Genomic DNA, 220,191 nt, shown 5'->3' on the forward strand with positions numbered 1-220,191 from the left:
ACAGTTTGAGCAAGTACCTTCAGTTCTCCAAACTCTTGTTGCCCACGTTTGTAAAATAAGAATGTGATAGAATCTTCTTTTTTAACTTATACACGAAAAGCCAAAGAGATAATTGATGGTAAAATATTTCTTTTAACTTTTTATTTTGAGATCATCTCAGATTCATAGAAAAGTTGTAAGAAGGATAAAAGAATTCTTGTACACCCTTCCCCCAGATTCCCCAAATGTTAAAAATTTACCTAATTTTTTGGGTTATCATTATCTCTTCCTTCTCACTCCCTCTACATACTTCAATATTTAGCTATTTCAGAGTAAACTGCAGGCATTTGCCCTTACCCCTAATTACTTCACAGCGTGTTTTCTAAAAATTCAAGGACATTCTCAGACATATTCATAGCACAATTATCAAAGTCAGTATAATTGCTACAATCTACAGACTTTACTCGAGTTTTTTCCATTATCCTTCTAAGGTTCTAATAATGTCATATCTTGTCCAGGGTCAATCCAGGATCACTTATTCCATTAAATTTTTGCATCCCTATCTTTTTAATATGGAATAGTTCCTTGGTTTTTGTCTTTTGTGACCTGACATTAAAAAAAAAATAGGCTAGTTATTTTGTAGAATATCCTTCAATTTGGATTTGTCTGATGCTTCCTCATGATTAGATTGAAATTTTGCATTTTTGGCAAGAATATCACAGAAGTGATATATCTTCCTCAGTACATTATATCAGGAGATAAATTATATTAATTTGAACCATTATATGTTGAACTTGAATCACTTGGTTGAGGTGTCAAGTTTCTCCACTGTCAACTTACTATTTTTCCCCTTTGTATCTTGTAGGGACATACATTGTGATGACCTATCCTGTTTCTCATAAACTTTCATCCAGTAGTTTTAGCATCCATTGATTAATCCCTGCCTAAATCAATTATTATTTTGATGGTTACCAAATGATTTTCTAATTATATTATCTTTCTACATAGGTTAGAAGAGCTTTCCCTTCTCCATTGGATTCCTCATTTTTCAATAGGCTATAGTCCATTACTGTCAGTCATTTTGATGCTTAAATTGCCCCCAATTTGGCCAGTGGGACCTCCTTCCAACTGGCTCCTGGGCACTTGTGTCCTCATCATGCTTTGAGCACTTCTTTGCTTTCTGGCACTGCAAGCCTTCCCGGGCTCCCCTATACTTCCCCAACCCATCCCTGAGGTCTTCAAGGAGCCAAGTGTTTCATAAACTGAAAGTGTTGTGTTTCATAAACTGAAAGTGTTATGCAGGAGCCAGTTCCTAGTAGTCTAGTGTTTTAAGTTTGTAAAGTCCAACATCTCATGTTTCTTTAAAAGCTTTTGCCCTTAGAAAGAGCTGAGCTTGAATGTGGAGTCTGCTTACTGGCTTTATCACCTTAGGTAATACGAAATGGGAACAATAGTGCCTACCTCCAGAGTTGTTGTGAGGATGTAAACTCCAGGAGGGCAAGAATCATTGTCTGCTTTTGACTGCAGTATCTTCAGCACCTAGTGAGGGCCAGAGAGCTTTGAAAGCTGCACAGTAATCTTTTTTTTTAAATTGAAATTTAGTCAATTACAATGTGTCAATCTCTGTTGTAGTAGTCTTGATGGAAGGAATGATCTGAGATGACAGGTGTAAAGCCTTAGCATTCTGCCAGGCAATTGCCCTGCCTGCAGTCAGGGGTGGCCGCTGTTACCATTTACAGGGTGTGGTCTGTTTTGTAGACCATTTGTATAATCTCAGATTTGGAGCTAATTATCAGAAGTGCAATGGGGATGGGTTAGCTAGAGGCCTCTGCCCCTTTCAGAGGAAGAAAGTGTTCTGATTGAACAGATAAAAAACAAAACAAAACAAAACTGATTTAAGTGTGTTGGGAAGGAGGCTAAAGACAGGCAGTAAAGTCAAGAGGAAGCTGCAGCTGGAAATCAGCCGGTGGCTCTGGAAAGAGTGTGGCAGGGCTGCATCCTGGGGTGGAGGACATGGCAGGCGCAGATAAGAGAGAGGAGGCACTGAGAAAGGCAGACTTCCAGAGATGGGAAGAAGCTTTGTGCTAGAATTCGGCAGACAAGTGGACAAGGCTGCATTTCAGAGGCCCTGCCTGAGAGTCTCTATCTAATGCAATACACAGAGCCCACACTGTGGGGCTGCCTCATCTCAAGGGGAGACGAGGACACAACCATCAGAGAACCTCTAGTCAGATGGGGGAGGCACAGGCCCTGCTCTTGGGGATCTCATACCCTGACCCTCTCACCACTAACCTTGCCCCTTCCTCCTGATTCTGTTCTGTAATCCCTCTCCAAATCTGGTTGGATTTTTAGACCCTTGGCTTGTCTCCCATCTGTCCAAGAAACCTAAGATCTTGCAGCAGGCTGTATTTCCGAAAAGCCCCTCCTTAACTCAGCCTCTGGGGGTTTCCTGGAAACAGGGTGGTGGTGAGAGTCTGCTTCAAAGTGGCCACCAGTCTATCCTGGGGGGTAATTCTGGAAGGTCACACCTTCCCCCTGCCTACCACAGTCTCCTCCCAGAGCCTCCCCCTCTCCCAGCATCACAGTTGCTATGACAGCTAACAGAGGGAAACCACAAGACCAGAATTTGAGAGGTCTGCTTAGGAGAAGCCAGGAGTAGAGGGTGGTGGGGAACAAGGTCCCTGCTTGGCACACCCAGGTGGGCACAAGGTAGGGGGTGCAGAACCAGCCGGCTTTGTTGCCACAAAAGTGGCCACATTGCCCTAGAAATCTTCTGCCCAGGAGTCTGTCTTTAAGGGGCTCTGAGCATCAGGTTCCCAGAGACAGTAGGAGACTCTCTTCCTTGCACCCATTTTAAGGTGTGAAAACTAAGGAAGTAACTTGAAGAAGCTCCCACAGTAAGTTAGTGACAGAATCAGGCTAGAACCTGGATCTCCCAGCTCTGTCCTGTGTTCTCTTTCCACAATGCCGATTTTCCCTTGGCCAGGAAGCCATGGAATCCAGAATTTTCCAAAATGTTTCCTGAGACTTCAGTGAGTGTTCCTGAGGTGGAAAGCCCCATGAAAAGACTGGCAGGACCCCCAGGCAGGGCCACTACTTTCCTACCAGCACCATCTGATTCCCTGGCCCAGCAGCATTATCTCGCCTTTTGCTTCTGTAAAATGGCTTGCTTCTAGGAAAGCGAAACTTACCCCTAAGATTCTGTTGGTTCCCTAAGCTCACTCCTTGATTGGTCTGTTTGCAATACCTCATTTGCATAAAGTCCACTTCTGATTGATCCATTTGTGTCACTCCTGATTGGTCCATTTGTTACATCTTATTTGCATATGATGTTGCAAAATGTTGCAAAGTCTAGACTAGTAGCCTATAAATGCCTGTGTAAACCTACAGACAGGGCCAGAGCTTGGAGTGTTAACTCCTTTGGGCCCGCTGGCATAATAAACCTGAGTTCTCCAACCCTCCAAGTGCTGCTTGGTCTCTCCTCAGGATCCAGGTTGCTGTCACAACTGAGCTGTAACACTGAGCTATAACACACTTTGCTGCAACATTCTGAAAACACAATTAAGGCTAATGATATTTATTTTTTTTAATGCATTGGGAAAATACTTGCATAATAAAAACTAGACACATTTCAGTGACTGGTCTTGTGGTGATATACTTATTGCCCTTCAATAAATGGGATGCCATACCCAAGTGCAGTGCATGCCCCAACCATAATGGCTGAAATCCATCACCATGTTCTCTCTGAGGCCACACTTCCCATGGGTTGCTCCCAGGCAGTAACTGAGTCAGCAAGGACAGAAAGGCAGGAATATCCTGGGAGACAGGGGATTCCTGTAATGGGTAATTTTGGATTGAGGACTCCCATTGGCTCTGCTGCAGCTTTCTTAGAATAGCACCGCAGTCTAAGACATTTCCTGCCCAACCTTCCTTCCTTCCTTTGTCCTCCATGGGGGTTTCACCTGCACCATGGGTGAAATGCCCATGGAGCTCTTGACATTTGCTTTTTGGAGGGCCTGAACTAACACATCAAGAATTCTTACAAGATTCACGATCTAGTCTCCAATGTGTAAAAGCCTTATTTCATTTCAACAAATATTTCTCCACTTTCATATGAATGTATTTACCAACCACATATTGAGTTGCAGTCAAGAGATTTGATCTTTTACTATATCTTGCAATGTATCTCATAATTTCAGCATGTGACTGTGATACTCAATGCTTATTGTCTATTCAGAACAGGAAACAATTTTTGATCATTTCTTGTAGCAGTTAGTTTGTGACACCTCTGCTGTTTTTGTAAGAGGCCGGCTGTCTCCTTTAATCTGGAGGTCATGACCTCCTGGTAGTGTTCTCTAATATATTCTTCCATAGGAAATGAGTTTGGAAAGAGCGGGCCTGGAACTGTCTTGAGTGTGCCTTCTCAGTTCCTGATACTGCTCAAGGCAATGGGCTTTAAAAACTCCTTCTGGGTGAGGGCAGAGCAGAGTCTGGTATTGCCATAATCCACAGGGAACAAGTCTTCCAGAATCTTCCAGAATCTGTGCCTGCCTATCGTGTCCAGAAAGGAGGACCCTTAGTTTTGTAAGCTACCTCATGTTGACACTTTTGGTCTCCTTTGATGTGTTAAGAGTGACCAAATCTAGAGGTGATATTATCATTGGATTCCTTCGGGGTTTTGATCAAGATGAAAATATTTTGAAGGTAACTCAAAAGACAGTTATATGAATGTTGTCTTTAATTTCTCTGATGTGCTTTCCAAAGTATATGAGTATGTTACAAGTTGCTCGTTTAGTTCTTAAAATGACTCTGATTCTAAGAGCACAGGTTCTGGGGTAAGGTCTGGGTTCAGATTCTAGCTTGTTTTGTGAACTTAGGCAAATCATTCAAATTCTCTGAGCCTTATTTCCTTTTCTGTGTAATAAAGATGCTATCTCTTCTGGCAGGATGAAGCGAGGTCATGTACATTTTAGTGGTGGGCTGGGCAGGGGCTGCACAGACAAGGTCTCATAGGCTAAAGTGGGGGTTCTGAGAAGCCTCTGAAGCATTTTGAGTCATTAGTGAAATGGTGAGATCGCCTCCCCTGGTCTAGGCAGAAGAAAAACTCTCTGCTCTGTGCTTCCGCAACACTTTCTCTGTTTGTCTCTTAAAAGTCTTCTTCATCATCTCTTATTGGAGTCTTTCTACCAAGACTGGGAGATTTTGGATGACCAGAAGCAGGTGTGGAGTCTACTGGGATTCAGACATTAAAGGCTGGCATGGATCCCTGAAGTCCACATGTGCTGGGACTGAGGAACCCCAGGAGGATGAAACGGCTGTGATGCTGAGAGCCACAGTGTCTGGTTGGTCAGTAAGCTCACTTGTCTGAGTCGAAAGAGATGCTACAATGCAGGGCACTGACATATGGGAGAGCAAGAGGTGCCATTTTGGCTCCCCGACCCTCTGCCGGCAAAATGAGACCCAGAGTATGAGTGGGACACTCTTTCTGTCACTGAGAGCAAAACATGTGGTAGGTGTGACTTGCTATCTTACTGCCGGGGGAGCCCCAGGAGGTAGCATCCTTGGCACACCATGGAGGCAGTTGGTGGCCTCCCTCAGGTGGCATGCTTGGGAACCCATAATGCCATCCCCAGAACCTCCCAAGAAAATCCTCCTAATAGCTCATTCATCCAGCCCTTACTCAGGATGCGGTGCTGGGTTAAGCACCTTCCATGTGCAGTCTGCTACAGTCTTCATTACAACCCCAAGACCTGGACCTGTCATAATTCTATTTTGTACCCAGGTAAGGAAACAAACTGAAGTATGTTACAGAACTTGCTCAAGGTGCAAGCTAGAGTGGCAGAGATGGGATTTGAACTTAGTCTGGTTGACTTAACCCTAGACTCTGGTGCTAGAAGGAAGCTGTCTGGCTTTGGTCCTGCCTCCTGGGTGGGGCTCTGAGGTCCTCCTGGCCCCCAGGATGAACACAGCACCTTAGTATCACAGCATCACACCTGTGGTCCTACATCCCTTGCTCTTTGTAGATGAGCAAAGATGGTAAAAATCTCAACAGACTTAGCTTATGATTCAACTGTGTGGCTTCAAACAAGTTAATAACCTTTCTGAGCTCAGGCTTTTTTTTTTAATCTGCTAAATAGGGAGAAGAGTATCTACCTCATAGGGTTGTGGTGAGGAATGAATGAGGGAATAGATGTCTAGCACTGAACTCACTAAAAGAAATCTATCATAACAATAGAAAATTTCCAGTTCTCCTCCTCCTCCTCATTATCATCACTATTATGCTGTCTCAATTCTGTAGGACCAGAGTCTTCCTCTACAGCCTGCTGAAGAAGATTTTGGGTCCCCTTTCTGGGTCTGAAGATGGAGACACCCAGCTCAGCTGAGTACCGCAGCTTGCACTGCCCATCCTTGGAGGGCAGACCTGCCCCCAGGGAGGCAGGTTAGAGCCAGATCTCAGAGCCAGGAGACTTGACTGAATTCTTCTCTCAGCAAGGCCAGCAATTTGCCGTGGGATCATGGGCCAGTCACTCTTTCTCTCTAGAGATCAGTTTCCCCATTGGTGAGTAGGGAGAATTGTATCTGCCCTGCTCACCTCACTAGGCTATTGTGAGATTAACACAGAGGCATGAAAGCCTTTGTAAGGGGTCGAGCCTTGCAAGGGGTTAGTGTCCCTTGAAAAAAGAACAGGGAATGCAGGAACCCAGAGGAGCCGAGCCGTCTCCCGCTGCCAAGCCTTTGACCAGAACTCTTCCTTTTCTTTGCCTGTTTCATTCATTCATTCAACATAGATTGATCAAGCACCTACTATATACCAGGTAGTCTTTTAGGTGCTAGGGACACAGCAGTGAACAAAACAAAAATCTCTGCCCTCATAGTCCTTCTATTCTAACGTCCAGAGGGACACAGACATTAAATGAAGTCAGAAGAGACCCCACCTCCTCCAGGAAACTTTCCCTGACAACTCTGTCCCCACCTCCCAGGTTAGACGCCTCTCTCTGGACTCCCAAAGCCCAGTGTTGACACTGGACTATAATGCCTAACATGTCTGTTCATCACAGACTGTGGGCCTCTCGGGGACAGGGACCTTGTCTCGTGTTTTATATCCCTGTTACCAAGCACAGGGCTTGGCACCCAGTTGAGGCTCAAGATGCATTTGTTCAACAAACAAATGAAGGAAACAAACGAAGTGAGTGATTTAGTCCATAGGCTTCTAGTTGTTGACTCATTTGACAGGTTTTGTCAAGCAGCGTCTGTGTGCAGGTGTGGATGGGTGTGGTTGTGGATAAAGAGATAATAAGGTGCTGTCTCTGCCCTGGGGGGTGGTAGAATCTGAAAAGAAATGGCAGGAGAAGAGCCAGGAGGAGGGTATGAGCATCTATTGAATGGGGGTCCCAGTCTATGCTGACCTCTCTTTACCTCTCCAGCAAGTTAGGTATTAGTAACCCTCTTTTACAGGTGAAGAAAGAGGTTCATAGAGACTCAATAACATGCCAAGATCACATAGGTACACTGGGGCTGATGTAGGTTTGAGGTCAGTCCAGACCTCCTACTCTTCCCACTGTACCAGGCAGGACACCAGGCAGGATTTGCTGTGTCCGTGAGGAGTGGTCTGTCTGAAGCAAGGGCTGCAGACCCTCAGAGGTAGGAGAGGTTGCTGAACTGAGCTCTGGTCTTAGAGAAGGAAGTTGCCCAGTAAACCTTAAAAGTGGGTGGTTGGTGGGATGGAGATTGGTGGGATGGGCCTCTCTGAAGTTGTGAAAGCTCTGGGGCCCTGGGGAGAGTATCCTTGGAAAGCTCTGGGGCCTGCTGATAGGCCGGAGAGGGTGGAGTAACTTCCTGCCTGGGCTCCCTGCTAGAGTATGTGTTCCTTCAAAGCTCCAGGTCCACCGCCCCGCTGCAACTCCCTCAGCACCTGGTGCACTGCTTGTTCTTGGTCATTGTCATCTGAATCATTAGCTCTTTCTCTGCCGACTCCTTGGGTGAGCAATCAGGGTTGTCATCTCAGCAGATCCTAGCAAAGGACCTGCTGCATTCCAAATGCTCTTTGTGGTACCCAAATCGCCCCAGTTTTCTAGGCTTGTTTTCCTGCCCACTGAGCATTCCAGAGGGTTGCCTGTCAAGACAATTTCTCATTGAAATGAGGTTGCCAATTCCTGTTCTCAAGCTGAGTGGGGAGTCGATTGCGTGCTAAATGTAACAGGTCTGTGTACAGTGTGCTGATGAAAGGACTCACACTCTGAAGTCAGACAAAAGTGACTTCAGATCCATTCTCTGCCTTCGTGGCTTGTTGATCTTAAGTCCTTTATCTTCCCTAAGCCTCAATCTTTCATCTGTAAAAGAGAGCTGCTGGTACCTAGATCACCCAAGTTCCAACTGGTGGTCTGTCCCCTGCCCCACTGTCTCATAGCTGACACAACTAGACCTATACCACTTGGCTCTGAGTTTTAAGGATGCCGAGATAGGAAAGATCAGGGCAGACTTCTAGGAGAAAGGAGGATACAGACTGAATCAGTTTGTTACCTCACAGGGGTACAAGCTGTGATAACTCTTGATAAAATAACCAGATAGCTTCAGTTCACAAAACTATTGCCAAGTAGTGTGCTAGGTACTTAAAATACTTCATATTTAATCCTCACAGGGGTATTCTTACTTCCATTCTAAAGATGAGGAAAGGGAAGCTCAGAGTGATTACATGTCTTCATGCAAGAAGACTTAGGTGAAGTGAGCATATACCTAATGACTCGGCTGCAAATGACATAAATTGCTATTGCCACGTGGAAAGGGATGTCATACAGGCATGAAATGCTTCCAAAATAACTGGGAGGGACAGGGAGCTGGTTCTAGACTAGGCCTCCAGGAATAACTCCAAAACAACTCTACAGAACTGACCAGCCTGGGGAGCTGCTCTCTTTGCTTCACTCAGAGAGATGGAGAATTTGTAAGTGCTAGCTCCACAGCCACATCGTGTGTGTGTGTGTGTAGGGAGGGGGCTAAACCTTGACTCTGGGCCCTCTGTTGATACTGTCGGAAAAAAAAAAGGTTGACCTAGAGCCTTTGACCTCTTTAATTTCATCTTCCAAATTTCACCCAGATATATCTGGATTAGCAGAACTATATTCACACTCAACATCCTAGCTGCAAGGGAATCTGGAGAACATAGTTTTTTCACTTTCCTCCTGTGCAGTATAGGAAGGCATGCTAGGAGTGGGGCAAGGGATGTTGAGTACCAAGCCATCATTTCCACCACCATTTCTGCCTATGCAGAACCTGTGCATCGAATTACTCTTGCTTAGGGCCTGCTCCTGCTCACATACCATTAGGTTGATGGTGTGAGGAGGCTGACATATTGGTTTTAATGGAGACTTCTCTAAATCTCTCATTTCAGGGAGCTCCCATTCCAGCAGGAGGCATTGATGGGAAACTCCAGGAAGGCGTTCCAGTGTCAGGAAGGCAAGAATATCCTATCTCTCTCTCTTTTAAACAGCTTTAAGATATAATACACATACTGTACAAATTCATACATTTAAAGTAGACAATCAGTGGTTTTTTAGTATATTCAGAGTTGTGCAACCACAACAATCAATTTTAGAACATCTTTATTGCACTAAAAGCTGCCTCCCAGATCTAGGCAACCACTAATCTACTTTCTGTCTTCATAGATTTTCCTGTTCTGGACATTTCATATAAATGGAATCATACAATGTATCACATTTGTGATTGGCTTCTTTCATTAACATAATTTTTTAATGTTCACATTGTAGCATGTAGCAGTTCTTCATCCCTTCTTACAGATAAAGAATACCCCATTGTATGAATATTGCCACATTTTGTTTATCCATTCATCGATTGATGGACATTTGGGTTGTTTCCACTTTTTAGGTATTTCAACTAATGCTGTTATGAACATTCATATACAAGTTTTTGTATGAACATATGTTTTCAATTCTCTCCAGTATTTATATCTAAAAATAGAATTGCTGAGTCATATGAGAACTGTTTAAATTTTTGAAGAACCACCAGACTATTTCCCACAGTGGTCCACCATTTTGCATTCCCTCCAGCAATGTATAAGGATTCCAGTTTCTCCATATTGTCATCAACACCTGTCTTTTATTATATTTTTAAAATATAATAACCATCCTAGTGAGTGTGAAAAAGTAGTTCATTGTGGTTTTGATTTGCATTTCTCTAACGGCTTACAATGTTGAGCATTTTTTAAAATATGCTTATTAGCCATTTGTATATCTTCTTTGGAGAAATGTCTATTCATATCCTTGCCTATTTTTTGATTGGGTTATTCGCCCTTTACTATTGCGTTGTAAGAGTTGTTTATATATTCTAGATACAAATTCCTTATCAGATAAATGATATGAAAATATGTTCTCCCATTCTGTGGCTGTCTTTTCACTTTCTTCTTTTAAAAAATAATTTATTGAGGTGAAATTCACGTAACATAAAATTAACCATTTTAAAGTGAACAATTCACTGCCATTAGGACATTCAGACCATGTACAACCACCACCTATATCTAGTTCCAAAACATTTCCATAATTCCAAAGTAAAATCTCTTACCCACTAAGCAATTTCTCTCCATTCCCTCTTCCCCTAAGCCCCTGGCAATGACCAATCTGCCATCTCTATGGATTTATCTATTCTAGACATTCATTTAAATGAAATTATATAATATGTGACCTTTTATGTCTGATTTCTTTCACTTAGCGTAATGTTTTGGAGGTTCATTCACATTGTATAATATTCCCTTGCATATATATACTGTAATTTATTTACCTATTCACTGTTGATGGACATTTGGACTATTTCTACCTTTTCACTATTGTGAACAGCACTACTATGAACACGCATGACATGTACTTGTTTGAATACCTGTTTTCAATTCTTTTGATACATGTCTAAGAGTGGGATTTCTGGGTGATATGATAATTCTTTAACTTTTTGAGGAACCACCAGACTGTTTTCCATAGCAGCTGAACCGTGTTGTATCCCTACGAACATGTTTGAGAGTTCCAATTTCTCTACATCTTTGCCAACACTTCTTTTCCTTTTTTTAAAAAAAATTATAGCCATTTAATTTTTTTAGCCTTTTTATTTCTTGATGGAATCCTTTGGCTCACAAATGCTTTTAATTTTATAAAGTCTAATTTACCCTTTCCCCCTCTTCATTGCCTGCGTTTTTGGTGTTGTATCTAAGAAAGCTTTGACTAACCACTGTCACAGAGGTTTGTTCCTATATTTTCTTCTAAGAGTTTTATGGTTTTAGCTCTTATATTTAGGTGTATGATCCATTTTGAGTTAGTTTTGTATATGGTGTGAGAATTTTGTTTGCATGCGGATATCCAATTTTCCCAGCACCATTTGTTGATTTTGTATCCTATAAACTCGCTGAACTCATTTACTAGTTCCAATAGGTTTTTGTGGATTCCTTAGGATCTTCTATATATAAGAGCATGTCATCTGTGTATAGAAATGGTTTTACTTCTTCTTTTCTAAACTAAATGCCGTTTACTTCTTTTTCTTGCCTAATTGCCCTGGCTAGAGCCTCCAGGACAATGTTGAATAGAAATGAATGTCCTTGTCTTGTTCCTGTTCTAAGAGGGAAAGCAACAAGGCTTTCCCCATTAAGTGCAATGTTGGCCACAAGCTCTTTGTAGATGTCCTTTGTCAGGATGAGGAAGTTCCCTATTCCTAGTTGGGTGAATGTTTTTACCATGAAACAGTGTTGGATTTTGTCAAGCGCATTTTCTGCCTCTATTGAGATGATCATGTGGTTTTTGTCCTTTATTCTATTGATGTAGTGTATTACATTAATTGATTTTTGGATGTTAAACCACTTCTTATATAACTCTTACTTGGTCATGGTGTATAATCCTTCTTTTGTGCTGCTGGATTCTTTTTGTTTGTTTGTTTGTTTTTGTGTTTTTTGGGGGGAGTAATTAGGTTCATTTATTTACTTATTTATTTTAATGGAGGCACTGGGGATTGAACCCAGGACCCATGCATGCTAAGCACGTGCTCTACCACTGAGCTGTACCCTCTCCCCTATGTGGTGCTGGATTCTGTTTGCTCATGTTTTGTTGTGGATTTTTGCATATATACTCATAAGAGATATCAGTCTGTAATTTTCTTGTAATGTCTTTGGTTTTGGTATCATGGTAATACTAGCCTCATAGAATGAGTTGGGAAGTGTTCCCTCTTTTTCTATTTTTTAGGGAAGTTTCTCAAGAATGTCGTAGAAGTCATGTGGGTCATATCCTTTGGAGACAGCTGGAAACACGAAAAGAGTTAGTGCTTTGGGACTTTGGGCAGAGGCAGCTGAATCTGGTACACATATCTATCCTGATTGGTGAGCACTGTTTTAAAACATTTGAATCAACTTTTTAAAAAATCTAGGGATTTTCCATAAGAATCCTGACCTTCAGATTCTCTAGAAAAGTCAGAGCCTCTGGTAGCACTGGCCTCTAATTATGCTGAGTTATGGTGAATGGCCCAGGCTCTCTGGTTTGCTTCAGTCTCTACCGTCCCATATTAATCCTGACCCCAAGGCTGAATGTTAGGTATCATTTATATCATACTTATTCCTGGACCACTTTTTGTTAACTGCATGGCCATTGTAGGTATTTGAGTCGATGCTACCTGGTTTACCCTTGCTGAATCTTTGTTTGCTCATCTATGAAATGGGGGCATTAACAATTCTTACCTTGGAAGATTTTGAGGAAGATTAAGTGAGATGATTGCAAAGAGGTTTAGCATACAGGAGGCACACAATATATTTACCCCTTGCTTTTTCTTGGCTACATAATATTCTGTTCACGGATATACATTCTATGTAACATTCCTCTAATGGTGGGCATATAGGTGGACTTCAGTTTTTCCCTGTTTTCGCACAAGGCTGACAGGGCATCCATGAATATGGTAGGCAGTGTTGTACGGTGGTTAAGAGTATATTAGCTGTTATACTTCAATTAAAAAGAAAAGAGTATATTATCTGTACTGCATTTGAATCCCAGTTGTGTGATCTCTTTTATCTCCTATCCTCTTGGAGTGGTTGAGATGAGAGGATGGGTGGGGTGATCTCAGATGTCATTTGAAGGCATATCTGTAGTTTTGTCCACAGATGAACTGGAAGGTCACAGGTGGGTGCAGAAGAAGTTGCAAGAGTCTTGAGGCCCTTTCTGCAAATATGAGAGCTGGTGTGCCCTATCTCAGAATCTCCCCACCCTAGGGTGTGAAGCCAAAGGCCAACTTGTTGCATCTGACTGACAGCTGGGCTGTCCGGGGAGATGAGATAAGTGGGTGTCAGGCAGAAGGAGGGAGGTGTCAACCACAGAACAGAGTAAGGCAAGAGCACTGTGAACTGGGCTGAGCTCCCCATCCTCAACGCTGTCCCAGAGTCACAGAGCTGCTTAACTCTCTGAACGAATGATGGTCCCAGGTCCCCTCTTGACCTGGACTCCTGACCTGGTGCTCCTCCAAATTATACATGCGACAGAGTTCCAGGACCCAGGCACAGAGCCAGCCAGGAACTCAGCTGGCTGTCCTCAAGGTTGGAGGTGGCAGTGGTTATGGATTGGAGAAGTTTTTGAGGTTTTCAAAGAGGAAGTGGGGCTTCTGCCTGTGGTTCCACTGTGTTTCTCTTTTGACTACATGAACCAGCCTGATGGTCCTGGCTCTACTTTACTTCCCAAACCCCTTAATGAATAATAAACCCTGATATTTGCACACAACTTTTTATTGCAGCAACATCCTGCAAAACTTCTGATAACTGGATTATAAATTCCAAGGTCTGGGTCATGTTCCTAGGGGCTAAATTCCCAGAAACTAGTCCAATGCCTGATACATAGTTGGCAATCAATAAATATGTGAATGAATATGTAAGTGAATGAACGAATGACAGGTTTTTACAGTGCCAGCAGGGTGTCAGGTGCTAATTCCACAGTTTATTTCCCTAGACCTTAACTTGGGCTTCTGTCTATCTTTATTTTTCTGGGGGTCCTTTGGTCCCTAAAGGGAATCAAGACTCTACTGTACCACGCTAGCGGCCTTTTTTGTACCTCTTCGTAGGTGCCCTTCCAACAATTCTTCCCTGAGCTCTCCTTCCCCTCTGGGAAATCGCATCCCCAACTTGGGTCATGTGATCTTAGGCTAGTCACTTTCCTTCTCTGAGTTTTAGTTTTCTTGTCTGTAAAACAGGAATAATAGCATACATATTGCAGGGTTTTTGTGCTGATTGAGTTACACAAAGCATGTAGAAGTACTTTGCTGGGTTCCTGGCACACAGTGAGGACTCCAATGCCAGGAGCTATTACTGCGGTGTGTAGACTGGTGTGGGGGCAAGACTGCATTGGATGAGAGCAGTGGTCTCCAACCAGGGGTTAATGAAGAAAGCGATAAAACTGAATGTAGTTCATCTCTCCAAGTGTGCTGCCTAAATTCTGTCTTCCAAAGTAAACCAGGAATATCCATCAGCAGCTTTTAGAAAGCTGACTTGCAGATACATACCTAACTAGGCAAAGACTGATGTACAATACTAACAGTAATCCACATTTGTCAGGTGCTTGCATTGGGCCAGGCACTGTTCTAAGGGCTTTACATGAATTATCTTGAGGAATCATTGAAAGAACCCTGTGAGGCAAGTGCTGCTATTATCCCCATTTGACAGATGAAGAAATAGGCACAGAGGTTAAATGATTTGCCATAATCACAGAGCTGGGATTAAATTCAGCAGAGCTAACATTCTTTTTTTTTTAACATATATATATTTTTTCTGATTCTTTTCCAATATAGGTTATTACAAGATACTGAGTATAGTTCCCTGTGCTATATAATAAATTCTTGTTGTTTATCTATTTTATTCATAGTGGTGTGTATCTTTTAATCATATACTCCTAATTTGTTTCTCCCCGCTCCTCTTTTTCCTTTGGTAACCGTAAGTTTGTTTTCTATGTCTGTGAGTCTGTTTCTATTTTGTAAATAAGTTCATTTATACTATTTTTAGATTCCACATGTATTTATTTTTGTCTGAGAGCTAATGTTCTTTTTCTTCTTCTTCTTCTTCTTCTTTTTTTTCTTTGTCTTTTGGGTTTTTTGGAGGAGAGGTAATTGGGTTTGCTTGTTTGTTTACATTCTAACAGAGGTATTGGGGATTGAGCCCAGGAGCTCATGCATGCTAAGCAGGCATTCTACCACTGAGCTATACCCTCCTCTTGAGAGCTAATATTCTTAACCACGCTGCATATTTTCTCTGTATGAAGGTCATTTGCAGTCTTGTGTGGAACAGGGGGAAAACTGGAGTCCATCAACAGAGAAATGCTACATATCAGGACATAAACACGGTCTTTTGCAGTGGGACACTCTACAGTCAGGAAAAAACAGGAGGCAGAAGTGTATATTCTGGCATGAAATGATGGCCACGGTAGGTTGTTGGATAGAAAAAGCTGCAGAACAGTATTATCATATAATCCAGTTGTGTATAAAATTTAAAAGTCCATTTACTTGTTTATAGGTTCATGGATAAATGTCTGGAAGGATAAATACCAAATAATTCACATTGACCACCTGGGAAACTGGGAAGGAGGAGAGCCTCCATTTTTTTGGTCTTTATCTTCTCTGTTGTTTGAATCATTACCACTAGTCTGTTTTGTAATAAACAGAAAGAAGAAGTAAGAAGTGAGCCAGGAGCCTGAGGACCCCTGTCCACCCCTCCAGCTCTTGTCCCTTTGGCCTTTTCTGCGGCCTCCCTAGTGTCTCCCATTTACCCCTGAAGGCCCCTCAATCCTACTTTTCCCCCATGAGCACTACCCAAGCCCCCTCTGGTCTCCGAGGACTTGCCTTGGCTTGGGTCTCTCATCTGCGTCCAGGCATTGGTGCAGGTTCCCCAGTTAGGAGGCCATGGGTCCTACCCCGTGTTGCCCCTGGGGGAATGTGGGACTTGGTGACATCACAGTTAGGCCGGTGGCATCGCAATGGACCTGGAGGCTGACAAGACAGAGGACCTGGCAGGGCCCAGGAGATGGGAGCAAGGAAGGAGTTGGCAGGTGGAGGCTGTTTCAAGTGGGAACTTGAGGGATTGTGTCCTTAGCCTGCCTCCCAGGACACTGCTAGCCTAGTCGTTCAGGGATTGGAGACCTGGAAATCTCCAAGGCCTTTTTCCTTTTTGTTCCTAACCAAGAGGTTGTACAGACTTTTCTGAGAGTTGGAAGCAGAGTGTGATGCCAGGAGGGGGTGAAGTTGGCAGATGGAAGCCAAAGGTGTGTGTAAATCCTCCTGGGGGGTGTGGGTGGGGTCTTCCGTGGGTGTCCAGCGAGACTCTTGCTCCTCTTGATTCCAGTGAGGCTGGAAGGGAGGCAAGCTGTGGCTTGGGAGTCTGGGAGCGCTCTAGCTTTGGGGGGCAGAGTGTTGGTGGATCAAGACAGCAAGGAGTGCATGGGAGAAGTTCCTCATTAATCTGAAGGATGCTGAGAGGGCAACTGAGACCAGGCGGAAGGGACACTAGGGAGGGTTGTCAAGGTATTGGGAACAGCACGTCAGAAAAGAGTATGATGAACAGAAACAAAGCAGTAGGGGTAGCATTGGAGGTGGGTTCACATTGCCAAGAGACCATGGAATCTGAGGGCTGGCACTAGAGAGCTCTTGACTATTTGCTGTGTGACTCTGGGTGAGTTGCTTACTCTCTCTGAGCTTCTGTTCCTTTATCAAAGGAATAATAAAACCAACCACACAGGCTTGTTGTGAAGATTAAATGAGATAATGCCTTACGAAGCTCCTAGCACACTGCTAGGCACATAGTGAACTGTTTGTAAAGGTAGCGATTGACTCTAATCCTTGGAATATTCCAGCCTGAGCCTAGTGTTTCATCGTCTGTTCTGGGTGTGTATAATGTCAGGATTCTTGGTTGTAAGCTGTAGAAACCACTTCAGAAGGATTTAAGGAGAGAAGGAATTCACTTAAAAGATGTTGAGGACGCTCAGAGAAGGTCTGGGAAGGCTGCAGAGCCAGGCTTGGAGAACCGGCTGGATCAAGGGAAGCTGGGAGCGCCAGGACCACACAGAGAGGACTCTGTGACCCCCTCTGAACCCCTCTCTTTCCTCTGCTGTCCTGGAAGCTGATGCAGTACCATGTACAGAGTGGGTACCACTGACCTGCCACCTCAGGGCCACCAGCTTCTGATCACAGACTGGATGGGCACATCTGAGCAGCCTGGTCCGTGTCATGTGCCTGCATCACTTGTTGGGGCAGGGAGGTCGGAATGAAGCATGTGGTCATTTTGGCTATAAAAGTGTAATATGCCTTCTGCCTCCCTCCAGACTCAGGTGGGAGAAGGTTCCAGATGCTGGACATCTAAAAAACCTGACAAATGTCTACATGGGAAACAAGAATAAGCAGAGAGTGGTCCCTGCCCTTGAGATACTCATGATACATAGGGGTCAGTTATATGGGTAAATAATGATAGGAAGTGATGGAGGTCAGAGTGGAAGTGAATACCGGCCAGGGGCTAAGCTGGCAGAGTGACATGCCCCTTGCCCACAGTGGAGAGTTCAAGATGTCCCTGTATGTTCCAGACCACCTGGGGACGGGGCATGCCAGGGTGGAGTTTGAGGCCTGGGGGACTGTCACACTGGCTCAAATACTGCAGACACACCAACTGAACAGAATTTGTGGGAAGCCCGAGGGTGACCCACCCTCTGCTCACAGGAATGATCAAAGTGCTCAGCCCGAAAAGCTGTTTCTAGCCTAAGGGGCCTCCCTTTTGATACCGAGTCATGCCTTACAAGCATTTTGCAATGTCTTTGAATTATCTCTTGCCCAGTGGGGGCCTTGGCATTTTATCAAATTAGAAAAAGTATTCCCCAGGATAGAGAGATCAGAGATGGGACAAGGAGGAAGATGTACTTGCTGCCTCCTGGGCCTCTGCTCTGTGAGATCAGATCCCTGCTCTCTTCCTTGTCTCACCCTGTATCTTCCTAAGTTGCCTGCTCTTGTCTCTGCTTGTTCCAGTTCGTGCCATCACTGTCACTGTCTTCCCTGTCATCATCACTGCCATCTCTGTCCCAGCTGGATCCCCATCCCCAGAAGGACCCCATCTCCAGTCTTTGAGCTTTGCTCTGTCCCTTTCTTGCTCAGCCATCTGGGTCCTCTGAGAGCCAGAGCTAACACCCCCATCCCATCCCACCCCCACATACTGAAGTTTGAGTAGCCCCAGTACACTGTGGTCCAAAACTCCTGCAGAGTTGTCTTGGGGAGGTAAAGGCTGGTGGGTGGCTCACCCTTGTCAGGTCTGCAGGGCCCTCTGCCTGCCTGCCTGCCCCCCTCTTCCTATTTGTGGCAACTTCTAATGTAGTGTCTTCCTGTCATCTCACACGCACGGGGGCCTCAGCCACAGGCAGAAGCTGGCTGCCCGCCTGCCCACCTGCTTCCTCCTCCAGCCAGCGGGGACTTCTGCAGAACCAGGTGAAGAGCCTCACACAGGCGTCCCCTCCTTCTGGGGTGTTCTAAGACCTGGGGCAGGGCTGGGAGGAATCTGGAAAGAGGGAGAAGAGACAGGGTTTTGGAGGGCTGAGACACTCATGTGAGGGTGCCAGGCCCCAAGGGCACTTGGGCTTCAAGAGGGGAAGAGGAAGGGCCTGGGGACATTTGCCGAGACCAGTGTTCCCCGTGCTGTGTGGCCTTTGGTGAAAGCAGCAGAGAAGTGAGGTACTGACTGAACAGACAGCTGAGACAGGGCCACCTGTAGGCCAGTCAGAACCAGGGGACTCAGCCCACTCTCTCCTGGGAAGTCTGGGTAGCGGGACACTGGGGCTTCCTCAGTTACCCAGAAAGGCTGTGTGAATGAGCTGAGATGCAGGGACAACCCTTGGTGAGCTTGTGGTTGGTAGAGTCATGGAGTCATGAATCTCTCCCAGCATGGAAGGGAGTAGCTTCTCAATTCCCTGTGGCCTTGAGGAGGTCTGAAATGTTTCCTCAGATCTCTGAGCTCACTTGGAAGTAACCTCCATAAGGACCTTCCTCTCTCCTCTCTCTTCCAGGGATGGGGATCAGGCCAGCTCTGCTCTTCACCTCTGATTGGCTAATCCCCCCATTCAGTCCTCTTCTTGAACCTACCAGGAGAGCATCATTGGCTTCTAAATGTCAGCACTGAGAGAGTCCTTTTATATCAGCCAGCCAGTCTAATCATCCCATTTTGCAGATAGGGAAACTGAGGTCAGAGGGGTAGTGACTGGCTCAAGGTCACATGGTGGTTTCATGGGACAGCCAGTCCTCAAAGCCAAACTCCTATTTGGAGGACCTTTGCTGCTCACCTGGGATTGATCTGTCTTCCCAGCAGATAGCGGGGGCATGAAGGGAGAACGTGCCCCAGAGTTGGGTTGTTGCCAGAAGACCAAGCTCCTTGGCAGCACAAGGGGCTCCCTGTCCCCCAGCCTGGAATTCCAGCTCTGCCAAGGTGACCAGGTAAGGTGAGGTCCTAGCCCTATCCTTGAAGCCAGGCTACTTATGGAAAGAGGGAGAGGACGTTAGGAGGAAGTGGGGAAATCTGAAGGGACCTAGATTCCTCTGGTCCTGAGTATTCCCACCCTGCCACATCATGGGGATGTGCCCTTGAGAGGCCACAGACCCTCTCCTATACCCCAGGGACCAGACTCTCCCTTGCATGAGAAGGGTCAAGGCCACGCTGGAAGCTTGGCTATACGTCTGGGACCTAGGCCTTGGGGTGCGGTGGGGCTCAGGACCATCCTGTGGGGTTTAGAGTCTTTGATGAGGAGTTTTTCCAAGTTCACCCTTAGCTCCATTCAAAACACAGTAGATGATCTGAGACGCAGTGGGGTGAGGGTGATCAGGAAGGATGGGTGGGAGGGAGAACAGGGCTAGGGACAGAGGAGGGCAATCCTGGGGGTGGGGATATAACTCCCTAGGGAGGAAATTTGGATGAGGGAGGGGAAGCCATTTGAGTGACAGACATGGTGGGTGGGTATATGTGGAAGGGTCTTGCTTCTCCTCTCTCTTTGGAAACCAAACCAGGAGTGGGACCTTCTCAGGGACCCAGAAGTCCCAGCCCCCAGCCACCAAGCCCCTTCCCCCTGCCCTCCAGGTCTTCCCAGCCTGCAGGCCACTTCCAGACACAGTGGATGCCCATGGCTCGTCCTGTGTGAGCTGGCTGTGCCCCTTGACACTGGCACCGGCCACATCTGCCCTGCTGGCCTGCCCCCAGGGCCTGGACCTATACCTGTGCGCCCTGCAGTCGGCACCCCTAGGCACAGCCTCACAGGGTCTCAGAGAGGATGCCTTGAGCACAAGTAAGCCCAGGGTACAGGGCTGCACCTTGGTGGAGGCTGGAGGTGGGGGGCACTGTTAGGTTTGAGGACAGGAGACCGAGGAGACCCAGTGTCACTAGTGAGGACAGAGCCTCAAACACACTCTACTTCCACATTTTGGCCTGGAGCTCTGGCTTGAAGTTCAGGGGGCTTTCATGTGGTGACACCTGAGCAGAGGAGATGGGCAGTGGCTTTCTCAGGCCTGGGTATGGGGTCTGGTGTAGGTGTAGTCAAAGCCCCGGGGGTTGAGGATGGCGCTTTGTCTGCATAGAACATTTCAGCTAGAGGGATCTTTATTACAAGATAAGAGCACTGACTTGGAGTCAGGGAGTCGGGGGCGCAGTTCTGGTTCTGCCCTTGCTAACTCTCTGACCTTGGGCACATCCCTGTGGCCGGTTTCTTCTTCCACAGAAGTATGATCTCACTATACCCATGTTCCATGGGTTCCATAATCCATGTTGATTGCTTACAATACACCATTTCCTTATGCAACTTGACCCAGAGGGCAGACTGCACGGGTTTATTTCCCCAGCACAGAGTAAAACAGCTCAGTAATGTTGGTTTAGTGAATAAATGAGGATCCAAGCAGACAATCTACTTTTTAATATTTATATATAATATTTATATATATTTAATATATTATACATATAATATTATATGTATTTTACTTTACATCCCTCCTAGTTTAACTCCTACCTCACTGACTGTTGCATCTCAGTCTCCCTTGCTAGCTCTCTTCTACTTACCTCCTAAATATCTCATGCTCAGGAACTAGGTTCTGAGCCTTCTTCTCTTCCCTCCCTTCCCCTCCTCACCCTTCCTCACCCCTCCTCTCTTCTCCTCTCCCCTTCCTCTTCTTTCCCTGCTCCTGTCTGCTTCTTTTTATCTAGAGTAGCAGTTTGATATAACTTTCTGCCATAATGGAAATGTTCTATGCCTGTGCTATCTGGATACCATACCTCTTCAGCCTTTTAAATGTGCAACTGAGGAATTGAATTTTTAATTGTACTTACTTTAATTAATTTAAATGTAGTCACATGTGTCCAGTGGCTCCCATTTTGGACACAGCAGATCTAGTATCATCCTTTATGGGATCTCCCGTGGGCCCATGATACCCAAATTTATGTTTCTAGCTCAAATCGCTCCTTTAAACTCCAAACCAATTCATCCAGCTGCCCTCTTGACTTCTCCACCTGGATGTCTAATAGGCTTCTTAAATTGTTTTCTCTCCCTGAAATTGTTTCTCACTGCACAAATACTAGCCACTTTTACTGCCAAGAGCAATTGCAGACCAGAAAGTCCAGAGGGGAGATGCCTTTGCAAGCTAGAGTTCTCTCCCAGCTCCGAGCCAGGCAGGTTAGATGAGGAGCAGAACTTCACTAGGGGTCCCTGATCATCTTCTGTTTTCTGCTCAGGGCACCAGCCACCAAGGCCGCATGCTGGCTCCTCCAGTGACGAGAAACTCAAAGCCAAGTACCCTCCAAGCAGGGACAAAATGGGAAGCCAGCTGGAAAGAGTTGGCCAGGGGCCCCCCTGCCCATCCCTCTCTCCTCACAACAGCTCTCCCCCAAACCCCTGGCAGAATAAAAAGAGCCCCAGCCCCCTGGCTTTCCACTCCTGCCCCCCGCCTGTTCCTATCTCCAAAGAATTCCCACCCCACCTCCACCCATTCTATCCTGCATACCCACTTCTCCTGCCTCCACCTTACCTGGTCACCTATGAGGGTCTACCCTCTGTCCAGTGTCCCCCACTCTTCATGCTGCCCCAAGACACCTCTTTCACCACCATGGCTGTGCCCAGCTTGCTGATGAGTGTCAGTGAGCCTGGGCACCCCAGCGCCCAAGGGGAGACCCCGCATCTCTACCCAGGGGCCTCTCAAGCCTCTGGCCAAACCCAAACTTCCCAGGCCCAGAATCCAGGCCCTACAGCTGCCAGGACCTACTCCACAGGGTTGGAGCATCCTGGCAGGGTGGTTCCAGCAAAGCGGGCCCCACCAGGCTCCCAGGCAGGCTCTGCAGGGCTGCCTTACCCGCTGAAGAAAGAGAATGGCAAAATCCTGTATGAGTGCAACGTGTGTGGCAAGAGCTTCGGGCAGCTCTCCAACCTTAAGGTACGTGCCTCCGGGTTCTGCTGCTTCTGCTCAGCTCCCTTCAATGACTCCCCTCCTGGCCTAGTTCTAGAATCAGGGAACTTAAAGCCAGAAAGAACTCCAGGGCAACCGCTAGGGCCTTGGCTGATTCATTTGGACCCTCAGTTTCACATCTCTAGAAAGGAGTCCTCACCACACTAAAAGACTGCCTAGGAGATCATCTCATTTAAGTTAAAAATGGGGAAACTGAAGGAAGGGTTTGCCCAAGATTACTTTGATCTAATGGTGTAGCCAGGCCTTGATCTCAGTCTCTCAACATCTAGTGCAAAGTCGTTTCTTGAACAACCATCCTCTCTGATTCCCAGTTAAGCCTACTCTTGTTTATTTATTTGAAGGTGAGGCTGGGGAATGGATAAATTTTAGTGAGTGTAGACTACAGACCTGACAACCAGACTTTTTCTAGTGGGATCCCACACATCCGTGCTGGTGCTGGAGCTATCATTATAGGCACTGTCCAGCAGGAGGCAACCATGGACACATCTCTGCGTATCAGCAAAAACTGGGAACTAGGTGCAATCCTGCTAAATTGAGGAAACGCTATGGTTATTGGAGAACAGCCCTTTTGGATCCTCTAGGGCATGAGTTCTTAAACTTTAATGAGCCTTAAGTCACCTGGAGAGCTAGTAATGCAGATTCCTAGGCCCCAGCCCCAGAGATTTTAATTCAGTTGGTCTGGGATCGGGCCTGCGAATCTGCATTTCTAACATGCTCCCAAGTGATGCTGATGCTGCTGGTCTGTGGACCACACCCTGAGAAGCACTGAACAAGATGTATGTGTGTACATATGGGGTATCCCTTTTCTGGTCTGCTGACCACTGCCATCTCCCCTGCTGCAGGGCAGCAGAGACAGTGGGGTGAAGGTGTCCTGGGGAAAGGTAGATTGGGAGATGATACAGAGGCAAGGGGATTGAGAGGCTTTGATGGCAAAAAGAGGTCCTTGTGGGGAAGTGGTTAGAGATTGAAGAGGATCCCTGGCCCTGCTGGGGGGCTTTGGGCAGTTGGCAGCATTTCTCCTGCACCTGGCTCAGGTCCATCTGCGTGTGCACAGTGGGGAGCGCCCGTTCCAGTGTGCCCTGTGCCAGAAGAGCTTCACCCAGCTCGCCCACCTGCAGAAGCACCACCTGGTGCATACTGGGGAGCGGCCCCACGAATGCCTGGTGAGACCCTCTTCCCCCTCCCCTGTACTCCTGCAGACTGGTGAGGAGCTCCAGGACCCTGGGGGGTGGCACCTGTGGCCTCCATTCCCCAATCATCCTGAAAAAGTGAGACAAGACGGGAGGCAAGGGTGGGGACAGGGAAGGAAGTGGTCGGGAAGGGCTGTGATGTGATATTGGAGGTCACTCCCTGGGCCTGGAGCAAGGAATAGAGATGTATGTCTGTGAGGGGAGAATAATGAAGTTGGGGGTCCTGGGAAGTGAATATCCATTGCCCACTTCACATCATAGTTGGAGGTTAACACTATAGTGTGTGCAAAGCATATAAACACTGCTTATAATGTCAGTTTGATGCTAGCTCTCTCCTCTTTGAGCCTCACCATCTTTTAGGAGGTCAGAAGGGTAGGGACTCTTACCCTGTTTTACAGAGGCAGAAATGAAAACAGCATAGGGGTTATGAGTCTGGGCTACTGGGTTCAAATCCTAGCTCTGCCTCCAACTTGCTGTGTGAGCTTTGGCTAGTGGCTTCCCTCCTCTGAGCCCCTGCTTTCTTACTGTAATATCTGAGTAGTACTTAGTCCTGCTTCTCCAGGTTCCTGGGAAAGACTGCATGAGACCAGTTCCTGGCATGTGGCAGCTCTCAGTAAATGTTAATTACGCCCACTGAAGCTGCAGCCCCACACAAGAGTTCTATGTGATTATCTCATTCAGTCCACCATACCAATGAGGTTAGGTATTAATAGTCTCATGTTACCAATAAGGAGAGCAAGACTCACAGAGGAGAAGTCACCTATATAAGGTCATGCAAGGAGTAAAAGAACCACGATACTAACCCAGTCTGTCTGGCTCCAATGTGCCAGACACTGGGCCCCAGGGAAGAATTATGGGGGAAAGCTTCCAGGCTTGCACTACTGGGAGGTAGCAGGAGGGCATTTCTAAGATGGGGAAAGGGAGCAGAGGTCCTGAGTCAACCAGGTGGGCAGAGGTGACGCCAGTGTCCATTCCCATCAGATGTGCCACAAGCGCTTCAGCAGCTCCAGCAACCTCAAGACGCACCTGCGCCTGCACTCAGGAGCCCGGCCCTTCCAGTGCAGTGTCTGCCCAAGTCGCTTCACCCAGTACGTTCACCTGAAGCTGCACCATCGGCTGCACGCTCCACGGCCCTGTGGCCTTGCTCACACCCACCTTCCCCTGGCGTCTCTGGCCTGCCTTGCCCGATGGCACCAGGGGTCATTAGATCTTGTGGCGGCACCATCAGAGAGGCAGATGGGCTGGGATGTGGACAAGGTCAACTTGTCCTCTGCATCCCGGCGAAAGGAAGGACAGCCAATTTGAGCAATGATGCCGGGACTGCCATGGGGAGGCAGCAGAGGCAGAGCAATTAAAGGATTTTCTCTATGATGAGTTGAGGCCTCCTGAGCTTCAACAATGGAGGGAAGGTCACTATGTATTTGTGAAACTTCACACCCCCCAACCTGGGAGCAGGTCAAGGGGACACAGCCAGGAAGACACTGCGCTGCCTACCACATAGGGTGGGTGCCTGCAGCCATCTACCTCTGGCTGGGTTTGAGTTCCACTCTCTGTTTGGGACCTATCTGGGACTAGTCCCTCCATCTCAGCTTGCCGATGGACAGTCCAGCCTTCTAGGACTCTGCAGGGTGCAGACTGTGCTGCCAAGCACAGGACACATTGCCCTCTTTTCCGAACAGATGTTCCAGCACCTGCCCAGATGTCTATCTGCTGCTTCTCATCACCTTCTTGTCCCACAGTTCCTAGAGGCCACTGTGCCCCCTCAGCTGGTACTCCTTGCCATGATCAGGTGGGGCATGCTCCTCCCTCTGTACATGCCAGGATCTGAGCTCCCCCTGTGGGAGGGACACGATCACAAGGATGTCAGTGTCCACTCATGACCCAGAAGCATCATGGCCCCCTGTGTGTCAGGACCAGTCATCACAGAGGGCAAAGGGCTAAGGGGGTATCAAGCTCAAGGAAGGGGTTGAGGTCCTACAGGGGCTGCAGGCAGGTAACAATTGGCAGAGAGAGCCTGGGGAACTGGGACCATCCTGATGGTCTTTCTCCCTGCAGTCCGAGAGGATCCACTCAAATGTGCAAGGTGCGCCCCTCCCCCACCTCTAGAGTTAGGCAGCAGCAGGTGGGAAAGGGTAGGAGGCAGGAGGCCCAGGTTATAATCACCATAGCTGGTCAACTTCCAGCAAGGGCGCCGTTCGCAATCCTGTGGGTTTCAGATTGGCTTCCCCAACAGGGTACTGGGCGAGATTCCCGCTGAGTTGTAGGGTCTCGGGACCGGGACAGGGCCCGAGAGCTCATAAAGGTCCACCATGGCAGGGCAAAGACACGGTCGGTTTCGGCCCTCACGGTCCTGGTTTCCAGCTCACCCCGTCCCCTTTTTGGCCCCGCCCAGCATGCCAACCGTTCAGGCTAGGCCCCACCCACCTACAAGACCACACTCAGTCCTTCCCCTGGCCCCGCCCTTACGTTCTAGCTCCTCCTCCTGAGGGGGCGGGAAAGACATTTTGCTCAGTCCAGCCTCTTGGCCCGTTTTAGCCCCAGGCCCCTGTTTCCCCGCCTACCTGTGGCAGGTTCAGCTTGGGGGCTGCCAGCCTCCCTCAGGCCACTGTCGCCTCCGGAGGCCTAAAGAAGTAGCATGGACAGGACCGAGAACTGGGCCACGGGGACTGGGGGAGGTGAGGGCATCGGGGGGCGAGAGCTCAGGAAAGTGGCTCGATTGAGGATGACCCCTGCAGAGCGAACCCTCTGCCCTGGGGCATGGGTAGCATCTGGATCGGTACCCCCAGCCCTCCGCTCCCTGCGGGCGGGGCACTATTTGCTCAGGGAGGCGGGCCGGAGGAGGAGCTTCTCTGCAAATGAGCGGGATCCAGGTGGACCCGGGGCCCTGGAGCGGTCAGGTGACCCGACACCCCGAGCCCGGGACCTTGCCCTTGCCATGGCCGAGGGGCGCGGGGGCCTGGGGGCCCGTTTGGCCCGCCACCTGGCCAGGCTAGGGGCCCGGAGGGAGCGCAAGGGGAAGCGGACCCCGGAGGAGGCCAGATCCCAGGATAGGTGAGGAGTTTGGAGAAGGAGGGCCGCGTGGGGTGCCCCTGGGCAGAAGGGTGTGCGTGTGTGTCTTGAATGTAGTGGATGTTCAAATGAGCGTGTATGAATGGGAGCATAAAAATATACCTATCGGTGTACCATGATTTTGGATATGTGGACTTTATAAAGTCCCTGTGCTTTTTTAAAACATTAAAACAAATTTTGCAATTTCCTAAGACTGGCAGGCAGCCTGCAGACAATGATTTCCTCTCTGGAGACTGTTGAAAGGCAAATATAGCTCATCCCGCCCCTGTGGACTTTGATTCTCACATCACAGGCTAGTTTAACTCTGGTCTTCATGTCCCTTTGTCACAAGTGTGACAGATTCCTAAGTTGGCTTAGACTGCCCTGCATTTACCCTTAGATGCCAGGAAGAGGTTTCCCCTGTTACCCCAGATTGTAATACCAATAAACTTTTATTTGCCACTTGCCTGGTGCCTTACCTGGATTATCTCAGTTTATCCTCACAGCAGCTGTATGAATCAGGTATTTTGTGTGATTCAGATACGTAAATGGAGGTTCAGAGAGGTGACGTCACTTCCCCAGTCACACAGCTGGGAAGTGGTGGAGCTGGGACACAGGTTTATGCACTCTGACTCCAGGGCTCACATCCTAAAGCACTGGGCTGCTCTGTTGCCTGGAGAGATTTCAGGACTGCAAGCCAGGGGCCCAGAGCTCTGTCCTAACCCTAGGTGCCCCGACCACATGACCTTGAACAAGTTAATTCATCTCTCCTAGCCGGTTCACTGGTAGCTGACGTCTGAGAAGGAGGAAAAAATCTTTGTGAATGGCCAAGCTGAATGGCTGCAATGGGGTAGCAAATAGGACCCCAGTGGCTCACAGGCCCTATATCTGTAAAGAATGTGGGGTGTGCTCTCAGGCACAAATGTTTGTATGTCTATGCAGTTACTGGGCAATTTGTTCTGATCTTATCATGACATAGCTGTCTTCAGCCTGCCCTGGGAGGGTTGGGGGCGTGGTGGGGCCAGGGTGAGGGGAGGGGTTTGTACTGTTGTCTCACACCAAACAGAGAAGGGAGGGGAAGGCCTAACTACCCTATGCCTGGGTGCCAGTGGTGCCCACAGCCTGCCAGTGCCCTGCCTGGAAGACACACCCCCTCCCTTTACCCTGCCTGGCAGGAACCTGCCCTATAGGCCAGAAGGCAGTGCTCCTCCCTTTGCCTACTTGAGAGGAGGCAGGGTGGGGGTGCAGGTGAGTCAGTAGTGCAGGTGAGTCAGTAACGAGGAGGGCAGGGAAGAGACTGCGCATGCTCCTGGGCTAACATGATGATACATTCCATGTGGTGTGTACACTTGGACTTGGTTCTCACTGGCCGTGAGAATGGAACTCTGGCACTGAGGCACAGGACTTCTATCTCTGCTGATTGTCTGGGATGGGGGCAGAGTGCACAGAGCGGGCAGCCAAGGCACTTCTCCATCCTGTCCCCATTAGTGTGGTGATGACCAACCAGTCTTTGTAGTGGAGCCATCCTAGTGTCTTAACTCCAACGCTTACTAGCTGTGTGACTCCAGGCAATTCACTTACTTTATATCTTTCTGGGCCTTGGTTACCTTATCTGAAAAATGGGGACACTAATACCCACCTTTTAGGATTATCGTGAGGCTTAAAGGAGATTATGTAGGCATAACATGTAGTGCTAAGCCTGGCATAGGGAGAAGAGCCTCAGCAAATGGTGAGCTTTTGAATTATTAGGGCACTGTCCTTTTTCTGTATTCTGGCCCTGATACGGGCCTCGTCTCCATTTTGGTCCCAAGTCCATCCCTGTCTCTCTGTGTCTGGGGGTGCAGTGGGAGAGAGCAGAGAGAAGGCTGCTACACAGACTTCCTCCTCCCCACAAGGTTTTAGGAGCTCATCCTGCCCGTGAGCCCTGAAAAAAGAGAGGGGGCATCACCAGGTCCAGTCTAGGGGTGGGAGAGGAGAAAGCTACTTCATTCCCTTCCCTGTGCTTCCTTCCTAGGCCCTGGGGTGGCCAGAGCTGCCCTGACCTGGCCCAGGGCCAGGGCAGCACCAGCAATGTCAGCCTCAAGGTAGGAGAGAATCCAAGTGTGGGGGAGGGGAGCAGAAGCTCTGGGAAGGGCTGGGCTGGCCTTGAGAACCCTGACTTACAAGTCAGGCAACTGGAGTGCTCTTCTCCTTTCTCTGCCAGGGATTCACTGTGTGACCCTGTGCAGATCACTCCCCACCTCTGAAACTCAGTTTCCCCATCTGCAAAATGGAGACAACAGTGCCTCTTAGGGGCTGTTGTGAGAAATAAGGTAACTGATGTAGAACACTCAACATGGGGCCTAGATGCTTAGGAAACAGCTGCTTAATGCTGGGGCCCCTCAGGGAAACATGTAGGGCAGTGCCTCTTCTCGGGACCCCCTTTGCCACACTCCCACCTTTAGCTTGACCTTCTCTTTGGCCCCTTTTCCCCACTTCCTAGCATGGCCCCCAAGGGTGACGCTAGACCAGTGGCTTTAACCTTCTAGCTACAGTTTCTCCATCTGCAGTGGGGACCTGAGCCATGGATTGTACAGAGACAGGATGCCCCCCCACCCCCGGAGGAGCAGAGGGCTTCCTCTGGAGGTGGCTCAAGCAGCCATGTGTCTCTCTATGGTCCTGAATACCATCAATAATTACTAGTGTTTAATTGAGTACTCATTATGTGCCGGGTACTCTGCATGGATTATCTCATAGCATCTTCACAGCACTCCCAGGAAGCAGGTACTGTTATTATCACACCTACTTTACAAATGGGGTGCAAGAGGTATTGCAGCTAGGAAGTAACAGAGCTGAGAGTCAAGCCCAGGCTGACTTGCTCTCAGCCCCCACACTAATCACCCAACCCTCCTGTTTCTTGAGATGTTCAGCCCTTGGGGAATGAGAGGCTGCATCTATTTCATAGATGAATAAATTGGCGCATTTGGGATCAAGGGCCCCTGCTAGGAGGAATCTGACCCCAGACTTGGCTCCTCTGTTGCCAAGAACAAAAACCTTGGTTTTGAGGGGCAGTGTCCATATGCGTCTGGGGGCCTGAGCCCTCTCCCCTCACCGCCACATCTAGACTGTGCCCCTGGGGAAGACAGTAGACAAAGGTCAGTGTCCCAGGAACATGTCTGTGTCCAGGTACCTCCTCCCAGGTGTGTTTGGGAATCTCAGTCTGGGAGGGCACTGGGGAGGTGGCTGCAGGCTCTCTGGAAGCCTGGGGTGGGCAGAGGCCATGGGCACTTGTGGCAGGCATACCTACACAGCCCCTAATCCCCAGGGCAGCTGGTGCCAAAGGGCCAGAGGCCAGTGGACTCCTGGGAAATAAGCAGTTGGCCTGAGAGTCAGGAGCCCTCACTGTGTGACTTTAGTCACATCAGTGTCCTCTCTGGGCCTCACTTTCCTCATATGTAGAATGTGAAGGGGTGAGTTAAATGCTGAAGGGCCTTTCCAGAGATCTGCCTCCTTGCCCAGCTCTTGTGGCCCTGGAAGCCTCTCCTTATGGCAACTCTGCTTGTTGTCAGAGCTCGGCTCAGCTCCTCCTGTGCCAAGGTGGACACCCAGGAGTGTTGAGGGTACCCAGAGGGCAGGGGGAGATGCTGTCACCAGGTCCCTGCTTCTGCTTTCCCTCAGGCTCAAGTCCAGAGCCTCTCAGAATGGGACATTCGGGCAGGGAGCTGTGGTTCCTGGCTTTGGAAGCGACGACACAGCTCAGGGGGGCCTGCTGAACCTCTGGGACGCCTACAGAGGCCAGCTGTGGGCAGCGCCTCTGACCTGGCCAGGTATGCCTCCATGGGGCCAGAGAGCCTCGCCCTGGCGGTGACTTCAGCAGAGCCTGCTGCAGCCAAGTGCCCCTCATGCTTGGTGCCAGCTCCTGGACATTTGGAACAGAGATCTCCAGCCTGCGCCTGCCTGCAACCCCTGTACACAGCCCCGAAGTTTCCTCTGAGGCCTGAGCCACTCAGCAACCTGGGAGACATGCTGCCCCGCCCAGCATCCTCCCCCAGGGCAGAGGGGGCAAAGGGCGAGACTGCCAGTCCAGGGCCAGCCCTGTCAGAGCCAGCCCAGTCCTTACATGAGCGTCCCTGTGCCAGAAGGACCCGCTACCACATCACTGTCACCCTGCGGGGGCGGGGGCAAGCACCTGGGGAGGAGAGTGAGGATCCCAAACCGGCCCAACCAGCTCCCCACCCCTGCGGCCCTGAGGAATCCAAGGGCTGGCAGGAGCCTCAGCAGGGGCTCCGCCCCATCACAAGGTGCCTGACTGACCCGCCCCAGGAGCCCCGGCTCAGAGCCCCACATCTACATCAGAGGAGCGCGGCCCAGCGGCAGGAGCTCCAGGCTGGCTGGCCGCCTGGGTCCCCTCACAAACGGTGAGTAGACTTCAGCCTCCATGTAGGGTAACATGGGGAGGGGAAACTGGCCTGGCTGCCCTCTCTGGGGTCTCTATCTTGTCTCTGAGCTTCTGCAACTAACAGCCCATTCATTCAGCTCCCTGAGCTTGAGCTGACTGCCATCCCCTCCCCTTCCCAACTCTGCCCTCCTTCCCCTCCCCTCATCCACAGGCTACCTCCTGGGACCCACTGCTGCTCTCCTCCTCTGTCCACCTGAGGAGGGGATATCCTGTCATGGAAGGAATGAGAGAGGGGTCACCTTATCCTTAGCAACACCTACCACTGCCTGGGCCTCTTCAGGAGACCACATTACCAGCCTGAGAAAAGGCACTCAGTCAAAGTGCTAGATGTCCTGGGGCAAGTTGCTTAACCTCTCTGGGCCTTGAGTTGTCAAGTAGATTTGGTAGCATGAGATGAGGAAGGAAGAGGTGCTTACAGGAAAACACTTTGAACTCCAGAGAGTTGGGCTGTGGAAACAGCAGGGATGCTTATTAATAACGCCTCAGTTGCAGTAATAATCACCCCACCTGGCTTTGTGTTGGCGGCCACGGTGCTAAGGTTCTCAAGCCTCAGTTTTTGTTTGTGTTGAGATGACTCTCCCAAATCTGGCTGGTGGGCTCAGAGGTGGAAGAATGGGTCCCCTAAAACTCACTGAAGAGGAGGTGAACATGGGACCTCTCTAGAACCACCAGGAGGGGTATTGGGCCTCCAACAGGGCTCTGAGGATTTCCTTCTGATGATGGTGGTGACTGTCATTTATGGTTTGTTTTCTAAGCATAATTCTACTTAACCCTCACTATCCCACCCCAATTACAATAGGGAAACTAAGGCTCAGACAGGTTTCAGCACTTGCTCAAAGTCAACTAGAAACTGAAGGGGCCAGAATTTGAAGCTGAGTGCTTGTGTTCTAATTCCTTCTCTACGATGCCTCTCATGGATGCCCGTGGGCCCCGTGCAGACAGTGGAGGGATGAGTGTGGCTGCTGTGCAGACTCGAGGGCTTTCTGCGACCTGTGAGTGGAGGCGGATTTGGCAGCACTGTGCTAGCAGAGGCAGCAGCAGGGATGCCCAGGCCTCTGGGCAGGAGTCAGAGTAATGATCTTGCAAGGAAGAGAGAGACGTGGGACCCAGGCTGGCTCAGACACGCTTCAGGGTGTGTGTGTGCTCCAGCTTGGGGAGGACTGCAGAGAGACGGAGGGTGGGTGGAGGAGGCAGGCCCTGGAGAGGGTCAAGGAAGGAGCAGTAGGTTTAGCTGGGGGACTCGGGCTCCATCTGCCACTCCCAGGCTATTTTGGGCACAGGTGGATAATGACAGACGCAAGGAGGCTAGTGCTCACTTAGAGAGGGAAGAAGCAAAACTTCAGGGATGACATCCTTCTAGGTCTCCTTTCTGGGGGTGGGTTCTCTGGGCCAGGATTGGCAAATACGAGGCAGGACATAGTTGGGGCTGCAAGTGGGAATATATGAGCTGTGTATGCATCTAAGTGTGTACACCTGTCCAAGTGAAGGTAAATTTCAAGGGGAGGTAGGCTAGGGGCTGTGAATTGACCATGTGTATATCATGAATGTGTGCATGTGTCATTGTGTCTGTGTGTTTCTGTGTGTGTGACATGTGTGTCTACTGTGTCTATCTCTGATTCTGTGTTTGTGTGTCTGATTGTGTAGGTCTGGTAAGTGTCTGTATATGTTTTTGTGCCTTTGTGACTCTGTGTGCCTGTGCCATGTGTCTGTGTGTGCCTGTGTGTGACGCAGCATGTGCTGTGGGCCTGTGGACTGGTTTGGCCTAGTTTGGGGGTGACTCACAAGTAAGCAGAGAGAATCCAGGACTTGTTGGGTTAGACAAGGCTCTTTCCCACACTCTCCCCCATCCCCTCCTCAGCCTCTCCCTTTCCCACACACCTGGTCTGGAGGTCACAGGTTATCCTGCCGACAAATCCACCTCTGGTCCAGGGCCCTGGAGAAGAGAGGGCTCTGGGAATAGGCATTTCTGCTGGCCTAGGAGAACCATCCTGGGTCATTGGGGTGTGTCTTCAGAGGAAGAACAAAACAGAGGAGCTATAGGCAGGCAGATTCCTGCATAGTTTGAAGAACATTCTAGCAGTCATGACTCTCCAGGGATGGGTCAGCTGTCAAATTGTGACCTCCCTGTCCCTAGAGGTATGCTAGCAGCAGAGAATGACCACATGTTTGTGAAATGACTACCAGGGGTGTTGTCCAGGGGCTGGGTTGAGAGAGGCATTGAATTCTGATTGTTGAGAGGTGACTGATAATATCTGATCTGATCACCGAAGGCTTCCTTTGAAGCTGCTCTCCGGTTCCTTTGTCATAATCTATGGGGTCTTCCAAATATGGTTCCTGTTTTTATGCCTAATTCTTTGACCCCTGGACTGCTTGGATACCAACTTCAAGAGAAAATTGGCTTTAAATGAACCTTACCAGGGCCTAGGGCATCACTTAACACAGTTAGCACTGAATGAATGAATGAATGAATGAGCAAACAAGTGAATGAATGAATAAATGACTTAGAACCCAGGCTTTGCCCCTTACTGTCAGTACCATCAGGGACAGGGAATTTTAGTGAATGGTAGTTGTTAATGTTTGTCAGAAATGAAGTTGATACGTGGGGGAATCAGCCAGGGTGAAGCTCCATGAGGGAGTAGTCCTAGCAAGGAGGACAGGGGCTCTGTTGGAAGAAAGGGGGCTCCTTAGTGAGGACAGGAGAGAGGGTTGGGCCTCAGTAAAGGGCTACAATCCAGGGCCTCAAATGTCTTATTGTGTCACTGTCAGGAATTTTGGCCTGAGGAAAGGACTGGGCATCCATCTCAGCCCCTCACCTCCCCTATACACAAGGCTTTTCTGGGGCCACTCAGATCCTGTCCCAGGCCAGGCCACATGCTCTCATAGCCACCAGTGGTCCCGGAATCAGGTCAGGCTTCCCTGGGCCTCAGCCCCATTCATCTCTGCCCTTATAAAACCTGAGTCACTACTGGGGCCACAAGACAGGGTCAAAGTTCTGGGTTCCACCAGCTTCTCAGGAGGACAGGAAATAGAAGGGGAGGGAAGTTGGGGGCATGGGTCCATTTCTGGCCTTAACTTCCCTTATAATGATCTGAGGGCTGCATCAAGGAGAGGTGGAACAGATCTGAAGACAGGTTGACCCCTCCGGCCCTTGAGAACTGAAAATAGGATTGCCCTGCTCAGTATAGCCTGGAAGTCGGAGTTGGGGCTGCATGGCCCCTCCAGGACTGCTGTGGCCTCCTTTAGAAGTAAATCTTCAAACCACAGAGTCTCAGTTTACCAGATGCATTAGGGAATTTGATTTGGTGGTTAAGCCCTTAGGGTTGAGTTCTACTCTTGCCTCTGCTACTGTGTGACTCTGAGCAAATTTCACAACCTCTCTGAGCCTTTTTCCCCCTCATCTGCAAAATGGGAATGTTTGTTTATAATTTACTAATAATTTATTCTCTTTTTTTAACTTGAAGTATAGTTGATTTACAATATTGTGTTAGTTTTAGGTATACAGCAAAGTGATTTAGTTACATATATATATTTTTTTCAGATTATTTTCCATTATAGATTATTACAAGATTTTGAATATAGTTCCCTTGCTGTATAGTTAATCCTTGTTTATCTATTTTTTTCTCTCTATATTTTTATTGAAGTGTAGTCAGTTTACAATGTTGTATCCATTTCTGGTGTACAGCACAATGCTTCAGTCATACGTGAACATACATATATTTGTTTTCATATTCTTTTTCGCCATAGGTTACTACAAGATATTGAATATGGTTCCCTGCGCTATGCGTTATGAACTTGTTATTTATCTATTTTATATATATTAGTATCTGTAAATCCTGAACTCCCAATTTGTCCCTTCCCATCCCCTTCCCCTCTGATAACCATAAGTTCATTTTCTATGTCTGTGAGTCTGTTTCTGTTTTGTAAATAATTTCATTTGTCTTTTGTTTGTTTTAGATTTCACATATAAGTGATATCACATGGTATTTTTCTTTCTTTTTCTGGCTTACTTCACTTAGAATGATGATCTCCAGGTCCATCCATGTTGCTGCAAATGGCATTATTTTATTCTTTTTTATGGCTGAGTTCTATTTTATATATAGTAGTTTGTATCATTAATTCCATACCCCCAGTTTATCCATCCTCTCCCCTTTCCCCTTTGATAACCATAAGTTTGTTTTCTATGTCTGTGAGTCTGTTTCTATTTTGTAAATGAGTTCATTTGTATTATTTTTTAGATTCCACATGTAAGTGATATCATAATATTTGTCTTTCTCTGTCTGACTTACTTCACTAAGTATAATATTCCCTAGGTCCATCCATATTGCTGCAGATGTCAATATTTCCATTCTTTTTTATGGCTGAGTAATATTCCTCTCTGTCTCTCTCTCTCTCTGTCTCTCTCTCTCTCTCTCTCTCTCTCTCTCTGTCCATGTATATATCTTCTTAAGCCAATTTTCTGTTGATGGACACTTGGGTTGTTCCCATGTCTTGGCTATTGCAAATAGTGCTGCTGTGAACATTAGGGTGCATGTATCTTTTTGAATTAGAGTTTTCATCTTTTCCTGGTATAAACCCAGGAGTGGGATTGCTGGATCATATGGTAGCTCTATTTTTAGTTTTTTAAGGAAATTCCATACTGTTTTCCATAGTGAATAATTTATGAGGCATCAAATGCATGGGATTCTCTTGAAGATTCAATAGGACAATGAACAAAAAGCAGTTAGCAAGATGTCTGGCACAGAGTTAGCCCTCAGTAAATGGCTGGTGTTGTTGATGTTACTATTATTAAAACAGAGATTCATGGGAGAGTTTCTAGGGAACTTAAAGTTCCTCTTAGGCAGTTGTTATTAGTATCCCCTATTTGGTAAAGGAGGTAATGGAGACCTAGAGAGATCAAGGAAGGGTCAGAAAAGAAGTAAGTCCCAGGCCCCACCCCTCAAGGAGTAGAGGTGAGATGTACTTTGCCCAAGAGGATCACAGGAATAGCTGGGTGTGCTCGGAGCCTTGGCCTCAGGGGCAGAGGGGAAGATGCCTGAACATGGATTCAGATGTGAATTCAAACCCTGACTTCGCAACTTAGCAGCTGCATCATCCTGGACCAGTCATCCGTCTTCTTTGACCCTCAGCTTCTTCATCTGTACAATGGGGGAAATAATCCTAGAGGAGAAAACTGAGGGAAAATACATTCAAGTCCAAAGTGCTGCACCCTGTGGTGCTTCATTCAGACCCACAGGTGTGCACTGAGGCTCCAACACAAGTTATCACCACATGCTCATGCTAGGACCCACATGTGCACACCTCATGTTTGGTCACAATTCTCCGAGGTGACAGTGGGAAGCTTATGAGCCATAAAGTGAGTTTTCATTCTTTCCCTCTTACTGGGTCCTGACAATAACCCTGTGAAGCACATACTCTTGTTATTCCAGTTCTGGGGGCCCTGAAGCTTGACGGGGAGAAGTGGCTGCCCAAGGTCATCCTGCTAGTGAGTGACAGGGCTGGGGGAACCCAGCTTTTCTTGAGCCCAAAGCTATCTTTCCTTCCTGTCCCTTATAATGGTCAGAAGCAGGGTCAGAGCAATGCTTGCCTAGTTCTCAGCTTTCCAGTTCTCTAATTTTGGGCTCCTGGAGGACTAACCCCAGGGTTCCTTAGGCAGAGTCACAGCCCATCCACAGAATAGTGGGCCAGACACATATGCCTTCCTGCTGTCTCCCTCCTTTCTCCTTCCAGGCTTAGGCTTCAACTTCACCCCTTAAAGGACCCTGGCATAGGAGATCACCTGAAAATGGGGAGAGGGGTGGGAGGGCTGAGAGGATCATGCCCATTTTACAGATGAGGAAACAAAGACCCAAAAGGTCAAATGACTTGCAGGAGGTTACCCAGCCTGACTTTGTCAGGGGTAGTTGGTCTATACTGCAGAGAGCCACCCTCACCACCTCCTGACCCTGTCTCTCTTCTTCCTGGCACCACCTACAGTGAGCTGGACCACAGTGGGCCAAGGACACCTCAGGACAGGTTGCCGGGGCCCAACATGGAGGAGGCAAGTGGGCCCCTGGCTCGGGACAAGGCCCGAGTGGTGAGTGCCACACTGACATGGCGGCAGCGGCCCCCTGCCCAGGAAGAGATCAAACACCGTTTTCACAAGGTGTCCCTGGTATCAGGGGCCCAGTTGGAAGCCCCCCAGGAGAAGATGTTTGAGTATAGCCACCGTCGAGAGGAAGTCAATGGCTTTGCTGTACAGGAAGAAGAGACTATGAGTCACCAGGGCCCCGGGGATGGGGCTGGCTCCAGGAGCTTCCAGAGCCATGGACCCATCTTTTCCAAGAAGTATACACTACCCATCAAGGAGAAAAGGCCAGTGGGAAGGCCCAAGGGGGCTGTGGACCAGGGTGATGGCAGCCCTCAGGACCCCAGGACTGAGCCGCCAAGCCCGGGAGCTGTAGCCAGGACTGAGTTTTTGGTGCCAGTACATGGGCCCCGTGAGCCAAGCCCCTACCCAGGTGTGAGTCTCAACAGTGGGAGCCCCCGGAGCCTCGAGGAACGGCGAGTGATGCGCACTGTGCGGACCACCATGGTGGTAGGAGGGCACGTGGACCGACGGGTGACCAGCTCTGTGACCAATGCTGTGGGGCCAACATTCTCAGGCGAGGCCCTGCCAAGGGGCCGCAATGCTGTCCGCACGATACGGGCAATGGTGGTGAGCCCCCGCGCTGAGGGCTCACCCAGCCGCAGTCAGGCCCTGGAGCTGCTAACCAGCCTTGTGCCTGCTGAGCGTAGCCCACTTGCCAGCCGGCTTCCCAGACCCACAGCTGTTGTGCCAAGGAGCCCAGATCTGGGCAGCACAGAGGGTGCAGCCCTGGGGCAGCTGCCTGAGACAGGGGCAGCAGAGCCAAAGGACAGATCTTCCCAGGCCCCTGCAGGCATCCCAGAGGGTGCTCACCCACCTCAGAACCAGGATGTCCTTGCAGCCCGCCCAGACCAAGACCAGGACAGAGCCCAGAATGCCAGGGTCCATGAGGTCCCGAGGGTGCAGAGTGCCTCTAGCCCCACCCAGCTCCCTCTCCAGACCTCTCAGGACCACGCACCAGTACCCTCTTCTCCTGGACTCCAGACCCCAAATCCCTCCCTGGGCCTAGTTCACCTGCCAGAGAAGCCTGAGGTACCTGTTCATGCTAGGGCCCAGCTTAGTCTTGAGCCCAGGGAACCCCAGGCCCTGCCCTCTGTAAAAAGGGAGGGGCTTCCAGATCCCCCTGCTGCCACCATCCTGCCCATGGTGAAGACTGAGGTGGTTACAGTCCCTGGACAATCTCTTGCTCCATCCTCTGTAAGAAGGAAGGCTGTCACCAGCCAAGGAGGTCTTTCTGCTCCATCCTCCCCAAGGAATAAGGTTGTTCAGGACTCTGAAAATGTCCCTATCTTCTCCCTTTCCCCCAAGAAAGAGGTAGTACAGGGTCCGAGTGCTCTTGCTGCCTCATCCTCCAAACCAACCAAGGTTGTCCAGGGCCCAGAAGGCAGCCCTAGCACCCAAAAAGAGGTTGTCCAGGGTTCTGAAGGCAGCCCTGCCCCTCCCCTCACCAAGGAAGAGGTTGTCCAGGGCCCCGGTGCTTCTGCTGCCCCATCTTCTGCCCAGAAAGTGGTTGCCCAGGGCCCTGCTGTTCTCCCTGTTGCCTTCTCAGTGGGCAAGGTGTCTCCCAGCCCAGGAGGCCCCCGGGCCCCAGCACCGATGAGAGCAGAGGCCAGCCCAGAGTCCCAGCTTGTCCCTGACTCCACCAAGGGCAAGACGCTCCTGGAGCCATCAAGGGAGGAGGAGGAAGTGGCCCTGACTGCAGACCTGGAGATTTTCCTGGATACCCTACGGAGCATGGAGCCCCCTGAGATCCTCCGCACTCATCGGCTGCCTCGAGCCCCCCGCTCCTCCTACCTGGCCATGTATGCCACACTGCCGGCCATCGAGGAGGACCAGCCTGGGCCATGGGTGCTGGGACCCAGCCCCCAGGAGATGCCCACACTGGAAGAAAAAGAGGATGAGAAGGGAGAAGAGGAGGAAGAACTGGAGAACCCCTACCTGAGTGATGATGAAAAGCTCCAGCGCAGGCAGGAGAAAGCCGGGCCCAGCACTTCCCACTCTGCCCGGCCCCCCCAGGTCTCTTGCTCTCCTCTGGAGATGATGAAGAGGCACGTGGCAGGTGCCAAGGGCCCCCTCCCAGAACTGGGGCCAGAGTGGCAAGCAGGCAGCAGGCCCACTTCCCGTCTTGGAGGCAGCCTTCTCTTTGGGGGTCTGCTGCCTGCCCCCAAGGATACCCCCACCTTGGAACCATTGGGTGCAAAACTATCTACTCTGCCACCTCATGGGGCACCAGGGCTCAGGAAGGTGGCAAGACAGCTGCCTCTGCTCTACAGCGAAAGGCCACCTCCAGAGAAGTCCGTGCGTGCCCAGCCCCCGGAGGGGTGGGTGAGTGAGGCCTTGGGTGGGCAAGGGAGGGGGCCTGGTCTCACCTGCACCAGGGTTTGGATGGTATAAGGATCTTGGCACTGGGAAGCAGTCTCCAGGGGCCAGAGGCTTGGGTCTGAGGTCTAGTTCAGTGTGATCATGTTTATCTGGGCCACAGTCTTCTTATCCAAAGAGCAGGAGATTCGGATTCCAAAGGGCTTGGTGGTCTGGTATCTTGGAAGCTGGGGAAGGGGAGTGATAGACACCCAGCTCCTGGGATAGGGTAATGAAGCCCCTGGGGGTTGGGAACAAGTGTAGCATCCCCTGTGGGCCACCTCTTTGAGGGTGGAGGCCAATAGGGAGGATGTGGGATCCCTGGAATGGCCAGTTGTGGGAGGCAGTAAAGAGGCAACCCCATAAGACTTATCACTGTCCTTCATTCCAGAGCCCAGCATTGAAGACCCAGGGCAAGCTGAACACCAGGCCTGGAAAGGTAGGGGGTAGAGGGCAAGTGGGTGGGGCAGCAGGAGGCGGGGGCCTGGGGCTAGGGCCTGAGGACCCCTTCCATGCCTTCTCCAGATGATCCTCTTCTCAGAGCCTGGCTGCCAAGGCAGCAGCAGGGATGTTTGGGAAGACACTGCTGATGCTTCTGGTTGGGCCTGCGTGGCCTCCATACGGGTGGTCCGAGGCTGGTGAGTGTGGAGTTCCCTGCGGGGTTCTTGCGTGTGAACCTGGGGAATGTGAGGGCAGTGAGAAGTGTCCAGGCCAACCTGGCAGAAACCTCCTCAGCTACCCAGAGACCCTGCCTTGGGGTACATCCTCTCCCCACCCAGTGACCCTGGGTCTCTGTGCCCACAGCTGGGTGCTGTATGAAGAGCCGGAGTTCCAGGGCCGGAAGCTGGTCCTCCCTGAAGGAGATGTGGAACTTGGAGCCCCAGGGCCAGCATGGAGTACCCAAGGCATTGGCTCCCTGAGAATGGTAGTCAGAGTGAGTAGTTGTGGGTAGGGACCAGATGTGCCCCGTCTACCCTAAGCCCTGGGCCCTGAGGAGGGAGATGGCCTCAGGTACCTAGAGTTGGAATTTCTGGGAAAGATCATATGGGGTCGGAGCCTGAAGGGGGTTTACTGTGGACTCACCTATAGATTCCTGACCTTGAAGCCAACTGGAGAAGAAAGGGGTTCTGGGGGTGCTCAGATTGGCTTGGGGAGGCAGGGGCCAGACAAAGGCCAAGCCTCAGTTTGAGAAAGCAGCCTGGGGAAGTTTGAGCTAGTGCTGGAGAAGGATTCGGTTAGAGCAACAGAAATGTGTGGGGAGTGGCTGTGGGAGCTCACCCCCGACCCAGGGCCCAGGCTTTCAGGCCCACAGCCAGACCCCAGGTGCCACGGATGTGTGTTGATTCATTTGCTCACAGATGCTCATTAATGTCTGCTGTGTGCCAGGCACTGTGCCAGGCAAAGAGCAGGTGGGGGAGACCTGCTCTTTGCCCCACAGGATTCACGGTCAATACAGTATGAGGGCTGGATCTGAAGCAGGAAAGCCATATAACCAGATTAGAGATTTATAAACGTCCCGCTGGTTGCCAGGAGGAGAAAAGAGGAGGTGGGGATCCTGGAGGCAGGAAGACCAGAAAGGGCTGTGATTTCCAGCCGAGGGGCACCCCTGAACTCTGAGGGAGGGGTACATGGTTTGAAAAGACATTGTCCATACTATAATTTCATATCTGTAAAGTGGGGGAAAATAACATTGTTTTCATAACACAAATTTACAAACTACTAGGATTAAGCTTGAAAAAGCCACTTTGGCCACTAGAGAGACCCAGAAGAGCAAGCATAAGTCTAAAAGCAGGGCCTAGCAGACGTTTTTGGTTTTTTGTTTTGTTTTGTTTTTTTCTGTTTTTAATGGAAGGACAAATTACTTCGAGTTCAGAGCTGTTGCAATCCTCCTGGTAAGAGAGGACGAGTCTTAACTAGGGCAGTGGCCCAGCCACGCAAAGGAGAGGACAAGAGTTTTCAAAGCCTCCCCAGAAACACACAAATGTTTGTGGACAATTTACTGTGAGCTTCTCACAATAAATTCATCTTCATGTGGGAGGTAATGAGGTACAAGAGAAAAACAAGGACTTTGAAGTCAGATGGACCTGGGTTCATTTGATTCATTCAGCCTAGTGTGTTCCAGGCATGTGGGAGGTGCTGGGTTGCAACAGTGAACAAAAACTACACTGCTCTGTTCTTGGCCCTGCTACTTACAGGCTGTGTGCCCTCAGGCAGGCTGCTTAACTTCGCTGAGCCTCACTTTCCTAGCCTGTGAATGGCGTAATAACTCCCATTGGGAGGACCAAATGAAAAGGGGTAGGACATGCCTTAGCACATGCCTTGCACTTAGTAGATGCTTCATAATCATTTGATGAAGGAGTTTGTAAATGAAAATGATCCTGGGGATCACCCAGAATGCAGAGAGGAACTGCTGGTTCCTGGGATGAGTTGCAGGTGGAAGCCAGTCTGGACAGGGGCAGGAACTATAAACAAAGGAAGGGTCAAAGTTAGACCTCAGGAAGTGGTTGTCCATCATGCCCGTCCAGCCAGCAGCCTGAAAATCAGGCTCCCAGAGCCAAGGCAAAGAGCAAGGCACTTGGCAGGCTCCTGCTGGGAACTTTGGTCTCAGGTCCCCAAGGGCCAGCACCAGACCAGCAAGGTTTTAGTCTCAGGCTTGTCTGGCCAACCTTGCAGAGAACACCCCAGTCAGCTTTCTGGCTTCTGAGGAGATGGCCACAGAGCTTTCCCAGAAGCCCCCGGGAGCCCCAGCTAGGCAGACTTAGGGAGGCAGATGTGGTCGGGGGTAGCTGCTGCGCGGTGTTGTTTTACACTTCATTTTTCCACCCTTCTTCTGCAGGACTACATTACCCCAGAAATCAGTCTGTACTCTGAGGAGGGCCTCAAGGGGCAGCGAGTGAAGCTTACTGAGGCCTTGGAAGACCCCCAGCACCTGGAGAGGCCCCTGCAGGTGGCATCTGCCACTGTCTCTGCAGGACTGTGAGTCTGGGCTGTTCTGGAAACCCTTCACTAAACATTTACTGTGCTGGGTGCTACGGACACACACAGGTGACAGGGCATAGTTCCTGCCCTCAAAATGTGCTAAGTCTACTGGTGGGGCCAGGCAAGCAAGCAGACAGTAGCAATCCAGAGTTCCAGGATGGAGGAGTATGGGGCTTCAGGAGCAAAGAACAGCACCAAAGCAGCCTGAGATCAGAGAAGCCTTCCTGGAGGAGGAGACCCCTCAGCTGGGGTGAGTTAGCCCCAGAAGAATCTAAGCTCCATGAGGGCTGGGACTTTGTACATTTTGTTCACTACTGTATCCCAGATGCCTGAAGCAGGGCCTTGTTAGTTGAATGAATGAGGAAGAGTATACTAGCAGAGGGAACAGCACCTGTAAAGGCCCAGAGACAAGAGATCTAAGCTTTGAAAGTTCAGTATGACCAGAGAAAGCAGCAAGTGGGGAGATGCGAGGCCCAGGAGGAAGGCAGGGGGACAGAGCAAAAAGGCCTCTTTGTGCAGCTGGGCTAATTGTGAGGCTAATGGGGAACTACCCAGGTATGGGTGCTAGAACTCTCCAGCTGCTGTGTGAAATTAGAGTGTGCCAGGTCAAAGGAAGGGAGATGAGTGGCTGCTGCAGGAGATTATGGGGGCCTGAAATGTCCCCCAGGGTCCCCTTGAGGCGGACCTCTCCTTCAAAACCTCCTCCCTTCTAAACCTTCCACCCCATCCATCATCTGTGTTCCTGGGAGTCTGGGGTGCAGCTGCCTCTCTGCCTCTCCCCAGGTGGCTTCTATACCCCAAACCCTTCTTTGAAAACACTCCCTGCATCCTGGAGCCTGGAGAGTACCCCACCTCAGAGGCATGGGGTGCATCAGACCCCAGTGTGGGCTCCCTGAAGCCCATGAGATTGGTAAGCAGCAGGTGGTCCCAAGTAGCCTTATCCTGTAGTCTGGGGAAAGAGGCAGGGCCTGGGAGCTCCTACTGGGAATGGGATTGGAGAAGAGGGAGGATTAGTCCAAGGGGATGGGGGAGAGGGAGGACATGGGTTGGCCATTTTTAGGAGTCTCTGGAACAAGTAACCCCTAGGTCACCAGCCCCATCTGCCTTCCCCCACCTCTGGGCTGGTGTCTCAGCTCCATATCCTCTGCAGGGCTGCCCGAGTGTGGAGAAGCCAGGGGAGCCCAAGGTAAGAGTCTGGGCTTTAGGGTCAAAGAGGGCCTTTGGGTGGCTGGGTAGGGAGTGTGTGCGTGTGTGGTTACCATGGTCTGGACTAGAAGTTGGGAGAGGAAGGTGCTGCAGACCAGAGGCTTGGTCACGGTCAGGGAGACCGTGAAAACGGATGGGCTCACTAGGAACTGACTTTTGATATGTAAGGATCAGGTCAGAGGTTGGGGAAGAGACAGGACTTGGGTAAGGGCATGGGGCTCAGTGAGGAAGTGGGAGGGCTTAGCTCTGGGCTGATGCTAGGTAGAGTTATTCTGGGTTGTCTGGATATGTCTGGGTCCAGATCCCACCAACCTTAAACCACCCCCTCCCCCACCTCGCCCCCCAGGCTGTGGTGTATGAGGCCCCAGACTTTCAAGGCCAGAGTTGGGAAGTGAGCCGAGACATCTATAACCTTCAGCAGCCAGAGGACAGCCAGAGCCCCCACTTGGCCTCAGTGGGGTCCCTGCGAGTTCTTGGGGGCTGGTGAGACTCAGGACCCTTCCCTCTACCCCATTCTCCCCACTGGCCTCTATCCTCGGGGGTGGGAAGTGACCTGGGCTGCCTTGGGGGTGGGGGCAGCTTACACATCTATGGGCTTCCTGCGACTGAGTCGTCTGCCTCCCCCTTCCCCCAGCTGGGTGGGCTACGAGAAGGAAGGTTTCCGGGGCCACCAGTATCTGCTGGAGGAGGGGGAATACGCTGATTGGTCACACTGGGGAGGCTATAACGAGGCGCTGACCTCCCTGCGGGTCATCCGGACGGTAAGCAAGAGAATTGGTATATCTCCTCTCTGGCCACAGCCATACTTCCCCCGGTACAATTTGTTGAGGGAAGAATTTGTGCCCCCTCTCCCTGTTCTCCAGAGCACCTGAAGTGTTCCCTGAGGTCTAGCCTCTCTCCTTCCTGCTCCCCTTCCCCAGGCCACATTGATCACCTCACCCGAAACAAAGTCCCCTGGTGGGATGCGTCCTTGGGGCCTGGGCACTCCCAGGGGTTTCCGTCGGTGGGCAGGAGAAACCTGATTGTCCCTGGGGCCCAGGACTTCGGGGACCCGGCCTTGGTGCTGTTTGAGGCCATGGACTTCGAGGGGCACGGCGTGGAGGTGAGCGAGGCATTGCGGGACGTGGAGCTGGCCGGACATGCACCCCGCACGCAGGCCATCCATGTGCTCAGCGGCGTGTGAGTGACGGAGGCTCCCGGAGTGGGACAGGCCAGGGGCGGTCCCAGCAGAGGTGCCGGCTCCGCCGAGCTGACCCGCTCCCCGCTCTTCCTGCAGGTGGGTGGCCTATCAGGAGGTGGGCTTCTCGGGGGAGCAGTACGTGCTGGAGAAGGGGGTGTACCGTAACTGTGACGACTGGGGCGCGGGCAACAGCGCCCTCGCCTCTCTGCAGCCGGTCCTGCAGGTGCGTGCCCGCTGCGGGGGCGGAGCCTCTTGGGGCGGGGGCGGGGCTTGGGATGCGCCCTCCGCGGAAGGACCTGGAAGGACCAGGCTCGGAGCTCTGGGGGCGGGTTCTCTGGCAAGGGACACCGCTAATGCAGACCCGGTCAGTTCGGGAGCTGGGAAAGAGTCGGAAATTTTGAAATCAGAGGAACAGGCTAGGGGCTGGTACCCTCCTTAAGCCTCGAAACTTTGGTCCTTCCCTTCAGGTCGGAGAGCACAATCTGCACTTTGTCTCAAAGGTAAAGAAGCTGTTGGGGTCCTTTGTTTCTTCTTCCCTCATTTCAACTCTCTCTCCCTCTTCCCCATTCTATCTCACTCCGTCTCCCTCCTTCACTCTCATCTCTTCCCGTCTCTGCCGCCAGATTCAGCTTTTTTCTGGCCCCGACTTTCTGGGCGACCATATCTCCTTCGAGGATGACCAGACATCTCTGCCCTCCTCTTTCCAGCCCCAGTCTTGCCGTGTCCTCGGCGGCAGGTAAGGACCTGAGGGAGGGGAGATGAGGTGCACCTGCCCTGAAGCGCTTAACTCAGCTTGGAAGTCGGGTCTATAGGAAGAAGGTCTTTCTTTCAAATGATTTCTTTCATTTAATTTCCTTGAGATTAGCTATTCTGTCTCAAATCGTTCAATCTTAAAGCAAAATAAAATTTTAATGGAAAACGTAAAACTTCTAGACAGTATAGTATAAAGAACCTCAATCTTGTTCCATCTATTCCTTTTCCCCTTTTTATTTTTAAAGTGGGCTATTTTAAGTCCCCGACCCAAAATAAAATTTCACAGGTAAATACTTAAATGTGCGTCTCTAATAAGAAAGGACCCCACCCCCCACATAGCCACAAGTTATTACCACATCAAATCAAATTATCAGTAATTTACTATTACCTAATACCCAGTCCTTGTTCACATTCCTCCCATTGTCTCAAAAAATGCCTTTATGAAATTGGTTTGTTTTTCTCAGGATCCAGACAAGGTCCACACATTGCATTGGATCTATTTGATCTCTAAGGTATAACAGTCCCCTCCCCTTCATTTTGTTTTAAGCCATTTATTCGTTTGAAGAAGCTCAATAATTTGCCCTGTAAGTTTCCCATTTTCTGTATTTGACTGATTGCTTCCTGGCGTTGTTTCTAACTTGTTCCTCTGTGTCCCATATTTCCTGTAAATTGGTATTTAGCTCTAGAGGCTTGATGAGATTCAGGGTGTTTTGTTTTGTTGGCAGGAAGACTGCATAGGCGGTGCATGTACTTCTCACTGCATCACATCAGGAGCTACATGTCTGGTTGTTCCATTTTAATGATAATAAGATCTATACATTATAAGATTCCTCATTTACCTTTCACCTAATGATTTTTAGCATCCATTGATGATAATTGCCTAGATATATTATTTCTTTAGAGGTTACAAAATTATGATTTACTAATTTTTGTTATTCCTTCTACATGTATTAGCTGGAAAACTTCTATAAAGAACTTTCCCTTTTCAACTATTTGTTTACCTAAAATGCTTCATACAAAAAAGGAAGTTTGACCTTTTCCCAAGAATCAGTGTTTGCCCCTTTCTCGTCAATTTTCAGAATAATTTCTGAATTAATGCCCTAGCAACCTCCAAAGCTGACCAATGAAGATTTTTTAAAGTATTGTTATAACTCATGGGTTTTTAAGTATTTGAAATGCTCCATTCCATGGGAGTCAGTGCTCTTTTGTGTACTCAAATTGTTTTATCTTTGGCAAATGGGAGCCCCTCCAAGTTGCCTCCTGGGTACTTTTGATATGACCCCAATAGCTTTTTAAAAACTTCCTTGTTTTTCTGGTACAATAAGATGCTTCAGGATCATTTAGTACATCTTTTTTGCCTCAAATCTGGAATCAGCCATTTCCAAAAGAACCCTGGTTGCTTTTGATGGGTAATGCTATTTAGAGGCTGAAATCCGCATGCTAGGTGTTTCAAAATTATAATGCTATTATTACTACTAACAGTAAAAACTACTGAATGCTGTTTGAGCTTTCTGTTGTTCTTTTTGTCCTCAGAACATTCACCTACATCCCATTAGGTATGTACAGTTCAAAATATTGGGTTTTTAAGACATTTGAAATAATACTTTTTTTCTGTGTGGTTATGCCACCAACCTGATACATAGTAGGTTCATTTGTTTATTTCAGTTTTTAGGAATACTTCTCATTTATATTTATTTCTGTTTTTTAATTGCATAAAATGTTTACAGGGTTTCTTTCTTTGTCAACTTGGGCTACCATAACAAAATACCATACATTGGGTGGCTTAAACAACAGGAATTTATCTTCCCACAGATCTGTAGGTTGGGAAGTCCAAGATCAAGGTGTCGGTTGATTCAGTTCCCTGATGAGGGCTCTCTTCCTGGTTGGCAGATGGCTGCCTTCTTGGTGTGTCCTCACATGGCTGAGAGAGAGCTCCTATCTCTTCTTACAAAGACACTAATCCCATCATGGGGACTCTACCCTTATGACCTCATCTAAACCTAATTACCTTGGAAAGGCCATCACATTGGAGGTTAGGGCTTCAACATATGAATTTCGGGGAAACACAACATTCAGTCCATAACAGTTCCAAAGTCAAGACTTAAAAAAATAAGTTTTCATCTCTGTTCCTGCTACCTTTCCTCCTCCCTCCCTTATAGGTAATTTTTTTTTTAGTGTTTAGTTTATTCATCCATTGTTTCTTTTTGAAGATATAAGCACATATACACTCATAAATTTACATATAACTATAGAAACCAAATATATTTTGTTTTCTTCCTCCATTTTCTTACACAAAAAGAAGCATACAACAACCTGGTAAATATACTTAAAGAGCACTGAATTGTATACTTTAAAGGAGTCAATTTTATGGTATGCAAATTATATCTCAATTTTTTTAAAAGGAAGCATACTGTAAACATTGTATGCACCTTGGTTTTTTTGTTTGTTTGTTTGTTTTTACTTAACAGTTTGGAGACCTCTTTATAGCCCTTTAAGAGCTCTTCCTCATTCTTTTTGACTGCTGTGCTATATTCCAGACTGTTAGTCTCTTCAACCAATCCCCTATTGCTGGACATTTGGCTGCTCTCAGTCTGATACTGTAAACAGTGCTGTAATAAATGGCCTTGTATATGTGTCATTTCATGTTTTTTAAAGGTGTCCTTGGGATAGATACTGAGAAATAGGATTGCTGAGTAATTGTGCATGGAGTTTTGCTTGATGTTGCCAGATTTCCCCCTGTAGGGCAGTATGATTTTATTCAGTCCTTTCTTAAGTCTGACCTTAGTCTCTGCTGCTGCAGTGCCTGTTCATCCTTGGCCTCCCCTGGACAGGGGGAACCCCCCATCAAGTCTGCATCCACTCTGCTATATCTCAGGGGCACCCGGGCAGGCTGAGGACAGCGTGGGCTCAAACACCTACTCATATCCTCCACTCTTCCCTTCCCCAGCTGGATCCTGTTTGATGAGAAGAACTTTGAGGGTGAACAGCACATTCTCTCCGAGGGCGAGTTCCCCACTCTCACAGCCATGGGCTGCCTGGCCTCCACAGTTCTGGGCTCTCTCCGGAGGGTGCCCCTGGTGAGTAACCCCGTCCAGTTCCAGGCACCCTCTGAGGCAGTGGTCTTTTTCAGAACCATCCCAGGTCCCCTTGACCCCAGGGCTTCAAAGCCAGTTGAACCTACTGGAGATCTATTGAGCCCTGGCTGATATAGGTCCTGGGGACCCTGAAATAAATCAGAGACAGCTTTGCCTTCAAGGAACCCATGGTCACATGGACAGAAAGATGACAGTGTAGAGTGGTGTGTCCTGACACCCAGGTGGGACGGGGCCAGGAAGGGCTAGCACTCAGGGGTGGGCTGGGGGCAGGGGCGAACCCCTGAAGTGGTGGTTCTGGGCAGGGAGGAATGAAACAGAAAGATGGCCCTGCTGCGTGGTCGGTGGAGGGGGAACAGGTGGACGGGGGAAGGCAGTGGGGCTGCTGCTACAGTCATCTGTAACAAATGATGATGTCCTAGACCAGGAAGACTGGGAGAGAAGTGACATGGGCTGAATTAAGGAGCTGGAGTCTGTGGGACTTGGTGACTGACGGGGTGGCCAGTGGGGGCAGCCAGTGGGGGGGCAGCACATTTACTGTACTTTGCTCCAGGCAGTGTTTAAAAGGCTTCCCATGGACTCAGGCATTTCATCCTCACCACAACCCTATGAGCTATGTTACTTATTATGGTCTCCCTTTTTCCAAAGTGAAAACCGAGGCACAGAGAGGTCATGCGACTTGCTCCAGGTCACACAGCTGGCAATAGACACAGCCAGGTTCTCCCAAGGCAGCCCAGCTCCAGAGTCCAAGCTCTTTACAACTACACGCTGGGCTCTGAAGACAGACCTGGTTCTGAAGCCCAGCTTTAGGGGCCTGAGCAAGTGGGTTACCGTCTCCTGCCTCAGTTTCCCTCTACGTGGGGATAACAACAGCATCTACTGTAGAGGGTTGTTGAGAAGTTCCAATGAGATCAGGTAGAGCACTTAGCACAGAACCTAACATGTAGTAAGCCCTGAGTAAACGAGAACAGCTCTAATGATCAGTATAATTCTTAGCACTTTCTTAGAAGTGCCATTTACTGCGGGGAAGAGGTTTGAGGGGCAGTGGGCTCTGTCTGGCACATGCTGCATCTGAGAATCCTGGAGAGCACCCAGTGGGCAGTGTCCGGGAGTCAGGGGCCCTGTGGGGTGGAGCTCAGGAGGGAAAAGGGCCTGAAATACTGGGAGTCAGGGGTCTGGAACTGGGGGGCTGAGTCTGGGGCTCTCATGGCCTTCCCCCTTGTCCGTGCCCCTGGGCCCACAGCACTTTTCAGAGCCGTCCATTCTCCTGTACGGACTGGAGTGCTTCGAGGGGAAGGAGATTGAGCTCAGCAGGGAGGTGCGGAGCCTGCAAGCCGAGGGCTTCAACAACCACGTGCTGTCTGTGCGGATCAAGGGGGGCGTGTAAGTGTGTCCTGCGGGCGCGGGGGCTGCCAGTGAGTGAGGGGGTTTTCCAGGTCTTCCCTCCCACTTCTACTCTACTCCCCTCCAAGCCAGGTGGGAGGGGGGAGAAGTGCAGGCTGAGAAACGTCACTGGCACTCAGGGCTTGGACCCCAGCCTGGGGGCCTTTCCAGGACCCTACTCTGCCCTGCAAACCTCAGGTCTACTTCCCAGCCCCTCCCTCCACCCCTCCCAGAACAGAAAGATAAACCCTAGGCAGAGGAGTCCCAGCATGAGAGAAGAGGAGGTGGAGAACATTCTGATGGTTGTGCCTCCTCCTCTACCTGTTTGTCTGTCTGTCTGTCTGTCTTCCTTTCTGTGTCTCTGGCTCTTGCTGGGCCCAGCTGGGTGCTGTGTGAGCACAGTGATTTCCGGGGCCGCCAGTGGCTGGTGGGCAGCTGTGAGATCACCAACTGGCTGACGTACAGTGGGACCCAGAGGGTGGGCTCCCTCTACCCCATCAAGCAGGTGGGTAGCGTGTTAAGTGCATCTGGGCTGGCCTGTCTGGCTGTGTGTCTGGCTGTGTGTTTCCCATGTTTCCCAAACTGAGCATTTGTGTACTTTTGTGACAATTTTTTGTCACACCGTCATTCCTCTTGAACTATTATCTCCTTAAAATTTTCCTCTAAATCTACTCACTTTTTTTTTTTACTTTATCCTTAGCCTAAGGAATAATATCCATAAAATCATGGGGTTTGATGTGTATGTATGATTTTTCCTTAATAGACATTGTGATAAATACATTACCATTCAAATTTTTTAATTTTAATTTTATTTATTTTTTAATGGAAGTACTGAGGATTGAACCCAGGACCTCATGCATGCTGAGCATGCACTCTACCACTGAGTTATTCCCTCCACTCATTACCGTTCAATTTTAACAATAAGTTTATCCACTGAAAATTATCTCATGTACCACCAACCAGTAGTAAGCACATCTCACTTTGGGAAATACTGTGTCTATATCTGTGTTTCCGTGTATCTATGAGCACAGGTCTGGACGTGTGTCTCATTTGTGTGCATGTGCATTTATGTGGAGGCGTGGCCGTGTGTGTGTGTGTGTGTCCCTTCGGAGGGCATTTTTGTGTCTGTGTATCCATGTGTCCTCTGGAGGTGACCTCTGGGGGTATGTGTGTCACCCCCTGTACTTCTGTGAGAGTGTGTTTGTGACTGCATGTGCCTGTACTTGTGACACTGTTGAGAGTGTGTGTCTTTGTGTGAGGATATTTGTGTGGTCCCTATTTCAGTCTCCTACAACATCATTGCTAGAAAAAATCTTGGGGATTATCTCCAACCCTCGCATTTTACAGATGGGGAAATAAAGGCTCAGAGAAGTGGACAAGGATTTGCTCTGCAATCTTGGGCAAGTACTTTACCTCCATGGCCCTTGGTTTCCTCATCTTTAAAATGGGGATAATATGTATGACAGAGTTGTTTTGAGGAATGAAGATCATAATGTATGTAAAGCCCTTAGACCAGTGCTTGGGGGTTAAGCACTCAACAAACATCAGCTGTGATTATTATGATTGCTATTATTACTGTCACCACCATCCAAGACCCCCAGGTGGTTTGTGGCAGAGCCAGGTCTGTTACCTGACAGCCCAATGTCTGCCCTTCCGTAGTGCCTTAGCAGCGTGGGTGGTGCATACGTTTCTCTCTATAAGTGTGTGTGTGCACATCTGTATTCTTGCACATCTGTATTCCTGCATGCATCCAAACTTTTAGCAAACATAAGTGCCTGGCATTGAGTCAGCTAGGGGAACAGAGAGTTTGAGTTTGCACGGCTGCGTGTATCCATGTGTCTGTGTCTGTTGTGAACTCCTGTACAACCATGTGGACCTTGGGTGTATCTGCCAGTGTGTGGGCGTCTCTATAGATGTGGAACGGTGTGGGTGTGCACTACGTATGTGCCCTTGTATATGTGTGAGAAAGAAGGGGTGACTTAGAAGCCGGGTCGAGGAAAGTTTGGGGCAGGAGGGAGGGCTTGGGAGCTTGGGATACTGGAGGGCCCTGAGTTGAGAGTGTTGGGGACCCGAGTGGGAACATCCCTATCCAGAGACCCCTGACTCTCAGCTCCCCCTGTCACCAGCGCCGGGCTTATTTCCGCCTCTGGAATGAGGCGCTGGGGGGATTCTTGGCAGTGCCAGACCACGTGGAAGACATGAAGGCAGGCCGTGTGGTGGTCTCTGAGCTCCGGGCCGGAGGCAGCTGCATCTGGTACCACGAGGACGGGCTGCTGAAGAACCAGGTACTGGCTTAGCGGCTGGGACAGGGACACCAGGGCCCCAGACACTCACAAGGCCACTTTTCAGAGTCCCAGTCCAGTCAGGAACAGGACTCTGCCTTGGACCAGAGAGACAGATACAGATACGCCAGGACCCTGGGAAGATGCAGAATGCAGGCTGTGTACCCCCTGGGCAATTCGGGCTCTTCTCTGGTCTCTGTCTCCTCTCTGCAAAGCAAGAGTGTTGAACCAAATGCTTCTAAGGGACGCCCAGCTCTGATATCCTGTGACAGACGTGAATCCTCTCAATCATGATAGATTCACTCCACAAACACTTCCTGAGCACCTGCTCTGTGTCAGGACCTGTTCTAGGTGCTGGGAATATAGCAGTGAAAAAACAACTCTTGCCCTCCTAAAGCTTGCAACCTAGTGGGGAGAGAAAGAAACAGCTTAAATGAGTAAAATATGTTAGTACCTTAGATGATGAAAAGTGTAATAGAGGAAAAAATAAAGAAAGGAAAATAGGGAGTATCAGTAGCTCTTACAAGGGGAGCGCTTCCTGAGGTGGCATTTGAAGGAGGCACCTGTGCAAATGTCTTCACGTGAATGCCTCATGTAATCCCTAGAGGGCACTATGGGGCAGGTTCTATTATACTTCCCATTTTCTAGGTAAGGAAATCAGAGCACAGAGAAGTAACTGGCTGAAAGCCACACAGCCAGTAAGTGTGTAGAGGCTTGTCTGCTGCTAAAGCCTGTACTTCAAGAATCAGTCACAGAGGGCTTCCTGGAGGAGCTAATATTTTTCCAGCTCTTTTATGGTTTCTCACATTGAACCCTCACAACAACCAGTACTTGAAGATTCCTATCCCTGAGAAAACCAAAGCCCAGAAGAATTAAGAGATTTGCTCAGAGTCATAGTCCATAAGAGCCAGGAGTCAAAGCTGGGTGTGTCAAGGGTGTCTTGGGTTTGGTTGAGTCCCGGTGGGGAGGGACTGTGCCTGACAACTTCCTGGGGCCTCAGGTGGCCCCCACCATGAGCCTGCAGGTGATTGGGCCCCCCAGCACAGGCTCCAAGGTGGTGTTATGGGCTGAGAGTCGCCTGCCCCGCCAGACATGGAGCATTGATGACTCAGGCCACATCTGCAGCCAAATGTTCGAAGGCCGGATCCTAGATGTGAAAGGTAAGTTGGGCATATGTATGGGAGAAGGCACTTTGATGGGCCGAGGGCAGTGGAGTCTCCAGCTCTCTCTAACCATCTCCCCATCTCTTACCCCCTCCCCCAGGTGGCCGAGGCTACGATCGGGACCACGCAGTGCTGTGGGAGCTGGCCAAGGACAGGGCGTCCCAAATCTGGGCTGTCCATGTGCTTTGAACGTCCCCTACCCCCTCAGCCCTGGAGGCTTTCCCTGGGATGAAATGTTTTTACAGTTTTTTGTTGTAATATAAACTGTTTTCTAATATGTTCCCAGGTATCCTCATCTCTGAGCACCTTGATATTTGGGGGTGGTATGAGGGTTTGTGCACTTGCCTTCTTCCCTCCTATGCTCAGGTGGTCTTTCCTCCCAGCTCGTTCTGGGGCCCTGATGTAATGCCTCCCTCCACCACCAGAGGGAGCCCTGGGACCAGACTAACTGCTGAGTGTGGTCTTGCACACTGTCCTCCAAAATGATGTGTTCTAAGCGCCTGGTCTGAGCCAGGTCTGGAAGTGATCTGCAGGGCACAAACATGAACCAAGCCCCTTGGTCCCCACCCTCAGGCAACTCACAGTCCAGTGGAGGTTTCTGACAGGTGGGGTGGTACCCTCAGTGAGGGGGTGGTACCCTCATTGAGAGGGTAAGAACAGAAGTGGAGGGGTGCACAGGGGAGGAACCTAAACCATTTAGGGGTGCAAGGCAGGCTGCTCAGGAGGGGACCCTCAGCTGAGATGTGGAGGATGAGAAGGAGTCAGCCAGGCTAGAGGGTGGCAGAGGGATGCAGACAAGTCCAGGGGTGGAAACTTGGACATTCAGGGTGATGGGGGCACAGTGAGCCAGGTTGGGGAAGTGAGTGGGAGCCAAACCCCAAAGAGTCTTCCCACCAGGGCTCCTCTCAATTTCCCCCAACTCTGGTCTCAAGGCCTGAAGATTTGGCTTCAAAGAAGACAGGACAGGGGCTCTTGGTCCCTAACCCAGCTCAGAGAGGGCAGGACATAGTCCCTCAGTCTAGTAGACACTTGACCCCTTGGTCAAGGTCCTCCAGTAAGAGACAGAGATGGTCAAGGCCCTTGGGGCTTCTCCAGGGTTCCCTTCCCACTCTGCAGCTCCCAATTACACCACCCCAAATCCAGGATGGGCAGGAGTGGTAGAGCAGCTGTTTGTCCTTCCTGCCTTCCCAGCCCATGGGTAGATGGGGAAGAAATGGACAGCTGCCTCTTCATCTTTCTCTGCCCCCAGTGGTTGGAGACATGAGGCCAGAAGGATGGCTGGGAACCCCTAGAGACTGGAGGGGAGTGTTCTCTCTGAATCTGTTGTTCTGAAGACACTGAGGTAGTGGAGTGGGAAGCTCTCTGAGCCTCTGCAACTGGAGATGTCCAGGGTCTGGGTTGGGGTTGGAGGCGGGGGTCCTCTGGGACCCCAAACACCTTGGGACTGGTGAAGCAAATGTAACTAAAGGGGAGGTGAAGATGGCAAGTTCTGGGCTGTGTCCCTGCAAGGTGATCCAAGGGGGAGGAGCCTCATCATTTGGACTTTGGGGCAGGGAAGGTGGGGTGTTAGCTTCCTGGTACCATCTCTCCTGCCAATGGGGACATGGGCGGCTCCTTGGTGCTGCTGCAGACCTGGCTCTTGGGGCCCAGTGATGTCCAGTGACCACACACAGGACCCTGCTCCAAGTATATGACAACTTTATTGACCCCTGGCTGGGTGGTACCTGCCCCTCCACATCAGTACCTCCCTGTGTCGGCCATTGCCCCCAAGGCACCGCCTGTCAGTTCCCACAACCCGGTCATCTCTGGCATCAACCCCTCCCAAGGATTTGTGGGGGGCACTTCTCTTGCTAGTGATGGTGGCAGCTGTCTCAGGGGGCACAGGGCTGTGGCTAAGGCGTGCCCCCCTCAGCTGAGATGGAAGAGCTGGATGAGGGTGTTGGTCAGGAAGAGAAGGATGCTGCCACCACCCAGGCTGCCAAGAGCTGGGGCCCCACTCATGGGTTTCTTGTTGGTGGTCTGGTTTCCTGAGATTCCGGTTTGTATCTGCAAGAGGAGAAGTGGGGCAAGTTCAGGGGGCTTTTGAATCTTGTATTTGTTGTTGAGAGGTGCAGTTCCCCCATGCAGATACTACAGTCCTCAGTTCTCTGTCCCCATAACCACTTCTGCCACAAGGTCCTGTGGGGACGGTTGGCTGCTTCCTGCCTTGACACAGGCAGGGTTCGAGCTGGTCCCTGGTCCATCTCCCATGGAATCTTCCTTTCATGTCTGCCAGTTCACCAGCTCCTCCAGCATGTAGGAGACAAGGGAGCCTATGGCCCCAGCCCTTGACTTCACTAGCCTGGCCAGAGGCTTAGCCTCTCTGAGCCTCAGTTTTCTCATCTTGTGAATGGGGAGAAGAGCCCATCAGAGTTGTGGGGGGTCACATGAGACAGGGCCGGTGAGAAGGCACCTGACAGCATGTGGGTGGGCAGGGAGGGTGCAACTTCTTTCCTGACGAAATGGCCAGATGGTGAGCAAACTGTTCTCAATGCCTGATCAAACTGCAACTAAGCTGCCCATGGTGGAGATTAAGGTGTTTCTGATGGTGATCAAGCTGTCCTTGATACTTGATCAAGCTGTTCTTGATTGAGAACTTGATGGCTCCCATCTCCTATAGGAGATAAGATGCTGCCACAGCTGCCTCCTGGAATAGCAGTTGATTTTGGGACTCCAGCTGTTTCTGGAGTGGGAGATTTCTGTCTTCCTGGCATTGCTGAACAAACAGGTTTCTCTCCCAGAGGTTCCCTGCCACCTCCAAAACCAGATTAGGCTCCACTTGAACATTTCCTGGCCCCCTCCCAACAGGACCATCTCCCCAAGTTCCCTGTGGGTTGATGCCACCCTCAGTCAGGGCTGTCTTCCCAAGTCTCTTAACTTCCTATTATTCCACAGCACCCCTTGGGTGCCTCAATGTGCCTGGCTGTCTGTAAGTGCCTCCCCAGGCTCGGGTTTAAGAGGCAGCCCTGCTCCAGGGCAGCCCTCAAACAGTCTGACCCCAACCAGAAGGGCTGGGAAGGCTGGGAGCCAGGCCCCCTGAGCCTTTGATTTCCCTGCTAGAGCCTCTGCCCCCATGGGAGAAGGCTGGGTGCCCAGGGGCCTCATGCCCTCCCTTTCAAGCCAGGCAGGTCTTGGTGGGGGTCCCAGGTGGTGGTGCAGAGGCTCTGAGGGGCTGCTCTTACCTGAATCATAACCAGGAGGCTGATGAGGAGGAGGAGGAAGAGGAAGCCCTTCATCTTGGGAGGTTCTCGGTGGCTCTCTTGATAGCAGCTTTTGGAGGTGATCACAGGGCTGTCTGCAGGCCTCTTTCGACTTGGCTGCTTTTGAACGAGGAGGTAGGGAGGCGGGGTGGAAGGGGGAGGAAGGAAGGCCTATGCGGCAGGGTGGGGAGCTACTGCTTTTCTGCAGACCTTGGGTTTGAGGATACCAGGCCCTGGATTCTACGGTCCCAGCAGATGATGGGTTCTGGATAAGGACTGGGGCAAATCCCAGGGAATGGGAGGAGGGCAAACCAAGGGGGCACCTGTGTAGGGGGCAGTAAATAGGGCCCTGGGTTTGGAGCCAGCATCGTAGGAAGTGAATCTCAGTGTAATCACCGATCAACTCTGAGACCCTGGGTGAGAAACTACCTCTCTGAGCCTTTAACAAAAGAGCTGCTGGAGAATTAAATACAGTATAATTAAAAGGAGATTGCAGTGGGGGATAGGGGCTGAAGGAGAAAAGGCTGGGTTAGATTTAGGTTTCAAGATAAGGTTGTAGATGGCTCCACAGGTTCAGAGTGAAGGCTTGGGGAACATGAAGATTTGAGGAGGGGGTAGGTTTCTGGGAAGACGAAGGAGCACTGCATTAGGAACCCAGAAACCTAGGTTCTAGATAAGCTCATCTCTCCAGGCCTCAGGTTTCTCACTTCAAGTGAGAAGACAGAAGTGCATTACTTCTAAAGTTTATTAAGACCTAGCATTTTGTGATTTTGATAAAGAAAATAGCAGATGGGTTGTGTGTATCAATCTTGGATGGATGGGAGAGGGCTAGTGGAGAGACCAGCAGGTGACTAAACTGCCAGGGAAGAATTTGGGGAGGGGGGATGGCTATGAAGATCCAGCTAAAGGTCGGGGATGAGGTGAATCACAAAGCTGTTTGGACGATGCCCCATTCTTCAGACATCCTCTTGCTTTGTTCTCTCAGAGGAGCTCTGCAGTAGGTTTTACAATTATCCCCATTTTGCTGATGAAGAAACTGAGGCTTGGATATTAAGTAACTTGTCCAAGGTAGTAAATGGCGGAGCCAATGTCATGTAAATTTGAATCCAGGTCTGTCTGAAACTACAGCCATGTATATAACCTCTGGGACTGCCCTAGAAGTCACCGATTAAGTCTTGGTTCCCTGTCTCCTCCCTCCTGGAGTACTCAGGTGTTGGCTCTGTGGCTTGTCTCCAGCTTCACTCACTCTCCCTTCTTTAGTCTCATTTGCATGCCAGATAGTAAAAGAAATTCCCCTCTCACTTCCCTTCTATGGTTTTGGGTCTCAGAAAAACCTGAGTGGGCCCATAGGGCCTCCAGCTCTGGCTAAAAAGAAACAAAATAAAAAGAACTGAGAGTCAAGGCTGGTGAGAGAAAGCCAGGAAGTGGAGAGGGAGGGACAGGAATCTTGAGGCCCTGGGGGTGGGTAGGGAAGGAAGTGGGTACAGCCCTCAACTACCTGTCCCTGTCCACCCCCATCAGCTCTCTCACCAGAGGCTTCTCCTCACCCTCCACTCAAATCTTGGCTGCCTTTGGTGCACCAGTAGGGATGGGTGATTCTGGATTCAGATGCTGGAAGGGGGCTGGCCCAGGAAACAGGAGGCCCATGTTGAAGTCCAAGATTGCTCTGCTGAAAATTGGCTCCATCACACTGGGTAGTTTTACAAAAAAGCAGCGGGGCAGGCTAATTCCAGCTGGCCCATGCTCTAGATTTGTGTGCAGATACTTAGAGGCCAGTCTCACATTTGCAAAAATTTTCTTGCAAACACCAGAAAATTCATTTCTACATCCTGAGCCTCTGCTATGGTTTGAGTTTGAACTGCTAGCGGTAGGGGGTCTGGCGGGTGCTGGAAGGGTTTTAGGGTCATCAGGGTTTGGGGCATGGAGCGGTGCCTGGAGAATGTCAGTACCTGAGAGAAGTGGGGCTTCACACCTCCTCTCCTGCCCTCTGAGCAGTTTCATTCTGTCTTGACAACATCTGAATAGACAGAACCTGGTCACAAAGCTTACAGAGCTTAGAAACCCCTATTTTACAGATGGGAGAATGGAGGGCCAAGAAGGGCAGGTTAATGGCACAGCTGGAGATAGAACCTAGTCATCTCTTCAGTGTCCTCTACAGCTTCTCTATACCTGACTTCTGAACCTTAACTAGCAAGATGGGAAATCTCAGCCCACATCCCCTACAACTCTTCCCAAGAATCCAGGTCAGACTCTTAAGTGTGACATTCAAGGCCCCTGTTTTCTTCCCTAGCCTCTGTTTTGGGTTCCATAATACTTCACCCCAATATCCATATACACCACACCCTAGCCCGCAGCCACACCTACTTCGAATCTCCCCAGCTGCCCCACACTCTTTTACACCCCATGTGTTTTCTCTGTAAGGAAAGCTCTTCTTTAGTTATTTTATCTGGCAAACTCTTCCTTGTTCTTCAAGACTTAGCTCAGAAGCAACCTGCTCCTGGGAAACTTTCCATTTTCCCCCAGAAACTCCTTCAAAGAGAGGGAGTTCTTGGTGTTCCAAGGGCTCCTTCTGTTGGTCACTGTTCTAAAGGTTGTGTCCACTAAGAATATGGTCTGATCCCTTGACCCAAGACCAGGTCCCTCTAGGTCTTGCCACCTCTCTAACCCAGGACAAAACAGAACATGGCACATATAGGTGTCAGACAGCTGAGTGAATATAAGGCGACCACGCCCACCTCCAAGCCCTGCCTGCCTGTATTCATTCAGTCAGGAAATGCTTATTATGGGGCAATAGCAGACTAAGTACTGAGAGGTTACCAAGGAAGAAAAGAATTAAGGGGAAGAGAGAGATGAGCCCTTCCTTTGGGGCTGCTTTTCCCCTAAAAGTATTTGCCACTTTCAGAAAAGACAGCTTAGAAACTGAGCACAGCTTTCTACAAATGTATGGAACTGGGGAGAAAAACTGTAACTTAAGACCTGCTAAGAAGGGGAACCTTGATAAACTGCCCCCCTCCATAGGCTTTGGGTGGGGACCATGAAAGTTTATACGTGGGGAGTAAGAGTGAACAGGAAACAATAGCCCAACTCTCACAGAAATGGAAGACAACCTGATCAAAACAAACAAACAAACAAAAAACCCAAAAAAAAACAACAACAAGAGAAGCAACAGGTGATAGAAACAGTTACACAGAAGAGCTGGATAATGGAATTATCAATCAAACTTTTAAATAACAATGTGTAGTCTGGAAATTATAGAAAAGAACCAAATGGAAATTCTAGAACTTAAAAATACAATACTAGAAATTGAGAACTCAGTGGATAGGTTTAACATCAGATTAGACACAAATGAAGGGCTAATTAGTGAAGTGGGAGATAGATAACAAGAAAACATGATAGCATAATAGATTAAGTGTCCGCTGTGTGTCAGTTACTGCACACACTGGGGAGACAGAAGTGACAAAATGAGCATAGTTCCTCCTCTTAAGGAGCTGACATTTGAATGGGGGAAAACATACAAAATAATGATAATTTAAGATTTCAATAAATGCTATGAGGAAGTCAAAAGGGTCGCGTAAGAAAAGAGAAATGGGAGGAGGACATATTGTAGGTTAGTGTTGAGGGAAGACCCCTTGAAGGAAAGGTTTGCGTTGAGACCTGCAGAACAAGAGGGGCCTGGGTGTGTAAAACCCCCAGTCCACTCCCCATCCTGGTTTCACAGTGTTCTTTAATGACTGTTCCCAGGGCCAAGCACAGCCCCACAGTGGGCAAGTGCTCAGTATGTGCTTGAGCTCAGTGACGGGATGCAGCACCTCAGGGGTGGGAGGAGAGATAGGGGGTTGCAGCACGTACTACAGGATGATCTGCCCTGCAGCTTTCATCTGCACTGAGAGAGGGTTGTGATCCAAGAGCACCACAGAGCACCCCAAGGGAAGTTTTCATCATTTGCCCATCTGTCAATCCACTCATTTCAGACAGTTTATTGATACCTACTGTGTGTCAGGTAAGTTGAATGAGTGAGGATCCCTTCCCTTGAGGAGTTCATAGTCCCAGAGGGAACCACATACTGAAAAAGTCACAAAAACTGAAAAAGGAATACTATACTGGCAGCAGGGCTGTTAGAATGTAGAGGGTAATTCCACTTGGGAGTGGGGATATTCATGGAAGAGAGGATATTTGAACTAGTTCTTGAGGGATTGAGGGGGATTTTCCCAGGGGAAAAGGCTAAAGGAGGATGTTCCCATTGGAAGGAGAGGCCTGAACATAAGAGAGAGCATGAGAGTTTCTGGGACACTGAGAAGGGTGAAGGGCAAGACACAGAATATGAAGATCCTCAGTGTCTACAGGACATGGAGACGGCTTGACCCAAAGCACCTGTGACGTGGGTGGAGAGGAGGGAGGTGGGAGAGATAGCAGGTTTTTACTCTGAAGGAATGCCTGGACTTGGTGACCTCTTTCTCCATTATTTACCTCTCCCTCCTGAGCTGCTAAGACCTGATAAAGTCTTTTGTCTCAAAGAGTCATGACTGATAAAGGTCCTTCAGGAAATGACCTATAAGCAAAGCGGACTCTGTCCATTCTCAAGAATGCAGAGCTCCAGAACCCTCTTACTCCAGGGCTGGGGTCTACGTCCTCATCCCACAAGTGGGAAAACAGGCACAGAAAGAGCCTCCCTTCTGTTGTTCAGGACCTCCCTCCTCCCACTTCAGGGCCTTCCCAGCATTGTCAGGCAGTGAACATCCACCCCAGGATGGAATCAAGAAGAAGCCAAGTGGCTCCCACCCCCCAGAAGTCTGGAGGGAATCCTGGGCGAGCTTGGAAGCTGGACAGACTCTTCTTCAATGTCCTTCCAACACTCATATCCTACGTGAGCCTGGAGATCTTGGAAAGATTTCCAGAACCATCTAAGATGGGAGATAGAAAAATATGTAAGAAAAATAACTATTAGGTTAGCTTAGGCTCTTGTGTCACTTTCATAACTTTTTTTTAGGAAAATACCTTTTAAAAACAGTAATACAACAATGTTATGAGAAATTCAATTTGCACAATAACTCTACCAGGTGGGTTCTATTTGTATCTCTATTTTCCAGATACGGAAACCGAGCCTCAGTGGAATAGTTGGAACAGAAACAGCCAGCTAGGAAGTGTCAGAGCCCAGCCCCATAGACTTGTCAAGTCATGCTGGCTCCTAATACATTCTCAATAAATGATGGCTATTATTATTTTCCAGATTTCTATGATGACAATGTATACTTTTGTAATAAGGCTCTGACTTCTCCCAATAAGTGTTACTAAAAAAATAATGAACTGCCTGCTGGGTTAGAGGGCTCCCACCTCCCTCACAGGAACTAGCTATTTGCTGAGCCTGCCTCCTTGCAGAATCTCAGGCCAGGCTTCCAGCTGTGGGTAGGAGGGACGTATGTTGTAAGTCCTAATGCTTGGGTAAATGCTGATTCATGTCCCAGTCTTGCTGAGGTGGGAGGCAGTGGGCAGAACACAGCAGGGCCCATGAGGCCAGAGCCTCCGCCTCCCACGCTGTTGGGCCTTGCTTTACCTTCAAGAACAGAAGGAACGTGTGCAAGCTGACAGTATAAGGTTGCTAATCCCCTGACTATGTCTCCAACCCCCCAAAACCACTTGGCCCCAGCGTGACCTCAGACTTTCTCATCTTATATATCTCAAGCCTCAGAGAACTTTCTGGGAGCAGCTCAGTGGCAAGAGAGCTCCCCTACCTGCAACTTCCAGTCACACTTTCCACCTGAACCCTTCCCTTGGCCGTGGGCCTATAACACCTGCGCCTTTGCTTTATCTTTGCCTGCCTGTTTTACTCAAGTGGGAGCTTCTAGAAAGAGCACAGATTCTGGAGGCAAACAGTTCTGGTTTGAATTCACTTCTACTACTTTCTGCCCAATAGCCTTGAGCAAGTCACTTTACTTCTCTGAGCTTCAGTTTTCTCTTCTGTAAAGCTTATAACGTTGGCATCTGGCACTTGGAAGATACTCATTAATTGGTAGCTTCCTTCAGTCTCCAATTGGTGTGTAAAGAATACTTTAAGGAGTCTGCTCTCCCCTAAATGCAGTAGATTAAAGGCAAAAGGAAAATAGTAAAAAATGCAGTCTGAGACCCGCAGAGAAAGGGCTTTGGTGGTTCAGCCAAGGCATAAGGAATTGGTTGCCAGAAGTCAGAGTCCCAGCCCACCACAGCCGGAAGGTTGTGAGACAATGCAAATGGTAGTTAAAAGCAGGAAACGTTTTGAAAACTTACTCTGTATGGGTATTGTGATAGGTACTCTGTATGCATTATTGCATTTAATTCTCATAGCAACCTAGCGGCATGGGTATTATCCCCATTTTACAGGAGGAGAAATTAAGGTGAATAACTTGCCCAAAGACACACAAGTCAGGAGCCAGAACTCTTGAGGCCAAAGTGCATGCTCTTAACTACCTCTAGTTGCTCTAATCCAACACCTAACTTTTTCAGGTGAGGCTCAGAAGGGGAAACGTCTTATCCAAAGGCAGGGCGAGTCTCATTTGAAGACTTATTAAACAGAGGAAATAGAATTTGAGCGTCCCTTCAGAGCGCTGTTATCAACGTGGGCCAGCTGCTTGCTGCTCTTTGAATCAATAAGCAAAAGAGGCAATGTTGATAGAAAGGAAAATTGCTTTTAATCAGAATGTGACAATTCAGCGAGATGATGGGCTTGTGTCCCCAAGGACCATCTTTGAAGATTCTGCTCATCCATGGAAGTTTTAAAGGGAATAAGGGAAGTAATCATTGAGACAGGGGTCAGAGACGGCACCACCCCTCCAGACAAAGTGTGGTTGGAGTGGCCATCCCCTGTTGTATGAATGACTGTCAATTCTCTGTGAATTTTCTTTAGATGATATCTTGTTCACAGAATTTGTGAGATTACCGAAGGGGAAGCTGAGGAAGTGAGCTGGTCATCTGTTGATTACTTATTCTCCATTTCTACTTCTCTGATCTAGGTAAGAACTAACAGGTTAGGCAAGGTATTGTGTGATCAAAAGAAAGGCATGGTGGGGGGTGCCTATTTTAAGGTTAGTCAGAAGACCAAGGGGCCTTCTGCAGAGAGCTCTTTCTTGCCAAAAGCTGCCTACATGGTAGTAGTTACAGTATCTGTAAAATAACAGCCTAATCATCAACTGCTTGAGCATGCTCTTTTGTGACTCAGGGAGGCCTGAGTGTCTTCAGCTTTAACCATAAACAAGAGGCAGGGGTTGGGTGCCCCACCACCCTCAGGGTCCTGCTGGGTGCCAGCGCCAGCTGGTCAAGAATTTAGCAGAGAAATTCAAATTTAAGAAACACTGGAAAAGATTCTGAACAACAACAAAAAAAGTATGTGTAACTGAATCGCTTTGCTGTACAGCTGAAACTAACAATATAAATCTGCTACACTTTCTAATAAAAAACAAAAAAAAATTTATTAAAGTACCTACATCATTTCAATTCATGCTCAAAAGAACTCATTCAAAGTACTGAATTGATAAGATGGGAAGAAGCTCAGAGGGATAAATGCAATTTCTCCCAAAATCAATTTAGTAAAACAGGGGCATTGTCGCGATTATACATTCAGGTCCAGAGACTTCCAGCAGCTTCATGAATCTAACTACCCCCACGCTCTCCGCTTTCTCTGCCTCCCAGTGGTACGACAGGTTCTCCGCTTTCCCCACACCTGGAGTCCGCTCAGAGCGGTGGATTCTGGGATTTTTGGTATCCCGCGAAGTGTTTAGACTCCCTGGGCCAATAGAATTTGAGCACAGGCGGCTGTACCCGCCTCCACTGCTTGCTGGTTGCTCAGGGGCCCTCTCGAATTAGCCAATGAGAAGCGCATGGGCCCTGGTCGCCTGGGAAACCGCGTGACAACAAGATGGCGGCGCTGCAGGCAGCTCGGCGGCCCTGCGCGGTGAGTCTCAGCCCCAGACGTTTCTGCTCTTAGAAGCCCTCACGCAGGCTAGGGCTTTAGCCGCGAAAGCCCCGAGGGCTCGTCAGCCCCGTAGCCCGGCTCTCCTACAGGCCCCCCCGCGTCCTGGGAGCGGATTCAGGCCCCTGCCTACCATGGCTGTGTGTGGAGGCGGGAGCAGTGACGCGGCTCTCAGGGCCGGGCTGGATGGTGGTGGGATTCGCGCCTTGAGCGCTTCCAGCAGATTTAGAGAGTGAAGGCGTGCAGCCAGCTGGTTCGTGTCGGTGCTGGAGAGCAGTGGGGCCTGTGGGGGGATGAATTTGGGTCCCAAAGATGTAGCGGAGTACGACAGAGCTTTCCCCTCAAAGCCTGAGTCTGAAGGGGCAGACAGGCCAACCTTTTGGCGCCTGCCTGAGGCGGGAGGCACAGCCCATCTCGGAAGCCCCCAAAGTGAAGGGAGTGGACGTGGCTTTGTCCTCAGGGTCTCCAGTCTGAGGGAAGGGGAGACAACCCCGCTCTCAGGAGTCACTGGGCTGATGGGAAAACACAGTCGTTCTTAGGGGTCTTCTATAATCCATGGGAAAACTGGTCTGGAGATAGTGTATTGGATTGGCCTGGAGTGAGAAGCAGGGAAGTAAATCAGTTTTGGGCCGTTGTGACAGCCACAAAGAAGGGCAGTGAGAGCCCTGCTAGGATGGCCAACAGTGGCCATGGAAAGCAGGAGCTATGTGTGTGAGACGTGCAGAGTTTAACTGATGGAAGTAAGAGGGAAAGGAGGGAAAACTGTGTTTGGATGATGGGCTCCCATCAAGAAGGGGGAAGTGGGCGGAGCTTTTTTTGAGGGAAGATTTTAGGTTTGCTTTGGAGACCAGGTCCTTTTTTTTCGTATGATAGCTTTATTGAGATGTAAGTCACATACTACATATTTCACACCTTTACAATGTAAATTTTAGTTGTTTTTAGTATATTCATAGAGTTTCTGCAGGCATCACCACAATCAATTTTAGAACATTTTCGTCAGTTCAAAAGGTAACCCTGTATCCTTTAGCTGTCCACAACCCCCACCCCCCATCTCCTCCTAACCCCTCCAACCCTAGGCAACCACTAATCTACTTTGTCTCTATAGATTTACCCATTCTGGACATTTCATATAAATGGAATCATAACAATTGGTGGTCTTTTGTGACTGATTTCTTCCCCTTAGCATAATGTTCTCAAGGTCCATTCACATTGTAGCATGTATTTCATTTCTTTTTTTGTTGCCAAGATTCTGTTGTAAGGATATACTACATGTGTTTATTCATTCATTGGTTGATGAATATTTGGGTTGTTTCCACTTTTTGGCTGTTATGAATAATGCTGCTATGAACAGATATACAAATTTTTGTGTGGATTTAAGTTTTCACTTCTCTTGGGTATATACCTAGGAGTGGAATTGCTGGGCCGTAGCTGTTTAATCTTTAGAGGAACTGCCAGACTGTTCCACAGCAGCTGCACCATTTTACATTCCAACAAAGTTTCCAGTGTCCCCTCATCCTCACCAATGCTTGTTAATGTCTGTCTTTTTGACCAGTTTCTTTTTGAGAGGTGATTATGGTTATAAGAATTTGGAGAAGGGAGGGATAATCAGGTCTGGTGGGAGTTCACACAGGGCAGTTTCAGCCACAAAAGGCACAGTGCCTGGGGCTTTTTAGTGTGATAAAAATGTTTCAAAATTGATTGTGCTGATGGTTTCATAAGTCTGAATACACTAAGGACCAGTGAACAGTATACTTTAAAAGAGTTAAGTATGTGAATTATATTTTGATAAAGCTGTTTTTTTAAAAAATCACTTGCTATTTGATTCCATTTATATAATATTCTTGAAGTAAGAAAATCATAGAGATGGAAGACAGTAGTGGTTGCCAGGGGTTAGGGATGGTGGTGGGGAGCAAGATGGATGTGACTATAAAGGAGTAGCATGAGGGAGATCTTTGTGGTGATGGAATAGTTTTGTACTTATCTTGATTGCAGTTGTGGTCACACAGAATCTATACAGGGGATGAAATTTCATAGAATAAATGACAAACAAATTATACAGTGTCAATTTCCTGATTTTGATATTGCTATGTAAAATGTGACTATTGGGGGAAACTGGGTGAAGGGTACATAAGACCCCTCTACTGTTGTCCTAATTTCCCATGAATCTATAATAATTTTAAAGTAAAAAGTTAAAATATAACTAAAGAACAAATAAAATCAAACTGAAAAGAGAAAAGGAGTTAGCCAGCCAAGGGAAAGGTGTGAGTCAGAGTGGAGAGAGCATTCCAGTGAGGGGGGTTCAGGCCTGGGGAGATATGTGTGCAAAGGCCTGGTGCATTTCAAGGCTGACAGTTCAGAGTGGCTTAAGTGTAGGGCAGTGTTGGGGGCTGTGGGTGATGGAGGGTGAGGTCCAGAGACACAGGCAGGGACCAGATCATCCATGTTAAGGAATTTTGAATTTTTTTCCGTGAATGAGAAGGAGCCATTGGGAGTTTTTAGCAGGGAAGTGACATGCCAGCTTTGTGTTTAAGAAGATCCCTCTGGCAGCTGTGGAGACTAGTGAAGGGACCCCACAAGGCCTGTCACATTTGGCCACACAAACCTTGAGGATGCTTGGACAATTGGGCAGAAGCTGAGCAAACTGGGAGCAGATCTGGGAGGCTGGATGATGGAGGTGAGGAAACTAGCTTGGTCCTTGGAGGGCACCGCTGAGAAGGGGGCGGGGCATGAGTCCCAAACTCCAGAGTGAAGACCGAGGAGGCTGCCCTTAACTGAGTAGATTCAGGGGCAGGTTGGAGGCCAGTGCCACACATTTCCAAAGTGGAGCAAAAGACTTGATTTGGGTCCTGATGGAGGTCATTTGATTCTAGAATTTCTAGATATTAGCCACATAATATTAGCTAACATCTAGATATTAGCTACTCAATTCACTGAATAGAGTAGGGGACTTTAATTCCATCCCTGGTGTTCATTCATCTTTCCAGAAAGAAGAGGGATGGAAGGGAAACCAACATTTCTGAGTGCCCTCTACGTGCCAGTAACAACAACCACGATTCGTATTTTTAAGTACTTCTTTGAGTGCAGCACAGTAGATGCTTTATGTGTGTTAACCCCAACTGGCTGGTTCTATAACCATCTCCACTTTAAACTAAAGGAACTGGGGCACAGGTTACGCTGGTGGATGGCACAGCGTATCCAGAGCCTGTGTTCTTGATCTCCCTGCCATGCAGACTGTGTCTTAGTGGAATCCTGCCTTTGGTTTGCCCCTCTCTGGCTCTGAGATGTTGGAGGTAGCACTTGAGTTCTGGAAGGAGGGGAGGGAACACCTGAGCTTTGTGTTGACCAGCTCCTTGATAGATGGACAAAAGGTCCAGGCCTCCTGAGTGGTCTTGTGCCCGGGCTCTAAGTTTGGGGAAGTCCAGTCTTCTGGCCCATCTCTGCACCCCATCGCCCTTTCCCAAGCACTGCTAGGCCAGAGGCCTCCAGGATCAGAGCAGAGAGCTGGATATCCAGCGGTGCAGGTGTACATCAGACACAGGGATCCCGAGGCCAGGCTGCCTCTAGAAGCTTCTACATGGGCAGTGGGAAGAAGTGAGCAGTGCTGCTCCCTGGATGGTGCTCCCTCCTGGGAAAAGTAACGAGGGAAGAGGAAGTTTCAGGCCATTCCCTGGTCCTGAGGGACTGTCCTCAAGGGCTGACTTCCTTCTTTCTTCCCAGGGAGTTCCTGACAGCTAGAATCTGTAAGCAGAACCATGAGCTCACCTTTGGCCTCCCTTGGCAAGCCCCGGAGAGTGCCTCTGCAGTCGGAGCCTGGGACTCCTGGGTAAGGAGCTGGCCTCGCGGGGTCTTTGTGTCCAGGCCCCTCCCTCATCCTGGCCCCTCCCATGGACTAGGAGATGGGCTCCTAGCATCTTGGGGAAAACAGTAAAAAGTTATGTATCTTTCCCTGAAATCCTTATCTTTCTCGTACTTCTTCTGGGAGGCTCTCCTTGCATCTAAGCTCACACTGGGCTGTGCCCTCCAGTGAGGTGTGGGCTGTGGGGGCTCAGCATCCATCCGTTTATTCGTTTCCTGGATTAGTTCTGCAAACGCTGATGACGCACCTGTTCTGTGCCTGGCCATGTGCTGGGCTCTCAGGAAAGGAACCCTCTTCATCTACCACTGTCATCTTTTCAAAGCGTTTTTTATGTTGCTCTTCTCAGCCCCACTCTGAGTCGTTCACTTCATGGCCGAGGGGACCCAGAGGTTAGGTGACAGGCCTGGGGCCCTGCAGCCGTGTCAGGGCAGAGCTGGGGCCACGCTGCTGTGCCTGGAGACTCTTGTCATCTTCTGCCCAACACTGCCCTTCAGCTCGTTCCCTGTCCTCCTCCACTGGGATGAGTCGGACGCCCTGAGGCCTGCACCTTGGCTCACCCCCGGTTGGGATGGAATTTGGGGCAGATGTCCTCAGGAAGTAGAGGCCTCGCCCCATCTTCTTCAGGCTTGGCTGAGGACGTGGTGCCAGAGCCTCCCCCGGATGGCAACCCAGGGGGTCCTAACTTGTCTGTCTTCCTTCTCCTTCCTGCCCCATTCCCAGGAGGCGAGGGATAAAAATCTACGGAAGTGGTAAGTGTGGGCTCTGCCCCATGTCCCCCTCACCTCCCACCTGCCGAGGGTCCTTGCACTTGGGCGGATGGAGAGAAAGGGCATGATGAACCCCCCTGTCAGCCAAAGTAGCTGGCCAACTCCAGTGTTACCTGCAGCTCCCAGATTAGAAGACCTCACATCCTTAGCGGAGATGTCATCACTATATTTGAACCCCTCCATGCACTATGGGGTTGGCCATGAGGGGGCCAGACCCCAGCCCGCCTTCCCCTGACAGCCATCTCCAGCCCACTACAGCCTTTGCTCCCTGAAGCCCTGTCCTCACTTTGCTGCCCTGCCTCCTGCAGGCTCAGACCTTTGCATCCCAACCCCACTCTTGCCTCCACTGTGGTTCTGGCATTGGCCACTCAGCTCCCCCCAGGAGCTGGACTAGGAGAACTCCAAGAAGCGGCCTGTTCTGGCTGGATTCTTGCTCCCCAGCATCTCAAGTTTTCTATCCTCACATGCTTGGGGGACAGAGTACAGGCTGCTTCATCTTGGCCAAGGCCCAAGGCCCATTTCCTCTGGGCCTCAGCCCCAGAGCAGTGACCTGGGCATCCCTGTCTGCAGAAGATGAGGTGGACATGCTGAATGACGCACATGGCTCGGAAGAAAGGACCTCTGTCCCTTCCTGCTATGGTGGCATAGGTGCCCCTGTGAGTAGGCAAGGTGAGAGCAGAGGCCCAAAGGGATCTGGGTCCCTGGAGAGGGCCCCAGGGAAAGGGGGTCCCTGGGAGGCATGGCACCTGCTCTCGCCTACTAAATCTGAGGCAGCACTCATACTCCTGGCTGACTGGCCATGTGGCTGCACCCCAGACCTGTCCAGAGCCTGGTTTGACACTTGGGCCCCACCCTTTGCTCAGGAGGTCTGGCCAAGCCCCAGGCCAGGCTGTGGCTGGCACCCTTAACCCGACTGGAGTCACCATCAAGTATGATGCCAGTGGGTCCAGGATTCAGGGTCTGAGAGGAATGAAGGGCCTGAGGGTGCAGTTCAGCCTCCAGCCATCCACTTCCTGCTTCCGCAGGGCCCTGGGCCAGGCCCAGAGTCCCCTAGGCAGCCCCCCTGGCCTGGCCCACACTGCCCCCAAAGGGCTATGGCAACGCTGCAATTATGGAGGTGCCCAAAGTGGGATGGGGCTCACTGGGGTGGCTTCCCAGAGGAGGCAGGACTGAGCAGGCCTGGGCGAAGGGGAGACGTGGGCGGGCAGGGTGAGTTGTGTGGAGCGCTGGGAGACTGGAGGAGCTGGGGATGGGGTTAGAATTTTCCACTAGCTGTGCTGTCTTGGGTAAGCAGCTTCCTGTCTCTGTCTCCATCTCTTCCTGTGTGAAGTGGGGATGGGAACACCTAGGTCAGCATGTTGAGGTGAGAATTCGATGAGGCAATCCTCCACCAAACCCCCCCCCCCCCACAGGTAGGGAGGGGGTTGAGGTGGAAAAGGAGACAGGAGGAGCCTGGCCCCAAAGCCATTCAGTCGCAAAGCCAGCATCTCCATCACCCCAGCTGGGGACACTTCAGCAGCAACCGGCTCTTCCCGGTAGAGAGCTGTCATCCACGAGCCTCTCCGCTTCTCCCTGCTGTCACTCCTCAGCCCACAACCAGCCAGCCATCTGTTCCCACCAAGGCCACAAATAAGGACTTGTCTGTCCTGTCACTTCCCTGCATGGAAACATTCCACAGTGTTCCCTGTTCCCTCTTCTCAGAACATCCCCGGGCTCTTGGCCTCCATGACTCTGCCTCCCAGATGTCCTCCTGCCTCCCAGGCCTGGCCCCCTCGGCTCCCTGCTAGCTCAGCTTTTCCGTGTGACATTCCCCCGGCCTGTTTTCCCCTCTCTCTGCACTCAGCCTCAGGGAGATCCTCACGTGCTGTCACCTGTGACATGACCCATGTGTTGTACCACGTGCTCATACACCTGGGACACGTTACTGAATCTCTGTGCCTCAATTTCCTGAGTAGTTCCTTTCCTCAGAAAAGCCGATTTATTATGAAAAGTTTTAGGACAGTCCCCATGGTCTAGTTGGAAATGTTGTTATCAGTCTTATTTTGGCTCTTGGGGATCGATCCCCCTCCCCGGGACCTCCCCGCTCCCCATACCTCAGCCTCAGCTCCAGGCCTGGGCTCTAAGGCTTTGTCTGGTTGGCAGTCCCTGTGTTCCACGACTCGGAGCTGATGGCCACCATGACCAGGAAGGTGCAGAATCTGGAGCGGCAGATGAAGACCCAGACCGACGAGATGCTGTCCAAGGTAGGACCCCAGTGGGGAGAGGGCCAGGGGCTTGTCTGAGGGGGGGAAGGGCCTGGGCTGGGAAGGCCAATGAGGCTACTATTGCAATCGGCCAGGGTGGATGGGTTCTAGAACCGTCTCTCCCACCACACTGCCCAGCCTGAGGGCCAATCCTTGCCTGGGACCGATCTGGAACCCTGTGACCTGAGCAGAGAGGCTCAGGATCTTCACAGCTGAGCAAGGCCCATAGACCTTGGACTGGGCGGCAGTGGTGGCTGCTGAGTGCTGGGCACTTGGGGGTGCCCCTCACCCTTCCCTCACCTCAGTGGAATCACAGGGATCACCTGAAGTACAGGAGCGGTGGCTGCACCAAAGTGGGGCAGGGGCTGCAGTCTCCCCAGTGCCCCCACAGGCAAAAATCCTGGCTTGTCCTGTCTGGAAGGGGCTCCGTTGGGCTCTGGGAACCATCAGGCCTGCTCCTCTCCCACCTTGTTGCTGCAGGATCGGAAGATACGGGCCCTGGAGGAATTGGTGGAGACCCTTCAGGAGCACCAGGGTAAGAGGCCCTCCTATTTCACCTCCCTGGGGCCAGCGACCCCTAGGCATCAGGGTTCCAAGAGCATCAACCTGAGTCCTGTGGTGGGGTCTGGACTGCGGAGCCCAGAGGAGCAGTGACACACCCAGGACCATGCCCTTCTGTGTGGGGCGGAGTCCCCTGAGTGCAGCTCTAGCCCAGCACTGGGCACAGGGCCTGCCACTGAAAGCGTGAGAGAAATGCAGCCCCAGGAACCTTGCTTTGGGGGTGGGGTGAGGGGGTGGCCTCCTGAGAGTCAGTCAGGGCGTCCCCTCCCAAGGGCAGGGGGAGGGGCCAAGAGACCGTTCTCGGGGGACCCCTCAAGTTCTCAAGGATCAGCTTCCCCAGATGACCCTCAGGCCAGAGCTCTGGTCGAGGCCAGAGGTGGCCTGGCAGCCTCCGTCCTGGGGCAGTGGAACCCCTCCCCATCTTTCCCTGAAGGCCAGGGGACCCTGCAGCGGCAGGAGGAGCTGGAGACGAGGTGCGCACAGCTGCAGCGGCAGGTCACGGAGATGGAGGTGAGGGAGGTGGCGGCCCAGGGCTGCCTGCCCCCAGGGGCTGGGTCAGAGCCCACCTCTCTGGGGCCTCCTCACTGCACATCCCATGCGGGTGCCCTGCACTGTTTCCTTACTCAGGACTACTGGGACTTTAAAGAGCCAGGGAGGTGTCCGTTCTAGGCACACCCGCTTCTGGGCTTGGGCTAGCCTCTGCCTTCTTCCTCAGTCTGGTCCTGAACCACTCTCCCTTCCAGCCACGGGGACCTGCCTCTCGTTCTTTGACCACATTGAGCTCTTTCCCACCTCAGGACCTTGGTCCATGCTGTTCCCTCTGCCTGAAATATTTTTTTCCACCTTCCCCTGGTCAGTTTTCACTCATCCTCAGTCTCAAGTTGAGGTGGGGGCTCTTCCTCAACCTCTGACAGGGCAATTTCTCAGTCCTGAGCTTTCTTAGTGCCGCATCTCTCTTCTCCAGGGGACTGTGGACTCCATGAGGATGGGAGGGACCACTTTTCTCCTGTTCATTGCTGCACGCCCAGGACCTAGCCTGGTGCCTGGACATATGTGTTTACTACATTGGTCACTGCCATCCCCTGCCTTTGAATGTGGCACCTCACTCACCCAGTGCCACCTTTTTTGCCCCCATTCACTCAGCAAGGCTTGAACTGGAGGGACCCTAGGCTTAAGGGAGGGTCCTGGGCACGCACGCTTCCTCAGTGCCCCCCACTCTCTCACTGGCCCCTCCAGAAGTTCTTTCTGGGGTCTAACCTCTCCCTCTTCCAACCTAATTTAAGACCACAGAAGCAAACCCCCAAGCCGCAGCTGCAGCTGAGGGCCCCTCCCACCCAGATGTGTTCATACCTTGGGCTGTGGGTAAACAGCTGCTCCCTGAGTGGCCTGCTGGGACTGCTGGCAGCCCGTGGGGCTTCTCTGAGCAGCTGCCATAGTCGGTGAGGGCTGCCCCCCCAGAGCCTCAGGGCAAGGGCATCGCAGCTCCCACGTGCACAGCATTCACATATTTATTGCTTCATTAATTTAACAGACTCATACAGAGTGTCTCTTGGCACTGGGAGTTAGATGGGGTCACTGTCCTTATGGGGCTGACAGTCTGGAGGGGACAGACACATAAACAAGTACATAGGAAGATACACAAGTATGGATGGAGTACAATGAAATAGTTGAATGGGTGACACAGTAGAGCCTGGCTGGGATTTGGGCCACTCTACGGGGTGACATTGGGCAAGAGATCTAGAAGACAAGGCGGGGCCCAGGGAAAGAGGATCCAGGCTGAAGAGATGAAAGCCCCCCCATCACACAGGCTTGGCTTGTGGTGGGGTTGTGGGGTGCAAAAGGGAGAGGAAGAGGCCGCGGGGGTGGGGTTGGGGCGTTGGCAGTTGGGGTGGGGTTGGGGGGAAGAATGCTCAGGAATGGGAAAGCACAGGAGGGTTTCAGATAGAGGAGCGGGCGGGGAAGGCAGGTAGAAGCACAGCTTGAGTTCCAGGAGGGAGATGACTGGGCTTGAATGAGAGGAGAGGCAGTGCAGTAGACGGAGTCTGCTTTGGAGGTGGTGCCACAGGCTTTGTGGGTTGTGGCGGGGTAGGGGAGGAACGGGTCATGGATGAGGCCCAGGTGGAGGGGGTGCCACTGACTGAGACCAGAAGGCTGGGAGGGAAGAGGTTTGGGAGGTTGGGGCAGGGAGTCATGACTGTTTGGGCCAAGTTCATTCTGAGAGGCCTGTTAGACATCTAAGGGTAGAAATTTGAAGCTGAAAAGGAAGAGCATATGTTGCCAGAGGTGAAGACAGAAGTGTGCCCACTGGGTTGGGCACTGGGCTGGTTGCTTGTGCTGTAGGTTCAGTGAGTTGCGGAGATGGAGGCCAGGCTGGAGTGGGTTGAGGAGAGGAAGGGAGATGAGGGAGCAGCAGTGGGAATTTTCCCCATGGCAAAGGCCACGTGTGGGTGGACATGTCCTCTCAGACCTGCAGAGCGGTGTGTCACTGCCAGCCACACCCTCATGGCTCCCCACCTCCATAATGGCTGCCTTTAGGGAGTTCCTCCTTATGCCCTGTGCAAAGTACATGATGTGGATTATCTTAGTGGTCCTCCTCATGAGTTCATGGGGCAGGTGCTGTCAACTCCATTTTAGAAGGAGGAGCCTGAGGCTCTAGGTGGTGAAGAGGCTTCCCCAGGTCACAGCCAGGAAGTGGTCAAGACCCCTGGCCAGTCTCCTCTATCCAGTCGGCTCTGGGAGCTGAGGTCCGAGGCTGGGGGCTGGGCTGATGGTGCCTTTTCTCCAGGGAGAGGCTGAGCTGACAGGGCCCCCCGTCTCCCTCTTCTCTCCCCCAGCGGTTTCTCGGTGACTACGGCCTGCAGTGGGTGGGCGAGCCCATGGATCAGGAGGACTCGGAGGACAAGACAGACTCAGAGGATGGCGAGAGGGACTGGATGACAGCCAAGAAGTTCTGGAAGCCAGGTAGAGTTGGGAGTCTACCCCGGTCCCTCCTGTGAAGGGAATTCTCCATCAGCTTCTGATGGCCCGCAGCTGTCCAGAGGCCGTCTCATTCGTGCACCTACTTCCCAGCACGAGGTGTCCCAAGACCTCCTACACAGTGTCCCTGACACAGGGGCAGGAAGGAAGGGCTTCAGCCTCCATCACGGACCACCTAATCTAGACTCTTTGTGCTCGTCTTTCTAAGGCTCCAGAGATAGAAGACGCAATAAGACCTCATTTGTCTCAGGCACCATAGTTTACAAAATGTCACCCATCCAAAAGCTGTGGCCTTTAAAAGCAGCCCCTCTGCTTTGGAAGCTGCCCCTCAGTCCAAGGGCTCGGCCCGCTCTTTGGACTTCCTCTCCAGGTTCATTTAGAGCAAACCGTTGAAATCTACCTGCTTCTATGGGACTCCACCACTTTTTATTTTTAACTCAACTGCTATTATCCCGAAGGATGCAGTCTGGAGATTTGGGGACTTAGAACTGGCCATTTCTGAAAGCTGGGTCCATTCTCTTCAAAGAATAGAGGTCGTTGCCCAGAAAGTACTTTTCCAGGCTCTGGAGTTGTTCACACCTGGGTCCTCACCTCACTCCACCACCTATTCCAGGTGTGGCTTGGGCACTCGACTTCCATTCTCTGAGCCTCCAGTTCCTCGTCAGTAGATGGGGGTGCACTCTTCCCCACGGGGTTACAAGGAGTCAGTGGTTTGGACACAGCACCCAGCCTGGTCTTGCATGTTGTCAGCCTCACAGCTGGGAACTCTTATTGTTTTCCGCTGTCAGAAGGCAGTGGCTGTCTCATGGGAGCGTGAGCATGGCTCCTGAGGAGACTGTTTGAAAGATGACAGCATGCTCTTGGTTTCGTAAGTTTCCTGCTTGGCAAAAACCCAGACTGAAAACATGAGAGTCCCACTTCTTACACTTTGGCCAGACCCCTTAAATCTTGGGGCACAACCCCTCACTCTTGTTCCAAAAACATCACTTCCCATTTGTACCACACTTGCTGCTTTCAAAGCGTTTTCATAAATAGCCTTGACATAGGCCAGGGATTATTCCATTTTCCAGGCAGGGAAACTGAGGCACTTAAGAGTCTAAAGACTTTTGAGTGAAGGAGGTAAGACTTAAGGCTGAGAGCCCCCTGAGAGGCAGTTACAGTCATCCGGGCAAAAGATGAGATGATGCCCAGCATAAGGATGATGTGGGTGGGGCTGGTGAGAGGGGGCAGAGCAGAATTTAGGAGGGGAATCCGTGGCCTTGGTGGTTGATTGTATATTAGGGAGGGTGTGGGAGGAATCAGGGATGACCTTGGGGCACATGGCTGTGGGGGACGATACTAAGCCCATTTGGGACATGGCAAAGCTGGGGAGCAGCCTGGCACCTGGGTCATGCTGGGAGCTGAGCCCTGGGCTGAATGCTGTGGGAAGTTCTCCAGGGAACCACTGCCCGGGTGAGAGGTGAGACTCTGGCAGGTGACTGCTAGAAGCTGTAAGAAAGTTGGTTGCTGGGATCTAGGGCCAGAGGCCTGCCAACACTGCACCCCCCCAGCCCTACCCCAGCCCCTGTGTGGTGAGGGCTCAGGCCTTGCTGGCTTGTTGGAGGGAGCCTTCCTCCTGGTCACTGGGGGCCTCCCTGCTCCTTTGGGGAAGGGGTCAGACCAGACAGATGGTTTCCAGACCTGACTCTGTGGATTCTCCCCTCAAAGAAGAGAGCAGCCCCCACTCTGCTTTGTGTTGTTTGTTTATGCTCAGAGTGCTATGGCTCTGAAGCCACTTGTGAAAGCCGCCAGGCCACAAGCTCCCTCTGTGTGTCCTCTTCTTTTGCTCTTTGATTATCCAACATGGAGGGGCCTCGATTTAGCTCTTCTACCAGATGAACAACATGCTTTTCATTTCTAGTAGCTTTTCCTTCTGGGACCCCCTCCTTTTCTGGCTCCTTCCCATCCTCTCCCCACAGCCTTGTCCCCAAGTGCCACCTGCTCCTGCCCCATGGGCCCTCGGGTCCACGAAGCCAGCCTCAGGCTGGCCCTGATGCTCTGGCTTGTTTCTTTGACTCTCCTTCAGTTTAGTACCACTCCCCATAGGCCCTGGGGCAGCAGGTCCATGGATAGGTGAGCTGGGGCATCTGTTTTGGACAAACTGGGGCTGATTCAAGTGCTCTAGAGCCTGGGACTCTTGCCTTAGGGAAGAGGGGCCTAGCAGAGAGGAAGCTTTGCAAGGGCTTGGCTTCAGGCCTCCCACCCCTTCCCACCCTTCCCACCGGTATATTAAGCATTGGTTAGGATGCCCTGCCAGGTGCTTCAGGGTATGCGGAGACATGAAAGACAGTTCTGCTCTGGTCACACCACCTTTGGGTCAGGTATTTAGCCTCAGGGCTGAGAGCTCCAGCCAACTCTGACTCTTTGCACCCTTTGAGCTCCACCTACCCCTTACCAAGTTCCTGCCCTCTTCCTCATCTTCCCCTTCCCCCCAAGCCCCAGGCTCCTGCATCTGTGTGGGAACCTCTTCCCACCCCTGCTGCTCTTGCTCTGGAAGCCACGCTGACTCTTCTGTGGCTGCAGCCAGCTTCACTTGTCCCTGGGCTGCTCTTGAGCCCCTGGAATTGGCCTGGCCTAGACCCCAGGCAAGCTGGGCTCCTCCCACTCTCACTCCCACCAGCTCAGACCTGTGCTGTGTACCCCAGGTGCCTTGCCTCCTTTTCTCCCCTCCTTTGAAGCTCAGCTCAGCAAATGTGGGTGGAGTGCCTGCTCAGTGTCAGGCACTATGCCGCCCTGCAGCTGCCCTGGGTATGTGGTTAGGGGCTCAGTGTTAGAGTGAAAGCCTTAAAGGCTCTGGCTGAGGAGGGGGGCCTGAGTCAGGTCGGACCCTGTGTGGGAAAACTGCTTCACCTGAGTCCACATCCTCATCTGTGAAGTGAGGAGATGGTGTGATTGACCCCCAGGCCACCGGGAGGACTGAATGCCATCATGCACGTAGAGTGTTCTCACGGGCTCCTACGTGGTAGGTGAACAGTCACATGTCCATCTGTTGCTTGGCCCCCGCTATACTCCAAAGTGCCCAGCACAGGGTTCGGCCCAAAGGCCAGGGCGTGTGCACATGCAAGTGATGGCGGGCTGTGCCTGGGCGCCCTGGCCTGGCGGGTCCCAGTCTGCTGGGTTGATCCTATGCACAGGATGAGGGGGATGGGCAACACGATGCTCAAGAGCAGGAGCCAGAGAGGTCAAATCCTGCCTGTGTCACAGGCTGCTTGTGGCCCCGGGGGTGACCAGACTCTCAAGGCCCAATTTCTCTCAGCCGGCTCCTCTAAAGAGCGGAGCAAACGTAGGTGAAGTCCTCAGAGCAGGGCCCAGCTTGCAGGTGTGTGGAAATAGTGCATCTGTTTCCTGTTCAACAGCCTTTGCCTGCGGTGCTGAGAGGGGCGTGCTGGGATGCCTCAGGCACCATCTTGGGATTTCACAGTGGCAAGTGGTCCTCCTGTGATGGTGAGGAGCCTGGGGTGGGCCCACCACTCACCTGTGGGTAGTGGCAGGGTCTGGCCCTCCTCTGGGCCCTGCAGCCCCACCGTGGCACTTATCACATGTGATTGTCACCGTTTGTCACTGTCTCTTTCCCTCAAGTGTGAGCCTCAGGAGGGCAGGGCTCGGTAGAGGCATGGCCACGACTCTCAGGGAAAGTCACCCTAGGAGAGTGCATTGGGTGCTCCAGACAGACTTGGTGGATGGCAGGACAGAGGGATGGATCCAGGGCTTGAGCACCCACTCTGGGCCAGGCCTGGGGCCAGATGCTCCAGCCTGCATTCAAGGAGTCCCCAGTGCAGTTGGAAAGACAAATAAGCAAACAGAGAATGACACCAGCCTGTGATGACTGCAAGTGAGTGAGCCCAAGGGCTCCAGGAACCCAAGAGGGATGGGGTCTCAGGCTCAGGTGGAGGGGTTCCTGGCAAGGTCTTTCCAGGGAGATGGTGAGGGAGTGCCTTGAGTCCCGTGACGACAGGAGGGTGGGGTGTTAGTGACAGCAACAGCCACTGTGTACCAGGCACTTCCTCTGAGCCTCACAGCAACCGTGTGAAGTGGGGACTGTTATTGTCCTCATTTTATAGAAGAGGAAGCTGAGGCCCAGAGCCATTGGCCCACGTGCCCAAGGTCACACCTTGGAAGTGGCAGCCCTGGCAGTGTGGCTCCAGAGTGAGTGGGGAGCACGTTGAGGGCAGGCTGGGGTGCCGGGGCTTTGAGGTCTTAGGAGTTGGGCCAAAGAGCTCAGCCTTGATCTCCATGCCTCGCTACTCCCCTTTTTAATAAAATCATGGGCTCTCACAATTTGGATGAGGCCTCAGAGATGATCTCCCTGCACTGCCCCCCTCCTTGGAAAGGAACGCCAGTGAGCAGTGTCTGAGGAGCTAACCCTGAGAGGCAGCCTGCGTGGTCACTGAGGACAGAGGCTGTGTCACTGGGCCCTTCAAGCTGTGTGACCTGGGGCATGTTACCTTACAAAATGGTAACATGTAAAATGGGAGTAGGAACACCTGTCTCTAGGTGCTGGCAGGTAGTAGACACTGAGTCATCATTACAGTCAGTTCACACCTGGACCTTGTGGGTAGGATGAAGACTCCAGATCCCTGGAAGGGAAAGCTGTGGCTCAGAGAGGAAATGCCTCACTTTGACCTCTGACCTGCCTCCTCCCATGTGACCTGCTGCACGGGTCCAGGCTTCTCTGGGCATTCCCAGCTGCGAGGTGGCAATGCCAGGCTCTTCCTGCCTTATTCTCTTAGCCTTGATTTGACCAGAGCTGTGGTTCCTTCTCCTTGGCCCCTTGTCTTGCCTCTGCTCTGCTGCATCTGATACCTGCCCGGCCCACCTTGCTTTCATTTCTTCACCCCTAGCCCTGGCTGAGAGCCTTTGAGCTGCTTTCTTTGAGAGCCCTTTCATTGCTTCTTGACATCCTTCCCTAGGCTTCTACCTGCCCTTTCCCTGTCAACCCATCAGCTCCCTGAGAAAGCTCAGGCCCCAGGAGGCAACTGGATTAGCAGTCAGCATGTCTGAGTGGTCCTCTTGGCTCTGCTCCATGTGGCCTGCTTGAGCCAGGTCATCTGACCTTGAGGCCTAGATTAACCATCTGTAAGAATATAGGGATGGGAGCAGGCATTGAATGAGATGAGCTTTTCTGTTAGTTTTAGGTTTACCAAGGTGTTCTGAAAGTAGTAAGTTGTTAAAGGAAGATAGTGTCTTGATACTGTTCTGACTCATACCAGGGAGGCCCAGGATGTTCTGTGAGTTTTTCTTGGGAGTCTCAGGGACTCCAAGAGAACCCAGAAAGAAGTGGGGGGCATGTGCAGCCCCTGCAGCGGTAGGAAATGCAGGGGAGAGGAGAAGGCCAGATGGGGCCTACCGTTTCAGCAGCCTCAAAGGCAACAGGAAACAGGGCCACCCACATCTGTACTTCCCCGGTACAGCCACTGTACCACTATGGGGAAAGGAATTGGGTCCCCAGAGTCCTGACCCACATCCTGCCACAGCCTGGCTGTCCTGATGAAAAACATCTTCCAAGAAGGCCCAGAAGGTCACGGGTGTTTTGTAGGGTTACACCCTAGCAGATGATTTACTAGGGGGCCAGATCTCACCAAGGACTGTCCCCCACCAGCATCCCACCTGCCCTCTACCCTTTCTGCTCTGGCATCTGCCCTGACTATCTCTACCACCCCATCTGCACCCCTATGAACAGTTAGTATATACAACACATTTCTCAGAAGTGGAGGCCAAAGCAGTTAGCTTGTCAAAGGAGTCTGTGACCCAGAAATAGATGCACAACCCAAGGTCTCTATCTCATATCTGTTCTGTCCAGCAGCTGTCCTGACATCCTCTCTAATAGTCATCTGTCCCTACCCCAACCTCCCTCTCCTGATGGTGCAGATGGGTGGGAAAAACAGACTCCAGGCATTCTCCTCTTCTAACTTGCCAAGTGGCCTGGGCAAGTTATTTTTCATCTCTGGGCCTGTTTGCTCATGTGTAAAATGGAGATAAATAACCCCTGCCTCATGGCCTCTGGGTTAGCCTGACATCCATTTGTGCACAGTAGAGTTGGTAACAATAACTAACATGGACGGAATGCTTGTTCCAAACCTTTCCATGGTCATCTTGGAATGGTCACCCTCACAGCCATCCTGGTACTATTATCATCTGCTTCTAAAAGAGAATGTTCAAAAGCATTAAATGACTTGACCAAAGTCACGAGGGTAGAAGTGGAGGAGCTGGAATTTGAACCCAGACAGATGGGAACTCTGTGCTGTGCTTTTCAGCTGCTAACATGGTACCTGGCACGTCTGACCTGGGATCTGATTCTGTTCCTGCCACTGACTGCATGTGTCCCTAGGCTAGCCATTATCTTTAACCTTTAGTTTCCTAATCTGAAAAGTAGGGGTGATTAGAACCCTTACAGCATAGTGTTGGTATGAAGAGAGAGTGGGATAATAGATACTAAACCCCTAGCACAAAGTAAATGCTCAATAAAAGACAGTGATTATTATTATCTAGTGTTGTCCTTCCTCCCCAGATGGTCACTTAAGGAGATGCTAAGAACCCCAGCCAGCATGGGAAGGGGCTGTAGAAACCAGGGCTCTAGAGCACACAGCATCCATGAAGAGAGACTCATGGGTGTCTATCCTCTTTGCCAGGGGACTCACTGGTACCCCCCGAGGTGGACTTTGACAGGCTGCTGGCCAGCCTGAAGGATCTACTGGTGGTAGACAGTGAAACCCAGGTGACGCCAGTGCCCGGCAGAGTGCTGCACCATGGCCTTGAGCCAATCCCACTGAAGCTCTACCGGAATGGCATCATGATGTTCGATGGGCCCTTCCGGCCTTTCTGTGACCCCTCCACACAGGTAGGAGTGGCGGGGAGGGGAGACAGCCCTGTGTACCCTCAGGCTGCTCTGGTCGCTTCCCTCTGCTCACCAGTAGCCACAGACGATGGGGTGCAGCTCACCCTGGCACCCAGGCTCATGTACAACTTGCAGAGCTCTCCCCTCCTGCCCCCAAGTCCTGGGGCTCTATTTCCAGAATGTAGTCCACAGAGTAAGCCCAGGGCCTGCCATCTAGACGGAAAGCAAGGTGGAGGGCACCAGACAGGTCCAGCCAGGTCTCACCCTACCTCTTCCCGTGCAGCGCTGCCTCCGAGACATACTGGATGGCTTCTTTCCTGCAGAGCTCCAGCAGCTGTACCCTGATGGGGTCCCCTTTAAGGTGATGGGCTGATCCTCAAACCACCCACTCCCTGTGTGGCGATTTTGGAGCAGGTGGGGGTGCTTCCTCAGGCATCATCTAGTCTGAGACTAGAGGCCAGTGCCTCACCTCATGGAGCCCCTGTCTGATGACCTCCAGAAGGAGGATGAGCCTGAAACAGCCAAGAAGGGAGTGGGGAGGCTGTGGTGGCCACAGTTGCTACATCAGCAGCTGAGGTGTGTCGCCGAGCAGCAGGCAGCGCCCCCTGCTGGTATCCTGAAGGCACAGCCTTCAGCTGCATGGGACAACTGCCCCTCCTCCTGAGCATTCTGGACACCTAGACAGCCCCACAGGAATGGTGAAGGGTCCATGCAAAAGTGGCCTGACTTCCTCCAGAGGTTCCTGGAGCTGCTTGGTTGGGGTGAAAGGCAGTGCCATGGGGGGCAAATGTTGGGACCAAAGGATGTGAAATGGAGCCGGCCCCCTGCTGGGGGGGCGGTGGGTGGGGAGATGAGTGCTGTGATGGGAGCACATGAGGCAGTGCCCCAGAGGCTGGTGCGTTGGTTCCACAATGAGGGCATGTGAGGGAGTGTGTGCCACCAGGGCTTGGAAAATAGCGTGAGTCATGACCGGGGGCGTTTGAGGCAATTCACACCAAGATGGGCTTTGTCCTCTCCTAACTACCTCATCCCTTCCCTCCTGGTCGGCTCCTTAGAGGGGCTCTATGAGAAGGATGTCAGTACTGTGGCTCCAGCCAGCATGATGAGAGGAGCTTGCAGGAAGAGCAGGGCCCAGGTTGGTGAGAACAGAATGTACTGCAGCTCTCTCACTCTCTGCCAGGGCCTCAGCTTCCTCAACTGTAAAATGGGGATTGCATCAAACCATCCCATGGGCCTATTCCTGGGGCCTCAGTTTGGGCAAGCAGGGGTGGGATGGAGCCCAGGGCTGAAGAGCTGTGCCTGCTGCTGTTTCCCTTCCTTCTTGCCAGGTGAGTGACCTGCGCAACCAGGTCTACCCAGAGAATGGGCTGGACCTGTTCCCAGGTGAGGGCCGTGTGGTAGGCTGGCAGAGGATTCAAAAGCCCTCGGACAAGATGGAGCATCCAGGTGAGCTCAGCCCTGAGGCTGAGCCAGGTGGTGGGGCACTGTTCAGAACAAGCTCCAGGTGGCCGCCTCCACCATCACTCAGTCCCTGCCCCAGGCCAAGGATCCCAATGCCCTGCAGGCTCCAGGATGACTGCTGAGAAGTTTCTGAATAGGCTCCCCAAGTGTGTGATCCGACAGGGCGAGGTGATTGACGTCCGAGGCCCCATCTGGGACGCCTTGCAGGTGAGGCTGGCCATGGCTCCCCCAGCCTTCTTGGGGGGCTTTACCATCAACCCTAGCCCAGCTTACCAGAGCAGTGGCTTATCTGGAGGCTCAGGCTTGGGCCCCCTGAGGATAGCCTGGATGGAGAGGTGAGTCCCTCAGGGCTGTTCCACTGTCTCTTGGAAATGATGGAGCTGGTGAGGGAGGACCCAGGGAGCAGCTGGCCAATGTTGGGGCATGGCTATAAAAGGGGGAAAGTCAGAGGAGTCTAGGTGTGGGGTGAGCCCAAGTCCAGGCCACCCTCTTGAGGTCCAGACCAAAATACCCATTTCAATCTTGGATACCCCTTCCTGGCCTTCATAGAACCCATCGCCTCCTCCTCACTCCCCATCCTGCTACTCCTACTCCATCTCCACCTGTGAAAGGTACCAAACCCAGGGTTCCCAGGACTCTGCCTTCACCACACATGGCCCAGTCCTGTCAGATCTGTCCAATCCCCAGAACTTCTGAATCCATCTCTTCTCTCCATTCCCACCGCTCACTGTCCTAGTCTGGGCTCCAGAGTGTCCACTCCCAGACAACTGCAGTGGCCTGTCACTGGCCTCCCACCTCCACCCCTGCCCTGCCAACCATCCTCCCCCAGCAGGCTCTGTGCTCTTTTAAAAATGTAAATTGGATCTTGGCTCTTCCCTCTTGAAAACTTCCAACGGTTCTTAGGTAAGGCCGGACATTCCTTGCTGGTCCCCTTCCTACCTCCAACCTTTTCTTCTGGTCCAACCTGATTCCCAACTTCAGCCACATGAACTGCTGACACTTTCCCAAATATATTACGTCTTCTCAGAAGCCTTCCCCCTGACCCATGCTGTCTGGAATATCCTTGTTCCCCCACTCCATTTCCAGGGACTCCTCATCCTTCAGTCACAGCTCAGGTGTCACTGCCCCAGGGGAGCCCTCCCTGACCCATGCTGGGTTAGGCATCCAAACTGGTCACTGTCTGTGTGGGTTACTGTCTCCCCCACTAGCATGAAGGAAGGGAATGATGGGGCCACCTCCCAAAGGTTCCCTTCCATTTTCCTTCCTTGGGCCCGTTTACACAGAACATCCCCCCACCTCCGCTTTGGCTCTTTGGTCTCATCCATCCCAGGTGAGGGAGAAATACCCTCTAAGTGTTGGGGGGGAGGGTGTGACTCCGGCAGGGCCCTAGGCTGTGTCCACTCCATTGGTGCCTTCCAGAACTGCTGCCCATTGCCTGCCCGGATCCAGGAGATTGTGGTGGAGACACCTGCCTTGGCTGCTGAGCGTGAGAGGTGAGGGCAGAGTGGAGAGGAGGACCTTGGGGTTGGGCCACCAATGGGGGATAGACAGATTTTGAGCCCGCAGGAGCCAGGAGTCGCCGGAGACGCCAGCGCCCCGGCTCTCCATGCTGCGCATCAAGTCTGAGAATGGTGAGCAGGCCTTCCTGCTGCTGATGCGGCCCGAAGACACTGTTGGCGACTTACGTGCACTGCTTGCACAGGCCAGGTGGGCGCGGGGCAGGGCTGGAGGCTGCAGGGAGGCTTTGGCCCCACGACCCGGCCTGATTCGTTCAGTCCTGTCCGGTCCCCAGGGCCGTGGATGCCGCCACCTTTGAAATCTTCAGCACGTTTCCGCCCACAGTCTACCACGATGACGCTCTCACGCTGCAGGCCGCGGGCCTGGTGCCCAACGTCGCGCTGCTGCTTCGGGCGCGCCAGGCCCCGCTGCCCGCCCCTGGCCCCGAATAAAGCGCCCGCCCCTACACCGGCTGCTTCTGGAGGCTCTCTTCGCGGTGCAGCCCAGCAGCCCTAGCTCGCCGAGGAGGGGGCGGCACCGACCCGCCCTCTCTGTAATTCGAGCCCCAGCTGGCGGGCCTGGCTGCTGGGTCTTTGTCTTCTAGGTTCCTCTTTCTGCCCAGAAAGGCTAAGCGGATAGAGGGGCGGGAGGGCTGGCCCCAGCCCAGCCTCAGCTGGGGTAGCAGCATCTCACGTGCAAATGTACAGCCAGTAGATCCCTGCGCACAAACATGCACAGAACAAGCATGTGGGGACACTTCCTCAACACTATGCAACAAAGCCACTACCCCCACCCTGGCAGAACTGCAGGCAGTAGGCATTTCCATGACACACCCACATCTAGCTGATCGGTTGGGACATGGGCAGGTGGCAGCAAGGCACAGCCAAGTTAACTGGCATGCAAACATACAGTCCACTCCAAGGCACACGCTTCATCACATGCATGTGAGCTGGAGGGTGACTCACCCACATGGTCTCAAGAAACTCGGTCCACACAGATGTGTGTGCTGGACATATACCCAAACACATGCACTATCACACACACAGGTGACACACATGGGATAGCTCTATCGACCTGCCCATAGGAGCATAGCCTCGGCACAGTCACATCTTCCAGCCTTGCTCAGAGCAGGGACCCAGGATGCCTAGGCCACACCAGAAAGACACAGTGCCAATGGAATGGGACATTTAATTGTTTCTGTGGTGCTCCTGGACAGGGACTGCGGGGCCTTTGGCAGAGCCCTGGCTAATGGAACCACCAAAGGTGCCCATCAGCCAGTGCAAGGCAGGGTGGCAGCCTCAGGGCCTGGCTGAGGACAGCTGGCACTTGGGCTGTTGCTTAAGACAATTTCTAAGACTAGTGGGTAAGGAATGTTGCCTTTGAATGGAGGAGAGGGGGCTACAGTTAGGGGAGGAGAAAGGTCTTGGGTTGTGGGGAGGGGCTCCAAAGTCAGAAGGTTAGGAATAATAGGGAGTTGGTCACAAGGTCCTTCATGGCTGGGTTGATGGCTTGGGGGGGATGTGGTGACGGGAAGTCCAATAGGCTGACTTGGCTCAGGCCAGTTTCAGGAACTCCTGCAGTGTGTTTTGTTCCACAGCCTCCACGAAGAGCTCATAGTCCTGGGGGAGGGGATGAGAGGTGGTCACCTGAGTGCTGGTGCTTTGTCTCAGGTCTGACTCTAGCTGGCATCCTCCTACAACACTCCTCCACCCCCAGCCCCCGGGCCATACCCCACAGTACTGGTCCCCGTTGACAATCTGGGGTGGGGTAGCCTTGGGGTTGCCCGCCAGGGCTCGCATCTCATCCCGCAGGGCGTTGTCCTGGGAGATGTCCACTAGCTGGTACTGGATGCGCTTCCCATCCAGGATGCGGGTCACCTCGCTCTGCTGGGACTTGATCTGGGTGCAGAGGGCAGGCAGGGGTTAGTGAGCAAACTGGAGAGTTTATGAGGGGAACTCTGGACAGAGAGAAAGGGCTTGTGGCCAGGAGCTTCTGTCCCTCTGTCCCCCTCCACACCCTAGGGGAAGCTTCTGGCCACTAGGAGTTGGTAGGATGAGTCAGGCTTGTGGTGGAGCAGAATGAGAGGGATCACCAACCATGGGTAGGGGAGTCAGAATGAAGCGAAGTGAGATAAATGCAGGGTGGGGAGAGCCAGGAGGTCAGTGAGGTGAAGGCAGGGCAGGCCTGGGTGAAGGCTGGTAAGGGGCCACCTCCGCCCCAGGTACACACTCAGTAGAGAAGGGGAAGGGCAAGATAAGGACATGGTCAAGGATCAGCCTGGTAGTGGGGGTGCAGAGGGCCCAGGATGTCCAAAGGGTGTTCAGGATGGGACCGTGGATCCTGCTCCCCACCCAACCCTGGAGGCCATGCCCCGCACCCAGGGCGGGGGCGGGTCCCGGACACCGGGTCCTGAGGACCCGGACCACCACCAGTGCCCAGCGCGGGCCCAGGGCGTGCACTCACTTCGCGGGAGCCGGTGACCGATGTGCTGTAGACGCGCAGGCCGCTCATGCTGCGGGTAGAACGACGGGCCGACAGGCGGACGGGCGGCGGTGGCAGCAGCTGCAGGGCCTGGAGACGAGGCCGCCGAGCTCGGGAGCGGTTTCCTTCCTGCTCAGCACGCGAGTCACCGCTCTCGGGACCAATGGGCGGTGTGGACAGGCGCGCGGCTGGGGCGGGGCCTACGCGACCCCGCCCCACGCACCGCCGGCCCCCTCTGTTCTCCTCCCCTTCCTTTTGGAGGACCCCAGCCCCACGCAAGACCGCCCGTAAGGCTCACAGTGTGAAGTTAGAGTGCGACCTGATGGCAAGAAAGGCCAGGGAGGGCGGGGGTGAGTGTTTGCCAGAGGCCTCCTCCTCCGCCTCGCCTGGGTTTACTGCACTCAACTACCAATCCCCGGTGCCACGACAACGCTGCTCAGCTCTGGGCTTTTAAAGCTTCGGCTGTTTTCAAACCTAAAGTTCGCCAGCTAGCAAACCTTGCCCCAAGGGGCTCTCCAACACACACATTTCCCCAAGGGCCATCCACACATAGCTAACCCCGCAGGGTAGGAGGCACACCACAGCAGAGACAGCCCCTGCTTAGATTTCCCCCCAAGTTTCCTCTTGGCTCAGATAGGCAGGTTTAGACAGGAATGGTGGTGGCAGGAGACATGGCTACATGCTCAGGGAGCCAGAGGTTGGTATCAAGACTGCTGAGAGTCTGGGCCCTTGTTAAAGATCACAGCTGGGCCTGGGGTGGTCCCAGCCCCACCCCAACTCCATGCTGCAGATGGCACTCCAAAACTTACTGCTGGCAAAATGCAAGGGGTTCAGAAGGAGCAGACTCCAGCAACCGGCCCAACTTCAGACTCAGTTATCTGCCTGGGGTTGGACATGGAGCCCTTCAGAAGCCCTCCCAGGTCCAGGGCTCCGAGCATAGCTCAGGAAGACAACCCTAGCTCCTTGAGGCAAGCACAATGCCCTGCCTTGCTCTGGGGAAACCACTTCCTTACAGCAACCCACAGACAGCAGATTTCCTTCTCAGGGGCTCACTGAAAGTCTCTGCAATGACAAACTTACTCTATGACTCAGGGCAGTTTTGCCCATTAGAAAAGTGGTGTAGGAAAAGATCTTATTTGTCCGCACAGAACAAAAGAGGAGCAGAAGTGGTAGAGAAACAGACATGAGGCTGGACTTGCCGAAGTTCCCTCCTTGCTGCTGTTTGGGGAACTTGGCTAAACACCCAGGTTTTGGCTCCAACCATCCAAACTGAGGGGTGGAGTAAAGATGATGGTGATGGAAGGCAATGGAAAACTGAAGAGTCTGTTAAATTTTTATTTTGTAATCAAAATAGGCAATACAAACCAGTTGACATAACAAGGATTCATATAAATAACTGCTTATAAACTTTATGAGGAAAAATACCCGTGAGCATAGTGGCTGGGCTCCCAATACAGGGTGGAGACCAACCAGGCAGCTCTGTTCTCAGGAGTCAGGAGCCCAGAGGCTGAGAGGACTGGCTGGGTGGGGCTGTTCTGAATGGAAGGGATAAGTCACTCCATAAATAAAACACAGACTTGTAAAAACACTTAAGAGTCTCATTCAGGCCCAGGAGTAAGGTCCAGGATGCTGCCCTGCCAGTCCAAAGCTTAGCAAGAATCTCCCAGTGGCTGACTCTGGGCTCCTGAACTGCTCAGTGCTCCCCACTACCCACACACGGCCCTGGCTTGGCCTGGCTCCAGATGTAGAGGAGATTGGGGGCTGGCCCAACAACCAGATACAAACAATTGTGAGAAGCTCCCTCAACAAGGAGGCAAGAGAAACCAGAAAGCAGAGGGTCCAAAGGCCCCAGAGAAACAAACAACAAAAAACATTGAAAGCTGTATCTTAAAGTTGACCTATACTGGGTACTCTGACCTCTCAAGGAGCCTAGAGCAGGAAAGGGAAAGGACACACAACCCCAAATGCAAGAGAGGCACAAATCAGAAGGCTGATCACTGGCCCCAGCCCTGGGGGAAGGGGGTGAGCAGCTTGACAGTTGCCCTGTGGTATCCTGGGGGAAAATCCTGCCCAAACCCAGAACCATAGAGAAGAAGAGTCTGCACTCAAAGCCCAAGAAGGGAGCTGCCCAGCTGGCCTGAGAACAAAGGAGAAGGGGCCTGTGCTAACCACATGACCAGGACACAGGGCGACTAGAGTAGGGTCTCCTGTAAAGGGCATGGCAGCACATATGAAGAGGTCCTGGTTATAATCCCTTGGCCCCCAAGTGAGTACTTTGCTAATGAACAGATCACCCTGAGGCATCTGTGAGGACAAGAGCCCTGAGGAAGAAGCAGAGGAACTGGGCCTAAGAAAAGCCAGAGCCAACTCAGTTCCCAGGAAGGCTGATACATGGGGCCTGAGAATTCTCAAATGGCCATTGTTACTGGTATTCAGCCATTCCCAGCCCCTCTAAAGAACTCTGGGCATCACCAATACCAAGGTATGGAGAGGGAATGAATGTGGATCCACCCCAAAGGATGGAGAAGGGAGGTGAGCAGCCTGTTTGCCTGTGACGTCAGCCTGTGGCTAGGAATAGTCTGTGAGGACTTACCAGTTCACCTGCAAAAGTTAATTAGTAACTCACCCTCAAAGGGTGAATCAGGATGACAGGAGAAATGCAATCCAACAAAGCAAAGCCAGTGCAGGGCAGGACAAACAAAATTCTCTAATCAGCCCTTGGCCCTAGATGCAGGCTTGTACCTCCCCTCCACCCCTTCTCTCTGGGAATAGCAGCAGATAGGAGGCAAGAGATTGTCAGGGCAGGACCTGCTAGACCAGGCTTTCAACAGACCAGATTCTCCCTAGGGGAATACAGCCTGTCCCACCCCCAGCATTCCTCACTGTGTGACACAGTTTTCTCCCATGTCCTGGGCGTATCTGTCTGACATGATGGTCCTTAAGTCCTCAATGTCACGGCGTAGCTGTTGAACCTCTTCTAGTTTCCTCCTGATCACATCTGGCTTCTGCAAATCTAGGTGGGTCCCTGGGTGCTGTGCAGCTAGGGGAGGAGAGCATTTAGAGAGAATATTATTAATAAGTCAGTCAGGAGATGCTTTTATGTGGAGGGGGCAGTATGAACAGGCAGTACTCTGAGGTCCAGGGTCTTAGAACACGGCACTCTTTAAAAAACAGCTAGGGATAATGGGGTGAAAGCTTGCTTCCTAGTAGCCACTTTTTCTTTGTCTTGCATCCAGGTACCCCAAAAGGATGTCTGTTTCCAAAACAGATTTACCCAATGGCTACTCCGCAAAACACATAAACTCCCAGAGGGTGGTGACCAGGCCCATGGAGCCTGGTTCACACATTGCCATAAGGATAGGAAAGGTGGATAGGAGTGAGAGCAGAATGAAAGCTACTCTTTCCTGTATCCCAGACTGGCCTAAGGACTCACAGTGAATGCCCAGGAGCAGGGAGAGATTGGGGTCACGGCCCTGGGCCCTCTGGGTCACAATGCTACAGACAGCCTGCAGATCTTGAAGACAACTGGCCAATTCCTGGTGCAGCTCAAATGCCAGCTGGGCTGTGTCTGATGAAGATGGGGACCCTGGTTGGGCCTGCCGCAGGTGTTCTTGAAGTGTGAGATTCTTTTCAATCAGGTCCTGGTTCTGTACTGAAAGCTGAGCAGATAGACAGGTGAACACATTAACCCAGGCCCAGGGAAAAGGGAAATACCTGTCCATGAATGTGGATATATGTATGTATGTGTGTGGATGAGAAACTATGAGTCAAAGGCCATGTCCCCACCTCCTCCCCACCTCTACCCAACAGGCTATGCACTTCCCCCTTCCTCCCCAGTATCAGCCCTAGTTTCTCCTGCAGATAGGTTGGGCCCACAGGGCTGCAGCATTGGAGAGGAAACTGCTCCCTAGCAGACTGAGTCATCAGCCTCCAGGTTTCTGTTCAGGAACCAGAAGGTACTCCTAACCCTCGGAACTCTCTGAAGCCAATCCCTCAGCCAACTCTGTTAGCCAGGCTATTAGAGAAGGCTTAACGTGAAATCTGAGGAGACACTGGTTTCAATCTCTCCCTGCCACCCTGACAAAAGTGGCCACCAGCCAGCCTGATCAGAGTGTGTCAGAGGAATAAAGGGGGCAAGAAAGATAATATGACATGGAGGGAGGGTATAGTTCAGTGGTAGAGTACATGCTTAGAATGCACAAGGTCCTGGGTTCAATACCCAGTACCTCCATTAAAAAAAAACTAAAATAAATGAATAAACCCAATTACCTCCCATCTCAAAACAAAACAAAACAAAACAAAGACAACACGACAGCTAGCGGCCACTGTGTGGGTGGGCTGGAGAAGCTGGGGACCTGGAGGACACAGTGCTGGAATGTGTTCTGCCTTTTCAGATCTTCACCTCAGTAGAGTCAGGCTTCACTACATAAACCAGCTATTAATGTGTATCTGTGTCTTTTTCCCTCCCTTTCCCAGAACAACTTAATGCACTCTCCTTCCCTTCCTACCTCTACTCTGTTTTAAAGACACTGAATAGAGTTCCTCCTCCAGTCCCAGCCCTTCACCCACACTGGGCCACGTGACAATCTTAGCTCTGGGAGACCCCTTCCTGGGCACTTGTCCAGTGAACTTGGCTGCCCCCTGCTGACAGCTGTTTACTCCATGAGGATCACCAAACCTTCAGTCTTCTTGAACCCTTCATCCCCAACCAACCCCACAAACCTGTGGCTGCAGGAAGACAAAATAAGAGAATGGTTTTCTATATCCAAAAAGCCCTCCTGGGTAATTACGGCCACTCAAAGACAGGATTACAACCTTTAATATAAAGGATGATGCAATGTATCTTCTTACTCCTCTGTCAAAGAAAGCTTAGCAGGGACCTCTCAAACATGGGAACTCTTGTGGGAGGAGGGCTGGGAGGATACATAGAGAAATCAGGTTTGTAAAGGCAGTACCAAGAGGCCTCACTGATGCTGCTCACCTCTTTCACAGCTGTACGCAGCTGCTGCAGGGCTGTCTCCCTCCGTTGGGCCTCTTCTTTCAGGGCCTGGCTTGTTCCTTCTTCCTGAGCTACTTCTTGCTCTAAGCTCTGAATTCCAGATTAAGGAGAGTGAAAGAACACATCAGGGGTAACAAGTCTGTTTCAGACCATACTGTCTCTGGTCTGGACTCTATAGTAAAGCTTCACCCCGCCCATGCACTATTGCTAAGAGATTATTTTAGAACAGCCCTGATCTGTGACTTCCCTCCAAAACCTTCCTCTAGCCACTGACCATGTACCAATAAAGGCCAGGTCCTCAGCAGGGCATTCCAGGACAGTCTGACCCTTACCTACTTTTCGATCCATATCTCTTTTTATCCCTCCACATAGCCTCCACTCCAGCCACACCAAGTGACTGACTGGCTTTCATCCCCAAAGATTCCAGCTCCAGTGCTGTTGTTCACTTCTCTTCCCCTTTGCCCAGACTGCTCCTCTGATCTGTCACCCAGGAAACCTCCTAGGCCCACCTGAGCCTTCCTCAATCTGCAAATCGGATCCAATTAATCCCAACCTTGCCCTACCTCCATGATGGCTCATGAGTACATTCATTGGCTGTGCATATGGTTCCTCCCCTCCACTAGACCATAACTTTACTGAGGGCAAGGAACATCCAATTGAGTTCAATTATTTATTGAGCACTTACTATTGACAGGCACTGGGATACTGAAAAGAATACCAAACAGTCTCTATCTTTGAGGAGCTCATAGCCAAATGCCCTTGACAATACTGTATATGAAATGCTTCTGACAGAGATGAGAAGGGGTAGGAGAGCACTCTCACAGCACCTATCTAGTTATAATGTGTATCTGTGTATATGTGTGTTTGTGTGTAGGGGTAGTCAGGGTCAGGGGAGGGAGGTATTTATATCTGTTATCTTCTGCATCTCATTCTATTCATTCTAATTCCTCCCCACCTCCACCCCTGCATTTGGAAACTGATTTGAACAACTAAAGTATAAATAATATTTCTGAATTTTTCTATTTTGTATTAATATAAAACTTTACAGCCAAGGAGAACATCTCGCCACCACGAAATACCCATCACCACTTTGAATCCACCTAATTCCACCAAGTTCACCTGACATTTTAATTTGTTTGAGACGTCTCATCATGAGTAAGCGTACCATTTAAAATGCTGAGGGGGGGGTGTTTAGCTCAGTGGTAGGGTGCGTACTTAGTATGCATGAGATCCTGGGTTCAATCCCCAGTACCTCTAATGATGATGATGATGATGACGACAATAATAACAATAACAATAATAATAATAATTAAAAAAAAAAACTTAATCCCTCCAAAAAAAAATATTGTGGAACCTCAGGGTTCCAGGAAGGATACTTTGAGATCCATTAAAAACTCTACTAAAATCCTGGGATTTTGAATGGATATAAACACTCACTAGGCTTGACTATCTCCTTACAAGACTTGAAATACATGAGCTAAACAAACCCACATAGTGGCAAAGGTAGGACTGCAGCTTTCAGTTGTTCCTCGGAGTGAGTGCATCTCACCCATTTTGGTATGAAAACCTCTTTTAGGGTCTAAAGAGAACCTGAGTGAACCTGGTGTACTTAGGATTTCTTGGAGAACCCAATTAAGGACACTCCCACTCTGGCCCAAAATAGAAACCAGTTGTCTGATTTTTCCTTATTCTTCAACCCCCTACATTCTGTCAGTCACTGATTCCTCTCAATTTTACCTCCTAAAATTCATTGAAATCTGTCCCTTCACATCTCCTCCTTGCTATGCTGCCTTATGCATCATCCTTCATCATCTTTTGCTAGGATTTCTGCAACAGTCCACTGGCCTCTAGCCTTGCCTCTCTCCAAGTGCCAATCATCTTCCACACTCAAGCCTGAGTTGTAAACCTGACCACATCACACCCTGACTAAATGTCGATTCCTATCACCTACCTAAAAAATACAAGCTAACTTAGTAGGATAGACAGACCCCTCCCATAGCCCAGTTCTCATTCATCTTACTTACTTCAACAATACCAAACTGCTTGCAGCTTCACACGCAAACCCTGCTGTTTCATGCCTTCATGTACCTACCATGCTGTTCCTTCTATCAGGAATTCCAATACCATCCTATCCCACTCCTCTTCTTTGCCTGGCTAACTCCTCCTCGTCCTTCAAGGTTCATGATCTCCAGAAACGCTTCCTTGGCCTCCCCACTTCCACTGACCCTTCTATGCTCCCCCAGGGTAATATGGACATTGCTCTCTCAGTACTGTGCTGAAACCTCTTCCCAAAAAGACTGTAGGCTAAAAGCACTGATTGGGTCTCATTCTTGTACACCTAACACCAAGCAAACTGCATGGCATAGAATAAAGTGTTAGTTGAATTTCAGAGATTCCACCATTAAATCCTGCCCACCATGTCCCAAGGACTCCAGCTCACCTGTACTTGTGAATGCAACTGGTCAATCTTCTGCTGTTGCTTCTCCACAATCTGAAAGGCAAAGTTATGGAAGGCTGTAAGCACATGCTGACAGTGAGGTCAGAGGGCAAGAGGCTACACTAGGATCTGTGGTCTGGCTATTAGGCTACAGCCGGTCAATAGTGAGAACAGGGTGAAGACAAGTTAGCTTTACCTACAGACATATAACCCAGACTCTATCCTGATTAACTAGTTTCACATTCGTGTGCTCCAGCCACAAACAGGTTTAAACAAAGAGAAATCTATGACGACCATGGGGAAGTGGGGTGGAGAGACACTCCCACCCTGATGACTGTAGGACAGTGGAATCAATTTCATATAAAGCCAGTGTACATTCTGGTTCTCTGATAAAGGACATGGCTAAAAATTAATGAAGCCTGCCCTATCCAAGGCTATGAAAGTTATCATTACTTATAGTTTTGGTCACACTGACTATCCAAGAAGAGAGCTAAACAGGCCCAGTTTCCTGTCCTTTGAGACCTCAGGTTTCCTCCGAACCATTTCTGAGTCTTTTTTGCTGACTTTCAATCTCACTGGCAGGCCCAGGGTTCCTTCTTCTCTGCTGAGAAGGGCCATCTCTCTGGTTAGAACTCTGCCCAATGCAAGAGATCCTGTATAGGGCCTGAGCCATGAATGAAGTGCACCAACCTTTAGTGCACAACTTTGGAGCATCAAGTCTGGATGTTCATGTCCTCCCTAACTTTGCTTGCCTATCATAAGGATGAACATCTAAAATGGAAATTTATTATGCAGAGGCAACTTCTTGGAAAATAGAGAAAAGCTCTGGGTAGCAGATCCTAGGTGGCTCATGGTTCCTTACCAATACACAATCTTTTCTTTCGTCTAAGCCTACCCCCTGTTACAGCCTGGACATCCTCAGTCACCTTCCGAAGGGAATCACATTCCTTCTGCCAGGATTCCATTTCCACTTTGGGATCTTCTCTCTGTTGAGCTGGGCCTTCTCCACTGGCCTCCTCCACACACTGCTTATCTTGCAGGCTGAAAGATAGTGATCTCTTAAGAACTCTAAAGTAAGAGAGATGTGGCTTTGACTCCTGATTCTGCTATTTATTTTATGTTTTGAGGCAAGAGACTCAGGCCCTTCCAAGCCATAGTGGGGGATAATGTCTCAGGTCTGTCTGTTGTAATGGAGGGAGTGCCACACAGAAGCTGCTTGCTCAGTCTAGGTTAGTTCCCTTCCCTAACAGCCAGCATTCATATGATGTGTCACCAATTCTCTACCCGCCCAAGGCTTTTATTCTTTGTTTTGATATTTAAAAATAAACATTCATCACATGTATTTAAATTATAAAAAGTCATACATCTACATTGCAGAAATTTTGAAAAATGCCAAAAAAATATTTTTCTTTGCAGTCTGGTGCAGAGCCAACTTTGTCCCCTATCCTTGCTTCCGCTTCCAACAAGTCTGATCCCATGAATCCCCACAATCACTTTCATCATGGCCCATCTGCTGAGATAAACAACAGGGTCACTATGGTTGAATATGGGATGAGAAATCCAATCCATCCCATTAGAAACTGGATTTGGTCCAAGAGGCTGTTGAAACATAGCCACCACATTTTCAGGAACTGCTATTAATATGGAGGAGGATCTCAAGACACCCTGAGAGTAATTATGGCATCTTGTTTTGTTCTCAGAACCTGCTGTGGCAATTGAGAGCAATCCCTAAGGCTAAAGAGAAACAGATGCTCCTGGTAGTCTTTATCTTATAAGGTTCAAAATGTGGATAACCTCAGTACTCAGCACTAGGATCTACTTTTGCAAATATACAGATACTCATTTTCCAGTTTATAAAGTACTCCTGTCCATTCAACACATATATATTCAAGGATTATTATCCAGTATTACTATGCCAGGCACTGGGTTGGATCCTTCCAAAGGATACAGGGACAAACCCCACTGCACCTCCCACATTCTATGTCAAAGACATATCCTTGCCCATAAGCAGCTTTCCTATTACTTATAATTCAAAGAAAATGAAGCTCAGAGAAGTAAAGGGATTTGTCTAAAGTCACACAGGTAGTGAGTGGGGAGCCAGAATCAGAACCTAGCTCTCCACTTCTTTCCTCACCCCCACAGGAGTATTCACCTATGTCTAGTAGAGAATTCTGCTTCCCTCTGTCTGAGGCTTTCCAGTTGAACCTCCTTCTCTCTGCAGGCTGCCTGGGTCTCCTCCAGCAAACTCTCCAGCTCAGTCACTCTCTCCTGCAGCTCTGTGCTCTTCAACTCAGAATCCTTAAGCTGAAAGACAGGATTCCATGCTTAGGTCAACAAGCCAAGGAAGATTCTGTCTGAGTATCTTAAAAAATTTGTGACGTGAGTCTGGACATGACTCCTTTGGGACTTTCCTTTCAGGAAGCCACAGGGTAACTGCATGTAGCAGAGGCTGAACAGTCCCCCTGCTTGGCCACTCCCTGCTTGCCCCACATTGCTGCTACCTGCTGGCTCTGCTTCTGATGGTCTTCCAGGGTGGGCAGGTCAGCCAGGTAGCGCTCCAAGGTCTCAATACGTTGCTGCTTCTCCCGGTTCTGCTCTGATTCCTTTTGACATTTCTTTTTCAAATTATTAATATGCTTATCACGACCCTTGACCTAGGAAAAGAAACGTCAAGAATCTTGTCTCCACTGACTCATCTACGACCTTGAACATCAACTTTTTTCCAAGTGACCACTGTCTTTGCCCTTAGAGCTGTATATGTTTTCTACTACAATGAAGGCAGGAATCTGATCAAATTTTGCCATTTGAGATTAGGGCATAAACTACAGAGTTAACATATAAGAACTTTCCAATCAAGGGCAAGGGAGAAAAGCTCCTTGGGAGGTTTTTAAAAATTGGTAGCTCTACTGTATAATAAAGAACTTGTCTCGTCTTTGTCCCAGGTCTCTGAGAGGTAACTTCTAAACTCTTAGCGCCTTCTGAAACAGCCTCTACTCTATGTAGTATGTATCTCTCTAAATAAATCTACCCTTACTCAAAAAAACCAAAAACCAAAACAAACAAAAAACCTCATAGAATTTCCCAAGTAATAGAAAAGGAGGGTCTTTGTTATCCACAGTGGGCCCAAGCCCACCATAAATGCATTCATGCTAATGAGATGACTCAGAATGGGGGCTGGTCACTATAAAGACCAATAGAGTTGAGCCCAACTTCCTGTGAGGAAGGGGAAAGGACTGGAGATTGAGGTCAATCATGCCTACATAATAAAATCCAATTAAAAAACTCTGGACACTGAAGCTCAGTGGAGCTTCCTGGTTGGAAGTGATGTGGATGTGATAGGAGGGTGACAGGCCCTGATTCCATGGGGGAAAAGGTATAGAAGCCCTGCTTTCAGGACTTTCCCAGATCCTGTCCTATTTATCTTTTCACTTGGCTTTTCCTGGTTTGTATCTTTATAATAAAACTGTAATCCTAAATATAGCACTTTGCTGGGTTCTGAGTTATTCAGGTGAATTATTGAACCTGGTTGGTCATAAGTATAGGAGGCCTGGGGAACCCAAAATATGCAGCTGGCATCTGAAGTTAAGCATTTTTTAGGGGGACCATGCTCTTAAACCTGTGGAGTCTGATGCTAACTCTAGGTGGTTAACTAGTTCTGCATCAGAACTGAATTGCAACAGTATATATAACTTCCTTGTAGACATACAACCAGTCTGGTCTGTTCTGGTGAGATAGGTAATGCATTCTTCCATAAACACCACATATAATGTAAAGCTAAGCAATCATCTAGAAGGGCTAATGAGACTGTAGACTCCTTGAGAGGAGGGGCTGGGTCCATCTTGCTTATTATCATATACCCAATACATAGCTCAATGCTTGGCACTGAGCAGAGAATCAATCAAGATTTGATGAATGGAAATTTTCATATTATAGCTTTTTATTTGACTTATGAAAAAGGAAGCTGAAGGAAGTAAGAGAAAGCAGAGAAAAGATAAGGCAGATCTATTTACTTGTGCCAAAGACACACAGACCTGATTTAATCCAAAGGTAACAAAGAACTAAGAGAGATCCTTGAAAATCAGTCAAAAGCTTTACCCCAGGTACAATCTGTACTCTTCAAGTTCCATGTGATTCTCCAGTGATTCTCACACTTTAACAAGCATCACAGTCACCTGGGAATCTTACTGAAAATGCTGGTAACCAACTTTGAACTAAAAAAGTGGTGGACTGGCCAGAGATGTTTATCTTCTCTCCTTTCGAAAACATCTCTAAAACCTATGATAGGAGGGAAATGAAGCACTAATACATAAAAGTCAACAGAGGAAGAGACAAAAGTATACAGGAGATTTCAACATATTTTCAGAAGGTAAAAGTGGGTGGGTGGGGGGGCATAAATGACTTGGAGCAGAGGAATTATAATCTGTAGTGGGTGTTACAGACAATTTGGAAAACAATGTGCCCTTCACAACCTGCAAGAACCTCTGTACTCGAAGCACCAGGTACCTGAGGCAGGTAGGTATTAGCTATAGACTTAAAAAATAGGGGGTTCACTGGAAGTCTATATTCAGGTTAGCTGGATACCATTCTCACCCTAGGTTTCCCTAACAGGAGACTGGAGATTTAGTATCTGGTTAAATCAAATGAGAGAGTCCAGTCAGGAATATCAGTCATGGCAGGGAGAGAGAGTGAAGCACTGGGTTGAAAATAAGTAAAAACCTATGTATAGAACTGTGGGGCTCTAAACCTAATCTCCTTCTCAGTGCTGAGAACCCAAAGACCAAAAGCATTCCTGTCCCAAGCCTCCCCCACCAGGCAGCTGAAGATTCTTTTCTAGAGGGAGTGAGATAAGGACATTCAGATACTGAAATTTGAGGGTTCCCAAGTGAAAAGGGCCATGTAAGTCTGATCATCCTACAGCACCAGGCAATTACCATGAACCCAGAGTTTCCATGCAGCTTTAAAACACTACATTCTTAAATATGAGTACTCATTCGTTGAAGGATCACCAAGCCTCTAACATGAAAGACACCAAAACAAAATAAAAAGGACCTGAAGGAAATAAGAACAACACTATAAGCAGATACAGATATCCCAAAATGTATAATCAATATTTTAAGAGAAAAGATATTGGATCCATGAAACAAATCCAGCAAAAAATACAACATAAAGATACTATTCAGAAATACAGAGGTATATATCAGGAGAAAGAAAAGAATTGAGGACAGACACCTTTGTGGAGTGAGGCTGGGTACAGAACCACTAATTTTTACTATAAACATGTTGGTATTTGATAACATCTTGGTTATTTAACTTAGATACATGTATTATTTTGATTAAAAGTTTCTTTTTTAACAAGCCTCTAAGTCTGTGCTGTACCAGTGGCACCAACATCACCTGGGAGCTTATTAGAAATGCAGGATCTTGGGCCCCCTCCCTTCCCAGAACTACTGAATCTGTTTTACCAAAATCTCCAAATGATTCTTAAGCACATTACAGTTTAAGAAGCACTGCTTTAAAAAAAAAAAAAGAAAAAAAAGAAAGAAACACTGCTTTAGCTGACTTTGATGCAAGTGGTCCAGAACTAAACATTACTAAACCGGTCTCCCAAGAATTAGAACCTGTAAACAGAACCAAAAGATTTAGCTCCTTCTGTGATAACCCATTTCACTCTAAGGCAATTCAAAGAACACTGGTAAAAATGTAAAACCCCCCAAATGGCAGAATGAGGAGAAACCAGACTGAAGGATGTACCACCGGTGTTTAAACATCTTGCAGCAGTATCATCTGGTGACTGCCCAGGCTGGTTTTCCACCCAGGCCAGCTGGTGGCCCATTACAGCCTGGGACAGTGACGGATTGATTATACAGCTTCCCCTGTCTGTGGCAGTTTTGTGAAGATGAAGCAGAAAGAAGGGGTACCATTTCTAATAGACCAGTTCTGCATGAGAAGTCAATGTAGGGTGACTCACCCAATTGGCTCCTCCAGGTTCCAAAAGTAGGGGCCAGAAACAGATTAGGGTTTGGTAGGAGAAGGCTGACTGCCAAATCTGTTGTGAGCTAGAAATCTACCAGCTCCTTAACTCACCCTTTCTTCCTGTTTCTTCCCCTCCTCTGAATGCTTCTGCAATGCCACTTTGAGTGACTCTCTGATGAGCTGGACTTCAACTTCTGAAGCAGAGAGTTTCTTTTCAAGCTCAACCTTTTCTTTGCTCAAGGCTTCTGTCTTCTGTGCAAACTGTGCACGTAAGAAAGTGTTCTCTCGTTGCAATTCCTGCAGGAAGATCCTCAATACATGACTATTCTTTACCCTTACAGTCCCATGTACTTTATTTATCCCTACTACACTTTGTGGTCAAATATAATCCTTCCCTAAGAATTTCTTCAAGTAGTGCTTCTCAAAGTGTGGTCCTAGGACTAACAGCTTCAGCATCACCTAAGAATTTGTCAGAAATGCAAATTATTAAGCCCAATACCCAGGCCCAATGAATCAGAAACTCTGGAGACGGGTCTCAATAATCTGTTTTAACAAGCCTTCCAGGTGATTCTGATGCACACTCACATTTCAGAACCACTGGCTCAAAGCAATAATTAAGTTATAGTATAACGCAGGAACACAGAACAATACATCAGAAGACCTGGGCTCAAGGCCTGGTTCTCCTGCACTCATTCTCTATATAACTTTAAGCAAATTCTTCCTCCTCCTTGGGCTTCAATTTTTTCATCAGTAAATTAGAGGACTGAACAAGATTTTTATCTAACAGCTTTTCTCACTCTATCATTCTGATTCTACAAGATGGAACATTGTCTTAACAGGCCTACTAGGTGGCAAAGCCAACATAGTACTATAATCCACCTAATAACCATCACTCTAAAGCCCAAATAAGAATAAGCTTGCTCAATAAAGCAGGTTTCTTTTAGAGCCAGTAAGAATATGGTTTCTTTCAGTTGCTCCTAGATGTGGAAGAATAAAAGTGAGAATGGCTCAATCTCCTGTTACCTCTGCTTCTCCCTCCATTTGGCCAGGGCTGGTAGATTAAGACTTCTCAGAACATCACTCAGCTCTAGGATTGTACTATGTACCCTGCTCTGCCTTTTCTCCTAAGTATGTCCTGACACCAAGGCACCTAGACATCCACCTGATTCTACCCTCAAGCCTTTTCTGACCCCACAAGGCAGAATTATAATTAGGATGTTTACTCTTTGACGGCAGGGACCCTTTACATTACTTGGTCCATTTTCTAACTCCTGGATACCCAACAGTACCCAACAGGGAAGATACTGACTTATGACAAACAGAATGCCATCCTGGCTGCCAAGGCTTACCTGCAGCCTCAGCAAGCAGACATCCCCAAAGGGGGCAGGGTGGCCCAAAAGAGCACTGTGGACTTGTAGTTCGCTCTCTCGCACTTTCTGCTCCAGCTGAGAGATATGTTTCCTCTGCCTGCACAAGCCAGAACAGAATGAGGTCCAGGGTCCTGACACAAACCTACTTGCAATATGAGCCCCCACTTTCCTTAGAAAGGTACAATCCATACATAGTAAGCAAAGACCTTGGATTCTGGGCAGTGCTGTTTTGCTGAAGGAGGAAGAACAAATGAGAAAACTGACTGAAAGGAAATAAAGAAAGACTAGTTTTAAGAACCAGCTGCCTCCTTTAGGCACTCCCCACAGCCCCTGCAGAGATATGCAACTGGCCTAGCACAACAGTCAGATTCAGGACTAGGCTGCTTATCAACCTAGCTCTATCATGAGGCAAAGCTGGGGGCCTAAACAGAGGGGCTGTGCTGCTCTTGGGGAGACCTCATTAGTGGGAACTGGAAGAGAGGCTGGCACTATGACACGCCTTGCCCACTTACTTGTCAATAAGGAGTTCCTTTTCCTTCAGAAGATGTTCGTTACTGTTCAAGATGCTGATCCACTGTGCTGGCTCTAACGTGGGCAATGAAGGAGCAAAAGCAGCAGGATGGTGGCAGATGGCTCCATTCTGAAGCTGAAAGATGTGCAGGACCAGAGGGGCTTGATCTTGACCTACAGGCACCTGAAAACACCTGAGCAGTACCTAGCTGGGTCTGCAGTCAAGGCTTACTTTGGCTCAGCCTGGGAAAGCTTAGTGTTTATGAAATAATTTTAGCTCTGATGCATGACTGGAAAGAACCTGCCTGGAGTCTTCTGCCAACTGGACACTCCCTGCTCAGAAAGGCTCTAGTTTCTAAGAAAAGGTCAGTTATCTTTCATTATCTGTCAAGAGAAGCAAACCAAGGAGCTAAATGTCCTCACTAACCAGGAAAGGAGAATGTGTCCTGCTTACTTCCTTCCCACTCGTAAGCAGCACAAGGACTTTTTTTAAAAACACAAAAGTGGTAAAGTGGAAAGAACACGTGATCCAAAGATGGTTTTTGAACCCTAGAGCTCTCCCACTTAACCAGCTCTGTGACCCTGGACATTACTTATTCTAAGAACCTGGTAAATTCTATATTTACCTCATCAGAGTGTTATACAAGGATTAAATAAGACTCTGTATGTTAAAATACCTAGTCTAGTGACTTGTACGTAAGTATATACATATACAATCAGTGTTGGTGTCCTAATTTTCCTTTGTAACCCTCTACTTTGGAGAATTTACCTCGTGTTTAATTAGACCACCAACAGATTTGATGGCATTCATAAGACTTCATTTTCTATCTATAAACATCCTCCCTGACAAATGTTTTCTTTAGAGTCAAAACTTATAGGACAAAACTCATACAGTTCTAAGTTCAGAACAGAAGCTGCAAAGTCCAAGGAAAGGGCCTCTACCTGCATTTGCTCCATCTGTAAACGGATCAACTCCAGCTGCTGTCGACAAGTGCTGAGCTCACAAGATCGCTCTCGGGGATGCCAAGGGTCAGGATTCGGCTGCCACACCTGAGAGGGCAGAAGCTTGGAGAGCCCAGGAGCAGGCTGGAGTCCCAAAGGGAGAACCCCACTGCTGCTGGAGTGCGGTCCATTCTGCTCACACACTGCCCCACTGCCTGGTGCCTTCTTGGTCTCAGGCAACACTTTGTATAGCTCCTTATTTGTGTCAGTTCTTGGGTTGTGGAAGTAGACTTGGTAGTGGGGATCTGAATAAAGTGTCTCCATCATTGCTGACTGATTGAGGGTGGATTCCATATTGGGAATATCAAACTTCCTCACCTCTTCTCTTTCATGGCCCACTGCTGGAAACCAGGACTGCTCAACTCCATTTTCTCCGGCAGCACCACAAAGATACATGAAATCTCTAGACAGGCCTGGAGAACGTTTCATTGCACCGAGGTCTCCATTTCTTGTCATCCCCACACTTTCAGCCAACCCTGACAAAGGAAGTTTGGAAGAAGAGGGTCCAGCAGAAGAATTTGGCTTGGCAGGAGAGGTCCCCAAAGTAGAAGGCATCACATGGGCTGTTGGAATGGTTACGTGGCTTTTGATGGGCTGGAAAGAAGGGCTGCTACTTGAGCTGCAAAAATCTGTGGAGAGAATAGTTTTCCATAAGTCAAAACTGAAGCAGCAAGTTTTCTTGAGTTTGGCTGTATGCCGGACATTCTCTGCCTGTCCTGAGACCAGGCAGAGAGGGCACTGTCGTCACAAGTATCAGACAGAAAAACACGGCAGCCTAACTGGGAGACGTGTGTTCTAAGATCTCAAATGCCATTTACAAGGCAAACCAACAAAAGACAATACTGGCTTCACTTTTAACCTACACTGTCCTTTGTATTTGAATAAAAAATCTTGCCAGTCAACAAAGCTAAAAACTGAACTTTAAAAAAAAATCACTTACTTAAGGGAAATGGATTAGGTCCTACTCTTCTAAGAGCTGGGCAACTCTAAGCTATAATCCAGTCTAATAAAAATGTCCTTTCCAAGGGCTGCCAGAATCCTCTGTGACCACCAAAAGCTCCCCAATGACTCTTAACTATCCGAAGAATAAGGCGAACTGGATGGTGCTGCTCTGTATCCAGGGCAGGGAGCACAGCTCTGAATCAGGATTCTGTTCTCTCTCCCACACACCAGATTTGACTGCCGGGATATGTGAAGTTATTCTTAGTAACTCTCAGGTTTCACTCTAGCACAGTGAGCAGTCTCAAGTGGGTAAACACTGAAATCCTCTATTTTTACATTTTGCCTTTTACTTTTGCCTTTCGGTTGTATACAACTGTGGTTTTTTCACTTTTCCTTTAGACTAGATTTATGTTTCCTTTAGCTCCTGCCTAGTCTTGGGAGACAACTCTCTGATTAGCCCACAGAAGGTTCACATTTCTACATATTTATAACTTTCAAAGTGCTACTCTATAAAGAGGACTACAAGGTCACAGTATACCGTGGGGCAGTGGGCTGCAAGCAAACAACAAGACAGGAATATGAGGAAACATACCTGTTACCTTCAGCAGGCAGAAAACTGACTAAAGGGAACAAGGAATATAAATGTCTTCCTTTTTCAACTATGTCCAGTATTTTTTCCAAACCAAACACATCTACCATGGAGAAGGGCAGACCTCAATTTGTTTCATTTTTTATTTTTCACCAACTAACACAGAACACTCGGCTAATGGGGACAGACACTAAACTTTCCCAGAACTATATGAGTATAATCAGTTATCTTCTCACATGGGTCTGTAAGCAGCTCTTTAAAAACATGGGCAAGCCAAATTATCCCTTATAATATATGCAAAGTGTTTAATTTCCTCTACTCGGATGATCTTGGAGATATATAAAAGGCCATACTAAAAACAAACAACAAACAAAACCACTAGTGATTTTTGATAACATGCATCAGCTTCTCAACACCAAGAAAGGACATTTCAGAGTCAAAGAACATCATTTTTGATGTCCCAAAATGTAAATACAGAACTAGCCAACAGAGTTGTTAAGATAGACTGATGGTAATGAAGACTTCTAAGACTATAAACTCCCTACTTGAAATCTTCCATAATGACACCGTAATATTGGCTTTCACCAAGGGTCCACATTCCCAAAATATAATTATGGAACAGAGGATAGTAAGACTGTGGTATAGAAGGGCTACTGTGATGAATTTAGCAGCACTTTCCATTCTCCAACCATAGCAGCACTTTCTCAGGACTCAATAAATTCAGTTTTGATTCCATAATCCCCAAAGCAGTATTGCCAAAATCAAAGCCAGGAAGAAAGGTACCAACTGCCCAAGAGAACATGGTTTTTCTAATTTTCTACTGAGTGTGATTGGATGATAGAATAAAGTGAAGTCTTTGTCAACATTTGTCACTTTTCTATTGTGTTTATCTATTTATATTAAGAAAACTGCATCATTCTGACAAACTGCTATAAAATGTCAAGTTACATTACACTTTAAGTCTGGTTTGTGTTTTAGAACATTTTGAAACAAAAGAGCAACACACATTTTCAAAAGGGCCATTATCTTCTACTTTTCAAAGGCTTTCCGAATTTATTGTACAGGATATGTGATTTTTATCTAGAGAAGTTTACAATTCCCAAAATCATTAGGTTTTTGGCACTTCAAGGATATATTTCTAAATCTCTCCTCTCCTCAACCACACGCCCTCCTCTCCAACCTCCACCCTCACTCCCAAAAGCAACTTATTCTTTCTAGCTACCCTCCTTTCTTTGTAAGGGATAGATTAAGCTATTGTGAATTGTGGTCACTTCTGCCTACATATTTTACTGGCTTATGGAAGTATGATAGTCTGAATTAAGCCAGTGACTGTTTCAGTCTTCAGCAAAAAGCCGAAAGCCTTCTGAACTCTCCAGTACCCATCTCTATCTTGTCCCTTGAGAATACTAGTGAAGGATGGAATCAAAAGCCTGTTCAATTTAAAGATGCAACTATGGACTATATTTTATACCAGTCGTATGTGTTCTTGTCTGCTGGGCTCCAAAGAAACCAAGTTAGATTCATAAATAAGACTAAGACCATGGTATATAACAAACATAGCAGAAAAGACACCTTAGATTCTTTTTAAAAAAACTTACAGACCAATGGCTTTGGCCACTATGTCAAGGCTACAATTTAAAAAGAATGCTATGGAAATATATATATTTCTCCATAGGAATAAAAAGTACACAGAGTCACACACAATCTGTGTAACAATTTGACTGAATGAAATACAGCCAGTCAATTCAACAGGGGGAAAAATCCAGACCATTGTTTGATTTTAAAAAGGCCTATTATTTAGTCAAAATGAAAAAAGTCCCATGACTGCACATGTAGACACAAACTTAACAAGTCACAACTACACTGACAGTAACACTTTTGATTACACAAGTGATGGAAAGAACACTACAGTTCGGAGACCTGACTCTGGTTAGTTGTATGACATGAGGCAAGTTACTTAACCCCTTGGGGAATTTTTGTAACTCACCTGCAAAAAGGAACTAGATTAAGTGATTTTTAAAGTCTTAGCTACCTTGAAATCTAAGATTCAATTCTACTCAATATTTACTGAACATTGTGCCCATAAACACACAGCTATTAAAGTATTAAAATTCAATGCCAGGTGTCTGAGTCAGTACTAGTAGTACTAGTAGTTGCTTTGTTTTGTTCCTTTTCATTCTTCTATTTTTTCCAAACATTTCTATTCTTTTTTTAAACAGCTTTCCTGAGATATAATTCCTATACCATACAATTTTTACCCACTCAAAATGTACAATTTAATGGTTTTTAGTATATTCACAGAGTTGTGTAACCATCAATACAATCAATTTTAGAACATTTTCATCATCTCCAAAAGAAACCATTTAACCCTTTAGTAGTCATGCTCTATATCCTCTTACTTCCCTAGTCTTAGGCAAACACCAAATCTACTTTCTGTCTCTATACAGATCGGCCTATTTTGGACATTTCATACAAGTGAAGTCATATAATATATATGTGTGGTCTTTTGTGCCTGGCTTTTTTTACTTAGCATAAAATTTTTTTAAGGTTTTATATTTTATTTTTTTAGTTTTTTTTAAACATTTTTTATTGAGTTATAGTCATTTTACAATGTTGTGTCAAATTCCAGCATAGAGCACAATTTTTCAGTTATACATAAACATACATATATTCACTGCCACATTTTTTTTCAATGTGAGCTACCATAAGATCTTGTATATATTTCCCTGTGCTTTACAGTATAATCTTGTTTATCTATTCTACATTTTGAAATCCCAGTCTGTCCCTTCCCACCCCCTGCCCCCTTGGTAACCACAAGTTTGTATTCTATGTCTATGAGTCTGTTTCTGTTTTGTATTTATGTTCTTTTTTTTTTTCTTTTTTTAGATTCCACATATGAGCGATCTCATATGATATTTTTCTTTCTCTTTCTGGCTTACTTCACTTAGAATAACATTCTCCAGGAACATCCATGTTGCTGCAAGTGGTGTTATGTTGTTGGTTTTTATGGCTGAATAGTATTCCATTGTATAAATATACCACATCTTCTTTATCCAGTCATCTGTCGATGGACATTTAGGCTGTTTCCATGTCTTGGCTATTGTAAATAGTGCTGCTATGAACATTGGGGTGCAGGTGTCTTTTTGAAGTGGGTTCCTTCTGGATAGATGCCCAGGAGCAGGATTACTGGGTCATGTGATAAGTCTATTCCTAGTATTTTGAGGAACCTCCGTACTGTTTTCCACAGTGGCTGCACTAACCTGCATTCCCACCAGCAGTGTAGGAGGGTTCCCTTTTCTCCACAGCCTCTCCAGCATCTGTCGTTTGTGGACTTTTGAATGATGGTCATTCTGACTGCTGTGAGGTGATACCTCATTGTAGTTTTGATTTGCATTTCTCTGATAATTAGCGATATAGAACATTTTTTCATGTGCCTATTGATCATTTGTATTTCTTCCTTGGAGAATTGCTTGTTTAGGTCTTCTGCCCATTTTTGGATTGGGTTGTTTATTTTTTTCTTATTAAGTCATACGAGCTGCTTATATATTCCAGAGATCAAGCCTTTGTTGGTTTCATTTGCAAAAATTTTCTCCCATTCTGTAGGTTGTCATTTTGTTTTATTTATGGTTTCCTTTGCAGAAGCTTGTAAGTTTAATTATGTCCCATTTGTTTATTCTTGCTTTTATTTCTATTGCTTGAGTAGACTGTTCTAGGAGAACATTTTTGAGATGCATGTCAGATAATGTTTTGCCTATATTTTCTTCTGGGAGGTTTATTGTATCTTGTCTTATGTTTAAGTCTTTGATCCATTTTGAGTTTATTTTTGTGTATGGTATAAGGGAGTGTTCTAGCTTCACTGATTTACATGCTGCTGTCCAGTTTTCCCAACACCATTTGCTGAAAAGACTGTCTTTATTCCACTGTATATTCTTGCCTCCTTTGTCGAAGATTAGTTGACCAAAAGTTTGTGGGTTCATTTCTGGGCTCTTTATTCTGTTCCATTGGTCCATATGTCTGTTTTTATACCAATACCATGCTGTTTTGATTACTGTAGCTCTATAGTATTGTCTGAAGTCTGGGAGAGTTATTACTCCAGCCTCTTTCTTTTTCTTCAGTAATGCTTTGGCAATTCTAGCTCTTTTGTGATTCCATATAAATTTTATTTGTTCTAGTTCTGTGAAATATGTACTGGGTAATTTGATAGGGATTGCATTAAATCAGTAGATTGCCTTGGGCAGTGTGACCATTTTAACAATATTCATTCTTCCAATCCAGGAGCATGGGTTATCTTTCCTTTTTTTAAAGTCTTCTTTAATTTCCTTAATCTGTTTTATAATTTTCCATGTATAAGTCTTTCACCTCCTTGGTTAGATTTATTCCTAGGTATTTTATTACTTTGGGTGCTATTTTAAAGGGGATTGTTTCTTTACTTTCTTTTTCTGTTGATTCATCGTTAGTGTAAAGAAATGCAACTGATTTTTGAACATTAATCTTGTAACCTGTTACCTTGCTGAATTCTTCAATTATTTCTAGTAGTTTTTGTGTGGACCTTTTAGGGTTTTCTAAATATAGTATCAAGTCATCTGCATATAGTGACACTTTTACCTCTTCTTTTCCAATTTGGATCCCTTTTATTTCTCTCTTGCCTGATTGCTGTGGCTAGGACTTCCAAGACTATGTTGAATAGGAGTGGTGATAGTGGGCAGCCTTGTCCTGTCCCAGATTTTAGTGGGAAGCTTTTGAGTTTTTCACCGTTGAGTACCATGCTGGCTGTAGATTTGTCATATATAGCTGTTATTATGTTGAGATATGTTCCCTCTATACCCACTTTGGTGACAGTTTTTAATCATAAATGGGTGTTGAATTTCATCAAATGCTTTGCATCTATTGAGATGACCATGTGGTTTTTGTCCTTTCTCTTGTTGATGTGATGTATTACACTGATTGATTTGTGTATGTTGAACCACCCTTGTGTCCCTGGGATGAACCCCACTTGATCATGATGTATAATCTTTTTATGTGCTGTTGGATTCTATTTGCTAATATATTGGTAAGGATTTTTGCATCTATATTCATAAGTGATATTGGTCTGTAATTCTCTTTTTTGGTGGAGTCTTTGCCTGGTTTTGGTATCAGGGTGATGGTGGCTTCACAGAATGAGTTTAGGAGTATTCTCTCCTTTTCAATCTTCTGGAAGAGTTTGAGAAGGACTGGTATGAGTTCTTCTTTGTATATCTGGTAGAATTTCCCAGTGAAGCTATCCAGTCCTGGACTTTTACTTGTAGGGAAGCATAAATGTTTTTAAAGTTCATCCATTTTGTGGGTGTATTAGTACTTCATTTCTTTTTATTGTTGAATAATAGTCTATCATATGGATATACCACATTTTACTCCTCTATTTGTCAACTAATAGACACTGGGTTGTTTCCATTTTTTGGCTATTATGAATAATGCTGCTATAAACATTCATGTACAAGTTTTTGTCTGGATGTATGTTTTCATCATTTTTCTTACATATATATACCTAGAAGTAGATTTGTTGAGTCATAAGGCAACTCCATGTTTAACCTTTTAAGGAACTGCCAAACTGCTTTCCAAAGCTGCAACATTTTACATTCCCACCAGCAATGTATAAAGGTTCCAGTTTCTCTACATTCTCACCAACACTTATTATTTTTGATTATAGCCATCTGAGTGGGTACGGCATCTGATAAAATACCAAGGTAACTAGTTTTGTAACTTTAATCAACTCATTTAATCACTTTGAAATTCAGCTTTCTCATCTACATAATGTAAATAATATATTTCATAGAGTTCTCAAAGGTATTAATAAAAAATGTAGAAAAAATTTAGCACAGTATCCATCATAAAGTATTTGATAAAGAGTAATTATTATCGGTAAGTTTTCTGTTCCTTAGGAATCCACCATCTAAATGAAAAAACAAAAAACAAAAAGCTCTTGTAAAGTACTGCCTGACAGTTATTACTTAATTCAAGTGCAAAAACAAGTGGCAGAAAAAAAACCAAAGATATAAGATTGCAAAAAGGAAGACCAGTAATGGGAGGAATGGATGGGAAAAGTCTTGTCAGACACTTCACTAAATCATGAAAAATAAGAACAGCGTAGCTGGCAGGGGCAAGAAGAGATGGAAACCACACAAAGGAAGGAGCTCAGGTTAAAAAAAAAAAAGTTCTGTGCTTTCATAGCATAGTTAAGACCTGGTGACAGTAAGAAATATATCTGAATGGGTGGATGGGATAGGGCCAGATCACAGAACTGAGGCCTCTGACCTTCATCTTCCAAGTAATAGAAACAATCGAGGATTTGCAGGAAAAGGAAACTATGAAATCAGGCTTTAAGAAAGATTAATCTGGCAGGAGAGGGAAAGACTTGAGGCCAAGAAACCTGTTAGAAAGTTGTTTCAGATAAGACAAACAGGAAAAGTTGAGAGGAAGGGAACAGCTGTGAGAAGCACAAGGTAGGAAGAATTGAGCAAACTCCTTGACTGAATGGACTTACTTATATGAATATTCTACGGTTTTTTTGTTTTGCTTTTTTGGGGGAGGTAATTTGATTGATTGATTGATTGATTGATTGATTGATTATTTTATTTAATAGAGGGACTGGGGATAGAACCCAGGTCCTCGTGCATGCTAAGCATGCACTCTACCACTAAACTATACCTTCCCTCCTTATATGAATATTCTGGAAATGACAGTATACTTGGAACACAATTTGAAAATGACAACACATATTGGTAATCATATTATTAGTCCAAACTTACCCTCCGCAATGTCTGAGCACGATGTGCCAATGGCTGTGTCCCCACTGTCAGCTACACTTGAACAGCGGCTGAAGCGGCTCCGAAAGGCCTCCGAGATAACCGGGGTCTGCCATTCAGTCCCCAGGGAACTGCCCTTCTGAATCACACTGGAACCTGAAACGTGGAGTTTCCTACGTTTAGTGTGAACCAGCTCATGTAACTCGACAAGACTGTTTATAAAAATTCACTCAAACCTATAAGAGAATAGTGGTACCCCACCCCTTTCTTTCTTCCTGTGCCTATTTCAGCTACTCTGAATTGGTTAATTTTTTTAAAAAATGTTACTTCATTATTTAAAAATTTAACATAGGTTCTGGGGAGTGAACCCAGGACCTTGTGCATACAAGGCATGCGCTCTACCATTGAGCTATAGCCATTCTCTGAATTAGTTAATTTTAAATGGAAATAGCACAAGAGGTGAGAACATTCAAAGACAGAAATAAGACCTACCAAGAATCCAGGGGTACTAGGACAGTAATAGTTGATAGCAACTTCATTCTTTGAAATCTAGAAGCCACAGCACTTTACATGATCTCATTTACATACTTACTAAAAAGTATTATTACCCTTATTTTACAGAGAAAAGATGTGAGATTTGAACCCAGGTTGTTCTGATTCCAATACCCATATTCTTTGCTCTTACAGGGTTTCTCAACAGGCGCTTGTGGCATTCTGGGCATGATGATTCTTCAATGTATAGTCTATATGCTACTGGATGGCTTAGTATCCCTAATCCCCAACCACTAATGCCAATAAAACCCACTACATCACACCATCACTGTGAAAGCTGAAAATACCCCGTATGTTTCCAAATGCTCCACAGGGTAATAGGTATTCCAGTCCCCTCTTGAAAACCATTATCTGACTGAATCATGGTACTCTCATGGGCAGGGTGAATCCAGATCAAGGTGAGTCTTGTAAGTCAATCTGAAGAATTTTAGGGGGCAATGCAAAGAAACTACTAAAATTTCTGAGCAGGTAAAATGAAACAAGACTGAGATAAGATTTATTTGACTTTATTAGTTTGCTGTTTTAGGGCTAGCAGACAGGAAGTGTTCAATAAATACTTGATTTACTAACATACTAGCAAAGACTTAAATTCAAATTATTTTTTTAAAATCATTATAGTTTTTCTAAACTTTACCTGATGATCCATGTAAACAAACAAACAGGTAATGGTAGTTACATATCCATTTAAAGTACCAGAGTTTGAGTTGAAATCAGAAACTATGGTTCTGTAGACTCTATGATCTAGTGGGAAACAAGTGATATCTGAACACTTCAACTTATTCCCTCCCTTCTTCCAAATTTAGTGCTTCTCCCATCTTTTGAACCTACTTTCTTCTATTTCTGCTCCTTTTTTTGGCTACCCTTACTTCTTCTTCCTACTGAAGACAACCTCACTTTCCCTTAAAACTCCTTTTATTCTTTGGGTGTCAATGGACTGCCTTATTTCAAAGAATCTTTACACATGCAGTAATCTGTAACAATCTTTAAAAGGAAACTAGCCAAAAATGAGACCTTCTGATCAGCATAGGACTAGCCAGTATTGCTATACTAAATTAGTAGAATTCTATCCAGAAGCAAAGAAATTTGATCTCTTGGTGAGTCTATATGGCATTATCTCTTTAGTCAGTGTACAATCTGTCAGGTCTTTTGAAATAGTGAAAATCGATTGAGGGCCTCTACTACCATGTTCCTGGCCTCCACTGGAAACCACTCCCTGTTTCTACTACTAATCTTCCATTCTTCACCACTACCACTTTTCTATCTACCCACTCCAAACATCAATTCTAAAAGAGATACATAGTAAAATAAAAATATGTTTTGGTATAGTTATAGAGACTTGTGATTATTTCAAAATTCAAGTTTGAAAGCTGAAATTTTTTTGTGTTATGTCACATGTCCTATTAGCAGCATCCTCATCATATATTAAGACCATTATTAATCTAATGAGAGACTATTGAAAACAAAGCCATCAGAAAAGCAGAGAGTTTGTTAGGAACTGCTACATTCCAAAAACTTGCATTACACACATAATTATCATAAGAAATTGGACAATTCAGCCCTAGACAGTGCGTGGCACATAGCAGATGTTCAATAAATATTTGCTGAACGAATCTTGAATTTATTCAACAAACGCTTGTCAAAGTGCTTACTATATGCAAGGTAATGTGCCAAGGAGAACATAACAAATATCTATTAAATGTCTGCTATGAGGCACGGTGGGATTTTGAAGTTAAATGAAACAGACCTTTAGTTCAATAAAATGTAGCCTTTCTTCATAAATACCCCAGAATTCAAGTTATTTTTCTAAAATGCTACTTCCTATCTGAATATACCATATGTACTTATATTGTCTATTGAGTGTATGTATGCATGTATATGTTTTTCTCTCTATATATAATATATACACATACTTTTAATATATCAACTTAGGATATCTACTGAGCTTTCAAAATCCTGTAAATCCATTCTAGAAATAAATTATTGAGTCTCTAGTGACAATACAAGTCAGACTGCTGGCATCCAAGAAGAATTCCAATCTTTGTGGGCTAGCAGATGACTGACCCACCCACAGGACTTACAAAGACAACACAGAACACAGTAATTTATGCTGTGTTTTTCTGATTTCAAATAGAACTATGTCCCAAAGTCATTTTGTTCCAATCCTTTATGTGTCCTCCCCTCCCAACAAATCACGTGGTCTTTGTTGGAAGCCATGTAAGACCAGAGATAAATAGTTGTTTTCTTGGAAAGACCTATTTTTCCATTCAATGTAGTCCCATGTCATTTTTGTTCTTTTAGTACCAGCATTTCAGTGAATGCCTGTTTGCTCAGTATTTCTCTTACATGACATTTCTGTTATAAAATAAACGAGCAAAGGTCAGAATTTAACCTGGAAAACTTTGACTACTCACCTGGTGAGGTGGCATGAGAGATCCTTTCACTTGGGTATTTCTCCTGCATGGCCATTAACAGTTATTTGAGCCAGCTGTAGAATGAAGGAACCAGTTAGATCTCTCCACTATTTTTTAATTCCCTGTAACTTGTTCCCATTCAATTGAAACTCTCAAAAACACAGAGTATTCAAGTGTTATTCCACATGTTTTACTCCTAAGAATTTTTAAGGCAAAGCAACTCAATACTCCACCCCACTTCTCTTCCTAAAGCAAGAAGAGAAAACCTAGAACCAAAGAGATTCCCAATACCCATCCCATAGGGTCCTAGAATCCCTCCAACTGTTGCAAAAATTAAAAATAGTGTTACTTTTAATTAATAAATAATGCCATGGATCTTCTTACCCAGGGAAACAGGATGAAAGGGTGGGATGGAAATAGAACTAAATAACCAAACCAAGAGTGAAATATTACAGCTTCAACTACAAATAACATAAAATGAATTCCCCAATTCCTCCAGTGATGAAAGCTAGCCATATGATGCACAAAGATGAACAGAATTCTTGGTCATAAGCAGAATCCCAATCCTCAGATGGGAACATGAGGTTTTCTTCTCATTTCCCCATTCCTTAAAACATTTATATTTACTCTAATGGTACATTCTGAGAATTCAGAAGTCTGATTACTATCTGTGTAAACAAAACCTTTAATTGTAACCAATAATAGCAAATAATAATAATATATATGCACAGCACTTTGAAAAGAAGTACATAGAAGTGGTTCAGAGTACTGACTCTTGATCAGACAGTTTGGGTTTGAAGACTTAACAATTTATTAGCTGTGTAACCTTGGGCAAATTAAATTTCTCAATATCTCTGTGCCTCAGTTCCTTCATATAAAAACAAGGATAAAGATAGGACCTAATTCATTCTAATTCATTTAGAATTAACTTACAACAGTGTCTGACACATATTAAGTGCTTAATTAATAGTTTTATTATACTTGGCAGTTTATATGAATTAAAAAGTGACACAGTATGGTCCCTGGAAGATAAAGTATGAATTTCGCAACTTCGTCTTTTTATTTTTAATTTGTTTTGGGGGGAGGTAATTAGGTTTTTATTTATTTATTTATATGGAGGTACTGAGGATTGAACCCAGGACCCTGTGCATGCTAGGCACACACTCTACCCCTGAGCTATACCCTCCCCTAGAAACTTTGAATTGATAAGAGCCCCAAAAGTTTGGGACAAACCCTATCCACAGAATACAATTCTTAGAGGTGAAATTTAACTCTGGAAAAGAAAAAAAAAGCTATATGGCACTATTTCTCTAATGTGCTTTACTGACCTCTATGGTTTTCTCTTAGTAACAACAACCCAAACCCTCACTGCATCTATAACAGAAATTGTATCATCCCCTAAAATCCCAGATCTCCACATACTGGGTAAGAGAAGCTTTGTTCAGTTAAAACAACAACAACAACAACAACAACACGCTTCCATTTATGGCTAGTATCAGTTGATGTTTTAATGGTAACACAGAAGGATTACCTACCTACTAGTGATATCAAATAGTCAATATCAAAACCCTTTTTTTCACCCCTTTCTTTAAAAAAAAACCAAAATGGAAGGTCTACTGGATTCTGAGACCTTACCAAATTCAGAGAAGCTGAAAATAGAATGACAAAAGAACTCTCAGTTAAACATGGAGTTACCCTATGACTCAGGAATTCCACTCCTAGGTATATATTCAAGAGAAATAAAAACATATGTCAACACAAAATCTTGTACATGAATGTATATAGCAGTATTATTTATAGTAACCAAAAAGCAGAAAGAACTTAAATGTCCATTAGCTGATGGATAAATAAAATGTGGTATAAATGCACAACGGAGTATTATTAGGCAACAAAAAGGAATGAAATACTGATACATGCTACAACATGGAAGAACAATGAAAACATTAGGCTAAGTGAAAGAAGCCAAACACAAAAGGCTACATATTGTATGATTCCATTTATATGAAATGTCCAGAATTGGCAAATCCATACAGACAGTAGATTAGTGGTTCCTAGGGACTAAGAGGAGCGTGGGGAGGGGGGATATGGGGAGTGACTGCTAATGGTATGGGGTTTCTTGCCAGGGTAATCAAAATTTTCTGAGATTACATAGTGATGATGGTTGCCAAGCTTTTGAATATACTAAAACTTCTGAATTGTATACATGTAAAATTGAATTTTATGGTAACGACTTATATCTCAATTAAAAAAAAAACCTCCCACAAGGAGAAAAACAGTACAGAATAAATAACTCTGAATTTCTTCCTACAATTTTCAGAAGTAGATGGGCTACTGGTGGAAATTTTTAGGACCATTTGAAGGAGACAGACTTTGTGAGATAAAAGTGAGAGAAATGAATGTGTAAGAGGAAACACAAATAGCCAGTTACACAGCCAAAAAGGTAAGAACGAACGGAGGCAGACAGAAAAAAAAAAGCACCCAACACTGATAGTTTCTATTTTCAAAGCCCTTTAAATTACAGAACTATTCATTCATTCAACGAATTTAACATATATTCAGTACAAGCATACATCTTTTTACTGCATTCTTTACATCTTGAAGATTTGTGGCAACCCTGCATCAAGCAAGTCTATGGGTGCCATTTTTTCCAACATCATTTGCTCACTTCATGTCTGTGTCACATTTTGGTAATTCTCAAAATATTACAAACTTTTTAAAAATCATTCTTAAATACGTTACGGTGATCTGTGATCAATGATCTTTGATGTTACCATTGTAACTATAGATGTGGTGGAAATAGCAACAGGACTAGAATTAGAAGTGGAGTCTGAAGATGTGACTGAATTGCTGCGATCTCATGATAAAGCTAACAGATAAGGAGTTGCTTCTTGTGGATAAACATAGAAAGTGGTTCCTAGTGAAGATGTTGTCAAGACTGCTGAAATGCCAACAAAGGACTTAGAATATTACATAAACTTAATTGGTAAAGCAGCAGCAGGGTTTGAGGATAGACTCCAATTTTGAAAGAAGTTCCACTGTGGGGAAAATACTATCAAACAGCACTGCATGTTACAGAAAAATCATTCATGAAAGGAAGAGGCAACTGATGCAGCAAACTTCACTGCTATCTTATTTTAAGAAATTGCCACAGCCACCCCAACCTTCAGTCATCAGGAGGATCCCACTAGCAAAAAGATTGGAGGTGCAGATGATGGTTAGCATGTATTAGCAATATTTTTTATTTAAGGCACATATGTTTTAAAAAGACAGAATGCTATTGTATACTTAATAGATTACAGTATAGTGTAAACAAGACTTCAATAAGCACGGGGAAACCAAAAAATTGTGTGGCTCGCTTTTTGCAATATTTAATTTATTGCGGTGGTCTGGAACCCTACCTGCAATATCTCTGAGGTATGCCTGTCCTCACGACCCATCAAGCACTGAGCTAAAGACTCTACAGTATCTTACGTCTACAGTCTTATGTCTAATGCTTACATCAAACCTATGAGATAGTTACTATTATTACTCTCATTTTATGGATGACAAAATAAAGGATTAGAGGTGAAGGCTGTACAGTTAGGAAGAAGTTTCAAAGTCAGGACTGTGCTCTAATATTATAGTATAGTCAGCATTCTGTCTGTGTATGACAGAATAAATAAAGGAAGTTACTAAGGTGCCACAAGTTGTAGTTTCTGCCTCAGACATAGCCAGAGCTGCAAGCTCCAAAGCAGTTAGGAGCAGGGGCAGCTCATATAATTTCTTTACTTTGCCCTTGGTCACCACCCCGGCTCTATTTGCCAAGTTGCTACCCAAGAATTAGATTTTGACTGTTATATTTCTCCCCTTGAAGAATTATAATCTTAGTGTGGAACGCACCTGGCAGTTGTAGAGAGAACCACATCAAGATAGGAGAGGATCTGAAGGGATACACAGACACCTGACACAGACACATTAAGAATCTCACACTATCACATTATTTTCATCGCCTTGATCATTTATTAAACCAGACCTAAAGAAAAAGAAGCCAAATCCTTGCCAAGATGTTGCCTTTACAAAGAACAAGCCTGAGACACACACCACCGCCAGATCACTATAAAACAGACAGGGCCCAAGGGCAAGTAATGAGGCATGGTTATCTTAACTGTCCTTGTACCACTCCTTCCTCCCTAGCACACAGTACTCAATTCCTTAAGTAAAATTACTGAGTGCCTACTATCTGCCTGGCTCTGCGCGACGTGGTGGAAATAGACTGGTGTAAAAGACAAACAGGGTTCTCATCCTCCCGGTTTACTGTGCTGTTAAGTTTAGTGCTGTAATACCCTCTATTACATAAATAAGCTTTAACACACTGAACTTTCCGTTCATCCAAAGAACCAGCTCCTCTTTGTCTATAGCAGGGTACCCTAATCTCAGTACTCCTGACACTGGAGGTCGGATAAGTCTTTGATGCGGGACTGTCCTGTACACTGTGGGCTGTTTAGGAGCACCCCTAACTTCTGCCCATCTGATGCCAGGAGCAATCTCTGAGTTGTGAGAATCAAAAATGTCTCCAGACCCTGTCAAATATCCCGTGGAGAGCAAAAGCGCGCCGGCCCAGAAACTCCAGCCTAGAGCCTTCACGAGTGTTCTCTGTCCCCCAACCTTGGTTCTCTACTCATTCTCCAAACTTCGGCTCAAACTTCACTTCCACGGGGAGGGCTCCCCGCCCCCTCAGACTCCGTCGTTCTGTTCTGCGCTCCCTGTACTCGTCCACCCGGCGCTACTGAGTGCTGGCCGAGCAATCACCCGCCGGACATCTACTCCTCTCCCGGGACTGTGCGCTCCGGGAGGGTGAGGAACTCGCCTCCTGCCGCGCCCCCGGGGACCGGCACAGGGCCCGTCTTTTACAGCGGTCCTGCAACTGCGGTGGAGTGACGGCGAGAGAGCAAGCCGAAGAGGGCAGGGAGGCGACCGAGCCCTGGAGGGTGTGTGGGGTGTGGAGGGCATTATTTTAGAAAGCCGGGGCAGTCAGAGACCCAAGGGGAACCGCTCAGTCGCTCTGCGCATGCGCTTCTCTCTCCCGCGGCTCCCCCACCATCCCCACGGAGGTAGGTCTAGCGCGCCTCAGGCTCCGCTGGAGGCAACAGGGTCTGTCAGTCCGACGGGGGCCCCCGAAGTGAGGAGGACTTACGTGAGCCTGAAAGCGAGAGGCGAAATCCCTCACTCAGGGACACCAACTACTGCCAGATACGTCGGCCGCGGGCGGCGGTTCGCTCCCTTGACTCGCCTAACGGCCGTTACACACCCGCCAGGCCGCGCGCCTCAGAGCGCGCACCACCCCGGCCCCGCCCCCTTTCAGCCCGCTTTCGACCAATCAGGAGTCGGGCCGCGCCGGTGTCCCGCCCCTGCACGCTGCCCTGGACGCGGAGACAGGACGGATCTCTCTGCGCATGACGCCGTTGCCGCTCTCGGCGGTCTTCTCTGCCCTTTGGCGGGTCTCGTCTCTGGGCGGAGCCCTGCTCGCCAGGGCCTGGAGTGGCTTGCTTGGGCCTTTGGAGATGGAGAAGCTAGTAGCCAGAGCAAATCATTCGGGGATCCCACTCAACCTGCCCATTCTCCTCTCATTTCCCACCACTTATCAGTACTCCCACCTGAAGCAGCGAGTCACGTTGTGACCAGGAGTTAGGCTGTGGCCAGGTTCACTGTCTTGTCAGGGTCAGGACTTTGTCTGGGTTAGACTCAGTGGTCAGTCTGACCAGGACTCAGGTTGAAGAGGAAGGAATCAGGCTTACCTCCCTACTCAAGCTCGGTCCCTAGAAAAAGGAACTAAGTTCATTTGCATTAATATATACTTGAAGAATCAGACTGAAATTCTTTAAAAGGAGGAACAACCCCATCGAATAGTAAAATTGTAGGTACTGGAAACCTGTCTTGGGAGGGAGAGGCATTAAAAAATTGTATGAAACATTGTGGTAAATATAATTAACACTGCTGTATTTTATATATGAAAGTTAAGAGTAAATCCTGAGTTCCCATCACAAGGAAAAATTTTTTTCTATTTAATTTTGCATCTATATGAGATGATGGATGTTCACTAAACTCATTATGATAATCATTTCAGGAGGGATGTAAGAGCGTTATACTGTACACTTTAAACTTATACAGTGCTGTATGTCAGTTATAACCAATAAAACTAGAAGGAAAAAGAAGTGTGATTGAAGAACCAGACTTAAAGGGTTAATTACAGGATCAAATTCATTCTAGAGGAAGGGCTCTGGGGATGTGCTCCAAAGTTTTATCACTCGCCCTCTCTTATAACCTTTTAAGGTAAGAATACAGAAGGCAGAAAATAGCAGATTTAATGGATAATGAACCTGGGTAGGATATGACAGATAAATATAGGGAGTATTCTCTGAAATTAAGACCAGAAGCTTTTATTAAAATATAAATGGTAAGGATAGGTGTCTAAGTGAATAATTTGTGGACTGGTAGATAAGAAGTAAGGTGGTGGGCACACCAACTTGATGGCTTCTATTTCTTTGGTGATCTGTAAGGAGGGAGGGAACGGGGGATGTAGAGGACTGAGAAGAATGGGGAAGATTTGAAGAGCTGATGTGGAGAATGGAAGAGAAACCAGAGTGGAAACAGTGGAAGTGTTTTAAGAGATTTAAATTTACAGTTGGCAAAGAGTACATTTGTACAGTTGTCTCCAATGGGTATCTGTATTTTAAAAGCAACTCCATTATCATGGTACCAATTTTCGAATGTGAATGATTCCTCATTTATATTTTAACAAAGACTTTTGGTTCTAATTTCAGAGAATATTCACAATTTTTAGTTATGAGGTAGTCAATCTTCAATTACTTTAATATTTTAAAATTTGCATATTCAATAAAAAAATCAATGGAACTATCATCTGACATGACTGAAAAAGGACTAGAGTTGGTCCCACCCCAATTTAATCAAAGAGAGAAAGTGACTACATCTTTGTAATCATGTAGTTAGAGCTACTTTCACATGCATTTAGTGTTGTCAGGTGGATTATTTTATAAGCACCTATTGTTACACAGCATAGAGACTTCTTTAATGTGGTCAACTAAGTAAAGTTTAAATTCAATAGCTTCCCTGTTAACTTTGTTTCATCGTATTTTCTTTCTGAGAAACTTAAGCATAATATAGTCAATAATATTTTGCTCTTATCCTTTAGGATATATTTTAAATAGGGGCAAGTGTTAATGTTTTTGTTAACAGAGATATTTAAATGGTCTACTCCAGAAATATAAAGTCAATATGAATTCCCAATGAAATGTCATTAATTGTACTGATTTAATAAACCTGTGATTTTTATGTACATGAAAAATAATATGGGTTAATCATTTAACTGAATTTTTTTCTGGAGCTGTTAAACCATTAAATGATAAGAAAAGTTGTTGCAAATGAAATGTTAAGATTGTTAAGTTTATTGTTATTTTGTTGCTTGTAACAACATATTTTCTGAAGAAATTAATTTCTAAAATTATCATAGATATCAATCAAAGTAGTATTTCAAAAGTGAAAAAACAAAAGAGGCACAGGGCCTTCTTGTGATTTTGTGAAAGTAGCTTCTAAAGCCTGTCCTGCTTCCCAGTCCACTTAACTTGCTTCCTGCACTCAACTCTCCTCTCTGTAAGGTCAAAGCCTGTATCTTGTGTACTGTTGAATCCCCAGGGCCCAACATAGTAGATTCCAACCTGTTTTTGAATGAATAAATGATAGCACATTGCTGCCTGTATCCACCTTCTATTAGGAAGGGGGAGTTAATGAGGTTGCAGATAATTAATGGTCAGAATATTATATGGATCCATTTAATCCTAATTCTGAAATTGAATGCTCTTGCCCATTTTGCAGAAGAAAGAAGACTTGGAACCAGGTGGCCAAGGCCCAAGAACTTTCCCTGGTATGAGAGCAATAGAGTCCCCATGTTGAAGCAGAAATCATTTGATCAAAGTCTTTCATTTTATAAATGGCAGAACTGAGACCATAGAGAATAGAGTGACTTCTCACATGTACACACACACACACACACACACACACACACACACACACACACACACACCATTCCTCATGAGGCCTTGAAGCTTTGTGGTCCCAAAATACAGAAAAGGAGTCAGACAAAAGAGGAAAATTACCTACTATTTATTTGGCCATATCCTCTGCCCTACCCTCTACCATACTGTGCTGCCTGATCCCACCCTTGGAAGAGTTCCAGAGATGAGAAGGGAAGGTGGGATGGGGAAGCACTGCCTAAGGCTCAGGGGCCACATTCCTTGCCAGACAGTAGTTGGGTCACACATGGATTCCACCTTCACCCCCAACCTCTCTGGTCCCTAACAAGAGGACAGCCATGCCTCTCTATCAATCTTCCTCCACCCCACTCTTGCCTCAGACAACTAAACTAAAGGCTAAGAGTTAGAGTTGGGGAAGTGTCTGTGCAGGATTTTACCCCAGCATCCAGCCTATCACCATCACAAGAAAGCTGGCCATCCAGGCTCCTGCAGGAAAGAAAGAAATGAATATACAACTGGATTAGGTGGCTTTGAGAGCCTGAGAAACGTTTTTAGTCTTAGATACTCCACTTTGAGGATTATTTAGAAAAACATGCATTCTTTCAACAAAGATTTCCTGGGACTGTGCCAGTCCTTCTGTTAGACTAGGGGTTGAGATGCATGGAGATACAGAGATGAATTCTCTAGATCACTGTGGGCCTCACTCGATCCCCCAACTTGTTGTTGCCTTCCTAGCCTTATCTCTTGAAATTTCAACCCCTATTCTAAATCACTTCTGGATAGCCTCAGGTTCTGATGAAGGATAAAACTCTGACTATGACAACCAAGCAACAACCTCACAATGACAACTCTGCCATATACTGCTAAGGAAGCTAAGCCTTAGGGTAACTGACTTCTCCCAGGTCACGTATTGTTGAGCAGAGACAGGATCCAAGACCAGCACCTGCCAGAAGCCAGTGTGCACCCCCAGACCCTAATGCAACCTCAGAATTTCCTCACAGCAATCCCTGTGTACCAACTTGCCAAAGTCCTGCTGCTGGAGGCACTGCGCTCTGAAACCACAAAGGAAGAAAGACATCTTAAGGAGGCATTCCGAAATTACAAGGCCAGCACACTGCCATCATTTCAAGATTGGGCAAAAGGTGACCCCTTGATGAAGCAGGGACTCAGAAGGATGTGATGATGAGCCTTCTGACTGTAATAAGAACAGTCTTACGAAGAAGATAGGCTTTCCTGTGAGGATCGGAGCTTTGGAATGTTGTCACAAGATAGAAAGAAGGGAGAGACTGTTCAGACAAGCAAGAGGATTTACAAAAGCAGGCTGGCACAGAGACAAAGAGACTGGGAGAAGAGTGATCTGGTGTGGCAGGAAAGATGAGAATGGGAGGAGAGAAGTCCCTCTGGGACTGGGTGAAGGGAGACCACTCCAGAGCAAAGAAGGAGCCGAGGAGGATATGGGCTTGGGGAAGATATGGTTGAACTGAAGAAGGAGTCTATGGATACTAGGTAGGAGGGAGCTCAGTGAAGGGTCGGGATCTCGGAGGAGATCAGTGGGAGGATCTAGAAGAGGAGTCAGGGAGACCCCCAAATGGTCCAGTTACCACTAAATCGGATGGGCCCGAACACCTTCCGGCCGGCGTCGCTCTCCAGGCCCTTCCAAACTGACATCTCCCAAGCTAGATTCACCCCAGGAGGACTCTTCTGACTACAGGTCTGCGTGGACACAGCAGAAGGGTAGCGAGGTCCTTCCCTGCCTCAGCCTGGACAGGCCTTTGCCTGAGACCCCCAGGTAAACCCAGAGAGTCCACGAAAATCCTGCCCTTTAGGTCAATCCTCAGGTCCCCGACCTGCCCTCGGCCCCGCCCTCATCCCCGCCCCCGGAAGGATAGACCAATCCCCAGCACGGCCATCCTTCAGGCTCCTCCTTAGTCCCGCCCCCAGGAAGAGGGCTCTACTGGGAGTCCCGCTCCCCAGCGCGCCAACCAGTGCCGCCGGGCAGAGGGTGCGTAGGCTGCCGGGAGCCCAGGGCTGCCCCACTCGCTGGCTGACACGGGCGTCCCGCCCACTTGTCGCACAGGGTCACTCGGCCGTGCAGGTAGAGCTGGTCGAGAAGCGGAACAGGTTGAAGGCCAGAGTCACCTCCAGAGAGGCCCCGTTGGCCCGCAGGCCCCAGAGCAGCCGGTTACTGACTGGGCAGCTGTGGGGAGAGGCGGCGTCACCCACTGTTAGGAGCTCCCAGCAAACACTCATTTCCCCTATTTTGTTTGTCCTGTGTAGGTGTAGATGCTGGGTCTCGTACTGAGAATTTACATGCGTTATTTCATTTCATCCTCACGTCAATCCTAGGAGAACGACAATAATTTTATCTTTTTCTTTCTCCCTCTCTCTTTTTCTTTCTTTCTCTTTTTAATTCTCTTTTTCCTCCTTCTTCCCTTGCTTCCTCTCTTTCTCTTTCTCTCTTCCTTTTTTCTTTTTACATTTTTTCTCTCCTGTCTTTTCCTTTCTTCTCCTTCCCCTCTTACTTCTCACTATTATTATTTTGATGGTGTAGTCGTAGTAAATCATGACAAGATGACCTTGTATTTTTCTTTTCTTTATTTTTGCTAAGGCTCTCTCTTTTTAGTAAAAGAACCTGGGCATAGTTTATCAGTGATCATGTATTAGCAATAACTGCTCCAAATTTAAAAAGGAAACCTCAGTTACTGGTGGCAAAGTCTGGTAGACATAGAGTTATAAGCTCAAGAATTTGGACACAATGGCCTCAACTGTCCACGCTATTGTCATGGTGACTTTTTTTGAGATGACAATAACCTAAATGTAACCCCTTACTATAGTATAACTGATCATACTTGGATAGGCCTATGGTGTAGAGTCCTCAGGCAGAAAGAAATTCTTATGATACACAGGCTCCATTCTAGGTACTTGGGAAAATGAGGGAATGTGAGCAAACAAAACAGACCAAACGTCCTATTCTTCTGTGGGTGAGAGGAGACAGACAATAAATAACAATAAAGAAAAGTAAATAATCTCATGTAATATAGTGTATAGTAGGAGATGATAAGTAGATAGAAGAAAGAAACAGGGATCTAGTGGAGGATAGTTGCAATTTTAAATAGCATGGATGGGGTAGGCTTCATTGAAATGGGGACATTTTAGCAAAGACTTGAAGGAGATGAGAATTTTCCATATGGGTATCAGGGAGTTGAGGATTCCAGGAAGAGAAAACAGCCAATGTAAAAGCCTAAGGGACAGCAAATTACCTTCCCACTTAGATACCTGTCCACACGGATGCTACCTCTCATGGGCATTAAGGAATCACCTCTCTGAACTCTGTCTCTTGTACTTCCCAAAGCCCATTTAGTCTTTTTAATCCTGCGGTTTTTATTCCAGGGCTCAAGTTTACCATCAATAAATCCTTTCTAGCTTCCCCCTTGATGGTGCCTTTCCTTTTTAAAGATGAGGACACTGAGACTCAGAGAGGTTAAGGAGATTACCCAAGTTTCTTCAGGTAGCAGCCTGAAGTGTCCACCCATACCCTTAATCACTAGGTTCTATTTTCTCCTGACAAAGGAAGAATTGCATGCTAGGATGGATTTGGTGATATTTCAGAATCTGGACTCTGGAACATGAGTAGACCAGCACTATGTCCTTAAACTAGTCATTTAAACTCTGAACCCTCTGCAATCCCCTCTAATCTGTAAAGTGGGGGATATAACACTCCACAGGGTTGTTTTCAGGAATAAATGAGGTAATGAATGATTCACTGTGCTTTATGAAGGCTTGTTAATGTTGATGAACCCAGCTCTTCTCCTAGACCATGAGCTGTTGAGGGTGAAGGTTTGGCCCAACACTTAGCAGGGTCTGTCACTTACCAGTTATGTGAACTGAGCCGAAGTTTCTCCATCTATAAAATAGGAATGAGAACATCACTATCCCATACAGTGTTTTGTGAGGCTTAAGTGTGTTAATACATGTGAAGTGATTTGAACAATGCCTGGCATGGAGTAAATGTCAAAATTATTACATAGTGTATATCACCCGTAAATGTTAGTTTCATTTTTGTTTTTTACTTTCATTATTGTAGGCCCTCAATAATTGAGGAAAGAATAAAAGGAATGAATGTCATTAATTGGCTGTAATCTTGGACTGGCCATAATCTCCCTATGCCTTAATTTATTCATCTGAAAATGGGAATGATAATAATACTTGTATTTATTCAACAAATATTCACTCAGCACTTATTTTCTCCCAGCATTTAAATGCACCACGGATATAGAGAAGAATGACAGAATCTGTGCTCACAGGTACAAAAGCACCCAGTACAAGCTATAGTCCAAGAGCTAGTCTGGCATTGAAAGAAGGTTACCAGGGCCCAACAGATACTCACCTCTCTTTCACAAAGTGGTACCTGGCCTTAACAGCACCTGTCCTGGAGACATGAGCTGGCAAAGACCACATTGGCTACCAGGGCAAATCTGTCTGGATCACTGCTTGTGGCTCTGAGGACCACGTAGAGAGGCTTGCCAAGGGGAGCTGGTCTGTTCTCAAGTGGAGATGAGAGCTGGGGGTCTGTGAAGATGCTCAGGATGACAATGGTGTCCCCAGTGCCTGGAAAATAGATGGTGATGTATCTGGAGAGGGACAGAAATGAGACACTTACCACAAAACCCTAGAGGGAGGGGCATCATTCTCCTTCTGCCTTGCACCCAATGTCACTGAGCACTGGTAGCCATAGAGAACTAGGGGAGGGGAGGAGAAAATCTGCTAATCTTCCTCCTGGACCTCCTAAAAAGTGAGGGGCCACCTCATAGATCCCCTGACCTAGGACCCTTGAAGCCATCCAAGCCATCCTACCTCAAGGTAAGTTACATAAACAACTCATAATGCATTACTTTATAGAGCATCTTTTTCTTTCACGAGAATACTCTGAGTCTCAATCTAAGAGGTCCCTACGACTGGTGGGTGGGCATGGCGGGGAGCCAACATCCTGAGGGTGCTGAGTCCTTTTGCCTGGATTATAGGTAGCAATGGGAACTTGAGAGCCTCCACAGCAACCAATCCGAGAGGCAGCTGATAGAAAAGAACTCACAGGAAGGAGACCACTGGGTAGGGGTGAGTCTGGCTGACATTCACCACCAGAGGGTACGTGCAGCTGAAGCTAAGCGTTGTGTAGTCAGTATTGGTGAGGTTAGGGAGGACCTGCAGAAACTTCATCCAGAGAATAAAGGGCGTGGCTATTGTTGGTCTAGAAAAAAAACAAGGAGGCAGCCATTACCCTCAGATCTCCACCTTCTCCCATTCTCATTGGCTGTAAGTTGTTTATTTAAATAAAAATAATGGTTAAAGTTTACTGAGCATGGGTGGTATTCCAGGCACTGTGGCCTGATCACAACTCTCTGTAGAGGGTTCTGTTATTAGTCCCATTTTACAGAAGAGTAAACTGAGGCTTAGAAAATTTAAAAATTTGCCAAAGCAAGTAACAGAACCAGAATTCAATGTCTCTCTGATCCCAGAGCCCACGTTCTTCACCTCTGTGCTGGGGAGTCTCAAATTTCAATGTGCATTTTAAAATCACTTGGAAAAAATGAATAAAAGAATCACTGTGAGGCCTGTTAAAATTACCAGGTCCTAGTCCCTATCCCAATATTTGGATTATCTTTTTGATATTTCATTGTTTCCATAGGATTTTTTAAAAACAATCAAAATAATTTGTTTTGTTGCTATAAATCAAACATTTTATTAAAAAGAACACTGACAAGAGAATTCCAGGGGCAGAGCCATGGACTTAGCTATTGCAGGTTGAAACTTCCAACTCTGTTTCATGACCTAAGCAAGAGATCCCATGAATCTCTGGGTGGCAGAGCTGGAGATAACAGAAGACCCTGGAGGAACTATATCATCAAGCCCAGGAAGCTGCAGAGCCTCTTCAAAGGGGCTTTAAAGCCGTCCTATGTGTTGGGGAAAAGCTGACCCCAGCAGGGCATTCTTCCTCCTCCCCATTCAGTCAGAGCTGCCTTGCTTTTATATATTTATTTTTAATTTGGCTTTTATGTAAAATCCCTTCTAAGAAAAGGAGATGGCAGCACAGTGAGCAGTTAGGAGCACAAACCAGCTCTGTTAATAACTAGCTGTGTGACTTGGGAAAATCCCTCAGATTCTCTGCGCCTTAGATTACTTATCTGTAAATGGGAACATCACATGATCATTGTGAAGATTTATTGAGATAGTACGTGAAGAAAAGATTTTGACCCACAGTACATGGCACATGGGAAGAAATCAATAAATATTGGTTCTGGTTATGGTAGTTATTATTTTAAAGGATTCTGTGGCTGACAAGTTTGGAAACCAATTTCCCAGTCCATCAAACATGGTGACCATTTATAAGGGCATTCCAAATCTAATGAGATACAACATGGACTCTTCCTCCCCAAAAGACTGGTCTGATGGCTAGAACTTGACTCCATTGCAGAGAATTATTCCTTAGTCAAATGGAAATAAAGTGACAACAAGTACCAACATATTCATTTCCCAGTCCCTCCCCTGAAACATGCATAGGCCCCAGCTTCTTATCAGGTGGCCCCTCCCAGCTTGCTCACAAAGGGGCGGAGTCCGCAAGTACCCTCCTTCTTCTCCACCACAAAGACCTGGACACTGCGACCCTCCTCTGTCTTTCTGACACTGGAGCATCCTGAAATGACGCCTTCCTCCAGCACCCAGTGGTGAGTCTTCAGGAAGCAGCTGCTCAGGACCACCTCAATTTTCTGCTGCTGGCAGTGCAGGGCCACCAACACCCTGGGTAGTTCTGTAGGAGGACAACAGCCAGAGCAGAGGCCTCCTGAGTTTCCTAGGATGATGCCATGGGCAGGGGTACTAGGTCTTATCTGGGTGGAGGAGACACTGTGGGGATATTAGCCCGACCCACGATGACTCCCTTAAACAAAGACTCTGCCTCACAAGAGGTGAGACGCCTCTGCCATAATTGCCCTGGGGGCCCCTTATCCCTGGCCTTAGCTGGTCCACTCAAAATCTCTTTCCCAGGAACTGAGCCTGGAAGGAGGCGATAGAAAGCTTGAGAGTTGTGAGGCAGCCATCTTTTGCCACGTAGGCTGAGAGACGGGAAAAACCAGTGTATGGAGAGAGGAACAAGGTACAGAAGGGGAGAAGGTAAGGGGAGGGGACTCCTTGCTTTTGACCACATTCAGTTCCAAGTCCCAGTCCCTGGAGAACCTGGCTGGAGCCTGCCCTCGGGCTTCATGAGATGCCCTTATAATAAATTCCTTTGTTTCTCTTTCAGCAGCCCCTTTGGTTTCTGTTACTTGCCTTGCAAGATTATTTTTGGAGATACTAATTTGTTTTGTTCTTTGATTTCCTTCCCATTTCAAAAGGTAGTCTGGGCCTTGGGGGAGTTTTGAGGGCCCTAAACTGCTTGAAATCGGTGGCTCATTCTTTCTTGTCCTAAACTCCTGAAGAGACAGCGTTGAGGGATGGGAGGGAGGGAGCACCTTTGAGAGCCATGAGGGAGAGGGGTCAGAGTCTTCAAATCCTCTTCAGTAATTCTTAGTCTCATGAGTCAACAAATTTTTTGTTTCATGTTTTCAATTTTTAAAATTACTTACTTAATTAATTTGCTCCAGTCAATTAGCGTCGATTTTCTGCCCCTGGCACCACCCAGTGCCCTGATACGTGCCTTGTACCAGTGCTTTTGGGTGATGAAGGAGAAACTAATACTTAACCCTTCCCTTCTTTCTAGGCCTGCTCTTTCTGTATTTTCTGTTGAAGTTGGGATGAACCACTTACAGTTAGTCATTAAAAAATAAAACATTATGGAAATATTAGTGTAAAACATTTCTGTAGACTGAATGTTTGCGTCCTCCCCAAAATCCATGTGTTAAATCCTAACACCCAATGTGATGGTATGAGGAGGTGGGGCCTAGGGGAGGTGATTAGGTCATGAGGGTGGAGCCCTCCTGAATGAGACTAGTGCCCTTATAAAAGACCCCAGGGAGCTCCCTTGCCCCTTCCATTATGTGAGGACACACCAAGAGGACAGCTGTGTATGAACCAGAATGTGGGCCCTCACAAGATACCAAACCTCCTGGTGCCTTGGTCTTGGACTTCCAGCCTCCAGAAATGTGAGAGAGGTTTCTGTTGTTCGTAAGACACCTAGCACATGGTATTTTGTTATAGCAGCCTGAACTAAAACAAATTCATATGTCCAGCTACCTTTCCTCTTGCTAGAAATCACCTCTACCCAGATGGACTCTTTAGATGTCAGTGTCTGACCAAACCTCACCGGCCCTCCCATACCCTTTGGACGTGCGTTTGTCTGGGCCTTCACAGAGTTGTGGAGGGTTCTTTGCTGTTCAGATACAAGTTTCTCAGACTTACTTGAGTGGGCATAGTAGCTGTCATTGTACATGCAAACTCCCCCATCAGCTGGGTACTCAACCAAAGCGCAGACTCTTGCTCCCAGACTACTGCTCTTGTTGTGCTTAGGGGAGGTTTGATTGGCCCCAGTCATGGCCGAGGATTCTCTTGTCCCCAAGTTGCTGGGGTTAAGGGCTGTTGAATGAGCAGCTGTTGTCTCAGGTGACTGGGTCATTATAGTGCCAGCACTGGGGGCTGATTCCACCGGCTGGGAAGGTGTTTGTTTGATGGTGTTCTGATGGCTTTCCGACAGCACGCTCATTGTGCAGGCTGTTGTTGGACTTGGTGGTGCAGCTGCAGTTACCCCTTCCTGAGCCCCAGATGTGTTTGTTCCAAGAAGAGTTACCCCTAGGGTGGTTGTGTTTAGTGAAGTGGTATGGGTAACTGCACTGGTTGTCACAAGTGAAGATTCTTTCACATCAGTGATTTTGTTTGATGTTGTTGGGGGTATCATTGTAGCTAACTTCTCAGAGACAGTGATTGTCGTGGACCCTGATGAAGTAACATCCTTGCCTGGTATGTTTGGTGCTACTGGAGCTATGATTGTGGCTGGCTTTGGAGAGTCAGCAGACACTGATGAGCCCAATCCATTGACTCTGGAGCTTGATGCTAATGGGGCTGCAGTTGGAGCACTCTGATTCTGTTTTGAGCTGTTAGCTGAAGTGGCCATGCTGGATGAGGCTGTGCTTCTGGATGTCCCTCCCTGGTCCTTCAATATAGACATCATCATGGAATCTGACAGTTCTGTGCCCTTGGAAGTTGTGGTGGTAGAAGTATTTGATCTCTTCTCCTGAGTCTCATGTACTGGGGTTATCTGCTGCTGGCTCGTGGTGAAGTGGGAGAAGTAGCTGGTGTTATATGCTTCTGGGACTCAGACGTTGCTGTCCTGCTGGTGGTCAGTGAGGTGTTGGATGGAAGTGCAGGGACATTGTCTCTCTCGTTGTTGTATGAAGCTGAAATTGTGGATAAACGCGCCACAGTTCCCAGGGTCACAGAGTTGTTTGTGGAGGTTATCGTAGCTGACCCCCCAGGTTGTCATAATGCCTATAAAACAAACAAAAAGAAACCAATACACCTGTCTCCTCCACCAATGCACTGTTGTCCTCAGATGTTCTCACTTACCAAGTATCCTTATTGGAAGATTCAATAAAAATATCCTTGTTAACTGCATTATTACTGGCTTGCATTCATTTATGCACTAGCTCTGTGCTAATAGATCTCAGCTGGTGCATGTCAGGGAGAGGGAATTTAACTGGTTCTGGCAAGTATGTCTCATTCCGCTCAAGGACTATTCTGGAAACAGAGTCAGCAAAAGATGGAAATCTATTATTGCACTCAATCTTTGATTTCTTGATACCTTTTTTGATGTGAGTTTCTTACTGCACTGTGATCCCAATATTTAAAGATATACAATTTTTTGTACAATGTGACCCCTAATTCCAAGCCAAGTGCTTCATTTAGTGCATTAGCACTCAAATATATTTCTGACATCTTTCAGTTTTTCACCTTGTCTGAGTAAGGGGCTGCTTCAATGCAAAAGCCTTGATGCATTGAATCCTCACATCCATCCCAAGGTAAGGACTATTATTTCTACTTATTACATGAAGAAACTGAGGCTCAGGCAGGTGAAGTCATCTGTGCAAGGTCACACAGCCAGGAAGTGGCATCACTGCATTTGAAACCAGATCCATCAGTTCCCGGATGTCAATGTCTTCCCAGCACGCTGCACTGCCTCACAAAAATATAACTTCATTCTCATGGCTGAGCCAGCTACTCTCTCTACACGGAAAGGCACAAATCAGCTACACTGAGCTGGATCCCTTAGAAACCTTTTCTTTTCCCCTGGGCAATGGGCAGAAATAGGTCCATCACCTGATGCCTCACCACTTAATGGCAGTTGTCAAAGGACTAATTCAGAAAACTGGAGGTGACCCAGTCCAGTTGATGGGCTTGTCCTTTCCACAGCCTAGCTCTGAAGAGGCACTGACCCTTCTCCCAACCCCTTCCCCCATCTGGCTTCTGCTTCTTCCACCTGACCCCTACTTTCTTCTAGACCTGTGTGGAGCTATGGGGTCACAATAGGGCAGGAGAGCTGGCCACGATACATGGAAAGATTATGGGAAATCTAGACCCTAGACCTGGCTCTACTACTGACTTGCTGTGTAATCTTGGGGAAGACGTCACCCCTCTTAGTGTGTCCATGTCCCCCTCAGCACAGTGAGGGACTCAGGCTTAATATTGCAGGAGTCTTCTAAACTCTAGTAATCCATGGATCTGTCTGCAACAAAATTCTAGGCTGAAAGGAACAGATGTCTTGTTACAGAGGTCTCGAGTTTTTATTTGCAGGAAGAGATGTTTCCATTGGATTTGATTTTATGTTTTACCCATGTGGTTCACCAGTTGTCCCTGCCGCCTTATGAAAAAATCCATCCTTTCCCCACTGATCGATTTGTCATGTTGTCTGTCATTACGCATCCAGACCGATTTCCCTGCTCTTTCATTCCGTTGGTTCACTTGTCTATTGCTGCACCAACACCACATTATCTTATTATCTTACTGTTACTTTAATGTAAGTCTCAGTATCTGGTAGAGTGAGTCTCCCATCTTGCTCTTCAAAATTTATCTTGGTTTTTGTTCTTCCTTACTTATATGTATTAGAATCCACTAATCAACTTCTATAAAAAAACCATGTTGGGATTTTGACTGGAAGTGTGTCACAATAAGATGTTTGGTGAGAATTGACACTTATATGATATTGGGGTCTCCTGCCCATAGCAACTCCTTTGAGAAGCAATGGAGTGCGACCTGGACTCTAAAGTCAGACCTGGAACAGAATCCCAGCTCTGCGTTGAGGGGACAAATCACTTCATGTCTCTGAGCCTCAGTTTCCTCAACTGTAAAACAGCAACGATGACAGTACCCACCTCACTGACGGTCATGAGAATTAAATGAGATAATGCATATGAAGCACTTAGCACAGTGCTGAGCATATAAGTAGAACCTGCTATTGGTAATGATTATCCCCTTCTTCGCCTCTTATTAAAATTGGTGCTTTGCCAAGGATACTCCTGTCCTTGGAAAATGTCATGACTCATGGGATTGCTGAGACATGCAATTTCTTGCCTTCTTCCAATATCTTCCCCCTTACTGACCTAAGAGCTCAGGATCCAGGGCTGCACTCCTACACTGGGCTCAGTGAGGCGCTGGAGTAGGGCAGGGGAGGGCAGCAGTGGTCCAAGCCCCTGGGCCCTCAGTTCTGGGCCAGATTGAGAGGGAATTAGCCTTTTGAAACCTTGAGCTATTGGCCCAGCCCCAGTGGAAAGGACAGACAGAAAAGGGGATACAGCTGAGATGACAGACAAAATGGAGGGAGTGGACAGAAAAAGACAGTATCCTGGATGAGGATGGATGGGTAAAGCCAGAAACTCCTTAGAGTTCATGCCATCATGTTTCTGCCTCTAAACTCATTGGTGCCCCAAGCCTTTCAGACAATCTAGGGGTGGGGTGAAGGATAGCTGTGCTCACATTATAAGATCCTCCTGGGCACACTGCCTGATCTTCCACCACTTTCTTCCCCTCCCTGGTGAGCCAGAAGAAGGTCTGTGAGAGCCCCCAGAGAAGGATGGATGGAAAGAGTGTATGTGGATACTCACCAGGCAGACTGAGGGCTCCATCTTCAATAAATAGCAGCAGCAGCAGCAGCAGCAGCAGCAGCAGCAGCAGCAGCAAAAGCCACTGGCTGCCCATTGTTCTGCTGGTTGATGGTCCTGGAAGGTCCTGGGAAGGGGTTCTGGCTGGAACAGGGGAACAGACAGCAGCTCCAAGCAGTGAGGCACTGCTGGCACTGGTGCCACCTCTCACCTGTCTGCTGAATGTACCACCCCATCCCCAGTTGTCCAGATTCCTTCCCAGCAGGCCCCAGGGGGCTTTGCAGGGCTGGAACCAGTGCTGGTGGGAAGGGATGGAGGGTGGAGTTTCCCATCAGCTGCAATCAGTGGGTCTCTGGGGACTCCCATTTCAGATGGTGAATATCCCCAAGGTCTCTAATTGTTAGTCTTTGCTGAACAGCTGGGCCTTCCAGCCTTCCCTTCCCCTCACCCAACATCAGGGAACCTGAGTCTCAGCCATAGGGCTGATCTCTTCAGTCTCCCAACTCTGGGGGCTGAGATCTTGCCATTTGATTTTAGAGCTGGTGATCAATCTTATCTTCTCCCCATTGCACAGATGGGGAAAATGAGGCCCAGTGACTTGCCCAAGGACAGGAACCCTCCAAGGAAGCTGTTGGTAGTGCCCAGGACTGTTCACAGCTTCCTCAGACTCTGCATTGCCTGCCTCAGGAACCTGCTGTGGCTCTCAATGGTCTTTGGTGTGAAGGTTCTGAAGAGGTCTCACAGGTCCCAAGTTCTCCACCAGATTTCATTCACCTGACTCTCAAATTCCTCCTGCTGTCTTCCAGGAAGCTTCAGTGCTCTTCTCCAGAGAGCCTGCCAGGATCCACACTTTGCCCAGTCATTCTTCTTTTGTCCCAGGATGGAGCTTCCTGTACATGCATGACTTGAAAAATGGTGACCCCATCAGACTAGAACTCCTCAGAATGAGGACTGGTCTCTACCTCCAAACAGAGAGAGGGGGTAGAGCTGTCTCCTTCAACAGAGAGCCATTTCCAACCATAAGACCCAGGCTTTCACCCCCAGAATTTAGGACCCCAAGGACAGGAACTAGATCTCTATCACTAAAGTCAGAAATTTTCAGGGTGTGGATTCTCTCTCCCACTAGACTGGAAGCTCTGGAGGACAGCCGGTGACTCTCCCATCGGATATCAGGCTTTTGAGGGGCAAGGTTGCCCCAAGGGCTTAGAGAGATCCACCAGTCACACACATTGATCCCAACTCAAAACTTTATTGTCAACACACAGATACCTGGCCACACTGACCTCACCTTTTTCTTCTTGCTGCTTGGGCCACTTAGACCCCACCTAACTCTGGTCTGGCAAGGGACCAGGGATGCCCATCCTTAGGACCCCGGCTGCCTTGGTCAACACCCCCTTCTGTGCTCATCCTTGCTGTAGGGCTCCCACTCTCATCCAGCATCCTTCTCCAACCTGGCTCCTCTGGACCTGGGGTTCACAGGCACAAGCCCTGGAGATGCCGCCCCCTTTACATCCCTAGGCATCTGCCTAGGTATAAGGGAGAGGTTGGGCTCAGGCCAGGCTGTGCCAAGTCATGCTAGTGATGCAGGGAGATGCAGCAGTTGGGTGTGTGTGCTCATGCCCCTTGGCTCCAATCCTGCGCTCTCAGCGGCTGGTCTTATGTTTGTTAAGGAGTAAATTTGTGTTGGATTCCTGAACCTGCAAACAAGAGGTCTTGTCAATCCCCCAACCCTGACATGGCAGATGCACTCTTACTCCCTTCCTCCGGCTTCAACAGCTGCCCATTGAGGCTTCCCAGGGAAGTTTTTCATGTCTAACTCTAGCCTGCCTAGTCTCTTCTCTGAGCGTGGGAGCCCAGGCTGTGGACATTCACAACGCTCCCAGTCAGATGGTGTGGGAAGCAGAGAAAGAACCTAATGTGGGAGTGTGTCCTTTTTCTCCCTAGAATCTTCCTCCCTCAGGAGGAGGCTGCTTTTATGCACCCTAGACAGGACCTGAGGATCCTATGACCCCAGTGGGAATAAGTATCTGCCATTAAGCAGGCAATCAGTAGCTCAAGCCCCACTAATAAAGTGTGGTTTTGAGGGCACCTAAAACCCAGACGGCTCAGTAGGTGGAACCCTACAGGAGGGGCAGGGCCTCCTGGAGAAGGCAAGGTTGGAACCTAACCGGACTGGCGGTGACTGCTGGGGTGCTTGGTAATCTAGAGGGTGGACCAGATCTTGGAACAGACAGAAACCTTGGCTAATGGGGCAGAGGCTGAACTGGGCAGGGTGGTCGGATGAGCAGTGATTGGGTAGGAAAGGGAAGCTGGGAAGCCGCACATTTTCCCTGTTTTTTTTTTTTTTAATTGGAGGTTGTGATATATACTATTTTCTTATTTATTTATTTAAAATTTAATAAACCCTTAATAACAAAGTTATACATATGCTATTTTTAAAAGTCAACCAGTCAAACAAAAACTGTAATAAAAATAGCAGCCACCTGCCCCAGCCTTCCTCACTTGGATTTCTGCTCTATAGACATAACCAATTTGAACTATTACCTATTTCTCATGGAATACATGGCTATATTCCTAAACCATATATTCTTGCCTCCTCGCCATTTCAGAACCTCTGAGATCTTTGAGTCTTTCTTATTCTAAGGGGTATATAGAATAATGGAGATCCCTTTAATTGGTGACATCTGAAATTTGATAACTTTCTTGATTTTATTTTTCAAATCTAGGTATTATTTGTTAATTTTGTCTCTCATGACTAACCTTTTCCCTGGTGATGAGCGCGGTGATTAAGTCTTGCTGGATGTCCATGGAGGACACGCTCTCTGACAGGCTCCAGGACACGTACCTGTGCTTCAGCTCCTCCTCCAGCTCCTGGTTGAAGCGGATGGAGTGTACCTCGTTCACTATCCTGAAGGGGGAGAGGTAAATGCGTCCCAGGGGTGGGGGTTGGGGGGCAGCCCTCCCATGTCTTCCCTGGTGACCACTCCTCTTCGCCCTCCTGCTTTACTCTGATAGAGACCCAGACTGAGGCTCGAGGCTCCTGTGAGGTGGGAGAACCTGGGAAGTCTGGATTCCAGCTCCTCCACCGAAAGGCTGGGGAAACTTGGGCAAGTCACTTAACCTCTCTGGGCACCAGGGTCTGCATTATAAAATGATGAGGGCATGAGGCCAGAAGAATCTGAGGCTCCACTCAGCCCTGACTCATGAGACTTGGGGGTACCCCCAGTACCCGCCCTACGTGTTGAGCTCATCTCGGATCTCCTTGTACTGCATCTGGTTCTCCTGTATTGCCTCGAGCATCAAGCAAAAGTTGTCGCATGTGTTTTCCGAGAGGTTCGACAGGGGGCCCCGCACAAGCGGCTCCTGGGAGACACCAGGCTTCTCCAAACGGGCGACCACACAGTGCACCAGTGACAGCTGGTTATTCCAGATTCCCTCGCCATCACCTGTCTGGGGAGGGGGAAATGGAGAGGGGAGGACAGCACAGCTGGTACTTCCTCTCCCCTGGCCCCTTCCTGCTTGGCTTTCGGGAGGGTGACACTCAGGACAGCAGGGTTCTAATGTCTCTCATTTCAGCTCCAACCAATATTAGCCTCCCTACTTTGCTGTGGGACCTCACCTCCAAATGCCAAGCCTATCCTACACCTCTTTAGAAATTGATAACCTGTTTTCAAAACTTACCCCCTCCCTCATGTCACTCCTAATAAATCCTACCCAGCAAACTTCTGAAGCCCCGTCTAGTCTCAAGTCACAGCCCACAACCCTCAACACTGGGTAACACTCCATCCTATACTCCCCAGCCTTTTAGAATTTCTATCCCTGAATGAATAAAACTGTAGCTAACATTTACTGAGCTCTTAATATATGCCAAGTGCTATTCATTTATCCATGAAATTCTCAAAATAGCCCTATAAAGTAAGTACTATTGTTATTTCCATTTTATAGGAGAAGAAATTGAGGCTTGGATTGACTAAATGCCCTAAGGTCACCCAGCTGCTCAGTTTTGAGTTGCCATAGAACTAGACATCTAGGACCTCCACATCCCATCCAAAGCCCCAGCTGGAGAATTGACACTCAAGATGGGGGATCTGCCCCCAGGTCTCAGGCTTTGCTTTCTCCAGACCCTCAAGTGTATGAGTGTGCACGTGAGTGCGCACGCACGCACACACACACACACACACACACACACACAGCCACACTCAAGTCAGCATTCATATACACTCTCCCTCTTCCCCCCTCTGCCTTCCCCGTCTCACTCACCTCACTGAAGGCTATTTGACGCTGCTGCCCCTGCTCTCCTGCCTTCATCATTTGCTCCAGATTGGTGGTTACCACGACGACCAACAGGTTGATGCCAATGAAGGCACCAATGGTGATGAAGATGGCAAAGTAGATGGCGCCCCCAATCTCCATTGCATACTCCCTTTTCTCCATCCTGGAGATGGTAGTCAGGGGCCCTATCACCTCCTTGGCCCTTTGGGCCTCCATTTCCTCATCTATGAGATGGGGAAATTATCTCAAGGCCTACTGGGACTTCTGTGCCTCACTGCTGTTGTGCAGATCTAATGCCTTACTCCTAATAATCCCTGCAGCTGCTCTTTACTGAGCACCAGCTGTACTGCCAGGCAGTGGGCGGTCCTCAAGCCAGCCCTGCAAGGTGGGGATTTGTACATCAGCATTATCAAGTTTAATCTATTGGTAATACTCTTTATTTATGTTGTTCTAATTATACAAAGTAATTCAAGCTCATTATAGAAAGATCAGAAGAAAAATATTACAGGAAAAAAAAGCCCACCCACTGTTAATACCTGTTTTAAATCTCCCATAAAATATTTTCCCAAATAATAGTTTTCTCTCTCTTTCTTGCTGTGGTGTGTCTGTGTGTGTGTGTTTGTGTGTGTATATCATGCCAGTCTCTGCTAATCCTCATGGCAATCCATGACACAGTTAATACTGTATTATAATCCTCAATTGATGGATGAGGAAACTGAGGCTCAGAAGGTTGCATGACTAGTGCAGTGGAGCAAAGACTTAAAAGCCCAGCCCACTTTTATTGCACACTCTATAATTTCCCCACTGCCTGCATCATAATGAGAAATGAGTGCAGAAGCCCCTTACCAACTGGGCTTCTACTCTCACACAAAGAAGATAAAAGGAAATCAGTCAGGGGAGTGGACTGGAAACAAATAGTGTTTAGACTTAATGGGAAAGAGGTAAAGACCAGAACCCAGGTAGCCATCTGTGGCCAAAAATGACCTTGGGCAGTGGTTCTCAGAGTGAATAAAATGAAACCCTAAGTTCCCAGGAGTCCAGGCAGCCTGGGGGCTCCAGTGCAGCTGGGAGGCTGCCCTGGAAACCCCAGTGCAACCACCGACCTGCTCCCTTGCCCAAGGCCTAGCTGTCCAACTGTTTAGTACAATGGAAGAAATCTCCAAAACAGGCCTGCAATGGGATCTTGAATGGGTGGGGTTTCAAGGGGAAGGGGCTTAAAATAGACTATAAACCCACAGACCCCAGCTCCAGGGAGTCTCCTTTTCTCCAGTTAAAACCCCAGGAACCCCCCTCCTGCTGGACGGTCTTCATCTCAAACCCTGGAGCTGCAGTCTCATTGAGAGCCCTTCTCCCTCCCCAGTCAGCTTTTTGACCCCTGGGAGCCCCAGTCCCTGCCTTGCTTGGCTGAGCTGGGCTTCCCCCACAAAGCCCATGGGCACTTACTGAAAATCACTGTAGATGTCCACCCAGCCATCCTGGGTGATGCAGATAAAGAGGGTATACAGGGCAACTTGCATGTTCTGGAAATGCATGGGCACGAACGCACCAAAGAGAGTGACCCCAAATACAGAGAACACCTGTCAGAGAGACCAGAGACCGCCCAGACTTCACCCAAGGGCACTAGAGATAGGACATGAAAACAGTTGCCGAGGGAACCACAGAGACTCAGGACCATTGCCTCTCTTCTTCTCCAGGCACACCTGCATCCCTAGTGACCCACAGGCCTGTCCAGGGAAAGGGAGCTACTGGTGGGGGAGGGCACTGACCAGCATGAAGAAGAGGATGAGGGCCATGATATTGGCCATGTCGGGCACTGACTGCAGGATGACGCGGACGATCCGGCCCAGGGGCTCCACCGCCATGCAGACATGCACCAGACGAAGCACCCTGTGGCAGAGCCTCTGAGGAGCGCCCCTTGGCCCTTCCCAGACCCCTCCTCCTCACCATCCCTCCCCACCCAGAAAGGTAGGGCTGATCCCACCTGCTAACAATCTGTTGTCTCTTTCCCAGGGCAGGTCCCTTATTTTCTCCAAGTTCCCTGCTTACCTGAGGGTGTAGGTGATAGAGATATTATTGAGTTCATGAATGAAGAATCCCAGGAGCAAGATAAAGATGATAAGGAAGTTGAGGATGTTCCAGCCATCCTGGGGAGTGGGCCAGCCCCAGCAGGGTCTGTCAGGCCCTGCCCATGGGGACTTCATGGGTCTGCCCTCCCTATACCCCAGGGATGGGGGCATCAGTGGCCTTTTCAGAGAAGGGCCAGTCATAGGCCATCCACCACTGTTACTCATCCTGCTGTGGCCCCAAACATGCCATAAAACATGCATGCGCTCACTGTCTCACATACGTGTCAACAGCCATGTGCAGTCCCTGAAACACACAATGGAGTCTCTCAAACACACACAGTCAGTTCCTAAGCTGAGCACCCACCTTGGCTAGTACACTACTGACAATGGCCTTGCCCTGCAGTCAGGTGACCTGAAAGTGTCTGGATGCTCCAGTTTTGTGTAACGCACACTCCCATTAATAATAAGATGAAAATAAATACTGGGGGGAGAGAGATAGCTCAGTGGTAGAACACATGATTAGTAAGCATGAGGTCCTGGGTTCAATCCCCAGTACCTCCATTAAAAAATGTTAAAAATTTAAAAAATTAAACTGATAAAAACATTAAGGAGCAGTGCTTCCACAGCCAGCTCAGAGGTGATCTAGCTCTCACTGTAGAAGAAAGAAAGACACATTTTGCAAGCCCTTTGTCCAATACAGCACAAACTCCTTTAGGATGGGGATGAAGAAAAGAGACTCACAGGTATGAAAAATTCAAGCACAGCCACCACAGAGAGGAATTTGTTGTAAGAAATGATCTCTACTTACCTTTGACCAGTGATCCCACTTCTAGAAATCCAACTCACATAAACTCTGGTACACGTACAAAATGACATTTGAAGGAGGCTGAAGACAACTAAAGTGTCCAGCAATCGACTGGGACATGGTTGAATACACTACTGCACATTCATTCAATGGGATACAGTGTAGAATAGAAAGAAAATGAGAAAGATCTCTATGTACTGATAGCAAAAGACCCATTAAGTGACGAAAGTAAAGTGCAGAACAGTGTCTACAGTATGCCACTGTTAGGAAAGGGAGGACTAAAAATAATACATATTTGCTTATGATTGCAAAATAAACACTAGGAGGATAAACAAGAGACTATAAATAACAAAGATTATCTGAAGAGGGTGGGGGTGGGGGGAGATGAAGGGACAGGAGTGGAAGCAAGAATTCTGTCTGTGCCTTTCAATATAATTTTGAACAATATGTAGCTGCATTAAATATTCAAAAAGAAAACCATTTTAATGGACAAAAATGGCCCTAAGTTTACTGGACAGTCCAATAATAAACACAAGCCCTCCTGGTGTCTCACTTTCAGAGTGTCGGTACCTGATCACAGACACAAGGAGACACAAGTCTGTCTAAGATCCATCCCTCTATCCATTCAGCTTTAAGCTTCTACTATATGCTACACCTTGAATCAGATCCTGAAGACAGAGGATTCCTGCCCTGCTAGGCTCACAGACTGTTTTGAAGGAAGTGGATAGACAGCACACTTTAACTCCAGGTGAGAGGTAAGTACACAGTATTAGGGGGTCACAGAGCAACAACTAACCTAGCCTGAGAGAGACAGGAAGACTGCCTGGAAGAGAAGACACCTGAATGAATCTTAAGCTGTAAGTAGGAGTAAAGCAAGTGAATGAGCAGCAGGGAGCTTTCATAGACCAGGGGTCAGCATGGACAAAGACATGAAGGTGAGAAACAGCAGAGTGTGTGTGTGTGTGTGTGTGTGTGTGTGCGTGTGTGTGTGCGTGTGCGCACGCGCACAGGCGTGTGTGCATGTATATATCAGGGAAATGCCACTACAAGCAGCTTGATGTAGCTGGAACACCCAAGGGTGAGGCCAAGAGTGATGAGGCTGCAAAAGTAAGCAAGGGCCACATCACGGAAGACCTTAAACACAATAAGACATTTAGACCTGATCCTATAAGCAACAGGGAGCCACTGCAGTAATTTAAGGGTACTTTGTCCTGGGCCTTGGGAAAATCACTTTGATGGCAGGTCGGGTACACCGGAAGCCATAGCAACATCCTGGTGAGAGAAGACAAGGCAAGAGCTAGTGGGGGTAGCAGAGATGGCGAGGCAGCGAGAAATCTGAGAAATATTTAGGTGGTGAAATAGTAATTAATAGATTGTGGAGATAAGGAGGAGGGAGGAGCCACATGAGGGCAGTGGAAAAGGGAGAGCTGGGGGCAAAACTTTGGGGAACCCCATGTGGCTGGGTGATATTTGAGATATTAACTTGCAGATTTTCTTCCCTTCCCTACATTCTCCCTTTCCCTCCCCTTGGCTTCCCTTTCTGTCTGCCCATTCAACAGGGAGCAGTCTTTGTACACTGGTACCAGGGGAGGGGATGGGGGTAGGGAGGAAGGCAGCAGAAACAGCCTCTAACAAGCCCTGGCATTTGGTACTAGGAGCCTGGCCCCAGATGAAGGTTACGGTTTGGGACATTGGTTCTGGAGGGTGATTTTGCCCTCCAGAGGACATTTGGCTATGTCTGGTTACATTTTTGATGTCACAACCAGGAAGGTGCGCTAATGACATCTGGTGGGTAGAAGCCAGGAATGCTGCCAAACATCCTACAATGCACAGGACAATCCTCCACAACAAAGAATTATCCAGGCCAAAACGTCAACAATGCTGAAGCTGAGAAGCCTTATCCTTGAGGGGATGAGCAGAGTGGCTTGAAGAAACACAAGATACTCAGGCTGGCTCCAGTTCTCCTATGCTAACAAAACGCTTAGCCTTGAAAGTGCAAGCCCTCCTAACCACTGCTGAAAGAAATCTCAGGTCTACATGAAGGAAGAAATGCTGTCTCTTATGAAAATCTCTGATACAAGATCTTGTGGTAGCTCACAGTGAAAAAAAAATGTGACAATGAATATATGTATGTTCATGTATAACTGAAAAATTGTGCTCTACATTGGAATTTGACAGCACATTGTAAAATGACTATAACTCAGTAAAAAAATGTTTTAAAGAAAAAAAGAAAAAGAAAATGTCTGCAAATATCCTATAACAAGTTCTGAAAAAGTGGTGCATTGAAATGTACACAAAAAGCATGGTGCCTCCTTCCCAAAAAAAGCAGCATGGTGCCTATTCTCGTCTCCACTGTGGAGACATGCAAACATGAACCATCCTGTTCTATTATCTGTTAATAAACATCCTCTCAAGTGCTGTTTTCACAAAGCAGTCTTTAAGACATGCGGACTTCAGAAATACTGTTCTAGGTTCTACACTCTGTGTTCTATGAAGTGACACCTCTAACTCCTGGAAAGCTTGTAGTTCTAATTGGTTGTCCTGGTAATGTATGTATGTATTTGTTTACTTAAATGGAGGTACTGGAGATTGAACCCAGAACCTGGGGCATGCTAAGGATGTGCTCTACCACTGAGCTATACGTGCCCCCCATGGTATTTAAATGATGCTTCCCTTTTATGAAAGGTATAAAGTTTCCTTTAAAGCCTCTTTTTGCACATGCTCAAAGGCAAGAGAAATCCCTTGACTCTAGAAGTCCTGTTTGAGTTTTTATCTAATTTTATGTAATGTTTAGATCTGTTCCCACCCAGATGGCTTTTTGATACTCTCCAGAACAGGGGTCAGCAAACTACAGCCCAACAGCCAAATCTGGCCAGCAGCCCTTTTTTTGTGAGACTCTCAGGCTTAGAATGATTTTTATATTTTTAAATGGTTGAAGGGAAATCAAAAGAAGAACAATATCTTGTGATGTGAAATTTATATAAAGTTCAAATTTCTGTGTCCACAAATAAATTTTATTTGGAACACAGCCACGCTCATTCGTCTAAGTACTGTCTATGGCTGCTTTTGTGCTCCCACAGCAGAAGTGAGTGCTTGCAACAGACACTGGATGGCCCACAAAGCTGGCCCTTGTGAAAATTAATAAAAGGAAACCTCACTACAGTGGATTCGGTGGGCCAGAAGAGGGAGCTCTCACACAGTTATCACTAGATGTCAATTACAGGAAGAATTGTCAGTTTCAGCCCCAACCTCAGCAGAAGAATCATCAACAGGAAACAATTATCAGTTACAGGCCCCAACAGGAAAAGAGGTACACTCCATTTCCTGCAAGAAATCAGCTATTCCAGCATCCCAGCCAATGAGAAACCATCATCACCTTGAACTCTCATTTTTCTCCAATGAACTTTAGTTCAAAACAACCCCTCCCACCTTCCTCCTTTTTCTCCATAAAATATCGTTCTTTGTTTGTTGGACTTGCCTATTGCTTTTGCTGTAGCTTGCTTGTCCTGAATTGCAATTCCTCTGCTATTTCCAAATAAACCCATTTTTGCTAGTAAAATAATTGTTTTATTTTTAAGGTCAATACCCTTCACAGAAAATCTTTGCTGATTCCTGCTCTTGAACTCTGTAAATTAAGATGGATACTCTCGATTGCATTTCTCAGATAATGAAATCAAGGTTTTCCCAAGATCACAGAACTGCAGAAGTCTGGATCAGGTGTTGGAACCCAGGAGGCTGCACTACTAGTACAAGAGTTACTTTCTGCCGTGTCACAGACACCTCACAAGTAGTCAGTCTCTCTCTCTGCATGCACACACACACACACACCCCTCAGTTTATAGGGTCAGGTGTGCAGGGGTAAGGCCTAGGCGGAGTGCAGTCCCTAAGGAGGAATAGAGGTGATGGCAGGAAGGGCCCAGGATCTCACCTTCCAGAAAATCCAGAAGCCATTTAACCAGCCAAGGAGAAGCTCAAAGATAAGGGTGGTCAACACAATGTCATCTATGGTAGAGAACAACTCATAGTGTTTCTACATGGAAGACAGAGAAAAAGAAGGGCAGAGAGGTCAGTGGAGTGGGGCCTGGGCAAGGTGAGGGAGAAGGGATGTTTGCAGGGGGGGTGGGGAAGGCCTGGATTCCTGCTGTTCTTCATCCTTAGCATCTTTGTAGCCCCCTTTAGAGCACACCTTCCATGTATGTACCAGGCATTGTGCTAAGGCCGCAAATGTATTATTTCATCTTACCATTACCATTGTGCCTATACAGTAGGTTTTATATTCCCATCTTACACTTGAGGAATCAGAGAGGTGCCCAAGGTCAGACAGCTAGTGATAAGGATTGTTGTCTGACTACAAACCTTTGCTCCTAACCTCTAGAGTAGGAAAAGGAAGGTGGAGGAAAGGCAGAATAGACTCCAGGATTGGGAAGAAAAGTCCTGGCCCTTGAGATGGAGGACACCAAGACCCATCCTTGCTCTCTGGTTGTCTCAACCATTCCTGCTGCTCCAGTTCCCAAATCCCTCAGGCCAGGCCTGACCAAACTCCTGGGTATCCTCCCCCACTCATGAGTCCAAAACACGTTCCCTGGGTAGCTGGATTGATGGATGGATGACTCTGAATTCTGTTTAAAATCCAACTCACTTTCACCCAATCTCCCATTAAGCTGTGACCCTGCTATAGTTTGTGACATGAACAGCCCTCAGCCCTGACTGCACACTGGCAGTTACCAAAGTTACCTGGACTCCTCCTTTTCTTCACCTTCATGGCCCAAAGACAGTGTCTCAAGTCTCACAGCCACACGTGGAAGCCTCCTGCTCCCCACACCTTGCCACCACCCCCATCCACTGGCCAATGTGAGGCTGGACAGAGCTCCTTTAACTCAGATGGGAGCTAAAGATCATGGATTCCCTGCCTGTTCCAAATTCCCAAAGGGTATCATGGGCCATGGATGTCTGCCTATAAGGAAGGGCTTTCTTTCCCCTTTTCTGTCCCTTCATCTCCACTCTGCTGGTCACTGGAGGCAATAGGCTCTCCTCACTATTTATTGAAAGAGCTTCCCAAATGTCCCCCTGTCTTCTTTAAATCATGAGCATCTATGGCTAAATCAGAGTTGCCTTCTCCACCCACAAACTTTCCATGGTTCTCTATGGCCTACAGGATAAGGTTCAAAACCAGCCTGGCATTCACAGGCTTCTAGGATTTGACCTTTATGAGCCCATATCCTATATCAGGGTTTTTAGCATTTTTGACTAGGACTCAACATAAATTTATTTTACATTTTACATCATAATGCTGGCTTGCCCTCTCCCTCCCCGCTCTCTCTTTTGTTCATGTGCACACATGCACGCACACACACAATTTCTATTCTTTTTCATTCTCTTTCATTCTACATAAAAATGCTGGTATCTGCGCTCTGAAATGATTTCATGATCCACTGATAGGTTGCAATCTTCCCACTAGTGTACTCATTCTGCAAACCTTGGCAATTAGGTGTCTGCTTCCACCACATCAGAGGCAGCTCTTGTCAAGGTCACAAGAGCTAAATCCAAGGGATGCTTCATGGTCCTTATTGTGCCTTGTCTCCCAGCAACCTCTGACCCTGCGCCCCTTCCTTGATAGTGCACCTGGGGTTCCTCTGTGCCCCTGGCCACTCCTCCTCAGTATCCTTTGCACCTCTCCTCTATTTTCTGCTCTCTATGTGGAGACACTCCTCAGAGCTCTGTCTTGGCTTTCTGTTCACTTAACACTCTCTCCCAGGCAACCTCATCCATCCCTTTAGCTTTGGCAACCATTCACCTAGATACTGGTCACTCTCAGGTTGCCACCTCTACCCCAGTGCTCTTTGTGGTGCTTCAGATTTCATCACCAGCAACTCATTAACATCTCTGTGTGGATATTGCATGGGTACATCAAACACTACAGAACTCAAACTGACCTCAGTGTCCTCCCCAAACCTGCTCTCCCTATGTCCCCACGTCCCAACAAACAGCACCATCCCAACACAGTTGCTTGAGTCAGAAACATAACTTCCTGCTCTCCCTTTTCCTCCATGTGTGAGACAATGACCAATGTTAAAGTAACTTGTAGTAAGTGCTCGCTAAGGGTTCGCTATAAAGAAAATCAATCAGGAAGGCCTATGGATCTGACTCCTAGTGAATTTCAAATGCATGTAACCTCTTTCCCTCCACTGCCATTGTCCCCATCCAAGCCCCATCATCTTTCACCTGAGCATCTGCAACATGTCCTGCTTGCTCCATATTCCCCCATTCTCAGTCTCTTCCTTCCACAGTCCACACTGTGGCAGCCAATGTAAGTTTTCTAAAATACATTTCTAGTCATGTAACTTTCATACTTTAAACTTTGGCTTTTCAATGATGTAGGATAAAGCCCAATCCTCCTTAACATTACTTAACATTACTGGACTCATCAGTCACCACCTTGGATGTTTAAAAAATATTGATTTTCAATAGCATTCATGTATGTGGTATACTCCTCATCCATCAAGGATAAGACTCAAGTCATAGTGGACTTCAAGCCGGACACACAGAACTCACTTCTATGCTGTTTCTTTCTGCCCAAAACACTCCTCCCCACCTCTCTGCCTGGCCAGCTCCTACTCATTCTTTTCTCTCAGCTTAAATGTCCCTTTCTACAGGAAGACTTCCCTGACTCCCCCAGATTAGGCCCAATGCCTCCTTTGAGCCTCTACATACTCTGTGACACCCAGGCACTCGTAATTACATGTTTGTACCTGTCTGTGACAGAACTGGGTCTGTTGTGTCTGTTCCTGGAACCCTGGCACTGAGTGCAGTGTCCAGTGCAGAGTGATTCTCTCTCAGTGACTATTGAGTAAAATGGGATACCCTTCCCCATGAGGCACCCATTTGCCTTCCTCTGCTCACACTGTCTTTCTCTTGCCCTTCCTCTGCAAATCCAATGCATTTATCAAAGCTGGGCCCCCTCTACCATGAAGTCTTTCTTGATCTCTAGACCCCTGGAAGAGGGTCTAGAGACCCTCTTGAAGAGCATCCAATCCAACCATCATGAACAGATGAGGAGTCTGAGGCCCAGAAAGGGAAGTGCCTTGCCCAGGCCCCTGTTAGATAAGCAGGGGCAGAGGTCAGGCTGGAGTCCCACCTGGCCAAGGATGGAGTTGGTGCGGAGAGCGATGGTGATGGCGTTGATCACCAGCAACATGGCCAGCAGCAGCTGGAAGGCCGAGTGTCGGAGCAGCTGCTTGACATACATGTGAGTGATGAATTCCTGCATGTCCCAGGCATCCTGGGAGAGGGCGGGGGACCTTCCTTCAGGCAGGCATCACCATAGGAGGCCTCTGCCTGGACATTTGCTCTCAGTGAATGGGAACCTTTGGGGGCCACTCTAGGGGAAAGATTGCCTGAGAAGGAATTATGGGATGGGGGCATCAGTGTAGAGGTCACAACCTAAATGGCCACTAAAAGTGAGTCACTTCTGGGGGATCTTTGTTGGGGTCATTGCAAGGCAGACTCTTTTGGACTCTCTGCTGGGGAGTCACTGTCATTATATAGGGACTCCTGTGAGGGGCACAGCCAGGAGGTTACTAATATACCATAGGGGGTGGGGTCACAGGTGCAGAAGGGTCACTGTAGGGGTGAGGATTGCTGCAGGCCCCCCCATGGGCTGCAGCCCCTTAAGCTTGTCCCTACCTTTTTGCTAGTGATGTCTCGGCGGTTGATGAACCCCTGCTCCTCTGGCCGGTTGTAGGGCTCATGAACAGCCCTCTGCAAGGGTGTGGGGAGGGCCCATCAGTACATCCACTGCCCTCTTGGACCCAGGATGGTCCTCCAGTGCCCCACCCCACCCCAGGATGCCCAGCTGGGGCAGTGGAGCCAGGTAGGGGCTGCCTACCATGTAGTTCAAAGGTTTGATATTGCTGGTGTCTGTCCAATGCTGCCACCACATCCTTTGGTTATCTGCCATAGTTGCTCAGTCTACCCCCACTCGTCAAAGAAACTTCATTCTAAGCGGTCCTGCTCCCCTCGCAGTGATATCATAGAGGACTCTGTGACCTCTGTCTGCATTCCACCAAGGAATTCCCATACTAAGAGAAGTTCCTCCCACTGCCTCCCCTCCATACCCCACAGATAAGGCCAGACACCATGGGGCTGGGTAGGGTCAGAGGTCAGAGGTTGATGAGAGCAGGTTACGTCTCCTGTGCAGCCTGATTGGAGACACAGGGGTATGTCCTTGCTCTGCATCGAGGAGCTGGAGGTGAGACTAGGCCAGGGAGAGAAGAGAAAGGTATTTCTTTCTTGGGCCTTCCTAGCAGACCTCAGCCTGCACCCCTGCCCACGGGCTACCCATCGCACCACCCATCTCCAGGGCTGCCCACCCTGCATTTCCATGTGAGGTATGTTTCCCCATCTGTAGAGTGAAAGCTGGTCTCAATTTCTCACTTTGTCCCGCTCCTGGAGATAGGGGAGGAGAGCACCGTCTGGTCTCTGAAGAGTTAGGGAGAGATGGGCATGAGAAGCCCTCACCAGCCACAGATCAGCAATCTGTCCTGGCAAGCATGGGGCTTTGGGTACAGAGTCCAGGCTGGTGGGCTGTGCAGTGGGCTAGTAATCAAGCGCATTCACCCCCATCTGACAGCTTTTCACCCCAGAGCCCTCTGGGAAGCAGATTCCAGATTATAATATGGAAGTCAAAGGCACGCATGTTAGAGGAACTGACTTTATTTGGTTAAAAGCGTCTCCTGTGTAAAGTGAAGAATGCCCATGCAGACTGGTTTGGGGAAGGAAGAAGTGCTGAGGGATGGAGGGGGAATGTCTGTGCCCCCACAGGTCAGAGCACGGGGTGGGAGAGAGTTCTTTCAGCCCAGCCTCCCGCTCCTTCGTTGGCACAAAGCTCACTTCATTTCACCCTACTCCAGGGGCGAGAGGAACAGAAATGGCAGAAGCTCAGGCAAAGGAGGTCAGCTTAGAGTGAAACCATAGACTAGCACTACTTCCAACCTGGAAGAGAATCCAGGGATGCTGGGTCCTAGACCTGTCAGAGGCTGGGGGTTGAGGTGGTCATCAAGGCCAGAGATCAGGAATTAGGGTACTGGCTAGGGTTAGAGGTCAGGAGGTCGTAGGTCGCTCTCTGGGGTCAGGGGGCAGAGATGGGAGTGCTCCTCAGGGTCAGAGGGCACGGGGTGGGAAGACTGTTCTCTAGAGTCAGAGTTCAGGACTTGGGAGCTGCCCTCAGCCTGCCCCACTCCCCAGGCCCCCAGGCCCTCTGAGTAGAGCTCCTGGTTCTGCTCCTTCCAGCGGCGGAATTTCTCTCCAGTCAGCTCGGGGTCCCCTAGTACTTCCTCAAGGGCCTGCAGCTCCTGCAGCTTTGCCTGGAAGAGAAGTAGGGCCTAAGGGGCCATGATCACCCAGCGAGTGGGGAGAGTTCGAGTCCGGAGCTAGCTCTGGAGTCCAGGGCCTAGAATCTACCATCTGGCCTGGTCCAGCCCCCATCTTCAAATCAAGGGCCCAGTTCCAGGAACCTAGAACTTGGCCCGGACCACAGCAGACCCCAGAGCCGAGGGCCAGGAACCCAGCCGAAAGCCCCAGCCCATATGCTTGCGGTGCCCAGCACCCCCCGCTGACCTTGAGCGTGCTCTGCAGCGCCCGCACGCGGTGCGCTCGCTCATTGAGCTGTGGGTCCCGGTTGCGCCGCAGGAAAGAGCTCCGCCATTGCTCGTGAGTGAAGGGCTGAGGTTGGCCCAGCAGGGACACGCCACCCTGCCTCAAGCCCCGTACCATTCCTTCCAGTGCCCCTTCGCTGCTGTCTGTGGGAGGGGGAGAGCAGGATGAGGGTGTGCCCGCCCCAGCCCCCAGCCCTTCATCTCTGCTCCCAACCCGGACACGGCACCTGTCAGAGGGCCAAAGGAGGTCCGCGGGCTGCCCTGCGTGGGAGTGGTGGCGGGTGATGTGTCTCTGTGGAGTAGATTCCCAGCCTGGGCCGGGCTGGGCTGCAGACAGGGCGGAAGGATAAGAGGGTATCAGTCTGAGCTCCATGCACTGCTATTTAACAGCTGTACCGCCCCCGCCCACCCGCCCCCCCCCCCCAGGCCAGTCTCCACCAACCCCCAACTCACAGAGGCAGAGAGGGATCCAGCCTCATCGTCAGGGTCTTCTGCTTCCGTCTCGCTGTAGCAGTCTGGGGTGGACAGGAGCATTTGGGGAGCTACTATGCTTCATAGGGTTTTGGGAGGCGAGGGAGTGGACTTGGGGAATTAAGTCCCAGCCCCCATCCCAGGGAAGGCGGAGGCTCAGGTGAAACCAGGTGAGACCCACCCCTGTGAGATACCCACCTTCCTCTCGGGGCAGGGGGGCCCGGCCTGGAGATTGGTACTTGGAAATGCAAGTAATGAGATGGCGCACCCACCTGCAGAGGGGCAAACAGGTCTTAGGGAGTTTCCATTTAAAGTATGCCAGGACCTTTCACCTATATCATTTAATTTAATCCTCAGAGCAACCCTGAGAGATAGGAACTCTTATTAGTCCATTTTATAGTAGATAAAACTGAGGCTTAGAGAAGTGAGTGTCTTGACCAATTGCTGTCAGAGAGCTGGGATCCGAATCCAGGCTCCTAAGCTCAGGCTCCCAAGCTGGGAATTGGGAGTGGGGGGGCAGGTTGAAGTAGGTAACACTCACATGCTCAGATCCATCAGGGTATCAGCAGCAAAGATGAAGGGTTTATACACTTCATGGGTGAGCTGGAACACACTGCCAAGGAGCAGAGGGGCCTCACTCACCTGGGGGTGCCCACCCAGAACTCAGAGAGGCTAGACTGGGAATCCCAGCTACCTGCTGCCCTCACCTTGGCCCTCCTGACACCCACCTCTCCCTTTCTCTCCCCACTCCTAGCCTGTCACACCCCAGGACTTAACTATTTTTTCTTCTGATCTTGTCCACTTTCCAGGCTGTAGTTGGAGACATTGATGAGGCCCTCAGCCTTCTCATCCTGGAGGGATCACAGTGTGAGGGTCAGCTTGAAGCCCGAACACCCTTGAGGCCTGCTCAGGCTCCTGAGTGCAGGGGAGGGGAGAGGGCTTTCCTGGGCTCTCTAACTACAAATCTTTAAGTGCCCAAAGTTCAGGGCAGGAATCTGGGGTAGGGGCAAGATGGTGACCATGGGGTGCCTCTGAGCCTGGAAAGGGGAGCCCAAGATATCCAGAGAAACAGCCAGAGAAGAGGAGCTTGCTCTTGCATTTGCCGCATCAACAACACAGACAAAGCTGCTTCACACCACTAAGCTTTGCAAATGCTCTTCTCCCTGCCTGGTCTCCTTTCTCCTTTCCATCTGACTAACCCTTAGGTATGGATTTCTCAGGAAGTCTTTGCCATGCCTCAGGTGGACTGGCCACCTTTGCTGGACTCCGACCTACCCCTGAGCTCTTCCTCCATCATAGCTGGTGTTCTGGTATTGTCCCCGGGTGTGTATCCATCCCTCTCCCCCAGTGGCCTGAGTAACAGGAATGGTCCAATGCTTCCCTGTGTTCCAGTGCCCAGCCCAGAGCTGGGTGCACAGTAGCCCCCTGAATGTTAACTGAATGAATAAACAATTGCTTGAACAGCCCATCACTAGGATGAACAGATTAACAGAAGAGGAAGGAAAGGCGGGCAGAATTAAAGTGATTCTACACGGCCTCTGATACCTTTTCCAGGCTGCTTTTACACACACAGTAACTCATTTCTCTCTGAAGAGTGCCTGCATTTTACAGATAGGAACACTGGGGCCCAGGAGGGTCTGGGATCCACCTGTGACCACAGATGGAAGTGGATGGTGGAGGAGGGACAAAAGCCATGGCCCTGAGGTGACTCACTTGCCTACCTCTGTGTGTGTGTGTGTGTGTGTGTGTGTGTACGGGGTCTCACCTGGGGCTGGCGGTACCAGTAGAGCGTGTGTCCCTTGAGCACAAACCAGCAGCGGCGCCAGCGCGGGCCCATGAAGCCCCCTGGCACCTTGCGCAGCAGGAGCCAGCCATCACAGTCAGGCCGGCCCAGCTCCCGGCAGGACACCCGCCGGCGGCTCAGCTGTGTCGCCATGCCTGCAGCAGCACAGCACAGCCGGTTGGTGAGGGGCTGGCGAGGCAACCCAGACCCTCAGACCTGCTCCCTTGCCCTCCACGAGCACCCTCAGCTGGTATTCTGAACCCATGCTCTGTGCTTGGAATGTTACTGTGTCAGCTCTCGGGTGGGGATGCCTCTTCCCATTTTAGAGACAAGGAAACCAAAGATTAGAGGAGGAGCTGTTTGCCCAAAGTCACAGAACTGGCGAGAGGCCCAGGCTGGAGCACAGGTCTATCTGACCCCAGAAACAGAGCTGTTTCCAGGAGACGCTATGTGTGAAGTGTGTGGAGTAGTCTTGCTCAGCACTGCAGATTTCTAAGAGCTCCTATACCAGGGCCCCCCGCCCAAACACACCCAGTCAAGTGCATCTCATACCTTTTGATTTTTTGCGACCAAGGACAGGACTCTGAAAGGACCGCAGGAGATTAGAGAAGGGTCTGTCCAGAGCCACACACCCCCTCTTGCTGAGCCCCTGAGCTTTACCTTGTCAGGGTGCTCTAGGGGCTCCGGGGTGTCTGCTACCCCTGTTGGGAGTGTGGCTGGGGGTGCAGGTGGGCCGGGCAGGGGCTCGGGGTCAAAGGAAGTCGAGTCTGTCAGGGAGAAAGGAGAGAGAGGAAGGGTTTATGAACTCAGCCCCAGGCCCAGTGGCTAGGTGGGGGTGTCAGGGGCCAGGATCAGAGCCAGGCACCCCATATGCCTTGCCTGGGGAATCTGCCAACTGGTGGAGCTTTGAAGTTACCTGTCCAGGCAGCAGGGCTGGGCCCAGGACTTGGGTTTGAAGTCAGGTCAAAGGCAAAGACGTCTTCAGACAGGGCCCTGGAGAGATCAGGGAGAGATGAGGTGAGCCATGGCTCACCCACCAAGACGCACCCCAGGCCGAGCCTGTTACCTGGGAGACAGTGGGGCTGGAGCCAGTGATGGGCTCACTGGGTGTGAGGAGCTCAGGGCCTGAGGAGGGGTCTAAAAAACAATCAGAAACAGAGTGATGGAGCTGGCAACAGACAGGGCCTGAAAGCAGGCAGGGAACAGGTTTCGGCAGCAAGTACCTGTGGGGGTGTCTCTGGGACTGGGACCTTCTTCAGCACTAAGCTGACCCCGTCTGGCTCCCGCAGCAGCTCCCTCACCACGTTCTTATGGGGCCAGCCCACCTGGGGGACAGGGCAGGGGACAGGGCAGGGACTCTGGACTTGGCAGGAAGCTCTGAAGCAACCCAGCAGCCCTTGCCTGCAGAGCGCTCTCTCAGCCTCCCCCTCGTCCTACTCCAGGAAGCCTCCACGAGCCCGTCTGGCCTGTGTGAGGTGGCTCACCTCATGGACGGCAGCTCCCATAACCCTGGTCTCCCCCAGGGAACCTCCTTATCCACCAGCCTGGGTTCTACTCGGAAGCCGTTCCTCCCATCATGTCCCTTCCCTCACTCACCACCACCTGCTCATTGACCTGGACAATCTCGTCTCCAGGAAGAATCTGAAGCTGGGAGTCGTCCGGGACCTGGTATGGGGTGGGGGTGCTCAGAAGGTGCACCCTCGGGGGGCCGGAAGCTGGCTTGGCCGGCATGTAAGAGGGTTGTGGGGGTTGGCAGCTGAGAAGGGTGCAGGGCTCTCACCTGGGGGCCCACTCGAGACACGAAGTGCAGGCAGTTGCTGGTGGTGTGGATCTCCAGGCCCTGCGAGACAGAAGCTGCAGTCACTGAGGGTGTAGGGGCCTCAGGATTAACGGCCAGACCTCACTGGGCACCAGGACTGGTAGGTGGTTGGGACAGGGGAGAGCTGGCCTCAAGGTGGCACCACCCAACTTGCTGTGTGCCTTCCAACTTGCTGCCGCTCCTCTTTGGGCTCTGCCCTCTCCTCCGACAAGGGCCGAGGGGAGCAGGTTGCTGACTTTCAAGGTATGAGATTCAGAACCCCATCTGGCTCCCGCAGCAGCTCCCTCTCCACGTTCTTATGGGCTGAGCAGGGATGGAATGGGACAGGGCAGGGTTGGGGCCTCTGGTTTTCCTAACTGGTCAAAGATTAAAGCAGAGAAAGGTCATGTCCTTTTCCCTCTCCCCTAACCTGCCAGGTCCATGTCTCAGGGCTGGGATGTGTCACCTGAGACCACACCAGCTGCAGCCCCCCAGGACTGGAGAAGGGGCTTATGACAGCGAGACCCCAGGGAAGTCCTCTGGGCCATTAACATTCGTATAAAAAAGGCTTTCCAGCTATAACGGTATAGGATTCTATGGAAACCTAGCACCAGATTTCAGGGCCCAGACATAGCTGCTGAGGTGACAGAGGTGAGAGTTGAGAGGTCAGGCTCACCGAAGGATCGTCCAGCGGCACGCGCTCCAGCACAGCCCTCTGCTCCCGCAGCTCCTCCGGGCTGTAGCTCAGGATGCTGTGGCAGATCCCAACTACGTGGCTGCACTGGCGTGGGGAGAGCAGCGTGTCTAGCCTGAGCCCCATCCCACCCCATTTCCACATCCCACTCACCGCCCCAATACTCACAATCCTCAGGACTTTGCTCTCCTTCTCAGCCGCTGGACAGTCCTGGAAGCAGAGTGAGAGAGCAGAGGCCTACCCTGAGTAGGGGGCACTGCCTTCCCCCGAGGGCAGGGGAGTCCCTGCAGTCCCTCCCTGCATCCTGTACCCTGTCCCCCTTCCCAGAATGACATGGCCCCAGAGCTTTGGCCCCAAGATCTCTTTCCCCCTGATGCCAGGCCCCCAGAAGTCACCATACATGCCCTCCCTGGCCCCTCCCCCTCCTGAGAGACAAACTTCCTGAATTGCCCTATCAGTTAGGAGCCACTGACACCCCCAACGCCTCCTACCCAGTGGCTGTGCCTCCTCCCTTTCTGCCCTCTCCTCTTTCTGCTCTCACATCCGATCCTGTGCTGATTCACAAGTTATAAAAAGCTCTACCCTGACTTGGTCTCTACGGTCTGGGCCAAGCCTGGCCCCTGGTTCTCCTACCTCCTGCAAGGCCTGGCCCAGCTCCCTGCACAACTCCCCAATCTCCTGGCAGGATGAGAAGTCATTTAAGTGGGAGAAGAGGTACCTGGCAGGGGGAAGGATAGAGCAATGGTTAGGGAACTGAGCTTACCAGTCAAGTCACTGAACCACTCTGAGCTGATTATGCATCTGAGACTTGCGGGTAATACCCACTCTGATGGGCTTTGATCTGGGGTAAAGATGACTGATACAGCTAAAGATTTTAGCATAGGACTTATCTGTCAAGCACCTACTACATGCCAGGCCCTGTTTTAGGCACTGGAGAGACAGATGTTATACATCTAGTTACATCAATAATGATTTAACTTCTGCTGTGAAGCATAGGGAGCTCTGAGAGTGTACAACAGGGAAGGCTTCCCTGAGGAGGTGACATTAGCGCTAGGACTTATGAGACAAGCAGCAGCCAGTGAAGGGAGTGGAGAAGCTCTCTATGCAGTGTTGTTGATATGACTGTCATGATTACAAGCTGGAGATGGGGTGGGAACCCAGGCATCCCAATGCTCCTGCACAGACCAATTAGCCTCTTTGCCCAGCTGCACCATATCTGAACAAAAGCCAAACTCTATTTTTCTCTCCCAGGGCCTGGAGGAGCCCAAAGATGAAACAGGTCCTCTTACCAGTAACTCAGACCCTGGGAAAAGCCTAAGGTACCTGTTGAGCCAGAAGAGGAGGGAACGGGCCTCTTGCACCAGCTCCACGGCTGCGCTGAGGACATTCGCAGGGGTGTCAGCACAGCCCCTCAGGTGACCTTGGACTAAGCTCTGAAATGCCTGGATCCTCTCCAGCAGCCCTTCTGTCAGGCTCTGCAGGTTCTCTGACTGGAGCCCAGAGCTCTGTGCCAGAGAAGGGGCAGGTTAATTCCTGGCAGCGGCCGGCCCCCCATCAGCACCCCCAAGGTGGGTAGAAGCTGCAGCCAGTGTGGCCACCATTCACTCACCAGGGCCCGGAGCTGCTCCACCCCTTCCAGGATGAGCTCCTGGTGGCCCAGAGGCCACACAGTTAGAGCCTCCAGGCTTCGGGGACAGAGCTGGAGCAGGTACTTGCCAGGCAGCTCCCAGTCCTCAAAGCAATAGTCCTGCAGGGAATCATCGAGGCCTGGAGGGGTGGGAGGGTGGTCAGCGTAGGGGGAGCCAGGGGGTGTCAAGGCCTTTCCAGTCACTTCTTCACTCCTGCAAAGCTCTTGTCCTAATGACAATTCTGAGACCCAGTTCACGGATAAGGCTACTGAGTTGAGAAGTAGGATAGTATAGGGCAGCAGCTCTCAAAGGATGGTCCCCAGACCAGCAGCAGCGGCCTCACTGGAGAACCTGTTAGAGATACAAATTCTCCACCCACCCCCACCCTCCACCTGCTGAATCAGAACTCAGGAGCAAGGCCCAGCAGTTTGTGTTTTAACAGATCCTCCAGGTGTTCTGATGCTTGCTCAAGTCATGCTTGATGGGGCTATGGAGTCAGGAGACCTGAGTGATAGCACTTGAGCAAGTAACTTAGTTACTCTGTGTCTCAATTTCCTCACCTATAAAATGAGGGTAGTAAAAACACCTGCCTTCGAATCATATGTATTAAATGTCATGACACATGTCAAGCACTTGGCCTCTTTTGGTTTATGGTAGACAGTCAATAACAGCCCCCATATTATTATTGCCAGGCTCTTTACCATGATCTACAAGGCCCTGTCTGATCAGACCACCACCTGCCTCTTCAGCCTCATCTCTTGGCCCAGCCCCTCAAACTCAGCACTTCAGAACCAGAGCGCTAACTCCCTGCAGCTCCTGGAATGCTCTTTTGCCTCACATGTGCTGTTGCTTCTGCCTGGACTGCTCTTCCAGCTTTTCATGTCCTTTTTCATCTAACTCCCTCCAGGAAGCCTTCCACAACTCCCCAGTCTCAGTTGGGGGCCTCTGCTGCTCTCACTGTTCCCTGCACCTCCATAAACTCTTGCACCAGAGTATCAACCTCTCCTACTTGATCACGATCTCCTGTGTACGGTGAATGTGCCGGGTCGCCTCCCTCTAAACAGACCCTGACATTGAGCTACACGTGCCAGGCCCTTGTCAGGAGAAGTGGACCAAATGAGACACTTCATGGATAGGGAAACTTTTCCACTTTATGGATAGGGAAACTGAGACCTGTGGTCACAGAACTGTTGAGCGGAGGGGCTGGGCCTGGAACCTAGTCTGAGAGTCTGACTCTGGCCCTGAATCCCTGCTTTTACTGAGACTGATCACCCTGAGTCTGCCCCCCATCATCCATGTACTCCAGCTCCCCCGTCGAGGAGGGATGTCCTGACTCACCTACGCCCTCCCAGCTGCATGTCAAAGAGTCTTTACTCCTCTGAGTCTCTCGGCAGTCTAGGCCCTTTTGCATCCATCTAGGCTCATCTCCCCCTGTGACCTAGGATGGGGCTGTACCAAACTCTTCAGTCTGGCTGGGGCTTCTGCTTCTCTCACTGGGAGCCTCAAGGTGGGGAGAAGGGAAAAGACATCAGGGCCGGCCCTTTTCCAAAACCTGAGCAAATCACTTCCTGTCTCGGTTTCTGTGCATCAGTTTCAGCTTCTGAAAAGTGGGTTTAGTAACAGCCCCCTAAGCCCTGGGGTAGATGGAAGATGAAGGACGTACAGTGGGGGTGGTGCCTGCTGGGGAGACACCCTCTGTTTTCATTACACAACTACTGCCTCCCCATTCCCACCCTGGCAGCCCAAGAGGCTGCCAGGGTGATAGGAGACCACTTCTGTTTCCTCCAGGGACCCCGAGGTCTTCTCGTCTATCCTTCTGCCAGGTTCGTGGCAGACGCTCGCTCTATAAATACTTGTTGACTTACTAACCAACTGACGGACTCAACAGGTCATTTTTCCTTTTCCTCTCCCTGTCCCAGTGCCTCTCAAGCCCAACACTGCCCCAGCCCCACCCACCTCTCAGCCAAGCCGCCACTTTCCTGGGGGTCCAGGTCGCTACTGGCTCCATGGCCAAGTCCGGCAGCTGGGATCCACACCCGTTCCGTCTGGCCTACACAGGAATTTCCGCTCCCAGAGCCCTGGCTGGGGAGGGGCTGGGCTGGGCCCAGGGCGGAGCCACTGGCATACCTAAGCCCACGTGGCTGCCCAGGTGAGGAGCTGCAACAACCATTGGCCTACTGCCTGTCCTCCTCCTGCTCAGCTCTTCAGGCATCCCAGGGCAACCAGGGGCGGTGCCACTGGTGTGTGACCCAGGCGACCTCAGAACTGGCTTGGGATCCCCGCCCAAAATTGACCTCAGATGGCAAAGTGAAACCCTGACCTTCAGGCTCCTCAAAGAGGGGCCAAAAAATGAGCAGTGAGCAACAAAGCACAGAGGTTAGGGAGCCAGAGCTTGGGTGCAAATCCCGGCTCTGCAGCTTGTTAGCTGTGAGACCAAGGGCTACCCACCAGGCATCAGTTTCCCTATCTGTAAAATGGATATCATCAGTCCGATTTCAGAGTGCTGCTGTGCAGAGTACCCACGTTAACAGCTCTAAAACCTTCAGAACTGGTTTTTAGCCCCGTCTTTTTTTTGTACTGGGGACCCTTTTGGCAGTCTGGGGAAACCTCTGGACCCTTTCTCAGAATGATGCTTTTAAAAGCATAAAGCAAACTGCTAAAGATTACAAGGACAATTACCATCAAAATATATTAAAAATCACAAATTTATGACATAGTAATATGTATTTATTAGCATTAAATAACAAGACTGGCAAGTTTAAATTTTCCTTTTCGAATGATATCAGTGTGTTGTTGCTCAGCATGAATAACACTGAACTGTGGGGGTGGCCTTTGACTCACTTCCTCACACTAATTGATCAGCAAACAACTAAAGACAGGGAATGCAAGAGAGTAATGGAGAAGCTGGGGTCGCCAGTGTGGGAACAGGTGGATTCACCATTTGGTCACTGACCCTCTACTTGGCACAATCAACAGCAGCTATGTCTCTGGAGTGTCCGAAACAGAGTCTAAATTTGGCTCATGGATGTCCATGTAATGTGTTTTAATGGTCATCATTTAACAATTTCACATACAAATTGAGTTCTCTGGAATTTGGCCAGCTCTGCTGACCCCATTCCCCCTTCACAGGTGGCATCAAACATGAATGCAGATCATTGGCTGCCTCCTTCAAGGGGACTCCAGGTCCCCACAGGCCTTGCTCCCTCATTTATAAACAAGTGGGTTCCAAATTTGCAACATGGCCCTCACCTCTGGCTTTGTCCTTTACTTCACACACTGCACGGTGTGTATCCCTTCAACACTCCTCCTTGCTGCTTCCTCTAATGTTTTTGCCTCTTCCTACATTAGCCTCCCTGTGGCGCTCTAGGGAAACCCAGTAAACACAGACCCATCTCCACCATCCTGATTTCATCCAACACTGACCCTGAGCTGGCACAAGACATAGAGGTGAGAAATCAGCCAGCCTCCACCCTCCCTGAACTCACAATCTTGTAGGAGAGAAACGAACAAGAACTTACCACTTATACTCACATATGCCCCCAAAAGGACTGGGGGCCTAACAACCACACCAGTGCCTCTACTCTGGGCCCCCAGCAACTGGCAGGGCTAGGCAGCAAGGAACAGAGTAAACTGCAGCTTCTATTTTGAAGGTAGTTTTATGAGTTTATAAAAGTTCTTTGGACATATATGCTGTAAAAATTTCAAAGGTAACAGTAGGTCATTAAGTGTAAGGAGGACGTGCCCTTTCCCCAGCATGTCCTCATCCCATTCCCCAGTGTGGGCCACTGTTAAAGTTTTCTGGGTGTCCTTCCATTCTCTCTGTAAGCTGATACTCTACATGCTGCTATTCTGAAAATATGCTTTTTTCCCCATTTTATGAGATAATCAATACCAAGTGAAATAACCCACGTAAAGTATTTAGAACAATGCCCGGCACAGTCAGCTACTATTTTTTAGCGCACCTCGGACAGCGTTCTTAATCAGTAGATTCAGATCTTTTATTATAGTCCCCAAACTGAGGTAGGGGTATCTCTACAGGAACTCCGTCTTGGGGAAAGAGGTGGAATGCACCCTTCTCCAAGGCAGGTGTGATTGTCCTAACAGAAACCAAGTGAAAAAGGCCTACTCCTGTTTGGGGGGTACTAAGAAGCACCCAACCCCTCCTTTGCTGAGAGCCAACTGGTGACATCCAATCATCTGAGGCAGGGATAGGGCCAGGAGCAGGGCTGGGGAGGCCCTTCCACACCTGGTCCAGGTCTGAGACTTCTGAATGCTACAAGGCAAGGCCTCTCCTGCCTACCCAGCCTGGACTCCCTGGTGGGTGGGGGAGGTGCTGCTCAGGCCTGATGCTGATCTCTCCTGACAGCTGCTCCTAAGGCTGGCAGGGCGGGCAGGCGGGGGAAGGGACAGATTTAAAGGTCTAGTTGCCCCGCCCCCTGACAGACCTGGGAAGGCAGACACTGGTGAGCATCCTCCGAGGGCATGGCTCTCTTGTGTATGAGAGGTCAGGAACCTCTATGCCCCAATTTCCGCTTCCTGGTACCTTGAACGCCCCTGGTCCTCATTACCGCTTCCACCCCACAGGACACCAGGGAGACTAGCGGCACCCACCATGCGATTTCGGCGCCTGACCCCTGGCTACTTCCGAGTGCTACAGGTAAGCGCCCCTAACCAGCAGTTTCTGGCACCGACCCCTTTCTCCCCGTACCATGGCTGGGTTGACACCCAGCAGCCAGGCTGTCACGTTCCCTGCCGCCTGAGCAGCCAGGGCCCAGATGGGCAGTGAAGCGAGAGGGATTGGGGTGGAATCTCCCTGGCCAGCAATGGCATCTGTATCTCCTTCCCCCAGTAGCTTCTCAGCCCCCTTCCACTCCCCACCTTCCCAGTGGTCTCAACTGACCCCTCAAGCGGACCCTCTGTGCACCTCCAGATGCAGATAGCCGGGGAGCTGAAGGCAGAGCCCCAGAGTTCACTGGCTGGGGTTGTGGCTGCACTGCTGGCTGTCCTCGGGCTGGGCGGCTCCTGCTATGCTGTCTGGAAGATGGTGGCGCAGCGGCGGCCGCCACAGGCTCCATGATGAAGCGGGCGGCCTCTCACCTGGGTCCTGGGGGGGTAGGTGACTCAGCAGAGGCTACAATCTCAGGAATCTTCATTTCTGGGGGTCAGTCCCTGCCCTCATTGGAAGCAGGATAGTATAAACCTGATCCTACCCCTCCACACACTTGGGTTCCAACTGGGGGCTTCAACTCAGATGCCAGGACCCCTGAGGGAAGGGAAGGATGCAGGTTCCAAAGCTGGATCAAGTCGGGAGGAGACACCCTGGGCCCTGCACGCAGGAGTAGTAGAGGAATTTTTGGAGGGCAGGAGTTTTGGGGAGTGGCCTGGAGGTTAGAGAGTCAGAGGAAAGCCTTCTTGATCCAGTTCTTTTATTGGGAGGGAGGGCACCCAGAAGAGGCCATCCAAATCCCAGACCCAGGGCCAAGAGAGACTGGCACAGTCTCTCCCAGCCTGGCCCTTGCATCATTGTCCATGGGCAGCTCCTCTGCCTTGCATCCTCAGGCCATGTCAGGTAGACGTGTCCATCTCAGAGACTTCAGTGGATACTTCTGTGGGCACTGCCAGCCACTGGGGAGGCACATAGGAACCCATACCCGCCGCCCTCTCCGCCTCTTCTTGACTGTAGGGCTCCACGCTCAGCTGCTTCAGTCTGGGAAAAAGAATAGGAGTTGAGAGCTAACCAGAAGCCAGCCCTGTCCAACCGGCACCCATCCATCAATCCTCTTCTACTCCTTCATACCTCTTCTTGTGGTCTTTGGATCGGAAGTGAGTCTTCAGGTTGGCAGAATCGATGAAGTACCTCCTGTAGGGATGGAGGGTAAGGAGAAGAGTGAGGTGATGCCTCTCAGATATGCCTATCTCCCTGACCCCAGTTCGTTCCCTGACGCTCAGCTCCAGGCTTGAAGGGATGGGGTGCCAGCAGACCCACGGGTCCCAGGAGAGGAGACACTGCGCGCCCCGGGGCTCGGACCTCACATCCCCGGCCCGTACCGCGGACCCTTTTCTTCCTCAGGCCAGGCCCGGCTGGGACTCACGCGCAGGCCAGACAGCGATGCAGGCCGTCCCCTGGCAGGTCAGGGTCGGGCTCGGCGCTCGGGTCTGGACGGGGCCGTGCGGCAACCTGGGGCCGCAGCTCGCGGTGAATCTCATCTAGGTCCGGCCGCCGCCGCTTCGCCTTCATCTGGCGGGCCAGGGAGTGCGCTCGGTGAGCGCCGGTCCGGCGGGAGCGACCCATGGAGGGTGACAGCGGGACCAGGGGTCCCAGAGCCTAGTTAGGAGAACACGTGTGGACGCTTCCGGACTGATCAATGACGCCAAGTGACGCCGGGTGACTAATGAGACTCCGCCAGACCGCCTCTGATGACGTCAATAGCGCGGGCTGCTCCTTGAGCGCCCCCCAGCGGCCGTCGACGGCAGTGATGGAGCTGAGGCGGGGCCCCACAGAGAATCCTGTTCCGTTGCTGGAGGGGCAGGGGGGCGGTGCGTGCCCTGGGGGGATTCAGGCCAGTCCGCTGCCCTGCCCGCTCCACCTGGCCCAACCTATCTCAATCTGGCCTATTCACCCCTTTCCAGATCTTAGACTCCGCGTTGGAGAGGGCGTGCTTTAAACATCTCTGGAAGGCACTGAGAAATGTCTGTGATGCGAATATATTAATAAATGAATGAGAGTGAATATTCCAAAGTTTTGGAATCCTGGCCCCCACAGCACTTTCCGAGATACCTCTAGTCTCTCATAAAGCCCTCACCACTTCTTACCCCTCCCCAGTTATTCCCTGTGGTCTCCAACTTTCATCCACCCCCACCCCTCAGCCAAATCTGGGAAGGAGGGGTGTTCCTCCCCAGAGATCACAGTTCTTAGGAATCCTGTCAGACTCAAGAGGGGTCAGCTCCTCTCACAAGAAAAGGAGGTACTCACAGAAAGACCTCTTATCTTTGACCCCTTTCTCTCAGTCCTGGGCTTCCAGGCATGGGCTAGCATCAAATGCAGAGGCACAACCTAAGTGTTGTGTACTCACAGTGGGAAGAGGGCCAGAGAGCTTTTCCCCATGCACCAGAGCCTGGTTCCTTCCAGGCTGACCAGAGGAACTCAGCAATAATTCAGGGGCTCTAGTTTTTTGGAATGTGTTGCCAGGAAACAGGGAGACAGGCACATGCATCCCTGGGGAGAGGAATCAGTTTCCAGCCCAGACAAAGCAGTGAAATGTAAGCCCAAGGCACTGACTGGGGGCCTTGGGACCTTCCCACTCTATTTCACAGAGGCTGAGTGTGGACATAGAGCAAGGCCCTGTTGAGGGCACAGCTATATAGCTATAGTCACAGGGACACCACTGTGGGTCCTGAACCTAAGGACTTTGTAAATGGACTTCATGACTGGAAGAGGATCTTTCTGGAGCCATTCCAAATGATCAAATTCAAGAACTCCTGGGCCCAGGAAGGAGGCTCTGTGGAGAGAGATGTCTTCATTATTCTTGGCCAATATGGGTCAAGATCAGGGGCTAAGTTGGCAGACACCGACTCTTACCACAGACTCCTTTGGATTGGGTTCGCCTGCTGGGCACTGTGCCATCTGGGGAGGCTGGTGTATCTTTAATGAAGTCATCTGATCCCTGGGGCAGGCTCTGAGCCTCACTGAGTTCCTGGAGCCAGACCTACTGGGTGTCCACTCAGCCACCACCTTCCCGTGCCTGGGTGCCAGGCCCATTTCCCTTGCAGCCATGAACCAGGCCTTCTGGAAAACCTACAAGTCTAAAGTACTACAGACCCTGAGTGGGGAATCTGAGGAGGACCTGGGAGCGGAGGTGGGTACTGTCCTGCTTGCTGGGTGGCAGAGTGGCAGCAGGAGTGAAAGGTACAAAGAAGGGCAAGGGACACGCTCTGAGAGAAAGAGATTTGGGCAGAAACAACTGGCAATTCAGGGATGCATGCAGTGTCAGAAAGCCAGGACATTTAAGGAAACCAAGGAAGAAGAGAAGACTTGGAGGAGTGGTCACTGCCTCCAAAGATCTTAAGTGCTGCCACACGGAAGAAATCCTTTTAGGACCTGTGGGCAGAACCCACACAGATACACTCAGTTTGCCTCAGCTTTCTAATGGGCAGAGCTGAGCAGAAGTGAGATGACTTGCCTTGGGAGAAAGCAAGCCCCCTGGTACTGGAGGTTGGGGAAGTGGCACTTGTACACAGAGGGTCACTGTAGCAGCACCAGATCAGAGCCATACTTGGACCATATTTGTCCTGACATTAAAAAAAAAAAAAAAAAAAAATGAAAAGGCTCCGAAACAGTCTTACATCTGGAGGCTGTGATAAGTGGCAATTGCACAAATAGATATGGCAGAGGCAGGAACTAGTTCTGGGGTGTGTGTATGTGAGTGTGAATAAGTGTGTGTCTACACAGGTTGGTGTCCAGGGCTGAGCTTGTATAGAAGTATCTGTGGGTCAGTATTGGGGCTGGTGTTGGTGTGGAATCCCCAGTTAAGATGTGTGTGCAGGTGTGAACTTTCAGGTGTGTCTATTTTGGGCAAAAGTCTCTGGAGGCACGCAGGCACCTGCAGGTATAATGTTTGGGTGTGTGTATGTGCATCTGTGTTGTGTCTGTGGAGGGGTGGAGAGGTTTTGTGTGCTGTAGGTGGGTCTCTGTTCAGCTGTCTGCAGTTGTGGAAGTGCACAGGTGTGAATGGTGTGAATGGTGTAACTGTGTAAGTGTCCTTGTGTAGGTGCTTCACAGCAGGTATGTCTATGTACAGGTGAAGAGCTGTAGTCATGCAGAGGCTCGCTCATGTACAGGTGTGTGCCATGTCGGCATGCAAGCCCTTGTCCACGTTTTGGGGTGTGTATGAATGTGTCTGTGGGTGGGCACATATGTGAGCTCAAGGGCATCTGCAGGGATTTCCTCTACAGGTAATGTGTGTGTGTGACTGGTAACTGTGTAGAGGTACACCTTATGCATTTTTGGAGGATGTGAGTGGGCCACAATATATGTGTTTGTCTATGAAGTTTGAGGTGTCTGATCTGTGTGTACCAAGCTAGTAGTGGGGGAGAGAGGTCCTGTTCCTCTGGGGCCTCTCTCATGCTGGTTAGCGGTCTTGTGTCCCAGAGGGAGAACCCAGCGTTAGTGGAGTCTGAGATGGCAGAACCAACTGAAGAGGCCTTCAATCCCCTGTCACAGCTGGCCCGCCAGGTGAGTTCGCCCTTCATCCACCCCTGCCTTGAGGAGCCTGGCAGAAGCTGCTGTGGGGTCCTGGGAGGTGGTGCTGGGGCAGTTCCCTGATTTGCAGCCCCTTCCTCCCAGGTTCAAGGGGTTGGGGTGAAAGGTTGGCTGACAATGTCATCTCTGTTTAACAAAGAAGATGAGGACAAGCTGCTGCCACCAGAGCCCTGTGCTGACCAGTATGTGTGTGTGTTTATGTGTATGTGGTGGTGGTGGGGGAAGTCTGGGACAGGCCTGGGATCCCCCTTCTCCCATGTCCTTTCCTTCTGGTCTGTTAGTCTTACTGACCAGGGAGGACAGGAGAGGTCCAGCCCCTGGCTGTTTCTGTTTCTGTTTCAGCAGGAAAGAGGCCAAATCAGCATATCTGGGAGATTAGGTTAGATCTCATGAGGAATTTACTAGCTGTTGGGATTGAGATGCTAGAAGGTATTATGGACTCTCTCTCCCCATGCACGTGGGAGGGGTCATCTGCCCAGAATCAGGGAACCCAGGAGAGAAGCTTTAGGTGTTTGAACAGAGGGAGGTTCAGATCAATGGTTCCTAAGTATTGGTCTAAACCCTCATCCTCCCAGGGAACTTGTGATGAACATAAATTCCCAGACCCTCCTTCAAAGATTCTGATTCAGCAGGTGTTGGCTGAGTCCTGGGATGTATATTATCAGCAAGCTCCCTGAGGACTCAAGGCACACTAGTTTAGGGACTGTCTTAGCAGGTCTTTATGCTGGGGGCTTGGGGGGGGGGTCGGACCCAGGGCCTTGTCTTCCTCCGAACTCTATTCTGACACACACTTCATCTCTGCCCTTTCCTCCAGCCTAGTCACATCTTCCCCTATTCCTTTCTCCCATCTCCCCTGCCCCACTGTTCCTTTTCTCCCTCCCTGCTCATCCCTCTCCCTCCCAGCTCTTCAAGGACTTCTTCAGACCTGAGGCTTCAGCCTCAAGGCTTATCACCGCTCCTACTCCTAGATTGCCCTTCCCCCGACATGTCCCTGCTACCTCCCAGTCCCCCTCTCCCCTAAGCCTCTGATCTAGGCTTTTCTGCTTCCCTTGGGATCGCTCCACCTGTCCATCTCCCCAGGATCTCTCATTTTTCTGAACCCTCTATCCCTCCATCCCAGAACCAGAAACTTGTTACCGCCCCGCCTCTCTCCTCAAGGCTTCACTCTTGTCTTCCCGGACTACAGCCTCCAGAGTCTGACCCTGCCCCCTCCCCCTTATCTAACTCCCCATCCTGTCCCACTGTCTCTCAGCATCCTCGGGCCCGCCCCTCTCCCAGGGCTCCTCCCCCAGCTTCCCAAACTCGGCGCCTCCGGCTCTCCTCCTCTGGCCTCGCCCGGGGTTCCTTCCCTGAACCCCTGATCCCGTCTCTCTTCCCAGGAATACTCATCCCGGCCTCCTCTTCCCAGATCCCTCATCTACTCCTCTGACCCTGTCCTACCCCAGCCCCCTTTCTCAGTGCCTCTGAGCCCTCCCCTTGCCTCCAGGTCTTGACCGGCCCCCTCTCTCCCGGGCCCCTCCAGCGCCTGACCTCGCCGGGGCCCCACTGTCCTCTCTGCTAGTCCATCGAACCCGCCTCCTGTCCTTTGTCCTCTCTGGGGCCTGTTGGCCAGCCCCCTGACCACGCCCCCTTTCCACAGCCCCCTGGCGGCGCAGCCTGCCTCGGAGGCTGCCGTGGCGGCGGCAGAGCCGCGCGGGCCGGGGTTCTGGGACTCGTTCGCCAGCAGGTGGCAGCAGCAGCAGGCGGCGGCGGCGTCCATCCTGCGTGGCGCAGAACCCACCCTGGAGCCCGACCCTGAAGTCTGGGACGAGGCTGCCGAGCGCCCCGAGCCGCGGGAAGCCGATCCCGCGGCTGGTTTCAAGTGGGGCTTCCTCACCCACAAACTGGCCGAGATGAGGGTGAAAGCTGCTCCCAAGAGCGACTAGCCGGCCAGCCGAACTGGGCGCCCGCTTGCCCCCTCCCGCGATAAAAACCGTGGCCTGACACCTCGTGTGACCGCGTGCTTTTGTCCAGACGGCGGGGAAGGCTGCTTTGGGGTGGACAACCTCAGGGCGGGGTTCTGCTGGAGTGGTCCTCACCTTCTCCCCTACAAACGTACAGGCATAAAATATGCAGAGACATCCCAGGTATCTGGATAGGCTGTGCTCGATTTAGGGTACAACTTTCCAGGAATCTGGGGAACCCCAGAGGACACGTCCCGCCGTCCTGTCCAGCTCCTTTTAAGTCGACAAACTTTGTCTGTGGCCCTGCTACGTGCACTGTCCCGTGACTAGGGGAAGGTCAGTGGCTAACGGGAACCCAGATCCATACCAGCAGACCCCACATAAGATGACTAGTTGGCTGAAATAAGGTTGTACTTGGGAGCTCAGAGATGAGGCCCACTAAGAAATTCAAGAGTTCCTGAGGGAGAATGCATATATGTAATCTTAGAAGGATGAGTAGAGAGAAAAGGGAAGGTAACCTAGGCAAAGGGAGGAGGATAGTGAATAAAGACTTAGAGATGTGAATGTGTGAGGAAAACAGGGGACCTTCTGCGTCTTTGAGGGAAAGGGAAGCAGTGGCAGGATGTGAGGCTGTGGGTTTTCAAAATCCTAGTTTGAAGGGTCCTTCTTAATTGTCCTCAGTTCTGGATCCTCCACATCTCAGCCCTACAATACCTAGTAATCAAAAGGGACAGCAAAACTCCAAGAGGGGGAGCCTTTTAGGGGCCGGTGAACCCCAGATTCGGAAACAGACCCCTCGCCAAAACTCCCCAAAAGCACTATTCCTGACTCCCAGCCCTAGTTTGGACCCACCTGGGGGTCGGTTGTGGTAACAGCGGCTTCATTTATTGAGCACTTCCTATGTGCTGGGAACTTTGCCAAGCACTTTATCACCATTTCAAAAATTCTTTGATCACCTACGGGTGTAGCTGAGTTACCGAGAGGCTGAGTGCTTGCCCAGGGTTACACAGTCAGACTGGAACCCACATTCCAAAACTCACGTGCGTCTCCTCTCCAATCCAACCTCCTGACTCCTTTAAATAACGTTTTGACTTTATTCAGCAGGTTCTCTGTTCTCCTACCTGTCTTCACTCGCCCGACCCGGCCTCCACAGGGGCCGAGAGGCCGCCCCCGCCCCCTTCCCCTCCGCCGTCTGTGCTGGGAAGGGCCTTCGGGATCATTTTGTCCCATCCTCCCAAGGTTCAAGAGGGGAAACCGAGATCCAGAGGGAAGGGCTTGCCCCAAATCACCCGGCGCTTCAGAGGCACGGCGTCCCTGCCGGTGCCCGGGTCCAGCCCCGCGCTCGCCCCTTGCGCTTCCCGGGATCCCAGACTCCACGAGAGCACGCTCCCGAACAGCAGCTGTCACACCTCGGACTCGCGCGGCGGGCCGCGGGCACGCTGGCAGCCATACAGCCATTGGATGACGCGCGCGTTGCGCTCCACTACCGACACCTGGGGGCGCCCGTCCCGGGCTGAGCCCGCAGCCTCCGAGCCGCCGCCCTCTGCACCGTCCGGGCGATCTGCGCCGCCATCGCTGGATGTCCAGTCGCTGGCGTCCCCGGAGCCAGGCGGCGGTGACGTTCCGGGGTGGGGGCTGGCGTCGGCGCCCCAGGTCTGCGGAGAGAAGCGCTCGGCGCCCAACACCTCCACCAGCGCGCGCTCCAGGCCGCAGTAGTTGAAGAAGCGCTCCTTCTCCGACAGGGGCAGCGAGCATGTGGGGCACAATGCCCGCTTTCCCGCCGCCTCCGGGGCATCTTGGGGCGCGGCCCAACCTCCAGAAGCTGCGGGTCGCTCCGTTGAGCCCGGGCTGCTCGAGGTGGCGTCTCGAGGGGAGCCCAGGAAAAGGCGCCGCACCAGCCCCTGGCCCTTGGCGTTCTCTTTGTTCACCGAAACCTTGCAGTCCCGCTTCTGGCGGTAGAAGATGAGAGAGTCAGGCCTTGGCAGCCGCCTGCCGCTGCCCCGGCGGGCGGGCCTGGGCGTCCTGGGCGATGCAGGGGTTCCCAGCTCGTTGCAGGGGTGCGGGGTGAGCGGCCCGGGACCTCCACGCAGAGCTGGCTCTTGGCGTCGCGCTATCACCTGGTGCGTCTTGACATACTTGGCTTTGTCGGCCTCCAGCCTCTCCACGGCGCTGGGGGTCCGTCCCCTGGACGGGGTAGAGGGAGAGGCCAGGAGCATCTCAGCAGAGCTGGGCAGGACAGTGCCCCATAAGCAACTGGAGATAGGCAGATAGTTGAGGAGCAGAGAGAAATTGGCTGGGGCTCCCTAGGGCCTGCTGGGGGAAAAAGGAATGGTCAGGGGGAGAGTAGATGTCCCTGCCCCTCTGCTGCAGGCACTCCCGGGAATAGGATCAGCCAGCCGCCCCTCCCCCATCCAAGTCAGCTAGTGCCATACCCAGAGGGCAGAGGCTCAGGTATCCCTTCCTCCCATCCCTCAAAAACAGTGGGCAGGGGCTCCCTGGCCACCTAGCAACATATGCCCCTTTGAGGGTGCCCCAGAATGGCCACAGGGCCATGCCAAGCAGGCATCAGCAAGTAGGACACTTGGAAAAGGAAATTCAGCTGTTCCCAGCCCAATTCCCGAAAGTGGCCTCAACCGGAAAAAATACCTCTTCTCAACCTAGCAACTTTGAGTCCAAGACAAGGATGCTTCCCAGCCACAGGCTGGCTCCACCCATCCCGCCCCCAAGCATAGAGGTCAGGGATATAACCACAGGGTAGGAGCCTCCAGTAACTGCAGCCAACTGTCCTGCCCAGGCCCAGCAGGGCCATCAGGAAAGGAGAGGGAGGTGGTCACCAGGTCATGTCAGCCAGCTGCCACCCACTATGTGCCTCTGCCAAGGGAATTCCAGAATGCCCAACTGTAAACATTACCTCTGCATTTCCATTTCATAGAAGAGAAAACTGGCCCGGGGAGAGGAGGGGGCTTGTTTAGGTCTTACTGAGAGTTAGGGCTTGGGACTAGAACCCAGGTCTCTTCCTTTGTGGTCCATAACTAGTTCAGAATGAACTTGTATATCAGAACTTTCCTCTACATTTTGCTTCTATTCCTACTACTGTAAAACCAAGCAATTTCCATTAGAGATGGGCCCCTTACTTCAGTAAGAAGTTCCTTCCACTAATTCTTCCCAATAATCTGCACTCCCAGAAATCTGCCCTCAGGGTCCCTGTCCCTTTTTCATCCTGAGACCCTGTGACCCTTCTCTTCCACCTCCCTTCTGCTGAGGAAGGGGGCCAGGAAGAGTTGTAAATCAAGAACTGACAGTTCCCTTGGTAGTAACAGAATGGGCCACCCACATGGCTCAGCACACTCCACCCCATCCCTGCTCCCCTACTCCCCCCATCCTCCATTCAGCTGAGAGGGACACATCAGTTCTAGGGGCTGAGGGGACCTCAGGTCTGTAGGCAACAAAGGAACAGAACTTGCCAGGGATGAGGGGGAGGAGCCCTGGTGAGGAGCCCTGGGGCAGAGACTCTGCCAAACAACCCCACACACCCCAGCGCACCCTGCTCAGTCTTCACACACACAAACACACACACACACACCCATCTAGCGTTTGGTAAGTCAGCCTCATAGGTAGTTGATGAATGGGAACCCAGGTAGCAAGGCGAGCCTGGCAGTGCCCTCCTTCCTGCCTCCCAAGGACTAAACCCAGCAATAGGTCAGATTCCAAGGTCCCAGGAGGGCACTGTGCTTGTCTGACCTCATGGGTATCCTCCTGTCCCCTCCTTCTCTTCCCAGCCCTGAGCAGGAGGCTATAAAAAGTTCTTAAACACAGGGACCAAAATAGTTTGCTGTCTACTGCCTCTTCCCTGCCTTCCGGGCTGCCTTGGTACCTGACCACAGACGTTCCACCCTAGCAGCCTGGCAGACAGTCCTGTGCCCTCCATCCCTTTGCCTATCTTCTCCCAGTACTGGGGAGTGGTCCAAACTTTGCCCAAGCCTTTGGCTCTGGAAGCAGGCTAGGGGACAGTGCTCACTGGCTTGGTGCCAGACTCCTTGTCCTTGGGTCCCTGGGTGCCCTCCCACCCCAGTCTTGGGCTCAGGATACACTCACCTCTGCATAGGGAGGCTGAATGCCTGGGTCTCTGGGCAGGTCTTGACTGAGGGCAGGAGGGACAGCAGGGACTGGAAGGAACTTTGGTGGCAGCCAAACCTCACTCTCCACAGGAAAAGCCAAGAGAGCCTCCACCCCCCCACCCCAACACACACACCAGATTAACCCTTGCCTTCCTGACCTGGAGCCTGGCCTCTGTTAACTCCCTCCTGGTCAAAGACTCAGTGCTGGAGAAGGCTTTTGGATCAAGTCCAGCTCCTTTATTTTACACAGGCCCTTGCAGGTTAAGTGATTTGCACAGAGGCACAGTGAGCTTGGGGTACAGCCAGGACCTCAGACAAGGTCTCCTGATTCCCAAACTTCCTCCAGAGGCCTGGGGTGTGGACATGCTATTCAGGTGGGGTCAGCCCCCTCTGCTGGGCCTTGGCAGATCCTCTTAGTTCAGATTGGGAAAGCATAGCAGAGTTCTAGTTAACTGTTCTTGTTTTTCCCCCTCTGTGGCAGGTTCAGACCTGTCCTGGTCTGGGTGTGTGGATGGTATCAAGCTTGCTCTCCCCAGGGGTGAGGCCAGGAATCTGCAACCTAAGGGTGGGGACAGCGGTGCTGCAGATGTGCAGGGTGAGCCCCTCTCAGCATGTCTTGACATGAAGGTCACAAGAGAACCTACTGGAGGTGCCTCTGCCCAAGGTCCTGTGATGGCAAATGGGATTGGCTGGGAAGAAGGTGATGAAGGAATGATTCTGGGGCCAAGCCTGGGTAAAGGATATCCTTCCTTCTCTGCCCACACTGGGGACTTCTAAGAGCTGGCACAGTTTCTTATCTGACACTCCATGTTTCAAAGAGGAGCCCCATCTCACAGTGCTGGTGTCAGGAGAACTCCTCCCCTGCACCAGCAGGTAAACTGCACTATCCAGAGCTCAAAGATCAATGCCCCCACCCAAAGGTCGTCTCCCTGCAGCTCCCTGCTCCCCCTAATCTGGCCACTTTTCACAAATCCCTTTCCCTCCCTTCTAGCACTTTTTAATGTTTGCAAACACATTCACACCTGTGTTCTCTGATCTTTGTTCCTCCCAAGGAACCTAAACAGAACCCAGCAGGGGTGACCACCGCACTTGATAGTTAAGGAAACAGGTTTGGAGCAGGAGAGATTTACCTAATTCCAATCCCAAATCCATTCTTTCCACTGCACCCTCTGCCTATCAAGTAAGGTAATAAGTCTGAAAACCAGAAAACCAATCTCTGGGTAAGAGATTTTTATTACCTAGTTAAAGAAAGTTTTTTTCCATCCATGATAATCCTATATTGTGTTGTTACAGCACTCTGCAAAATGCTTTCATGTACACTATCACAATTCACCCCCAGGACCATGTTTGGGAAGTAGGTTTTATTATTTTCTCCATTTGACTACTGAAGAGACAGAGGTTCAGATAGGTGAAATGACTTATCTAAGCTCACACAATTAGGAATAATAGTTAGCTTTTATTGAGAGCCTAATACATGCTAGGCATTATTCTGAGTACTTCACACCATGATTAACACATTTAATCCTGAAAACCCAATGAAATATGTACTTTCATTCTAATTTTCTAGATGAAGGTTGGGAGTGCAGGCCAGTAGCCCTGAGATCTGGGTCATGAAAGGGTTAAGCATGAGGCTGGGCAGGGCCCAGCTGGGATGCTGTCAATGGCAGGAAACCTGGCCTGTGAAGAAGGGGGAGGATGGGGCTGTTGTGTCTGACTTTTATACAACCCCCATCCCTTTGGTCTTAAAGGAGCATCCGGGTTGGGTGGAAGGGCAGCAGGGGCCTCCTTCTCAGCTCTTTTCTAGGGACCTAGGACACAAAGAGGGGATTCAGAGTGCAACACAGGTGCTGCCTGGGGTAGCCCCTGGTCTGATGAGGGTGACTAGAAGTGACCCCACCTCTCCTCAGGAGCATCAGAGTGGGGAGACACAGCCCTAGCCCTGGGGCCCCCAGTCAGAGCAGGGAGACACAACCTCGCCCTCAGGAGCTCCCAGACTGAGGGGTGGCAGTACCCTATCCCAGGATGTCAATAGACACAGACCCCTACCATACTGGAGAGCAGGGTCATGAGGGCGAGGTCAGACTGGGTTGGCTTTTCGGGTGAGAGATCCCTGAAGGAGTAAGCCCTGAAAGAGGATGGCATGAGGCCGGGGAGACCGTGTGGTGGAGCTCTAGCTGCCTGCATGCCTGCCTGCCTGCCTCTTGGCCACACTTGCCTTGAACCAGATCATCTGTCTTTCTGGTCATGGGTCCCCAGGGAGATCCTTAAAGTGGCTCCTTCCGTCCCTAGAGCCAGGACCTCGGTTGAGAGGGGAGGCCAAACCTGAGGGATGTTTCCTTCCTATTTCCAGCTCATTCCCGGATCACCTTGAGGATTAGGATTGACGGGAATGGGCCTGAGTCAGAACTGGCTCCTTCCAGGAGGGGGTGGTGTGTGGGGTGCAGCTCTGGTCAGTGTCAGAACAATGAGACAGGTCAGGGAGACCCTTCAGATCCAGTCTCAGACCCCAGATCCACATCATCACAGAGGAGAAATGTGTATTACACCCCTTACCAGCCAGCTACAGGTCCCTTGCCACAGCCAACCACACCTCGGTGCCTTTGATTCTAATCCTGGTCTGCCACTTGCAGGCTGTGTGGCTTTGAGCTGGAACTACACATCTCTGAGTTTCCTCCTGTGTAAGATGGGAATAAGACCAGCTCTTGTGTGGCACAGAGAAGTGGCTCAGGTGCTGGTAACCATCAGAGGAGTCTGCCTCTTAGATCTTCACCACCTTCCTGACACCGTGGGCCTAAGTCTTTTTTTTTTTTTTTTCTAATCCAGCAGTTTCACGCTCATCTGCTGTCAACAAACCATTCTGAACACTGCTCCATGCTGTGGGGTCAACAGATGGGTCAGACCCGGCTTCTGCTGGCAGGGAGCTTGGCCTGCTGCAGAGGTGGGGGTGTCGGGGGACACAGAGGTGTGAAGGACTGATCACAGCTCAAGTGAGAGCAGTGCTGCTGCGACAGAGACGAACAAAGCAGGGGACATGGGGGCATCTGTTCTGCCCCAGGGAGGGTGGGAAGCTTTCAAGGAGGAGAGAGTATCCAAGCTGAGTCTGAAGAGGATTTCTGATGTGGGTGCGATGGGAGGGAGGGCATAGGGAGGCTGGAGAGGGTAGGGGAGTTGGGGGAGGGTTGGCGAGAGCAAGAGGCCAGGAGGACAGCAGGAGCCAGGGTCTCAGCGAGGGCAAGAGGCCAGGGAAGGGGCGCCAGGGAGAGAGAGAGAGAGGCACTCAGGAGGGCTAAGAGAGAAGATGGGGTGCAGGGGTTCCATCAAATTGGAGCAGGGGACGTGGGTTCGGTGAGAGGAGGAGAGTTCAGAGAGAGGGAGGGGTGAGCCCCAGCACCACAGGAAGAGCCCCCCTCCGCTGGCCACGTGTGAGACCCACGGAGATTAGAGCCGCTCTCCCCTAATTCAGGGCCTTCCGTTTCGGAAAGAATCTCGGCCACAACAATAGCCTGGCTCCCACCGCTCTCCCTGGCAGGGGTGTGGCTTCTGGGCAGAGCCGGCAGGCGCACCCACTGCCCGGTACTTGCGGGGGGGTAGGGAAGGGGCTGCGGGGGTGGGAAGGAAAGTATCATTAAACATCTTTTCCTGGAGCACCTACATGTTGCCAAGGAACAATAGGAATAAAATAGATAGGATTCTGCTTCCAGGAGCTTACAACCTAGCGTTAGAACAACAAAACCAAATACATTTATTGAGTGCTTACTCTGTGCTAGGCACTATGCTAAGTGCTTTACACTCAGTACCTCGCTTACTCCTGCAAAACTTTCTGTGAAGTGGGTGAGGAAACTGGCAGGGAGAGGCAGCCACTCACCCAGGGTCACACAGCTTGCAGTTGGCAGAGCTGGGACTCCAGCTGGCTCTTAGCCATGGAGCAGCACTGCCTGCCTCCATTCTGCCGCTCGTGTGGGGCTCAGGCAGGCCGCTCTCACTACCCACTGGCCTTCCTGCCTTGCTTCTCTGTTGGCTAGGCTGGACTTCAAGTCTTCTGGACCCAAGCAAGGACTGGAAGGAGGGCAGCCCCCACTATATTCTGCTCCATGCCTCATCATCTACACCTCTGTCACCACGACTCCAACAGCACCTTCAGGAGGTCCCTCAGCCGTCATATGCTACTATGGCAAATACTACACACTGGAACACAAAGTGAAGCAAGAAAATGGACACTTAGCACTTGCTGGGAAACTCCCTCATGCATGAATCCACAACATTCATGCTCTCCAAGAGGAAGGACTTGACACGTTAATTAATTTGTATTTTTCTCTGACCTAAGTGCTTTCACCAGTCTTTCCCATACTCCAGACAGTGTCTGTCTGCAATGTCAGCAGCGATGCACATCTTCTGGCATTAGGATGCCATCCTCTTTTGTTTCGAGGACATGGTGAGAGATGTGAAGAAGTGTTTGTTTCTTTGGGACTGACTGGTGTTAGGTCTCAGCAGACGTTGAGGATTATGGCTTACACTGTGCAGTCTTGAGCACTGGGTCCCGAGTGACAGATGCCCAGGTGGTCCTTACTAAATGACTTTTTGGGTGCTTTTGATATCAGGGGCCCTTTAATGGGCAGGAGTCCCTCTAGCCACTTGTAAGGGGAGCACTGAGCTGTGGTCATGGAGATGTTGTGTCACACTGAACATACCCAACCGTGAGGACTTACCCTTTTATATGTGAGGAGGGCATTTTCAAGAGAAGGTGAAGGTTGAGGGCTGTGCAGACACCCCAGGAGGTGCGCATTCTAAGCACCATCTCTTACATCACCATAGCATTAAAACTAACATCTTAACGTTACCACTAGGCTATGTCGTCATCATCAGTGTCCCCATCGTTCCTAGAACTGGGCACGCCTGCAGTTTTTGCTGTTCAGCAATTACTGTCTTTCTTCTGGCACTCTTACCCTGATCTTGGCCACCTTTCTGCCACTCTCAGCCCCTGTGCTCCCACAGTAGGGGAACATTACTCAGTGGGGCACTTGACCTAGGCCTGGGTCAAAAGCCTATCGCATTTCTCTGGCTACAGTACTTTATTTAAAGACAGACATGTAACTCCGTTACAGCCTATGGGACTGTTGTTGCAATGGCTGAGACAAATCTTCTCTCTCTGCCCTGCTGTGCAAGAACCTGGGAAGACAGAGCCCTGAGAGGACAGCCTGCCCCAGAACGGAGCTGACAGACAGCGGAGACAGTGAAGACCAACCTTGATGAGCAGAGCCTCCGTATGTCGTCCTGTCTGAAGCAAACCTACACATGGTCTTTACACTTGGGTGAGCCAGCCCATTTCGTTTTGGCTTCACCCTCTTGGGTTGATTTTTCAGTCTCTTAGAAAACAAATCAACCAGAAGGAAACACATCATTCTCTCCCAAACCTGGTCACCTTTATCACAGTGCCCATAGCTTGAACATGTGCAGCCTTGGTTTGCCTATCATTTTGACCCATCTCCATACTAATTTCTCAGGTGTGCTGATCACATACCTCCACATTTGTGGTAAAGCTGGCCTGGAGGAGTAGCAGGACTTCTGGTAAGGAGTCAGGAGACCAAAGTTATGGTCTTGACTTTGACATGAACTCACTTTTGGTCTGGAGCAAGTCACTTTCTCTCTCCAGCTTCAGATACTGATCTGTCAAAAGCAGGAAAGTGGATTAGACAGTAGTTCCCCAAAGGTATTCGTTGGGTGCATTCCAGCTGGCTATATATAATTTACTAGGCTGCTTGTTAACAAGACAGATGTCAGGACTCCACCCTTGGAGAACTTGGTTGAATAGAACTGAGGTGGGGTCAAGGAAAGAATAAAACACTAGATCAGACTGATTTTATTGCTATGGGCACCCTTACTAGAGATTCTGGATTTAATGTGTTATCTCTTGCAGCTGAAAGTAGCTCTTGGAGTTGGCTTGTTCAGTTAATTGAACCTAGTACTCAACATGACTTGTATTCAGTGAGGTTGAGATGCCAGCATTCTCCTGGTGAATGTGTCTGACGTCTAAAAAGATAGGGGGGCAGGATATAGCTCAATTGGTAGAGTGCTTGCTTAGCATGCATGAGGTCCTGGGTTCAATTCCCAGTACCTCCATTAAAAAATAAATAAACCTAGTAATTTCCCACGCAAAAAAAAACCAAACAAGAAAAAAATAGGAAAGTTGGAGAAGATTTATTACATGAAATTGCTTATACTCCCTATTCCCACCAAATACATTCTTCAAGAGGGTGCAGAAGAACCTAGGTGTTGAGATAAGCATTAGTGAGAGCAGCATCAGTATCCTTGAAAAATTGTATGGTGGATGTCCTCTACAGTTTGATTGAAAGAGGCACCACTGAGATGGGCTCCCTGATTTCATTGGGGAGGATGGGGTCCTAGAGGAGCAGAGGCCAAGTGGCTGAACTGCCAGAGGCAAGGCAGGGGACTTCACTGTAATGTGCAGCAGGATGAAGTGATAATCAGAATGTTTTGGCTTACAGGGATCTTTGATCAGTGTCCCTAGGAATGAAACAGATGAACAACTTATTAAATATTGAGTTATATAACAGAAAACCCTTCATATCTTATGGCCAAAAGCCTAACTTAAATTGTCCCAATGGAGCATCTCAACCTTTTAGCTAATTTTCATAGCTAAGCCAACTCACAGACCTAAAGTCCTGATTGAATAGGAGGCCAGGTCCCAAGGGAGAACCTTGTAGCGCTGCCATAAGCATATACTGTAAATCTTCCTCCAGGCAAGGAGGAAAGGGAAGGAAATCCAGGCCTTTTACTAATTACTAGACGTTAGCTTTGAATTGATGTTAATTCTGGGAAGCCAAGAATCCACATGTCCGAAACTAACTACTAATCTATCTCCTATTCCCCTAAATCTCTCCCACTACTGCCTTCCTCATCTCAGTTGATTCCTCTCCATCTCAGTGCAATCTTCCAATTGCTGAGGCCAAAAGCTTGGCGTAATCTTGGACACAACTCTTTCTCTTACTTTCCACCTCTCATCCATCAGCAGCATCTGTTGGCTCCATCTTCAGAAGACATCCAGATTTATATCACTTCTGTCCTACTCCATCCTGGTCCAAATTACCACTATCTCTTTCTTGGATTATTGCAATAGTTTCTAAGTTTCCCTTCAACTAACTTCATCCCCAATAGTCTACTCTCAACATAACAGCTTGATCAGTCCTTTTAAAGATATACGTCAATCATGTCACTTCTCTGCTCAACTCCTGGAAAAAGTTTCACTCGCAGTAAAGTCAGCCCTCACTGCTTTTGCAAGGCTTTACATGACCTGGCCCTTTTCGATCTCTGACCTGATCTCCTACTAACCTTGCTCTCACCCACTTTGCCCCAGGTAATTTGGTCTCCTGGCCTGTTCCTTGAGCATGCCAACTAGGTCCACATTAGGGCCTTTGACCCTCTGCTTGGAATGCCCTTCCTCTAGTTCTGTGCTTGATACCTCCTTCATCTACTTCAGGACTTTATTAAAATCCTACCCAGTGAGACCTACCCTGACCTTAGTCAGCCAGCATCTTTCTGCAGCACTCCCAATCTTTTTTTTACTCTGCTCTACTTTTTCTTTGCTTCTTCTTGATTTTTTTTTTAACTTATCACATTCTAACATACTGAACAATTTGCTTATTTGTGCTCACAAATGCCCCCCTACCCCCAACTAGACCACTAGACTGTAAGTTCAGCGAAGGCAAGGATCTCTGTTTGGTTCACTGATATATCCCAAGTGCCTGGAACAGTACTTGGTGCTTAGTGGGTTCTCAATACATTTGTTCCATAAATGAATTTTGAAGAGGATCTGGAAGGACTGTGGAGTGGGCCTGAGGGAGCCTCTTGAGAAGGTGGGTCTTGGCACCAGGGTGTTATAACCTTTGGGCCCCAGAAGGCTTTCCAGAACTATGCAGTTTCCCTTTCTGGTCAGTGAAACATGAGGGGAAGTCTGCTGCAGGGTCCTAGGAAAGGGTTCCTTGCTCACAAGGAGACACTGGAGGAAACGGCCCCTTTCCTCCTCTAGATGTGATTCTTAGAACTACTCTATCATCTTGAGACCATGAGGAGAGCAAGTTTAAGGAAAAAGGTGTGTGTGGGCGGTGGGGGCAAGAGAAGCCATACGTGGATAATCTGGGTCCCTAACTCATCATGTCCCCTCAGGGAAGGGCTCACAGCTCCCATCTGTAGGCAGTGCAGTTAGCTGACTGCCTATGGCTGTCACCTCCTTTGGGTCTGCTTCAGCTGCTGAGAGTCCCCTTCCCCAAAGTCATGTCCTCCTCAGGGTGGCCCATATCTGGCAATTGAAGGAGATGAGGGTGTAAAGCTCTGGCCAAAACAGGACACTGATGGGCAGTACTTGCTCCAAAGCATTGATTGAATCAAAGATCTTGATGGTACTATGTCCCCATTAGGAAGAATGTAGAAGTATAGGAACCAGGGGGTGAAGCAGGAGTGACCTCATTTGCTCTTATTCTAATAACCCCCTGGAGACCTTGCCCAGCCCAGCCACTCTGCAGGGTTAAGGGCCCTGGTCATCAAAGGGGGAGGACGCTTCTGCCAAAAAAAAATTGCATTGAATTATAAGCTATGTCTGCCTCCTGGGTGCTTTGAGCTCTTGAGTACTGGGATCAGTAGTCAGCAAGTGGGGTCACTGTTGCGGTGGGAGTGTTTAACCTGATTATAAATAGGCTGCCATTACACCACGGGGACACAGAGGAGTAAGTGTCGATCTCAGGTGATCTACTTGGGTGCTTCTTGGTGTTCCCTAGCCCAGTTGTAACTGTAAGTGGCCGGGTAAGGTAACCCTGGCTTGAGAAGGCTCCCTGAGGATGAGGGTCTGGATAAAAGCACCATGTGAGTCACTGAGTAGTAAGTAGCCGAGGGTAAGGGGAGCCTGGGATGGGTAGAGGAGGAGGGAGATGAGTCTTAACTGCAGCCCCAAGACCAGCTGCAGTGCTGGGGACTGTAGTTAGTCCCACTAACATTCCTTCCCAAGTTCCCTCAGTGGACTCCTGAAGGAGATGCTCCTTGACTGTGTACGGGGAAGTGGATTTGAGTGCTCCAGGTGGTTTGTGGTGACACCAACTTTCAAGGAAGGGCTTGCTGCCCATCTCTTGCAGCCCACAACCTGCAGAGGAGCCCCGTCACCCAAGGTCACAGCCTTCCCAGGGTAGCCTGTATATCTGGTGATGGGAGGAGGTGGAGTATTAAAGGTCTAGCCCTTCCAGCCTAATTCAGAGGCTCCACACCAGATTGGTGGAGCAAGGTTTTGCCAGGCCTGCATCATAGTTTAACTTCTTCCTCTGCCTAAGCCTTGTTCCTCCCCCCTTTTCATCATAGGTGTTGTTCCTCAATAAACACCTTGCACCTCAAACTCTGTCTCAGTGTCTGTTTTCAGAGAACCCAGCCATGACACCAGCAATGTATTACCCTGGGGATATACCCAGCCCCCAGGAACAATTCAGCCTCTCTCCGGCTTCCCTTCAGAGACCCCAAGGCCATCTGAAGGGGGCTTCTGAGCATCTCCTCCAAAACATCTCTTTCTACTCTACCTGAAATTTAGACTCCCTTTCCTACCTCCTCCCTTCAACATTTATTCTATAAACAAATATTAAGCACCCTCTAGTTCCAGAGCATCGATAATGTTTCAATGCCTTTAGAAGAGAATTGAGGATAAATCTTTGGGCCGGAAAAGTGCTAGATCCTGAGTCATCTGCTCCCCTTTGGCTTCCTGAGGTTCCATCCATAATCAGGGAGGCCGCCCTTGCCATCTCCTTACCTAAAAGAGATTGGTCCTCAGGAGATGGGAGCCCAGGCCGTTTTGTTTACTGAGGCACTGTGTAAGCTATGGTCAATCACCCTTTAGAGACTGCCCCTAACAAGAATCTGAGATGAGGTGAGCTTGGCACTGAGGCACAGGCCACAATGAGAATTTTGTTTCCAAATTCTCCCACCCTACCCTACAATGTATACAGGAATCAAGTCCCTGGAATTGAGAGGATGTAAAAATTCTGACTAGGGAGTTTACCCAAAGCCACCCAGAAAGCTCTTCTGCGTTTGAGCAAGGTATTCCAGGCTCATCCACCAGAGGGCAGGTTTCACCCTTCTAGAAGCCTTCCTGATCAGCCTTCACTGGCCGCCTCTCTTCCCAGCACCAATAGCCCAAGGGTCCACACCACTGGCATACCGAGCACTTCAAGGACTTCCTTAGTGCTGCTGTTCTACCTGGTGACCACTCCGATGGTTATTTACCTCGTCACTTGGTGCTTTGTAATACCAGTTAAGAGCAATAATTCATTTATATCTTTGTAGTTTTTGAAATATCTTCACAAACATTTTCGTTTGGTTTGCAAAGCAACTTGGAAAAATAATTTCTTTTTATGACCATTTTTAGAAGAGGTAACCTGGCTCATAGGTTAAGTGGCTCGACCAAAATCACATAGTAAGTTACTACTGCTGCTGTGATCACTAACATCTATTGAGGGCTTGCTGTGTGACATGAGTGATGTTAAGGGTTGATTTATTTGATTCTACAGTAATCAAGACAGTGAAGTAGGAGTTAACAGTGAGGACAGACAACAGACGACCAGAACATATAGAGCCTATTAATTGTATGGTCCAAATCTCACATGTCCTTACTGAATATTTGTTTACTTGATCTATCAATTACTGTTACAAATTTTAACAATTTATGTTAAAATGTTCCACTGTGAAATGGTGGATTTGTCCATTTCGCCCTGTTGTATTTTGAGGCTGTTATTAGTGTATACCAACTCAGAAATGTGCTTTCTCTCTGTGGTGAATTGAACTTTATTATGTAGTGACCCTCTTTATCTCTAGATATTTTTTTTGTCTTACTACACTTATTTTGTTCTTTTTATTTTTGTTTATTTTTTGCCTAATATTTCTTTTTCCAAACTTTGTCAATCTGTATTCTTATGTTTTAGATCTGGCTTTTGTAAACAGAACATTGCTGGATTTGTTCTTTTACTTGGGCTGACACCCATTATCTTTGAACTGGAGAATTTAGCTCATTCACTGAGATTAATATATTTTTATTTATTTTTTCTCTCTTATAATGTGAATTATATCTGTTATACTTTTCCCCTTTTAATTTTCAGAAAACTCATCCAACTTTATTACTCTATATTTTGTGTTCTACAGCTCTCTTAATTTCATACTGTAAACTTCTTAAACATAACAAAATCAAACTCAAAGTACACTCATCATTTTCCAAGATTTAATAGGGGTTCCTCCATTTGTGAATAACATTAGCTAAAAAGCAAGCAAAGAATAAACAATATTTTTATTAAATAAAGTCAAAAGGAAAATCCTATCTTTTTTATTTTTCAAGGGCTCTAATGAAATGTTATTGAAAGAGAGTTCTAGCATCCTAATTTTGTTTCCAAGGTCAGATCTTTTGGGGTTAACCTGAGCCTGCAGGTCACTTTTCTTTAAAACTTCACTACTGCAATCCCTTCTCTTTTTAAAAAAAACTTCCCTTTTTTTGTAGATTGATCTCCCTACCCTTCGCTTCTGCTTGCTTGGAAATTATAGGCTCTGTCTTTTAATGGTTACCTCAGCAATTCTAACCTAATGTCTACAGAGTTTTCTATTTCAATTAACTTATTTTTGAATTTTCAAAAATTGTGTTTGGTTCTTTTTTCAAATGTACTAGTTCTCACAGAGTATCAAGTTTCTCTTTTGTTTCCTTAAAATAGCAAACAGATTTATTTTATGTTGTGTGTCTTATAATTCCAGTATCTTTGAAGGTCTGTTTCTGCCATCTCTCAGTTCTACTTATTCTCCCTCATGGTGCCTTGTTACCTTGTGTGTTTGGTGATTTTTTTTTTTTTTTTATCATGAGCTGCTTGTATTACTTATGAATTTGTGGGAATTGAGGCCTGTGCTGGTCTTGAGTTCCTTCAGAGACAATGTGCACGTACTTCTGTCAATAATGTGTTGGTACCACCAGCCTATACCACTTTAAATTCTCTGCTTGAGGATTTTAGCATTACGTAAGTAATGTGATTTGACTTCAGATTTTATGAAAGAGCTGGCTTGTAAGTTATGAATTCTTAGAGGAGAATTTTATTTTCCCTTCTTCCCTAGGCCAAAGTTGATATAGGAAACTTTCATATTCCCTCCCTTCTGAGTGTCAGGGTTTATTTCACATCAACTCTTGCATTGTAGTTATAATCCTTTGCGGTCTCCTATTAAGGGCATACTCCCCTCACTGCAGACACCAACAGCAACTTAAGGAATTCCCAGGGCCACCCTCACTTCAGAGGAGCTAGCTACAAATTCAGGAGTTCCCAGGGCCACCCCCGGTTTCAATAATTTGCTGGAAGGAGACATCCAGGAAAGTGCTATACTGATGATTGCAGTTTTAGTGTAGCAAAAGGATACACATTAAAACCAGACCCACTAGAATTGAAAGCAAAAGCAGAGACACACAAGGGTATAATTTGGGAGGGTTCCAAAAGTGAAGTTTCTGTTATCCTCAAAGACACATTACTCTCCTGGTGTTGAAATGTGACAATACTCAGAGTAATGACAACCAGGAGCGCTCACCTGAGCCTTTGGGGCCCAGAGTTTGAATGGGGGCTTGGTCACATACTATCTGAATGGCTGACCTTCAGTCCAGCCCCCCCTAGAGGTTCAGGTCAATACTGTGAGTCTCCAGTCCCTTCAAAGGTTAGAACTGATGTGGTATGTTCCAAAGCCTTCATTGTAAATCACATTTTTGGAGGAAGGATTAGGGGTGTGTGTGTGTGTGTGTGTGTGTGTGTGTGTGTGTGTATTTATTTTTAATGGAGGCGCTGGGGATTGAACCCAGGACCTCATGCATGCTAAGCACATGCTGTATCACTGAGCTATACCTATCCTCTTCGCCCAGTAAATCACATTGTTAAATCTGCCACGTTGCTCCTTGTCGAATCTGTTCTTTGTTCCCTTTACCTCCTTTTCTGCCTTCTTTTGGATTGAGTAGTTTGGATGATTCCATTTTATGTCCTTTATTGGCTTACTAGCTATATCTCTTTGGTGTTTTGTTTTGTTTTTTGGTAGTTGCTTTAAGGTTTAAAGCATGTACCTTTAACTTATTATAGTTTATTTCAAATTTCATATAACTTCACATAGTTTAAGAACATAATGATGGCGGACTTCCTTTACCCCTCTTCTGGCCTTTGTGTTATTATTGTCCTATATTTAATTCTACATATATCATAAGCCCCACAATACATTGTTATTATTTTTCCTCTTTTAATGAGATTTTAAAGTAAGAAAAGTATTTTGTATTTTGACACGTTTACCATTTCCGTTGCTCTTCATTGCTTTGTCTAAACCCAGATCCATTTGCTGTCATTTTCCTTCTCCCTGAAAGCCTTCTTTTAATATTTCTTGTAGTGTTGGTCTACTGGAGATGCGTTCTTCCAGCTTTTGGACTTCTGAAAAAAGTATTTTATCTTCATTTTTGAAAGATTTTTTTAATCTGGGTGTAAAATTCTAGATTGACAATTTTTTTGATTGATAACTTCTTTATCCTGGAAAAGCAAATGAAACTTGTACTCATATAAATACTGACATTACAAAGTACAGGGAAAGGGGGAAAGGAGAAGGAAACAAAAATCTCTACAAATCCTGCTAATATTGCCTGACCAAACAAGGCCATAATCCTTTGTCCCCTATTCAATCACTTATATAATAAAACACAAATAAAATCTTCTCTGAAAGATACATGGCTCCTCTTTGAGACGGCAGGGAAAAGGGACCGGAAGTTAGGGTAGGAGGCTTTATTCTTTTGGCAGATCCTCTCAGTCATTATAGATATTGCATTTCTGTTAACAAAAAATATATGCTTCTCTGTAAAGCATTAAAAAAATAATCCAAGGATGAGGTAGCTGAGGTCTCAGCTCAAGTATCTCCAAATACATTGTTGTCCATTCCCTGACCTTTCTGCGTGTTACTTCTTGGATGTTTTCTGGATCAGTGCCATTCTGTTTGTGAGCTTCTGTGGTGCAAGCTTTTTTTGTAGGGTCGGATTTCTTCAGAGCCAGATCCCGGGATCCACATGTTCCACTGGTGCTCTAAATGCAGCTGGACATCCTTTACCTCCAGGATGCTGGACTTGCAATGCCAGGCAAGCTGGCAGGCTGCTGTCACCACACTCTTGATAAAAACATCAGCAATCTGCAGCAGCATCTCCTCTACATCTTCATCCAATTGCTCATTAGGATCCACTTCTCTTACTAAGTCTTGTAATTTCTTCTTGGTCAATATCTCATTGTTTTCAGGGCTGAGATGCCCTCCTGTCCCAGGAGTGCCTGGGATCTTTACCACTAGTGCTATTGGCCATGGAGCCTTGTGGAGGGGTGTTAGCTGGTTCCGGTTTTATCAGTGACAAATTGGAGAGGTTGATTAGGGCTGAGGGGCCAAACTGGTTCATAATCTGTTGCGCTTTGGACTTCAGCTCATAGAGCTTATCGAGATCCTGTTTCTTTTTGGAGCTATGAGGACCAAGGCCAATCAAAAGCAGCAGCGTCTATCTCCCCATGATGTGCAGAGACTGCCCCAGTGAATCATTAGTCTCAGCAGCCGGTCCTGACTATTTGTTTTCTTTAAGTATTTAAAAGATGTTGTCCCACTGTCTTTTGGCCTGCATTATTTCCAACAAATCTGTCATTAAATTTTTTCCTTTGTATGCAAGGCAACTTTTTCCTCTGGCTCCATTTAAGATTTTATCATTGATTTTAAGTAACTGATACACCCTGGTGTAGTTTTCTTGTTCTTGGGCTTGCTGAGCTTCTTGGATCTCTGAGTTTATAACTGTCATCAAATTTAAGAAAAGTTTTAACCATTATTACTTCAGATATTTTCTCTGTCTCCAACTCTCGCCTCTCTTTCTGGGACCACAGTGGTACATGGGCCACTTGATGTCTCACAGCTCACTAATGCTGGATTCTTTTTTTTTTCCCCAGTCTTTTCTCTTTTCTGTTTTATTTTGTTTTGGGAGGGAGGTAATTAGGTTTATTTATTTATTCATTTTTAGAGGAGATACTGGGGATTGAACCCAGGACCTTGTGCATGCTAAGGATGTTCTCTACCACTGAGCTAAACCTTCCCCATTCTCTGTTTTATTTTGTATAGCTTATATTGATATGTCTTCAAGGTCCCTAATATTTTCTTCTATAATATAAAATTTCTGTGTATTTTTCATCTCAGTAATTACATTTTTTATCTCTCAAGGTTCATTTTGGAATACATATATTCCATACCTTCTTTCCTTACCATGCTCATGCTTTCCTCTGCCTTTAAATATACATATGAAGTATATTTAACCTCCGTGTATACTATTCTATTATCTGTTATTTCTGAGGTCTGTTTCCATTGGTTCTTCTGTTCATTGTGGGTTGTATTTTCCTGCTTTCTTTGCATACCTAATACTTTTTAATTAGATGGTAGACATTGTGAAGTTTACGTTACTGAGGACTGAAATTTTTTGTACTCCTTTAGGTAATTTTGAGCTTTCTCCTAGCACATTAAGTTTCTTAGGGGGAAAAATTATCCTTTCAAGACTTACTTTTAAGCTTTGCTAGCCTAGGACTAATTTGGCCTCACTCTTGATGTGTGTACTTCCGTGATGTATTAGGTCTTTCCATTCTGGCTAGTGGGAACAGCAATGATCCTTGGCCCTGTGTGAGCTCAGAGAGTTGTTCCACCTGATCCTTTCAGATAGTTTCTCCTGCTCTCCGGCAGTTTCCTCACAAGCACGTACTGATCAGTGCTCAGCCAGTGTCTTAAAAAAAACTTTCTGCAAATGCCTGGAGTTCTTTCTCTGTTCAGCTCCCTCTCCCCAATGAATTCTAGTTGGCCTGAACTTCCTGAACTCTGAATGCTGTATCCTCAACTCAAGGAGATTGCAGCCTGAAGATTCTCTCCAGGAAGTAGGCTGGGGCAATCACAGGACTTACTTCATTTGATTCCCTTCTCTCAGGGGTCACTGTCCTGCACTGCTAGTTGTCCAGTGTCTGGCATTTTAGTCATTTAAGGCAGGAAGACAAATCTAGGCCCTGCCACTCTCTAATGGTCAGAAGCAGAAGCAGAAGTTTTCATTTTGTGTTTTTTTAACCTTCCTAAGTTAAAATTCTAATGTGGGTTGGAGTTGAAAACCACTATAGTTTCACTCTATTCTTGATATTGGAGTTTTGGTCAGTATTGACATGCTTTTCTCTCGCCCTCTTGCAGCTGTGCTTCTGCTGTCACCTCTCAAATCATACTGGTTAAATCACACTCTCCCCGCTTTATACCCAAAGCTAGGAGAAATGGCATGACATTCTAGTATTTAGTACTTATGAGTACTCTCCAAATTTCCAGGCTTGGTAATCTATGTCAGAGAGACAGCAGAAATCCTGAATTGCTATTGATCATGTTATCAGCAAACAGAAAGAGGAAAGAAAATTGGGCTAAGGAGATTATTAATTAAGAACTATACCTATGGAGGGTACAAGGTAAAGAACCAGGCAGGACACTATAGTGATGGAATGTAAGATATTTTTCAAATATTGTGGAAAAATATAATCTAAATTAAATAACAAACAAACAAACAAACAAACTTGCTCTCTATCAGGGGTGTAAATTAGCAGTAGAGGTGGCTCAGAGTCAATCTCTGAGTCCTCCAAAGAGAATCAGAAGCAATGATTTGTTGAGTGTGCCGTGCATTTCTACATGCATCTCATTTCATCGTCACAGTGCTCTGGTACCATCTCTATTTTATACATGTGGGAAGCTATGGATTTGAGAGGTTAGGGAACTCATGAAAGTCACATAGCTAGTAATAGAAAAGTAGTGTCTGATTTCAAAGTCTGTCTCCTTTCCCTTTCTGCCTCTGACAATAGTTGTCACCGTAGTCTCCAGCCCCAATGCATATTTGTTTAAATTATAGTTTTACTGAAGTATAGATAACTAGAGAACAGTGTAAGAATTGTGAATCCAGCTTGATGAATTTTCACAATGTAATCATACTCATCTAACCAGCACCAGGTTAAGAAACAAAACAGTGCAAGTACCCTACAAGTCTCCTCACATACGGCCCATTTTCTCCTCATGTATGACTCAAGAGCTTTAGCACAGAGGTACTCAGTGGGAGACTATAGCTCAGGGTCCCTTAACACGGGGTCGATGTGAGGGTCGATAAATCCCCTAAAATTACAGGCAAACATTTTCCTGAGGAGAGGATGTAGTGCCTTCATCAGATTCTCCCAGAGGGGAGAAGGATCAGAGTTACAACTGAACATTGGCTCCTGGGGAATCCATTTTTTCATTCAACATAACATCAAAATCAGAACACAGTAACAGCAATGAGACAGTAACCAACTGAGAACTTAATATGCAAGACACTTTATGTGTGTTATAGCTGACCCTTACAAAACCCCTGAAATGTAAGTATCATCTCTATTTTATAGACATGTAAACTGAGGCTCAGGATGAAGTGACTTGCCCAACTCCATACATTAATTATGTAGGTGTTGGTGAAAGCTAGTTGGTGAACACTAGCATTCAATATGAGACCTGTTACACCAAAGCCTTTGCTTCTGCTGTAAGACCACAGTGCCTTTGGTAATATTAAGTTGCCTAACCTCTGCTCAGAACAAGCTAAGCTTGAAATACCAGGGCTGAACAGGAAATGAAAGAGTGAAGTCAAAAGCCTAGGCATCTTTTTTTTTTTAAACATTCCCTTTGAACCAATGACAATTGCAAAAGGGAAAGTACTGCCTTTAAAAGATGCACTTTGCCCTCAAGAGGTGTGGCCCTGAGAGGTGTGGCTGGGAGGTTTTCTCAAGTGGGAGTTATTATCTAACCACAAACCAACTGTCTATCATTACACTGCACTTTAGAGGACATCTATGATTGGTCGACTAAGAGGGCAACATTTGAATTTAAAGAAAAGACCAAAACAACCAAGGTCATTACTTCAGTGAGAAAGATAAAGATTTGTTAGAGAAGACTCAGACTGGAGACAGAGATTAGGCACTAAAACCCTGTGTTAAGGTAAAATCTTTACCTTACTAACTGGGATTAAATTACTGTTAATTTCATCAAGAAGTCAGCCCCTATTTTAAGTAAAACTCACTGAAAAGATATGTAAAAACCATGTGAAAGTGCTTTGTAAACTGCAAAGGATTACAAAAAGGCTAGTAAATACAAGTATTTATAGTTTTAAGATTAAAATTTAAAAAGTAATCTCTAAATACACAGCAAAATTTACCTGTCTGCAAAGGCTATACAGGAGGTGGCAGAGTCAGAAGCAGCCGCAATTCCTGATGCCTACTTTCCTACTCATCATTAGATCACATGTAGGGTTAATGTTTTGTATCTTCCATTTTCCCTCTGCTGTTTCACTGTACCACTAAGCACACTGCATCCTCAGTACTTTATTCTGGAGAAGGCATACATAACAAAACCTATAAAAGAAAACAAAAAAGTGGCTCAGATGACTTTTTTTATAGAAAAGAAACCACGGTCTCAAGTTATAGATTGAAAAATTGCATCCTTAGTACATTTACTATACTTCATTCTGAGTCTGGGATGCATTCTCAGCTTAATGAGATAGAAGGAAAAAAGGAAAAAAAATCATTTATTTCAGGCACTACAAGTTCTTCTAATACAGCAAGATTGTAAGCATGAAAATTTAGAGAACTTGAAATTCTGAAACACCTGTAATTCAATCTTTTCCTCAGCAACAGCTTGTATTATATATAGGTTTCACTTAACACATAAGGCTGAAAATGACAGTTTCACATTTTATACGCTCTATTTTATATTCATGAAGTAAAGCACTACAGAACTTCTCAGAGAGCCACCAAAGCAGCAATGTAGAATTTTCAGCGTTTTTGTTGAAACTCACTTTATTAAAAAAAAAAGTCATGAACAATAAATTACAATCATTTCCCCCTTTTATAAATTCTTCATAAAATATATTTGACAATTTTAAAAGAAAATTTCAGAAGTTGCTTTCATTTTTGAAGTGCTGATGACTTATTTTTTGACCATTTTGTCATGCTGGTGAATTATTTGTAGCTGCTACAATAGTTTGATTGATAAACATTTTACAGTTAAAAACAACAACAACAAAGAGGAAGAAACAGACCAGCAGAAAGAACTATTCAGTGTGCTATTTATCTGACACTTAACACTTACTTCATCATAATGACAAAGTATCCCTTAGCACCAAAAATCTACAAAGAACCCCATCTTTCTAAGTGACAACTAGTGCAAAATAACATTCTAGGAACTAACTGTACAACCCCATATTTTAACTGGCCACAGCTGCCTATAAGCTTATTTGAAATATTTGGTCTTTTTTCAATTAAGACAAATTTCATAAAAATGCTACAAACCATGGCAAGAGACTCTATGAGGACTAATTATTGAGTACCTATTATGGGCAAGGCACTGTGCACAAATTCTTGCTTTAATTTTTCCTCTAGCAAATATCCAGGAATTTCCAAATATCACTAATCATCTTTTATTTCTTACTCCTGGTTGGAAAAGACCTGTGGCTATACACCATTTTAAATTGTCATTTTATCAACTGACCTTTAGTGCTGAGCACACAGTAGGTACTTAATAAATACCTCCTAACTGAAAAAACAAATAAAGACAAAGAATTTAACTATCATTTTGCTTGGTATCATAGGTTATTTTAGAACACAAGGACTTGAGAAAATTTCAGAAAAAACTTCCTGATCACCTCACAGTCTTACTGCCAATGAAAGAAAGAATTCTACTTCACAGGTAAACTTTCAAAATAAATTATAATCATTAACTATTTTAAATGAAGCTGGACAAAAAATATGTATTTCAGAAACCATGACATGTAGATATTTAAAGAGCAAATGAAGCATTGGCATACCGTCACCTAAATCATCATGAACCTCTGCTGAAGTGCTGTTATTGAAGAGACATTATAATGACACTTTTTATTTCCAGTAACTCAATCTCCTTGGCCAGATCTATGTTATAATAATTTGATCTACAGGGTCAATTATCATGAAATTTCAGTATATTTCCATCTCTAATTTCCAAAAGAATTCTTACATTTATTAGCTTGAAAGTGATGTTGAAAAGCATATTTTTTTATTTAAAAGATTTTATTGAAAATAAAATCTTTCAGTCTGAATTTTAAACTTCCAAACCAAGTAATGCATAGTTCAGAAATTTTATGTACTGCAATTTTTTTTGTGTGCTTTTTTACCTTCTACAGTCCCCTTAACACATTTTAAATAAGGAAAATTTATGATAGCAATATTCCAAAAGTTGTGGAAGTTCCAAAAAGCTCAGGAGACTATGGAGACTATCAATGATTTCAATATTCTTTTTTTTTGTTTTTTTACTTTTGACCAAAGATTCTAGTGCTTTATAAAGATTAACCTATACACAATGGTCTCAAACTATTAACAACCTTAAAGGTTAATGTTCTGTTTTAGGAAAACTTTCTTCTTTTAGATTTGAACTATCTGCATTTACAGGAAAACAAATTGTAGACAACCTATATATAGGTTTAAAATCAAAGTGACTTCAAGAAGAATAATGGTCTATTAGTTCTTGACAAAGACCATACCAAGTGATTGTATAGAATTGATAACTTTTCTATTTGAAAGATATAACTGATGCCACAATATTTTACCCATTTGCCAAACTGTATAGATATCATCTCCCAGTTTAGAAAAAGGTGATCAACATTGAATACAACTATATCACTACCATTACTCTGTCAAATTAGACAAGAGAAAACAGCATTAGTGCCAAAAAGAAAGGAATTCCAGTGACTAAACAAAAGACCATTCGGGCAGGCAATGTGAGGGTAGAGCTCATTTGGTTTCTTCGACTTTATGCTGAGGCCTAGACAAAGCCTTGAAATAAAAAATTAATGTATCAAGTACTAGAGTTATATATAGCAAAGTTTTCAGAAACAGAAGACTCCTGCGTCCAGATTTATAACAGATTGAGATTGCAGATGCTCAAGTGCAGACATGTCCCAGTTCAGTGGCTTAATTGGTTAATTGCATGCTTGGTTACCTAAACAAGGTATGACTGAATCATGGATGTCCTTGCCAACCTGCCAGTACATGACTGCATGGCTAATTCAACTCCTGCAGCTATAGGGCACTGGAGAGCTCAAGCATACTTCAGCAGCTTTGGATCACTTAATTTTACTTATGTTTAATCAGATAATTTTAGACTCTCCAAAATTATGCCTTAAAAAAAAGCTGTATAATATTACAAAAATAAAAAAATTAGTATGATTTCATTAGAGGGAGGGGCAGGGTAGGAAGATGAGGGAAGGTTCTTTTATTTTTCATCACTGATTTCACCAGCAAATCTCAAAAACCCAAACCTACATCAAATAATTTAAACAGAAGTGGCATTTTTTTCATATGGAATGCAAAATGCACACATTCACATACCTACATATACATAAATATATACATATATGTTTCCTTTACAAAGCTTCAAAGGTTGCATTACCAGCATGCAAACCTCTTTTTCCATGGAAATTCCTAATACTGACAAGGAATGTCTAAAATACTTAGAGACATATTTCCAGAAAACTGGACTCTCTTCTTTTCTTGGCTCTTAGAGAATTTTCCTGCCAAACTTCTACCAATGACCATTTAAAAAAATTTACACCCACATTGGTAATACACATTTAAAACGTATTAACAAAATGGCCAGCTTGGACTTAAGAAAAATGAGAGAAAAAAAAAATCCCACAATAAAGTCTTAACCCTTAGATGGTGGAGTTTAGCTTTTTATATTCTTTTTCAGCCACATTATGTTGCATCACTGTTAAAACAGAAGCAGCATATCATCCAAGATATTTGCAAATAATATATGTGTCACGTCTCCCAGCTGCTATCTTTAAATGCAATTTGTACTAATCTGAGTTCTAGTTCAAAAGCATCTGGACGATCCTGAGGGTTTGCAGCCAGCATTTCCTTAATCAGTTGTTTCATTCGCCCATTCATAGTTTTTTTCTTCACAGGAATGAGAAGTTCCATTTTGGGATTTTCCAGAAGCGCCTCCCCAACAGGCACAATCTCAGTTCCTTGTTTTACATAACTCCCCAAGAGTTCCTTCTTTGTCTCTGTGTCTATGAATGTGATCCTTTCCAGCATTGCCCAGATGATAATCCCCAGAGCAAAGATGTCAGCTTTTGCTGTATAATGTCCCTCCCACACTTCAGGAGCCATGTAGAAATCTGTTCCACATGCTGTAGAAAGGAAACACTTGTTTACACTGACAGGTTCTTCTGGGTTCTGCCCAGATGCTGAACAAACTTTACTTAGGCCAAAATCAGCCACTTTTAGTGTGGGTTCCAAGTCACTGGTATCCAACCTGCTTTGAGAAATCAGGATGTTATCAGGCTTTAGATCTCGATGGATTATCTGGTTTTTATGTAAGAAAGCCAGGGCACTGCTCAGCTGAAGCATGAAGCTGGTGTTAGTTTTACGATTGGGTTTCCTGGACAATAGATACTCATTCATATCTCCTCCGTCACAAAAATCCATCACAAACCACAAGTAATAGGCGCTTCTGGGATCAAAGGCAATTTCTCCTTTTAATGAAGTCTCTACAAGCTATAAGAAGGAAGAAAAACCATATTGTAATAATCTGCTCAGTTTATACAGTTCAGCTATAGAGAAAGAGTTACTGGTTAAGTTAGTCTCTAATTTTAAAAGGAAATTTCATGAATATTTATTCAGTCAGTGCATTTTATTTTAAACTTCAGTGCTTCAAACTGTCAATCTGCCCCTAACAAATACACCTAATCTCCAAGTCGACAGGTAAAAACTTATTTCAAAATAGCTTTATTTTGAAAAGTGTCCAACTGGCTATACATGCATGTGTCAATGGAGCTGAACTCTAACGATCTAGCTAATAGCTTCCTGAAAAGATCAAAGTTTCAGCAGCTAGACCTGGGAGACTGCCAGCTGGGGTATAAACATCAATTAGGAAATTCTATTCCATGAAACTGCCTGAAATCTACTCCTTGCTCATTGCACATACGCTACCAACATAATCTGGAAAAATGATCAAGGAGCAACTAGTTGTTACAGAAATAAAGTGCTCCTGTAGTCACTGATAAAAAATAAAGACTGACATCATTACTTCATAAACTTCTACAAGCAAAATACAAATATGTTGGTTATCTCCATCACTAAATGGCTTCTCAGAACCAATTTATAAAAATCATATATGCATTTTGATATACAAATTCAAACCTGAATTTGAATACAAGTATTTCTTTGATACAAGCTGCAAATCTAGAATAAACTACTGTTTTATTTGTATCATTATCTAATTATAACTCTCCTACTATGTGAAATTCAAGAGTATTAATTACCTCACTGAACATGAACTACCATTCTAAAATACAGGCATACAGTGTTTTGAAAGCATTTGCCCTATGGTGTCCTTTTCAGACTCAAGAGTTGAACAGAAACTCAGTAGGGAAGGTGAAGAGTTATTGAAGAGGGAGTGAACCGCTAATTTTAAGTGTATATCTACTAGTATTCTCTTTTGTCATTTTGGTGGGCAGGGGCAAGGAACACCTCTCCATGTCACCTTCCTCCTACAGCAAACAGCCATAACTGCAATGGTTTGCAGATGTCTTTTTTGCGTGCATTTTCCTTGTTGCCTGTTTGCCATTGAGACACCAAAAGAAAGAACAGAAAGGTCCGGATCACACAATTATTTTACCAGATGCACTGTTACTAATATGATGAGATTAAAGACTAGCACCATCACTCTTTCTTCATTTCTTCTCTTCTTCTGTCTTCATTCTCAAAAGCAAACTTCCTAAATAATTTTGAGCAATGCAGAGTCTCATCATTCAAATAATGATTTAGAATAAAGTCAGACGGTATATATTTTAGGCTTGACAAGTCACATAAGGTCTCTTCCATATTCTTCTTCTTTTTCTTCTTCTCTTAAAAAATGTAAAAACTATTTTTAGCATCCAGGCTATACAAAAACAGGCCGAGGGCCATAGTTTGAGGACCCCTGGTTGAGAGCTACAGAAATACACAGCCCAATCTGCTTATTTTCAAGTGTAGAGAATGTTAGCCATTGGTTCTCTTGTCTAAAATCCTTTAATAGCTCCCCTGTTCTCTTAGGATATAGTCTAAGCTGTTTAACATGTGCTGTGGGACCCTGTGTGCTCTGATCCCTGCTTCTTTCTATCCTCATCTAAAACAACTCTCCCTGTACACTGCAGTCTTACTATCTTCTTTCAATTCTTAGAACGCTTCATGCTTTTTACTTCTAGACATTTGTATGTACAGTTCTTTCTGCCTGGGAACCTTTCTCACTGACTCACCTGGCTAACTCCAGTTCACCCCACAAGTTTCAGCTGAAACAGTTCATAATTCCTGAACCTAGGGATTATGACAGGTTCCCTACTATATGCACCTATACCATCCTGTACTTTTCATTCTTGACAAGTTATTACAAGTACACAGACTGGCCACTAAGTTCCTATGCATAAGATATGTCCTCTTTCAATTTTTGCTTTACAATTCTTCTAGATGAGGTTTTTAGCTATGAGGAACTAACTGAATAATTCCAAATGAGAACAAGGAAGATATCCAGAAAAACATGGAGAAAAAAAAAATTCGTGTAAAAGAATGGAGAAGACCATGTGTAGGGGCTGTGTGGTCACACTACAGATTTGTCTTTATTAGATGTAAATATTGGTTGCCTTTACTAGTGTAAATTTAGAGAAGGCACTTGTTAATGTGTTGATGAATGTCTGGTTAACTAAATAAATCCATACAAAAGACAACTTTTAATAGAGCTACCTATTACTGAATATTTCCTATGTGCCAATTATTGTATCTGCATCACTTTTAATTTAGACAACTCCCATGGAAGGTAGAAATTATCATTCCTTACATATGAAGATATAGGTGCTGGGAAAAGTTGGGTTATTTATCCAAGGTCATACAGCCAGCAAAAAGAACCACAGGTGAAACACAAGTCTACTGGGCTTTAAAAAGATGAAAGAGATTACTAAACAAAAAGGGGCTGTAGATTAAAACAAAAAATCACTGAATCAAGTCTGAAAGTACTTGAAATCTTAAAGTCTTGAAAGATTAGCTAACTAATGCCTAGTTACCATGACGGTTGCTTGATGTGGACTCAAGAATACCATCAACACTAAGTCATATGTTTATGTACTTGCATGTGTAATCTGAAAGAGATTACACATTTTAGTATCTAAAACTCAATGCAAAGTCCAGCAACGGTCTATCCCTTTTTAGGAGGGAGTATAGTAAGAATGTTTCTGATATTTCCTATCCTTGCAAGTTACATAATAAGCACTTGTAGAAAAATAAACAATAAATAGAGGCTAAATGGTTGTGTCTTATAGTCCCTGTCTTAAGACTTCAGGTTATAGCATGCTAAACTTGCAGTATAAACTAGGTTCTCAAGACTGATATTTGTTCACCATTCAATGAAACTTTCAAGTTTCTACTTACACAGATTAATGTGTTTGTTTTCTTTGTTGTTTCTAGTCCAAAAGCATTTGTTGTTTTAAAACAGACTTTTGTACCCTGATGGTGAATTCTGAATTTAGACACACTCATGGAAAGTTGTTTCCTGTTCCAAGAATGACTGGACTTAAGAAATTATGCTCTGGCCTTTAGCTAGCTATGTCTTAAGTATCTTTTCTCTTTATCAAGTATGGAGCTACTAGAGATTTTGATCTACGGCAGAAGCCAATCTAAAAAAAAAAAAGCTTTTCTGTTTTCTTATGTTAATGCTTTCTCCAGGTCTACAGAAGAGTAATTTGGAGGCAAGTGAACAATTTAGAGGTTAAGAAAGCACAAGTTTTAGCTGTCAGATGTTTAGCTCCCAATTCTGCCACTTGCTAGCTATATGATTTTGGATAGATTCATTATCGATTCTAAACCTCAGTTTCATTTGTAATGATGATAATAATAGTATTTTTCTCATAAGATTGTTCTGAGCAACTGCCTTTAAAGCACTTAGCCCAGAGCACAGAACAAGTAGGAACCCAAATAGTAAGCTATTAGTACTGTTAATAACATTCAGGTGCTAAGCCACACACTCCATGAAAATTAACTGGAATTGCATAGTTAAGAAATAAAATAACCCCCTAAAAAAGCAGAGGCTTATGTTCAAGCCAGTGATACATAAAGAAATGTTCAATTACCTATGGGTGCTGCTATTGGTTGTGGAGTTTTTCCCTTTCTTCTGCCTTCAGTTCCAAAAAAACTGATTTCAAATAAGTGAACTAATTAGATTCTAGTCTCAATCAGTTCTCTAGCTCCTATGTTGCCCCATTCCTAAGCAGATTGGCAAGTATCATGGCATAACAGGTGGCTTTGTTATTTTTAGGTATTTGCATCACAGGTTTAAATAAAACCTTGCTTTAAAGCAAACATCTACTCAATTCTTGGCAGACCCCATCTACTCCTAACTGTATAAACACCTGCGTTTAAAAGTAAAGTTCGTCTGACTCATTTCTCTTACTGCTGACCAATGCTATGGTCAAATTATTACTATTTCCCATTCAACCACACATACCTGTAAATAAAGGGAAGAATTAGAGCCATGGGACATCTTTTGCACCATTCCATCTTTTTGCAGGATGCATTCCTCCAAGTGAATCACATTTGGATGTTGGCTCTTGATACTGCTTAGTGCCCAGAACTCACGCAGGGCTAGTTCAACATTTTCAGGCGCATGGCATCGAATTTTCTTCACTGCCACCCGTGCAGAGGTCTTTCTGATGACTGCTTCATACACAACACCGTAACTACCTCGGCCTACCTCCCGTATTAGATCGTACTTTGGCTGGCTACTCACCATCTTCAAGGTCAAGGTTTCTGGAAAAATCAACAAAGTACTCTGTTGAAATTAATATACCTATTGGCTTGTATTCCTTCTTATATACAATTTAGTTGCCAACTGTCTCACTGTTTGCAGTGCTTGAGCAATATTTGCTATGCCTTGGGCAAATCTAAATATTTTAATAATAATAGTAAAGCAGCTAACATGTAGTACTTACCATGTATCATGAACTGTTCCAAACACTTTATAATATTAAGTTCATTTAATCCTAACAATATGATGAGGTAGATACTATTATGGTCATTTTATAGTCGAGGAAACTAAAGCACAGAGAGTTTAAGCAATATGGCCAAGGTCAAACAGCTAGTAACTAGTGGACCTGGGATTTGAAACCAGGCCATCTAGCTCTGACATCCTTAATTTTAACCACTACACTATACTGCCTCTTACATGAACTGCTTCAAAACATCACTGCTAAAACCAAAAAAATTCAGTACTCTTATTTACTGATCATGAAAAAACAAACAAAACTCCAGCTTCTCCTGAAAGCTGACACACACATAAAAGGTCATAAACATGGCAAAATGAAAAACAAACTCACACAGTTAGAAGTACAAACACCTGGCTTATGTTTAGGGACTAAAAGTGAACCAGATCACATATAGAAGTGAAAATGTGTAGTTGCTTTTATTATTTAAAACAGTCAAACTGTATATGTTCTTATTTTAATTTTGCTGTTGTTATTTCTTTATTTCTCGCAAAATAGATGAAGTTTATGGAGAAAAATGTTCCTTTAAAGATAAAGTAAGTTACCTAGAATATGGTTATCTTTCTGTTGTTTCGACAATAGCTATTTAGGTCTAGGTCATTTTTTTGCCAACAAAAACTGTCCTACATATTAAGAGGCTCTCTGGAGTTCATATTAAGTTCTTTGGAATTCAACTTGATGAATCATTTAAAGACAGGGGCAAAGGCCCTACATAGAAATGCTCACGTATTGAATCAAGAAACTCTCAAGCGTGCCTCTTCCCTTTACGAAGAATGTCAAAATTTTAATGAGCTTCGGGAAAAAATTCTCATCTGTAGATTGCCACCATGGGCAAGAAAAGTAACCTGAAATTGTACAATTTTTAATATTGTACAGTTAGGGGAATAAAAAGGTACCGACACCAGAGCCTGAGAAATTGGGACCAGCTACTTTAAGTCCGTAGGATAGATTTAATAAAGAAAATGAAAGTTTCTGAGGCTGCTTCTTAGTCCCACTTCCTCTAACTGGACACCCACTCTTCGAATTCCTGCTGTATTTCCTAGCGTCTGATTTCCTGTCACAGAATCCTCTGCCCCAAATATGCAAGTGGACATTCTTTCCTGTTCTCCGTGGATCTCCAATTACTACCTATCTTAAAGTGGCTCGTGTCTTTGAAGCTGTCCCATATCGCCCTACAAAGAACACCTGAATAAAGTGGAGGAGAGGTGTTTATGAAATCCATAAGATCTTGAATGAAAACACTGCACGGTGATGCGTCCCGTGCGAACCTGGGTGACTTAACGACTTGCAACCCCCGGGCCCTCGTGCCTGTCAGGCGAACCCAGCGCTCGGACGTGGGCCCGCCAGGCCGTACACCTGCTGGCGCCCGGGAAGGGCCAGTCCTGGGCAGAGGTGTTGCCGGACGCGGCGGCTCAGGGCCCCGCTCATTGGACAAGTATCAGGCCCTCCCCCTCCTCGGCTGCTTCCAGATGAAACCCGGAGGGGATCCTCCCGAGGCCCTTCACCCCGAGGAGCCAGTCCTGCAACTGCCCCGACTCCTCGGGGGCCGGCGGCTGACGCCCGGGGCCTGGGGAGGAGGCCACAGGCAGACGAGGAGGCCGCAGCTGCGGCCGGTGGCCTGAGGCTCAGGGGGCCTTCCTTAGGATGACTCCGCTGACAGCTCTGTGACAGGCCCCCTGGCGCGGGAGGCACATGCAGAGCCTTCAGCTCTGCAGCAAGGCCTCTCTGCCAGGCCGAGGAGCCAGATTTACCTCAGGGTAGCCGCCGCCGCTTCTCCCTCTCACGGGCTCTGCAGGCCGCCATTATCGGGCAGCTCGCGCCTCCGCCGCAGCGGCCTCCAGTCAGAGGCCTGCGCGCGCCCCCGTGGTGCGCGCGGACACACCCCCTTACGCCGCGCGGCCCCGCCCCCCTCCGGCTTTCCGTAGTGCGAGTCGGGACGCCAAGCGCTAGTCCTATTGGGCGCGCGCCCCGCGCTCCGCTGGCCTCATCCCGGCTCCTATGGCTTTCAGGAGCCGGGAGTCGCGGAAGGGGTGCGCGCTCTGGAAGGCACCACTCGTGTCCCTCCCCGTAGGGGTGGCCGGGCTCGGGCGGCCGGAGGCCACTCCACGCCTGGGGCTCGGTCGCCCTGAAAATGTAGCGGGCGCGCGAGGCCGGCGGCCCCGGAGTAGTCCCCATCAGCAGGTCGGGGCCTGGGGGTGCGCGCGTTCGGCGCGGCCTTCCGCCCCTGCCCCGCCCCCATTCTCGACCTACCGAGCTGCGGGCAGGTGTGCGGGGTCGCTGGGGTGGATCGCCTGGTGCATCTTCCTCGGCGCGGGCCTGGGATGCTCGCGGGATGCGGGCCTCTACCGCAGGCCCGCGGGGAGGCACGGCCAGAGATGGGAGGCCTGGCGTCCGCCCTCCGGGAGGGAGGCTGCACCTTTTGTCAGAGTCACTGAGCCATGTTTGCTGGCGGTGCAGTTGCCGCGGCGGCGGTGGCGGCGGCGGCGCGGGGCTGGGTGCGATCATCTGGGAAGACGCCGTCCCCTGCCCGGCCAGCGCGGTGGTATCTCCCTTAAAGAAGCCGGCGCCTCATTGTTCAGGGCCCCGGCCGCCGGGAGTATGGGTGCCCTGCCCGGCAGGGGGAGGAAGGTGCCGCTGCACTCTCAGGCTCCTCGGGGAGAGTCGGGATGCCCCCGGCGCGCGGCGAGAGGCGGAGGTTTGAGACGGCTAGGGCCGGGACTGACAGGGAGGACAGCCGTTCTCAGGGCCCGACGGTCAGTCTGAGTCATAGAGGCACCCGACAGCTGTCAGCGGATCCAAAGACGCGTTCGCTTGACAGCCAGCCCAGGACTGTCAGTTGCTCAGAGACCCGGACCAATCGGTCATTCAGTTAGTTACACAGATCAGTATGCATCCGCCAGATGTCCTTTCCTTCACGATTTATTCAGCACCTGCTATTTGTCAATAAAGTGGTTGGTCCTCCTCCCAGTGCTGTATAAAGCATGATGTGCAAAGAATCCCTGTTACTACTCTCAAGGATCAACCAATTACCCATTTTATTTTCTCTCCTCCATTTTTGGACCTTGTCCTGAGAATCGGGGACTGGGTTAAATCTTTAAATGGTGTCTCCTAATCCTTACAAAATCCCACAAGGTCTGGCTTTATTACTAGCCCTGTTTTTACAGGTGAGGAAGTAGACCTCTGCCTTATTTGACAGAAAGGTGTCTTTGGTAGGGGGTCACCTGCCTTGAATACCCACTCTCCTGGCGTAACCACTCCTCCTACCCTTCGTCCCGGCAACACTACTCTGTAATCTGTTCTGACTTTTGCCCTGAGTGTCGTGTACCAGTCTTGAGCTGTCTGCTGGAATTACTGATATGTTCCATGGCTTGGTTGCTGCCCTTGAAAGTAGAGGGAAATACAGAGGCTTTGTGTAGACAGCTAGCTGCGTATGTGGGTAACTGATCAGAATCAGGGGAAAGGGTATCTCGTTTGGTCATGAGGAGCCTTTTCCTTTTGTCTGTCTCAGACGTTAAATACAGGAACCCCTCCTCTAGAGCCGATTGCAGAACTTGAAATCCATTCCCATAACCCCAAAGTTATGAAACTGACTCTAACATCTGTGAGGTAGATGTTTAAATAATTAGGGATGTCCTCTTTAGGAAAAAGATTACAAAATGGACCTGTGAACACATTGCTGGGGCCTTGGAAAGGATCACTGTAAGTGAGGGACTCTGAAGCTGAAGCCTCAGAATAAATCTGCCCTGAAGATTACGTTATATTATTATGTTTGCCCTTAGGCCTTCTGTTAGACTGAGAGTTCCCCCAGATAGGAAACTTGTCTGTGATTCATCCTCCTCTATCTGATATGGTACCAAAGTATACCTGAGGATAGCACTGTCATACATTGCTGGTGGAAAGGCAAAATGATGTAACTCTAATTAAGGAAATTCGGCAATCTATAGCTAGATTACATGTGTATTTACTCTTTCACCCAGTAATCCTAGGTCATGGCTAGACTTCCAGGAGTCTATCCTAGTGATACATTGTTAAAATACAAAAAACTGTATGCACAAGGCTATTCATTATGGCATTTTTATAGCAAAAGATTGGAAACTGCTTTTGTGTCAATGAAGAACTGGCTGAATAAATTATAGTACATAAACAAAATGGAGTGCTATGCAGCTGTAAATAGATATGTGGAAGAGTTCTTATATATACTGATAAACAAACTAGTATGTAGTGATGTCCATATATGTTGTTAAGGGAAATAAACAAGTTGCATAATGGTGTTTATAGTATACTATCTTCTCTGTAAGTAATGGGAGATATAAATATACATTAATTGCTTATATTTAAAAGTTAAGCAATGGAAGAATAAACTCAATCTAAAAATTGTTTCCTATGTGGGATGAAGTGGGTAGGGATGGAAATGAGACTTGCATGAATGTACCTGATTATAGTTACTATTTTGGAACGTTGTAAATGTTGAATGTTTATAAAACAAAATTCAATAAAAAGAGTAAAATACTCCATAAAGATTAAAAACAAATAGAAACAGATGAAGTGGCATAACTACACAGAGAAAGTAATTTCAAGTGGCTGTATTTTGACTATACCTCCCTAATGGCATATAATCTAAGGACAAACTAGAACTGCAAAGAAATATTAAATTGCATTCATTAGTCATATTGTTAGTAACAAATACTAATGTTGCTATTTTGAAGCTATCATTGGTATATTTTAGAATAAAGCAAATAAACTAGTTATGTTAATGACACTGGGAATCAAGATTCTCAAGTTATGAAAAAAAAGAGTTACAAGTGTTAAAGAAGCCTAGTATGATTTTAGACCTGAGACAGATAGCAGAATGAATAAAATATATATTTTTTCTCTTAAAAAACATATTTCCAAGCTCTGTCTGCTGAAAAGGCCTAGACACAGGGACCAACCCTAGTAGTAATGAACACCCCTAGTGCACAGATTTGGCCTCTAAATACCATTTTCCAGTTTAAAAAAAAAAAAAAAAAAGCAGAGAAAGTCAAGGCTCCTTTGATAAATGACTAGTTTCAAACCTGGAGCAGGAAAGATGAGGTTGGATCATCTTGTGCCTGGAAGCAAGGAAGCTTTCAAAGGCTCTAGGAGTCATGTGAAAATGACTGAAGAACCAATACAAAGGGGCTTCACTGACCAAAGATGGAACAATTTTAGCATTAAAAGAAAAATAATGACTTTAATAGATTGCAACATATAAATATGTAAAAATCCATTAATTAATGATACTTAAAGAAAACAACACATTTGTTACCAGTAGAGCTTTATAGAGAATCAGCTGATTTACTCTGAACAGCCATAGAGGAAAATTAATTTTTTTCATATCTGTCCTGGATGAGTTATATTGCAGGTAACCGAAGAGTAGATAAGAAAATAAATTTTTATAGAGGAATTCCAATTAATAAATGCAGAAGGAATGATAGGATTAGAAAAGCATGGTTTTACAAAACCTAATGAAACAAGGAGTCTAGGCAATAATCGTGAAATGATCCTGAAACAACTGGAGTTTAAGTTGTTGGGAAACTTGTAAAGGAGACCTTAGGCTGACAGCACTTGAACCCATTGACCAATCTTAAAATCCCTAAAAGGGGAAAACAGTGCGCTCCATGAAATATTCTTGCCTTGGAAAAAAAGAAAAAAAAGGATCTAAGCCTAATCTAACCAAGGTCTAATTACCAGTTTACCAGAAATATGGGGCATAAACAAATACTACCATTAGCCAAACTCAAAATGTGGGACATTCTACAGGATAAGTGACCTCATTTCTGCAACAAATTCATGGCATGGAAATAAAAAAGGATGGTAGAATGTTAAAGCATAAAACTCAAGACACTTACCAAATGCAAAAACCTTATTTGGATCCTCATTCAAGTGAGTTAACTGTCAGAAGACATCTTTGGTACAATCAGGGAAATTTGAATATGAACTGATAGATTAAATTGTTTTTTTTTTTTTGTTAGGTGTGATGATGACATAGTACCTGTGGTAATAAAAGCCTTTTTCAGTTAGAACTGCACACTGATGTATTCTGGATAAAATGAAATGATGTTTGGGGTATGTTTTACAATACTCCACAAGCAGCATAGCAAACAAAAAAGAGGGAGGAAGGCTGGCAGAATATTGGTAAGTGTTGAAATCTGGCGCTGGGTACATGAGGTTCATTACGCTATTCTACTTTTTTGTGTATGTTCGAATTTTTCCATAATAAAAGTTAGACAACCACTCTCAAAAAATGAAATGTCTTCGATAAGTGGGAACTTGGATGTAGCGATTCTGCCCCCTGGTGGCAGGTTCTGTTGGTGCAGCTGCTGCCCCAGCCTTAGGGCAGGTCTGAATTCCCAGACCTGCCTAGAGTCATGTCGTTTATAAATCTCTTAAGAGCCCTACGAAATGGATAGTATTAGTGTACTATTTTACAACTGAATAAACTGAGACTCAGAGGGACTAATAAGTCACTGATGGAGCCAAGACTCAGGGAGTGAAGCCCAGTAAATTGCTGTGTTTCCAGACCTTATTTTTCCTATCTTAACAAAGGGGTCACATGGGAAGAGGCAAGTGGAGATGCCCCTAATTAGAACAGGTCCACAGGAAGCAGATCATCAGGGAGCAATTTCACCTATAAGCTACAGATAAATGTAAATAGGTAATATAAACATAAATACATAATAGATAATATTCATAGTACCTTCTGCGCCAGGCATTGTGCAAGGTGCTGTTTATACATCATCTCATTTACTCTCTGCAGCTATCCTGTGAGATATACTATTACTGCTCCCTTTTACAACTGAGGTGACAAGACTTGTCCAAAGTCACACAGCTAGAAAATGTCTGAATTGGAACTTGAACGCTAGTCTAACTACAATTCCTATGTGTTTTAGTTTTTTTTTCTTTTGAGATATAGTTTAGATACAGTGAAATGTTCACATCTTAAGTGTATACTGTTTGTGTTTTTAAGCTCTAGTGACTATTGTATACTGCTTGTCTCACTTAGCATGAATGCAGATATTAATTTTTTTCCTGGATAGTTTTAATTTTTTTCTGAGTAGGAATGGGAGCCAAGAAAGAGAAGAAAATAGTCAAGAAAGGAAAGGTGAGCATGTAAGGTCAAAATTCACAGTTCTGCCTAGAGTTGACCATCCTTCTGATGACTTTTTTTTCTTGTACAAAGGGGTGGCTCCTTATAGTTTTATCTCCTCTCTTCTTTTAGAAGGATCTCCATCATGCCCTCTCAGTCACTTAGACATACAGTTATTTCAGAGCTTCTTAAATGGGGCGATTTGCCTTTCAGAGGACATTAGTCAATGTCTGGCGATATTTTTGTTCATCACAGCTGGGAGGATAGGTGCTACAGGCATCCAGTAGGTAGAGACCAAAGATGCTGCTAAACATGCTACAATGCACAGGACAGTCCTCCACAACAAAGATTTGTGCTGCTCAAAATGTCAATAGTGTGGAAACTGAGAAGCCCTGGTCTAAGAAACAACAGTAGGCTTGCTATGCAAATATTACTTCAAGACAAATCTCTTGGTCCCCTTTCCCATCAGATTGCTGGCCCTATATCCTCCCCTGCAGAAATTCTGGAGGCATCATTGATGCTTTGTCAAAGACTTAGTACCTTCTGAAGTCATCTCATCTGAGGCCAACCAAAAGGCATCATCAAAATGCTACCAGATTTCAAGTTGAATAACCAGGCCCACCAGTGATTCTTTTCTGATTATAGCAGAGAGAATCCCTATCAGTATTCCTTCTTCTCTCCTTACCCAGCTGGGGGAGCCCCAGCCCCATCTCTGCAGGGGGAGGCTGCTTGAGAAACTCCTTTAAGGAGAATGCCGGCTCTGGGACTAATATGCTGTGTGACCTTGAGCAAGTCTCCTCCCTGCGCTGGGCCTCAATTTCCCCATCTGCAAAATGAAGAGTCTGACCAGCTCATGTCTAAGGATTCTTCCAGTTCTGGCTCTGTGATTCTTTAGTCCTTTACCTTCACTATGCTTATACCAAGAAGACTAAAAGTGTTCATTTTTGATCCAGCCCCTAGACAAGAGATTTAGGAGCCCAAGAAGATCATGTACCAGGTACAACTTTAGCTGTTTTGTCTTTAGATGGGTCCTAGTTATCTCCTCAGTAAGGACTGAGAACATCTGGAGCTTCTGGTAGTTAAGACCAAACTCCACATGCCCTGCCCTTGGAATGGACCTGATTGACTCACCTAGGGTTGTGGGCCTGTCCTTGACCAAACTCCCTGTCCTGGAGGATGGAGCTTACTCACTGGCTTAAATCCAGAGGCTGGGGGGACAGCTAGCAGGTGTCACTACACATATTCCTCTTGAGGAGTCAACTAGTGCCTGGCACATGATGGGCGCTTTATTCACTAAGTCAATAGCTATTTAGTGAGTACCTACTATGTGCCAGAAATTATGCCAGATGCTGGTGAAAAAGCAGTGAAGAAGACAAGGCTCCTGCCTTTGTGGCCCTCAAAGTCTAGTAGGGGAGACAGAAACACCTAAATGGGCAGAGACAGTACAATGAGATTAGTGTCAGAAGGAGGTTACATGAACCCAGAGGAGGGAACCCTCAGCTGTTCTTATGTGAAGGGGCCTAGGGATTTCAAGGAAAGCGTTTGACAGGAGGTAGCATTGAAATTGACACTTAAGGATCCAAATGATACACTTGGGCACTCCTTCAAACTGATATTGTTTGAATATTTGGTCAACAGTTACTTAGAGCAGGGGCTGAGCACTGTTCCAGGAAAGGGCAGAGAAGGAGGCCCCAGGTAACTGCATTTAGCTTCTCCATCTTCTCCTGGTCCTGAGCCACTGGGCCCTAGACAAACCTATAGGCCCCACAGAGCAAAACAAAAAAGGCCTGCTGCTCAGCGTAGCACTAAATGATGTTTAGGCTTACCCCTGACCTCCCAACCCCAAAGTCTTACCTGGATCCTCCTTCCAACAGTATACAGAGCTCTCCTGAAACAGGTGCTAATAAAGTTCTCCAGCATGTGTGGAGCCTAAGAGCAGGCGCTGTGCCAGGCACCAGGCACATGGCCAGGAACAAAACGTACACAGGGCCTGCTCTTCCGGAGCTCACTTTCTTATTTACGTCCATAGGAGACCGTGGAAAGAGACACATAAACACAGCTGTGAAAAGTGCTGTGAAGGAGAAACCCTAAAGGCCACAAGGAGATGTGTTAGAGGCAGGGAGTGGAGGTAGGATGGGTCATCATGCTAAGAAATGACCGGTGAGTAGCAACTGGCCAAGTGAGCAGTGGAGGGAAGACCCCCTGAGCAGAGGGAATATATGAGCCTGATGGCTCTACAGAGGACCGAGGTGGAAGTTCAAATCAGGAGTTGGGGGAAACAACGGACGGAGGAAGGTATCAGGAAGCTCCCTTGCAGCTATAGTTACAAGCATTGTCTCCAGCCCAACTTTAATCAGTAACAAAGTCTCCATTTTTCTTTCTCCGTCTGTTTGATTTCCTTTCCCATTTCCTGACAGGTCCAGATCCCAACTGAAGGGGAAAGAGGTATGATGATCAGCCTAAAAACACCCACACAAAGCAGGCCAAATCCTGCAGAGTCTTGTAGACTATGTCATGGATTTTGAGATAAAAAGTGACTTTGATTTTTTTAAAATCATGGTAAAATATGCAAAACATAAAATCAATCATTTTTAAGGGTACAATTCAGTGGCATTAAGTACATTCACATTGTTGTGCAACCATCAACCCCATCCATCTCCAGAACTTTTTCATTTTTCCAAACTGAAACTCTGTACCCATTAAACAATAACTTTCCATTTCCTCCCTCACCAGCCCCCTGGCAAGGGCTATTCTTTTTGTCCCTGTGAATTTGATGACTCTGGGTAACTCATATAAGCATGCTAGCATATATAACAATATTTATCCTTTTGTGTCTAGCTTCTTTCATTTAGCAAAATGTGTTCCACTCATGAAGCATGTCAGAATTTCTTCATTTTTAAAGCTGATTAATCTTCCATTGTATGTACATATTACATTTTGTTTATCCTTTCACCCATTGATTCTTGTTTATCCTTCCATCACCAAAGGGTTTTAAGTTGAGATTTGAAACATGATCAGATTTCTAGTTTAAAAGACTAGGTGGAGATTGGATCAAGGGTGAGCCAGAGAGATGTGAGGAGGTCAGTTGCATGGGTCTAGTCAAGAGATGATGGTGGTGTAGGCTAGGCTGTGATCAGGGAAATGAGAAGTAGATTGAAGGGTAGGCGGGAGAGTGCACAGGATCTGGGCTTTTTAAGCTTTTTAATTCCTGTCAAGGAATGCTGGACTGAACTCAGTTTTCCTTAAGGACTGGGAGCTGAGGGAGTCCACTGAGCTGAAGGGGAGCACTACACCGTGCTGTCCCTCAAAAGCAAATGTCAAACCCTAAATCTGAGGCCTTTGTGACTGTGAGCCCCTGGACAATGGGCTCCTTTGCTCTCCTCTCCCCAGGATTGACCCTGTGTCCTGGGAGGCCCCAAATATCAAGCACTGAAAAGGAGTAAAGAGGGGAAGGAGGGGTGGAGAACCAGCACCAGAAGAGAACAGGTCAGCAGGTGGGTCCAGGCCTGTCCCAAGCAGAGCCGTGTTTTCCCTGGACAGGAACAGAGGTTTCTGTCACCTGATTCCCCACCCGGAAGCCTGGGGAGGGCCCCTCTCCCAGGGTGGGCTGTGCTGTCATAAGGCCCAGGTCAATTGGTCTGGTCCTGCCATCCACTTCCTGGAAGCTCACCCTCCTCCCAACCCCACACCCTCCCAGTCACTCTGTTCCTGGAAGTTAAAGGAACTGGGCCGCCGTGTTTATGTATCCTGAGCAGGACGCCTGTCTTTGGCTCTCACCGTCTACGGAGGGCTCAGTGCTGCTGGCAGATGGGATTTGAGTTCCTGCCCAGCCGCTCATCTGCTTTGTGGCCTGCGTCATGCTACTTGAGCTCTCACGAGCCTCAGTTTCCCCACGTACATAACGGAGACACTAAAAGCACCTGAAGGGATTGAATGCAGCCAGGTGGGTGACACGTTCAGCACCACAGTCTGGCACTCTACAGCACTCAAAACAGGGTCGCTGTGGTTATAATGATTATCCATCCTCTTCAGGGCCACGGAAGACTTGGAGAGATGAGCTGAAAAGGCATTCAGATGTCTTGGCTGCCAGGAGGGAATGCCCTTCTAATCAGCACCAACGTCAGGGTCCAGATATTAATACCCAACTGGCCCCACCAGTTCTTAGATTTAGTATTCCAAAGACAAGGTGGAGGGGTGGGAGGGTGCAGCCAAGAACAGGTGGCTGAGGGCAGGAGAAGGAGCCCACTCTCTCTGTGGGCACAGCCTTTCCAGGCAAGACTTGGCCCCTTCTCCAGCTAGACATCATCCACCTGCAGTCTAGGGTCTGGGAAGGTGTGAAATTCCTGCATGAAGTCAAGCTCCAGGCAATTAAATTCTCAGTCCCCTAAGGACACAGCACTGTCTTTCCAGGGGATCCAATGCCCAAGTTAACAGGCACCCCAATTGGGCCCCCAGAAGAGACAAAGTAACTTATGGGATCATGAAATGTCGAAGGCGGAAGGAGGCTGAGAGAGCCCCCAACCCACACTAGTGGCTTAGAGCTCAACCTCTGAGTTCAGACAGACAGGGTGTCTAGGAAAATCTGTATCTGGGAATAATAATCATTTTCAACTCTTTTGTGTAATATGAACATTTCCATCTGGCTATTGAAAGAACAAATGAAATAATTCATATAAAGCACAGAACTTAGTGTATACTGCTTCCCGTAGAAAGTAAGTGTTGGTAGCTTAAACTCTTCCTTCACATGTGACTTCCTTTTTGCTCCTTCCCCTGTGAGTGGCAGACTTCAGGGAACAAAGATCTTCCAAGAAATTCCTGCTCCCTGACCTGAGCTAATAATTTTACCAGACAGTGCTCCTTTGTTTTCTTATATGACTTTAAAAAAAGAAAAAGCTTAAATTTTTAGAGCATTTTTAGGTTCACAGTAAAAGTGAGCAGAATGTACAGTCTGCATATAGCCCCCACCCCGTCCTCCCCAGCCCCCCACCCTCCCCCACCATCAACATTGTGCAGTACAGTGGTACATTTGTCACAATCAATGAATCGGCATTGACACATCATTATCACTCAAAGTTGATAAATTACATCATTCTTTGTGTGTATAAGTTTTGACAAATGTATAATGACATGTATCTACCATTATGGTACCATACCGAATAATTTCACTGCCTTAAAAATTCCCTGTACTTCACCCATTAATCACTTCCTCTTCCCAAACCCCTGGCAATGAATGATTCGGTCATTCTAATGGGTGTGTAGTGGAATCGTACTGTTTTTTTAAATGGCAATTCCCTGATGCTATATTATGTTCAGTGTCTTTTCATATGCTTATTTTCCATTTGTATATCTTCTCTGGTGAGCTGTTCAGATCTTTTGCCCACGTTTTAATCGGGTTGTTAATTTTCTTATTGTTGAGTTTTAAAGAGTTCTTCGTCTTTGTTAGATAACAGTTCTTTACCAAACGTTTTTGCAAATATTTTCTCTTAGTCTATGACTTCTCATCTCATTCTTTTGATTGATTTTTTATTAATGATTCAATGTTTTCTCCTATTATTAGAAAAAAGTAATCGTGTATTTATGTGTCACAGGAATGGCAGAAAGGCTTTGCTTTGCCAATGCCCACTTTTGGTAGGTGTACCAGGGAATGTAGCATCCTGCGTGTTCTATTTTGTGGCCCAGAGAGGGAGTGTGACTTGCTGGAGATTGCACAGCATATTCACCAAGATGATACATCCATCTCATGTGCACAACCTTCACAGTAACCAGAGAACTGTCTTATTTGGTCTGTATGAGATTTCTGGAATGCTTCTTTTTGACTTTAAAAAAATTGCAGAAACCACAATGTGACAACAGCAGATACTATCCAAAAAAGAAAAAATTTAAAAACCACCCCAATCACACCTCAATAAATCAACCATTTCACTTTTCTGAGAATCTTGCTAGCTAGCAAAGGTTGGGACAAGGTATCATCTTAATGTATGTTGTACTTTTTTAATTTTACTTTTTTCCAGGTTTTAGTCTTCAAAGCAGTATTTTAGAATAGTTGCATCATATTCTATCTCTTCCTCAAACATTCCAACATGGCTGCTCCGGAATGGGCTTCCCCTAGGATGCCCCACAACTGCTCTTCCACACTGTCCAGGTCACCTTCTCTGGGCCTTACTTGACCTGCTGCTTCCTCAAAGCGGTCTCCCTGATGGCAAGTCTCTCTCCATCCCATTATCCTGTTTTATTTACTTGATAGCATTTATTACTATCAGAAATTAGCTTTATTTATTTGTGTCTGACTTCTCCTACAAGAATATAAACTCCGTGAGAACAGGAAACTTTTCTATCTTCCTTGCTCTGTACCTCCAGTACCTATAACAGTGTCAGGCACGTAGTAGGTATTCAATAAATATTTATCTAACTGAATAAAAAATTCTGGGGGGGGGAAGGTATAGCTCAAGTGGTAGAGTGCATGCTTAACATGCACAAGGTCCTGGGTTCAACCTCCAGTACCCTCTCTGAAAATGAATAAGCCTAATTACCCCCCCCATCAAATTCAAACAAACAAATAAACAAAAAACCAAATAAAAGAAAATGCTGGCTTTAAAAATAAAAGAAATTATTTTAGAAAAAGAATTCAGAAGACCAGAATTTTCCAAGTTGGTCATTGAGGTACCATTTTTTTTTTTTTAACTTATTGGTTGATGCTGCCGTAGACGTCTTAGAGAATCAGTGTATCAAGGGGTTTGGGAGGAAAACTTTGGTAAAAGACTTGGGTTCTTCTCTTACCTCTGCCATTTACTAATTGTGACATTGGCCAGTATATTTAACTTCTCTGAATCTAGGTTTCCTTATTTGAAATGAGGGTAATATTAGTGCCTACATCACAGAGTTACTGTGAGGATTGAATAAAAATAATGTACATAAAATGCTTATCACAATGCCCATGAAATACAGAGCAAGTAACATTAGCCATCCGTTACCAGTGTTCCAAGTACTGTCCAGGTGTTGGCTCATGTAATCCTCAAAACTGCCCTACTTGCTGGTCACACAACCATGCTTATTTTGTGAAAATTCATTGAGCTGCACCATTTTTCAGTATACTTTTCTGTGTTTGGATTATAGTCAATAAAAAGTTTGCTGAACAACAACAAACAACAAAAGCCCTATGAAGTAGGAATCTTTATCATCTCCATTTTACAGATGAGGAAACTGAGGCTCAAAGAGGTTAAGTCACTGGTTCAAGATCACAGAGAGTAAGTGGTAAGGCTCAGGCTCTGAAACATGTGCTCTTAACCACAGCTCTTAATGCCTTGCTCACTGCTTGATCTGTTCACTCATTAAACAGTAGCTTTCATTATTATAACATTTAACATTATTATTGTTAGATTTTATCTTCTCTTTTAAAGAACAGTTCAAAGTATACCTTGCGACATTTATGTCTTTTTTCTACATTTGAATTATTTCACTTAGAAATAATCCAATCCGAAGGATTAAATTAACTGGGGAAAAATGGGGTCCAAAGTCACCCTGAAGTGACTTGCCCAAGGTCACATACAAGTGATGGTGCTTTGAGTAGGGCTTTCATGCACAGGTGTGCAAGTTGTTCACTTCACAAGGGCCCTGAATCCAGGGGTGGTTGGACTTCCCAGAGGAGGTCCAGTAGGAGCTAAGGTTTGGGCAGGATCTCGATGGGCAGAGGAGAGAGGGCACTCCAAGTAAAGGCACCTAGGAGGAGAGAATGAGGAGGGTGTGATGGGGAAATAGTGAGAAACCAGTCTCAAAAAAGCAGAGAATCAGAAACAGGGGGATTAAGCAGGGCTGGACCTTTCATTCATTCCACAAGTATTTCCTAGGCTTTTACTGTATGTCAGAAGTTATGGACATATCAGTGAACAAGCCCATACAATCCCTGTACTTATGGAACAGATATTTTATTGAGTAGGGCTGGGTACATAAATTGACAAGGAAGTTGAGTAAAACAATTATAGATTGTGATAAATCTTAGGAAAGAACAGGTGCTGGGTCTAGGAGTAATGGGATCGGGACCCATTTAAATAGAGTGGTTAAGGAAGGCCTCTTTGGAGAGGTAACATCTCAGTTGGGAAGAGAAAGAGACTATTTTAGGCAGAGCACACAACATGTGCAAAGGCCCAGAGGTGAGTGCTTCAGAGAGAGCGTTCAAAGTCAGGTAGAAGAGGGTCTTGTGGGGTTTGTAAGTTCAGAAATCATTTCAGACAGTCTTGAGCAAAGGGCCCTTCCCTCCATCCCAGAATGATTTTTCTTCTGAAGTCAGCTGTACTTTTCCATCTGTCCATCTGTCCACTGGCTGACCCCTCAGAGCAGCCACCTCAAATGTGTCTTCCCCAACTGGCTCCCAATGTCCTTCCAGTTCTCTGTCCTCTCCTAGACTGTTGCCAAGCTCCCGATTCTTCCTTCCTCATTCTCTCACTTGTATCCCTTCTTGGACACCTTCTCATCCAGGGAGGTAGTAGCCAGGTACCGTGGTGCAGTGGGCCACACACAACAAGTGCTTTAACTGCACCCAGATCCTGGGTTCAAATCCTATCTCTGCCATCTAGTTAGCCTCACTGGGCCTTGGTTTTCCGGGAGTTATACCTTGCTGGTGTCTGGGGAGTCAGATGAGATGATGTTAGTGACAGCAACTGGCACACAGTAGGTATTTGATGAATGATAGTAACTTGCCCTTTCCCTACCAGTCTTGGGAACTGTCTTGTTTTCTTCATACCTTGGCTCTTCATAATTTCGAAACATAGAGATAAGAGATGGTAAAGGTCTGGGGTAACCATCAACTCCCTAAATATCTCTCTGGAGGAACCAAACCCTGAAGTACTCCTTTTTCAAAATATTTAAAAATCTTAATACCTATCATCAGCCGAAAGTTTACTATATGCTGGTTACTGAGTGCTGAGTGCCTTATGTACTCTCTTCTCATCCTCATACAGTCCTGCGAAGGAATTTCCACTATTATCCCCACTTTGTAGTTCAGGAAACCAAGATTCAGAAAAGTGAAGTGACTGGTTTAAGGTCACATAGCTAGTTAAGGTGTGAAATTGGAACTTGAGCCCATGGTTTCCCAGCACCAAAAAACAAAAACAAAAACAAAAAAACCAGGAAACAAAAGAAACAAACCTGTGTGTCCAGTCACCAGGCCATCCCGCCTCATAGCCCATCTGTAAAAACAGGGGAGCCAACATGTTTCATTTCCTGAATGACAGGAGACCCAGGGAGACGAGAGATCTCCTTAGAGTCTCATAATGAACTGGACAGTAGGCCAGGCCATGGTGGGCCTGGCCCCAGACCCTAAACATGTCCCCACAGAACAAACTGAGACCTCAGGGTGGCCCAGACCTTCCTCGCCGAGCTGGAATGCCTCCCCAGAGCAACAGAGCCATAAACACAACCGGTTCTTTCAACAGGACACTGAGCCTGAGTCACAGGGTATTTATAGATGGGCCTCTTCTCCTCGGCTTTGCCAGGATTTATCAAGTTCACTTGGGGCTTGGAGGGTGACAACCTGTTTATCATCCAAGGTGCCCAAGCAGGCTGTTAGGACGTCATCCGAGAGGGAGGTCTGGAGGTTTGCCCGTGTTTAGACCTGACCTGACCCCCTGACAGCAGACTGAGGCAACTCTCCCTACCCAAGCTGTGCCACCTTCTCCCAAATACCCTCCACACCACACCCCCTCCTCCATACACATCCAGTGAACTGAAGGTCTTGAGTTAAAATGGGACAGAAATGCTGCTTCTCTCAGGAAGACCTCTTGCGTTGATCTGGGAAGGTTAAAAACTTTCCCTAGCCCCACTCTCCTAGGGAGTGGACCCTCTCATTGGTCAGATAATTGACTCAATCATAATAACATGGACTGAAAACCGTCTCTGTACCAGATATCATGCTAAGAGTTTTAACATTATCTTTTTAATCCTCACAATAATTTTATGATGGATATTAATTTAAAATCATCTTTATAGATGAGGAAACTGAGGCTTAGAGAAGTAAAGTAACTTGCCCAAGACCACACAGCCAGTAACAGGACCAGGCTCAAAATCTAGGTCTTCCTTGGTTCCAGAGTCTAAGCTGTGGGTGACCCTGGGCAAGTTACTCCCCTTCTGAGCCTCAGTTTCTTTATCTGTAAAATGGAGTCACTAATATCTAATTCTCACAGTTGTAAGGACTGAATAAAACTGGTACAGAGTAGGCTCCCAGCCACTAACTACTGCTCCCACCCTGCACCCAGCAATGAGTAAATCAGCTTGTCTTATGCTGCTTTGGACAATTAGCCAAGTCACATCTGGCTCAGCCTTCAGGGACTTGAACCCAGGATCCAGGCTGTTCTAGGTTCCATAGCTCCATGGCCCCATCCTTTGTTTCTTCCCAATATCCAATAGTCTGAGTGACTCAGAACCCAGGGGCTGGAGTTGGGGTGGGGGAAGGGGAAGTGAGGGGGTAGACAGGGAGTTGGGGGTTAGGGGGTGGCTGTGTGCAGAGATGCAGCAGACTGACTGGGCTCTTGCTCCTGGGATCTATTTTGGATGATGCCAGCCTCCAAGCTGCCAGCAGAGGTGTTAGTGCTGAGTTAACACAGGGGCCCCTCGGCCAGATTTAGTGGTTGAGCCCTGACCCCAGCTGAATGGTGTGGCTGCAGACCCTGGGCAGAACCTGCTTTTGAGATTCCCTGTAGGCTGGGGGCTCCCAGGGTTCTGAGCCCAGCGAAGACCTGCAGCCTGGGTTTCTGAGTCTTTTCCAGGGGCAGCCTGCACCTCTCGGCTGTTTTCTCCCCCTCCTCTCCAGCTCAGTGCAGAGCTCCTTACTTGAGGTTCAGACAGATTCGGGTTCAAGGCCCAACTGCTCCATTTACTACCTTTGTGACCTTGGGCAAGGCACTTAACCTTGATCTAGAAATGAAGACAGCCCTACCTCACAGGGCTGTGTTGATTAAGTGCTGTCTGTGGGTAGGGCTGTGCCTCCCTACTTTCCCCCACTCTCCCAACACCACTGGGGCCCCTGAGGACAGGACTAGTTCTTCCGTCCTCCCTTTGCCCAGAGGGGCCTTTAAACGCACTTGTCCAGGCCTTGACCTGGCTCTTTGGGTTCTCACCATGCTTCCAGAAACTCTGCTCCTAAGTCCCCTCTGGCCTCCTGGCCAGGACCCAGCTCTGACCAAGGGGAGAGCCCAGTTCACTCAGCTGTAGCTCAGATTTCCTGCTGGACCCTGTTAGAGGGCCTCAGGAAGGAGCTCCTTGGGTTCTAATCCATAAGAACAGTGACTTTTTAACAGTGGGGATTTCTGTCCAGCCATTTTCCATACCTGTAGAATATTTTTGATATATAAGTTTATTTATACACACACGTATATTATTTTTTCAATAGAAAAGAATCAGATGACATATATGTGTCATATATTTTTCTGTTTGTGCCTAACAATATATTGTTGACATCTTTTCACATTGGCATTCCACATAGAAAGCTCAATGTCGTTTTTTAAATGGGAGGAATATTTATGTATATATATATTTTTTATGCACAGACAATTGGAGTGATTATTGGGGTGGGCTTCTGTTTTATTTTTTAGTAAGCTTTTTCTTTAAGTATAATAGACATTCAGAAAAAGGGCACAGTCTGTAAGCATACAGTTCAAGGCAGTTTCACAAAATGCATATGCCTGTGTAACCCAGACACAGGTCAGGGACCAGATCAGGACTAGCATTCCTGGAGCCTGGCTTGTGCCCTCTTCTAGCCCCCACCCCACCCCTAACAAAGGCTAACACTATCCTGACTTCTAACAGCTTAGATCAGTTTGGGCTTTTCTGAACCTTGTAAAGATAGAATCATACGGTAGGTAGTTCTTTCTCCACCATTCTTTATATGATTCATCTACGCTGTTGCATGTGACAATATTTGTTCATTCTCATTGCTATATACTAGTCACTACGCGCCCACACAACAATATATTTATTTGTTCCATTGATGGACATTGGGGTTGTTTCCAAGGTTTTGCTACTACAAACAATATTGCAAAAAAAAATCCTTGTATGTAAATAGATCTCTAGATCTGAATATCCACCTATACCTGTCTAGCTATGTATGTCTTTTTGCCACTGTCTTTCTAGGTTTTTTGATAAGATAGATTCCTGAGAATACAACTGCTGAGTCACACGTATAAATATTTTACATTTTAATTTTGTCAAATCGCACTTCCTCCCC

The 220,191-nt window shown here is 47.8% G+C and overlaps 13 protein-coding genes and 1 pseudogene across 27 annotated transcripts; 5 read left to right on the forward strand and 9 right to left on the reverse strand.

Moving 5' to 3' along the window:
• Positions 1-18,254: 18,254 nt before the first annotated feature.
• ZNF683 (zinc finger protein 683) lies at positions 18,255-25,449 on the forward strand. Of its 4 annotated transcripts, XM_074377097.1 has the most exons (7): positions 18,255-18,444; positions 19,316-19,443; positions 20,081-20,285; positions 21,719-22,413; positions 23,481-23,609; positions 24,618-24,724; positions 25,316-25,449. In XM_074377097.1, exons 2-7 carry the CDS (start codon positions 19,330-19,332, stop codon positions 25,380-25,382), a joined length of 1,317 nt encoding a protein of 438 aa, XP_074233198.1. In that variant the 5' UTR covers positions 18,255-18,444; positions 19,316-19,329; the 3' UTR covers positions 25,383-25,449. The 4 variants fall into 4 exon arrangements, with proteins under 4 accessions (XP_074233198.1, XP_045367381.1, XP_010946319.1 ...); XM_045511425.2 differs by lacking the exon at positions 25,316-25,449 and having other exon boundaries at positions 18,264-18,444; positions 19,319-19,443; positions 24,618-24,954; XM_010948017.3 differs by lacking the exon at positions 25,316-25,449 and having other exon boundaries at positions 18,265-18,444; positions 24,618-24,954.
• An 822-nt stretch (positions 25,450-26,271) lies between these two features.
• On the forward strand, positions 26,272-53,921 carry CRYBG2 (crystallin beta-gamma domain containing 2). Of its 5 annotated transcripts, none has more exons than XM_074377090.1 (22): positions 26,272-26,687; positions 28,699-28,768; positions 30,342-31,081; positions 37,096-39,571; positions 39,996-40,043; positions 40,130-40,242; positions 40,409-40,538; positions 42,441-42,580; positions 43,367-43,493; positions 43,734-43,769; positions 44,136-44,272; positions 44,424-44,550; positions 44,829-44,968; positions 45,066-45,192; positions 45,437-45,469; positions 45,593-45,705; positions 48,670-48,799; positions 50,058-50,197; positions 50,579-50,702; positions 52,324-52,482; positions 53,480-53,639; positions 53,743-53,921. In XM_074377090.1, exons 1-22 carry the CDS (start codon positions 26,272-26,274, stop codon positions 53,829-53,831), a joined length of 5,775 nt encoding a protein of 1,924 aa, XP_074233191.1. In that variant the 3' UTR covers positions 53,832-53,921. The 5 variants fall into 5 exon arrangements, with proteins under 5 accessions (XP_074233191.1, XP_074233193.1, XP_074233194.1 ...); XM_074377092.1 differs by having other exon boundaries at positions 37,096-39,544; XM_074377093.1 differs by lacking the exons at positions 52,324-52,482; positions 53,480-53,639; positions 53,743-53,921 and adding an exon at positions 51,545-52,316.
• A 1,402-nt stretch (positions 53,922-55,323) lies between these two features.
• Positions 55,324-57,024, reverse strand: CD52 (CD52 molecule). The gene is made up of 2 exons (XM_045511480.2): positions 56,864-57,024; positions 55,324-55,688 (listed from the first exon to the last, which is right to left on the reverse strand). The coding sequence occupies exons 1-2, from the start codon at positions 56,915-56,917 to the stop codon at positions 55,551-55,553; spliced, it is 192 nt and encodes a 63-aa protein (XP_045367436.1). The 5' UTR covers positions 56,918-57,024; the 3' UTR covers positions 55,324-55,550.
• Positions 56,994-85,523, forward strand: UBXN11 (UBX domain protein 11). 5 transcript variants are annotated; one of them, XM_074377099.1, is made up of 15 exons: positions 56,994-57,016; positions 68,538-68,643; positions 69,397-69,425; positions 70,014-70,112; positions 71,586-71,686; positions 72,167-72,221; positions 72,681-72,757; positions 75,082-75,208; positions 81,892-82,100; positions 82,381-82,458; positions 83,426-83,543; positions 83,662-83,765; positions 84,978-85,051; positions 85,125-85,265; positions 85,351-85,523. In XM_074377099.1, exons 2-15 carry the CDS (start codon positions 68,573-68,575, stop codon positions 85,505-85,507), a joined length of 1,440 nt encoding a protein of 479 aa, XP_074233200.1. In that variant the 5' UTR covers positions 56,994-57,016; positions 68,538-68,572; the 3' UTR covers positions 85,508-85,523. The 5 variants fall into 5 exon arrangements, with proteins under 5 accessions (XP_074233200.1, XP_074233199.1, XP_074233201.1 ...); XM_074377098.1 differs by lacking the exon at positions 56,994-57,016 and adding an exon at positions 64,664-64,802; XM_074377100.1 differs by lacking the exons at positions 56,994-57,016; positions 82,381-82,458 and adding an exon at positions 64,664-64,802.
• Positions 85,524-86,223: 700 nt separating this feature from the next.
• On the reverse strand, positions 86,224-87,652 carry SH3BGRL3 (SH3 domain binding glutamate rich protein like 3). The gene is made up of 3 exons (XM_010948022.2): positions 87,519-87,652; positions 86,786-86,953; positions 86,224-86,674 (listed from the first exon to the last, which is right to left on the reverse strand). The coding sequence occupies exons 1-3, from the start codon at positions 87,564-87,566 to the stop codon at positions 86,609-86,611; spliced, it is 282 nt and encodes a 93-aa protein (XP_010946324.1). The 5' UTR covers positions 87,567-87,652; the 3' UTR covers positions 86,224-86,608.
• Positions 86,224-120,435, reverse strand: CEP85 (centrosomal protein 85). Of its 3 annotated transcripts, XM_045511426.2 has the most exons (16): positions 120,277-120,435; positions 115,104-115,177; positions 112,144-112,296; positions 103,768-104,456; positions 102,828-102,961; positions 102,295-102,412; positions 101,057-101,242; positions 97,474-97,626; positions 97,125-97,276; positions 95,899-96,013; positions 94,976-95,026; positions 92,518-92,625; positions 90,970-91,195; positions 88,346-90,576; positions 87,519-87,855; positions 86,224-86,674 (listed from the first exon to the last, which is right to left on the reverse strand). In XM_045511426.2, the coding sequence occupies exons 2-14, from the start codon at positions 115,156-115,158 to the stop codon at positions 90,416-90,418; spliced, it is 2,301 nt and encodes a 766-aa protein (XP_045367382.1). In that variant the 5' UTR covers positions 115,159-115,177; positions 120,277-120,435; the 3' UTR covers positions 86,224-86,674; positions 87,519-87,855; positions 88,346-90,415. The 3 variants fall into 3 exon arrangements, with proteins under 3 accessions (XP_045367382.1, XP_010946325.1, XP_010946326.1); XM_010948023.3 differs by having other exon boundaries at positions 87,519-90,576; XM_010948024.3 differs by lacking the exons at positions 112,144-112,296; positions 115,104-115,177; positions 120,277-120,435 and adding an exon at positions 104,768-104,996 and having other exon boundaries at positions 87,519-90,576.
• A 2,826-nt stretch (positions 120,436-123,261) lies between these two features.
• Positions 123,262-150,307, reverse strand: CATSPER4 (cation channel sperm associated 4). The gene is made up of 17 exons (XM_010948025.3): positions 150,236-150,307; positions 150,034-150,108; positions 149,486-149,629; positions 146,279-146,380; positions 141,526-141,623; positions 141,246-141,366; positions 140,923-141,056; positions 139,468-139,642; positions 138,446-138,657; positions 137,968-138,115; positions 135,211-136,904; positions 131,519-132,601; positions 129,727-129,932; positions 128,220-128,375; positions 127,518-127,738; positions 127,003-127,034; positions 123,262-123,616 (listed from the first exon to the last, which is right to left on the reverse strand). The coding sequence occupies exons 1-11, from the start codon at positions 150,305-150,307 to the stop codon at positions 136,851-136,853; spliced, it is 1,335 nt and encodes a 444-aa protein (XP_010946327.1). The 3' UTR covers positions 123,262-123,616; positions 127,003-127,034; positions 127,518-127,738; positions 128,220-128,375; positions 129,727-129,932; positions 131,519-132,601; positions 135,211-136,850.
• Positions 150,308-151,046: 739 nt separating this feature from the next.
• On the reverse strand, positions 151,047-161,886 carry CNKSR1 (connector enhancer of kinase suppressor of Ras 1). Of its 2 annotated transcripts, none has more exons than XM_074377107.1 (21): positions 160,334-161,886; positions 158,359-158,516; positions 158,073-158,254; positions 157,383-157,467; positions 156,918-156,959; positions 156,732-156,836; positions 156,038-156,097; positions 155,821-155,922; positions 155,481-155,582; positions 155,324-155,394; positions 155,174-155,250; positions 154,918-155,024; positions 154,810-154,840; positions 154,240-154,412; positions 153,252-153,325; positions 153,016-153,087; positions 152,673-152,746; positions 152,457-152,518; positions 152,231-152,330; positions 151,966-152,147; positions 151,047-151,712 (listed from the first exon to the last, which is right to left on the reverse strand). In XM_074377107.1, the coding sequence occupies exons 1-21, from the start codon at positions 160,383-160,385 to the stop codon at positions 151,443-151,445; spliced, it is 2,181 nt and encodes a 726-aa protein (XP_074233208.1). In that variant the 5' UTR covers positions 160,386-161,886; the 3' UTR covers positions 151,047-151,442. The 2 variants fall into 2 exon arrangements, with proteins under 2 accessions (XP_074233208.1, XP_074233207.1); XM_074377106.1 differs by having other exon boundaries at positions 155,854-155,922; positions 160,334-161,885.
• On the forward strand, positions 158,186-163,692 carry ZNF593OS (ZNF593 opposite strand). The gene is made up of 3 exons (XM_074377104.1): positions 158,186-158,317; positions 162,962-163,034; positions 163,308-163,692. The coding sequence occupies exons 2-3, from the start codon at positions 162,990-162,992 to the stop codon at positions 163,452-163,454; spliced, it is 192 nt and encodes a 63-aa protein (XP_074233205.1). The 5' UTR covers positions 158,186-158,317; positions 162,962-162,989; the 3' UTR covers positions 163,455-163,692.
• Positions 163,693-163,786: 94 nt separating this feature from the next.
• Positions 163,787-164,784, reverse strand: ZNF593 (zinc finger protein 593). The gene is made up of 3 exons (XM_010948028.3): positions 164,470-164,784; positions 164,175-164,237; positions 163,787-164,084 (listed from the first exon to the last, which is right to left on the reverse strand). Exons 1-3 carry the CDS (start codon positions 164,667-164,669, stop codon positions 163,943-163,945), a joined length of 405 nt encoding a protein of 134 aa, XP_010946330.1. The 5' UTR covers positions 164,670-164,784; the 3' UTR covers positions 163,787-163,942.
• Positions 164,766-170,563, forward strand: C13H1orf232 (chromosome 13 C1orf232 homolog). Its single transcript, XM_074377108.1, has 4 exons — positions 164,766-166,233; positions 167,526-167,609; positions 167,721-167,818; positions 169,276-170,563. Exons 1-4 carry the CDS (start codon positions 166,150-166,152, stop codon positions 169,559-169,561), a joined length of 552 nt encoding a protein of 183 aa, XP_074233209.1. The 5' UTR covers positions 164,766-166,149; the 3' UTR covers positions 169,562-170,563.
• Positions 170,564-170,846: 283 nt separating this feature from the next.
• Positions 170,847-173,818, reverse strand: FAM110D (family with sequence similarity 110 member D). Its single transcript, XM_010948030.3, has 2 exons — positions 173,675-173,818; positions 170,847-171,892 (listed from the first exon to the last, which is right to left on the reverse strand). Exon 2 carries the CDS (start codon positions 171,793-171,795, stop codon positions 170,983-170,985), a length of 813 nt encoding a protein of 270 aa, XP_010946332.1. The 5' UTR covers positions 171,796-171,892; positions 173,675-173,818; the 3' UTR covers positions 170,847-170,982.
• A 5,398-nt stretch (positions 173,819-179,216) lies between these two features.
• Positions 179,217-200,471, reverse strand: LOC105063476 (transcription initiation factor TFIID subunit 12 pseudogene; annotated as a pseudogene).
• On the reverse strand, positions 192,335-203,656 carry PDIK1L (PDLIM1 interacting kinase 1 like). Its single transcript, XM_074377103.1, is given in 4 exon segments — positions 192,335-196,358; positions 200,335-200,636; positions 203,120-203,263; positions 203,266-203,656. Coding segments are annotated over 4 exon segments (1,296 nt in total). The 5' UTR covers positions 203,375-203,656; the 3' UTR covers positions 192,335-195,617.
• Between the last annotated feature and the right edge of the window lie 16,535 nt (positions 203,657-220,191).

Source organism: Camelus bactrianus, chromosome 13 (assembly GCF_048773025.1).
Source record: "Camelus bactrianus isolate YW-2024 breed Bactrian camel chromosome 13, ASM4877302v1, whole genome shotgun sequence".
NCBI lineage: Eukaryota > Metazoa > Chordata > Mammalia > Artiodactyla > Camelidae > Camelus > Camelus bactrianus.

Bases quoted from the DNA above. Each gene is read 5' to 3' on its own strand.
- ZNF683 (XM_045511425.2), top strand. From the start codon at position 19,330: ATGAAGGGAGAACGTGCCCCAGAGTTGGGTTGTTGCCAGAAGACCAAG. The intron at 19,444-20,080 runs GTAAGGTGAGGT...CCTGCCCTCCAG, and splicing joins AGCTCTGCCAAGGTGACCAG to GTCTTCCCAGCCTGCAGGCC. The intron at 22,414-23,480 runs GTACGTGCCTCC...CACCTGGCTCAG, and splicing joins GGCAGCTCTCCAACCTTAAG to GTCCATCTGCGTGTGCACAG.
- CRYBG2 (XM_074377090.1), top strand. From the start codon at position 26,272: ATGGACAGGACCGAGAACTGGGCCACGGGGACTGGGGGAGGTGAGGGC. The intron at 42,581-43,366 runs GTGAGTCTGGGC...GCCTCTCCCCAG, and splicing joins GCCACTGTCTCTGCAGGACT to GTGGCTTCTATACCCCAAAC. The intron at 48,800-50,057 runs GTGAGTAACCCC...CTGGGCCCACAG, and splicing joins CTCTCCGGAGGGTGCCCCTG to CACTTTTCAGAGCCGTCCAT.
- CD52 (XM_045511480.2), bottom strand. From the start codon at position 56,917: ATGAAGGGCTTCCTCTTCCTCCTCCTCCTCATCAGCCTCCTGGTTATG. The intron at 55,689-56,863 runs GTAAGAGCAGCC...CTCCTCTTGCAG, and splicing joins GCCTCCTGGTTATGATTCAG to ATACAAACCGGAATCTCAGG.
- UBXN11 (XM_074377099.1), top strand. From the start codon at position 68,573: ATGAGCTCACCTTTGGCCTCCCTTGGCAAGCCCCGGAGAGTGCCTCTG. The intron at 83,766-84,977 runs GTGAGGCTGGCC...GGTGCCTTCCAG, and splicing joins CCATCTGGGACGCCTTGCAG to AACTGCTGCCCATTGCCTGC. The intron at 85,052-85,124 runs GTGAGGGCAGAG...TTGAGCCCGCAG, and splicing joins TTGGCTGCTGAGCGTGAGAG to GAGCCAGGAGTCGCCGGAGA.
- SH3BGRL3 (XM_010948022.2), bottom strand. From the start codon at position 87,566: ATGAGCGGCCTGCGCGTCTACAGCACATCGGTCACCGGCTCCCGCGAA. The intron at 86,954-87,518 runs GTGAGTGCACGC...CTCTGCACCCAG, and splicing joins CGGTCACCGGCTCCCGCGAA to ATCAAGTCCCAGCAGAGCGA. The intron at 86,675-86,785 runs GTATGGCCCGGG...CCCCTCCCCCAG, and splicing joins ACGGGGACCAGTACTGTGGG to GACTATGAGCTCTTCGTGGA.
- CEP85 (XM_045511426.2), bottom strand. From the start codon at position 115,158: ATGGCCATGCAGGAGAAATACCCAAGTGAAAGGATCTCTCATGCCACC. The intron at 102,962-103,767 runs GTAGAGGCCCTT...CACATCTTTCAG, and splicing joins TACAGATGGAGCAAATGCAG to CTTCAGAATGGAGCCATCTG. The intron at 92,626-94,975 runs GTGAGCTGGAGT...TCTGGAATTCAG, and splicing joins AGTTGCATTCACAAGTACAG to AGCTTAGAGCAAGAAGTAGC.
- CATSPER4 (XM_010948025.3), bottom strand. From the start codon at position 150,307: ATGGCAGATAACCAAAGGATGTGGTGGCAGCATTGGACAGACACCAGC. The intron at 146,381-149,485 runs GTGGGACTCCAG...TCTTCCATGTAG, and splicing joins CCAACTCCATCCTTGGCCAG to AAACACTATGAGTTGTTCTC. The intron at 141,367-141,525 runs GTAAGCAGGGAA...GCTCTGCCACAG, and splicing joins TCTATCACCTACACCCTCAG to GGTGCTTCGTCTGGTGCATG.
- CNKSR1 (XM_074377107.1), bottom strand. From the start codon at position 160,385: ATGGAGCCAGTAGCGACCTGGACCCCCAGGAAAGTGGCGGCTTGGCTG. The intron at 158,255-158,358 runs GTGAGTGAATGG...TCTCTGGCACAG, and splicing joins TGGAGCAGCTCCGGGCCCTG to AGCTCTGGGCTCCAGTCAGA. The intron at 152,148-152,230 runs GTGCCGTGTCCG...CCCCTCCCACAG, and splicing joins CTCCTTTGGCCCTCTGACAG to ACAGCAGCGAAGGGGCACTG.
- ZNF593OS (XM_074377104.1), top strand. From the start codon at position 162,990: ATGCGATTTCGGCGCCTGACCCCTGGCTACTTCCGAGTGCTACAG. The intron at 163,035-163,307 runs GTAAGCGCCCCT...GTGCACCTCCAG, and splicing joins GCTACTTCCGAGTGCTACAG to ATGCAGATAGCCGGGGAGCT.
- ZNF593 (XM_010948028.3), bottom strand. From the start codon at position 164,669: ATGGGTCGCTCCCGCCGGACCGGCGCTCACCGAGCGCACTCCCTGGCC. The intron at 164,238-164,469 runs GTGAGTCCCAGC...CCATCCCTACAG, and splicing joins CATCGCTGTCTGGCCTGCGC to GAGGTACTTCATCGATTCTG. The intron at 164,085-164,174 runs GTATGAAGGAGT...TCTTTTTCCCAG, and splicing joins TCCAAAGACCACAAGAAGAG to ACTGAAGCAGCTGAGCGTGG.
- C13H1orf232 (XM_074377108.1), top strand. From the start codon at position 166,150: ATGAACCAGGCCTTCTGGAAAACCTACAAGTCTAAAGTACTACAGACC. The intron at 166,234-167,525 runs GTGGGTACTGTC...CTTGTGTCCCAG, and splicing joins AGGAGGACCTGGGAGCGGAG to AGGGAGAACCCAGCGTTAGT. The intron at 167,610-167,720 runs GTGAGTTCGCCC...CCTTCCTCCCAG, and splicing joins TGTCACAGCTGGCCCGCCAG to GTTCAAGGGGTTGGGGTGAA.
- FAM110D (XM_010948030.3), bottom strand. From the start codon at position 171,795: ATGCTCCTGGCCTCTCCCTCTACCCCGTCCAGGGGACGGACCCCCAGC.